At 30.0% G+C, this 238,317-nt stretch overlaps 2 protein-coding genes across 2 annotated transcripts; both read left to right on the forward strand.

Moving 5' to 3' along the window:
• Positions 1 to 78,264: 78,264 nt before the first annotated feature.
• Positions 78,265 to 127,374, forward strand: LOC142320872 (uncharacterized). The gene is made up of 5 exons (XM_075358850.1): positions 78,265 to 78,395; positions 91,483 to 91,660; positions 108,252 to 108,520; positions 117,791 to 117,943; positions 126,420 to 127,374. The coding sequence occupies exons 1-5, from the start codon at positions 78,378 to 78,380 to the stop codon at positions 126,555 to 126,557; spliced, it is 756 nt and encodes a 251-aa protein (XP_075214965.1). The 5' UTR covers positions 78,265 to 78,377; the 3' UTR covers positions 126,558 to 127,374.
• A 7,353-nt stretch (positions 127,375 to 134,727) lies between these two features.
• On the forward strand, positions 134,728 to 219,630 carry LOC142321521 (uncharacterized). Its single transcript, XM_075359673.1, has 12 exons — positions 134,728 to 134,785; positions 141,682 to 141,855; positions 148,348 to 148,576; positions 154,036 to 156,649; positions 164,039 to 164,315; positions 168,017 to 168,521; positions 171,624 to 171,859; positions 175,456 to 175,526; positions 179,955 to 180,061; positions 185,001 to 185,087; positions 190,453 to 190,712; positions 219,256 to 219,630. The coding sequence occupies exons 1-12, from the start codon at positions 134,753 to 134,755 to the stop codon at positions 219,259 to 219,261; spliced, it is 4,599 nt and encodes a 1,532-aa protein (XP_075215788.1). The 5' UTR covers positions 134,728 to 134,752; the 3' UTR covers positions 219,262 to 219,630.
• The last annotated feature ends 18,687 nt before the right edge of the window (positions 219,631 to 238,317 follow it).

Below are 238,317 nucleotides of genomic sequence, written 5' to 3' on the forward strand. Positions count from 1 at the left end.
TTTTGTAGATCACATAATAATTTATGATGGAACTTGGATTCATCATTTTGTGCTAGAATCCAAATGTTAGAGTATGAAATGGAAAAATTAGAATTTATCCACCCAAAAAAAAAAATTAAAAATCTACGCGACAGCCGAGTAAAGTGATACTATTGGTGATTGAGGACTATAAGGGTCCAATTTAATGCAATTATTTGAAAGAACGATGTACAATCAACGGCGAATATTATTGTAACATGCCAGAAAATAAAAAGAAACACGTATTAAGGAGGAAACGTCCCAGTTTCCTCTCAAAAAAAAAGAAAATAATTCTGCATAACCCCCGCACCAATACAGCACAGGTAGGTATTCAAAAGGATTTGGAGATGTAGCCATAAAATTTTATATTAACTGAATTTTATCATATTTACTGGGACAAGTATTAAATATTTTAATTAATTAAATATATTTATTAATCTACTAATGTAAAGGGTATGTTTTATTCACTGATTAAAGATATTTTGTGAGGTATAAATAAACTAATTTATAAAAGGATTTCTATTTAAACTGGCTAATCTTTCGGTTATAACAACATTGTAATATCCAACAATGGTTATAACAATGATATACCCAATGTTCTCATTATTAAATAAATTTATTATTGGCTCGAAAAAAGTTTATCTAATTTTATAGTTAAATAAAATTACAATTTAATTATACGGGAAGTGAATAATTTCTTTCGTTAATTAAAGATTTGTAAATGCTTTGGAAAAATTGTTAAATTGCAATATAAGTTATATTTTTTCTCATAATTATTACTCTGTTTCAATAATTTCTTTTCAAATATCAGCATCAAAATTCGAACATATTGATTTATCGATAAATATTCTTGGTATACAATAAAAATTACAAATAAAATATTTAGAAGCATCTGATTATTAGTTATATAATAATCATTCAATTTTATTAAGAAAAACAGACATCCTGGGGATTTCATTTATAAAGAGATTTATCACGTATTGAATAAATAATATTACTCAGTTTATTTTTCAGTTATAAAATAATACATTATATTGGTTACACCAGGAATGGGAGGATATGCTACTCAGTGAATAAAATTAAAAGAAAAAAAATTCTTTTATTGAAACAATATTAATATGTTGATGAAATTTTAAATAATATTAATTAAACAATTTTAAAAAATACCTGAATTTATTGCAACCCGTTAATTGTGTACATAAATATAAGCTCGAGTAATTTTCATTAATGCCTTCTTAATTATGAACTTTTTTGTAGTAATTTTATATATTTCATATTTTCACGTAATTATTTCATATGTTTATATTTTAATAATTAATATGGAGTTTAATTACATCTACTTTTTCTTTTTATTTTATAATTAATTGTATATTTTATGATGCTACTCTGATCAAGGTTTACCACAACTTCCCTCGCGATTCATGCCGGTAAATGTAGTGCAGAACAACATTTTTATTCATAGAGTAGCATATTCTCCCATTCCTGATGTAATCAATATAATGTATTATTTTATACCGATTAGAATAAAAGACTTAACATTATTATTATTACACAACGGAATGTGCTACTAATATTGTGACAAAAAGACCATGAATTTCCGTATATCTAGACAATTTGAAATCCACTTAAGAAAAAAAAAATGTAACCTAAGTTAGCATGAATTATTTACGTTTCATGTTTATATGTTTGTTAATCTTTATTTGAGTTTATATTACAGAAAAGAGACAGATGAGCTAGAGAGAAAAAGTTAATGAAAAGTCGTATGTCACAAAAGCTCAGAATGTATGAAAATTTTATTTTGCCAGTCTCTAGTTTATATTATCAGAAATTAGTACCCTTCGTAAAACCAACGAATAATTTTTTTTTAAATATTTATATAAAAAAAATCTTTAACTGTAAAAATTTAATTTTTATTATTTTTCCAATTTTGACTTTTTTAACCTACCGAACGTGACATTATTAAAATAGGAATAATTAAAAATCTCATGTATATTACAGAAGTGGAGGATTACATTTTAGTATTTTTTACTAATTATTAAAAAAATAAATATTGTTACCAGTGTATAATCAAGTACACTTGTTCTATAACACCTAAACACAAAGATTACAGAATCTGCATGTATTTTTTAAATCTTAATACTAATTAAAAACCATTCTGATTTTTTTTAAATTAAAAAGATAATATTTTTTAAAGATTAATTAATATTTAATAAGGTTATTTGTCAGGTTAATCATTCAGGAGATATTAAATTATAAATTTGTTTCTAAATTATAATAAATCTCATTAAAATCATTGCCAGCTCTTTATGTTTATGCAACTTCAAAACAAATTAAGTTTCAATACAGTATTCTGGGAAAATATTAAGAGAATCTGTTCAAAGATAGTGCTGCTTATTTAAGTTCAAAGATCAAGTTACAATGACAGCATAAGTAAAAATAAAGTAAATAAGTAAATTTGAAATAAAAATTAATATACATTTAATTGAATTAAATATTATAGTAAATGTATATAATAATTGATCGTTGATGATTCTAAATACTTCTCAAGGCCGCAGGTTTTAACCGAACTTTCCTAAGTGTGCTGATTTCTGTAAATTACATTCGAAGATTTCAATTTTTAAATTATTATGATAAATTTATACTTTAACTTTGGTAGAAGTTTTGTAGTATTTTAAAATTTATGTTTAAAAGAAACCAAAAGGAAAGATGAGTAAGGTGATGAGACCTAGATAAGAATAAAAAAATGCAGAGTTAAGAAAAAAGCTTATATACAAAGAGGAAAATAGAGCCAATAAACCATGGGTAACAACAAAAATGCTAAAGAAAATAGAAGAAAGAAGATCCAAATTAAAAAATGAGTAATGAGGGAATCACAAAAAGCTAAGAAAACGCGGTTGAAGGAAAATGTAACCGTATCGAGGATCTAGTAAAGAAAGAACAGAAGTGTATGATATGTAGGAAGGTGAAAAGCATTAAATGGGATAAATGGAAAGGGAATGGTAAAATGAGATAAATTGCAGGTAAGGATAGTAAAATCCTACCTGAGGAGAAAGAAGTAAGAGAAAGATGAATGGAATGGAGGATCAGAATATGTCTACAAAAAACCTCTGGAACTAAACATAGAAAAGGACCTAGTAGCTGAAGAGGGCAAAGGATTATCGATATTAAAATATGAAATACAGAAAACAATTAAAGAAATGAAGGATAAAAAATTGGCTAGAGTAGATGAACTTCCTGTAGAATTTTATAAATGCTTAAATAAGGAAGGAGTGAAAAAAATAATTGAACTGTGTATTAGGATTTACAGTAGAGGAGAATGGCCTAAAGACTATATAAAAACTGTAATGATTCTTATTCCGAAGAAAACAGGTACCAAAAAATGTACAAAACACAGAACAATGAGTTTAATAGCTCATGCCTCTAAAATATTGTTAACAATTGTAAACCCAATTGTTGATATGAATAATGGAAGAGAATACAGGAGGAAAAGAGTTTGACTTCAGAATAGGGAAAGGAACCAGAGATGCTATTGGACTACTAAGGATGATTGGAAAGAGACATTTAGGGACAGGATGAGGAATGAGTCTGTGTTTCATAGATTTAGAAAAATTATTTGTTAGAGTTAGTTGGTAGAGAATGATGGGAACTCTTAAAGAAAAATAAGTAGAATGGAAAGGCAGAAACTTAATTACAGAATTACACATGAGACAGACAACAGAAATAAGAGTAATGAATGACTGAGCGGACATATGTTACGTTGTTACGCAAGAATGCTCCTTCCCACCGATACTATTCAACATTTACAATGAGGGTATGATAAAGAATATATTAGAAGAAAGAAAAGAAGAAATAAATATAGAAAGATGAAAATTAAAATGCATAGGTTTGTTGATGAAATGTAAATTCTAGCTGATGGCACACGCGCGCTTCAAAGATTTTTAATAGCTCTGGAGGAAGGAATGTAAGGATATGGAATGAAAATAAATATAGGAAAAGTAAACTAATGGAAGTAAATAACAAAAAGAATTTAGCGGTAAGGACAAATGAAGGAAGAATAGAAAAGGTAAAAAGAAATACAGAGATAATTACGAAGTATGACGATTGAGAGCTGAAAGAGCACAAATGAAATAAGAGGAACGATAGCGATGTGAAAGGAAGCTTACAATAAGAAGAAGGAAGTACTGTGTGTAAAAATATGGACTTAGAATAAAGGAAGAGTTTAGCCAAAGGTACTTTGAAATGTCTTGTTTGTAAATGAAGCACAGACGATGAGGAAGAGAGAGAGATAATGAATTGAGGTTTTTGAAATGTGACTATGGAGATATATGAAGAAGATAAGGTGGATAGACAAAGTGAGGAATTAGAAGGTAATGAACAGGGCTAAAGAGGATAGTGCACTTACGCGAGACGTACGCAAAAGAAAAGGAAACCGATAGGACAGGAGGTTAGAGGAAGTGGAATCTTGATAGTTGTATTGGATGTATCAGTAGAAGTAGAAAAAAGAGAGAAAGAAGAATAATGAAGTTAATTGATGAGGGGAAGTTTGAAAATTTGAAGAGAACGAAGGAGAAGGCTTAGGATAAATAAGAGACAGAGGTGGCATAAACTACCTGTTGCCAGGAAGAACTCGAGATCAAACATTTGTGAACCGTGCTGTTTATTTTAACAGCTTGCAGCTTTATACATATTAAGTCCTTAATTTGTAATTAAAAAAAAATGCATACATATGGTACTATTAAAAGACCATACAGTCAACATTTTACATATGGTCATAAATAAAACAATTGGTTAATAATTAAAAAACCTACTTACCAACAATTCTTTTTTATATGGGTTCAAGCGCTTTCAGAAGAAAATTCCATCATCATTATGAAAAATTATGTTATAATCTTATTAAAAATAAAACTCCTTTGTCATGTAAATTTGTTTATGTAACGTAATATAATATAACAGTGGTCATCGTAGTTTAAAATTATGTCGACTTAACATCTTGTCATTATAAATGTCTCCACCGATATCATGCGTTCCATCCGTTATAACACTGGAACTTCCTAGACATTTCGTTTGAAAATCTATACTTGTTTAAAAACTAATATCGAATAATATGCCGCCTTGGTTCAATACCTCGGTTAGGTTTAATTATTCTAAATATTTTATTATTCGCTGGTTCTATCAAATAAATAAAGGTCTTTATTTCGTTTATAGTATAAATTATTTTTATTATAATTTGAACTTGTAAATCATATATAACATTATTGAACCAACTAATACATTCGTAACAAACACAAGTCTTGAATCTTTGGAGGATGGACTGACTAAAAATAGAGAATTAGACAAATTCATTTAATAAGAGTAACAAAAAAAGTAAGAATCTATAAAGAGTAAAAGAAAGAGTGAAAATTTATAAAGAGTAAGTAAAAAAGTGAAAATTTTTATTTTTACAAATAAATAAAGGAGGAAATGAAACCTGAGTCTTAACACCGATGATGATAAAAAACTATGTTGTTAATTTATTATAAAAAATGATAAATTACTAAACAAATTAATTTTGATTCTTGCAATTCAAGCTTAAACAATTCATACTACAGTAGAATAGCTAACGGCTTTATTTACAAATAAAAAAATTAAAAGCCGGCAAAATGTTGCATAACTTTCCCGGATTCGACCTTGCTATATCTTCATTTGAAATACACCATTAGGGGTTTAAATATTAATGACTTAAACTTAAAATCGATCAAAAAATGATGTATTACGAATAAAAAATGATTTTCGAAATCGATTTGGTAGATTTTAGAGCGAGGTTGGACTTATATTCATAGGTGATAAATGAAGACAACCTCTTGTTGCTTGTTGAATAATGATTTAAAGAACTGTCGTCTTGACATTGAACATTTAATGCATAACTTTACACATATAAATTATACTAATAAATTAGACGTTCATCCGAACATGTCCATCCGGACTGAAAGTACATACGACCGCTCTGAATCGGATTCTGACGTAGAATACTAGTAACTATGAGTAACACTAATTGTCCATCCGGACGAAATGAAAAATGAGACCGCACTGGCAGGATTCTAACGTAGAATGCTAGTACGGCTTGACTTTCCGGTTAGCGCTAGCACCCACTAGATCGCAGCACCGGACGGCTCGACGTGGAACGGAACGCGATTTTTAATAACAAATTTTATAAATAATTTTTTTCCAGTGGTTCTAGAGGTTTTGATTTTTTTTAACCTCCGGGACCACCGTTAGGTATTGCTTCAGATAATGAGATGAATGTATTGTAGCGTGTAAAAATGCCATTCAGTTTTTCATACAGAAAACATAGTACTACATTGAGGGGATTATGATTTTTACCTCAAAAATGGCAAAAGTTGTCGATCAAAAAGGCACATATTTGGTGTAATAAACTTCATTTTAAATATAAGAAAACGTTGTTTTACTTTTATATTAAAATAGGAAGAAATTTTCCCCTAGCTCGAGATTTTATGTTTTACTCGGCTGTAGTCAATGAAAAACTGCAAAGGTGTAAGCTGTGAGGAAATTTATTTTATTTTTCCCTTCCTATTTTTAAGCATCATGCTGTGTAAAATATTACAAAAGTAAAAACTTAACTTCTCTCCCAATGGGAGGTTAAGATAGAACAACAAAGAATAGGTTATGAAAAACGTATAAGAATTATGAAATTCGTCGATGAAAATAGTAAACTTATATAACAGCTTATATAAAATTATATTAGATTATATTATTCAAGCTTACGTAGCGATATACTTAGCTTAAGTTAGAGATAAATTTAATATAAATAGGAGGAGGAGGAGGGTAGCAGGGTTTTTAGTCACAGAACTATAGAAGAATAATTGAAATAAAATAAATTATTTTGGAAAAAAAAACACAGTTATACATAAGAATATAAAAAGGGTAGCCGTACACGTTCATAAAGAGCAAATTAGAAAATTATTTTAACGGAGTAAGAATCAAATCCAAATTGAAGTAACATAGATTTTTAAAAACAATATCAGTAGACGGTAAACAGACATAAGGGTAGATAAAGAAATAAATGATATCAGATATGTAAAAGGGGAGGACAGATTGATCGTAATGGGATTGAAAAGTTATAGGAACAGACGGAAAAGAAGGGAATGTTGTAGCTGAGTTTACCCTAAATATATTCTACTTTTTCTTACAAATATCCTTTTTAAAAATTCAGAAAAAAAGAATATACATAAATAAGGCTAAGAGATAAGGAAAAACATTAGAAATTATATAACCGTTTGACAGAAATTTTGAAACCAAATTTTTTTACCATAATCATATCCAAGTGTATGCATTGTTACTAATAGGTTTAACTAACAATGTAATGTAGGTTGAAGCTAAATAAAATAAAAAAGCAATATTAAAAATGTAGAGAAGAATTATAAATAAATTGAAAAATGTACATAATTAATAATAAAATAATTATGGATTGAAAGAGTAATAATAAATAGATTAAAGCTTAAACAAAAAAATTACTAAAATGTTGATTCAACAGAAAAAATTGATAAACTTATAAAAATAAATAATTAAGATATAAGAGGGTAGTTTTGATAAAAAGGTAACAATTATTATAAAAAAATTAACAAATAAAAAATATAACAACTAATAGATAAACAAAGAAAGTATAAAAATGGAATAGATAATTCCAATTTTTTAAAGCAAAAAATGGTATCGACCAATAAAAAACCTTTAAATGATTTGAAATATTCCCGGCTTTTTCCTTGATATATTTTTATTTCAAATACCTCATAAAGTTTTAAATGTTAATGATTAATTGATTATGCAATATTTATAGTACAATTGCAAAAAATATCGAAATTTTAGTAAAAAACTTGAGTTTGATTTGCCCCCTTGGTCAGATTATGTTTTTATCATCAAAATTACACTTTATTTAGAGTATAATTACAAAAAATCCAAAATTTTTAGTAAAAAAAATCTCATTTGAACTCCTAGCTCGACAATTAACTCGAGTAAAATTTTTTAATAAAACCGCTACTTTAAAAATAGATAAAATATCAGATATTATATATATATATATATATATATATATATATATATATATTTATAAATGAATAAAAATTTTAACTGTTAAGTCTTGTGGGACCTCTTTTTTAAAATAGTTCCCATATCGTCTACAATAATATATTAAATACAGTTGGATATTCAAACTTGAAACGTATATATGTAAAACATTTGGTAGTTTAAATACTGGTCTAATTCAGGCCCTTGTTTCTGGGAGCTTAAAAGTTTATTTATTGAAATAATCATTTGCTTCAATTAACTGGCCCGATTTGGTGCAATGATATTCAGCAAGGTTATCAAAAACTACAGTTTACTAAAAGAAATGTGTGAATCGTTATGACCTCTTGTCCGATGAGGTCGAAAATAAGGCAGAAGCTGGCATGTAATATACATGAGAATATATATATATGTAAAACAAAATTGTGTTTAGAAGTAATGTTGCATATCCCCAACCCTAAACCTGATCGGTTTAAAACATTGGAATTTTAAATAACTTAAAAAATTTTTTCATCGTACTAAACTTTACAATGACCACTGTACAAATAATAAAAAAGTCAATTGTTTAATAATACTCTCCCCCTTTTTTATTTTTTTCCAAAGTCTAATACCATCAGTTCCCCATTTTATAGAAATCTTTGAGCCATTGTTGAAGAATTTATGTTGAGCCAATCCAGAGATATGAATCAGAATACAGAGGCCAACATATATAATGTCCAGATAGAGAGAGGTCATGTACTGTTCAGAAATTTCACTAACTTTTTATCTTTTTTTTTTGAACGTGAAATTTCGATATTTTTAAAAACGAAGATACCAGAAATTTTCACTGATCGCTATACTTTCGTCTTTTAGGTATGCCGATACAACAGTAATATAGTTATAGACGTGAAAGTAAAAATGAAAGTAATAGAAAATCCAAAACGGAAAGGAAGACTGGTTGAAAGATGAATATAGAAAATACACAGAAAAGGAAATCATTAACGAAATCATAAATGTAACTATTAAAAATAAGAGAAAATATTGGACAATTGATGTCAAATTTTGTAACATCGGACAACCAGACGAAATGCACCGTTCATTATAGTATGAAGATACTATAGTTCATTATTATAATGAAGATGACTGAACAGAGGGGGAAAATGCATATATTCGTATTAAAAGGCAAGAGAAGGAATCAAAGATCAAGGTGAATTCCGAGGAGATCCTGTACCGAGATACTATGTTGTATAGGAGAAGAAGAACCGAATATGCTGTTATATCAGCGCAAAATGTTTTTATAAAAGTAAAGAAACACTTTAATATTTCGGTAGAAAACATTATTTTTACTAAAGAAAGAGATGTAAGTAAACATAAGAAATGCTGAAGTATATTTAATACTTTTACCCTTTCAAATTACGAACTAAAATAATTTACATAACAATAGACCGATCGATAGAAAGTGTGATGAAGAGAATTTAAATTTTAGAAAAAAATATTTAGAATCACAAGTTACATAAACTTTAGAATAAATTTTAAAAGACTGGTTCGAGAAAAATAAACTATGTATCTGCATTGACTTATCTTTTTTTCATGTTCTTTATTTAATTTAATGGAGCGAAGAATAAAATGTTTATGATTATAAGAAACATAAATTACATGTAGAAAGCAGTTGTTATTTATCACTTTTATGAGAATAAGTCACCTATAATAAAAATAGAAGATGAGGAATAACAAAAAACAATACAGAAAGTAGTGAAAAAAGAACGCAACTTGATATATTTGGTTTAATTTATTATAAGTGCAAAAAGGGATAAAGAAACAAAAGAAATGCATTACATAGTTATCCAACTCAACTACCGAGACTATTCCATCGTCAAATTATTAATTGAAGGAAAATTAAGTGTAAAATTAAAATATGTAAATAAAGATAAAATGAAAAAAATTATTTTTATTTTTGAGTAAAATATTAAATGGGGGGAAAAATACATGGAAGAATTCTATTATTTTGATTGTATAACTATGGAGATAGGGAATTTTAGAGAATATCAAATGAACTTAAACTTGTAAAATAGAAATCTGATTGTTTTAAAAGAAAGTCAAAGGAATTGAAAGAAATTATTTTAAATATTTATACAGAGTGTAGCGATGTAAAAGATTGACATTAAGGGAGCAGAAAAAACTGAACTGTAGAGAGTATTGAAAAAAGTTATTGCACGAGAATATTAATAATTAGATGGGTTAATTTAAAATATAGAAAATTGTGGTGGAACTTTGTCAAAGGAATAAGAATTAAAGGTAAAAAATTAATAATAATTGCTTTAGAAATTTTGGCCTGAATGTTTTGACTTTCTCAGATTGCTGTAAAGATGAATAATTACAACAGTGAATAATTTTATCAGTAAAATTTAAGTTATTATTTTTTTACGTATCTCATTACTTTAATTTGAGGACGGGATAACTCACAACATAAAAATAAATTACTTTTTATCTGTTTGGTTCTTTTGAATGTCCATCTACATTTCTTTCTATTCTGTATCAATTTCTTAGAGTCAACAAACTTCTTACATTTTCCTGCTTAATAAAATACCCAGAAATAATGAATCTATACATTTTCCTTATATTTAGTATGTTCATATATTTGCCTTAACATTATTTCTTGTGTTTATAAATTAAATAATTAATATGGATTCAAATCACATCCATTTTTTTATTTATCCTTCGATGCTGCTCTGATCAAGGTTTTACCAAGGTTTCTCTTGATCCATCCCACCAACATGCTGGAGCAGTTACTTTTTTATCTGTGGATTAATTTATTTACCCAATCACGATGCGATCTATGTAATGTATTATTATGAACCTACCAAAATAAAAGATTTATTATTTAAGGAAATACAGGATAAAAATAGTAAACGAAGACAAAGCCCAGAACATAGGAAACAAATAATTGAGAATTAAAAAGGTAATAAATTCGTTTATTTAAGAAATACACATGCAATAGAAAGAAATATAGATGAAGAAATATAGATAAATTATTAAATATAAATATAAATATAAATATAAATTATCTTTATATTCTATATTAAAAAAAAAATGTATATTCTATAGATATTAAATTAAATATATCTATGTTTATAAATATAGATAATTTATTATAGTATGAAGATACTATAGTTCATTATTATAGTGTAGATGACTGAACAGAGGAGAAAAAATACATATACTCGTATTAAAAGGCAAGAAAAGGAATAAGAGATCAAGGTGAATTCCGAGAAGATCCTGTACTGAGATCGGAATTTTACAATATTTTCAAAAATAAAATGAAGCTATGAAACAAAAAAGAAGAAATTGATGACACATCTAAGTTAGAATATTAGAATATTTTATTTATATTATTTAATTAGATTTATTTTATTTTAAAATTATCTATATTTATAATTTATCTATATTTATTTTTTTCACTCAAAAGATCTGAACTGTAAGTCAAAAGTAATTTAGTTTTATATTGTACTAAAGTTGTATCCTGACATCAACCGGTCCCCGGATTAAACTAATGAGATATGTCTACAATTAAAGCTTTAATTTTATTGATTAAATTGTTCATTATTTTAATTATTCATCTTTACAGTAAATCAGAGATTTCTAATTATTCAGGCCAAAATTTTTAAATCAGTTTAATTAATTCTTTATCAACGACCTAAGATCACGTGTTTGATTGATGTTCGAAGTCAATATAAACTAATTATATTATTAACTGAATTTGAATCTGTGATCTTGAATATTACAGAATAACATCTAACCCACAATTATCATAACGATCGGCAAGTTCGATAAGTATGATGAATAGTTAGTTATATGTTTGCACGGATTAGATTAGTTGGAAGGTATTATGATTATGTTACGTGTTGTATTTTACGCTGTATGCCAAAGCTAATTGACAAACTACAGAATTTTCGCGAAATAAACTTCTGTAGTTCATTATAACTGATGAATATATCAACACATCCCATTATAAACGGTTCGTAGAAATGTCTTTCAATTCTATTTATTTAATCATTTTTTAACTTCATTATTAATAAGAAAACTAAACAAAAGAAAACCAAAAAATAAATAAAATACGCATTTATTAAACTAATGAAAAAATTACAAAAAAATACCGAAATTTCACTATTTGGAAATTATTGAATTAAAATATCTATAAATTGTTTGGAAAAATTTTCCAATACAAATATATTTAAAGATGCACTATAAAATAATTTCACTTTCATGTTAAATCAAGAATAAACGTTTACAATAAACTCTGATTAAATTTAAATAAGATCTTATTGATAATGATGACATAAATTTGTTTTGCTATTCACGGTAGTGACTGCATTTTATGTGAACATTTATTTATTACAGCTCTCAGCTACATTTCATTCATAATGAATGAATTTACTAACAAAATTCCTTTAAATTTTATATCACGAATAATAAAAGCCGACTCCGTGGTGGAGTGGTATCTTTTCGGCCTCTCATCCGGAGGTCCCGCATTTGAATCCCGGTCAGGAGTGGCATTTTTCATACGCTACAAAATTCTATTACCGTATCCCACAGGCAAGCTTCAAGCTTAAGCGGCGATATCATTAAGTCAAAAAAAAATCGTGGGGCACTCTTTATTATATTACATTATATTTTATAATCGTTTCATTATAATTTGCTTATTTCCTATCGCCTAGGTTTGCCCTTAAGCCATTCTTTCTTTCCTCTCCTTTCCATCTTTCTGAAGGCCTCAATTTAATATTCCAAGGTATCTGAGGCCTCAGAAATTGAATCTTCTGATTCTCCACAATAAATTACGGAGGATATATTACTGCCGGTATCTGATACCGGCTCAAATGGTGTGGTGACCAGTGCATTTGAGTGCATTCCCCGCTAACGCATTTTGAGCGGCTGAAGTGTTGGCCCTCTTATTTAAAGCATCCATGTCTTCTAAGGCTCCATTGTTCGACGTTGAAAGTCCTTTTTTTCTAATATCTTAATTTATGGCTTCACAAATGCCTAAACGGGCACTTTCTTAATCTGCACTTTTACATGAACTCCTTTTGATTCGGTTTTCTTCTGTTTTCATGATCATTTTCTTTCTTTTTCCCACTGGTTGAAGACCCATTGCTAGGTTGCGCAAAATATTTTCCTTTGGAAGTATCTTCTTTCGTTGCCGTCGGTTTGCGAATACTTTCCCTGCACGGTTGACTCTTTAATTAGTCACTGTTGATACGTTCGATCGCCTTAGTCAACGCTGGGTTTAATTATGTACTAATTCTTTTGATTTAAAGGATGCTGCAGAAGGAGCCACAACTTGTGCGTATGACACATTCTTTGGCGTTCTGCCAAGCAGAAAATGCTTGCGTCAAAATAGCTGACTTTCTGTATTTTCTTGATCTCTTGTACAGCTACTTCTTGTTGGTAAATAGGATAATCCTTAGTTCTTGCAGAGTGGTGCTCATGGCAGTTGACACAGAAAGGAGAATCTCTGCACGGGTCATCAGGATGTAATGGTTCACCACATACGTAGATTTGCTTCCTCGTACAACATGCCGCTGTGTATCCAAATCTCTGGCATCTAAAACAGCGCAAAGGAGTCGGGATAAATGAACATACATCCAACCTTTAAAATCCATCTTTTATCTTCTCTAGACAATTCGGCTTATTGAAAGATAAAAACGTGCTATGAAGAGGATAGAACTTTTCAGTTGCGTCGTGTTTTTAACCAACGAAACGTAACAACTCTTTGTTTCTGAAGTTCATCTACAATTTCTTCTTTTGTACAACAAATCCCTGCACACGACTACACCCTTTCAAATACTCAGGGTATTATAAAGGGCATCTTCAATGTCTAAGACTGCGATCTTCTTGATTTTGAGTAGCTGTAACGGTTGAATGTCATTGACATTTTCTACAAATACTTCCATAGCAGTTTACCTTGTATCTGGTCCTTCAGCAGCTTTCGTGATGCCATGAGCTATCACGAAAGAAATAATTTTCGAAAAATCGCCGGCTTTCTTAGATTACTAAATATTTTGGTATTCACCCGCTATTCTTTGGTCGAAACTTAGTAGTTTCCTCCTTCTTCTTTTCCAGATCTCTGCACTCTTCCTTAACGCTGAGCACTACACTATTTTTCCTCTTCGCTTGCGAAGACAAAGGCTCTCCAAAACAAGGGTTTTTACGTGGGCCCTTTGACAAGGAAGTTTTGAAAGTAGGAGATTCCATAAAAGCTATGTTCCGTCAATCAATATGTAGCAAGGTGCGGGTAGAGAGACGTTTGGGCATGCCCCCGATCATTGATCCTGCCTGAGTTCCCTCAGTCAGCCGCCTTCCACAGATTTAACCCAGGCCGGAGAGCCAGATACTGCCTGACCCACGATACGAAAATCCCATGGCTCGCACGTAGCAGAAAGGGTACGATACCCTTACCCATCCATAGGACAATCCCTGCTAAGGGCCTGGTAAGTGACTGACTCATACTGGGCGGCGCAAGACTTCGGCAGAGCAAGCTAACAGCAGTTCACTCTCAACGCGGCTCCAAAACTTCGAAGAGGGTTCGGCACTCCCCGTCCGCACTCCGGCATCGACAAAAATAGATCACAATCATGCCTCCCGCTACCATAGCAAGAATCAAAACCGAGAAGAACAACCACAATCAGCTTGGACAGCGCGGTACCGCCAATCTCATGCTCAAAAGAACCTTCCGAGCTCCCGGGGCCATTGCCCCGTTGGCTGACGTAAGTATATTATTTATTATTATTATAATTATTTATAATTTCATGTTATTTATAAATATTTAGTTGTTTCATATCCTTTAAGCATTGTCTTTATTTTATAAAACGACAATAACACTTAAAAAATGTTACCCAGTTATTGAGACGCCTCTGGTAACAGGATTCTTTACACCGCTAATAAATAGAGGCGTCGCAAGGTCATATAAATCTTTTCTCGCTGTCATTATAAAATTATTTCAAATAAATTAAAAAATTTAATTCTCTTCTGATCTATATATAAAAAGAATATCGGATCGTGGGTACTAGTGTTCTTTGGTGGTTGGGTTTTAATTAATCAGATGTCTCAGGAATGGTTGGTCTGAGTTTGTTCAAGACCGAACATTTATCGGTACAGTAATATTACACTGATAAGTCACTAATAACTTTAATTGTTGATGCAACTATAAAAAAAAATGCATTATTCGTAAATCAAAAGGAGTGTATATGCTATTCCACCGATAAAAAGAAACTGCTCCAGCATTTGCCACGATGGGGTCGTGCAAAATCATTGTAGAATCTTGAGCAGAGTAATACAAAATTGCACAATTATATATAAAAAAAAAGAATTATACGATTTAAGTCCATATTAGTTACTTAAATTGTCAATATACGAAATAATATTAAAGTAAATAATTGAAGGTACTAAACATAAAAATTATTACAAATTAATTTACAAGTTAGAAAGCGTTGATGAGAATTAATTGAGCATTTATTAACGTAAACAACAGAATGCAGAACATTCAGGAATTTTTTTATAATTTCATTAATTTTTTATTCAGCGACAGAGTAAATATAGTTTTAATAGAAACGTCTTTTAATTTTATTTGAGGCAAATTGTGGTAAATGTTTTTACATGGTTTGACAATTTATTAAAAATTCCAACGGAAGTATAAGAAGACCCTTTCTAGAAGCCAAGATTTTGTGTTGAGTTATACGAAAACAGTTCTATAATCTGATTTGATATTTTTATGAATAAGTAATATTTTTTTTGTACACATTCATTGATATAAATACATGAATAATTAACATTTTTAATTTTCTAAATATCGGTCAACAAGATTATAAGAACTAAACAACGACCTGACAATACATTTTTTTTTTATCTTGATAATCATTCTGACTGTTTGTGAGAGATCCAAGAAATGACATTACACCTTATAGGGGAATATACGTAAGCAAAATAAATACTTAAAAGTGATGACAAGCTTAATACTTTATTAAGCCTCTTTAAGTAAGACAATACGGTTTGATTTTCTTAGAAACGAAATCAATTTGACCATCCTTAAAGACTCTGTCATCTAATAAATTAGATTCTAATTTCCCTTTATAATAACCGAAATATTATTATCTAAAGTAGAAGTTCTATTTATGCGATTAGCAATGTTACGTCTACCTGAGAAAGAAGAAACATAATACAACAGTTTTATCCATTTTTAAAGTAGTAATTTAATACAGTATATTTTATGTATTCTTTAGGTAGATAATGTATTGACACAATTAAAGAAATAACGATTAAAATTTGGTGTTTAATTATTGTGAAGTTTTTCTTTTTTTTAAATTATTCGACAGTCTAACAATCATACTTATAGATTTGTTTATCTATCTGTACATTTATTAGTTATAAAATAGAACAGTTGTTTTTGTTAGAAGTTGTGTTTGTATAATATTCCGTGATTTTTGTGTTTTTGAAAAGATAAACAGTGTGTCTTAAAAAGATAAAAACTTAAAAGAGTATTGTATTATAGAATTATTTTTTGCCTCCTAATAAGAAATCAAAAAGTAATGACTTTTTATTCAGTTTTTTAAACAATTGTGCGGGTTAACCTCTATCCTACACTGGCGGGTGCGATCAAGGATCAACTATCAGCTTTTCAAGGCGATGAAAACGAGACTTGGAGTGGTGCTAATATCTTATTTAACAGAAAGCATGGACCGTTAGTGTCTTAGAAAGCCTTCTCTCCTAAAACTAATCAGGGATAGTTTAACGTTCAATATGCGCGACATGTTTGAAAGCGAAACCGAAATGCTGAGATTACCGATTATCAGACTACCCCGTACTGTGTTACTCAATATTAGTTTGGAATATTGCGTATTCCAAAGTTGTGTAGTCCAAAAGATGCCGCAAATGATTTATCTCTGTCTAATAAATACGAAAACCTCCGAATGGAGAATGAGATCGTTGAAAATGGCTGGGAGAACTGTGTTAAGCCCCTGCCGATTGTACTATACGGCATAACAGATGTTATGAGTCTTTACCAGTTGCTTGAAACGGTCTCATGTCCAAAAAAAGACTACTGCATAAGGATAATTAATGCTAAAAAACAACGTGTTGTCTTGAAGGATGTTGACGCTTACAAGAATATAATTGATTTGGTGCGTGCACAAGGATTAATTGGGCACGTTTTCATGAGAAAGGACAAAAGGATGGCATTACGAGTAGTTCTGAGAATCTGTATTACTCGATCCTGACCGAGGTCTTCAAGGAGAAAATTGAAAGTAATGGACACAAGATAAGAAATATAATTAATATACACCACAGGGTAACAAAAGAACTGTTGTCGCCGTTCTTTGTCAATTTGGAACCTAATGAAAATAACAAAGAAATATTTAATCTAAAATATACTGCCAGCTATGGGGTTAGATTCGAAACACCAAGGAAACCTCCAGGTTTGGTCCAGTGCATGAAATGCCAGCATTATGAACACAAGAAAAACAATTGCATACGGTCTTATCGCTATGTTAAGTGAGCAAAGAGCCATAGAACATATGGGTTTTCCTGTCAAAGGACAATCACATTAATTATAAGAAACATAATGCATAATCTATTTCTTCTTTAGAAATGCCTAAAGAAATGCCCCAGTGAACGATCTCTCTGACAATCCGATCACCCTGCTAACTAAAAAGGGTGCAGGGTGTATAAAGAATTTTTGGAGATGAAACAGAGGCAAAGGGCATGTTACAAGGACTGCTAATCTATTACAGAATCGGGAGAAACGAGCCACGTTAAACTTGAGTAACGTAAATAGCCAAAGTAGGGTTATTGGAAAGTTGGGCAACGCTAAATTCCCTACGTTAGGTCAAGAGACAAGTCAACAACAATTTTAATACTCGTCCGAAAAAATATGCTGCGGCTGTTGAGCGCAATGTGTGCAACTCTGCTGAGGACAAGCTGGAGAAGCTAACATCTAATATAGAGCTCCTTGTACAGCAAATAGGTGTAACTGATAATCCTACTCACCACGTAATTACCAAATTCCGTTGGTGGTTAGATTCTTCAGAATTACTGCCTGGAATATGAATGGCCTTGCTTTTTGAGAAAATAGAAGCATTGGTGTTAACTGAATCATTGGATACTATATTAATTTCCAAAACACACTTCACTAACCGTAATTATTTCCGCCTCCCAGGATACTCGGTTTAACCACCCAGATGGTAGGCCCGTGTGGGTGCTGCAGTACTCGACAAAAATATTATAAAGCATCATCTACTATCGGAGTACAGCACCGACCACATACAGGGAATCTCAATTGAGATTCTTGACTGGACTGAACCTTTAAGGTTATCTCCAGACTACTGTTCTCCCCTCCATGTGACCAGGAATGTAATGTAATGACTTGTTTGTTCTCTTAATTCCTTTCGACGTTCGGTATCCGTTTAATAGCAGGAGGTAATTGTAATGCGAAGCATCCTCTCTGGGCTCATCATTCTAGGCTACTCGGGAAGAGCTTTCGCAGAAAACGTCAGAATATATGAAGTTTAAAATATGGATTTTTATTTTTAAGAAGTTTGGCAGTGTCTGTGTTACAGCTAATGTAACACAATTTCACACTTTCGGGGAAAGTGTAATAACAGGGTAAAATTTTTCATTACGGATTTTTTCATATCAACCTTTCATTATCCCCCTCTAACTAACTAAAAACGAATTTTATTGGTTAAAATTTCCGGCAGGATTTATGAATGTACGAATATGTTGGCCACTTTTTTTCTTATATCTTCGGACTCGATAAACCGATCTGGATTACATTTTCCACCATAATTTCTGTATATAATCCATTGATACAATTTAATTTTGGTCATAATAGGTCAAGGAGACAGAGAGATATGGACGATGGATCATATGGATCCCGTATCTTAAAATTTTAGTCAAAAAGTAAGAAAATGTTTCTCATTATTTAATTCTTCGGTAGCTAAGATATTTTCTGATGCCTGTAAATTTATCGGAGAAATTATGCAGCTTTTTGCTGAATGTTTTTATATTTTACGATAAAAATCAGACAGACGATATTTTATTTATTTTAGATTTATTTTAACTTTGTTCCACTCGTATATAAATGAAACGTTAAGTGAAAAATACTTAGATCTACCGAATCCGACAAGTGATGCAACTACAATCAAAATGTTAATCATCCACAAAATGAAATAAAAACATTTAATTGATGTTTTTCTTTAATTATCCAGTTGTTTTTGATATTTTATCTGAAAATTATAGATATTTTTTCTAATTATTCATCTTTCTCGGGTTTCATTATCTGTTGTAAGTCGTAATCAAGAAGATTTTAAGTAAGTTGACTCGAGAAAAAAATTGATTCTGAAAATTTTATAGTTTTACTTAAAAATAAGAAGCTTCTCAGATCAAATTTCAAAAAATTAACTCTCAGGATTATCAACAAGAATCGTTTACATTCAAAGAGCAATTAGAAGAATATTTTAATTTTATTTACAAATTATTCTATCATTCTAATTGTTCAAAACAGTCAATATTTGTTACATTTTCCGTGGTATTCATTACAGATCATAATTAGAGAACGTAATAATTTTTAAACAACTAAAGCAATAAAAATCGTATTTTTAGCCTTGTGAAATAATATTGCACTAAACTGGACCAACTTATTGAAATAAACAATTATTTCAATACTTAAATTTTTAATTCCTAAAAATAAGGGGATTGATAAATCCCTTTGTATAGATTTTGTTCGATATGGAATGGAATTCGTATTTAAAATTCAAATTTTTTAAAAACTTTCATTTTTAAAGCTGAAGATCCAATTTAATGATGAAATGAGATCTTTTTTAAACAAGAGAAATATTAAAAAAAACAAGAATACAAAAAAAAATAAGGATTCCATCGCGGGGTCATACATCTAAATTGGTTCAACCATTAGCTGCTATGGTGAAACAAACGTACATTCTTGCACCCTAAGTTCGTTACACTCCTTTTTGGACAGTCGTGTAAAAATGGAGTTTCATGGGACCAGACTTAAGATTAATAATATATTATACACTACTGTCGAGGAGGGATTAAATGGTGCCAAAATATTTTTACAAAAATTCTAATTTTTTTCTTAGCAATTACATTCTAGGGTATAATTTTGAAGATAAAAAAATACAAAAAGTACAAAAATTTGGTCAAGTTAACTGCAACATAAAACTTTTTATTAAGCATTTTAATTTTTCCTGCAATTTTTCTTTTAATACTGCATAATTTTTAAAGTAAAAACGTCATTTGATCAAGGAGGTCAAGTCGGATCCAATGGTCGGGGTCATTTGATCTTCCACGCAGTTATAGTTAAAATCTGTTTCCTTCAGCCAAATCAATAAAAACACTTTTTTTGTTATTATTAAAATAATAACAATACTAATCATTAATAAAGTCTATTTTAGAATAATATTCACCATTTTAATGTTCATTTATATTAAGAAATATTTAACTTCAAGTTTAATAATGTTTTATATTTGCATTTTTTTTAACCTTCGAGACCACCATTAGGTATTACTTCAGAAGATGAGACGAATGACAATTTTGTAGCGTGTGAAAATGTCATGTCTGACCGGGATTCGAACCCGGGATCTCCGGATGAAAGGCCGAGACACTACCACTCACGCCACGGAGGTGATTTTGGCATTTATAAAAACGAAACAACACCTAGAGTTTCTATTTAAAATTAAATTAATTTTACTTAATAAATTAATTTTAATGTATTACTTCCTTTTTTAAATTTTGGTGTGCATAAGGGACAGGGTCGCAAAAGTTTTTTAATCGTTTCCGGGTTTTTTTTAATACATCTACTAATTCAGGATGTTGAAAATTTTTATTTTCAACATCCTGAATTTCGACTCCTTTGTTCAAATCTAAACTTAAATAAAATCATGCTGGCTGGCCTCATCATATACTTAAGGTATAATGAGGCTAAAGGATAAAGTTCTTTACATTAAATTACCCTCGTACATAACATTCACTTATGGGGAACCTTTTATCGATGCACATTTAATAAGGATTTGAGAAGTTTTGTTTGTGTAAGCGGAAAGCGAATAACACTTTTTAATATCAGTGAGAGTATCTTTCGTTATTTTCATGTCGCACTTTATTACTTTTCATATATCATATCGTATCAGGTTACATTTCTCTTGAGTAAAGTTACAAAAGAATTGATATCATTCATATTTATAAAATGTTTCCGAAAATTTTATTTTATCTTTTCTATTTTTTTTTTTTCAGTAAATCGAATTTTATTTTTAAATTTTCATAAATAATTAAAGAAAAGTTGTATTTTATAAACTTAGTGTAAAATATAGTGTAAATATGAAAATAGCGTAAAATATGAAAATATTCTATTTGAAACTAACAAATTTACACAAATCGTTTTCATATTTATATTTTTATAGTTTTTACAAGCAGCGATGTTATCTTGCTACACATGGTTAGATCTATTTGTTACAAAAACCCTCTTATTAAAACTGTAAATATGAAACTCAAACATAGAAGATTATTGTATAAAGAAAAAAAAGATAACTAACAGAAATTCAAAATTCTTTTTTATTTGCTGTGAAGGAATCCTCGATCAAAGTTATATAGAGTGCTTCATGGAGAAACGGAAAGAAGTTCCGGATATGTTCTACAAGTAAAAATAAAGAAAAAGGTTCATATAAATATAATTCCAAAAACGTTTTATCTACGAATTAAGAACGTGAAAAATTTTGCTTTGATTTCTGCTCTAAAGGTAAATTGAAGCTGCATTAAAATTCTTAGAATTTAAGTTAAGGGATAAATTTAATGATTTTATATTGGTTTTAACTTTAAAAAAATAAAACAGGTTTCACAACTATATCTCTAGTAATAATTGACAAAATTATTATAAAATACCCAAAATTGGTGTCGCAAAACACAATTATTTAGGTTTGCTGTACAATAATTTCATTAAATTGTCAGAAAAAAAAATCTATTATAAAATTTTTAAACAAATTTAATTCTTAGAGAATCAATCCAAATAACGTCAACTGAACTTGAAAAAGAATTTAAAAAATTTGTATTATATAAAAAATTAAGACAGACCTAAACATGGCAGAAAAACTGTATTATAATTTTAAAACTAAACATACATGCTTCATATCGTACAAAATTTATTTAAAATTTTTTATTTCAAATATTTCCTACTAAAAATAATCCAGATTACGTAAATTATAAATATACATTATTTGATAAAAATTTAAGCTCAGGCCCCTGTAGAATTTCATAAAAATATTTCAGTGAGATGGAATAATAGGTAGAGAGGTTTTATACCCCTCTGCATATATACCGATTTACTTCACCCTAGCCTACAATGTGTGTTAGGGTGTAAAACGAGTTAGCCTTCGCTTTTCTATAACTATACACAGAATAATATTATATTAAAGTATAGAAACGGCTTCATATTTCAAAATGAGAGATACAAGGAGGTAGAAATAATTGCGAATCTACATAGTTACAAAATTATTAGTTTATGATATTTGAAATTTTTGTCCACCATATTGAATCCGCCACACTGAAACAATTTTTTTTTTTTAAATAGGAAGGTGGACATCTGATAAATGATTTCAATGTAAAAATTTACGAGAAAAATTGAGTGGAAACTGTTTTTCGATAAATGCCTTCGTTTTTGAGTTATAAGCAATCAAAATTTCAAAATATTAAAATCGTGGTAGTAATAAACGTAGTAAAACATAATATATTTTTTATTTCATATTACCTTCAGAATTACATCGAATAGTAAACTTTAAACGAAGTTACTATTAATGCCACAAACACTAAAATAACACCAACACAAAAACTAATAATTTGTAACTCTACAGCAAATTTAATGGCTATAATATTTACTTTAATTATCATAACATTTAATTTAAAAATTTAATTAAATATTCTCGGTTCTACATAAGTAATGTAATAAATTTTGAAAAAATTAACAGTATAAAAATCTCTTTAATTTATAATTTGTATTACATATTTAGCGTAGTAAATTAGTTGTTGCTTTACAACAATGGAATTTGTATTACGCTGCAATGCAAGTTATTAACTTCTTATTTTGGCTTCTCACTTCAATATTCAAGTATTGTATTTAATTTATTACAATAGTAGATTTAAGTTGTAGTGGTTCAAATCTTTTCTAGTGCAAATTTAATTGTTATTATTTTCGTTTAATTTTATCAAATAATAATTATTTATTTTAGTGCACAGAAAGAATAAGTAAGTATTGTTATAATTAGAGTACGTAATATTAGTTTACTTCCCGTTTAATTTGTAGTAATGTTGCAGATTATTAGATATCGTTTATTATTATTATTATTATTAAAATTGTTTTGGACCATTTTATTAGTATTATTTTTATGATTATGCACAGATTCATAACTTGCATTTATTATTATATATATGTAAATTTACTATTGATTTATAAGATGGTAAAGGCGATGGTCTTATTTTCTTGCCGCAAGTTCGTTTCTTGAATTTTGTTTTTTTTTTAATTTTTGTGAATTTGACTTGAAACTTTAATTATTATTTCCATTGTTGTGAATTTATAATTTATTATTAGTATTGTATTCCGAGATTTATGTATTAAAATATTGTATTTTCAATTATATGTGAATTGTTACTTATAACCGTTGTAAGATTGTAAGGATATTGTAACTATTGCATATGTTTTTATGTAATATTGTGCAACATATGAAGGCCTTATAAAACTGTTCTGTTGCACGAAAAAACAAAATAAATAAATAATAATAATAATTATTATTATTATTCGATTCTTGGCCCCGACCTTTGGAACGCCGTCTACGATTGCTTGCTGAGGTTGGAGATGCCTGAAGAATCTGCCTTGGTTGGGTACGCTGACGACGTTGCGCTACTTGTCACAGACCGCAACGTGGAGCGCGCCCAACTGAGGCTCAGTCGGGCCAAGCACAGAGTCGGTGCCTGGCTGGACGATCATGGATTGTCTCTAGCCCTCGGCAAAACGGAGATCGTAGTTCTCATGAAGAAATGTATCGACACCCTTCTCTGCCTGCGGGTCGGGGTAGAGGTTGTCGGGACCAAGCCGGCCGCAAAGTACCTCGGTATGATGATTGACCGGAAACTCAGCTTTGCTGAGCAGCTTCGTACAGCCGCCGACAAAGCTGCGAGAGCCGTAACTGCTCTCAGGCGGCTTATGGCGAATGTCGGCGGACCGAAGGCCAGCAGACGTCGATTGCTGATGACCACGGTGCATTCCATCCTGTTATACGGGTCGGAAGTATGGGCCCAGGCATTAAGAGTTGCGAGAAACCGGAAGCGGCTCGCGCAAATGCAACGCACCGCAGCCTTGCGAGTCGCTTCCGCGTATCGGACGGTCTCCGAGCCTGCAGTACTTGTGGTCGCCGGCGTCATACCCATTGCTACTTTAGCAAGGGAGCGCCAGGCGATCTACAGGAGGCGACGGGCAGGCGAAGACCGGGTGACCATTGCCAATGAGGAACGCACTCGCACGTTCCTCCCAAAGGACGCACTCGCACGTTCGGTCCCAAGAGACCTGGGACCACGAGACCAGAGGACGATGGACCGCAAGGCTTATTCCTCTGGTCAGACCGTGGACGGAGCGACGGCATGGAGAAGTGGAGTACTACATGACCCAATTTTTAACGGGTCACTGGTACTTCCGCGCTTACCTCCATATTATAGGGAAAGCGCCGTCCCCCGACTGCCTGTATTGTCCCGGTGTACGGGACGACGCTGAGCACACCCTTTTCAAATGTGCTCGGTAGGCGGCAGATCGAGGGACACTAGAGGCGGATCAAGGAGCACTGAGTCCCCACAACGTGGTTGCGATGATGCTCCGTGACCTGAGCAGCTGGGAAAGTGTAGCCCGATTCGTCGGCAACATACTCAGGACCAAAAACGTTGACCTGGATAGTCCTGAAAATTAGGTAGCACCTAACAGGCTTGTATAGGAGGACTCGACCGGAAGTAATGTGTTAAACGGTTCCGGGTCGAGCCCTGGTAGAAAGGGGGATGGTTTTAGTCGGTAGTCTCTGATAGTGATTGGATAATACCATCAGCGGGAGCCCGACACTCCGTGCGTAAATGCATTTCCACCTCCCTCCTCAAAAAAAATAAAAAATTATTATTATTATGAAAGCTGTTATTAGTGTATGAGCCATTAATTACAATACTATTTAAAGTTTGTGTTGGGTGTAATTCTGAAGGTAATACGAAATAAATAAAAGCCTCTACAGGACGTTTTATCTCGTTTTTTTTTTTAGTACCACGATTTTTCCTTTTTTCCATATTTGCTTGCTTATAATTCAAAAACGAAGACATTTATCGAGAAAAAATTTCCGGAATCTTTTCCTCCTAAACTTTTACATTAAAATCATATATTACATGACCATATCTCTCTTAAAAAAGTTTGATTCAATATAGTGGGATCCAAGGTGGAGGAAAAATGTCATACAGCATAAAATAGTAATATTTGTAACTATGTAGATCCGCACCAGTTTCTACCTCCTATTATCTCTCAGGATAAGTCCCGGAGGTCCCGGGTTCTAATCCCGGTCAGGCATGATATTTTTTCAGACATTAACATTTTCCCCATCTAATGACACAGCTATTGATGCCCGCACTTTTATAACAAACAAAAAAATCTGATGTGGATATCTTTGTGGATATCTGATGTGGACTTCCTTGTACTCCTATTAAATTTCATATACACATTTTTTTTTAACTGAAAAGTACATAAAACTTTATTTCACTAATAACTACTGATATTTTTTCATAATTTTTTTTTGTTATTATTGAATTATTAAATATCGTAAAATTTGTTTTTATAATCAGAGGTTAGTAATTATTAATAAATCAATATATTTAAATTTAAAAAAAGTTAGAAAAAAGGAGATGAGTCTGATTCGAACCGATGTGCCTTCGCCTTGTAAAATCCAATATTTCATTAATTAAAATTTATTTAGCTATAACTCTTGAACCATTAAAAATAAGTACCACTTATGATATATCGTTGAAAATCTTTCAATGAGGGCTTCTTACTGCAGTTAAGAAAAAGTCCTAAATTCAATTTTTTTTTTGGATTTTGAGCTTTTTTGGACACTTTTGGTCCCGTCGATTGCAATCAAAAGAGGAGGTGCACAACTAGATCTTACAACAGTCCTAAATCCAAAATTTCATCATTCTACCGCTAATCGTTTTTGAATTATACGAAATATATACGTACATACGTCACGCCTAAACTAGTCAAAATGGATTCTGGGATGGTCAAAATGGAAATCAGATTTCCGTCAAGATGGTCAGATTTCTGTTGAAATCTGAAAACCGAAATCTTTCGCAATCATAATACTTCCTTTACTTCGTACAAGGAAGTAAAATTTACAGATTTTAATTTAATTTGTTTTTAATTAGTGATTTTAAATAAGGCTAACGATTTGAATAAAAAATATAATTAAATCTAATCATAATTATTAATTATAATCATTGTATTTTAATTAATATAGAAATTAGAATCTTAAGACTAATAATGAAAGGTAGGAAGCTACCATTCCGCATTAGAAATATAATAAACTATATGTTTTATCTCCAATTATGTATTTATTTATTCATTTTTAAATTATTTTTATTTATTAAATATTACCGAACAACAACCCGGATAGTTAAATTCAATTTGATAAATATTTTTTTTCAATATTTCATCAAATATTCCTAAAATAGATTAAATCATAAATACTAAGAAAATCGTATGATGGTATTAATTTATGTGTTAAATAGTAAATTACAATTAAATTATTAGCTTTATCGGTACTTTTCTTTAAACCAGACAGATCTTTTCTGGTTAATACTAAGACTGTTAATTTTAACATCCTTAAATTTTATAGGGAATTTTTGTATCGGAAAAATGTAATTTAATTTTATAATTAATTACTTAATTTAAAATATATTAATTTTAATTTACATAAATTATTAGACATATTGATCAAACATTCTAATTAAACATAACATAAAGTTTTTTTTGTTTTTTTTTTTTATTTAAATGAAAAGTACATAAAATTTTATTTCATTAATAACTTCTGATATTTTTTCATATTTTTTTTTTTTTTTATTAAATATTATTTAACGAATTTTTTTTTATAATCAGAGAATAATAATTATTAATAAATCAATATATTTAAATTAAAAAAAGAGTTTAAAAAACCTGAGATGAAGTCTGATTCGAACCGATGTGCTTTTCCCTAGTAAATTCCAAATATTTCATTAATTAAAACTTCATTTGGCTAGAACTCTGAAACCAATAAAAAGCAGTACCACTTATGATATATTCTTGAAAAGCTCTCAATGAGGGCTTATTACTGCAGTTAAGAAAAATCCAATTTTTGTTTTTTTGACTTTGAGCTTTTTGAACACTTTTGGTCCAGTCGATTGCAATGAAAGGGAGAGATACACAACTAGATGTTACAACAGTTTTAAATCCAAAATTTTATCATTCTACGGCTAATCATTTTTTATGCGAAATACATACATACGTACGTACGTACAGACGTCACGCCGAAACTAGTCAAAATGGATTTAGGGCTGGTCAAAATTGATATTTCCGTTGAAAACTGAAAACCGAAATTTTTCGCAATCTCAAATACTTCTTCCTTTACTTTGAAGGAGAATATATATTCTACAATAATTACGTAATTTAAAAGCAATTTTATTTTTGTATAAAAAATAATTATTATTATTATTATTTTTTTTATTATTATTATTAATTCTTCCTTAAATCAATTTAATAAATATCAGACATTTATTATTAATAAAATTTACATTTATTTCTGATTGAAAATTAACCTAATTCAGTTTAAGAATTTTCTAATTATAACTTTTAGATATTTAAATTTTAAATAATGTTAATTTTGAAATTTAATCTTTAGCGTCTGTAAAAACTTCTTACGCAAGGTCTACTATTTAATAAAATTTCGCAGCGATTTGGTTCTATAACTAATAATGAAAAAAAAAGAAAATGTGAAGAATAAATTAAAATAATTTTGTAAATTCTGAAAAATTAAAAGTTAGTATTTTGATTCGATCAAAATTTCAATTGATACAATTGAGATCTTCAATAATCAATAAAAATAAATTTTCACATAAATTCCATTTCATAAAATTCTTATTCATTTATCAAATTCATTAATAAAAATTGAAATTTTATTATCCGTTATAAGTTCAGATATAAATTCACCAGGACTAAACTAATTACTAACAATAATTAAATAAAAAATATATTAAAGTTGAAAATTACATTAACAAAAACGTTTTATGTAAACAATAACTGAATTAATTTAATCAATAATTTTATGTAAAAAGCTGAAGGTTTATGAATAGAAACCTCCATAATGGAATGGTTGCGTTTCAGCATTTTATTCCGAAGGTTCCGGGTTCGAATCCCAGTAAGGTAATTTCTCATAGATACGTTACAAAATTTCCAATCCATATTTCTTCGATCTAAGTGATGAATAATTATTGACCAAAATAAAATTGCAGCGTACATTTTCACCTTATTCAGAAACGTTCTTTATGTATCAATGTTTGAAATGACAGCGTCTTTAAAAACATTTACTTTTTTAACTATATTTATACATCTAAATAGGGCTGGTATAAACTGGTTTTAAATGATATACAAATCTAATATTATTAGCAGTGAATAAGATAAACAATTATTAAATTAATTATTTGACTAAACTTGAAAAAAAATTAAATAAATGATTTTACCCTCACCGTAATAAAATAAGCACGTGTAACTTTTTTTTTACATTTTATTTTAGCTTTCTGTATTATAAATATTATTTATAAAATAAAATTACATGTGTGTAGAATTACATAAATATGTTGAATTTTGTAAAGTGTTCATTTTTTATTTTAAAATAATAAAAATAGGTTTTGCTTCATCCGTATTTAATACACATACGTATTATATAAACTGCATTTTTTTTTAGATTATTGAAATTTTAATGTAACATACGATTTTTTTTTTTTATTGTTGTTAATTTATTAATAATTTGTATCTATTAATTATTTATTAGAATAAACTCACCTGCAATATTCCAACGGAAAGGTACATATTGACGATAAATATATTTTTACTGACTAGCAGATTTCTATTATGTTCATGGCGAGATAACGATTGCACTGATCGCAAGTTTGCTGTATGTACGTCTTACTTATACCTGCGGCTCGGTCTTTTCACCGCGCGCTTCTTGGACCGTGTCAGTTGAAGCGACGTGCTACTCTAAAAACGAAAAAAACTAATTCTAAACTACAGGATGGCTCTCCATTACAGCATTTCTCAATGCATTACGATGAACTTTATCGATTAATTTCATGCTTTAGTTTATATATTTTTTTTTTATTATTTTGTCATTATTACTTTTACTTATAATAAAATATAAATAAAAAAATTAAATAAAATCATCAATAATAAATGAAAAAAAGAAATTGCTACATTATAGTTCTTTAAACCGAGAAATAATGAAGTTAATTAACTACAGAAAGAACTAGTAAATATTTTTTTTTTATCAACACTGTTGATTTTAATACATAAATCAAAAAGTAACCTTTTTTGCTTGTTTGCGGATATATAGTTTTTTTTTCACTTTCTCAAGAAAATTTTATAACAAAAATTCCAAAGCAGAAACACTCCTTAAGAGGTGTGACCCTTAGGTCACATCACTTACAAACATTTTTTTAATTCGTACATTTCTTCGATATCAGATAGGAATTTTAAATAATTTTTCAAATAATTTCAGTGATTATAAATCTTCAAGATTAACAGTTAGTAATCAAAATGATAGCTTACTTGACAATTACGGTGATGATGGTTATCTGAAAAGATTGGTTACATAATATGAAATTACTCAAATCACGATATCCAGATTTTTATTTAAAGTTTTTAAATAAAAAGAACATCTTTCTTTTCTATTCGGTTTCAAAATGTTATTTTTACACTCCCGGTTGTACGGTTATATTATGTAAGCTATACAGGGAAAATATGCTAATCGGGTAAAATTTTTCACGATGAGGTTTTTGCAGATCTTGACGCTTCATTAACGCCTTTAACCAAAACACAATTTTAGCATTAAAAATTGTTCTAAAGGATGTATTTAAGTAATTTTGTATTTTCACTGTTTTTTTTTGCTTGATAACTCCTGACTAAATGTATCAAATTTCATCCATTTGGATGAAATTTGATACAGGTCATTGATTCCATTGAATTTTTTTCACAATCAAGTAGACAGAGAAATACGAATTTTATGGGTGCCGTATCTTAAAATTTTACTAAAAGAATAGACAGATTTTTCACATAATTTAATGTATCTTAGATTCTTTTTGATTGTGTTTGGCTTTTATAAAAGGATGAAGGCTAAAAACAATTTTTTCTATTTGTCGAATCTGGACTCGAAGTTACATTCTTATACTAATTGTATTTACATTTCCAATTTCATTTAGTTATGTATTTAACTGATTTTATTTAGATAGGTGAGGGAATAATACGCCTATTTTTTTTTCTTTTCTTTCTCAGCTATTTTTACTTTCTTTCGTACAAGGAAGTATTATGATCGCGAAAAATTTCTGTTTTCAGATTTAAACGGAAATATCCATTTTTACCATCTAATTTTTACCTGAATCTATTTTGACTAGTTTCAGCGTGACGTCTGTAGTTACGTACGTATGTATCACGCATAACTCAAAAACGATTAGTCGTAGGATGTTGAAATTTTGAATTTATTACTGTTGTAAAATCTAATTGTGCACCTCCCGTTTGATTACAATCGGCTAGACCAAAATTGTCCAATAAAAGCTCAAAATAAAAAACAAAAAGAATTTTTGACTTTTTCTTAACTGCAATAATAAGTCCTCATTGAGAGTTTTCAACGATATATCAAAAGTGATACTTATTTTCCTTGGTTCCAGAGTTATAGCCCAATAATGAAATATTTGTATCTTATAAGGGGAAGGTACATCGGCGAGAATCCGACTTCATTTCTTTATTTTTTTCAACTTTTTTTTTAATTTAAATATATTTATTTATTAATAATATTAACCTGTGATTGTAAAAAAAGTTTACAATAAATAATAATTCAATAATAACAAAAAAAATTTATGAAGAAAAAAATATGTAATAAGAAATATAAATATATCAAAAATATATGTAATTCAATAGGCGTACAAGGAAGTCATGTGATGTCCACATCAGATTCTTTCTCCATAAAAGTGGTACTTCAAAAAGTAGATTAATCGATTTTAACGATATTCTATACGATTAATTCTGTTTATGGGTTATTGATGCAAGTAAAAACGTTTTGCTAGTTTTACAGTTAGTCAAGTGGATAGAGAGATACGATCACTGAGGGGTTCTGTATCTCAAAATTTTTAGAAAAGAATAACTATTTTAGTTAATTCTTTACGTGCATACTTACATACATTAATATTCCGCTTAATTTTCTTTCTAAGTAATAGTCTATCGATGAAACAGAGTAAGTTACGTCACCCTTTGCCGGCTTTTATCAATTTTTTATTGTGATTAATATTAATTTAAGAATTAGGTTTTCGTTATACTTTATATTTTCGTTATTATAAATTATATATTTTTGTATTTTCTAAAGTTTATTTGATAACTACATAACCAATAGTTGTGCAGTTGCTAATGAAGACGATTTTACTGATTAATTCTTACTTTCTTGGCGATACATAAAAAATATTTTAATTTGTTATTTAAAAAAAATATAGATATAAAATATTAAATTTTAGTTTAAAAGTATTTATAATTATAAAGTAAGATTTATTTTAATTAAAATTACAATTACGTAGACTTACCATTAAAAACTTAAAAATATTACAAAAGAAAAATACCCGCTTTTTACGGTTTTTAAACTTCATCGTCAGGTTGAAATAACTGTAGTTATTTTTGAAAGTGAAATTTTTAAATTACTTTAATTTAAAATAAGTATATATTATGATTTTGTTAATTCTTCGACCTTTGTGTGTTAATCATAGTACTATTTACATAGTACAGAAATGTTTACATAGTACTAGTACAGAAATGCATCAGTCAAACTGAACTGATTTTTTTTTCCAGTCTAAAGCTGTAGAACATTTTTTTTTTCTTTTTACTGACTCATTCCCCTTCAAATAAACGGATTCAAATAAAAAAAATAGCTGACAAGTTTGTCTGCTACTTGGAGGAAGATTATTATTAATTATCAATTAACTTTAAGAACTTTATTAGTTAATACTGTTTAATTGTTACAAATATTGATAGGATTAGTAAATTCTGGAAATTTTACTCTGCCGATAAAGGTATATAAGCCTCGTAATAAACAGTGAATTATGTAAAAAAAATTATTCTACTCTTTAAATAAAATTTTATGACACGGAAACCATGGTGATTGTATCTCTTCTGCTGGACCTATTATAACCAAAATATCATCAATAATCCGCATTGAGAAGTCAGTATCCAATTTAATCGGTTAACCCAATCAAATCGGTTAGAGCAGTCTTAAGATATCAAATAAAACAATAACTGAGGAAAAAATAAAAAAATATTAGGCATACTATGTCGTATCCCTAAATGAAATCACACAAATACTGATATTATGTACCAATAAAATGGAATTATGTAATAGTAAAAAAATGTGATTTTCGTGACTTTGAGTCTAGAAACGACAAAAGAAGGGGTTATTTGTCTGCTCCTTGACCAGTTTTAACCAAGATTAAATAAAATTAATGGACTATACACACAAATAATCGTTCTAAATTGATCCATTCAGTTTGGATATATCAAACAAATACAGGCCAGCATTCATGCATAAACACATAAATACTTCGGAAGTTTTCAATCCCAAAATTGTGTTATTTTTTTAAAGGGAGGGTCATGAAACATGAATATCAAAAAAAACCTCAACATGCAAAGTTTGAATTGATTAGCATAGTGCCAGACATTAAAAATTCTACTGAACTTTTAAAAATTAGGAATTTTCAAAAATGGAGTAATTAATGAAACACATTAGAAATTGAATCAGTTTTTTATACAATTAAAAAGTCATATTCTTGTACTTTTACAGACTTTTCAACGTAAGATATTACTTTCGGTCGCATAGTGGGAGTGGGGAAGAAAATGAATTTTCTTTACGTTTTGAGATATGAGAAATAGGAAAATACCGTCCATTTAAATTGGAGTTTTCTTGTATATATATATATATATATAAATAGACCTATCTATCAAATTTTGTGACTCGAAAATCTCCAAAACTACTATATTAAGCTCTTTGACATTTTTATATGCTGTATTAGTTTATTTGAAGTTATGAACGGAAAATTTTATGATGATTGATTGTTGTTCTTCTTGAGTTACGCTCAATTTAAGATCGAAAAGATTTAGGCGAAAAATATTCAAAGAAAAATACGGTATTACTTTCGATCGCAGGGTGTGATTGGGGATGAAAATGAATTTTCTTTACGTTTTGAGATATGAGGAATTCATAAATAACTTTCACTTAAATTGTGGCTTCCTTTTATATATATATATATATATATAAAACCCTATGAATAAATTTTTGTGGCTCAAAAATCTCTAAAAATATTGGATCAATTTCAGCGAAATTTATAGTAGTGTCTCTGAAGGTGTGTATGTGAAAATTTTATGAAAATTGTTTTTTTCTTTCTTAAGATATGCTCAATTAAAAATTCGTTATGATGCAGCAAATTTGAACGTTGACGTTTCTTTTTATAAATGTTCTAAGTATGTACCAACAGATATTAGCGCAAGATATAATTTACTAAAACAAAATGTTTAACATAATATTTGAAAAATCATTTTAAACATCATATTTATTTTATATAAGAAAATAGTTTTTTTTATCTGTTAAATTATTTCATTAAATTACGTTTATAATAATTTAATTTTGATAAGCAAGAGTTTTTTTTTTTTAATAGATTATAATGTCTTGACTCCTTTGAAAACAAAATAACGAAAATTCAATCTTCTTGCAGAGAATTTTTTTAAAAAAAAGGGTCTGTGGGAAAGTTTTTTGAATATTTTATAATTTCTTATACTTCATCTGTTTTTCAAATTGAGCTGTTATTAAAGATGTTAAATTAGGTAGCTATCACGCAAAATATTGAAATGGGACCAAGAGAATATTTTAATACAAATTTTGATTTTTTTTAAATTATACTGTAAACAAATGTAATTTTGATAATAAAAATGTCATTTAATTAAGGGGACTACTGATACCCAACATTTTTTTAATAAAATTTTTGATTTTTCTCAATTTTAAAATTGGATATTTTTTTTAAGTAAAAACATCATTTGATCAAGGGAGTCAAATCGGGTCCAATTTTTTTATTGAATATTTTGATACTTTTCGCAAATGTATTTTAAATATTATCTAATTAAACCATTAATATTTAAATATTCTATGGCATATTTGCAAATTAAAAATGGACACAAGATGTAATTCATAAAAATTGCATAGGAATTCCTATGAAAAACAAGCATTTCATGCTAAGTTAGACGAAAACTAAAGGATAATGGTTTCTAGTTTTCATTCTTTTACTCTGAACTGAATATGAACCGAATTGTAACATATCACTAAGCCAAGCCGTATAAAATATAAGTTATTTTGTTATTGAGTCCTATATACTAGTACAGCACCTTAACTCTGTCCACCTCAGACAAAGACCTAAACTATATCATAAACGTCAATAGTGTAAGAGAATACAGCTCTTTAATGCCTATCGAAAAATAAATAATTAATTTTCATATATTGTATGAGACAAAAAATGCAAGTAAAAATAAGATTAACTGATTGGATTTAAATGAAGGTGTTAAGCAAGGAACCTGTATCTCACTGACATTGTTCAATATTTACATTGAAGATATGACAATGAATACATTAGAAGAAAGAAAAAAGTAATAAGTATTGCAGGACAAAAAATATGATGCATAAGGTTTGCTGATGGTATGATAACTACAGATAATGGCTCATACGCGCTTCGAAGAATGTTATTAGCCTTGGAGGAAGTAATGAAAAAGTATGTAGTAAAAATAAATATAAGAAATCTAAAGTAATGAAAGGAAACAACAAACAAGATTTTGTGATTAGGACAAGTGAAGGAGAACAGAAAAAGTAAAAAATTACAGATATGTGGGGACTATTGTAACAGAAAACTGGAAGAACCCAGTGGAAATAAAAGGAAGGACAACAATGGCAAAGGAAGCCTTCAGTAAGAAAAGGAGATTACTATGAAATAAAAATCTGAACTTAAGGTTAAGGAAGAGGTTAGCCAAATGATATGTATAGAGAGTATCTTGTTGTATGCAAAATAAGCATGGGTAATGAGGAAGAAGGAGAGGTACTACATCTGATTCTTTTGAGAAGAGGATAAGGAAAAGGATAGAGAAAATAAAGTGGATTGATAAGTGAGGAAAGAGGAAGTAATGAATAGGATTAAAAAATAAAGAGCATTTATGCGGGAAGTACTAAAAGTAAAGGAAACCAGTTGGGACATTAAGTTAGAGGAAGTGGAATCTTGAAACTGCATTGAAGGGTCAGTGAAAGAGAAAGGAAGTAAAGAAGAAAAAGGATGAAGTTAATAGACAAGAAGAAGATTTAAAATTACAAAGGAATGAAGGAAAAGGCTTGAGACAGGAATGGATAGAAACAGCAAATGGCGTAAGGGATCATACACCATAAAGGGATCTGCAGCCAAGCAGAACACCAGATGGTGACGATGATAATGAATTGCAGTATTCACTCACTGTTAAAAGTATTATGGCAAATTAAATTAATGGTTTTACTTGATTGCCTGGATATGTAGCACTAACAAGAGGAGTTTTATTGTTTTTACCAAAAAAATTTACTAGAAATTTCATAAATAGCCCTCTATAGTCCAAATTAATCAAAGTATTTTATGTATTTTGGGATATGAAAAAGTATTTGTTTATTATAAGAGTAAAATGGAGAATATATTTTTATCATTATTTTTTTTTTTTTTTTTTGAGGTTTTACGAGAAGCGACTTTCTTTGGTCATTTGCCCTTCCAACGTCAAAAAAGAAAAATATTTCTTTCCCCTCCCAATAAAAAAACTAGCATGTAGTCAGAAGACTAGTATTATCAAAATAGATCATCTAATAAATAGACTTGTCAAAGGTTTTGGAAACCCCAAAGAAACACAAAATGACAAGGATGTAAAGAGCCCTTGCCACTTAAAAAAAAACTTAAAACTAACACATTAAAAATACTTCAAAACTCTTTAAACACGCAAACAATTTCTATCAAAATGTCAAAAAAAAATCAAAATAAATTAAAACATTTAGTCAATGATTATATAAAAAACAGATTTGAAGTAAATTTTTAATTTCTAACGCATAGTTTTACCCTTAGACTGTTCTTTCTTGCTTCTTTTTTAAATCTACCTAAAGGCCTTGTCACAATAAATTACGAAGGGTGTCTTGATGCCAGCAGCAGATGATACTGGCTCATATGGTGCAGTCATATAGTGCATCAGAGTTGAGACTCGATTCACTCCCCGCTAAAGCGTGTGGGGCGGCTGAACTGCTCACCCTCTCATATAAGGCCTTACCTAAAGACTTTCAGAGGCTGAATAACGTGTAGTTTCATATCTTCATTTTCTACTACTTTAATTTCTTTTTTCTCATTTCCCTAAATGGGGATTTTTCCAATTTTCAATTCAACTTCAGGTTTCTTTTGCATTTTCGTCTCAATTTCCTCCGACTTTGAACTGGTCGAAGGCTCATTCTTTGGTAAAGTATTCTTTTGTTACTGCTTTTATCCTTGACGACTTTGGGCTGCTATCCCTTTTGTTAAATTTTTTATCTTCTGATCAATGATCCATTCCACTAAGTTTGCTAAGGCTGGCGCTAGTTCTGATATCACGTTCTTTGGTTTAAAAGAAGCTGCAGGAGCAGCAGCAACTTGTGCATAAGACGTGCGTGGTCTTTGGGATTTTCCTAGCCATGATTCTCCTCACTTCAAAGCAGCTGACCTTCTAAATGGTTTTTATCTCCTGTATCGCTACTTCTTTCTTATGTTTAGAACAGTTTCGTAATCTTGCACTGTGATGTTCATTATAATTAACATAAATTGGTGGGTCCCTGCACTGATCATCAGCGTGCAACGGATCGCCACATGTCAAATTTGTTTTCTCTTGCATTTCGCTGCTGTGAGTCCAAATTTCTGACATATGGTGTTGAGATGATCGGACGAACATTTAGCCTATGAAATCCAGCCTTTATTTTTTCAGGACTTTTAAGTTTATTACACGTCAAGATATGTGACGCGGATCGTACGATTTCTCCGTTTCGTCGTATCGACACGCTTTGTTGACATGCAATAATTCCCTGTCCGTAGAATTCTTCCATAATTTTATCTTTTCGCAGTTAAACAAATCACTGCACACAACTACTCCCTTGGATGTATTAAGTGTAACATGTGGTACTATCTCAACGTCAGTGAGTCCTGTCTTCTTTGCTTTGAGTATCCGAGATGATTGAATGTAATTGACAATCTCAATAAGCAATCTCATCGCAGTTTTCCATATTCATCCTGTCGAAAGATCACAGAAGCTTCTGTGATTCTTCGAGTGATCACAAAAAAACAGATCTTGGAAAACTCCCCTTCAGTTTTCTTAACCACAAAGTAATTTAGCATCCTTCATTATCTTATGGTCAAAACCTATTTCGAGCTTTCTTCTCTACGTCACTTAACTCAAAGCTTTTCCTCTCCTCTTCGCTTGTGAAGACAAAGGCTCTCCAGAAGCCTTACTCGTGGACTCTCTACCTCAGAAGTTGTGGAAGTAGAAGATTCTATAATACTATGTTTCACCAGTTCGTATGTCGCAGGGTGCGGGTGGAGAGACGGTTGGGCGTGCCCCGGATCATCGATCCTGCCTGGGTTCCCTCAGTCAGCCGCCTCCCATAAATTTAAACCAGGCCGGGGAGTCAGGTACTGCCTGACCCACGATACTGACATCCCTGGGCTCGCTCGTAGCAGTAAGGGCTCCGATACCCTTACCCATGGGACAATCCCTGCCAAAGGCCGAAGTGACTGATTCACACTAGTTGGTGCAAGATTTTGGCAGAGCAAGCTCACAGCAGCCCATCCTCAATCCGGCTCCACAACCGGGAGTAGAGATAAGTACTCTCCGTTCTCACTCCGCCCACCGCCGGTAAAACCAGATCACGGTGACCGTGATCTGGTGGGAGGCCTGACGCCTCCCACCACCGCTGCAAACAGTGAAACCAAGAAGCACAACCGCAACCAGCTCGGACAGCTCGGGACCGCCAATCCCGTAATCCACAAGTTAGCTTCTGAGCCAGACCATTGCACCGTTGGCTGATGTAAGTGAAGGTACCGAATTACCTTGTCGTTGCCCACCCCGGACGTGAACTAGATGTTATTGCAAGGATGTGATGTTGGGTTTTGTCTAGGACAAATATTATTATTATTTTACATTTATTATTATTAGAAGAATATAAAGAGTGTGTATATATATATATATATATATGATAATTCAGACTTCTAGATTAAATCTAAAATCTTTTCAATGAAAATTGAGATGTTATACCAATTTTAGTTCTATGTTTTCAGAATTATTTAAATTCATAACTGAAATTACATAAAAGCTATCTCATTTATGTAGATTGATGTTAGTTTACTGTTGACCATTGTAACTCAATTTGTAGGAATAATAATTGATTAAATGAAGTTAAAATAAACATCATTAGGGCAAGGTTTTTTCTGGCCATTAGTTTTTTGGAACTTTGAAGCTCTCCTCACTGATTCCCTTAAATTATAACAAATTAAAAGGATCATGTATACAGTATAAATTATAATACTACCTCATAAATTTTAATAATTAAAACATGAAAAAACACTGAAATGGAAGTTAAAACTCTATTAGAGAAATTATCTTGTTGGTAAATAAATAAAAAAATAAAACGATTATTCTATCAGTTTTACAAACGTCCCTCCTTCTCTTTCACAAAAAAGAGTATATCATCAGTAAAAGAAGTTATATTTCCTCGAAATCGTTTAGTAAATTATTTATTTATATATATATATTCAAAATAATATTGTCTGTGAAACAGAACTATGAGGGACACTCACTCCAGTAACTTATTTTCACTTAAAATACCATTAACTTTTTTCTTTGAATTTCCTACATAGATCTCTTTAATTAATGATTTAAATCAATTAAATGTTAACCCCTTTATTCATATTTTGCAGAGTTTAACCATAAAGACACCGTGGTATGTCACATCAAAATCTTTTGCTATCAACAAAAAAAAAACAGCTACCTTTATTTTCGTTATTAATAATATTCATAAAACTGAACACAAAGTTTAGCATTGCTTTCTCTGTATTCAGTTTTTCTCTCAATTAACTTTTATTGAAATAATTATCTTTTTCTGAGAATTTTACTAACCTTTTATGAATAACAGTTTCGAATGTTTTTGATAATTTCAATAATAAGGCTACAGCTCTCTAATTACCAACATATTCTGTCATCCTTTTTTAAGTATTGGTACAATTATTACTCGCTCCAATTTTTACAAAGAGTTTATCTAAGTTTAAAATTAAATTACAAGGATGAACAAAAAAAATATTACAGCAGTGCGAGAAAAGTCAGTAAAATTTCATTTTAAATTAATCCAAATTAACCTTTTATTAAAAACATCATTTTAATTTAAATTAGATTTAAATCTTTTATTTGTTCGAATATACAAATTTTATAAATAAAATATGTTAATTTATTTAAACTGATATACGAGTAATTTTGTAAAATTGTTTGAGTAAGAATATTAATAATGACAATAGTAATAATTTTTAATATTAAATTATTATGTAAAAAATTACACGTAGTTTTTTTTTTTTAATCTGTATAATTAAGTCTTGTATTTTTTAAATTTCTTTTTTTTTGTAAATATTTCTAATGATAGTATTTAACATAATTGGATTATAAAAATACCTGTATTAAAAGTGTTTATGAATAATAAATATATTTTTGTTTGTATTTTATGTATTTAAAAATAATATTTTATTTTAAATTTATTATGAAAATGAAAACAGAAAATTATTTATTATAAACAATCTTTATGTATATATATATATATATATATATATATATATATTTCTTATGTGCGTGTGTATGTTCACTGAACTCCTCCTAAACGGCTGGACCGATTTTGATGAAATTTTTTGTGTGTGTTCAAGGGGATTCGAGAATGATTTAGATTCACAATTTGATCCACTGGAAAATGTTTTTTTAATTAATTTTTTATTTATAAGTAGTTGTTGATTTTGGAATGGTTTACACTGGATCCGGCAGACTGCACTACCATCGCAGTATCGAATATTCAATAATATTCTATTTTAATTTTAGTTTGTCCTGACAGTCGGTGCTGCGATCAAATTGAGAAAAATATTTCGTAATTTTGTGTTATTATTGTGTTACAAAAAATCCCGAGAAAACAGTTTTTTAATAAATAAGAGGCTAATAAATCAGATGGAAATGTAAACAAAGGAAAACCAATTAGATCAATGCAAGATGGCCGCTGTCAAACACAACGACCAATCACAAAGAGCCCGTATGGCCGTTGCCAATGTAAACAAAATCACAACTGATTAAGTGACAAGTAGGCAGCACTGCGATCGCGTTTAGAATTGTGCGCGTATTGAAAAATATTATATTATTATTTATTGAAATAACGTTTTAAAGTGTAATTAAAAAATATTCATTGTGCAAATTTGTAAGGTACAGTATTGAAGTGAAAATTTTTTTAAATTTATTTATGTGTTGTTGATCTTGGGATGGTTAAGGTTCACAATTGGGTCCGGTAGGCAGAGCTGCGATCACGTTTTAGAAGTTTTTTTTTAATTTTTTGTTTATCAGTCAAACCCGGTAGTTCGTGCTGCGATCGGATTCTAGGAATTTTTTTATTTCGTTGCTTTTTCGCATATCAGTTACTTGCGTCGTAGTTCAGTGTTGTTCTTACATTAAAATTCGTATATTTAACGGAGTACTGTGTTTAGAGAATAGTTTGAATTAAATCCGATAGGTAGTGCTGTTCTGACAATTGGATTTATTTACATTCTGAATTTTATAAAGTTAAAGGTGAAATTTTATAAGGTTCCGTAATGTTTTGTAAGTTCTTAATGTTCAGTATTAATTGTAATGATTTTGCAGCCACAACACTTTTCGCTAAAAAATTATTTTCCATCGAATACTGTGATTAGAGAATAGTGTGAATTAAATCCGATAGGTAGCGCTGTTGTTTTGCCATTTGGATTTATTTGCATTCTGACTTTTATAGAGTGAAAGGTTAAATTTTGTTAAATTGCTAATGTTCAGTTTTTTAAGGTTTTATGAAACTTTCAATTGTTGTCATTTATTTTGTATGTATACTCAGATCTAGCAATAGCGAAGCATTGCCGAGTCTGCTAGAATTGCGCGCTTATTGAGAATATTATATTATATTATTATTTATTGAAATAATCTTTTAAAGTTTAATTAAAAAATGTACATTGTGCAAATTTGTAAGGTGCAGTATTGAAGTGAGTATTTTACATGAATTTTAATGATGTATACACGTGCATTCAATAACAATCAACTTAACCTACAAATTTAAATTTTCAGTTCTCATTTGATTCTATGCAACTTATGAAGTATTGAACGGCTCTTTGAAAATAAAAATTTAAGTTTGTAAAATAAATTATAACACTTATAAAATTAAAATATAAGTTACTTATAATATAGTTTAAAGTATATTTAAAAAATTGAATTTATAATGTTTTAGCTGATTAATTTTATAAAAAGTTTTCTAAAATTATTTTTAATTTACAATTATCTAAAATTTGGTAAAATAGATGTTAAAATAAAGAATGAGAAAAATGATAAAAATTTCTACTAAAATTTTAACTACGTTGTTTTTTACAGTGCTTTAATTTTTTTTATTAATTGATTAATTAAGCTGTTACATGGTTATGCAACATCAAAATTATTAAATTTAAAAAAAATATGTAGTAGGTACTTTTTTTAGAATGATGTTAAGTGAAAATTAGTAGTAATGTGGATGAAAATTTATTAATTACACTAATTATTAATTTTACGACGTTTCGATTTTTAATTCAATTTTCATCGGACATCTCAATATTTAATGAAAATAAATATTAACCATACTACACATAATTAATCAATAAACCCATTACAATAATACAACAATCACAAACTGATAATATCATATTAACAGTCATTTTAATGAAATTTATAATTTAAAATTAATTAATTTTAACTAATTTTAACTTAATTAAGTTACTTATATTGTGTGCATTTATTACAGAATAATGCCGCGTCAGGACAACGTCCATCGGGTCCGCTAAAATAAATATATTAAATATATTATTAAATATATATATATTTTATATATATATATATATATTTATATATATATTTTTATTTTATATTTATTTTTTATTTTTATATATATATTTTTTTATATATTATTTAATATATATATTATATATTATTAAATATATTTAATTAATAAAAATTTTTACGTATGTATAATAGAAAAATTAAATTTAAAAATGAAATATATAACTTCCAATTTTTTAAAATAATTTATGTATTTATTAAACACATCCCTTTTGAATTAAAATGACATATAATGCAATTTTTTTTTATCACAAACGGTTCATTAATTTGTAAGTTTTAACTATCTGTCCTGTCTATTTTTATTAAATTCATATCTCTGATAAAAATAAAGCATCTGAGATACAAGTACTAATTAAAGTTTGTTTTCTCTGAAAGTAGTAATATACAAGTAGTAGTAGTAATATAAAGTAGTTAATTATACAAGTAATCCATACAATGAAAAGATTAAATGTGTCGCTTATACAGCTAAATATCTCTTGCGTTTTTGGACTTGGCACATTAATATAAAAGTGATGTATAAGTAATATAAAAGTAAATAAATACTTGCCTCGGAAAAGAGAGCTAATGTAGTTTTATTTACTAGGTTCCCTTGGTTCAACCTCACATAAAATCAATGCATCCTCGTCAATTTATTTTTATTTTTATTTTTTTTTTTGCATGGATAGAGAATTATTATTAGGAATTTAAGAAAATTAAATTAAACGTAAAATAAACATGAGATTATAGTACCGAAAAAGTTTTTAATCTAATTTCGTCAATCCTCTTCTAAAGAAAGGGAAAGATTTTTTAAATCTATTGTAACCTTTTTTTATTTTTTATTTTTATTTTTTTGTTTTTTTGTTTAACCCTCGCTCCCCTGGATCGGTCGGAACTGGAGGGTATAACTATTGTAAATATTGTTAGGGTATAACTATTGTAACCTGTGATGACATTTAGATCCATAATTTTACTCCTGAATTTTAGCCAGAAAGTAAAACAGTTTTCCTAGAAAAGAAAAAGTACTTTCTTTAAACAAGATTAGTTTCAAAGACTTGTATTAACCTGGATATTCTTACCAACAGAAAAAAATCAGCATGCGATAATATTACATCCATGTAACGAAAAACTGAACCATCTGAACAACCAGATCCTGATAAAGATTAAGCTAAGATTCAGTTTATTTTTTCAAGACAATTCTCATCCTAATAAGGCTTCAACATTCTCAACTCCTCTTCAAGTAGAGTAGGATAACTTATTTTAGATAACTCTGATAGGCCCCGTCCGATTTTCATTTATTTGTAACGTAGAGAAATTTTTAGGAGATAATACATTCATTAATAAATGATAAGGTGATCGAAGCTGAACAAAGCTGATTTTTAAACAAGCAAGTGAGAGACTTCGTCTAGTCTGAAATTTTATCTTTGAGGAAACTTCTTCAAATATATTGATAGATTTCATTCATACCACTTTACTCAAAACCAACTTCTCTGCCAGTTTCATTAAAAAATTTAATGCTTTTATTACCCATTTTAAAAATTGTTTTACGCCAATCATAAAATAGTGAGTTTTTCAACTCTTCTAATCTTTTATCTTTTACCTTAGATTTTTCAAAAACTCCTAAACATACAATTCAAGAATTTATTTTTTTCAACCTCAGTTCAGATTTCGTATAAAAACTAAATTTATAGAATTTATTTGAATTATACTCTGGCTTAATTTACTAGCTTACAAGCGTTTCCGAACTCATGTTTATAAGAATTTTCTCCTTTATTGTTACCAGAAGAACATGTCCTAAAAGTTTGTTACATTCTTCGCCATATACTTTGTTATCTTACCTTTGTACATTTAAAAAAATCATTACTCCTTAAAAAAAAAACAAATATTCACTAATAAAAAATAATATAACAATTTTTTTTGTGTAATTAAGCACAATGCTTTGAAAAATCTAAAAGGGGTCTTATTATTCTGTTCCCTCTTTTAATAAATTATCGATGAATTTAAAAGACCTTTTACCAGCTTAATTAAAATAGAATTTAATGGTATTCTTGTACCGATCTAGTATTGTTTTTTCGGTGGGTTTTACTAACCTGGCCATTGCTCAATTGCTACTATATCCGTAAAGTTACAAAGGAAAATTATAGCGATAGGTCAAAATTTTGAGTATCGGGGTTTTTGCAAATGCCGACATTTCAAGACTTAGGGAAAAAAGTTACAAAAATTTCCAGGTGTTATATATGTACTATACGTTATATATGTTAACCTATATGTTGGTTAATATCTCCCGATTGGTTCAACGTAAATTTTTCAAAAATTGCTCAAAAAATGTCTAAATATAAAGCATTGATATTATTAAATTTGTAAAAAAAATTAAAAAAGGGGAAGGGTAGTTTTCAGCATTTATAATTTTTTTTACTTTTTGTACAAAGGTTATAAAAGGGTTGGGCTTTACTACGATGAACGGACTTATTTGAATATTTAAAATTCCAAAGTTATAGTTCGGTCGGATTCAATGGGTGGAGGGATGTACAATATTATTTCTAAACAGTCTTTGCCTTATACATCGAAAACTCATTTACCAAAAATGTTGAAATTTGACTAAACACGAATATTCCACTAATGCCTGTTTTTAACCCAATCGAATAAGAAGTCATTACGGTACCAATATCCAACACCACCAGTATAATCTATTAAAGGAATAAGAAACCAGTTCACCCGCTGGGAGAATATGTAGCTATAAACGATGATTACGTGAAAAAATAAATGAAGTTGTAGGAAATAAAATGTACTTGAATCATATTTGTTTCGTCTGATTATCTCTTTTCATTTGTCAGTTACTGAGCATTACATTTCAGCCACTCCTCCTATTTTTTCCATTAAATGTCTTTACAAATATAAACCAAGATATTTAATAGTCTTTGGGTGTGGAATTTGTACTTAAAAATACAGTTGTCATGGCCGAGAGTAAATCTAACCTGTGTTCTCTTTGCTTCATTGATTCTTAAAACTAATTTTTTCTGCCCGTCTTGAATAAGATTTTTAGGTGTTGTAAGCAAAATATAAGGAACTTATAAAGGAAATTTAAAACTCAAAAATAATTAGTAACAGAAAAAATGGATAAATGGATCAAACCAAGTGATTGATTTTGAATATCTTTTCTTCTTAAATTTTTTTATCAATTAACAATGAAAGGCTTTAGAGAATACATTATTAAAACAAAAAAACTTTTATTAGGATTTTTAATTGTATAAGGGTAACATAAAAATGTTTATAAAAGTAGGTATATTTTGAAGTCAATCTAAGAGAAGTTTCAATACTTTTTTCACATTTATTTAAAATTTAAAAAAATAAATAAATAGTAATAAATCGTTGTACATTTAATGTCTCTAGAATTAATCTATTAAAAGTTTCATTTGATATATTTGCATGCAGTTGTTGCACAATGAGTTTACTTGTTATGAGGAAGTGCTATTTATCAAGGAAGCAACAACTGTGACCGTAGCAGAGCGAGTGAACTCACTTTCCGCCCGTAAACCTGTGTTAATTAATATAAAAAAAAATCGTTATGCTTCATTAAGAAAACACTTTAAGGTATGACGTTGCATATCTTATATCACATTTCTTATTTTCTTTCTCAGTGATTTGTATTCTTTACAATTTCAATCATATTAACGTGGAAAGTAATAAAATAAATAATTTGATTTGTGGTGTAAGGTTCACTATTTCCTTAAATTTCTAATGATCATAATTATAAAAATTATCTCTACGAAACAGAAAGGAATTTAATAATAAAATAAGCTGAAAATTAAAAAGATTATGAAGCAAGTTTTTGTTTAGATTTAATAAATAAATATTTTATTCCGGTCGGTATATATCAATTCATTTTTAGAACACGTCAGGAATGGGTAGAAAATTCCACGAACAAAACAAAGGATTAAAGGTACCCCAGTATTTTCCTGAACGGATCAATGGAAATCGTGGTAAAACCTTGATTAGAGTAACATTACAAAATACGCCGTCAATTATAAAATAAAAAATTAGATATGAAAATAATATTATTTATTGAATATATAAATTATTGAAAAAGATAATTTTACAAAATAATTAAAAAAATTAATTAATTTATAAAAGGGCTCATTCAAATAGATTAATTTAAATCATTCGAACACATGTGTGGTATGGAATGCAATAAATTCACGTTTTTTTTAATTTTTCCATTAGGACTAATTAAATTTATCGACAGAATAATATTGTTACAGTAGCAGAAATAATTGTTTAACTGAATTTTAAATAATCTTTTGGAAAGATTTTTTAAATGGTTTGGTCATTTATGAAAAATGGTAACGGAAGCATACTTCTCTAGGACAGAAGTATCGTATTGTTTTACACAAAAATAGTTCCATTATCTACTTTGATATAAATGAATTTTGTTATTTTTTTTTAAGAATGGGTGATTATTCTTATTTTGCAAGACGCACGTTTATAATATAAATACAAGAAATAAGTTAACATTTTCCTAAATATCGATTTTCAAAATTCGTAAGCGTAATTGTAGGCACCAATCAATGCTCTGGCAATCTAGTTTCGTAAATCGAAAAATCGTTCTGACCTTTTTACGAGACCCCCAAAGAAATTGCAATCATAATAAATATCACGACAAGTTTATTGTTTTATTAAGGCGATTCAAAGTAGAATGGGTAAGGTTTTATTTTGTCGTTACCTAACTCATTCTGAGCAGTTCAAGATAACTTGTCATCTAATGAAGCAAAAGAGAAGAAAATTCTATATATGGAGAACAGAAATACTATCGTTATAATAGTGGGAATTCTGTCACTATCAGCAACATTACATCTATCTGATAATCATAATGCATCGGTTTTATTCATTTTTACTTGCTTGTACGAACTAAAAGAAGCATTGCGATCGCAAAAAAATTCGGTTTTCAGATTTCAACTGAAATATCAATTTTGACCGTCCCTGAATCCATTTAGATTATTTTCGGCGTGACGTTTGTACGTACGTATGTGTCTCGCATAATTCAAAAACGATTAGCTGTACGGTGTTGAAATTTTGGATATAGGACTGTTGTAACATGTAGTACGTGCACCTCCCCTTTTCATTGCAATTGACTGAATCAAAAGTGTCCAAAAATGCCAAAAACCCAAAGCATTTGGATTTTGGATTTTCTCTTATCTGCAGTAATAAGACCTTATTGAGAGCTTTTCAACGATATATCTATCATAAGTGTTACTTATTTTCATTGATTCCAGAGTTATAGTCAAATAAAATTTTAATTAATGAAATATTTGGATCTTACAAGGGTAAAGCACATCTGTTTGAATGACACTTCATCTCATTTTTTTTTTTTAATCTTAATATATTATTTATTAATAATAAGAAAAATGAATTTTAAAAAAAAAACAACATTTTAAAACTCAAAGGTAATATTTATAGATAAGAAACTCAAAATAAATTTATCTAAAATTTGAAAAATAGACTGCAAAATGGGAAAAAGAAGGCTCAAATTTTATGGTCACTTATAGAATGAATAAAACTAGGTTAAAAAACAATTATTTAACGTTTTTCTTAAAAAAATGAAAACTAAAATAAACTGGTTCAAAGAAAATGAAAACGATCTAAAATTATAAAATATTTCCAAACAAATAATTTTCAACCGACAATGTTTCAGATAACTAGTGAAAAAAAGGTGACCACAATGGACCTAAGAAATTAGGGAAACGTTTCGTGAAAAAAAAAAAAAAGAAAAAATTAAAAATATGTCAGACTATACATGTGTCCTCCTTGAGAGATGCGATCCCAAAAATTAAATTAAAAAATAATTCTACTACTTTATTTTTAGAATAAAAGTGTTTCTATTGGGTGTTATTTGGTTGGTTGCAAGTGATTATGTAATAAATAAACAAAATAAACTATCAGTCCTTTAAATTAATATTGGTCAAATGAAGAAAAAAGTTCAAATTTACAACTTTTCCAAAACATGTTCCATACTTTCTTGTCTCTGGCCACCTTACTCCATGTATCCTTTCTCATTTTGATCCCTCCATCTAATCGCTTTTCAACCTCTTCTTCTAATAACATTTCTTGGCAACTATTTAGTAAAAATCTTTGCCCAAAGATCCATTTCCATCCTCTTCACGTGAGCGACTCTTTTTCATTTCATCAGGTGATTTTTTTTGGAGATTTTTACTATAACCTTCCTCTGAATGTCTCTGATTCTAATCGTCCAATTTCGCTTTAAATTAATTTTAACAAAAAAATTTTAAATGTAAATATAACATATAATAAAATTTTTAAATTCTATTTTGTGATTTCAAACCAAGTTTAAAATTCTCACTCTTAAACACCTGATCTCATTGTGGTATTCAAAATATAGTTTCTCAAGTATTCAAGAAAATTAATTGGAAATTTAGAGTAATAAAATATTACCTGTCAAAGTTTAGAAAGCTCAGTTGAAGTGCAAATCATTGTTGGACCATTGTAACATCATGCACGGTACTCTATCCATACTATCTTACTATGAGCAGAGTCCAACACTTCCTAGAAAGTGCAATTATTTTTATACGGATTTGAATACTGGATACCGGTGTTCTTTGGTGGTAAGGTTTCAATTAACCACACATCTCAGAAATGGTCAACCTGTACAAGACTACACTTCTCACTTACACTCATATATATCATCCTCTGAAGTAATATCTGACGGTAATTCCCGGAGGCTAAACCGGAAAAAGGAAGGGCCCAACTCAGACAACTCAGGTAAAAGCACTGTGCATCATTTTCAATTTTTAATCTTTAGAGAGTAATAATAATACATAATCAAGAAAGTTGTAGCTTCCACTCGATAGTGCATACGGTTTTTTAATGCCTTTAGTCGTTTTTCTGCGTTCATTTTATTATTTAAAAAGAACGACTCAAATTTCTCGCCTTTGCATGTTTTGCAAGCAACTGGTTTTTTGCTCAGGTAGCGTTTTCATAAGCCTATCAACATTTTAAATAAAAGTAAAAAAATATAAAATACGGTTTTAATAAAAATAAAATTGAAATCCATAAAACTTCACGAAAACCAAAAATTATATTTTTATTTCTTTACATTTCAAATTTTTGAAGTCGGTGCCAAACCAAAAAGATTTATTGAGTTATTTATTTTTAAGTTAACAACTTCTAAAGCTCAAAATTTAATAATTGAAAAATATTATTTTTTTTTACATATTTTAAAGATTATTACTTTATTTTACTCTAATTGTAATAGTAAGTGTTCATTCATTAATAAATAATATTTAGTTTTTAATACTAAAAGAAACTAAAATTAGTTAAAAAATTCAGTCTCTCTTTATTCTCGTTTTGAAATTGGAGCACCGACATGCTACAACGGTTTCCGTTGCAACTCACTTAATGTGCTTGTAAAAGTAAACAATCAATTTTTTTTTGGATAGAATGTTTCAATCGTAATTTCACTGTACAAATAATTACCAAGTTATTAATTATTAAAATTTTTAATTTGCAGGCATTTTGCAGTTTTTTAAACGTACAAACATTATATTTACTTATTTCGTAAAACATTTGGTTATACATACTTCTTATTTCTGAACATAATCTCCTTTCAAATCTTTACATTTAGTACACAACAATACTAAACTTTCTCAATGCCATACTAATAGTACAACTTATTCAAATTTTCAAAATAGGCAGATAATTCAGCAGTAGAATCATCATTTCGAGTAAATTTCTTTTCATTAAGCTAGATAATAGTCTGACTATTAGTGTTTATTCAACTATTAGTGTTCGTCAGTGAGGGCTGGTAGCTAAAATTAGTCGGCATGCTGCTTCAGAAAATCTTTTCTAGGCCTTTTCAAAGCCAAGGTTAAAGTTTTCTGTAAAATAAAAGAACCGAAAAAATGAATCAAATAGAATACCTGGAAGCAGGATAACAATCTAATTCTACACTTTATCACATTGAAGTATATGGTACATGGTTTTTAAGCACAAAAATTGTGTTTTAAAACCGTATTCGATTTAACTGAATAAATAATAAAATGTCAACACAGATAATATTTTTTAGTATTATTAGATAATAACTTAAGAAAATGTCCGCTTAAAAACACTATAGTCCAGTGGTGCTTAATTAAAATTTTTATATACACAGAAACAAATACATAATTAGTTTTTACTAATTTTCTCTTTCGACCTTCCAGCTTTTTTTTCGAGAGATTTGGCAGTCAAAGAGGACTTGCTTTCCACCATCTCCTGATCACTACTGAAAAACAACTAAACCACTTTCATATTCCTTCCACCGACTAAAATAGAAAAGGAAACGAACAAGGAACGTTTCATACACACGCGGAGTAAAAAAACTATCTTCCACCAGCGCGCCAGGGTCAGCACTGCGGAAGCGACAGTGCTCTCTCTTCCCCGCAGCCTCGTTTGCAGTGTCTATGTGCGCATGCACACAACATCCTAACACCACTCTGCTGGAACTGTGAAGCGCACAGTTCCATAAAAATATTTTTGTGTCTTTTTCATACACTGGAGGAGGATGGCTTCTGACATTCAGCTTTAAAATTATGTAATGTACAAGTATAAAGAATGAATTACACAAAAATTACTTATATTAAATGTTATCGATAATACCAAGTGAAATAGGGCGTGCTGCAGTTCCGCAGCGTCTATTCGCGAGCCGCCACTGTTCAGAATATTATAGTCCCCACATACAGTCAAAGTTAGCACCAAATAGAGATAAGTCTAACTACAAGTGAGGAAGGGAAAAATTTTGTTGTGTAATTCGATAAAATTTTCTTTCGTAATTGCTAAAGAATATGCTGATAAATTGTCTCGATGAAAAGGAAACTTATATTTCGAGAAATGCGGTCGTGTTTTCTTTATTTCCTCATTTAAATGATTTATCAAAGGATAATATTGTCAAGTTATCGTTTTATCCTTCGTCAGAAAATCAATGAAGATAATCAATCAAAATCAAAGCTTCCAGTATTCCATAGCCATCATCTTTCCTGCTGATGGAACAGTTTTCAGCTTCTTTGGAGCGAATTCTCCGACTGCGACCTACTATTGTTACTGTTCCTTGGTTTCAGATCAATAATAATCCCAAGTTTCATAAATTGCATTTAAAGACACAAAAATTCCTTTCAGTTACATTGAAACAGTTCCTAACCAGCTTAGAAAGCTTTACTTGTTAAATCTTTAGATCGATTGTGCCCGTCACCCATCATTTGGAAAATTTTCACGTATCTAAATAATTGCGTTAAATATAATGTATCTGTTCATTTGAGATGTCTATTTTCTTAGCGATTTCATGTATTTTTATTGTTATATCCTACATAAACATATAATAGATTTTTTCAATACTCTTGCATTTGTAAAATCAACAGGGAGTTTGAATTGTTTAACGTAGTTTGTGATTACATGTCACCTCTGAAAAATAACCAAATCACTTGTAAACTGCTCTAATCAATAAAGCCGACTCACCATAATATTTATCTAGCTTGTTTTAATCTTGTATGCGGTTATACCTTTCAAAAAGTTAATATTTGATCACCACAAGAAAATTTATTTCATCTGTTTTTCACAAATCAGAATACTTGATCGACTTAAATAAAAGCTAAGCACAGAATTATATTTCAATTTGGCTGAAACTTTTTTGTGTCCTCCTAGCAGAGTTGCGAAAAACTAAGAATGATCTCAACAATCGAGCGCTTCTCTCGACTTAGCATGAAATTATCAAACAGCTCTCGTACATAAGGATTCATTATCCTTAGTTCATTAGAACGATTTACCCTCATTAACTACAAAACGTTCAGTAGATCCTGTAATATAGAATACAGTTATAAGAGAAATATATATTTTTAAAAATAAGTAACAGATGAATTACCTAATTTTTGGAAATCAGACTCAAAAAATATTCACTGATCTCGTTGGGATTATAGGGGTAGGTGGCCAATAGTTTAACCAAAAACCGAAAATTTATAGTCTTAATTTAAGAAACAATTGAATCAAAAGATTTCATTCTTATGGGTTAGTTATGAAAAGATTATGAAATTTCATTTTAAAATTTTCATTGGTCATTATTCATTTCATACAGATATACTTTCAAGTAAGGTTGAACGGTAGTCAATTAATCGTAATTTTTCAGTTTTAAATGAAAAATAACATTTTATATAATAAAATAAAATAAAATTATAACATTTGCTGAGATTCCAAAGCCTATGATTCTGATGAAACGGAAACTCTTATTGATACGATGAAAGGATACGAAGTCGATCAGAAAACTATAAATGTAATAAAACTAACGAGCACATCAAAATTCTCAAAATTAATTTTTTTTGGCGAAATCAGTGATCCTTTCAAAATTAAAACAGGTCCAAGACATAGCGATGGCCTTTCACTTTACTCTTTAACCCAGTAACAGAATAAATAATGAAAGCATTTTAGAATATTAAAGAACCTGCTTTTGGAATCGAGGCAGAGAAAGGAAAAATAAGGGTAAAATTTTTAGCTATCGCAGATGATTTAGCTTTACTGGCGAATTCAGAAAAAGAGGCAATTTCGCAAGTTGAGGATTTTAAAATAATTGCCGAAAAAGTTGTTTACACGTCTCCTTTTCTAAAACAGAAATAATGACTAATTCTAAATAAAACAAGAAATGTATAGAAAACAAATTTGGAAAAATTAAGTGCACAAACAAATTTAAATATCTAGGCGAAATAATAACCTCAAATGATTCAGATAAGAAGACATTTGAAAGCAGAAAATTAGTTTCTGAAAGATTGAAATATTTAACTAAACATTTGTATAAGAAAAGTTTATCGATAAATGCAAAATTGAGACACTATAATACAGTGAAACCAGTAATCCTCTATGGGACAGAAACTTCAGTATAAAAAATGTAAAATTATTTTTAAAAACTGAAAGGAAACTTTTAAGAACGATCCATGGCCCAAGATAAACGAAATACGGATAAAGAATAAAATTAAATAAATAAATTTACAAAATTAAATAAAAAAAAGATAAGAATTTTGAAGATTTAGAAACCACAATCCGAAAAATACGACAAAGTTTTGATAAATTTGAAAATACAAAATTCTGTCCACATACATAAAACAAGTAAAGGAAGACGAATAAAGTAAATATAGAAATATGAGATTTTCATGACAAAAAGAAGTTTAGAAAAAAATCCGCAAAATATTGGTTCTTGTGAAAGCAAAAATAAAAAAAAAGCGCATGTGCTGAACAGAAGAACGAAAAACACACCACAGTGAAAGAATGAAAGAAATCTGGAGGAAAAAGAGGGAAAATCAGAACAAAAATTAGAAATGGTATTTGCATGATCCTCTGCAGGCGTGTTCGAAAAAAATTAAATTGTGTAATTATACAGGAAAGTGAAAGAAATTAAAAAAAATCCTTGATTTTTGCATTACTATAGAGAAAAGTTATCAACTTTAAACTTATCGGAAAATGTATCCAACACCCATCATAATTTATAAACATTTAGTTGGAAGAAAGTAATCAAATATAATTTAAATCCTTTATTACAAATATTTCTTTCTCTGCCGCTCTTTCTCTCTCTCTTTCTCACCCACTTTATCTCACTGACTCTCTCTCTTTTTCACTCCACTCTCAAACTTTCTCTTTCTCTCTCTCTTCCTTTCTTACTGAAGAATGTAAATAAACGTTTTTCGCTCTAGTGGTGAAAATCAATTTGACCCTCTATCGCGTGATGTAATCTTTTAAAATACCAGCCCCATTGATTGTATTTTTTATCCTTCAAGTCATCCTTGACGTTTTAAACAAACATTCCGAATCTAGAAACTCTTAAAAATTGGAATATCTGAATGTAATAGTGTTTAACCTCTTATACAATATAAGATACTTCCATTTTATTTCATAAAAAAAAAGATAAATGTTCAGAGAATCACGAAAATATTTATACTTTTTCTGCATCTGTCAATAAAAGTCTTTTTCAATTGGATACAAAGGAAGAAAATGTAGAAAATAAGATCAATTTTTTCCCCCTTTGTAAATTTAGAGGACCCATCGTATTGATTTGGGTTAAACATGATGTTTCATAAAAATTATTATACGTGTTAAAATAATAGATTTAATTCTCTAAATTAATAAGTATTCCGAGTTTTAATAACCCGACCAGTCCTAATTAAGATACACTGTATATTAGCTGAGTTTTACCTTTTAAACAAAACTTGATTATAAATAATTGTACGAAAAATAACTAAAAAGCTGTTTAACTGAAATCTATTATTCCGTTTATTAATCAGTCTCAATAGCCAACAAGGCTGAGAGCCTAATTAAGTACTAAATAACTACATAAAGAGGGGAAAGGAGGTTCAAGGTTTGCTACTTTTTCTGACAAGGGGCGGAGAGGACAAATACAGGGGGAAGACCATGTATCAATAAATATTTTTAGACATTTCCAAAAATAATAACTTTCAGATATATTTTACAATATTTTTTTAACATTGAAATGTTTTAGAAAACTTCTAAGAACATTCAGGAACAACGTAACAGTATTAAAAATATTAAAGAAACTTAGGTTCGTATACTTAATAAAGAAAATTTAATAATCTACTAAATAACAATTCTGAAGAGTAAATGTATACTACTTGTATTATCAGCAGTATTTAAACGCTGTAATCTAAATTTCGCATTTATTTTAAAACAAATATTCTACGTTAAACAAATAGCTGTTTAATGCTTTTATATTTCAGTTAAATATGTATTGTGATGTACGGTAAAACATTTTCAGATGAAATTGGATAAGTTATACAAAATTTTACTTTGAGTAGATTTTTGAGATGCGGACCCCATATTCGCTATATTTTCCTACCCCTTTAACCAATTGAAACTGAAATTAAATGAAAATTGAGATCCATATTCAAAAGTCATCGTAATAAGTTTCATTAAAATCAATTAATCTAGTCTGATGATACCTAATAAAAGGATAACTGACAAAAAAAGCAAAAAAGAAGTTAGGCCTATTATCCTTCACCCCTTAATGAAATCGCCCAAATATGTAAACAAAATGACATACTTATATGGTGGAATAATATGATATAATTTTTTATTAAGTAATTAGTATGAGAATATCACTTTGAGTGCAGAAATGAGAACAAAGATAAACCTTTTATTGTTGCCCTCATCATTTACGGGATTTGAATAAGATCTAACAACATCAGAAAATATTTCAGGTAAAATACCTAAAATTTTCCGTAATTAAAACCCAAGTTCCATAATTAAATTATGGAAAAACTTTACCTTTAAATCAAATATTGGGATACGGGACCCATTCGTATCCCGGCACTTTTATCAGCAGAGCGAAAAGTCCGAGAACAAAGCCCTCGGTAGCCAGGGGTTTCCAGCTTTCGACGAAATTTATGCAACTCATTCCTGACCTTTTTTAGATATTAATTAGTATTTCCTTAAGATGTTAATTATTAATCTTTCCTGTGTTGTTTATTCCACTACTACAGTTTAATTTGCATATTTTTGGTAGTTGAGTTCTACAACGTTTTTCTTAATGCATAAACTACCTCATCATACGTTAAATCGTTCCTCAGATATAGTTCATTGAGATATAGCTAAATAAAGAACAGTATACACACTCATATTACGCGCGCGCGCACACACACACATATGCACAGATGAATCGTAGAGAACAGGGAACATCTAAAGTAGTGAAATACAAAATATTCAGTGGAGATTTTCTTAGCTGATAATCATACTTTGTACTCAGTTAAAAAAGGCTTAAAATTACACAAGAATAATGGGAAAAGTATAAGTATTAGGCTTTTCATAGAAAATATATTAAGATTTTTTTGTCCGCGATTTACACGGGTGTAAAAACGAGTAATGTTAAAAAGTAGTTAAAAGATACTTTTCTTTAGCTTTCTCCAATTTAAAAAAAATTAATTACAGATGTAAAATTTAAAGAAAACTTATTGATTATTGATATTTTTACGTATTATGAAGAAATTAATCGAACTTCAAAATTACTTGCAAAAATATATAGGATTATAATCTCAGTTACTTTTTAATATTTTTGAGTTATTTACTTCCGATAAAAAAATCTGATGTAAACACTGCATGACTTACTTGTGCGCTTATCAATTACATATATACATTATTAAAAGTACATAAAATTTTATTTCACTAATAACTTCTCATTTTTTCGTTTTTTTTATTTTTTATTGTTATTATTGAATTATTATTTATTGTAAAACGTTTTTTTACAATCACAGGTTAATAATTATTAATAAATCAATATATTTAGATTAAAAAAAATAAATAAATAAAATAAAAAATAAGGAAATAAAGATTCCAACTGATGTGCCTTCCCCTTGTAAGATCCAAATATTTCATTAATTAAAATTTTATTTGGGTATAACTCTGGAACCAATGAAAATAAGTACCGCTTATGATATCCTTCAAAAGATCTCAATGGGGGTTAATGCAGTTAAGAAAAAGTTCAAAATCCAAATTTTTTAGATTTTGGGTTTTTTGGACAATTTTGGTCCAATCGATTGCAATCAAAAGGAGAGGTCCACATCTAGATGTTACAATAGTCCTAAATCCAAAATTTCAACATTCTACTGCTGCTAAGCGTTTTTGAGTTATTCGAGATACATACGCATAGTTTCGGTGTGATTTTTGTACGTACATACACACGTCACGAAGACGACATTTCTACTAGTTTCAGACGCCGAAACTAGTCAAACTGGATTCAGGGATGGTGAAAATGGATATTTCGGTTGAAATCTGAAAACATAAATTTTCACGATTATAATACTTCTTTGTGCGAAGTATAAGGAAGTAAAAATTTAACCATTTTTAAAGTTTCTAATCCTTCAGTAATTAATGAAACGAGTAGCTAAAAAAAACCAGGAAATTGGAATAGTTTGAGTTAACATAATAAAATATTTACGTACCAATACGCATTTCAGATGGAGAGAGCGTGAAGCAAGAAAAATATCTGTTACATAAATGCATTTATTATTTTTAATTTTAGGTGACGTATAGTGATAATTACATCAATATGAATTTATTATTTATTTATTCATGGTGTAACTACACGTTATGACGTAATTATAATAATTACGTCATAATTACTACAAATTTTTGTAGCGTCTGCAAAATGTCAAGCCTAAAAAATTAGTTTTTAACTTTGTGTGTGCGCGCGCTGTGTGTGTGTGTGTGTGTGTGTGTGTGTGTGTGTGTGTGTGTGTGTGTGTGTGTGTGTGTGTGTGTGTGTGTGTGTGTGTGTGTGTGTGTGTGTGTGTGTGTGTGTGTGTGTGTGTGTGTGTTCTATTTCATTTGAGATCTTAGGTTCAGTTTAAATTAAAATCTTGAAATCTGGGGTAATAGTTTACCATTACTAAACTAAAATAGTTTAATACAAAGTGATTTTTTAGTCCTGTTACCCAATTTTAAATGTAATTTAAGAAAGGGAAATTTAGGGGAATAAAAAAATGCATTTGTTACTTACAAAAGAGATTTAATAAAAAGCTATTACTTACATAACTGTTAAAGAATATGCTCAAAATGCCCACCCCTTGCGGTTATACACGCACGGACTCTTTTCAGCATATTAGCAGAAACCTTTTTAAGAGTTGCATTGGAAATATTCATGATTAAGTCTGTAATATTGACTTTACGTTCATCAATAGTGTGAGGATTGTTTTTGAAGCTTTGTACTTAATATAGCCCACAAAAAGTAGTCAGGAGATGTGAGGTCTGGGAACCTTGGAGGCCATAAGCCTTTGCTTATTATTCGATCATCAAAGAACTCTTGCAGAAAATCCATGGTTCTCGAGACGTGTGGCATGTAGCGCCGTCTTGCTGAAACCAACGATACCGGTCTTGAGATTCCAGGAGGGAACACAAATTGGCGCACAATAATCCTGTATACTTCACCATTTACTGTCTGTTCGAAGAATATGCGTCCGACTATACGATGACGAGATATCGCACACCACACACCAATTTTTTCAGGATGCAAAGATTTGTCTTGTTAAGCGTTAAGATTTTCAACCGCCCAAATTCGACAGTTTTGAGTGTTCACGTAACCATCGAGATAGATCCAAGCTTCATCGCTAAAGAACACTGTGTTTAAAAATTCGATTCCGTTATCATTTACGAGAGACCTAAACCAACAGCAATATTGCAATCGCTTTTTTAAATCTGGAGGCTGAAGCTCTTGGACTAATCGTACGCGATACGGATACAATTTTAATTTTTTAGCAGCTTTCTGAACACTCGAATATGACAAACCGACTTGCGTGAAAAGTTTTCGTAAACTTTTCCGTGGAGAATTGAGCAATCTTGTTTTCACATTGTCTAAAACGTCATCTGTCAAGCGAGTCGGTCGACCACTACGTTTTCTGTCGCAAACACTACCTGTCTCTCGAAATCGTTTGCTAGCCTAGAAATTGACATTTTTTCTGGCGGAGGAAAAAAAAATTCTTTTACACTCGCGTACGATTTCGTAGAAAAATATTGTTCAAGAATGAAAACTCGTTGTTCTATGGTAAAAGACATTCTGTTCGTAACATGACCGGAAACGGCATAGAAGTTTATACAGCTCAAGGAGAAGCAACTCACACTGCCGTATCTATACCGGTTAAGTAGCGCTACCAACTTCGTGTCACAAAACAAAATTTCCCTTTCTTAGAAAAAAGTTACCAGACATTGGGTAACAGGACTAAAATATCACCCTTTAGTTTTGTACTAGAAGGATTGATTCTACAAAACCGGTTAAAAACAGTTGTAATGAGAGAGGTCGTCGATTTTGAAGAAAAGTCGGACTATATCAATATTTTTTTAGAAATAAATATGTACGTTGGTTTTTTATTCCAATTTATTGGATTTACCCCAGATTTCTCAAAACTTACTGCAGATACGATTCTGGAACCCATTTTATTCGTTTTTTCAAGTCGAAAACCATAACTAGTCACTAACTTTGCCCCTTAATTAACGTCCCAAATACCGGGGTAGCTGAAATCCGAGCGAAATATTTCACTCGTAATAACTCGCAAACGAAGCATTTTAGAATTACATATTTTTATGAACTTTTTCTATAACTTTCACAAGTAGAATAGGTTATGAAAGTGCCGGGAGAACTTCGTTATACACTCTGTGAAATATAGATACAAATAGCGTGAATAGAAACTGCAAAAAAGTCATTTAACTTCGGTGGTCTGCTAAAACTGGTTTCTTAAATGTAAGTTTTCATTGCTTTTAAAGTTAAAGATTATTAACTTTTTATACTGACATCATACGCTTCAATTTTCAGAATACTACTTCCCAAAATATTCCAGGTATTATGAACCATCACATGGTTTACCTTACATCATGTAAGTAAATATAGTTAACCGTTCAATCCACATTTATCATTAAAATAAGTTATTAAAAAAGTTAAATATTTATTTAAAATATATATATATTATATATATATATAGTACGTCTAAAGCAAATATTTCAAATTACATAAAAAAGCCGATTACGAAACATTTCCGATGTTGCCCCTGGAATTGGAAATAACGTAGTAAAATGAAGTTGTTAAGTATAATATATAATACATGTATATTTAATTGTAAAAAAAAATTAATATTATTTCAGTCGGCTTTTACGAACGCAGAAATCAAACAATATTTAATGCTTTGAAGTTAAATAAATGAAAATAAAAGTTGCGAATATTATCATTAAATACGGTAAGGCCCCTTAACCTAGCCTCTCTTAACCGAGGTGACCGGCCGCCGTGGTCGAGTAGCTTCTCCACCTTTCATTTGGCGGTTACGGGTTCGAATCCCGCTCAGGCATGGCATCTTTAACTTTGCTAGAAATTAATAAATTAATTCATAATTAGCACCAAGTACAAAAATTATGAATACAGTAAAAAAAAAAAAAATAATAACCGACTTACCGTTTACCTCATTTACAAATTTTATTATAGCCTATTACTGAATATTATTCGTTGTACGTGATTACTATTGCGTAGTAACTATTATTGCGTATTTACAGCGTGTGGAAGTAAAACAGAACAATAAATTTTCTTTAGTTTCTGTCATCATCAAATATACGCGTAAAGATCGGTTTATATTCTGCGAGAGTGTATCTGCTGTACTGTAATACAGTGTAGTAACTGTAGTGTGTTCTATTGTTTACTTGTATGTACTTTTTTCCGTAGGAAGTGGAAAAATTTGCCTGAACCAAACGCCCAGCAACCTGCACATACTGGGTGAGTGGGGTTCACCGCCTATGCGGTGAGATCCACTAAACACCCACTCCCTCACGCTGGGTGGTGCTGAAATTGACGTAACGGCATAACATCAGCACCACCTGCGTCACAGGCACACTTCTCATTCACACCAACATTTACATAATACATTCAGACAATATTTACACTCAATATTTACAATTAATAATAAATACGGCTCAGAATTTACACTATAGCTATACCGGTCTCAGACAACAGGAACGCGACCCGCAGGAGCCACTGGTGACGACAATGCCGAGGCACCCCCGCCACTCGCTCCCGAAAGCTGGCGCCCATCGCTGTCCTCAACCGACATCTCCGTTGTCCGCCTCGGGGTCCTCCTCCATTAGTTTCTGCTGTAGCACCCTTTTAATCGGGCTCACGCAGTTCATCCCTCATCGGAAGAGAGCATCAACCGCATAACTCCCCCCGGCGACTTTAAATCGCCACGTGGTATCTCCTGTCTCCATCTGTGGCAGAAAAAAAGAAGGTGTACTCCACCGTATTCACGTCGTCGCAATACTGGCACAGTTCTGTGCGCCTCTTTCCGATCCTACAGAGGTAGACCTCGAACGACCAATGACCCGACAACCACTGAGCCGTCCAGAAGTCCACCTCTCCATGCAGTCTACTGACCCAGGAACCCATCTTTGAGATCAAGGTGTAGGTCCAGTGCTCCTCCTTCGCACTCCGCCAGCCACCTCTCCTGCCAGTCAGCCACCATGCGGCCCCTCGCCTCCTCACTACCATCTGTGGCTCTATCCCTTCTCTGTTTGGCTAGCAGGTCCAACGGCGGTACACCAGCCACCACCAGTGAGGCATCCAATAATACCGTCCGGTAAGAGCTGCGCCACCCTTATCGCCAGCCTCCTATATAGCCATTAAATATCCGGGCATTTCTCACCACTCCAAAGGCCTCCCACCATTCCGGTGCCGCATACAATGTCATCGATACCACGGTAGACACCAGCATTCTGCGCTTGAATGTCCTAGGATCCCGGCATTGACCATAAGCCTCAGTAATGCCGAGGACATCCTTTCCGCCTTCATGACCACTTGCTGCACGTGATGTGAGAAACCCCTTGACCTATGGAGCCACACTCCCAAGTATTTTGCCGTTTCCTTCGGGGAGATCATTTCTTCATCGACTTGGACAGCAAAAGGGGGTTTCGCCGCCTCCCCGTCATTGCTATAATTTCAGTTTTCTTAGGTGACATTTGCAGCTCCTGCGTCTGAAGACTTATCTTCTCAATGGTCCTCGTAGCTATCCTCATCACCTTCTCCGACTCCTTCGTCGCCACTACTACCGCCAAATCATCGGTTATGCCATTAATTGTACTTCCGGCGGCCACTCCTGCCGAAGGAGGTCGTCGTACGCCACATTTCACAAGATGGGCCCCAAGATTGACCCCTGCGGCATCCCATGCTGCATGGGCACGACGGACCTTCTCCCACTCCTCAGACGTGATACTCAAGTTCCTTCCACTGAGGTACAACTGCATCATCCTCAACAAGTAAGGTGAAATGCCTCGTTCCTCCAAATGCCGCAATATGGCTTCCCACCTCACCGCATTGAATGCATTAGGGACATCTAGGAAAACAACTAGGGGGATCTTTCCCACATTTCTAGACCCCCTGGCCGCCGTCTCCACCACCTCTGTCGCTTTTTTAACATCATCCACTGCGCTTCTTCCTTTCCGGAAGCTATGTTGCTTGTCCGAGAACCCCCCAGTTCTCTCTAACTCCTCCTGAGCCTGTTTGCCAGAATAACTTCAATAAGTTTCCCCAGGCTACCAATTAGACAAACCGGCCTAGTTGTGTGTACTGTATTACGGTTATTGTGTTATATTGTTACTGTAATGTGATAATTGTATATAATGCTGTTTTGTTGTAATGGCTTCCTGTAGGAAAAATATTACTAATGCAAAACGTAAACGGGTGGTAGTATCAATGGACAAACAATTAGAAGTAATTTAGACTTAATGCCGGAGAATCGATTTAAAAATTCCTTATGAGTTTGGTGTCGGAAAAACAATCGTCGGCGATTGGAAACAGAACATAAAGAAATTGAAGAATACTGTTCAAAAGTGCCCGAAAAATTTTTAAATAAACGATCTACGCTGAAGATGCCTGTCCAGGATGCTTTAGATGACGCCGTTTCCTTGTGGTTCAGGCAACAGAAAATATTTGGGTTACAAGTATCTGGCCCTATTTTGTAAATAAAGGCTATTCAACTTAACAAAAAATTGAACAGTCCAGACATATTTTCTGCCAGTAAAGGCGGGCTGGAGAAATTTAAAAATTGTCACGGCTGTGTCAGGGGAAAAATTATCTGCCGATACTGACAACGCTACTAATTTTATCATTGAAATTTCTGCTTTAATTCAGTCAGAAAATCTGCGGACAGAACAAGTATGTAAATCAGATGAGACAGGATTAAATTTTAGAATGCTACCATCGAAAACACTAGCATCATGGGAAAAAGCTTCTGCACCCAGCATTAAAATTAGTAAAGAGCGAGCTTTTAATTAATAATGTTTTAATTAGGCAAGAAACGATGTTCCTTTTCTTGACTAACAGTAATACGAAACTGGCGTGTGATTGCGCTGCTATGAACTGTGTTACTCAGTTAAAACAAAAAAAGATGACAAAAAGAAGGTAGTGATGGCAAAAATTACCCTTCTTCCTTTTTCAATTTTGTCCAAAATTTATTTACATCAATACTCCATTTATATATCAGTTTTCTGAGTATTTTTGAAGGATTTATATTGAGCCAGTTAGGAGATATTAATTAAAACACAGTCCAACACATATACGTACATACATCTTCCGAAAATGTCTATAGCTTTTGTTTTGCTTTTGAACTAAGGGGCTTTTAAAACATTGATATTTGGCCTATCGCTATGCTTTTCCTTTGTAGAAGCTATGATGGAGCTGCGGCAATAGAACTATAGCTGGGAAATTAAATGTCATATTTTTAAATTTAATTTTTAGATCAGATATTATTCATTTTCTTTAATTTAATGTTAATATTTAAATTTTAAAAAGAGATATTTGCTTTTACGTTACGATTTTCCGATTTTATTAACATCTAAATTTAATTTTATTTACCTCGGTATTAAATTAGATTCACAGTCGGTAAATTGAAAAAAGGAAAAAAGTATAAATTAGGTAATTATTAATCAATTATTTATCAAGACGCTGGGATCCTTTTGTTGTAAATTTATAGTAAAATTGCTTGTAGGTGTTATAGTATTTATATAAAGCTATAGATTCTAGCAATCTTGTTTATTTGTCAGTAAAAAAACAATTCTGTACAGACGGTGCTAATTCCATCATTCTGTTTTTTAATATGGAATATATAGGACTCTTTATTACGTATAAAATATATCATATAATTTATAATGAAATAATAGATTTGCTATTATATAAACTACCCGGAATCGTTTAATTAAAAGAAAATATTCGTTGTTTAAAGGTAATACAGTCGAATCCGGTTAACGGAGTAAGCGCTTTAGCAGAGAAAATATTTTTATTGACTGGAATTTCTATTGAACTGATTATGTCCATATCCAGTTTGTTGCCATGACTACAACGATTTGACATGAAATCGAGCCGCTCCCAAAATCAGCATAGACATTCTCTCATGAATAACAAAGCAATACATTTCAAAAATGATAGCAAGAGTAAGGAGGATGCGGTTTCCCACTGCCTTTGTCGCCGAGGTTAAAAATATCCTAGTGTATATCAGCACGCCAAATTCAACGAAATACAGAATGACATTAAATATTATATACCACGGCTTCACTGCATCCACGCGTAAAAATAATCGTGCAGTGAACTACAAAATACGCAGAGATCAACTCGGATCGGTTATCTTTGAACCGATCAGGTGTTTTATTTGTAACCACCTACGTTTCTCAGCCTTAAGATAAAATAAGACAAATAATGTAAAAAAAATACTCTCTCAATTATTTAACTATTCAGTACATGTGCTGCTTCATCTCGGAAGGGGAAAAGTCATATTATACCAATTAGATATTTGAAAAAAGTATCAACATTAATCAGAATTTTGTTTTTATTGTATTATATTCAATAATTGTTATTGATAATTACTAAATCAAAATATTTTAACATTTTCTTATATTTTCCTAATATGTACACTATTATTTCCCGTTTACGTACTTATTACTATACAGTATACATTGTAAGAAAATACTGTACACACACACATATATGTACACAATATTTTCTTTCTTTATATATATATATATATAGGATGATATTTAAATATGGAAATGGCTTCATATTTCAAAACTGAGTGATATTAGGAATGTAATCAAATGTGATCTATATAATAACAAAATTACTATTTTATATTGTGTTTAAAATTTTTGTCCACAATTTTCAATCTGTCATATTGAATCAAACTTTTTTTCTAAATAAGAAGTTAAACATTTTTGAACAGGAAGGGCTTAGTACGTACCGTTATAATAGATGTAGAAAGATCCTAGAAATGACAATACACCTATTGGCGGGTAGTTATTTGTGAGGAAACATCTCATGTTGGAGTTTTTTTGGCTTCAGAGATTGTCTCTTCTATTACTTGTTCTTCTTTTGACTCTTCTATCTTTGCAGTTCAGAAAGATATGGTTGAAACTGCCAAAGGTAGGGAATTGTCTCGGTGTGTCCGTGATTGTCATTGTAGATTTCTTTTCGATAGATTGTTTAACATATTTGAAATTTTGAGTAGCAAAGTTAATGTATTATTAGACTGTGTTACTAATATGAATTCCTAGATCAATGAGTTGCGAAAGGAGAATAAAATGTTGGGGGATAGATTGAATATGGCTCTGATAAATGAACATTATATTTCTCCTTTGTCGTTGAGTAACAACTCAAAGTCTTGACGTCCGTTCAAAGTCTTCAAAAATCAGGGTAATTACTAATTTGGAACAGTCTTCTGACCATTAGTCTAAGTTAAGCTTTCTCCTGTTGATATTGAACCTGCACACCTAATTAATGGTAATCCGATTCCATCTATTTCTATGGAGAGTAATTAAAGGAAGTAGAAAATTGAGGAGGAAAGTTATTGAAGGTAGAACGGCAAAGGTGAATAATAAAAAAGGTGTTTTTGGAAATGCTTAATAACACCAAAAGCTAGGAAGACCCAAAAATAGAACAGTTTTTGTTACTAGATCCGATCCTTCTACATATCATCTGATGTCGTTGGAAATCTGGTGAGGGAATCAATAGGTATTGATTTTGTGTGTATTAATCTGAAAACCCTAAAAGAAGTAGTTCTTTTCATCTTGTTCCAGATAAGCACTTTGAGAAGGTTTTCTGATTTTCTCATGTTTTAATTTTGCCGTTCTATGCCTCATTAAGATTTGAGCAGACATCTGTATCTTCTGTTAAAATTAAGTCCAAGAAGGAAGACAGTAATTTTCTAATTGATGTGAAGATAAATAATATGAGGATATTTTATCAGAACATTAGGGGTCTTCGAACTAAGGAGGATGAATTTTTTTTCTGTTGCTGTGAGTCAGTATGATGATATTACTGTCATGGAATTAGAATTTAATGATTCTTCTTATAATTCTGATTATTTTCCAAACCACTTCAATGTTTAAAGGGCTGATAGCAACATCTTTTGATCAGACAAAAAGTATGGTGGTGGAGTGGCTCTTGCAGTGCACTCCATATGTGCTTCCTTTAAGCCCCTGAATTAGAAGCCTTTGAATGCGTCTGAGTGAAAGTACGTTTGTGTGGATGCATTAATCTTCTTATTGCGAACCACTACTTCGGTCCTGATATTAAGCCTGAAATCATATCTATGTTTTGATACTTTAGTCTATAAAATCGAAATTAGTTCTTATGATGTTGTCACTGGGGATGTTAATGCCCAAAATATAAAATGGGTTAGCAAAAATTTAAGAAATGGGATCCCACTTTTACACAAAGAAGAAGGCTCATATATTGTTTAATTTTATAGATAACCTTATCATAGATCAGTATAATTTTCGTTTACCTGTAGGAGGTTCATCCATCTTAGATCTCGTTTTGTGTAATAATAATGTCGATGTCCAGTTGGAGGCTTACCTGCTTGTTTCTCCAGATCTGCTGCATAATTAACTCTTAATTAACATTTTTGTTGGTGAAATTTTACTTTTTGTGATAGTGTAGTTAATTTATTAAACTGTAGTAAAGGCGATTATCTTGATCTGTACCACTCGATAAATCAAGCTGATTGGAGTAATGTTTATCAATCATCTGCTGATAATGTGACTGCTTCTGCTTTTAATAATATCCTTTCTTCTTGTTTACGAAAGCATATTCCTTTACGTTGACCCAAATCGAAAGGGTTTTCTATATAGTTTTCGTTTAGCCTAATTAATTGTCTAAAGAAAAAGCAGATTTTTCACAGCAAAAACTTCTAAAAAATGACCGCCTGATCTATTATCGTAAATTTTCGAAATTTCGGAAAAAGACTAAAATTCTGCATAGAAATTATATATTAAAAAGGGCCAGGATGGTTCAGGACGACCTCATGAGAAGGCTGTGAAACTTATTTTGTTACGTAAATCTGCGTTGAAGGACTCTGGTGGAGTTCTTCCGCTTAAATTTTATAATCGGATTACTATTGACGTAGATCTATGTGAAATATTGGGGAAGCATTTGGCATTTTCAATCGATTTACAAATATTGTCTAGCAGATGTTTGGAGAATGGATTTTGAGTCGTTCGTTCATCGATGACGCTACAGTTGATATTTCAATTATAATGACTGAAGATGTTGCAGACTTCCCATACTGCAGCTGGTATTGAAAGATTCCTACTATTTATTATTAAGGGCATCTATAGTTTAATTACTCTGGTTCTATGCTGGATATACAATTTCAGCGGTCTGATATTCTTCCCAACTGACTGGAATCTGTGCTTGTTTCGCCAGTGCCAAAGAGGGTCATCCTCCATCTTCAGATAACTGACGTCCGATTTCTGTTATCAATGTCGTTGCCGAAGTATTCGAAAAGTCGGTTTACCAATATATTAATATTGTAAATATTAGCATTATTATATGCTGACGAACTTAAAATCATGGCTAGGGTTAACAGTTATTCTTTTCTTGAGGTTCTGCAATTTGATATTGTTATAACTTATGAATATCCAGTTGATAATAGAATGCCGTTAAATTTCGGGTAAACAATTCTTGAAACCTACTACAGGAAAACCCTTATGGCAAAATATATTTGTTGTTCTTGCTGTTGCTGCTGTTGTTCTAAAACAATAAGAGGGAAAATTTTCAATTTATATCATACAGAAAATGAAAAAAATATTTTTATTTAATTTTTTGCTCAAATATCTCCAAAAAATTTAATATTTATTTAAGTATGTTTATTCAGTAACGTAAGACAGAATACCGTTCTGTCTTACGTGAATTATATTTTCATGAACAAACTTCATGATAATTTATAACAGACTGAGGAAATAGAACACTTTTTATAAATCCGTATTTTCTTACTCTTATGTACGATATACTGTTTATATATATATATATATGTATCGTATATTTTTCGATAATTTATGTTTCTAATCTACATAGGAAATATCTATAATATCCCAAAAGTAATCTTATTTACGTAGAAGATTTAAACATTTTTTTAAATAAAATCAGATTTCCTTGGCGGAGTGGTAGTGTCTCGGTCTTTCATCCCAAGATCTCAGGTTCGAATTCCGGTCAATTGTGGCTTTTTTCATACTTTAAAAAACTTTATCTCCACATTCACAAGTTAACTACAAATTTCAAAGCTTCTGTGGGAATTAATAAATTCAATTCATCAAACAAATTAAAAATTATATATATATATATATATATATATAGTTGTACGGTTTAAATTACGCACTCAAAAAAACTCAATTACACAAGAGCAAAGAATATGTATACATATAATTTTGTTCGGTTTAAATTACACAATAATAGAAGATATTTTAGTATTTTTTATCATCCCATTAATTATTAACGGATTTATACGGTGTGCTAATATAATTGATATTTAACCTTATTTCATTCAAATATTCAAATTATTTTCACGAAAAACATTAAAGGTATTGTTTTAAAAATTTGTATTAATCTATCAAAAAAAAAAAAACAGTTTATTAACAATTAATAAAAACTTTTTGAATATGTTTTATATGAATGAACAGGTATTATTTTAAGGTTAAAAAATAGTATTTATTCACGCATTCGACAGAATGTTAGCCCATCCGCAGTGGCAGGTTATTAAATAAATTCAATATTAAAATAAACAAACAATTATTTTAATCTTATCGGTTAAAAAATACATTATATACATCATGGAATGGATAAATATGCTACTAGAATATGTACTTCTGATATGTGTAGTTACACAAACAAAAAAGACTTCTCCAGAATTTTCCTGGATCGACCAGGGGAAAGCATGGTAAAAAAATTGATCAGAAGAGCAATATAAAATACATAAATAATTATAAAATAAAAAAATTGATGTGATTAAACTTCATATTGATTATTTAAAATACAAACTCATTAAATAATATTATTGTAAATAAATGAATACAATTATTAAAAAAATAATTATCAAATAAATCGCAATTAGGAATGTACGCTTTATTTGACCAAATTTCTGTACACGTTGAACAGGTTGCAGAAATGCAAGAATTTAAAAAAAAATTGTTTATTTAATATTATTCAAAAGTTCATCAAGAGAGTAATGATGGGAAGATTTTTTAAATGTTAAATAATTTATTGGAAATAGAAACGCAAGTATAATAATACTTCCTCTTATAAGCCGAAGTACTGTGGTAGGTTTTACGAAAACAGTTCTGTTATTTGATTTGGTTGGAGGTGGATGTTGTTTTTACTTTTATGGTATAATTTTTTGAGTGACGCTGCAAGAAGGTATGGTAATCGGTCGAAAAATAGGGTATGGTTTTTTTCATTTTTCGACGTTTCATGACCCAGGAAACCACAGGGATCAAAAAAATGAAAAAAGAAAATTTGGGGATAATGTTCGTACGTATGTTGGTGTGATTGAAATTTGATAACTTTAAAAAAAAAAAAAAAAAAAAAAAAAAAAAAAAAAATTTTGTGCAGAATCTCATGTATACGAGGCAATTTGTTGGTAAACTTTTAGGATCAATATCTCTAGAGGATGGAATGAGTAATTTCTTTAGGGTCAATTTTCTTAAAGTGTTGCAAATATAACCCCACTTTATATTAAGCACAGTACATGCATGTACGCTTATCTTAACATTTAAGAAAAAAAGATTTTACCCCAAACTCTCTTCCCTAAAAATCGAAAAAAGTTATTTTTTTTTGTATATTTTTTTACTGACATTTTTTGTCTTCCTACATGTTGTACAAATTCATGTTACCAAAAAAAAATACTTAAGGATAATACCTGAAAAATCGATTAAAGTTTAAAACTATCTGTTTGTATTTTTTATTTTTATTAAAACTTATTTTGGTTTATTTCAACTTATAATAACATTGAAATTTTAAAAAATAAACTTTTAATAATATTTTATAGTAATTCACACCCCACCACCAAAAAATAAATCTTAGGTAACTTTTTATTGGTTGTACATTTTTCGTTTGAATATTTTTTAGTTTCGTCCATTAATATATTAAAAGTAGAAAAATTAAATAATTTTCTTGAAGATAATTTTGAAGATAGGGGGGTTTAAAAAATTACCGATTTTTTAAACTTTTTTACATGACTGCCCAAAAAGTAATGTATTTAAAGTGCATGTATGTATGTATGTATATATGTTTGTACCGTAGCAGCTCAACGACTGAACCGATTTAGATGTATGAAACCTCCTTGGAATTCTTATATTACCAGGAGTATCATAGGCTAAAATCTCATAGGCTAATATAAATATAAGCATATATACATATATACAATATCTGCATAAACATATATACATATATGTGTATACATACACACATAAAAAAAATGTTCGAACACGTGCCTTAATGCACCTTTCAGTATTTGACGCATATGCCGCTGGTTCAATAATACTTTCAAATAAATACTGTTTATTGTGATTAGTTATATTTTTATTGTAATAGAACTAAATTCATTTTATTTATTTTATATTTTATAGAATTAGTAACTTTCATATCGTTAGGTTATTATTATTATTATTATTATTATTATTATTATTATTATGCAGGACCGGCCCCGGAGGAGGAGAAATGGTGAGATAGGAGTTTTAGTCGGTAGGGTGCGGGTACAGATAAGCTCTTAATAACATCTAGCCGAACCTGTGCAAGTCCAACACTCCCCCATTTATGGCGGTGGGAGGGGGTGCGTAGATGGCATTTCTCAGACTCATCTATAACAAAAATAAGGAAAAGTTGTTATTATTATTATTATTATTATTATTATTATTATTATTATTATTATTATTATTATTATTATTATTATTATTATTATTATTATTATTATTATTATTATTATTATTATTATTATTATTATTATTATTATTATTATTATTATTATTATTATTATTATAATTATTATTATTATTATGTATTCACAGTTTAAATTACATTTTATAATATGATTGAAGTCCTTTTATACACATTTACTTTAACATTTTATAAGAAGTGAATTAATAGATTTAAGAACTTATTAGTTTTACATCTTTAACTGCATTGTTTACCATAACATTTTGTGTTAGACTAAAAAGTTTTAATAAATTCATAAAAAGAAGTATATTTTTACAATAGATATTTCTTATTATAAAACAGCTGTAGAACTAGATTAACATACACATCTTACATAAGAAAGAAGAAAGAGTTATATAATTTGTTTACAATAAATGGTGAGAACATGAGAGTAAACATAACTGCCGGTCAAAACCCCAAGGATTTTCCTTTATAAATTTAAATGAGATAATTTCAATAATCTCTATTTGTATCTTGACAAGTTTAACAATATAAATATAAATATGTAACATGCTAAGTAAGATGATTTAAGAAGCTGTATAATAACATGATAATTGTAACATAACATGAAATAATGATTTTTTATAAAAAAATATCAGCGAAAAAAAAATTTTACATATCAATTACAGTTACAAATAATAATTATAGATCTTAGATACAATAAATTGCTTAGCAGTAATAATTCATTTATAACAAATAACTGTATGCAATATTTTAATATTGTTTTCTAGAAAATCGGGTAACCTGCTAATGTACCTATACCTGCTTAAAGAGCACCAGGATAGTGTAACAGTGTATTCATATATATATGAATATATATATATAGTATATTCATATATATATGTATGTCTGTGTGTGCGCGCGCGTGCGTAAACAGACTATTTTGGTTATATAAAATGATTTTTTTTTACAACAATTACAAATAATTTTTTTACAGTCAAACCTAGGTATTTTCTTGTGTTGCAGCAAGGTAATTTGTTACCGTACGTATAGTCATAGATTAAAAAAACCAGAAATTTTTTTCTTAATCCCTTCTATTAGTGCGTGTAAAATTTTAAATAAATTGTAATTTGAAAAAAGTATCAGATTAAATTAATTTCTTTGAAAATATAGAAAAGTTTTCTATAGTATACTGAGAACAATAAACAAAGCTGTGAAACTGATTAAAAATTTTAAATTTTTAAAAATAAGATAATTTTTATTATTATTTTTTTTGTGTTATACGGCCATCGACTTCAAAGGTCATTAGCCCTCGTCGTATTCTTTAAAAGGCGTTCAAATCACCATCAGGTACCTCATATGTAAGGGTGTAAATGGCCCTTACATTTTATTTAAAACACAAAACATTTAGGCACACATATACACTTACAGGGTGTAAAGGATCCTAATAATTAAAAATAAATAAATAAATAGAATACAAAATTGTAAAAGAACAAGAGCGGCCTCACAATATTCCTCCCTTAAGCACCCCCGGGACAACCGGCAATGCCATTCAGCATTACATAAGTTGCCGCAGGATGCCGTGGCAGTTGACTACCCCCCTCCACCCCTTAAATTGTTCTGTAGGAATAAACCCATCGGGGTTAAGTCCCCTCGTCATAAGCGTAATTCGACTACCTTTTCAGGACGGCCAAAAGAACCCCTCGGCGAGGAGGCTGCTCTTCCCGATCCTGACCTACCTGGTTCCAGGTATGCCTTGCGCATACCCTTTGCCTCGTGCCCTCCGTCAAATCTCGAGGGACCCCGATGCCATTATCGGATACGCCCCGACTCCCCAACTCTTGCATGGAAGCGAGCCCTGGCGCCCTAGGCAAGAGGGTTGGTCTCCCTGTCCTATACGTGCCACGCTTCAAGACTCCACTTTTTTCATATTTTATTATACATAAAATTGAACTACATCCCTTAGAGATTTCTTAACTAAAATTTACTTGTAGACTTGTCAATAATGCACTGGCGTGTAGGTATGTAACTAATTTTTCTTCCTTTCCACATTCCAAATCAGCAGCAATATTATTTATTAGTCCGAACCTCTTTCTGAAGTCCTCATATATGGTACACTTTTCCATTAGATGCTTACTGTAAGTGCTTTATTTCAAACACCGCACACCAGTCTTTCATCGTCGGTTAACAAATATGAATTTGTTATTCGCGTGTGACTGATTCGAAGACTGGTCACCGCCACCTCTTCTCGGCGAGTCAACTTCACGTCACGCTTCCTTTTATATGGAGAAGTTTTAACTGCGTTTAGTTTGGTTTTAATCTTCTCCAATCATTACTCCACCAGTTTCTTATTGTATTAGACGATTTTAAAAATGACCGCTCGTACAGGAATTCTACCCTAGTTATCACAAACTGTTGCCTTTCTGGCAGCTTCGTGTACGCTTTCGTTTCCTGTAATACCAGTATGCCCTGAAGTCCATATAAATATTCATCGCTGTCCTTGTCCATTTAAAACGTACAAGATGGACAAGATGTTGGCGATAAGAACGTCCTTAATTTCTTGTTTCGAATTGCAGTAATTGCACTTAACGAATCGGATCGTATAAGCACTCTCTCTTCGCAGAAATGTTTAGAGTAGCGAAGAGCTTGATGTATAGCGAAAGGTTCTGCCGCATAAACACTTGCCATTTCTGGCAGTTTCCATGAATCGGCTTCTCCATTTACATATATGGAGTACCCAACATCGCGTTCGGTTTTTGAACAGTCAGTATAAATTTTAGTATATTCTTCACAGTCACTGACGGTTGATAAAAATTCCTATTGGATGATTACTGCTGGTTTCTCTTTTATTTTTCCACGGGAGAGAGCCAATCTTGTATATACACTGGCAAGAACCATAGCGGGGTATTTCTCTTGTAGAAATTACTAACGTCTCTGTTTACGCCATTTTAGCGTAAAGTTTCCGTTATTTTCTACGAATTCCATGCTAGGGTGGGTCCCGTTGTCATATTACTGGAATGTTAAATTTCGCTTTGTTTCGAATTTTTGTGCCTGTCAAAACTACCTGTTTTTATTATTTGTTCTTGTGTTCGACCCTCCCACCGTCATCCTTAGTGACCGCGTCCATTCTTCTATCGAGTTATTTCTGACTACCCTTTTCATACACCCGTTATTCTTTCGTCCCCTTACTAATACATGCACACATCTCTTGTCTTTTACACACACTCTCTCCTGTCCGCTACCTGGATCTGGTTTCCCCCTTTTTCTTTCGCCATCTCTTCGGCAGAGTAGATCCAACATCTCACCAGTGCAGTCGCCTATGGCCATACTCTCCTGCAAACTTTGTGGTAACATTCTCATTCAAGCAGAATCTCAAAACTCGTCACTACACATCTGAGATTCTACGCATCATTCTACCACCAAACCACATCACACCTCTATATTCCTGATACACCAGTGCGGACTACGCCCAGGATTACATATGTATTCATCTGTACTTGCTTTTACGAGTTCATCTCTTGCTAATATTTGTGTGTGATTCAGGCAAGTGCAAATTATTATTTATTATTCATATTAAACGTTTATGTTATCCTTGTTCATGTGTAGCCCATTTTATGGGTTATTAAATGCAAACTATCGTTCTTATCAAATCTACTTTTAATTTAAACACTATTTCAGAATTATAAAACTTATATGCGATATATTTCATATATTATTATTGATAACTATTATTATTGATAACTATTATTATATTTCGTGTTGTTCATCAAAAGTTCGTGTTCAAACGTCAGTTACTCAGAGCAACTTACCTTTACTTGAAAGGTTTATTGCAATCAACTCTATCATTTAATCTAATTAAACTTGTTAATCACCGAGATTAATTCTTACCTATTCATGCACTGAATTCATATTCTCTTAAATTAATCTAAAGAAAATTACTCCGGATATGAAGTTATGTTTTTGTGCTTCTTTGTAACTTAATACTTTCAAGAAAACTTACTATTAGAATAAATTCTATTTATATTATTATTTATTTTAATGTGTTTATATTGTGATTTAACGCCTTCTATACTGAAATTATTGTAAACAACTCTCTTATTTTCCGACTCTGTTACACTGTGTATTTATAAAGGTTTATTCATGTATTTTTGTATTTAACAGCATTATTCATTTGTTAATTCAGCTGATATATTAAGTAGTATTAAGTCATGCTAATTTTCATAATTTCCTGTTATGTTTTAAGATTATAATTATAACATAAGTTCATTTGGTACACTTTCAATAAAGTCCAATTTCTTTTGGCAAATACTAGCTGTGTGTTTTTTGTTAACTTTACCCAACAGTCTCTAATAAAGCAATTTCATATTGTCTTCAATTCGTGGTACCTTAATCCTACTGGTCTGGAATATATAGCACGATTATTATTGTATTTTTACTAATACGAAACGACATAATATGAGATATTTGTATTAATAATATAAAAATATATAAAACAGGATTAAGAAAACAGATATATAAAAAAAAACCAACACGCGGTGATCCCAAGCGGTCGCATCCAAATACTAACCGCGCCCAACTTTCTTAACTTCAGTGATCAAATGGTAACCACCGATGTATTCAGTATGATATGACGTTGGCGTTACCGAAGTGCTGAAGGCTCTCAAGCACGAGCCGAGCCAACCGAGCGGCTTCACTTTGACCGGACGCATACTTCCATCGAACCATCGAAGCGCATTAATAGGGAATGGGCTACAATTTTTAAGGACTAATCATATTTTTTTTTTAAATGAAAATAATAAGTTATAGAATTTTTATTTATTTATTTTTTTTTTAGAATTTTTTTTAGCGCCAACTTTAAAAAATACAAATTATAAGAAACAAATTTTTTTAAAGCGTCTGTCACTTTTTTATAAAATTTTACTTTTTTTACAAACCATGAATGAAGTTTTTTCTTTTAAAAAAAGCAATAAAGGAAAAGATAATTAAATCAAAAGAAAAACTTGCAAAGATTTGTTGGGTTTTTTGATAAAAAAGAAAACAGTAATTTCGATCAAAATAAATTTCTTAACAAAATATTAGAAGTATGTAAGTATTTGTCCGGGACCTGTACAAGAAAAAGTTACGTATTATCGTCGACAAATTTATTTTCGACAAAGAAAATTACATTTCATCATTATCCTATAAAGAGATATCATCGCGCTAAATTTCTTTTTAATCGACCCATCCTGTCGCAGTCTAGTCATATTAAGCGTAAAAAACAGGCCAACATGCATATCGACGTAGTTACGTACATATATACATTCCTCCAGAATTCTGTATCGTTAAAATTGTGTTTTTTTGTTAGATGGGTTCATGTAACGTTAAGAAATTTAAAAATACCGATATTCAAAATTTGACCCGATTAGCATTTTTTCCTTATTTACTCGAAATATAGTCTTTATCCATATAGCATAACTATATAGCTGAGAAAGGAAGTACTAGGTAGCGTACAAAAATTTGTTGGTGCACTTGAAGTTTTAAAATTTAAAAGAAAATATACTACAGCTTGTTTTAATAGTAAATGCTGTTATGGAAATGAAAGTATTTGAAACAATTTTTTTAATCCCCATTACTTCTTAAAAAAAAAATTAAATTATTAGTTTATAAGATATTATACTAGTTTTATTAAAGAAGGAATAAATAAAATAAATTGTAATAGTAAAATCTAATTTAACCATAAAAATCGAGGGTTACACTTACAAAGTAATATGTGCAATATTACATTAGAATTTTCGATTCGTAAAGGTCATTATACCAAAAAGTAAAAATATAGTATGAAGTGAATGATATGGCTATCAGGAAAAAATATAGGCCGTGAATTTCAATTTCTTTGTTCTATGTCATTAAATTTTAATAATAAATCCATAATATAACAATTAGTAACCCATAAAAAAAATAAAACAATAATCTAACAAAACGCAGTGATTTCCAGAAAAAATTACAATGAAATTGTAAACCGTACGGTAAGAGCCTCGCAAATCTCATTTCTTCCGCTCTAAAAACAAATATGTCAGTGATATAAATAAAACTGTTTTTAACAAAACAATACTGATATCAAAAAAGGTAAGACGGTACATTTCTATTATAAATATCTGCTATTAATTTAGAATTTTCTTTACAAAACATACATGTTAAATATATATAATAGACAATAGATATACAATAATAGATATTAAACAATGTTTAAGCTTTCTATATAATAAGGAAAAAAGTAGGAAAATATGTTACAAACCTCTTACCGGCCCTATTTCATCTTTACGTAATACATATCACATTTACAGAAATAATACAATTATTATGATTATTCGTTGTTTAATAAATGAAATAGGGCAGGTAAGAGTTTTGTAACAAATTTTCCAATTTTTTCCTTATTATATAGAACGCTTAAACATTGTTTATTATCTGTTATTCTATATCTATTGTCTATTACATATATTTATCATGTATGTTTTTTTAAAGAAAATTCTAAATTAATAACAGATTTTTATAATGGAAATGTAGTGTCTTACCTTTTTTGATATCAGTATCAGTTTGTTAACCTTTTTTTGATATCAGTATCGTTTTGTTAAAAACAGTTTTATATTACAGAAATTTTTGTTTTTTGAGCGTAAGAAATGATATCTGCGATATTCTTACCGTACAATTTACAATTTCATTGTAATTTTTTTGGATTTATATAGGATTTGAAATAGAACGAAGATTATAGATACATGTCGATGAATATGTAATCGATAACATGCTTCGTTTATAATTATTACTTTCATTAATAATATGGAAATAACAAATGAAGAGTGAAATGAAAAGCTATATATATATTCAGTTAAGTTAATAATAGTCTGTTGTTACGTAATGTCGGTTCCAGAAGAGTGGTCTAAGAAACAAATAACTGTATTAACACAGTTAACACTGCACCGAAGTGTTCGTTGTATCGTATTATATTAACACCGACTGATCAGTCTAACTTATAGTTGTATTTGTAAATGTTAACTCTTGGCTCAAGTCATGATTCTACATTTTCCAGTGAGTACAAATAATTTATATGATTACACAACTCACTTTAGAACTGCTCCAATTCTTTTATAACTCGCTTTATTTTTATTTATTTTTTTTTTATCTATTCGTCGGTAAAAAAAATTAATTCACTAATTCGATTTTAGCTTTTAATCCAAATCGATACACTACTTTTTTTATATCGTTATCAAGTCTACTATAAGAATAATTGTTAGAAAAATCAAAAACAAAACAAATAGGCTACATATGGCTTATAAATGATTTAGATAAGGTGAAATCAATTTGATCAGATTTCATTTAAGCAGTTAGTATTTGATTTATTTATTTGTACGTAATTTTAAGTAACTGATAGAAAAAAGAATCGCATCAACAAATTCATACATAAAAGTTTAATTTAATTAAATTTGTATTTATTTATACGTTTCGATTTTAATAAGATTTTTCACTGAATTTTCAAAAACAAAGTACGGTACTACTTTCGGTCATAAGATGGGAGTGGGGGAGTGAAAATGAGTTTTCTTTAGTTTTGAAATATGAGGAGTATGAAAATACCAATCACTTAAATTGTAAATTGGGGTTTCCTTAAACTTATAATATATATATATATATTTCCAAAATAACTTGATCCTATTTCATTGAAATTTACATGTGTTGTAGTAGTGTATTTAAAGTTGTGCATGTGAAGATTTTATGAAGATTGGTTGAGTCATTCTTGAGTTACACTCAGTTTAAAGTCGAAAGAATTTGAGCGGGGCAAGTTAAAAGCGTGGTTCGTTAAGATGCTGCAATTTGGAACGTTGTCGTTTCTTAATCTGCGGCATCAATTGTTAGCAACATTAAACCAAATTAAAGAAATATGAAAATATATTTTTTATTATTTTTTTTATTTATTTTTTTTTAAATTATATTTCTAGATGTTTAAAAAATAATATAATTTCCATTCTAATTTTATTCTACAATTTATTTTTACCTAGTTAATTTTGTATATTTTCCCCAGTTGTTTGGTATTAGCTGACTATAGTCACCAAATAACTTAGTAGATTTTTGTACGTAGTACATTTATTAATCCCCCTAATAATTTTGTAAAAAAGTAAAATAAAATATGAACGTCATTCTGATATTAAATATATAAATAATAAACCTTTATTACGATAATTTTTTATGTGTTCTATGAATAACTTATTACCATAGGTAGATAAATAGTTTAATTTAAATTGAACTCAATATTGTAAACTCTTTTTATTAATTCCTTAGTTAATTATTTCGTATTAATACTAGACATGATTAATTTTCTCGAAATTCATTCTATATTTTGTACAAAAGTTTCATCCTTCAATCACTGTTGAATTTTTACTTATAACTGATAAGAGAATGGATAAATTACTCTACCTTTTAATAAATGAATCGATAAAAACTTTTTTAAAAAGCTGGAAATGATAATGCTAGACATAAAAAACTATTTATTTAAAAATAAATAGTACGGGTAGAGTTGTACCCGTTGTACCAACTTTCTAAGGCCTTGAAAAAGTCATCCTATTAGGTAAAATGGACTAAATTTTGATAAAATTTAACTCAATAATTCTTTTCAAATAATTTATATAAAGAGTTAATTCATAAAATAATAACTTTAAAACAGGACATACCAACCCCGTAGGGGGAAGACACCCACCTTGTGAAGTTACAGGTCGCCACACCAACCCCTTCGTTTCGAGTTCTGACGGGCTTTACAGTTTTTTTTTTAAACAGGACAGAAATCAAAGTACAAATTTATACTAATGAGCCACATGGTTCTGAAGTCCTGCTTTGTCTTTCACTGAAGAAAGTTCCCCATATAAGTGCTACTGCGGTTTTGGTTAAAACGTATTAACCCAAGCAAAAATTAAATATTAAATATATCTTAAGGGAATAGAAATTTTACTGTTTTTTTTTTTTTTTTTTTTTTTATTATATTTATTTATTTTTTTTATAAAATGCAACTTTTCCGTAGGTATTAATATGTATTTTATGAGATTTACTTCAATTTTATGAATAAATTTAGTAATAATCCAGGATAGATAATTATTGATTTGAAATTACTTGACTTATCAACAAATTCTGTACGAAAAATAAAACGACGCTGAAGTAAAAATATTATAAGATATCTTATGTAAAATACATTCATTTTTTGTATAAATTAATTTAACTATTAGTCCTATTTAAAGGGATATAACTTTTTTTTTTTACGTTATATCCTTACTGCTACTACATAGCAACTGTAGCTATAAAGGGAAAGTATAGCATTTGGTCCGAAATTTCCATGACGAGTTTTTCGTGAATATCAACATTTGACGACACGATGATCAAAAAATCATTTTAAAAAAACTGAAAGAAATAGAGATTTCAGTAAGATGTATTCACGTGTTGGCCTACATTTTGTTTAATAGCGTCGTATGCTTTAAAATAATTTTTTTGAAAATTACTTAAAAAATATCTATGCATGGGGTATTAAATTTTGGGAAGAATTAAAAGGGGGAGGTTAGTTTTCGCCATTTTAAACTTTTTAGTTTTTGAATAGAGGTCGTAAAAAATTGAGCTTTAATACGATGAAAGAACTTATTAAGTTATTTAAAACTCCAAACTTTTTAATCAATCGGATTTCGGGGTGGGTGGATAATCAGTTACATTTCAAAAGAGTTTTAATCTCATATCTCGAAAGTCCGTTGACTTAAGAAGTTTAAATTTAGCACGAATATTTGGCGGTATATATATATACTAGTTTTGGTCTGATTTTCAATTCCATCGATATGAAGCGTCACGGTACCCATACTTTTCGTTTTCTTTTTTCCGACAGAATGTCCCGGGACAGTCCAAGAAAATTTCTGTTTACTTGATCTTGCTGGACTCCTTACGATTTGAAACGGTTGAAATGTGTCAAAAACCGAATAACTGATTTTTTGACATCACCATACTTTTTCTTATATAAATATATATGCAAGGTATCCCAGGTGTCAGCCAAACTTAAGAGGCTGATTTAGGACATCAGAATTAACAAAAAAAGCTGAAAACACAGTTGCAGGACTTTCCCACCACGCGGCTAAAGCAGCATTCCGGGAAAGTCCTCCAAATGTGGGTTGTTTCTGATGCACAGTTTACACACACAACTTAATTAAAAATATTAATCATTTTATTGGAATATAATATTTTTTCGTTTATTTAATTCAATGATTCTAACTAAAGCGCGGACGCATACCATTTTTAATTCGCGGTACTAGCGGCAACGGTTGACACCTTTTTCTTTCTTTTTCCTGTTTAGAATAAACAGAATAGAATTATCTAAACGGTAGTTACCGGAGGGGTAACTACCGTTTAGATAATTTTTCAGAGGATGAATGAGGATGATATGTATGAGTGTAAATGAAGTGTTAAGTCTTGTACATTCTCAGTTCGACCATTCCTGAGATGTGTGGTTAATTGAAACCCAACCACCAAAGAACACCGGCATCCACGACCTTTTTTTCAAATCCATGTAAAAATATCTGGCTTTACTAGGACTTGAACGCTGTAACTCTCGACTTCCAAATCAGCTGATTTGGGAAGACGCGTTAACCACTAGACCAACCCGGTGGGTTAACGGTTGACACCTAACTAATGTAATCTCACAACTTATACAGAACAAATTTCTTGTTTATTTTCATGCGATAGTTCTTGCGTAGGACTTCATCCATGCCATTCATTGTTTCTTCTAAATTCTTTTTACTCTCAACTAGAATTACTATATCATCAGCAAATTGTAGCATCTTTATGTTTTTCACCTTGTACTGTTACTCCGAATCTAAATTGTTCTTTAACGTTATTACCTGCTATTTCCATGTAAAGATTAAAAAATAACGGGGACAGGGAACATCCTTGTCGAACTCCGTTTCTTATTACGGCTTCTTTCTTATGTTCTTCAATTATTACTGTTGCTGTTTGGTTCCTGTAAATGTTAGCAATGGTTCTTCTATCTCTGTATTTGAACCCTAATTTTTTTTTAAATGCTGAACATTTTATTCCAGTCTACGTTATCGAATGCCTTTTCTAGGTCTATAAATGCCAAGTATGTTGGTTTGTTTTTCTTTAATCTTCCTTCCACTATTAATCTGAGGCCTAAAATTGCTTCCCGTGTCCCTATACTTTTTCTGAAACCAAATTGGTCTTCTCCTACTTAATTGGTAATATAGTATCCAAAAAAACTACAATGAAATTGTAAACCGTATGGTAAGAGTCTCACAGATATTTCTACGGCTCATAAATAAATTTCTGTAATATAAATAAAACTGCTTTTATAAAAACGATACTGATATCAAAAAAAATAAGACACTACATTTCTATTATCAAAATCTGTTATTAATTTAGAATTTTCTTTAAAAAAAATACATATTAAATAAACGTAATATTACGTACTATACTATTAGTATTAGTATAGTACTATACTATACTATTAGTATACTATACTATACTATTAGTATTAGTACTATACTAAACGTAATATTAAATAAACGTAATAGACAATATATATACAATAATAGATAGTAAACAATGTTTATTTAAGCTTTCCATATAATAAGCAAAAAATTGAAAAATTTGTTACAAAACTCTTACCGGCCCGATTTCATTTATATGTAATCCATATCACATTTGCAGAAATAATACATTTCTTATGGTTATTTGTTGTTTAATAAATGAAATCGGGCCGGTAAGAGTTTTGTAACTATTTTTTCTATTTTTTTATTATTATATAGAACGCTTAAAAATTGTATATTATCTATTATTGTATATTTATCATCTATTACATATATTTAACATGTATTTTTTTTATAGAAAATTCTAAATTAATAACAGATTTTGATAATAGAAATGTACTGTCTTTCCTTTTTTTGATGTCAATATTGTTTTGTTAAAAACAGTTTTATTTATGTTACTGACATTTTTGTTTTTTGAGCGGAAGAAATGATATGTGTGAGACTCTTACCGTACAGTTTACAATTTCATTGTAATTTTTAATTTTTTTTTTTTTTTTTTGAATTAGTGATTGTTATCTTATGGATTTATTATTGGAATTTAATGAATTAGAAAAACAAACTGAAATTCACGGCCAATTTTTTTGGCTGATAGTCATATAATTCACTTGGTATCATATTTTTCCTGTTTTAATAAAAATAATACAATGGACCTTTACCAATCGAAAATCAGTTATGTAATTTTGCACTTATTACTTTGTAAGTGTAACCCTAGATTTTTATGGTTAAATTCGATTTTACTAACCGAATTTATTTCTGTTTTATTTATTCCTTTTTTAATAAAACTAGTATAATATCTTATAAACTAATACTTTTTTTTTTTAAAGTAATGAGGATTAATAAAATTGTTTCATCTTCAATACTTTCATTTCCGTAACAGCATTTACTATTAAAACAACCTGTAGTATATTTTCTTTTAAATTTTATTATTTCTAGTACATCATCAAGTTTTTGTACTCTACCTAGTACCATCAAGTACAGCTATCTAGCGGCGCGATTCGTAAAGGTACATTAAAAAAATGAATAAAATGACATATTTGAGTCCCGCGGTTCATCAAATGGAAAAAAAAACGTTGTCTAACAACATTCGATGTATTTTTTTGAAAGTATTCTTTATTACTAATCTAATTGAACTGAAATATAATGTTTTCACGATTATTTTTTTCCTCATTTTCATTTCACTGTTAGGTTAAGTCATTTTTAGAACTGTAAACGTAGTTCGTTGTTCGTCGTCTCTTACCGACGAAGTTCTAACGAACTCTGTGACCAAATCACAGGTCTTAACAAGGTATTTCAAACGAGATTGGAATTTTACAAAAAAGTTATTTGTGCGTTATGTTAGCATAACAAAAAATAATACCATCGAATTCATTCTTTAAAATCTAAACAATTTTTGAAAAAAAGAATTATCTCCCCTAAAAACTTACTTTTTAAAAAGTTTTCGAACCTTTGACAATATTAATCTGACGAACTAATTTTTTTTATCTATCATTAATTGAAATATTGAGATCAATATCTTAGTAAATATTAATCACTGGGAAGAGATAAGTATTTGTTTCAAAACACAACGTTGTCATTTGATGTATTTACGTAATACAACATTTGTAATATCTTAGGAAAACAACTTTAGCACAGGCTAAAACTTGTATGTCATTTTATCTCTTTAAAAATAATTTTAACATCGTTAATTTCTCGGTTATATTTTTATACTGTATAACTATATACTGTACTATATAAAGGAAAGTATGCTAAACGGGTCTAATTATGCAGATTTTGACGTTTCATGAACCAAAAAAAACCTCGATTTTACCATTGAAAAACTCCTAAGGATGGATGTAAATACGTACTTATTATGTATGTTGACCGGTTTATTGCTCAATATAATATAATTATTTTATATTACTCATCATTACTCATTCATCAAAAATCAATATAAAAGTAATTCGCGTTTAAAATAATCACATAGATACGCTGTTAGTAAAATTGTCTATCAAAACAAATCATGAAAATTTGTTTGACCTTCGAATAATTGACCTTAATTAGTAAATATTTCCAATGAATTTTTTAAATTGCTTAAATCAAGTTCTCTCAGTATTATAATTATACATCCGTGCTTCAGAATCATCAAGAGTATAATTTTATTTTATAATAAAATATACTAAATTTTTTTAAATATAATTTGAATTTATGTTTTTAAAGTAATAGTTAAAATGAAAACAACCACAAGAGATAATTTTGAAATCATATGAAAAATCAACCAATATTCGAAACACAGCTTCAGTTTCAGTACCCGGAAAGTGATGATTATAACTCTGTTTCCAGCTTTTTTCTTCATTAAATGGACCGATTTTGATGATTTTTCTTCATTTTGTATGAGAATCTCATCTTGTTTTTTTTCTTTTGTAATGTCTTTCTGTATTATTTAAGTGGGAAATCTTTATTCCAAAAATTATATTGTCATAATATTTTCATTTTTTTCTCATCAATACTTAGTATTTAATTTTTATATTACTCGTACAACAATATATAACTTGATTTAATTTTAATGATTAAAGTATTTTCTTCAATAATTTAGATAAACCAATATTTTTCCTAATATAGTAAAAAAGGAGAAAATAAAATAGGAAATTAAAAAAAAATTATTAATAAGAAAAACAAGGATATAAAATATTCCCTCATTCAAGAGAACCCTAGCTCATTCCCTCTTTATGTCTCATTTTTCTGAATTCGTATCTTTAACAAGCGTCTCACCTAAGAGTTTTATGATACAGATAGATTTTTGTAGGCATAATTAAAATATAAATAAAAAATTATATTAAAAACGTAAAACAAAATAATTATTTTAATAACAACAGCTCTAATATCTAAAAATAATATCTGTATATTTTTTTTTTTTAATAATTTTCATAGTCTCTTTCTTATAATGGCTGAAAAGTTAATACAGCATATTTGCATACACTGTAATTGTAAAATGGAATTATTTTCTCAAGAGATCAGTTTTATAACTTAACTTTAAAAGTAATTTTCTTAATAACTTACTATTAAGCAACTCCAATACCAACAAATGAAAAAAAGAGTTTAATTTTAGAAATTAGACTTCCTTAATCTACCGTAAAACCATAAAGAGAATTTTAACTGCCATTTTTATTTTATACTGCAAACATTTAACAATGAATTTTTGTTAAATACTGTTATAAAAATTAACATAGATTCACAGCGCAGGCAGCGTGTGTGAAAAAAATTCATTAAAATTAAAGAACACGACAGCAGGTTATGACTTGATCGAAGCAGATGTATGAAAAGAATCACCAAAACAAGTAAGAGAAGAGCTGAAGAATATTCTAGAAGAAATGTGCAAAACTGAAAAAATTGCACAAGATTGGAAAAATGCACTAATAAACTCACTACATACAAAAGGAGATAAAACAGATGTATATAACTATAGAGAGATTTCCCTCTTACTTGTGACATTCTTTTAAATGCATTTTAAATAGAATGAAACAAACTGTAAAAAACAACTGGGAGAATGCCAAGGAGATTCAGAAAAGATCTTGTGCCGAACTAATGTGGAGACTCAAAACAATATAAGGGATGGAATGGCAAAAGATAAAACTACTTAACCATCTTAAGGTACATAAGTCATCCGATAGAATTTCCTTATTTAACATCTTAGAAGAATTCAGTATGGATCCCAAAACAGATTTTAACATAATTATACAGACTAAACAAAAGATCCAGAGTAAGACTGATGGGACAACTCTGAGAAAAAATAAAAAAATAAATAAAGTAAGACAAGGAGATAGTTTTTCACCAATTTTTTTTATCTGTGCCCTAAAGAAAGTAATAAAATAATGGGGAAAAAGGTTGAAAAACTGGAACTCACCATCAAATATAATTGGGACTGAAATTGAAAGGAATAGGAATAACCTGCCTAGTCTTTGCCGATGCTACTTTTTTAGAGAATTTCAAAAGAACAGCACAACAAGTAAACAACTTAAAAGAAATTGGAGAGAAAGTAAAAATTACTTTACTACTTAACTTTAATTTATTATTAACTTTAATTTATTACTTTACTTTAAAACTAAAAAATTACTTTAAAAGACAGAATTCATGATCAATATCAAAGACTCCCCCCAAGTCTCTAAATACCAAATACAGAAAAATCAGTTGTCAATAAATTTAAATATCTGGGAGAAATAATCCAAATTGAGTTAGGTAAAGAAGCCCTTTTTTTTTTTTGTCTTCAGTCATTTGATTGGTTTGATGCAGCTCTCCAAGATTCCCTATCTAGTGCTAGTCGTTTCATTTCAGTATACCCTCTACATCCTACATCCCTAACAATTTGTTTTACATATTCCAAACGTGGCCTGCCTACACAATTTTTCCCTTCTACCTGTCCTTCCAATATTAAAGCGACTATTCCAGAATGCCTTAGTATGTGGCCTATAAGTCTGTCTCTTCTTTTAACTATATTTTTCCAAATGCTTCTTTCTTCATCTATTTGCCGCAATACCTCTTCAATTGTCACTTTATCCACCCATCTGATTTTTAACATTCTCCTATAGCACCACATTTCAAAAGCTTCTAATCTTTTCTTCTCAGATACTCCGATCGGCCAAGTTTCACTTCCATATAAAGCGGCACTCCAAACATACACTTTCAAAAATCTTTTCCTGACATTTAAATTAATTTTTGATGTAAACAAATTATATTTCTTACTGAAGGCTCGTTTAGCTTGTGCTATTTGGCATTTTATATCGCTCCTGCTTCGTCCATCTTTAGTAATTCTACTTCCCAAATAATAAAATTCTTCTACCTCCATAAACTTTTCTCATCCTATTTTCACATTCAGTGGTCCATCTTTGTTATTTCTACTACATTTCATTACTTTTGTTTTGTTCTTGTTTATTTTCATGCGATAGTTCTTGTGTAGGACTTCATTTATGTCGTTCATTGTTTCTTCTAAATCCTTTTTACTCTCAACTAGAATTACTATATCATCAGCAAATCGTAGCATCTTTATCTTTTCACCTTGTACTGTTACTCCGAATCTAAATTGTTCTTTAACATCATTAACTGCTAGTTCCATGTAAAGATTAAAAAGTAACGGAGACAGGGAACACCCTTGTCGGACTCCCTTTCTTATTACGGCTTCTTTCTTATGTTCTTCAATTGTTACTGTTGCTGTTTGGTTCCTGTACATGTTAGCAATTGTTCTTCTATCTCTGTATTTGAACCCTAATTTTTTTAAAATGCTGAACATTTTATTCCAGTCTACGTTATCAAATGCCTTTTCTAGGTCTATAAACGCCAAGTATGTTGGTTTGTTTTTCTTTAACCTTCCTTCTACTATTAATCTGAGGCCTAAAATTGCTTCCCTTTTCCCTATACTTTTCCTGAAACCAAATTGGTCTTCTCCTAACACTTCCTCCACTCTCCTCTCAATTCTTCTGTATAGAATTCTAGTTAAGATTTTTGATGCATGACTAGTTAAAACTAATTGTTCTGTATTCTTCACATTTATCTGCCCCTGCTTTCTTTGGTATCATTACTATAACACTTTTTTTGAAGTCTGACGGAAATTCCCCTTTTTCATAAATATTACACACCAGTTTGTATAATCTATCAATCGCTTCCTCACCTGCACTGCGCAGTAATTCTACAGGTATTCCGTCTATTCCAGGAGCCTTTCTGCCATTTAAATCTTTTAATGCTCTCTTAAATTCAGATCTCAGTATTGTTTCTCCCATTTCATCCTCCTCAACTTCCCATCAAACAAGCTCATCAAACAAAAATAAGAAAAATAGAATTGTTATATAAAATAATAAAAGATACAACAAAGAAACAAAGAGAGCATCTCAATAAAAGCAAATTTCAGGCATTACAATACAGTAAACAAACAAAAAAGCCTCTAGGCATCAGAATACATCTTGTTTGAAATTAGGTGAAATAAATGCAATAAAAAAAAAGAAAGATAAACTGGATAAATTTTAATTTCATTTTACAGTTCGAATTTATGAAAGATTTAATTAATTCAATCAGCTGTAGAATTAATTATTCAAGAGGTCAAATTTATAAGGGTTTCCGAACTTTATTAACGTTCTTTGTATATGTGTTACTGGCCCAGGAAATATTGTGCCATGAAATTTTAAAAAAATTGATTGAGGGAGGTGTTGAAGCAATAAGTCTCTATAAGAAAAATATGTATGTAATAAATTAAATAAATAAATTTATATCCTGTAACAGCTCTTAAGAACCTCATCACTGCACTTTGTAGTCTTTGCCTATGAGTAGATACCACTGTCCGTGACTCCCTTAAAAATAAAAAATAAAATAAAATGATTCAGGAATCAATATTACTTTATAAAGTTTTAGGAGGGTTTCTCATTTTACTTTCACCTTTATATTTAATGAACAGTAAAATTTGTCACTGGGCCAGTTATTTTATTGAACTGCTCTACCTTATTGTCAATACAATGATGTCCAGGATGGCACATCCAAAAATTAAAAACAGCTGATTTGCCAGACTGAATGATCATTAATCTAGTGGGCTAATGTAAAAGCCATAACTTTGATTTTTGTTAGTGAAATATACAGTCATCTCTTCCCAATATTATAGTCAGTTTAAAAAAGAAAAAAAACTGCTAATGAATTGCATAACTCTCCTGGCTACATCAATTTATGTAATTCATTTTTGAAAAAACTTTCTGGTTACACCAGAAAAATTGGTAGACCAATACTACTTTTGGGGTAGGGGGAAAATGTATTAAATTATTGCAAAATTGGAAAAGGGTTGAAGCTGTTTTCGCTGAAATAAAACTTCAAATCTTTACATGCTATGCCCATAAGAAAAAGAATTTCTGGTACAGTCAGAAAGTTTTTTTTCAGTTTGGGGGCACCCATATTCAAGATGAAGTATTTGGATAAAATTAATTTTTAAGAGAATAATCCCTAAATGATGATAATAAATTTTAAAAAAATTAATTGTTTAAAAAATACAAAGATACACCCATAATTCTAAATAAACAAAGTTATAATTTTCTAGAAAGGGGAGAAAATTTCTAACTAATTTTTTTTTTCAAGAAATACTAAAGAATAACAGCTATCAAAAATTACAATTTTACATCTACGACAAAATACGGGCCAACATAAAAACATACATACATACACATAAATATCTATCTGATAAAAATAGATTTTTTGGATTTGGGAATAAGATTTTTTCCACAGATATTTACAATTTATTTAAATATATTTTTTTGTTAAAAAAAAATCTTCTCAATGTACGAAACTTAAAAAAAAAAATTTTTAGATATTTTTTTTTTTACCAATCTGTATACTTTCCTGTTATAGCTATAGCTTCTGTAGCAGCATATTTCACTAAAGCTGGAAAAGTAATATTGCCTATTGCAGAGTGCCTTCATAAGATACAATTTGGTCACCAGCAAATAAAAAGTAAGGATGCTTCTCTTCTTAAAGTCATAACTACACTTACGTAAACAATTTGTCCATTTCTAAAGAACTTTATCCACATATATATAAATTAAACACTGTCATACACATCTGAAAGTTATTACATTATTACTCCTTATCACCTCCACTAAATGGTCAGGAATACTCCTTCACTTTAAAATATCAAATACCATTTGATATATTAAAACAAAGGGCAATTTCCCATTAACAAATATAATCTTACTTATACCTTGGTCATTATTGCATTCTGTGAGTAATTTTTTTGTTTTGCTATATTCTGAAAATATCTAGAAAGTGAGAAAAAATTATCTAAATGTTTATTCTTTTATTAGGTGAGTTACTTGTATAATTTTCTTTTTGACTGTTAATTTCATTTTTTGCACTATTTTTTGTTAATTCATAACATTTATTATTGTTTTTTTCTTTTTTCCAATACCAGTTGTAAAATACTTTTCTTAAAAGTTTTTACCGATTTAAGTACTTTAATTTTAAATTACTTCTTCATTGTAATTTTCATATTTTTTTTATTCTTTGATCTTCAAATTTATTGAATTAGTAATTGGTAAACTTATACAGTTTATTACTCTTTACAAACATTCATAGTTATTTCTGAGAAAATATATTTTTTGTAACCTTTATAACTATTTTTTGTTGCCTTAACTGTGTAGCCATCACACCTTCCTCAATGGATTTTTTTAATTTCACAAATGCAATATTCCCTAGGTAAGAAACATATATGCACAGAATGTTAATAAAGAATGAAAACTTTTATATATTTTTTCAACACTAAAACATGGAAAAAGATATTTAAAATCCAATATTAATTGACTTAGACACTCACTTCCTGATTGTTGATTTAGAGATATAATATATATCATTTGCCATTTTTTCTGCTTTTACCTGGTGTCTTTTGCTAACTGAAATGAATCGTTTAATACCTACTTCAGGAGAACATGAATACATCAGTTCTGGATTTACATAACACAAATAAACACATATTCTTTTCCTGAACTAAGACTTATAATAAATACATTAAATTAAGATGTATGTAATTATAAAAAAATTATGTATGATTCTGTTTTCAGGTTATTACTTCTTATCTGACAATATTTATTTCATTGGCTTATAGCAAAGAATGGGGTCAAAAGGATTATAAATTTATAAAAGCAGCTAATGAAGATATAAAATCATTTCACAAATTTTTGCATGCTCTAAAACAACATTCTATGGATCAGGATGAAGCCTCTTCAAACCATGATAAAGGTAGAAGAAAAATAAATATTAATACATATATTTATTAATCATTATAAAATATCAATTATATTTTAATTAACAACATATTACATTATTTAAATAGCAAATAAATGTGACAGATAAATTTTTATAATTGAAATACAAAACAAGAATCTTATCTTTTAGGTAGAATTAAATTCCATTCTTTTATTTGCCCTTCAGATATCAAAATTATATTCATCCACTTGCCATACGCAACAATAACATCCACCAATAAGTTAGATGAAACATCTTCATTGGTCTGATTTTTTTTTAAAATGGTCCAAATTATTTAAACAGAGAACACGTATATCGTTAAAATAATTTCACAAATTAAAATGCTTTAAGCTAAGATATGGAGTGCGTGGAGGTCAGGTATCCACCCTTCTTGTTCATGCCACTCGTGAGAAAATGTTTTGTTTAGGTTATTCCATACAAATGTGACAACATATGGAGGAGCTCTATATTTTGACTAACTGGAAAATGAAGCTGTCTGGTGTCTGAGACACTGTATACCCTTCTTACATATCCAGCAGTACTTTTAGCAAAAAATATGAATTAATCTTTTTCATTTGTGCATCATGCATTAACTTTTGGGCATTACAATGTTCCACAGTGACATGTGAAAGTTCAATATCCAATATCTGAGCATTAAATGACTTACTATTCCCAAAATATGAAATGTAGCTTCATCAAGAATAATGAATTTGTTTAAAAACTGCCCATTCTAATCTAACCTATAATGAATGTCTGTAGTGAATTCAAATTGTTCAGTTTTGTTGTGTAGATAAATTATACATAATAACTGAATTCTGTAACCAGTAGTAAATCATAGTAGTTCTTTTTTAACAAGAATAGTTATTCTTGGAATACCTAACTACAGAACACTTTCGCACTAATATTTTCTTGTGACTCAAATAACTTGCTTGCATAACTTCAGTGATCTTGCTAGACACTAATGGTCATCTTACATGAGACTGCTGTAGTACTCTGTTCCTCTTATGTTTGAACCATCAACAAGTTTTTATTAATTTTTGTGGTGAACTACACAACAGAATTTCCACCTAACAAGTGTAACCTGCTGAAACTCAGAAAGCCAAAAAATACATTGAACCTTCCTCCACACGTAATCATGATGACAAACTATCTTCATTCAACAATTGATCTTGTAATGCAGCACACATGCACTTGTACTAGAAGTTATTCTCTTATCAAAAATTTGATAGTTTCTCTTCATTTTGGCATATATTTCATGTCTTTGTATGCTACATTCCAAAATTATGACTCTTTGAATCCTCATCATTATTTTATTGGCACAGTGTGTATTTTTCTCACTTACAGAATTCACTGATTTTTATTTCAAACAAATAGTATACTTTTGCATCCTATTTTCCATGGGGCGGTGAATGGGAAGATAATTAAATGAAAATAGAATACATGAAGAATCAAGAAAGACAATGGGAATTAAATCAAGAATAAGGGAATGGAACTAAATTCAAAGAAAAGAAGATCATGTAAGTTTTTTTCTTTTGTAATTTGACTCATTTGATGCGCTTCATTCCTTTCTAAACTGCTCTAACCTTTTAATTTAAATGTCTTTGTTACACCCAACATCATTATTTTTTTTATGCAGTGATCTTTGTCTACTGTACAGAGATATTTCCTTCAATTATTACATTAACTAACCCTGGATAATTTAATATGTGATTTACTAACCTTAATATTTTTCTTGTACAAATGTTCCAGATTATTTTCCTGTCTGTTTTAAAAACCTTTTATTTTTTAACTTTATCAACCAGCCGATTTTAATAGAATATCATGTATTAACTGCATATTCTTCCTGGTACTGTTGGTAGAAAAGTATGTTTCTTATAACTGAAAAATTCATCTAATTTTCTTTAAAGTTTGAGTAACAAGTTAAACAAACAATTTTATGATTCACATGGATGCCTAATAATGCTATATCTTACATATTAGAAGAATCCTGGAAAACTGGATGAAAAAGTACAAATACTTTTTACATCAAGCAGTCATTTATGTATATTATTTTTATTAGATGACCAAATAGTTATCAAAGAACAGGGGATGATGATATTAGCTGCATTAAATGGTTAAGGCATGTAGAAAGAAAGAGGTATTGACTTGAAAAAATATATACAAGAGGTTATCTCTAAAGTAAAGACCATTTCATTGTAAAAAAATTTAATCTGAAAACTTTATAAATATTTTTTATTTCTCTTAAACTACATATCTCATACTACTTCTCTATATAATCGTCACATGAATTAAGACATTTATCATAGCAATACACCAGCTCCAATATACCCTCGTCATATACCCTCGCCAGTCCATTTAGCTACTGATTAACAGCATTTTTAAGTTCATAGTCACTTGCAAATTTTTTGCCACTCAAAAATTCTTTCAATTTCTCAAACAAATGATAATTAGAAGTTGCTAAGTTTGGACTGTATGGTGGGTGATCATAAATTTCCCATCCAAATGTTCTCAGTAAATCACGTGTCGGACGTGCAACATGTGGACGAACATTATTATGCAGCATGACGACACTGTCAGTCAGCCGCCCACGTCGCCAATTTTGAATGGCGCGCCGTAACTTACGTAGTGTTTTGCAATAGGATTCTGCATTTACAGTCGTTTCATGTGGCATGAAATCAATCAGCAGTATGCCAAACATATCCCAAAAGACTGTAGCCATCAGTTTGCGTCCAAATGGCTGTGGTTTGACCTTTGTTGGTCTGGTTGGTGTTTGAGGATGACGCCATTCACTTAACTGCCGTTTTCTCTCTGGCGTATAATACGAAATCCATGTTTCATTGCCGGTAACAACTGAATTAAGGAACTCACCGTTTTCTGTGTAGCGCATCAAAATTTCCAAAGCAGATCCTATTCGGATTTCTTGTGACGTTCCATTAAGACGTGCGGCACCCAACATTCACAAACCTTTCTGAAGCCTGCATGGTCGTGAACAATGCGACCAACAACAGCTCTTGAGACATCAGGAAAAAGAAGGGCCAGGTTGGAAATCGTTGAGCGATGATCTTTTCTAATTTCATGATCGACACGTTTCAACAAATCCTCGATGATTATCGTGTGCCTCCCCGAACGTTCTTCATGATGCATATTAATTCTGTTATTTCTAAACCTTTCACACCATTTTCGGATGTTTCTTTCATTCATTACATATTACCGTACACAGCAACCAACTGCCTATGAATTTAAGCCGGCTTAAAATTTTGATGGTTTAAAAAACGTATGCCTCTACGTATTTCACAGTCGACGGCAACATCCATTTTCCTATTCATTTTATAACGTAATACCTCACACGTAATCAAGGATACTACAACGGCGACAACTTACAGACAACAATGCAGTGTGTACTTTACTAGCATGGCCATGAACGACACAGGCTCGCCAATCTTAAGGAAAGAAATTTTCCATCGGTTTTTACTTTAGAGATATCTCTCGTATATAAAATATATATATAATCTCTTAGTCATGTACAACTCTTTTACGGAGTTGTACATAAAAACTTCATAAAGTATATGGCAACTGGTAGGATCAGGAAGGATATGATAACAAATTATGGTGTCATTGGAGGTTGTGATGGATACAATTATCTTGGTATTACAATTACAAATAAATGATAGTGTTTATAATTTAAAAAACATAAAAAAGAACAAGGAAGAAAATCATTCAGCTTTAGAAATCTGTAAAGTAGTAGAGTAACACAAAGGGTAATAACCCTGTAACCCTTAACAAGGAATTACTTTGTTAAGGGTAATACAAAGGGTAAAGTAGTTCAGGGTAATAAAGAAATCAAACATTTTGTATTTAAAATTTTAGTAAGTTTAAAGTAGTAGTCATCAAGTGTTATAACCTATGAATCAGAGGTTTGGGTAATAGATAGGCAGCTTCAAAACACTCTTAGCGGAGTTTTTTTTCTAACGACTTGTAATGTTTAAATTTTGGAAAGAACAAGAAATGGTTAGTGAAGAAAAATTTCAATGGGAAGTTAAATAAGGATCTTAAAAACAATTGCCGTAGAGTGTGAAGACTCACATTCTTGTAGAACTTTTGTTTAGGATATCTCACTAGAAGAAGAATAAGAAGAACAGAATGGCCATGCACTAAATGAAGAATAAGTATAGGATGAAATATTGATACATGGTCTAATTGAAAAAGACAAGAAGTACTATGTCTAAAAGGTGAAAAGCAGCATATCCATAGTATCAAAAAAACACCTATAATAAAAGAATGGGCTTTCATTTTTATATTCATTGCTTTTTATAAAAACTGTTTCAATTAAAAATAAAATATGGTTTGATGACTACTCTGAAGTAAAACATGGCCTCACATAGTTATTTTGAAATATAGAATGTTCATGGACTCAAGCAACCCACATGTAAAATAAACTATATTTATTTCATTTTACAAGAATAATATACTTATAAGGAAACTAAGCAGTCTAGTTTTTAATTTTTTCCCCTCTTAAATATTACAATAAATGTTCAAAATGTTCACCTTCAGCATTGATGTAGGCCTCAACTCGGTTCTTCATGTTCAGCGTAACTTTTCTTAGAGTTGCTGAACTGTTGTTAGAGATGCTGAAATTAATTGATATTTTCTTTTGATTCATTAAACTGTGCTGGTTTTTCTTGTAAAACAGTATCACTCAAAGACTCCGGGACATGTAGGAGTAGTATGGGGGCCATAGTCCACTGCAAATTACATGGTCATCGAAAAATTTACAAAACAACTGCATAGTTGGATTGGTGCACTGCCAATCTGCACTTCTACAACCGCACTGGTTGTAGCAGCACTAGCCTTTGCAATCAGCAGTTTCATACTTCACTTTTAAGCTAGGCTACAAATTTGAAATAATCTCTGAATAAAATTCTCCAGTTAATGTTTCTGCACAATTAAAAAGATGAATCCAATCAACCTTTGTCATAAAATCGTGCACCAAATCCCAATGTTTTGAAAGTACGAATTGTCATTCATGACAAATGTGAGGATTCTCAGAACTCCATACATTAATACTTTGGCTGTTATGTATCTAGAAAGATGAAATCATAATTTATCTAAACAAAAAACACTGTAAAAAACATTCATATCACCTTGATATGAAATGTTTAAATCGCTAATGTTATCTATTTAAATCAAATACTCAAATTTCTTTTGCTACTTGAATATAGTATGAGAGTACTTGAGTTTTTTTAGACTTATATCTGTGTACTATCATCTATATACTTTCCTGAGTGACTTTCTTGGAAAATGTAAAGCAACTGATGAATATAGTGCAAACTTCATCATGTAATATTGACAGATGACTATTGCATTTTCAATTAGCTACCATGATGAAAAGTATGGCATATTTCTCATCATGGGTAATTTTTCCATGAATGTATAACCACATTTTTTTGTGGGAATATATTTCCCACAGAATATGGCCTTCACATCCTTGTGCCTCTCCAGCAGAATTTTAATCTGCTTCTTAGATTGATGGATGAGGAAAAAGGAACTACGATTGTAATTTCTTCTTCATCTTCTTTTTCCAGTCTTTTGGTAGGAATTATCTCTATTTTCGTGGTGATGATCTTCTTGTTCCTTAGTTTCTTCTTCCTACCTGGCTTTCCCTATTTGACGGTCGTAAATAATTACAACCAGTAACCTCAAAAAGTCTGTGTCCTGAAAACTGTGTCACAGGGAAATGTGTGGGTATCTCCATTCTTTTTTGTCCAATGAAATCTTCTTTTCTTTTGTAGTATTTCTTTAGTTCTTGAGATAAAAGGATGTAGATAGATAAATAGGGGTACGAACTGTGTGTTGTGATAAACAAATAGTCAATTTTGTCCTTCACAAACCGTAGCACTCAATTTTTATAATTTTCTTTTAGCTCCATGTGCAGCCAAGAAGGGTTTGGGAGGAACCGCAAGGCAAAAAACTGTCCTTATTGCTGTAGATGCTACTACTGGATCAGTAGCAACTGAAACAAACCTCAAGAAAAAGGAAAGAAAAACGTGTTCCTATTTGTCTCTTTGAACTCTATACACGATGATAACCCCCATAACTTTGATATAAAGTTAAATACAGATAACCTCATAAATTGAAAAAACTGGCAAATACAACACCGAGTGTTATCCTTAAGACTTTATTTTTTCCATGGAATCCTATTTTCTGAATGTCTTACTCCATGTTCAACATCACTTAAAAAAAAAAAGAAAAAGGATTGAACACACGGTAGTAAGGCACCTAGCCAATTAGAATTATACATTGCAGGCTATTCCACTATCCATGCATCACGTTGGCTCATCATGTCAAGAATGGAGTGAGAAGGCTTTCTATTGTGGGAATGGATCTTCTTTGCAGCCATCCCTGAAGTGTTTTGCCATCCCTGAGCAGCAATCACAAATAGTCTTCAAGATTGTGCCACCCCGATTTCCAATGCTGTCTTTAAACCGGCATTGTAATGTTGAGTCACATACAGAGAGATGATGAGTCACTGGTGTATGGCTCTTTGATCTTGTCTCATGCAATCACAGCAAAATATCTGTCTTACCTGAAAACCTATAATAATAAACAAATTGTTTTGAGCTGTGTGATTTTACATACGTACTTCATATTAATTTGATGAAAAGTATCAGATGACTTGTCATATAAACTTTATGAAAGACTCAGATAAACAGCAGCTGAAATTTAAAGGTTTTTTAAAGAGAATATTTGACCTGCTTAACTAACTATTCCAAGAAAATTCTTAATATAAATAAAATTAATTATATAACTTTAAAAGCACTACAATACAATCTAATTAAAGTAAATATTCCAAATTATTAAGTTGAATATCTCAACAAAAATAAAACCATTAATAATAAATAATTATTTCACAAAACGCATAACTGTGTACAGAAGCAGCACACGAGGTATAAGTATTTTTACATCTATAATATAAACTCATTTGTAAACCTACCAATGTCACTGAGTACAAAATTGCAAATGGCTTTTGACTTTAAAATTGAGGTATTCACTATTTTAAATCTATAAATTTGCTTAAGCGTCTTGAAGACTTAAAAATTATAAATGTACATTTATCTTCAAAAGTTTTTTAATTATTTTTTGTTAATATTTTTTATAGTTAGTGATGTAATTATTTTTAACTGTAAACTAGTTTTCATGCATAATATTGTTATTTATGACCATATCATACCACTATATAATATAGTATTATGTTTTATAATACTATAAAACATAAATAAATAAATATATATTTATGCGAATATGTTTTGAATTTTAGTTTTCAAGCATCTTTATTTGATATATCTTGGTTTTTGAAATGGCTTTCACAGTCCACCAATCTCTTTTCTTCAAATCATCATGCATAAGTATTATCGGACAGTTTCATAATAAATAATTTGAAACTTATTTGATTACAATTAGTGTCTGTGCTACTTTTAAAAATACAGAGATACTGATAAAAATCTTAACTTATGTGGTTAAATTCATATTTATGAATTTTCAATCTCTGCTATAAAGAATGTTATTTATTTATTAAAAATAATAATATCTATTAAACCAGAAAATATGGTTTTTCTGTAACTCAACGCAATATTTTGGTTTACGAGAAAGAGCATTATTACGCTTTAGTTGTTATTTTTAATAAATTTCTGAACCATTTAAAAAAAATATTCCCACCAATTTATTTAAAATACAACTAAAAGATTTAGTTTTACTGAAGCAATATTACTCTGTCAATGAATTTTTAAATTACATGAATTAAATCTTTTTTAATTCTTATTTTTCTGTATCCCATTTAAGTTGAACATAAATATGTACTGAAATAATTTTCATTAAACCTTCTGAATTGTAAATTACTTTTTAGTTATCTATTACAGTAAGTATCCTCATTTTTTTACCTTAATAATATTTCATAGATTTATATTTTAAATAATTAATATAAACTTTATCATATCCTTTTTTTTATATTATAATTAAATATGTATTTTGTTATGCAGTTATGACCAAGGTTTTACCAATGGTTTTCTTTGATCCATCCAGGAAAATGCTGAGTAATTGCTTATTTTATAATGAAGTAGCATACCTAGCCGTTACTGATGTGAACTATATAATATATTATTATGTACCATCAGAATAAAAGCTCTTTTTTATTATATAAACAAACATACTGCCTTATTACAGTATCCTACTCCTAATACAGATAGATAAAATGTAAATAATTTATTTGTAATGAATTGTAATAGTAGTGAATGGATAATAATGCAAGATAATTTCCAGCGTAAATTATTTTTCAAAAAAAAATCATTATAATAGTTAAAATATGTTAGATTTTTTTATTAAATTATTTTTATTAAAAGCTGTTTGGTTATTCTGGTTTCACACTGTTACCTTTTATTACTTCAAATAAATTGAAATTATTTTCAAATAAATAAAGAATTAAAGATCATTTCCTATGGTAAAATATAATCCTTACTGAAGGTTCAGTTTTTTATATTTTCTTTTTATTAACTTTCTACTTGTTACTTTTAAAGTCAATGAACCTAGTGTGGTTAATGCAGCAAAACCGCAAAGCATATAAAAAAATGTTATATTATTACAATGAAAGTAACACTAATAATAAAAAGAAATAGTATTTTATAACTAAAAAAAATTACAATAAATCAAAACTTAATACATTCTTTTTTGCGTTTTAAAAAATATAATCGTTTCTTTTTCTGCATCTATACATTTCCATCCATACCCTCATATCAATAAAAATAACTTATTATCACTTACTGGAAAACATAAAATCTACAGAAAACCAGTTAAATATTAATTTTTCTATCCCGGCTATAGCTCTATCGCTGTTGCTACATCGCAGCTATAGCTATAAAGGGAAAGTAAATAGATCGGTCTAAAACTTCGATGTCGGTTTTTTCAAATTTCGACGTTTCATTACCGCCTAAAGCCAAAAATAACGGAAAAGACAACAGAAATTTCTGAAAACTGTATGTATGTACATCACGTGTATGATTAGCCTACATTTTAATAAATACTCTGGACTGGCTCAATATAAATTCTTCGATAATGGATAAATAAATTTCTGTATTTGGAGCATTGATGGCTTAAAATTTTAAACAAAATTAACAAAAAAGAGGAAACATTAGTTTTTGCCAATTTGTTTTTTTTTCTACAAAACAACAAAAATGGACCTTCAGTATAATGAAAGAATATATCAGGTTATGTACAATTTTGAAGTGTTAAGTCGATCAGATTTAGGATGGATTGGATATTCAACATTATTTTTAAACAGTTTTTGTCTCATACTTCGAAAACCCGTTGACAAAGAAGCTGATCTCTTTAACTATATGTATCTCAGCTTCTATGTAATCTTCGATCCCACCTGAACAAGGGCGCGTAACAGTAAAATATTTTTTTTAATAGTTTTGTTGAGTAATATTCATCAAATCAGACTAACTTACAGAAGTAAGTAATTAGTCCGATAAGTAAACTTTTAGGCCCCAAAAAACAAGGGATTGAATGGAAACCGTTCTTAAAATAATAATTTTTTTGAATTTTAATTTACAAGAATAAAAATCCAATTATCTTGGTAAAGGAGGCGTTTACGAAGTTATCAGCTATTTGGAAGGATAGGGCAATAACGAGGAATACAAAGCTAAGACTGATTCAGGTAAATAGTAGTCTTCCCGATAGTTGAGACCTGGACCATCAAGGTTGAAGACCGGAAGAGAATTGATGCTTTCAAAATGTGGACCTACAGAAGAATGTTCTGCGTTGCATTAACAAAAAGAAGACGAACATCTCGATTATAAAATACACAGATCACATCCTCCGCTTTTTCGGCCATTTAGTCCATAGGCCCGATGCAGGGAAAAATCGAGGACAGCAGATCAAGCGGATAACACCGGCGAAAAGATGGCTGGACTAAATTGAAGAGCCGATGTTAAGGAAGGGGTCACCAGAAAAATAAAAAATAACATTCTACGAGTCAGAGTGTGGAATGTTAGAAGTCTAAAAAAGGTTGGTAGGTTAGAAAATTTTAAGAGAGAAATGGATAGGTTAAATGTAGATATAGTAGAAATTAGTGAGGTTCGGTGAGAAGACGAAAATGACTTTTGGTCAGGTGATTTTAGAATAATTAACTCAGAGTCAAATAAAGGGCAGGCAAGGAGTAGGTTTCATAATGAACAAGAAGATAGTGAAGAGAGTAGAGTATTTCAAAAAGTTTAGCGATAGAATCACTGTAATAAGGATAAGATCCAAACCTAAACTGACAATAAGTTAATATCTATATCCCTACAAGTGTCCATGATGATGATGATAGGTTATATCAAGGTCAAACAAAGATTTAGAAATCAACTCGTCAACTGCAAAGCATACCCTGGAGCAGACATTGATAGCAACCATAATTTAGTGATAATGAAATGTGGATTGGGGTTTAAAAACCTGGAAAAAAGGTGCCAGATGAATCGATAGAATTTAGAGAAGCTTGAGGAAGAGGAGATAAAGAAGATTTTTGAGAAGGACAATGCAAGATTTTAGAGAAGGGCAACCTTATCGTTTTTCTGAGTAAAAACGATAAAAAAGGTAGAAAATATAGAAGAATGAGAGAATTTTAAAAGGAGATTCTTAAATCTGTAGAAGCAAACTTAGGCAGAACAAAGAAAACTAGCAGAAAACCTTAGATATCAGAGGATATACTATAACTGATGGATGAACGTAGAAAGAATAAGAATGCTAGTGATAAAGAAGATAAAAGGAACTGTCGACAATAAGAAGTACTATAAACAGGAAGTGTAAATTAGCAAAAGAAGGGTGGATTAAAGAAAAGTTTTCAGAAGTGGAAAGAGAAATGATCACTGGTAAGGTAGATGGAGCATACAGGAAATTAAAGAAGAGTTTTGTGCTACATAAATTAAAATCTAATAATGTGTTAAATAAAGATTAGCCTTTAAATAAAAAAGCCTCTAAGAAAAGGTCAATATGTGGGTGGAATATAATGAAGAGTTATAAGGAGGAAATGAATTAGAAAGGAAGTCGAAGAGAATGAAAAGGGAGGTACAATTCTACAATTCTGAGATCTGAATTTAATAGAGCATTAAAAGATTTGAATGGCAGAAAGGCTCCTGGGATAGATGGGGTACATACAGAATTACTGGGCAGTGCAGGTGAGGAAGCAATAGATAGATTATACAAACTGGTGTGTAATATTTACGAAAAAGGAGAAGTTCCATTAGACTTCAAAAAGAGTGTTAGTGTCATGATAACAAAGAAAGCAGGAGCAAATAAATGTAAAGAATACAGAACAACTAGCTTAACTACTCATGCACAAAAAATCTTAACTAGAATTTTGAACAGAAAAATTGAGAGAAGAGTGGAAGAAATACTAGGAGAAGACCAATTTGATTTCAGGAAAAGAATAGGAATAAGGGAAGCAATTTTAGTGCTCAGCTTAATATTAGAATGAAGATTGAAGAAAAACAAACCAACATACATTGCATTTATAGACTTAGAAAAGGCATTTGATAACGTAGACTGGAATGAAATTTTCAGCATTTTAAAAAATTTAGGGTTCAAGTATAGAGATGGATGAACAATTGCTAACATTTACAGGAACCAAACTGCAACAGTAATAATCGAAAAACATAAGAAAGAAGACGTAATAAAAAAGCAGTCCCCGATAAGGATGTTCCATATCCCTGTTACTTTTTAATCATTACATAGAACTAGCAGTTAATGATGTTAAAAAACAATTTAGATTCAGAGTAGCAGTGCAAGATGAAAAGATAAAATTGCTACGATTTACTGATGATATAGTAATTCTAGATAACAGTAAAAAAGATTTAAAAGAAAAAATGAATGGCATGGATGAAGTCCTACACAAGAACTATTGCATGAAAATAAACAAGAACAAAACAGAAGTAATGAAATATAGTATAAATAATGTAGATGGACTACTGAATATAAAAATAGGAAGAGAAAAGATTATGGAGGTAGAAGAATTTTGTTATTTGGGAAGTAGAACTACTAAAATGGACAAAGCAGGAACAATATAAAATGTCGAACAGCACAGGTGAAACGAGCTTTCATTCAGAAATATAATTTGCTTATATAAAAAATTAATTTAAACTTCAAGAAAACATTTTTGAATGTATATGTTTGGAGCATAGCTTTATATGGAAGTGAAACTTGGATGATTGGAGTACCTGAAAAGATTTGAAGTTTTCAAAATGTAGTGTTATTGAAAAATGTTAAAAATCAGATAGGTGGATAAAGTGACAAATGAAGAGGTGTTGTGGCAAATCGAAGAAGAAAGAAGCATTTGAAAAAATATAGTTAAAAGAAGAGACAGACTTACAGGCCACAGAGAGGCCATCCAGGAATAATCGCATTGATATTGGAGGTAGCGGGAAAAATTGTGCAGGCAGGCAACGTTTGGGATATGTAAAACAATTGTTAGGGATGTAGGATGTAGGGGGTATACCAAAATGAAACAACTGGCACCAGATAGGGAATCTTGGAGAGCTGCATCAAAACCAGTCAAATGATGAAGAAACAAAATTCCATCATTCCACCAGCTTCTTTCTGTTTTTTTTTTTTCTACTTATTCCCTAGTACACTTCTGTAGAAATGAAAAAAATTTACTTTTGTAAATTTTAAAAAGATGACAATTAGATGGTTTTGAAACTCATCAACTCATATTTAGGTTAACATTTTCACAAACAAAAAAAAAAATTTATTGATTTTAAAACACTGTAACTTGTATAGAGATGATAAAAAACCTTTTTCAGCTTGTAGTTTCTAGTAGAGTCTGTTCTGAAGCTTAAATTCTTTCTTTTTTTTGTCTTCAGTTATTTGACTGGTTGGATGCAGCTCTCCAAGATTCCCTACCTAGTACTAGTCGTTTCATTTTGGTGTACCCCCTACATCCTACATCCCTAACAATTTGTTTTAGATACTCCAAATGTTGCCTCCCTGCACATTTTTTTCCTTCTACCTCACCCTCTAATATTAAAGCGACTATTCCAGGATGTCTTGATAATGATGTGGGTCACTGACTTGGATTTTCGTTTAGTATGAATCTCATCTCAAAAAATGGAAGTTGTAAAAAACTGTTGGTCTCCAACTTCAAGTTATGACTTTGCTAAGGATGCTGTGCAATTAAAAAGAAAATTCAAATACAGCTAGTTGGTGAATTATGCTCCTTGGCTGGTGTATGAAGAAATTAAAGGGTGTGTTGTGTATTTACTGTGTGTTGTTTCCACCAACTAACTTGCATAGTGTTTTGAATTTTTTCATAGTAAGGCCCTTTACACGCTATAAAGACATGTGTGAATTTGTGAATTCTCACACATTATCTCAGTGAGACAGGCAGCCACAGCAGCAAAATGTTTTGTTGAAAATATACCCATGGATGTACAACTGATTTATGTCCACCAACAAGTAACAGAAGCCAATAAGAAGAATGTTGCATCAATAATTTTGACTGTGATGTTTTGTTGTACACAAGACCTACCTTTGAGGGGCAAAGAAAATCATGAAGATGTTTTTGAAGACTTATAAAACTCAAAATTGATGCTGGTGACCTCATTTTAAAAGAACACATAGAAAAGAGTGCAAAAAATGCCACTTACTTGTCACCACAGATTCAAAATGAAATAATCATAATAGGTGGCGACGACATCACTACTGACGTAGTCAGTAGTGACATCACTACTGACTACGTCAGTAATCAGTAGTGATGTCAAGAAAGCATAAGCTTATAGTATCCTAGCAGACTAAAGCAGTGACATATCGGGGAAACAGTAACTTTCCATTGGGGTTAGATTTTTGATGAAGAAAAGATGATAGTCCGTGAGGAATTTCTAGGATTTGTAGAGTTGACTGACGTGTGCAAAATCTGTAGCATCTACAACTATATTTATAGAAGGTTGGCTTTGATCTAGAAAAGTGCATTGAATAAGGATACGATGGGTGTTCCAGTATGGCAGGAAAGGATGGTGGTGTACAGAAAATCATTCAAGAAAAGTATACAAGAGCGTTATACTTTCACTGTGCTAGTCACAAACTGAACTTAGTTGTAAACAAAATAGCAGTGATACGAAATACGGTCTCCACAATAAAAGAAATACTAAAATTCTTTCGAGAATCAACCCTTGTCGAAAATGCATTCTGAATATACCAATGCTCTGTGAAACCCGTTGGTCTCAAAAATAAAAAATATTGCCACATTCAAAAAACATTAATGCAAATTGTTATAGCGCTTGAAAAACTATCAACAGACGGTTACAATGCAACTAGAACAAATTGTGCTGCTATAAAACCAGAATTCATTGTTAGTGTTTGTTTTATAGCAAAATATTCAGTACTCCTGTAACCGGTTGTAAATGCTCATCAGTTAACAAGTTTGGACTTACTTCAATGTGTAAATCACATAAAAAAATCAGACATCATGAGAAAACACTGTGAAAACTGTTGTAAGTGAAAGTATTATAACAGAGGCTGAAACAATCCCCAAGCAACAGATTTCAATATGGCTTGGAACAGATTTCAATATGCCATGAGTCATAAATTAGCAGAAACATCTTGCGAATCCACCAGCACAGACTCCTAGCGAGTTTTGAAGATCACTAATTATTCCATACATAATGTCTCTAGATAATATCTCTAGAACAGCATTTTTCTGAGGAGAATTTGTTCGCATTCTCATTGCTTACGTTGCATCCTCACGTAATGCTTGATATGACGTATGAAGATTTTTACAAAAAATGACAAGTTTTTGTACTTACTACAATTTGAACGATCTTCTCGGTGAAGCTAAACTTTGGAACAACCAATGGAAAGGAAAAAATGTACCAAATGCCAAACTGAAGGAGAAAGAACTAGCTGCACTAGTTAAAAAACCTAATTGTTCTACCCATCCATAAAATGACCGCTACTTATCTCACTTCCACAGCCCTGCACAACGTGCACTATCGGTGCCTTCAGCACCTTATGCAGGATAAAAACTTGGTTACGGTCAACAATAACAGAAAATCAGCGTGTCGATCTTTGTATGATTAGTGTGCATAAAAAGAGTGTTCTGGAAAACTAAAAATAAATTTGAGAAAGAAATTTTGTCAAGATTTAGCCGGAACTCTCATAGGCTAGTGCTGAAATAAGATTTAGATAGGTTCGAATAGCATTGCAACTAAATTACTTTCAATGTATTCAAATGTTCAAATATAACCACTTTTTAACAATAAACGTTATCTTATTTTTGCCTTCCCCTGGAGAAAATGCTGGCTACGCCTATGTACATATTTATATAGCTCATGACACTTCCGGTAACGTAAGGATTCTAATGCGGGATCATACATCTAAATCAGTTCAGTTGTGAGCTGCTAAGGTGGAAGAAACATACATGCATATACCCTAAATACATTACATTCTTTTTTGGCAGTCATGTAATAAGTTCCATTTCTAACATATCAGCTAATTTTTGTTCTGCTTTGGTTCCATCGTGATTTTGTATTACACTAACAAATGCCCCATTTGAATTTTGGAAACCAGAAGATTGGTTGCAAAGATATAACAACATTTCTAAATAACCGTGGTCTGTTGGATCGAGATGTACCTGATGTATGCAAAAGTTAGCCTTCAACCTACTAGCAAATGCCACATTTGAATTTTGAAAATCAGACGATTGTTTGCAGAGATATTATAACTTCTTGGTGTTGATCTTATGTTTTTCCAGGCAGTCTTTAAATACCAAACTAAAAAAAAACCTAAAAAAAAGAAGTAGACATGACTTCTCCAGCAGAAAGAACGGTTTTTGCTTTCTTTGACACTTCCACTTGCTCCCACTCAGTCTTTGGACTGTTATTTGGTCTCTTAAGTGTAACGGAGAATTCACGTTTCATCTGCTATAATAAAATCTTAAAGAATCTCAATAGAATTGCATTTAAACAAGTCTTAACACCTTCTAGAAGTGCTCAGTCAAATGCGTTTTTGATTGACTGTAAACAAACATAGTACTCATCGAGTTTCATACCCAAAACATTGTGTAAAATGTAATGGACATGGTTTAGCAAGATGTTTGCAATGTCAGCAAGCTCGTGTATCTTTAGTCAGCAATCATTTAGCATGGAATTGTTAACTTTTATAACAATTTCATCAATAGCAGTGGTTTTTTTTGGGAATCTGGACATTCATTATCTTGAATGGAAATTTAGTAGCCCACATTTTTTACTGACGAAAACAAAAGGGAAGAAGAATCTTTCATAGTGGAATGTATGCAACAGCTCAGATATCAATTTTATTCATTTTTTTAGAAAACGTCCAGTTTGTTTGATTTACTCTATCACCGAAAACAAGCAACAAATGCAATCACCACAAATGTGTCTAAAACTTTACAGAACACCATACAAATCATAATACTTGACAAATATTGTGTAATTTTTTAATACTTTCGACATATCTTTCTTTGTATACCCAATTACTTTCTTAATGGCCTGAAATTTAATAAAAGAGTAATAAATTTTTGTTAAAATTAATTAATTTGATTTAGGTGCTGGTTATTTACAAGATCAAAGTATACAGGAAGAAAAATTTGGTTTTACAAAGTCAGGAGGAGAAAAAAAACATCACGTAGACAAAGGGAAACATTATAATTCTGAAATAGAAAACAAAAAAAAGAAATGGGGTGAAAATAAAGGTGTTAAATCTAAGTATCATAAAGGAAAAAATCAAGAGAATCATCATCACAATGAAGCACATCATCATCTTGGTGATGTATTTAAAGATGCTCATAAATACAACAATGGCAATTATGAAAAGGTTTGCAAAAAATATTTTTTATACAGTTTAAATTAACAATCAAATGTGTGTCTATAAAAATAATTTTAGATGTATTGTAATTACTTCACATTTCACAAGTCACATTTCTTTGAGTTATTATACAAATTATAATAACCTGTGTTTATACAAACACCTGTGAAGAATACAAATTAAATACAAAATAATTGAAATTTTAATAAAAATTTATTAAAAAAATGTTACTGGAACCATAATGATAGTACTGAATTAATGTTCTTCAGTTTAATAAAGAGGAGAGTTCTCATGACAAAATACTACAAAAGACTTTATATTCCAGTCATAGACAAAAATCATTAAATTACATGTATTGCAGACTTAGCTGTTCCAAACACCCACAATATTCGAAGTACTTACACGGAAAAATATCTGTAAATAAACAAATCTGACAGATGAAGTCTTTTTGATAATGGAGAGAAGGTTGACAATCCCTACCATCATTTTCTCAACTGGATTTATAGTCCATCCCCAGTATATGCAAATCTAAAACCACTTGATATACATTGTAGTTATATTTCACAATTGAGCCAATATACGAGATCTGTAAATAAAGTAATGAAACTAGTTCAGAAAAACTTTTTATTTACAATCCAATTATACATGGACTCTTATCACTTTCAGAATAGTTCCCATGCAATACTTCAAATGGTTTTCACACTATTCATAGCAGTGTTGGAATTCAGAAACCAGAATATCCTTCAGATGGTCGGTTACATTTTTTTAATGTTTTCTACTGTTTCAAAATGGTGTCATTTGAGGTGATTTTTAAAGTCAGAATCAGAAAAAGTCACAGGGACTCAATTCAGGTGAATAAAGTGGTTGTGGAACTACAGGAATGTTTTTCTTTGCCAAAAACTCATTAATTGAGAGTGTAACATGGTGCATTGTCATGATGCAGCATCCAGTTGTCTTTGATGGCTGGTCTCATACAGGCAACTCTTTTCCACAGTATTTCAAGAATTTGTTGGTAAACATATTGATTTACAGTCTGTCCTGCAGGCAAAAACTCCTTACGGACAATGCTATTACTATCGAAGAAACAAATTAGCATGGTTTTGATTTTTGATTTGCTTATTTTTGTTTTTTTGGGACATGGTGAGTTTGAAATGTGCCACTTCTTGCTCTGGCATTTTGTTTCTGGGTCGTACTCAAATATTCAAGATTCATCACCAGTAATAACATTTTTTTAGAAAATCGGGATCAGTTTCAATTTGCTCTAGAAGATCGCAGCACACTTCCACCCTGTTATTTTTCTGTTGAACAGTGAGTTTTTTGGGACCAATTTTGCACAAACTTTTTTCATGTCCAATTCGTTTGTCAAAATTTGATAGACTGTGGTACAGTTAAAAATTCAATTGTTCTGCAATCATTCTGACAGTTAATCGCTGGTTGTACTGTATCAAGTCTCTGATTTGCTTAACATTGTCATCACTTTTTGACGTTAACGGTCTTCCAGAATGTGGATCATCCACAACTGATCCCGGCCATCTGAAAATGGTTTAAACCATCTAAAAACTTGGGCTCGTGACAAAGCATAATCTCCATACTACCTTTTCAATTTTTAAAACGTTTCGGTAGCATTCTCACAGACTTTAACACAAAACTTGAATGCACAATGTTGCTCATAATTAGTATCACTCATTTTTGTAAAGTCCAACAAAAACTCGTTTCACAAAAAGTTTGTTTATGTCTCACATGGCAACAATAGACTAAAATTATTAACTAATATAAATCAGCTATTCATACAACCATATGTTTACTAGTAAATTTACAGTATTGCCACTTTGGCTGCCAAAAAAAAACTAGTCTCATTACTTTATTTACAGACCTCATATTCTATATTATATTTAACGGCAATATGGCAGCATTTCAAATTATTAGAAGAAACTTAGAAAGAATTAAGACTTTTTGTGTCTAGAATGACAAAATTTTACAGGTAACCCAGTACACCATCACCTGATACTTGAATTGTAAAATTTTAAAAAGTAGTTTTTATTTTAGCAACTATCAGCTAATTGCACAATTACTAATGAAAGATGAATTTTATAATATATAAAAAATGCAAAGCCTGAGTGGGATTTTAACCTAGAAGATTGCTGATGAAAGGCAGAGATATTGCCATTCTGCCATAGAAATTGGTGAATAATAATGACAATAATAATTGCATTATTTCCATCTATTTTCACGCTGATGTAACATTAATAAATTTATCTTTTTTTATAACTATTATATAAAAAATAAATTCTAACTGTTTTATTTTCTTTATTATTGTAAAAGACATGTCACCTAGTCTACACTGCCCAGAAGTTACAACAACAGAAGATTCAGATAAATATAAATGAATAAAATTAAATAATTAAGGTAAAGGAGATGTTAAGAAGAAAAGGAATGCAGGCTGTCGAAAACAATGTATGAGAAATTCACTAAAAGTCAGGGAAAAAAATAAAAAATACAAAAACTCAAAAAATAATGAAAAGAAAATTGTATGTATGTATATATATATATATATATATATATCTGTAGTCTGGAAGAAGAGGGCACTATGTCACAAAAAGCAAATTTTACAGAAGAGCCAAATGAAAGTTACAGTGACGTTCTTTTCTCTCTTTTGTTTTTCACTGAATTAATTTCTACTTCTTTATCATAATTTTTATACTACTTTAAGTAACCCATATTTTGGATGTAATTTTTTACTCATTTTTTAAGGTACTGGACATAGTGCTTTTTTCTTATAAAGGAAATTTTACTATAAAATCTGCATTTACAATAAGCGCTATGTCCTATGTCAACATAAACATAGGTACATTAAAATAAATTTTCACTGTGGAAAGGTCAATTTTATTTCTTTAATGTATAAAATTATTAAGATGTACAATATAATAACAAAAAAGATAATATTATTTTGTACAAACAATAAAAAATTTTACTAACATTTACAAAATAAGTCTCAAAAATTGAACGATTAGAGCAGAGGGATTGCTGCCTTGTTATTTATTAAAAAACAAATCAGTACTTCAAATTTTAAATATGATGTGTAAAAATATTAATACCGTAATGCAGTAATAGTTTTCCAGTGTTTACAAAAACATTGGAAGATCAAAAAAATATTATTTTCTAAAAGGCAAAAATATATTTAACACTAAAAGTAATATCAGCACACAATCACATTGTAAAACATTACTAACTTTTAACAAACAATCTCTCAAAAAAAATACAATACACCATATGTCTTATAAGACTTGAAAATAAAAAATATGTAATAAAATCCAGAAAAAACATGTTGAAACTCAGAAAAAAGCATTTATTCTGCATTAAAAGACAAATATCAAGTACTTTTACAAAGTACATAAAAATAAGATTAAATTATGAAAAAAATTAACTTAACATAAATTCAGTCGTCATCACCATCTTCACCTTCACCTTCGAGTGGAAAATCTGCTGCAATTTTAGAGTGGGATAAATTCTTAAAATATTCATGACATTCACTAGATAGGAACTGCAAAAGCGACATAAGATCATTAAATTTTTGTGTAGAAATTTCTTTTCTTGTGTCAGATATTGCATTGAGTGATTTGGGGAATGCAATGACTCCGTCTGCAGATTTTCTTTGCACATTTAGTTCTCTAAAATTGGGATCTTCAAAATGTTCTTTTATAAAAAGTGTACCAATTTTTTCCTGTATAACTCGTAGGTGAGTACACTATGACAGTAATAGAGAGTGGTCATTTACATCTTTCTTTCTGTAAACGAATGGAGTAGTTTCGTTGTTTGCATTGTCTGTAATGCTTTGCCGGGTTTCTCAGATTTTTGTCCTTTTTTGTACATACAATTTTTTGAGGTTTTTAAAGTCATTTAGTTCCATGTTATACACTGTATATTTACTGGAACTCTGTCATATTTGTCTATTTTTTTTTTGTCATTTATTTGTCATATTTGAACTCTGTCATAATTGTCACCAGTCTCAAGGAGTTGATGTAGTAAATAGCTTGCTTTGTTTCCTTTTCCTTTCAATAACACCATGGACAGCATCAGCTTCCATGTGTGTGTGTGTGTTCCTTAAATAGAAATTTTTGATTGATTACTCTCACCTGTTGGTATTTGTGCAAAATCCAGAAAAAACTAACAACACTAATATTTTTATTTTGTCCGTAGCAGTTATCACTCCACAAAATTATTTCATTAATAGTGCTATTAGGAATTACTTCATCAGCCCACTTCATTATACAGGAGACTATTTCACATCCTCCATGTCCTGCTTTAATTTCATCCCACATAACACAACTTGCTGAACCATCAGAAGAATCATGAATTGTATAGTTGAAGGTCCACAACTTTCGTTTATAAAAACTTAGAGTACTGGTGCATAAGGGTGTCAGGAGATACTTTTGAAGATCACCAGTAAGAACCTTAAAGTATTTGTTACTTTTTGAAGCTGCTGTGTCAATTTTTTTCAGAGAATATCGATTTTCTCCTTCTGTGAGATGATTTTCGTTATAGCTTTTTATTTTGTCTCTGTCTTCTTGAGAAGTAACACTTTTTAACTGAGCTGTAAAATAATCGGAAGTGTCAGTTCCGGGAGGTTTAAATGATAATTTCTTATTGAAAACATCTGCATACAGCCAATCCTCAGCATTTTTTTCTATATTATTTTCTTTGCAGTATTCCAAATACAATCTGTGCATTTGGGCAATAGAAAGACCTGGTTCTAGAAATTTTTTTCTTGTTCGTTCTCTACAATAATGGCTTTCGTATGACGGAAAACTTGGAATATGTTTGCACACCAAGTCAATAGCTTCTTGCAGAGTCTTATTTCCTGGACTGTTCTTCCCTCGAAAGTCGGGTTCCACAATAACCCCTTCTTTTCTTTTATTATGTACATTTATTACAACTCTATTCGAAATACAAAGTGTATTCAAAAAAATTACTTTACAAACTTTAATTTTTTCATAATTTATCACAAAATTGTAAATGAAAGTATTAGTTTTTGGTTTACTGCCATCTCTCTCTCATGATCTTGCTATAAGTTTTCTTTCCATACACGAAGCTAAAAACTGTCGTTTAACATTGACATCTTTGCTCTCATCCCAGTATTGATTAAATATAGCCATCCTTATATTTTCAGTTATTTTCTTATAGCACTTAAACTTACAAGCACATGGTGGTTTCAGAGTTCTTGCTGAGATTTTCTTACCTTTCTTCTTAAAATACGCTTTACCAGCTGCATGCAGATTCTTTCGCTTATTATCCAACCATTCCTGTGTGTTTCTTTAGTGTTTTCTTCCTATCTGTTGAATTTTTGTCTTGTTTAAAACATTCCTTCTAGTGATGCTGATTATGACTTCATCATCACTATCTGAATCTTCCTCCTGTAGCTCATACATTTTGTCTTGGTCTGTGTCATCTGCTTCGCTGCTGCTTAAGTACAAGTCATTATTTAGTAGGGCTGCCTCAGAAATTTGCTGAAAAGATGCTGAAATGTCATTGTCTGTAGAACAGCAGGCTTGATTGTAGCTGACATTATTACCTAAGTCAGGCAGAAATGAATTATGTTTGTCTGGAATAGAGGTCTCCAGTACACAGCAATCAATATTTTCTGCCCCTTCAACTGTAATTGAAAAAAACCTCAAGCTGTAACTGCATTATATACTACTAAATAAAATAATGTTACTGCACAAAAATAAACAGTTAAGGGTGAGAATAAAATATTTTGGAAAAAGTTCAGAATTTTAATTAACAATATTTTGTTTACATTTCACTGGAGAAATACAAATAAATACGGTACAGAAATTAAATCAACACATAGCAATAATTGCAACAGAAAACATATAAATTGTATACGGCTTTAAATGAAATAAAAAAACACATGCATACCTCACACATGGAGATAAAACACACAGACCCTAATTTGTGTTCAATCAAGTAAAAACAATCTTTAATTTTTCTAACATGCTGCAACCCTATTTCATATAAGCAAGATTTTAAAACCTTAGGTAAAAAAACAATTTTGATAATTATAAATAAAAGTAAATCATTAACAGAAATATAAAAAAAAATAATAATTTACATTGTAATAATTTCATATTCATGACTGTGGAACTTGCAGAAAAACAAAATTTCAAACCATAATAAAAATAATAAACTTACTGGTTAGAAAATTAAAAAAAAAATTTTAACTGTAAATTAATATTATAAAAATCAATTATTTGTCATAGGTCCATTTAAAGAACCCATCGGGTTGGTCTAGTGGTTAACGCGTCTTCCCAAATCAGCTGATTTGGAAAGTCGAGAGTTACAGCGTTAACTCCTTAAGTAAACTCCATTAAGTCCTAGTAAAGCCAGTTATTTTGTAAGTACTTAATGTAATATTACAAAAGGTTGTTGGAAATTAGGTGGGTAGATAAAATGTTCAATAGGTCTTAAGACAAATACAAGAGGAAAGAAATTTGTAGCTGAATCTTGTAAAGAGACCAGCTAGGTTAGCAGACCATATTTTAAGACTTCCAGGTTCAATCAAGAAAAAAAAGAAAGAAAATCCAAGTGATTATTGGTTAATTCCAGTAACATAATGTAATATATAATTTTAATAATTTATAATTAACTACAAACAATTGTATGTTTATGATTTTCTTGTGATAATTGTTATTATCACAAGTGAACAGCTTTGTAAACATAGTTGCAGACTATTTTGGGTTTGCAAACTAAAGTCGTAGTAACTATATAAAATGTGTATGTTAATTTACCACACACAATCTCATTTATGCATTGCCTCAGGGTTATTTGCTCACATTATGGTTGTTTGCTCATTGAATGTTTACAAACAATCAGTGCTAATTAACTGCTGAGAATTTTAAATTATTATTTACTGATGGGTCAGCAACTGACAATAGTTATAGAAGATTCACCAGACATATTCCACCTATTTTCATATTAATGCTTCAAACAAAATAATGTAAAACAAAAACAAACACTTTCCTTAATACAAGGAATTACAACAAATTTTCATAAATCTATTCCTTAACAAAAAAGTGAACCCTTTAGCATAATCAGCATTAATTAGCTCATGGAAAACCTGCATTCTATATGGATAACATTTCAGCATTCTCCTCACTGCAGTGTGAGCTGAATGTAATGAGATTCTCCTTTTTCATCTTAATCTCCACAAAGACTAATGAGGAGATCTTGTAACTGCCTCTTAAATGTCCTGTATGACCTGCATCAGTAAAACTGATTTGTGTCAGTCACGTTTCTGGCCTAACACTAAACCTGTATTATTAAATGTTGTAACTAACTGCTGAGTTACACTTTTCACTGGTGCTACTTTTTCAAATTTCTCCCTGAATGTTTGCTGACAAACAACATGAGATTTCATCTGTAAATAGTTTCCATCCAATCATACCAACATTTTCTCCATTATTTTACCAATCTCACACCAATATTTTTTTTTTAAATATGCATTTAGTATAAACTACTGAGTGTTGGGGGCTCTTTTAAGTATAAGAGAACTCTCTGTATAAGAGAATGTACATAATTCTTGTGTAAGAAAAGAAAACAAATAAATGTTATAAAAATTTTGTTAGGCCTTCATTTTACATCACAGTTAACAGTACATTATTCAAACAAGAGAGAATTTTTTTATACTCAGTAGAAATTTATTTAATTGAAACTAATTTGTTGTATAATATTAATGATTTTGTTTATAAATATCATTGATTTGAAATTAAACTTTTTTTAACATACCAAACCAAATTGTATGACAAAACATTTTTAAAAACAATTCAAATGTTTTTTATTGTTATTTTGACCATCCACAGTGATTGGTACAGCTGTTTTCCTGATTGGTACAAGCTAATATTGTACCTGGCAGTTATTTAATTAGGCAGATACATAGTTAATGTATGATTAAGAAGTGTGTATAATTTGAATTATGTTTGTTTATGTAGTTTATCATTGCATGTTTTGTGTATTTCTATATTTCATAATGTTCATACATGTTTATTTGTGATCATTTTTATAAACGTGAGGAATTTCCAGGTCATTCTCAATGTATTAAAAGTATAACTGAAGAAAATAAATATTCTTAGTAAAAACTTTTTGGATCAAACATTCACCCCTGTCCACTAAATAATGTTTTTATCACAAATTATACTGTAGTTACAGGTAATTGGTAAAAAAGTTTAAGTAAAAAGATATGGGACTCATTTACTCAACAGCTACTACATATAATATCTTTAATAACAACCATTACTCAAAAAGCAATTAAAGTATCAAAAATTACCATAAAAATAAGTCAGGTCTCATAGGAGAGGTTTAAAGGTTATTTATTTGAATAGTTATTTACTTCAATAAGTTGGCTTAGTTTGGTTCAATGTTATAAAAGGCTGAAAGAAATATAGTTTACTAAAAAATAAAAAGACATGGGTACTGCAATGCTCTCTTATTCAATGGAATCAAAAAAAATAAGCAAAAGGTGGTTTTATATATATATATATATATGTACTAAATTTTAACTTTTTTAGTTGAGTTTTGAGATCTGAGGAAATTCTGATCAGAAATAATGTTGAATATTCCCCACTCCTAAATGCAATTAATTTAAAACTAAAGAATTTTAAATAACATAATAAGTATTTTCATTGTACTAAAATTTCAATTTTCTATTACGACTGTACAGAAAGTAAAAAAAAATCAAAATGTCAAAAATTACCACTCCCTTTTTTAAATTATCCAAAATTTAATGCCACCAATGCCCCATTTAAAGAAATTTTTTGAATCATCTTCAAAGAATCTATGTTGAGCCAGGCTGGAGATACTAATCAAAATATAGGCTAACAGTCACAAACCCATCGGGTTGGTCTAGTGGTGAACGCGTCTTCCCAAATCAGCTGATTTGGAAGCCGAGAGTTCCAGCGTTCAAGTCCTAGTAAAGCCAATTATTTTTACACGGATTTGAATACTAGATCGTGGATACCGGTGTTCTTTGGTGGTTGGGTTTCAATTAACCACACATCTCAGGAATAGTCGAACTGAGTATGTACAAGACTACACTTCATTTACACTCATACATATCATCCTCATTCATCCTCTGAAGTATTATCTAAACGGTAGTTACCGGAGGCTAAACAGGAAAAAGAAAGAAAGAAAGGCTAACAATCACAAATGTATATACATCTAACAGAAATTTCTATAATGTTTTGTGTTTCTTAAACACAAAGTTAATATCATTAATTTTGTGTTTAGGGTTTTAGAGAGAAATATCACTTAGATGAAATAAAGAAACACCAGCAGTTTTGGAAAAACTTAGACACCCATAAAAAATGGAAATCATTTGGAAATAGTCAATCAGAACATGATAAAGAAAGTAAAGGAAAACATAAAACAGAAAAATTCAAGGTATTAAATAATGTTTTATTTTTTAATATAGTATACTTAATATTATTTTAGTGCCTTATTACTGAATGCTTATTGATCTCTTCTTAATTCATCAAATTTTAATCACAAGAAAAGTGTTTATAATCAATTCAATCAATTTCCTAAAAAAATGTTTTTGAAGCCTAAGATTACATTACTCTTAGTAAAAATATAATCCATTAAACAATAAGTGTTTACTTGATGAATTTGAAAAAGTAGAACAATCAATTCAAAAACTAAATATATTACCTCCCTTCCCAGACAAAATTAATTTTATACTATCGAGTTTAGAAGTTGAATTTAAAATAGTTCCTTTACAGAAGTGTATAAATCTTGTTATAAATATTTTACATTATAAATCTTGTTTGAAAAAAAATTCCTGAATAATTAAATACCTCAAACAATTTTTTTAAATTTTAATAGTGACACTGCATCAGAGTTTTCTGAATTATAATTTTTTTGATATTATGCACAAATTTTGGCAGTGTCAAAAATTTTAACATTTCTGAATAAAATTTACATTGATTAAGTCATCTGTAATAGAATGAAATTATATTAATTATAGTGTGAAATATTTTTTTGTATCATTATGTTTATATTTTGTATTATGTTTAAAAGCAAAACAATACTCCTGGATTGTTTTGGTCACTTGAAAGGCGAGTCTTCAATTTCAGTAGGGAAGTCAACCATGTTCACAGTCTTGGTGAAAATAGTTTGTAAACTAAAGTTTATGGATGAATAATTCATATTAACCTTAAAAGAGTTATATAGATTTTGAAATATTTCTGTAGTAAAATTGTGTGATTCTTTATAAGTATTTTGAAGATTTTATGAATTATATTTTATAACTGTAAAATAATATTTTACAAGTATGGTTGAAAGGAAAAACATTTTTTCAGGAATCTGATGTGATAACTGCCAATTTCTCTTTTTATAATTCTTAAATGTTAATTTATCACTTCAACAGACTTTTAATGCAATGTTGTTTTTCTAAATTATGAAAACAATAATTATTTTTATATAAACTTCTATTCGTTGCAATGTTTCCAGATTCAATTAACAATACAAGATCATTACTTACACCCAACTCATTTCATGTTCATATAATTTATTTTATAATTTTCATAAAATACATAACCATACCATAAAATAAGTAGTTGGATGGACATATCACTTTCCGACTATTTACGAGGTGCGACAATAAAGTAATGAGACTGATGTGAAAAAAAATGTTGCTTACCGTTTTAGTCATGTTTAGTGTTGTCTCCTTCAAAGTAGTTCCCCTCTGATTGCACACACTTATTCCAGCGCTTCTGCCATTGATGGTAATATTTCTGGAACTCATCTTCTGTAATATCCTCCAAGACCCTTGTCACAGCTTTTTGGACATCTTGTGTTGTTTGAAAATGGTGTCCCTTGACCGCCATTTTGACTCTTGGAAATAGAAAAAAGTCGCACGGAGCGATATCTGGTGGCTGTGGTAGTACGGAAATGTGTTTTGAGGTTAAACCCACTCTTAATGAACAATTCGCTTGGAATCAAAGAATCACACAAGCATGCATTTCACTTTTGACTTTGACATGCGAGCTTTTTTTGGTCTGGGTTGTCCCTTTGAGCACCATTGCGAACTTTGACGTTTTGTCTCTGGGTCGTATTGAAAAAACCAACCTTCATCACCAGTGATAACACGGCTCAGCAAATCTGGATTGATTTCCGTTTGCTCTAACAGATCGGCTGCCACATTTTTCCGTGTTACTCGCTGTTGTGTGAGATTTTTGGGGACCAGTTTTGCACAAATCTTTCTCATACCAATATCTTCAGTTAATATTAGACGAACCGTTTCTCGATTAATGTTGAGTTCTTCTGCAATCATTTTCACGGATAATCTTCGATCAGATCGTACGATTTCACGCACCCTGGTTAAGTTGACATCTGTCCGTGAGGTTGATGGTCGTCCACTGCAGTCTTCATCTTCAACATTCGTTCTGCCTTCACTAAAAATTTTATGCCACCGAAAAATTTGACCTCTTGACATAACCTCCTCTCCAAAAGCCTTCTGAAGCTTACCATAAGTTGTCGTCGCGTTTTCACCCAATTTAACGCAAAAAGAAATGGCATACCGTTGCACAATATTTTGCGGTTTCATTTCTGTGACGAGAGACAAACACGTGTTCACTTATTACAGCACAACTCACGACTGAGGTTCACTTATTACAGCACAACTCACGACTGAGCAGTTGCATCAATGTGCCGCTTGGCCTAGAAGTAGCTTATAGACCAAGGTCAAAGATGGTCTGCCTACGCAAGCTGCAGGGTTGCCACATCTTGCAAAGAAAAATCAGTCTCATTACTTTATTGTCGCACCTCGTATACTGGCATTACTAACTACTCTGTTTACTGGTGTGCTATGCTAGAGGATATCACAAAAAGTATTCAATACTTTCTTAGTTCTGATTTTTTATTCGTTGCTTCTCTCAAGTATGTATGTACTTAAACCTGACTACACCCAAAGTCAACTAATTGAGGTCACCTAACAAGAGAAATACAACTTCATTCCGGTCCGCGCATGAGCCGGGGACAAACCCCGTTTCCCCTACCCGGTCGAATCATGGCGTCTCGCGTGGCGTTACCAAGTCACGATCAGGGCCGCCACCGGCGGAGGGAAGCCACGCTCCCGATCGCACGGGCTATCATACCCCGGCAGTGCAGCCACTCCCACTAGCGGGAGCCCCAAATCGAATCACAAACAGTATCAATATAACCATCATCAGTCCCACAATTCGGGCACTGACTCGAATCCACCAAACGAAACCTAGCCAAACTCGCCCGAAAGGCATCATGCCCGTAGGAGAAACTGTGTGATATAACGATTGGGGAGACCCATCCAATCGCACCTAAATCAGATAGTATAGGATATATACCATGTGTAGTGACCTGTGGGAATTCGTCCCACCTGACCTGCCAAGACGCAAGGTCCCGATCTTCAATCTCCTGCTTTCGTTCTGACGTAAATAGGTTATTTACCTTGGAAATGTAGCGTTCCTTACGCTCATTAGCCAAGATATCTATTGGTTTGAATCCGGCTATAACACAGACTGCCTCCCGCGAGACTGTACTATAACCGCCTTCAACAGCCAACAAGAGGAGTCGCTGGGCTCGCAGCAAAATGTCCGCACAATACCTAAAAGCCATGCGGTGAGCCCAGACAGGCGCAGCATACAGCATAATAGCTTCACTGACACCTTTGTGAAGGAATCGCATGGTACGGTAATTCAACCCCCCAATCGAAATAAATGACTACGGATTCCATAAAAAGCAACAGCAGCCTTTTTTGCTACATACTGTAGATGTTCCTTGAACCGAAAATTCTCATCAAGGATAACACCCACGTATTTGAGTCATAACGTACTGAATGAGGAGACCAGCCATCCGAACCCGGATTCGTCGGGTAGCAGCCCATCGCCCCTTAAGCAACATCATTGTGGTTTTCTCTGGGCTGAAATCATCTTATGTTGGAGACTCCACAGTCGGAGTGTCTCACAAGCACGTGCAACTCGGAACTCTACCTCGTTACAAGAATCCCCTTAATCACTAGCAGCACATCATCAGCATAAGCGACGACACGACAACCATATGGCAACCTTAAATGCAACATCGAATTGAATTCTATGATCCAAAGAAGGAGACTCAGAACACTGCCCTGAGGGCATCCTTTAGTTAAGGTCTTAGGAACCTTCGAGCTGCCGTCACTCAGGGAAACGGTCCGATGGTTGAAATAACTTCAGAGTACTTCTAGTTCATTTCGTGTACACTTAGGCTTCTGGATCTGAAACAGGGCAGAGAGCCACCATAAGTTGTTAAATACCCTGGATATGTCCAGAAAAATCCCTAATACATATTTACATGGACTAGAGGAAGCTATATCTATCACCTTTAATATAGCATCCTCAGTGCTCTTGCCCGGTCAGAAACCATACTGCTTGTCCATTAGCAAATGATCAGTGGCCAATCTAACATTAATGCGCAGATATAGAACCTTCTCAAAAACCTTTCCAATCACGAGCAAGAGCATTAGTGGATGGTAAAAAGAACTAGCAGTAGGATCTTTGTCGTTGAAAGTATTAAATACTTTCATAGTTCTGATTTTTTATTCGTTGCTTCTCTTAAGTATGTATGTACTTAAACCTGACTGAATACTACTTTTTTTTTGTTGCCAGCTCTATCTATAGACCACAAAAATCATTTTTATTTGTTTTGTTCTCTTTAATTTTTTTCAAGCATTTTCTCATACGTTTAGAAAATACCTTTTTCATTTCTTCTGACCATTTACTCTCTTGAAATGTTCTTTGGAGTTTTTCTTCCTGGAAACTTTTAAATTCTTTCATTTTCTTTCTGAAATTGTTTGTCAAATATTAAGTCTTGTTCAACTGCTATTTCTTCTAGATCTTTTCTAGTTTATACTTCTGAATCTTATCTTAGTCAGTTTTCTTATTTCCAAAAAGTTATGTAATTTTCATTTTCATATATTACTCATAAAGGTAATAGTTTTTATATGAGCAATATTTATTATTTTTATTAAGTCATTTTAAAATATAAATATATATAAAAAAACAAATATGTAAATAATATAAGCAACATGAAACACTTACCTCTGGCTATGAGATGTATTTTTGTACAATTAAAATCATTGCAAGAAAAAAGTACTAGAGTACTAATTAAATTAAAAATAGTTCAAACATAGTAAGTAATTCATAGATAATTCACAGATAAGTTAATATATTATGAATTTTAATAGCATCTTGTTTTTTAACTATTTCTTAATATACATTTTTTATTTCCACAGGTAGTCAGAAAGAAATCAATAAAAATAATAAAAAGTAAACAGATAAATTATTATTTCTTTGCATATTCTTTGATGATACATTATTTAAATGTGACACTGAAATTAGTTTTCAGTAACTTGTTTAATCAACATTTTAAAATTATTCAGAATACAGAGTATAATAGTGTACATATTATAAAATATTAAACAGTTTACAAAGTAGAATTATACCATAATCCTATTTGTAAATGAATTTTTGCTAATTTTACAATGATCAATGACTATACTAAAATAATAAGTGAATTCTCTTGATAAGACAAAATCACAATGAGAATAATAAATTTTTATAACTCATTAATGATTTTTAAAATGTTCAGCAATACTCTACATGACTTTTCTGATATCACCTATAATAGGATCAAGTAAAATATCATTACAGTATGTTATTTACCTGATTTATATCACTTAGCTAAAAAAAAGAACATGGACTAAACAAATTATAAAGAAACAATAGAACTATATGAAAACAGAATACACCCTTTCATTTTTGAAAGTGAAATCAGTTCATAGATGCATGAATTTTGAATTGTAACAATAATTTGTAGATATGCAGTTTGTACCTAGAAGGGAAGTAACAAAATAAATCAGTTCAGACAGTAATAACTGCACAGTAATTTGGGATCAAGAATCACTCAATTATTTATAATTTGTACATATATTTATATATTATTACTTTCCTGTCTATATAGCAGCTATAGCTATATAGAAGGAAAAGTATGGTAATCATTTAAAATTGGGCATATCCAATTTTCACCAAATCTTGACAAAGTGACTCCTAAGGATCCCAAAAAACCGAAAAATGGCATCAAAATTTCCATGGCATTATGTGCATACATATATATGTGTGTGTGTATGTATGTTGGTATGTAAATGGCCTTATATCTCCAGAACTGTTTGACCAATTTTCACCAAACTTGGCTATAATATTTCTATAGTAGGGGCATTGATGCTACTAAATTTTCAATTCAAAGGTCAGTGGTGGGGGATACAGGGGGAAAATGAAATCATTTCCAGATTTTGCATAATTAAAGTTATATTATTTTTTGATAATTTTGTGAGTACTAATAAACAACTTTTGTAAAAATAACTTTTTGCTAAATTTCACCCACATCCCTAAAAATGGTTTTCGGTGTTGGCCTATAAATCACCTTATATCTTCAGAACTACTCGACCGATTTTGACCAAACTTGGTTAGATTACTTCTATATATATGGGACACTGATGCTACTAAATTTTCAATTCAAAAGGTTGGGGTTACAGGGGGAATAATTAAATCTTCAACAGATTTTGCATAATTAAGGTTATGAAAGAAAATTCTGCAACAGAACAAATTTTCATTCTAAAGGATACATTAACTAAGCACTAGAAATATAACAAAAGCGCATATAAACTGTTCATTGATTTTACAAAGGTGTATAACAGCATTAGTAGTAGAAAAGTTTGGATAAATAGCTAAAGTTGGGACAGCTGATAAACTCATTAAGCTGACAAAAATGAGTTATAATGTAAAAATACGCTAGAGTTAAGATCTGTAATGAAAGCTGATGAAGAATATAATTAAGACAGTTGGAGGCTATGTTTGAAATCAAACCTGAAGTGAGACTAGGAGGTGGTATGTTGCCTCTTTTTAATTTACCTGTTGAAAGGTACCTGAAGAGGTAAGCAAGTTGGAGTGCAGATCAGTAGAAAAATGAACATATTACCTTTTGCAGATTGCATAACTGTAATTATTGAAGACACAAATGATCTGGAAAAACTAGTAAGAGTATATTTTTTTTTACAGGCTAGATCAGTGAGTCTGGTAGTGAACTTTGACAAAAAATATTTCCAAGTCAGAAGAAATTCAGGAATAAGGGGATAACATTAAAATACTGAAACTAAAGACAACACAAATTGAGAACTTGCAAAGTTTATTAATTAAAGACATTAGTGAACACTACAAAATTGAAAGCTATAAAAATAGACTGTACAGCAAAACTTGCTCTCAGAGATTCTTTCAGAATTAACCAATGGCAGGCAGCAAAACTGTTAACTAGACTAAATAAAAGAAGGCTCTACAATGCTCAAATCTATTTTATGTTATGGAGCAGAAACACAAGTATTCGGCAAGAAAAATTAAAGGAGGCTGGCAGTTTTTGAAATTAAAGTACTATGGAAGATCTATGGTTGAATTTGTGATGACAGTGAGTGGATAAAGAGAAAGAGTAGAGAGTTGAGAGTGTTATACAAGTAGCCAGATATTGTGGCTGAGTTTAAAGTATAAAAACCGACGTTATTGGCACAAATAGGAAACAAGAGGACTCAAAATTGAAAGAGTTGAGGAATGACAAACCAGAAAGACAAAAACCCCTTGGATGGTTTAAACTGAGATAGAGTGCCCAGGAAAGATCTGAATAATTTAGGGATAGCAAAATATGAGGTACTTGATGGAGTTACTTGGAGAAGGCTTGGTTTAGGCGAGGCTAAAAAAGCAGTTTAGGCGTACATTACAAGGAGAGGGAATAAGTTTGATCATACTTGGGTAATTCTTAATATGAAGAAGTTTCATAGCTTTCAAATTAAATAAAATTAATTAATTTCAACTTGTAGAAAAGCTTTTTTACATAGGGTGATTCTGTTTTTTAAGAATTATTTTTAATAAAATAGTTCAAGAATGTTGACTTTAGCAAATAACAAAAAAAGATCTTAAAACATTCTATTTCATTCAATCTAAAAATTAATAGAAGATTTTTGTAATTTAAATTTGTAGTCGTTTTCTTTTAATAAAACCAACAGTTATCAGAATATTTGCAAAAAGCATTATTGCAAAAATTGATCACTCTGTTCAGCTTGAATTCCTAGACAATTTTTGGTAAACTTTTAAGGAATTTTTTAGTATGCCATTTTTAACACAATCAAATATTAATTTGGTAAAATTTCCCTTCTCAACATTAAAATCTACAAACTGTACTTAACTTATAGTTAATAAAAAACTATACATATAAAAATAACCCATAAACATACAAATCAGATTGCAGTATCTATACTAATTACAATAGTGTGTAGACCAGATACATGTTAACTCAAATATTATTGTTAAGAAAGCATACAATCACTACACATAATCACAATGCATAATAACAAAATCAATCTTTACACATCATCACCCACAGAAATTGAACTTGTATACAGAAATATTAATCTCAACATTCCAGTTTTTTTTTACATATATCTTTTAAAAAGGCAAAATTAAGATATTTAACAATTCTAACCATACTAAATTTAACAGAAAATCGCATTCTGAATCAAAAAAACACTTCATATAAATCAAACATACAGTTCAACAAATTAATAAAGTTAAACTATAACACTTCCTAAGAAGGGTACCTACCGTTAATAAAAACGGTTTTTGGCAACACCACAGACAAAGGAACTGCACAATAACTATAAAAAATATCTTATAGAACCATATTTCTATAATAAAGAAAATTTTTTTTCTGGAATTTAGTTTTTTCAATATTTAACATCTTGCCACTGCTGAACAATGAATCTAAATAAAGTTATTTTAGATTTTTAAACTATTTTTTTCTTTTTTAGGAAGGTGCTGATGAATCAGAAGAAGGTGATAAAGGAAAGAACAAAAAAATTGTTCACTCTACTCAAAAGCAAGGATACAAAAAGGATGAAAAAGAAGAAATAAGTTATGCCCATGAAAAAAATTTTCATAAAGTATAAAACCAAAGAATATAAACTAACAAATGATCTCCTTTAGTCACAGTACTTTTCTAATATCTTTTTATAATAATGAAAGGCAGATTTAAATTAATAGGATTTAGTATTGTTTCTTAAACAGAGCATTTCTTAAACAACATTAATTCTTTAAGTTCATAATGACAAAAATTATTTTGAAGAAAAATATTGATTGGAAAAAAGAGAATTTGATTGCAGAGAAAGAGGAATGTTGCTAGCATGCGCACGTACACACGCACACACACACACGCGCGCGCGCGCAGAGAGAGAGAGGAAATTCTAAGCATAACTGAAATCTATTTCACATTATGTCAATCATGTACTTAGAATTAATTAAAAATAATGAAAAAAATATTATCTCCCTGTTTTTTAACCCAAACTGTCTTAATCCCTGTAATAAAATTACATAATCAATTAAAACATGATAAACATATTTTTTAAATATACTAATGATTTTTTATTACATAATAAAAAATAAAAATTCAATTCATCATAAAATTTTAATTCTATAATACTTATAAAATTTATTGTCATATGTAACGTATAACATCTTTTTAAAACATTTGTTTTATATTTTAAACCATGAAAAGTACTGTAACAATAAAAATGACAAGTAAATATTTGGAGATGGTGTTTATATGGTATTACATGAATGTGATACATAGTTTTCAATTATTACATTTGATATTAAATTTTTTATTTTAATATTTTATACATTAATTTGTTGTTATTGGATGTATTTTATATCTGTAATGAGTTGTATGTTGTAAAAATATATATATTTTTTTACGGAAATCATATATTTTAAAACCCTACACCTTAGAAATACCTAAAAAAAATTCACCTGTGAAATCTAGGAGATTGTTAATATCAGAACACAAAAACTGACCAATTTTGGTATTAATAGGTGAAGAATAGTTTTAAAAAAGACAGATGTTCTAGATTCAGTTAAATTAAACTTGTTAATTTTTATCTCCTCTTTAAATAATAAGGATCAAATTGTAAAACGACAAAATGAGTGAAAAAGAAATAAAAATTGCATACTACCATCTAAACAAAACATATTACTTGATAATAACAAAATCACAGACAAATGGTAGTTAATTTAGCACTTATACATAAGTGCAGATTAGTGGCAATACATAAATAAATAAAACTACATAGATGGAACAAAAAAAACAAACTTAAAAATCATTTTTTGTCTTTATGATAATTTTATTCCAAAAGGCATTTTTAGAAAACTACTATGCAGCTTCACCATCAGCTATAGAGCATGATGTTATTTCATTGCCTATCTTGAACAATTAAGAATCTTCTTTAGTGAGTGATCTAATAATATATTTGATCCATGTTGTTTTTATTGATTTAGTACATTTTATTTTTGATAAATGAGTCTAAAGGTGTTGAATTTATGGCTTTATATACATTGAATAAAATATATTTTTTTTGTATGAATTAATGTGTGTATAGTCTTCATTATGTAGCATTCATTATAATCATTGCAATTTATTTATACATTTCTGAATAGTTGAATTACAATGTATGTTCTGTTAATTTATCATATGATTTATTTATTATACTTTTTGTAGTTTTAAAAATAACTGAAACCTTTTTTCTACAAAATGTTGATTATTTTGTATTAATTTTGGGTTATATGTGTGTTTTTTCTTTTTTCTGGTGAGTGGGAAGAACCCCATTTATGGGCAAAGTGTCACGCTTGCTAACAGGTTCCCAAGATGTTATAAAGAGTGCGTATGTGTACCTGCGCCTTATCAACTAAACCTCCTATCTCACCAACTCTCCTCCCCCCCCCCCCCCGCAAGGCACAATTAAGCATTACTCAGCCCCGGGAGGTGTCTTCAAGCTCGGGGGATCCAGAGTCCCCATGTGTCATCACTGCTGCCCATCCACGCAAGCGCAGATGAACAACGGCTCCACAGAGGGCTGTCCATCACCCCCTTGTTCTCCAATCCTTAGTCTGCTGCAATTCCTTTCTACACAATCTTCTTACTCAGCTGTGTTTAGGATTCGGCTTCCCGTTCTTTTGTTTGCATGACCTCTGTCACAAACTTCAACAGCATGCTAAAATTCTGCACATCTGCGAATATGATGATTCCAATAATGTTCTCTACACTGTTGAAGCCTGTCACCATCACACACTCCTGGCACTTATCTTCCTACATTATACACCAGAACACTACATGATCCGGTGTGTTCAGGTCACTGCGATATGTGCAGAAGGGGTCTTCAGCCCTCCTCCTTTCGCAGAGGTATACCCAGAAACTCCCACAGCCTGTCAAAAACTGTGCAAGCCAAAAATTCAGCTCACCAAATCTTGACCCACAGTTCTATTTGTCCTATCAGGCAGTGGGTCCACCCATCTTTGGTGGATGCCTCCCACCTGGCCTGCCATTCTTCCACCAAGACCGTGCAGGCATTCTCTTTGAGCTCCCTTTATATATTTGGGTGCAGGCCGTTACCAATTGTTGTAATGGCATCATCCCTGTTACCACCATTTTTGCATCAGTCAATACAGAAGAGTACGCTGATGCCACATTCAGTGGCATATTCCTCTGAATTCTTTCAAAGAGTCTTCTACTACGTCCCATATCTAAAGCTCTGCCCCAAACCTCTGCCCCAAACTGGGTCACCATATAGGAGTATTGAGTTAGCAATGTGGACAAACACTTTCCTCTTTGATTTGCGCGGCCCTCCAGTATTAGCAAGTAGTTTTATAAGTTCTTAACAGCCTTCCCAGCTTTTTCATATTTTTTTCTTACATGCGGGGTAAACCTCCTTCTGCGATCCAGCCATACTGAAGGCTCTTCTGTGTAGTCCATAGAGTTCAGAACTCCATCAATATGCATTGTTTCTAGTCTTTCTCTCGCACATAACTCCTGAGTTTGTAAACTCTTCAATTACAATATTTATGAATTGTTCTGGAGAGGTAATTATGGTTAACCTATGCCCAATATTCTATGAAAATCTCACACATCCTATCTTCAAAGTAGTCATCTTGGGACGTGAATCAGCTCTGTTTTGTAGGTTTTAGTCAATTATATGTTAAAATGATGTATTTTCAGTTTTTTTTTTCTGTGACGTGTGTAATGTGTAATCTATGACCTACGGTAGGTAGCCACTATCCTACACTGAAAGAGATGCTACAGAAACAGAAAAAGCTGGTAAGAGATTGCCAATAAAATCAGGTGAAAAATATAGAAAGATTAGTATACAAAAATAAATTATATTGCTAACATCAAAAATGGATAGATACATTACTACAAAGGTAATAAAAGCAACTGCTCCATTATTTGCCTAAATGGATCACGGGAAAGCACGGTAAAGTCCACAAAATATACGATAGTTAAAAAAAAAGTGTAATTAAAGTCCATATTAATTATTTAAAAAATAAATATATTAAATAATACTATGATAAAGTATGAATGTATAAGATAAAGTGTATAATCACGAAGTTCGTTAGAACTTCGACGGTAAGAGTCGGTAGAACTGGACTGGTGGTGAAGTCAACAAAATATGTATACAGTTCTAAACATGACCTAACCTACAAGTGAAATGAAAATGAGAAAAAAAAATTAACAAATAAGCATGAAAACATTATATTTCAGTTCAGTTAGATTTGTAATAAAGAGTACTTTCAAAAAATACGTCGAATTTTGTTTCCATTTGATGGAAACAATGTTTTTTTCCATTTAATTAACCGCGGGACTCGAATATGTCATTTTATTCTTTTTTTTTAATTTTACCTTCAAGAATCATGCAGTTCGCTAGCTGTACTTGATAGTACTAGGTAGCATACAAAAACTTTATAATGTACTTGAAATAATAAAATTTAACAGAAAAAAGAAAATATATTGTAGCTTGTTTTAATAGCTGTTATGCAAATGCTGTTATGCAAATGAAAGTACTGAAGTGAAACAATTTTTTTAATTCCCTTTTACAAGAAATTATACAGGTTTTATTAAAAAAGAGATAAATAAAACAGAAATAAATTCGATTGGTAAAGTTTTTATTTTTCAATTAGAACTATTTGAATTAATTGATTGAAAAAAAAAAAAAAATTAATTTAATCTTTTATACATAAAAATGAATTTTTGTTCAAGGCCTTTACAAGGACTTGAATGCTGGAACTCTCAACTTCCAAATCAGCTGATTTGGAAAGATGCATTCATCACTAGACCAACCCAATGGGTTTTCCTATATCATTCATCTGAATGCGATGAAACTTTCTTGACTTACTGTGCGCACGCCCATGAAGGTTTCTGGATTAGTACGTACCAGCTAGCAAGGGAATGGTTAAATTTTGTGATGTTCTGTAATGTTCAGTTTTTGAATGTTTCATCAAACTTTCATTTGTGTTCATTTAATATATATATATATTATACATACATTATCATGTATGTATATATATATATATATACATTCCCTTTTTTCCTCTTCACTCCTTTCCCTCTTCACGTCTTCACCACTTTCCCTCTTACCTCTTACCCTTCTTCCGTTTTTCTCAAAAATATCACATAACTAATATATACTCTGAATATGAGCCAAATCGGACCGTAAATACAATTCTTCAAAACATCTCGACTCCAGTGTCACCTAGCTGGTACGTACTAATCCAGAAACCTTCATGGGCGTGCGCACAGTAAGTCAAGAAAGTTTCATCGCATTCAGATGAATGATATAGGAAAACCCATTGGGTTGGTCTAGTGATGAATGCATCTTTCCAAATCAGCTGATTTGGAAGTTGAGAGTTCCAGCCTTCAAGTCCTTGTAAAGGCAGTTACTTTTATACAGATTTAGATGCTAGGTCGTGGATACCAGTGTTCTTTGGTGGTTGGGTTTAAATTAACCACAGATCTCAGGATTGGTCAAACTGAGACCGTACAAGATTACACTTATACATATCATCCTCTGAAGCAATTCCTGAACAGTAATTCCCGGAGGCTAAACAGGAAAAGAAAGAGTGGTATAGGAAAGCATACGGGACAACAAAAATTCATTTTTATATATAAAAGATTAAATTAATTTTTATTTTTCAATCAATTCAAATATATACTTTTTTAATTAAATATAATATATACTTAAATCTAGCAATAGTTAAGCATTGCCGGGTCAGCTAGTAATAATATAAAATGTGTGTTCTTGGATATGATAAATCGAGGGTTGCACTTACAAAGTAATAAGTGCAATATTACATCACAGATGTAATATTAAATGTAATATCAAGATTAAAAAAGTTAAAATATGGAATGAAGTGAATGATATGGCTATCAATAAAAAAAAATTTGCTGTGAAATTCAAAAAATGTATTTTTGTTTGTTCTAAAAAGGCAATAAATTTTAATAATAAATTCACAAGATAACAATTGGTAATTCATAAAAAAAAATAAAAGACTAATCTAACACAACATAATGATATCAAAAAAGAAAATACAATGATATTATAAACCATACGATAATAGTCTAGCAGATATCACTTCTTCCACAGGAAAAACAAAGATATCAGTTACTGGCCTGATTTTATTTATATGTAATCCATATTACATTTGCAGAAATAATACATTTCTTATGATTATTTGTTGTTTAATAAATGAAATCAGGCCAGTAACAGTTTTGTAACAAATTTTTCTATTTTTTGCTTATTATATGGAAGGCACATTGTTTGTCATCTATTATTGTACAGCTATTGTCAATTACATATATTTAAATGTATTTTTTTTTTAACAAAATTCTAAATTAATAACAGATTTTGATAATAGAAATGCAGTGTCTCTTATCTTTTTTGATATCAGTATCATTTTGTTAAAAGCAGTTTTATTTATATTACAGAAATCTTTGTTTTTCATCGGAAGAAATGATATCTGCAAGACTCTTACCGTATGGTTTACAACTTCATTGTATATTTTTTGGATAAAATAACTACAAAATAGTTCACAATTCAGACAGTATTAATGAAAATTATTATTAGCACACATTCATGTACTTGAAGATAGATAAATTCTGGGTTTTTTAATTTCTTAATTGAAATAATTTTAAAATTCAGCAGAATAATTTTGATTCTGTAGAAGAAGATGTTTTAATTGTATTTTAAATAAATTGGTGGGAAGAATTTTTAAATAGTTAGATAATTTATTAAAAATGGCAATAGAAGCATAATAAGACCTTTCCTATAAACCAAAGTATTGTGTTGAGTTATACAAAAATAGTTTTGTTGTCTGGTTTAACAGGTGTGGATATTATTATTTTTAAGCATGAATATTCTGTTTAGCAGAAGATTGCTTGATAAAAAAATACAAAATTTATTTTCTAAATATAGATATGTGTTAGTTAAACAATGATCTGACAGCCAATTTTTTAATCTTGAAACCAAATTCTGATTTTTTAAGGGAGCCCCAAGAGATGACGTTATACTTCAGATGAGAATATTCTTAAGCATATTATTTAATAATGATGACAAGCTTAGCATTTCATTAAGGAGCTTCCAGGCAAAACAGTATGGTTTAATTTTCCGGCAAACAAACCAATTTGATTAGCTGAAGAAAATTTGCAATGTAGTAAAACACCCAAGAATTTTTCTTTATGGTCAACAGAACTATTATTGTTATTATTAATGGGAATTGTAATGTTAATGATTAGCAATGTTACATCCACCTGAGAGGCGCAGTGCAACAGTTTAATCCATATTTAAAGTTAGATAATTGCAATCCATCCAGTTAATTCCAGTGAATCCAGACAATATAAGTTTCCCTATATTAATGTGGAATAGATTTAATGTTAACTACAAAATATTTGTGAAGCTTTATATTGGGAGTGTACTATGTATGAATATGCAAAGTATGGTCAATAAGAAAGACAGGAAAAATGGGAAGGAGCAATGATAAGGGCATAGAGGTATGAAGAAGAGCAAATGGACTGACAGAAAAAAATATGAAGAAGTAGTACAATGAGAAAATGTACTAGACTACTCAGAATAGGAAACTATTCTGAATACTTAGCTTTAGCCAAAATAGGACATAATGTCCTGATTCACTGGGTTGGTCTAGTGGTGAATGCGTCTTCGCAAATCAGCTTATTTGGAAGTCGAGAGTTACAGTGTTCAAGTCCTAGTAAAGGCAGTAACTTTTACACAGATTTGAATACTAGATTATGGATACTGGTGTTCTTTGATGGTTGGGTTTCAATTAACCACAGATCTCAGAGATAGTCTACCTGAGACTGTACAAGACTACACTTCACTTACACTCATACATATCAACCTCTGAAGTTATATCTGATGGTAATTCCTGGAGGCTAGACAGGAAAAAGGTAAGGACATAATTTCATAGCTAGTTAGATATTCTCATGATGTTATCATTTGAGAAGCATTATATTTTTAAATATTGGTCTAGATACTTATTGGGCCTCAAATAATTATCTAGCAGCATATTTGTATCTTGAAAAATTGTTCTAAGTTTTTGAGGGTGACTCACCAGGATTTATTTATTTAATGTTACACTTGGAATTTTGATTTTTTCAAATTGTGTCAGGTGTGTATTATAAAATGTTAATGAATTAATTAAAAGAAGTTGTTTGTATTTATTAGTATCTATCTAAGTACATTCGTCAGATTTGGCAAAATTAGTTCTGTAATTTTTAAAAGAATGAACCTCAATATCACTCTGTTACAAGCATTCATATATTTTTGTGCTACTACTACTGAAGTAAAAATAGAAACTGAATATTACGAACAAAGCATATTTTTAAACAGATTAAAAATCGTGTTTAGTAATTTTTTTAAATTTACATTATAAAATGCTAAAAATAATGCTTTAAAAATGATTATTAATATTTTGGAAGAATATAATTGTTAAAATCCTAATTTGTTTAATCATAACTTGATTATGAATGGCTATGTTAAATAAATAAGCATGTAAAGCTATGATTTTTTCCACAAATAAATTTTATATATCGTATTACAAATATATATTGAACATTTACAGTAATATACACAATACAATTGTATATTTTATATATATATATATTCATACATACATATACACACATAAGTACATACGCACTACACACACATTCGCCAATAATACGGAAGAGGTCATTTATTTTTTCCTTACCTAAATACTTCAGTTTTGTTGTGTTGTCAGTAGTGCATTAAATAATCTCACACTAATGGCTGCGACACAGGAGCTATTGAAAGTGAAGGTTTGTGTTTAATTTTTATTATCTGTTGGTGTAAATTTCTATATTAGTAATGAAACCGATTTAGTGTTTCCTTTATTGCTGGTTTTTTTCAGAATAGGTTTTTTTTCCATAATAAGTTATTTGTATCAAATTGCTTTTATGAGCGGAACGGCAACATACATCGTAGACAACGTTCACTGTGATATTTGTAGCATTTATTCATAGGTGTCCGTCTTATCGACTTTAATACGTGCTCTTTTTTAAAATTTCTGTTTGACAAGATTTATTCTTTCCTCTAAATGATTATTTTTGGAATTTTATTGTCCCTTAATTTATTGATTATAAAGTCTGATTGGCGTTTAATGTTTGTCGAGAAATTTCTGGCCCACTTTTGTATTACTCTGTCTAAGACAATTATTTTTAATTAATCAATTTCTGCTTTTACGTTGTGCGTGTTTTATATTAATTTAATATTATTACGGTATGATTAATGGACTGACAATTATTTATACAATGTTATATGCTGGATGTGGCGAAACAAGATGTCCGCAGTACGTTATTTATAGATTGTAAATATTTTATTAGTTTTATATTTATACAGAATTAATTATCTGGTTTTAATTTTTCCACATTTATTTTTAAAAAATTACTTCAATTACATGGTCATAGAAAATTGTGGTGATTCTTTAGTCCGCAAGTTCCCTGCCTCTAAATGTTTAAAATTTTCTTTGTACTACTTGGAGCTTCGTTGTTCAGTTTAAAGATCTCTCTTTTGAATTCACTGTGAAAAGCTTGCTGCAATTAGTTAATATTGTATTTCCTAAACCATATACTCCAGATCATAAAGGATAATTTTGTTTATTTTTAATAATTCGTAACACTTATAAAAATGAATGTACTGATTGTTTTCATAGTATGTGTATGCTTATTGAAATACCCAAAAATGCTTTTTCCTTAAATAGAAAGTTATTGCTAGTTCCACTGATTACAGAATGTTAAATGTAATATATTTTGTAACTGACCCAAGTTAAATTGACATGTAAAGATTTTTTTTATATACAGCTTTCTGATTAGTCAGTTATTTTTCTGTATATTTTTTGAGACCTGTCAAAATGTTTGCAGTTGTTAAATCAGGGCTAGTTAAATACTGTATTCTGAAGTGTCAACTTAGATTTGTTCGTGTTTACTTGAATGTAAAGGTGAACAAACAAGATGTTTAGTGATTTTAAACCTAGGCCATTGCAATTATTACTACTATACAATCTTTATTAAGATAGTTTAGTAGGGAAAAATTGGCCCTTGCCCAATCTTGCCAAAAAATATTTAGTTTATTCTCTTAAAGTGTTGTAAGTTACATCTTAATAATACATTACTTTTTATATAATCTCTAAAATAGTCTTCTCCAAAATAAAGCTTTGATTAAATTCTAATTCTTTGTAGAGACTGTGATTTTATTTGATAGATGTGGACTACTTATTCTAAATTTTTGTTGTTTTGATTATTTAACTCGAATGTCGTTTATTTATAAAAGAAAATTCTTTTGAGTTCTAGCAATTCTAGATATAAATAAACCATTGAACTGCCCTGTTGGCAGTATATTAGGACTTTGCAGTTGATCTATTTATATTTCAATATGGCCTTTTTGCCTTAAATTTCCACAATTTCAGTATATTAGTGAATTATTGTTTTTTTTTATTTTTGCATTAGATTTTAACTTGTACATATTTATTGTCTTCTCTGATGAATTTTGCAATCTGTAATATTGACATCCATTTGTTGGGAAACTGTTATAGACCTGTAATATTTACTACTGTCTTTGAAACACAGGGCATTCCATTTTAATTCAACAAATTCATTGCATGATTTTTTGATTTTGATTATATTTGGTGTGATCATTTTCCATCTTGTAGTAGTCAAAAAAATATTTTTTTTTTAATATTTAAAAAAAATTGTTTTCTTGAGTAATATACTATTTTCTAACTCGCCAAAAGATAAACACATCCATTTTCGTCACTTTTTAAAGTGACGAAAATGGATGGATTTAAAGTAGTCAATCCGATTTCGGTGGAAAATGAACAGTCTCTTTATTAATTTTAATAAATGGTTATTTATATTTATTTATTTTATAAATATAATTTAACCAAACTTAACCTACGCTCGCTAACCTTGACTAATTAACACTGTAATCTTTTGAGTATTTATTTAATAAATTCAGTAATTATTGCAATTATTTATTTAAATAATAAAAACACTCCTGTTAATTAGTCAAGGTTACCGAGTGAAGTGAGTGTAGGTTAAAAGTTTGGTTAAATTATATTTATAAAATAAATAAATATAAATAACCATTTATTAAAATTAATAAAGAGACTGTTTTGAATCTATGTTAAACTCCATATCGACTCATTTTCCATTAAATGAAGCTGTAGCTGCGGAGGCGTTAATACGTAAGTACCCATTATCTACACCAATTTGTAAATATTCTACTTCCTTAATAAAACTTGTGCTTCTCTAAAGCTTTGTGTTATCAGAAATGCAGGAACAAAAGCAGGAACTTGGAATGCATAATAAATTTATATCTTGTGTGTATATATATGTATAAATGAATTATGTTTGTTTGTCCTGTATATGTTCCTATACCATTTATCAGATTGCAATGAAACTTTGCAACAAAACAAGTTGTGTGCATGCTAGCGAAGGTTTCTGAATTAGTTTGTACACGCTAGGTGGTGCTGAGGTTGAGATATTTCAAAAATTGTATTTCTGGTCTGATTTGGCTCATATTCAGAGTATATGTTAGTTACATGAAAAGAAATATTTGTGAAAATGGACCTGCTAGGTGGCGCTAGGTTTGAGATATTTGAAAAGATTGTATTTATGCACCAATTTGGCTCATATTCAGAATGTATATAATTATGTGAAAAAAAAAGTTTTTGCAAACTATACTTACTGCTAGGTGGGGGTATTTACTGCTAGATATTTACGAAACAAATTTAAAAACAGAGTTTTTCCTTTTATATATATAAAAGGTAATGTTCTTATATGTTCTGCTAAAGACTAAAAAACAACTGGACTGATTTACATGCAGGAAAAAGGGAAAGGTTAAATTTTGTGAAATTTCATAATGTTCAGTTTTTTTATTATTGTTTTATCAAACTTTCAATTGTGTTCATTCAGTCTATATATGTACTCATATCTAGTAATAGCACAGCATAGCCGTGTCTGCTAGTCTTATATAAATATTAAAAAATAACAAGGGCCATAGATTTACTTTATGGCGTAACCAAAAAACTGATAAGATTTTAGAATTTAATTGTTTAAAAGAGAAATATTGTTTTCTATTGCACAGATACAACCATCAGTTGTTTTCTAAACTTTGTCATACTGCTAGTAAAAAATTTGCTCTTTGTTTCTTGCTAACCTTTAGCTCGTTTGTTTATATATACATTTTAAAAACAATTCATTTATATCTTATATATATCATAAAACTGCCATTCTGTTATAAATAATAATAAAAATAATTATTGATTGTCTTTAATTCAGTTAGCGAAGGAATTGAAAACAGTCACAAAATTGTCAATGTAAATTTTTTGTGATTAAGTTTCATCCATACCTTGGGTGTTATATTTGTTGATAACAATTGTTATCAATAGTTTGTTCATAATTAAAGGCTTAACATTATATCTAACGAAGCCTATTTGATTAAACTAATATTTATGGGGCTATTTAATGATTAAAAAATTTAAATGACCGCTATTTTGAATTTTTCAACCTTGTTTATTTTTTTAAGAAGATACTGTTGTTACACTAACTCAAATGTTTTTAAAATATCTTAATTTGTTCTTAAGATTAAATTTTTATTGAAAAAACACCAATTGGTGGCCAGAGGGAAAATTAAGTTTGATAGGACATTTGTTCATGTGAATGTGACCGAAAAAAAATAAAAGCCACTTATTGTCAAGTACTGAAATTCTTTACAAGCGTTATTGGAAAAATCTCAAAAGTTTTGATTTCATAATTTAAGTACCAGGAACATATTGTACAATAAACTCATGCTAAAAAACACTCTACTGGATACTGGCATAGTTACGGTTTGAGTTTGTGATTTCAAAGGATAATGGATGCATTCTAAAGAATGTATGGAAGTGCTAAGTTAATGGGATAAGAAGAGGACCACACACAAGATGGGAGGTTATTGTGTTAATAATCTGTTATTCTGATTGGTATATAACATCAATATATTATATCGTATTATATCGGTCATATCTGGAATGAATATATATGATATCCCATGAATAAAAAGGAACTGTACCAGCATTTGCTGGATGGATCAAAGGAAACCATATTAAAATCTGATCATGGCTACATCACAAAATAAGAATTAATTATAAGATAAAAGATGCGATTAAAGTTCTTATTTATTATTTAAAATGTAAACAAATGAAATAATATTAAGATAAATACATCAAAGTTGTAAATATAAAAAAATAACTACATAATAAATCACAAATCAGGCACATATTTATATACTTGATGAGCAAGGATGGAGCATTACTCTTTTTAAATTTCTTGTATTATTTTAAAAAATTCAAGGACAGAATAATGTTGTTTCCATAAAAGTAAATCTTTTAATTATATTTTAAATAAATTAGTGGAAAATTTTTTTTAAATGGTTCCATAATTTATTAAAAGTCAAGTATTGTATTGGACTATATGAAAACTGTTCTATTTCACCTCAAAATTGATAGATGTGGATATTGTAATTTAAAAAAAAAATAAGTTGCTTATTGGCTTCAAAATGGTTTACAAGGACGTTGTGAAACTATCTACAAGATTCATACTATGAGTTCCAAATAATGATCTGACAACCCATTTTTATGTTCTGAGATTTAGATTGAGGGAGTACAAAGAGCAAGCATGGCCAACAGTTTTTGCCTCCGGGCAAAATTGGAAAGAAAGCATTATTCATGGGCTGAATGAAATATTAAAATTAAAAAATGTTAATACAAAAATGATTCATTTAAGTAAACAAAATTTTATTATGGAATTTGTTGTACTAGATTCATTAAAGAAAAGGTTTGTTCACAAATACAAGTTGAGCTGAAGATTACTAAATATTTCTTGGCAAGTTTTTTAAATAATTTTTGTATTTCTATTATTCTATTATGTAAAAAAAAAAAAAAAAAAAAAAAAAGGTAATATTTGAACCGTTTTTTGCAGGCCACATAAATTCATTACGCGGGCCATATGTTGGCCATGCCTGACCAAGAGGTAATATTTTACTAAAGATGGGAATGTACGTAAGCATAGTTAACATTTAATAATGACAAACGTGAACATTTTATTAAGTGTTTTACTTCAAAGTAAAACAGTATGGTTTGATTTTGTTTTAATCAAAATCAGTTTAATCATTCCATGATAATTTCTCAACCAAAAAAAAAAGAGAAAATGATTGATAAGGCCAAAGAAATTCCTATGGCCGTATCAAAATTTTTTGTAGGCCTTATTGCCAATGCAGAAATATATTTGTAAATACTAACATTTTTAGAATATAATTCTATCATTTTTATAATTTAAAGTTAATAATAATGATATAATAATATCTTCCTTTGGCAAGTGGATTCTGTAGGCCTTGTTGCCAAAAGGAAAAATATTATTATTGCTATTATTAACCTTAAATTGTATAAATCATGAAATTATGTTTTAAAGCAACGTATAATGTGTACATTTTCCTTAAAGTCCATTTTGATTGGGAAAGGCTTTCTTTTTCCTGTTTAGCCTCTCCGGTAACTACCGTTTAGATAATACTTCAGAGGATGATATGTATGAGTGTAAATAAAATGTAGTCTTGTACATTCTCAGTTCGACCAATCCTGAGATGTGTGGTTAATTGAAACCCAACCACCAAAGAACACCGGTATCCACGATCTAGCATTCAAATCCATGTAAAAAAACTGGCTTTACTAGGACTTGAACGCTGGAACTCTTGGCTTCCAAATCAGCTGATTTGGGAAGACGCTTTCACTACTAGATCAACCCGGTGGGTTTGATTGGGAAAGGCTGAAAGCAAATAAAAATACATTAAGTAAATTAAGTAAAATTTAAAAGAGCTATATTTCTAATTGCTCAAATTTAATTAATTGTTGAAGGAAGAAAATAAAAATTTTATCATACACATTATTTATGGAAAGTTAGGTAACATCTAAAATGACTACAAAAATATACTCGCTGAATGAAAGGTAGAAAGACTTCTGATAAAAGTTTTACTGCAGTTCTGTTACAGGATTGCTCAAGCTAATGCTAAGCAGAAATTTATAGATAAGATGTCACCAGATAAAGAAATAGTAGTGTCAATGGTGATGGCTGAATTAAGATCCTATGTCCAGTTACTTGAATGCTGGTTTATAGTATTAGTATAACCATTAATATTTAAACAGCTGTACAGATGAATAAGTTGATAAAAAACGGTTCATGAATAGCGCCTAAAATCAGGCTAATTCTGCAGTAATGTAACAAAATTTATTGATCAAGAACTTCATTGAATGTCATATGATCTTCATTTCTTTGCCGTCCAAGATCCAATGAGCTTGACATTTTCACATGCTACAAAACTTTTATGATATATTATCAAGCAGAAGAAGCTTTAAGATCAAATTTATTTTTCACTGAATCTTTTATGGGAATCTCATTAATATAAACGTATGGACTTATTAACAATAACTTTATTTTATAGTATAACTAGTTGTAGTTTTGTTGTTAATAGAATTTTAGATTTTTTTTTTTAATTAGCATACAGTTACAATTATTTAGGAATTGAGGTGTTTTAAATAATTATTAGATAATTGTATGTCACTAAATAATTGTATGCTCATTGCATATTATTTTTATGGTATTGAGTAATTTTTAAATTGTGATTGTAGCAAGAGCCTATTGAAGTCTTGGATGATAATGATGAGGAAGATGATTTAGAAGCACTTCGCATGGCTGCACTGCAAACAATACGTACAAAAACACAATCACCACCTCAACCAGTTCCAGTTGTGAATGAAGTTCCCGTATTTCATCATCCTCGGCCTCCTGCCCCACCAAAACTAGTAAGTAAAAACATGTTTATTTAATTTAATTTTTGATAATGTGAGTAATAAAATGGTTCCAGTTATTTAATTTATTATTGGAATGGGCTTAATAAGATAATGAAATTTGTTTTGCATTGTCTGTAACTAACAAGTTTATTTTTATATTGGAAGAAGTTATTTAGAAAATATAATTGTATAATTTAAATATTAAATAAACACCAAAACACAGTTATAGGATCATTTATTAAATCTTAAGTATTTATTACTTGGGTCCTGCATAACTTGGAAATTATTGTCATTTATGCAATTATCCATTAATTCTTTAATTTGTATTTGTACTTAATAATCTGTGTATTTGTTTTATCTGATTTTAATAATGTTAGGTTATTCGTATTAAGTTTATTTTTAAAATGATAATTTTAAATTTTGATTATATAAATGACAATAATTTTCAAGATATAAAGGATCCAATTAATAAATAATTAAGAATTGTGAAAAGATTTATCTACATACAAGCATATATTTAATTATGTCAACAAATTAAACTACCATTCAAGGTTATATTCATTTACACAGTGTCCACCAAAACTTGCTGGGCTACAAAAATTAACAAGTTTATAAGATCTGTAATAAATTTTAAAACAGTTCAATCATATTTCATAGCTAAAATAATTGACAAAATCTTTCGGTTAAAAATGAATCTTGACATAAATAAATAATATTAAATCTAATTATGATATTAAAATGGTGAATTATGATATAACTGCATGTACCTACCCCAGTATATCAAATGACAACATGATAAGACATAATAAAGAACAACTTAAAAACTGAAACATCAAAATTTACAAATGCGTTAATATTTGTAATCAGAATTATTTTGAATATGATAACAAATGTTATCTGCATACAAAACCCAGGGTTCACCTGTGACGAGTCCACACATGGTGAGACTGATGACGAAGCAGAAGTTATTGTTGAGTTACAAGTAGAAGTTGCTGTTGAGCTACAAGCAGAAGTTTTTTCTAACACAGATGCTGAGCCCGAGCATCAGGAAGAAAACACAGATTCAGAACAATCAGATGAAGAAGATTGCCAATGTACTGTCACAACAACAAGCAGCAGGTGCATGCTTAAATCAAGGAGTGACTTTGTGATGCTGGTGGTTCAATCTACCATGGTAAAATGGCAAATAATTGGTATGTGCACAATCCAGCATTGTCATGACCTACCCGAACTGCTAGAGAAAATATAGTTCACTAGACTGTGAGGTGTAAGAAAAGTGGCTAGAGGAAAAAATATAAGTACAGATTGTTTGAGTTTTTATTTTTTAGATGACATGGATCTTTTTATTGTTTGCTGCAGGAACCAGAAATTGTAGCTAATGAATCATTCATATATACGTGGCATCAGGGATGTACCACAAACCAATATAACTAAATTGAAGGCTTTCTTGGGTGTGCCTTATTTAACTGTTAAAAAAGCTAGTCATCTAAATATTGAGTTACGAAGCAATGATGGCACATGTCCAGAATTTTTTTCAAACATCGGTACAAACAGTTTCAAACATCGGTACAAACTATACGATTTGATGAAAAAAATACCAGAAGCTGTAAGAAAACCTTTTGATAACTTAGCTCCTTTAGTCAACTTTTTGAACAGTTTGTTCAAAAATGTGCAAAAGGTTATTCAATAAGTTAATATCCTTCTATTGACGAAATGCTGGATGAATTTTGTGGTCGCTGTAAATTTCAGGTTTATATCCCAAATAAACCAGCAAAGTGTATGGGATAAAAGTGTATGCACTTGTAAAAGTAAATTGGAAGTATATGCTGGGCAACAGCCTCATATTTAAAATGATGCCTTAGTCTTATTTAGACTATGGCATTTAGTGAAACGTCTCTTATTGAACCCATAGACAATACGGGGCATAATGTAACTATGGACAACTACTTTACTATTGTCCCTGTTGCAAATGATTTATTTCTAAATCGTAGATTGAATATTGTAGGTACAATTCACAAGAACAAATTTCAAATCCTGATTGGACTCACTGTTATTAGGGATTGTCCTCTGAAATCCTATATGTTTGCATTTGGAAAATGCCCCAACAATTGCCTACTGACTTCATATGTCCCCAAGAAAAGCAAAAACGTTCTACTACTTTCAATGCTGCGTAACGATGATGCCATTGATGTAACTTCGGGAAACTCAGCATTGATGTAACTCAGCAGGGGAGTGTGGATGTTGTGATCACTTGAAAAGTGAGTATGATGTTTCTAGAATCGGTAACCAGTGGCCTCTAATTTTGTTCTTCTCCCTATTGAACATTGGTGCTATAAACACTCGGATATTGTTTAGATCAAACACATAACTAGCCATGTCAAGATGGAGTTACCTCACCCAGCTGGCTGGTTAATAAATTATAACTATTGACAACAACATAACACAATTCACATCCAGCTGATTTTATGCTTATTACTCAAAATTATTTATGTATTCATTTAATCATTTATATAACCATAATATCACCTATTGACTATGCTAGTAGTTGATGAAAGTACTTTTGGAAATTTAATAAATGATCCTGTAACTGTGTTTTGGTGTTTATTTAATATTATATCAGTTATTAACACAGCGGTTTAATATGTTGATAAACTTGAATTTTCAGAAAATATAGATGTAGGTTGTGTGCATTTTTATATCAGGTTATGACTTCTGTAATGATGCGAGTAATGCCATTGTGCACTATTCATAATCCTTGATATTCTTGCTAGCCTGGTAAGTGACTACCTGGACAAAGATATTCCCTTGTTAAATGCCAGTGGTCTCTTAAGAGGACATATGACCAAGCAAGGGTTGAGAGCCTCTTGTTTTTTGGTGGAAAATCTAAGAAGGCAGATGAGTCACTAATTGGTGTATGATATATGAAATGTAGAAGGAAAATTGGAAACCACTGTAATAATGTCTTAATTGCTAATATTATTAGTATACCCTCTACCTTTATACTGAATATTTTCTAAATATTTATTCTTTTTTATGTATATTAGCAAATGTACAACCAATATTAATATTAAAGATGTACTGTCATAATCATTGGAGCAGAGTGAAACGTATTGTTTTAATTTTGTACATATATCTATGTTGAAATATCGACCATTTGAACTGAAACATGTACTTAAATAAAGTCAGAAACTCCTTTGTTAACAGCCCAAAGTAATTACAGCTTATAAATTATAATTATTTTCTCAATGTTATGCCTTACAAAAAAAAAAAAAATGTTCAAGTAGTTAAATATGTGGCTTTACTTGTGTATTTTAAAATGCACTGTAATTTCTGAGAGACATGGGTAAAACATTGGATGGCAAATGGAGACCGATTTGAGTATGTACCTTTTTTGAGAGAACTGCAGTAGAATGAACTCAAAGATTTTAGAAATTATTTAAGAATGGATATTTTAATATTTCACTTTATTTCAAGCAAAATTACTACGCACATTGCTAGACAGAATAAATTAATGAGACTATGTATAACCCCAAAAGAGCATTAAGCAAGCTAAACTTAATTTTTTAGCTACTGGTTGATCTCTACAAAATAAAAATTTACTTAACTAGAATTTCAACAGCAGTTATGTGTGAAATTATACTTGAAACATCTGGTAGCACTTCATCGTATGTTATAAAAGGATTTCTTTATGGCAAGGAATCTAATAAAATATGACTTTTCATTGACATTTCAGTATTTATCTCCCAAAAGTAGGTTATTCAACAATTTTTTTACTATTAATAACAGAATTTATGTAAATAACATGTATAAGTAAAGTTTTTTTACACATGTATTTACTGGTGAGACTAGCGATTGAAATATTTTAACATAACATTTAGGAACAATTTCTTTAATAACTTTTTGTTTAAAATTAATAATGGTGTAAATTAATAATGCTTTTGTGCAATTGCTTGGTGTTTTTCCATGTTTTCTAATTTTTCCATCCGTATATGCCAATGTTTACATTCAGAGGTCTTTATAGTTGATTTCTTGAAAGCATGCTTATATGCATTCATAAGTTCTATGTTTGCTTTCATTACTGCCTATGCCTTATAGACCACTTTTCAGTCATGACATTAATGCTGTTTGCAGAATCTCTTATTTCATTTCTCCGAAAATAAGGAATATATTTAATACAGCAGCTACAGAGAAAACATTTTCCTAATCTTAACGCATTATATTATTTCATCAGTGCTTATTATTGCAAACTACAAATTCATTTCTGTTGACATAGATAAAAACAAAAAGATGGGTCATGAAAGTAATACTGAAATCCATATAAAAATGAAAAATTAAAATTTTCCTAAATTAAGCAAAATGAATTGTAATTTTCACTTTGTTACTGTTGTTCACTCTGTTACTGGTGATGCAGCATTTTTATTGGTTATGACTGTTCCCCCATAATGGCCTGATATATGAAAACAAATACTTACATTCTATGTAGAGTAAGTAAAGGTTCTGAAATTTTTTTTTAATGAGTTGATTCAATTTCCCTCATAATGGCCTGATATATGAAAACAAATACTTACATTCTATGTAGAGTAAGTAAAGGTTCTGAAATTTTTTTTTCATGAGTTGATTCAATGATTTAATAATGAGTTTGATTTTGAAGGCAGTATTAAAATAGAAGCAGACTGTAAACCAGAAATACTTATCAACAAATTATAAAGTTTAATAATTATGGTCAGTAGATATTTGTAGCTTGCCAAGAACGTAAGTATTGAACCTACACTATTCGTTGGCAGCAACGAATGGGGAAAAGAGGTGAAAATGACAATGTCTATTAAGAGTATGTAGTGAGTAACTAAAATTGTTTACTGTCATTGAGAGAATAAAGATTAGTACTACCCTTAGATCATTTCTTTTTTTTTTTTTTGTAGAACTCGTTTAGAAATTATCTCTTGAGAAAAACGTCTTGAATAAACTTCTTTATAGGTCAATATATTGTCACATTTTGATAGAAAAATATCTACAACGAAAGAAAATAAGTAGAACAATTACTGTGGAGCATGAGGAATATATTCTTGTAACTTGACAAAAGCAAGTGAAATATGATTTTATTGAAGAGAGCTTTCTGACAGGCGCTTTAAGGTGTCCTTGAATTAATGAGCTAGTAGATGGAGCTTCTCTGAAGCACTCTGAATAATGGCCTACCTCAGGGATCAGTTCTGGCCCCATTCTATTTTATCTGTTTATCCATGACATGCCAGACACGGACTCCATGAAAATTCAATATGCGAATGATCTAGTATTGGTCTTCCAGAGTAAGAATCTTGTGCACTGTGGGAATATGCTGACAGGTGATATGACGAAATTGAGTGATTACTTACATAAACGGAGACTTCAACCTAACCCAAATAAGACTGAGGTTACTGCATTCCATCTAAATAATAAAGAAGTCTAAGGAAGCTACATGACTTTTGACAGAATCGAAATGCCCCATAACTACAATTCAATATATTTGGGAATCATTCTGGGTTGATACTTGACATTTAAACAACAGTACATCAGGTTATCTAAGAAACTCGGGGCTTAAGACTAAATCTACTTCGCACGATCCCCGGGGTTGGGGTGCAGATGCCAATACTGTACGCTATGCAGCAATTGCTGTTGTCTATTCAGCTGGTAAATATGGCACCCCTGTGTGGGAAAACAGCGCCCATACAACAGAGATTGATGTGCAGCTCAATGAAGCCATAAGGATTATCACTGGTACTGTTAGATCTACTCCCATTCAATGGTTGCCTGTCCTGGCTAATATTGCTCCGCAAGATCTGAGGAGGAAAGCAGCTAAGGTAGACTTGCTCAAGAGGATCACTTCTCATAAGAACTCTTCCTTGTACGATGCCCTTCAAGATCTACCAACAACTTGGCTGAGGTCACACAAACACCCTGGGTGATTTAAAAATATCAATTCTGTTGACATGGCCTCCAAGTGGTGACAACGCTGAAATGAACAGCATTATTGGGTAATGCCCACCTAGTCCAACTACCATGCCAAACCCAGTCGATGTTGAACCACATTAGGATCGGTCAAGGGAGGAGTGGTTACACCTTGAAGAGATGGTTTCCATCTGCTGACTGCAACTGTGGAGCAGAAGAGCAGACAATAGAACATATTGTTATTGAGTTTCCACTTTGAGCGTTTGACGGTGATCTGGAAACTCTACATCAAGTGACTTGATGCTCTGGACTGGTTTGTCAGATTTGGACATTTCCATCTGATTGTGGATACTTTGTACACTTGGGAGACCATATGATATATATATTGAAGAGAGCTTAATATTAGTCATTGAAGCGAGTTCAGAAAGAGGAAGTTCTTAAAACATAACTTCTGATGAGATAAGAAAGTGTGTATTAAATTATATGTTCCATCTGTTGCCCATTAATTGTCCACCATCTGGCCAAAAGTATTCATGCATGTTTATCTTATAAAGTTTCCTACACATTTAATTTATTTAACAGGTGCATACAGCAATCTACAGGCAACATCAGGCAAATCCAAACTTAATTGCCATTGTACCTGTAAACACTCCTATATCTGAGCCAACACTTCAGCATCTTCCTCATGCACATTCTACATCAACACACCAGAGAAGCCCTACAAAAATACAGAAACCTCAGCCTCTTCCCTTGCCTCAGAATCGGTATTGCAGTTCATTGGATTCGACCCCAGAGGATAAAACTAAAGAAGGTAAGTTCATTAATTCTGTTAGAGTAATTTTTAAAGTAAAGAAAAAAGGTTATTATCTTAATCTCTAAAATTTTCAGTTGTGATCATTTGTTCCATTTAACATATTAAAAAAAAACAAAAATTTAGTGGATTGCAGTGACTTTTGTAGGCTACTTTAATGGCTAATAATAAAAGTTACAGTTCGTTGGTATACATAACTTTTTTTGTTGTACATGATACCCTTTTATATTAAATCCCACATTTTTGAGCTAATTATATTCTTTTTGGTAAAATGCTTTTTTTATAATTTTATTGTAAATATAGCTTTTTCAAAATATTGCATTATCACAAAGGAGCCAGTCTTATTTTTAAAAGATAAGTAGATAGAAGTTTGCTAAATAAAAGAGATTGAACTCAAGTTGCCATGTTGAAAGATGTTGTGATTAAGTATGATTGCTTTTACAGCTCCAGAAAAAAAAACTATTTATTTTACATAGAAAACCTCTTCATTATACTTTATATAGTTACATCTGACATATAACAAAACTTGAAGTCAAACGTTAATATGTAAAAGTTTCTATACAATGAACAATAGGCATTTTGGCATCATAATTGTGAAATATTTTCACCTTTACTTCTTGCATTGTTAGCTTAGGAAATATAGCCTTTAAGTAGGTATGGTAAGTTGCCTAGGGCTGAGCATTAGGGTAGTAACATTTATTGAATGAAATGTAATGCAAATGAATGAAATGTTAAAGAACTTAGTTTTCTGTTTTCATAACAGGAATTTATTTAATCTTTCTTACAAACTGTAAGCTGATGGCCTAATATTGCCTTGTTTTTTATATGATGAATTTTTATTTGGAACCAAATCTAGACATAGATTCAATTGATAGGCAAAAATGTCACCCTACCATGGAAGTCAATAATGACCTGCAGAACTAATAAAAATGTTTTTAAATTATTTCTAGTTTATTTATTTTTACTTTATTTAAATTCATTTTATTTATCTCTGAAGATGTAAATTTTTTTTTTGTTCAATATTAAAAAACTTATTTGTTGTTTGTGCAGTAATGCTTTAATTTATATTAATTGTGTATAAATTCTGACTGAAATTTTTTTCATGGCAGCTGATTTTTTAAGTTCATTTAATATATATGAAAATTGCCTACATTACAATATTATTATAGAACCGTGTTTGATAAAGGTAGCTTTAAAATTAAAAAAATAATTTTTTAATTATGAAATTAATTTTTTTTGTGGTGCGTTTTGTACATAATAGTAACTAAACCTGCTGGTGTTAATTTTAGTTACTAGTTTAATTTTTGTGTTTTTTTTTAGTTACTAGTTAATTTTAGTAATTGTTACTAGATATTTTTTAATGTTGCTAGTTATTTTTAGTTACTTGTTACTAGGTAGTTTTTTTTTAAAGATGACTATTTTTCTGGACAGTGGTAACTTTCCAAAATTTAGATCATGTATTTTTAATTAAATTTAATGAATATCAGATGTTAATCATACCTCAGAGAATTAGTTATTAATTGTTTTAACTTGGATTGTACATGGTTTTTTATATCTATATTTCCACCTATAATAGAAATTGTATGCAGCATTCTAGAATTGTTAAGAATTTAAATTTTAAGAGAAATAAATGTGACAAAACATCTTAGTCATAAATTTAGCTACCAAGAGTTCCACAGATAGTGGAACTCCACAGCGAGCCTAATAAAGATACTACTGTGTTGTTAACTGCTAGATGGTAACAGCAAGTAATGCCACAGGTGACAAGGCAGCATTGGCCTCTTTTGATATCTATCCAAGGAAGTGCAAATGCATGATAAGGGAAGGGAACAATTAATCCCAGATGAACTGCCTTATGACAGGGTTGATTAGTTTACAGGTTAGTTTACTTTTTTGTGTAGGACTATTTAACTAACAAACTGGTATTCTAAATTATGTGTTTATGAATGTAAAATGTATATTATGTGTACTGTCATTGTAACTCTGTTTAGAATGTTTTTTAAATCTTTGAAATATATGTAATGTCAGACACTTTATTTTTTGTTTTTGAAGTTTTATTTTGTTAATCTTGTGAAATGTTCACAACAAGTTCTTGTTTATAGTAGTATGATAACTATAGTATGTTAACTTTTTAGTTAATGTATAGCTTAGTTTTATTTGGAATGTGATGCTCTGTGAAGCTGAAATGTGGATGATAAGGCAGACAAAAAATAAATTAGGCTTTTGAGGTGTAGCACAGAATGGTAAATTTCTTTTAGCAAGACCGTGAACAAGTATTAAGGAGAAACTCAAAGAACAAGAAAATGCTAAGTGTGATTGAATATAGGAAAAGTAACTGGCTAAGACACTGTGTGAGAAGAAGGTAATTTATTAGTGAATGCGATAGAAGGCTTGTTAAATGGAAGGGAAGGAAGAGATTTCAAATGTTGGAGAGATTATGGAAAAGGGAAAATATGCTGAAACAAAGAGGTTAGCAGAGGCTAGAACAAGGTGGAAAACAGCAGCCGTGATAGGACCTGTCTTAACCCTCTATCGGTCGCTTAAAATTTGAATCGCCAACTCTCGCTCAATGGAGGTTTCGTCCCAGTTACGCAATAATGTACAAAATGTAAAGAAAATGTTTATTTTTATAATCAAACTTTTATAAAAATCCAGATATATGTTTAACATAAACAGTATAATATAAAAAAAGGTTTTTTATATTATAAAATGTATATATTATTTAGTTATTGTGAAAAATTACGTTTACAATTATTATATGAAATAAACATATTTTATATAAAAGTATGTAAAAACTACGTACGAAAATAGTATAAGAAATCTTATTTATTACAAATGCAAGTGTAAAATTATGTTTTAAAACAATTATTCAAAAATAATAATTATCAGGAAATAAAAAATTTGTAATTGTAAATGTTGCTAAAAGTTGAAATATACGTGATATGAAAAAACGTGAAGGCATATATTCAAGAACATTGCTTACACATGGAAATATCATTGTGGAAAAACTACAGATAAAATGTATAGTAAAAGGAAAATACTTAAAAACATGAATAAAGCCAGCCATCAATTAATTGTTTTGATTGTCATTCGTGGCTAGGTTGGCCAAAAGCAAAGCCTAACAAAAGCTTAGACAGATGAATCACTGTCTACCGGTATTTCTTCATCTTCATCGCTGGAATCGGGCACACTTTGTACACTGTACTGCAGAATGCTCATCTTGTCTTTGACGGCCGATTTTTCTTATAGCTGCAAAGGAAGTATTGCCTCGAAGTGACTACATCTGGTGGCAGTACACGTTGTTAATCTACTTGTTTGCTGATACCCAGAATCTCACACATCCGTAGTTTCATTTTTCAGTTTCAGTTTTTGCACAAGGCGAAAGGTAGCTCTTGAATAAACTTTCTTCTAAAGATAGTCTGGTTTACATTCTTTTTCAGAAGGATGTAACCGTTCAAACATACAATATCGAGAAGGGTGTAAAACCTCATCGTCCATCGATTACAGACTCTGGCAGTTGAATAGCTTTCCTTATATTTGTCACTGTGTCCACTCCTCCTTTGCTTGAATTGTAGAACAAATTAATTTCTGGCTTTCCATAAGAATGAGAATTCTCAGTTGAGTCTACAGTATCGGTGTTATGCATTGATGACAGCAGGATTAGATCTTTGCTTTAAATGAAACCGTTGTGTAGTCCTTCTAAAAAGCAAAACATGAACTTCCTACAGGACGTTGTTTGGTATCGATGAAAGCGATTGGTATTTCACGTTTGTTTTTCCTTACTGTTCCGACGAGTGTCAAGCGATGATCTTTCAAAAGTTCTTCGCAAATAGGTATGGATGTGAAAAAGTTGTCAACAGTCTTATTTCTACCCGAACCGGAAACCTTTTCAGTCATTCTCAGAACAACTTCTTTGCCCGAGTTATCTACAACAAAAGGTTCTTCAGGTTGTTTCCCTACATATACCTCTAAATTGGCGGTATAAAATTTTTTGCACAAGCCATTGGATAAACTTTGATCCTGAACTTGGCGGGCTTGTTTCTCATATTCCATGAACGATTCCAGCATTTCATTGAAAGTTACAAATTCACTTACAATGAAATGTTTTCTTACATAACTCGACAAAGTCATCAATCGAATCTCTAATAGGAGCCAATTTATCGATTGACTTTCTATCTTCTCACGTCGTGATGTCGTCAAACCTGATACATCTCAATAAAAATTTGAATTGACTTAGTGACATGACGCATCTGAAAAATTCTACACCGGTCCCATCAGTGGCCCATAGTTCTTCTAGAATTAGATTCCTGCTACGCATTACCCCTACCATATACAGGATACCAATAACAGCTCTTATCTCAATTGGATTAGTTGTTTTGCGGTCTCGTTCTCTAGTAAACTTTTGTTTGTTTGCGTTTATATAAATATTTGTGTAGCCCCTTATGTCTTTGATTGTTTCATCAGGGAAAAAAAGGTTCCATGCCTCAACAGGAGACTTGGCTTCTTTTGCACTTTGGGCCACACATCCCATCCTCATCCGCAAAATATTTCTATTGGGTGTTTGAGCCTGCGCACTTTGATTTGGGTGCAAGTCCCAGAGCATTTTCCGACTTTTGCTCGTGTAAGCTGCTTTACCGTTTTGCCTGGTTACAATAATTGCAGATTGCTGTTCTTTTAACGGAATACATTCTATGTCATCAAAATCATCTTCATATGTAATTCCAATATATATATATATATATATATATATATATATATATATTGACAAAGTCATCTTACTCGCCTGGTAATTCATGTACTCCTTCATTTTCCTCTTCGTTTTCATTACCGGTGTTCAAAGCCATATCTTCTACATTTCTTCAGGAAATAATTCACGAGTAAAACTCCCAGAGGGCCTGGATACAATTGCAAAATGTTCCTCTCTTTCTACGCTAGCTGAAAATCTGGCGAGTCTGTCTTCCTCTTTTTCAATTTTCAAAAACAAAAACTAACAAAAATTCACTGCATAACTTGAAAATATAAGTGACCTAAAACTCTCACACACCGAGGTTTCGTCCAGGTTTGCAAAACACAAATGGACACTTGCGGAAGTTTCATCCGCGTTTCCAAAACACAAACAGACGCTCGCGGAGGTTTCGTCCAGCCTACTGCTTCACTTGTGACACTTACCTTGAACAAGGATTGGTGGTGGAGGGGCCTGTCAACTGTTCCTGGAGAGAGAGTCGACAATGTTACTAATGGACAGTGCTGCCAACCCCAAAAAACACATTTACCCAAACAAAACCAATTTTACCTGGAGGAAACCTCCGCTTAGCGACCGATGGAGGGTTAATGGCAAAACACTATGAATGCAGCTTACTATTTGTAGTCCCTTTTCCCCCCTAGAACTAGCAGTTAAGATCTCTTTTTATGTATTGAGTTGTGTATCTTTCTTTAAGTTGATGTTTTTGTTTTTACAGTACCAACAAAGTTCAGCCGAATAGATGCTTCAGATTCAGAGTCAGACGATGATATTTTACTTAAGAGAAAAGGAAGTTCTGATGAAGATGATGATGATGATGATGATGATGATGGTAACTGCGGTGCTAATACTGCTAATAATGACAATGATGCTGGTAATCAATCTGATAATGATGGTAATCAGGTGACAGACAACAGAAACTATGAAGTTTCTGGTGGCTTTGCATCTTTAGAAGATGATGATAGCCTTGAAAAACTTATGGAAGTAATGGAGCAGGAGTTCAGTCAGGGGACAAAGAAAGTTACAAAAAATGCAAAAAAGAAACCTGTTAAGATAAATGAGGAAAAAGTGAAGGTAAAAATAAAGAAAGAAAAAGTTGAGGATAAGATAGAAGGAAATACTGTATTTGAGAATATTGAAGAATCAAAAATCCATATAAAAACAGAAGTTATTGAAGATAATTCAGTTGAAAGTATTGTATACTTTGAAAGATTTGAAGGTAAACAAAAAATTTGTGAGCCAAAAACTATTATTGAACCAGTTGTACAAAATGAAGATCATGTTCTGTTTGATTCAGCTTTGAACTCTGTTAGTAAGGAAAATGAGAACACTGATTGTCTAAAGAAAAAGACTCAGTTAGATCGAGTTACTTCAACTGCTGCTTCATCACCGATCAGAATAAGATCTCCGAGAGAAGTTAACCTCAAATTTTTACAGAATCAGGTTTCTTCTGAAGGTGTTAACTCATCATGTACTGAAAAGTATGTATATACTAACATCATAAATGAAACTTCCCAGAGTTCAGTTGGTAATGATGACTGCTTTACAAAATCATCAGTTACACAAAATGAAAACTCATTACCACCGGCTAATAGACCTTGTGATTCACCAGGGCATATTCGAAAGGATCGATCCTTAACACCTATTGATTATCACAAACCAGAAGTTAATAAAATGGGTGATGATAAATTACCTAGAAGGAACATGAATGAAGTTGGATCATATAGGAGGTCATTGTCTCCAAGGAGAAGAATTGGTGAATTGTCTCCTAACAGAAGATCATTAAGTCCAAGAAGTAAAGATTTTTCACCGCAAAGATATATATCTCCTAGAAGAAGTAGAGCACTTTCTCCACGCGACAGGTCATTTTCTCCAAGGAGAAGAAGAAGGAGTATAGATTTTTCTCCAAGAAGATCCTTGTCCCCAAGGAGACGCAGTAGATCACCTCTTCGGTATTCTGCTTCTCCTTCTCCTGTTCGCAGGTGGCGTTCCAACTCAAGATCACCATTGAGTAGAAGTAGATCTCGTTCTTGGACACGATCATATTCTCGCTCAAGATCTCGGTCTAGGTCTAGGTCTAGGTCTCCATACTATCGCTACAGAAGTCCATCTCCATTGAGGCGTTCCTTGTCCCGTTCACCAAGGCCAGTGGGGAAACATTTACCTGCTAGGTACCTGCCTGAGAAAAAATTGTTACCTCCAAGAAGTCCATTGTCTCCTAGGAAAAGAGACTATTCACCCCTGAGAAGGGGCTTTTCTCCTTTCAGGGATAGAAAAAAATCTATTTCTCCTAGAAGAAGTCGCTCTCCATCTTTTTCATATAGACGGTTTTCACCTTCGTTTGGCCCCTTATCTCCTAAACACAAGAGGTACTCACCCTCTCCTCCTCGATTGAGGAAAAAATCGATGTCACCTAGAAGGAGATTATCTCCTGCTCGTTCAGCGAGATTTTCAGCATCACCTAGAAGGTCACCAGTACCTTACAATTCTTTTTCTCCAAAGCGTGGAAGATCATCGATCTCGCCTGTTAGTCGACAGAGACAAATATCATTGTCACCGCGCAGAAGGAATTCTCCTGTTAGAACTGCTAGAATTTCTATTTCTCCTAGAAGGCAGTCTCCATTTTCTCCTAGAAGAACTTCACCTAGGTTGAAAAGAAAATCTATTTCTCCTAGAAGACCTGTTAACTCACCTTTGATCCAGAGTAGCAGAAAATCTTTAACACCTCCAAGAAGGTATGTTTCTCCTAGGAAGAAATCATTGTCACCATTTCCTCGCCAACTTGGGACATCAAGACATAGTCCAATTCGTTCAAAACAAGTTAGTCGAGAATCTTATATTGTTGAGAATAGACAAAGAAAACTTTCTTGTTCCCCAAGAAGATTGTCACCATTTTCAAGACGACCTATTTCTCCATGGAAAAATTCTGCTCCAGTACAAGACTTAAAATGTTCATCAGTTTCACCTGAAAGAATCTCTTATGATCCTAAGGTTAGAAAAGTGTCTGTTTCACCCAAGAGAAATACAGAATTATCTGTTAAACAGCATTCTCTTTCACCTAAACGAAGTCCAAAACGTCGCTCGCCTAGAAGGAATGTCCAGTCTCCTTCATTATTGAGGAAATCTTGTTCACCTAGTAACAAGAGTCCTCAAAGAAAATCATCACCACTTGTGGTTAGACAGAGAAGAAATGTTGATAACCGTAGAATACCGCCTCAACAAAGAGAGGTAGTACAGCCAGCTAGACCTATTGGTCACCAAACTACAGTTAAAAGGCGAACAAGATCTCCCAGTCTGAGTCCATCTCCTGTGAAGGACGTAGTTATGGAGAGGTAAATACACTTTGTTATTATTTTTACATACTTTATTTATTCATTATGATTACTGTTAATTACAGTGCAACAGGATTTTCTATGTTCCTAAAGTAAATTTTTTTTACTGATTTCAGATCTGTAATTAATTTTTTCTGTCACGTATAGTTTTTTTTGCAAATAAGTGAACTCATTTTTTATTTAAACATAAATTCCACTAAGGGAAATTTTATTTTGGTAACAGGGATTACACTTCTTACACCCAGCTGCCTGTTAGGCGGGAAATGTAGTTCATTGTTGACATGCTAATAGTGGTGTGAGGTTATATTTCTGCTGTCATGTAGTTCATATAGTTTCTTTAGAAATGACTTCCTGCAAGTGTTTGAGTAACCCAAATGTGTTCTGTTATATTTGTGGTAGCTAAGTAATTGCTAAGCAAAGACAAGACAATACTTTTGTGAGAAATGTCTATTATGCATACTTCGGTATAAGGCTTGGTCATGACGACAAAACCATACCTTACAAGGTATGCTGTACAACATTTGTTGCGGGACTGACACTGTGGAAAAATGGTGTGAAAAAATCACACTCACAGTCTTTTGCAGTCTCAATGGTTTAGAGGGAGCCACAAAATCATGATAATTGTTATTTTTATATGGTTAACAATCAAGGTCATAATGCAAAAAGTAAGAGGATATACTATATCCAAATATTCCTTTGGCCAGTTACACATAGTGAATCTCTGCCTATCCCACTATTCCAGTTCCACCACCTATTCTTGAAGATGTGCCACAGGAGAGCAGCTCAGAAAATGAATGCGATAATGCTGATGATTACAAGCTGGAAGAAGAAAAAAATTTTCGGCATCAAAATTATACAGTCAAAATGAATTTAATGTTGCTAACTTACAACTTGAATCTTACAAAAGATGCCACTCAATTGCTTGCGTCAAGACTGAAAGCAAAAAATCTTCTATTGCTTGGAGTTTCATTCTTTTTATGTAGGACCAGAAAGAAGGAGTTAATAAAATTGTTTAAAGAAGAAGATTCTCTGGTGTTTTGTTGTGATATTGAGGGTTTATTGAATTTCTTTAGCGTCACTTATAATCCAAGTCAGTGGAGGCTCGTCAAAACGTATCCTCAAAGGTGTACTTTTACATAATGGAAATTTGTTTGGCTCAATACCCATTGCATATTCAGTACATCTGAAGGAGACATATGAAAATCTCAAAGCTCTGCTGAAATACATGAACTAAGAAAAAACATTCTTGAACAGTTTGTGGGGATTTAAAAGTACTTTGTATCTTACTTGGTCAACAATCCAGCTACACAAAAATGCTGTGTTTCATTTGTGAATAGGACTCTGAGCCAAAGACAAGCATTGGAAGGTAACAGACTGGCCCAAAAGAAAAACCCTCCAATCTGATTCACAAGAGATCTTTGTTGAGGCTGCAGATCAGACATTTAATGAAAGACAATTTGTTTGAAAAAGTACAATGAATCCAGTGGAAAAAAGGGCTTGGATTTCATTTAAAGAAGTTGTGGCCAACTTTTTGGGCAATATCCAGAGTACAAAACCATGGTTAAACGATGTTGCAGAGTTTCATGAAATTAGGATGTATCATGAATGTGAAACTTAGACAGTACTGGTGAAGGGAGAGAAGTTTCAACCCATGTGAGAAAGAACTTGAAGCAGTGAAATCAGCGAAGAAGGGGAATTAAATTGTAATATTACCATTTTTTAAGTAAGTATATACCACTGTCTACTGTAATGCAGTGTGTTGTAATTTTATACAGGTTTACAAAACACGCAATCTTTAAATCAAACTAAAATAATAATTTTCCTTGTTTAAAAACTTCAGAATTGATATGGATAAAAACCTTACTTGATACAGAAAAACAAAAATCAGATTTGAAATCAGCATGAAAAATACTTTTAAGACCACCTAAGCTGTTGTAAAACATTGTTCTAAAAGTTTTAAATTGTTACATTGTGTTATTATAGTTTGATTTTAGTGGTTTTATTTTTCTTGAATATATTTCTTAATGAATATGCAGTTCATAAATTCATGTAGTAATCTCTTTTATTCTAGTTTTTATTTAATGGTTTATATAAATATGTATACAAAACCTTGTAAAAATTCAAAAAAATTATTAATCACTGACCACTGTACCAGTAACCTAAAATGACAAGAAAATAACCACCCGCATCAACTTTCTGTAAAAAAATTCCAATATTACATCAGATAAAAACAAAATAATAAATAAAAGTTAAGAAAACATAATTCCCAGTAACCACAACACTAGAACAATATAACTCAATGCCAACTGGAATGATTCCAGTTGGCATTAGGTTATACTGTTGTGGTTATTGGGATTTATGTTTTTAGAATTTTTAGTTTTTATTTATTTCTTGTTTTTGTTGATGATGCAGGATCCAGCAAAAGTTTACTTTTGGTATTTTGTTACGGTCATGTAAAATCAGAGTTGTATGGATTTTTTTCAAACTTTTTATAATGCTTATTGCAATAAATTATATACGAGGGCTATTCAGAAAGTAAGTAATGTTTTGGAATTTTAAAAAACCAAGTACAAGAAAAACTTTTTATTATATACATGTGAAAGAGGGACTAAAATACTACTTTTCAACATAATCACCATACAAATTCAGGCACTTATCATAGCGGTGGACAAGCTTTGAAATTCCTGTGTCATAGAATTCTGCCGCCTGTGATTTCAACCACTCAGTGACGCATCCATCTTGCACAAAATTTGTGGTAGCCTAGCTTCTGTGAAACAATTTCAATCAATAAAGTCCGTGAAACTTGTGGGAAACATTAGAGAAAGCTCAGTTATTGTGAAACGGCGGTTTTCACAAATCTTTTCGTCAACTTTGGAGACCAGATCGTCAGTCACAATGCTCGGACGTCCACTCTTCTCTTTATCGTGAACATTTGTTCGGCCATTTTTAAACTGAATGAACCACTTCCTGATAGAACCTTCATTTATTACGTTTTTCCCGTACACTTCACACAGTTCCCGATGAATTTCTATTGGTTTTAGGTTTTTTGCCAACAAAAAACTAATCACAGACCGCACCTCACAACTGGCAGGATTTTCGATTGCAGCACACATTTCAAAGTTGTATATAAAAAAACGGGCAGTGCAGAGAGATGTTCCCGTTGTCACGGCTGGATGCTGACTGAGGTGCCGAGCATGAGCACACCAATATATACGCGATTGCCGTGCGCCTAGCGGCGTCAGGTGGAAACGTTCCTTACTTTCTGAATAGCCCTCGTACAATATAAAGGACATGATAATTTGTGAAAATAGCAATGAATTCACTTAGTTTTTATTTTATTTTGTGAATTCTCCCTTTTCATCTTTATACAGTTTTCAACAATCGTTCAGGCTTTTTTTATACAACCAGAGAAAAAAATTTCCAAGACTACAAAATATGTTTTTGTTAATTACTTTATTTGAGAGAGAAATATCTTACCATAGTATGATTTTTATGCCTAGAACAAAAAAAAGTCACACCATTAAACCCAGATAATATGGTGAATGTGGAAGCAGCAATTTACAAATTACATTTCATGTTATTTTGCTTTTGGAATTGGAATTACATGAGCTGATGAATTTTGGGATGAAAAGCACTTTTCCTTTTTTAGATATAGGAAACATTTTTGGTTGATTACATTGTTAAGCCATTCAGTTTGATTTAATATTATCGCATAATCTTTTTTTGCGATGAATTTTCCTTAAAACAATTTATTAATATTATGTCTTGTGCAACTTGAAAAACAGTTACTGTTTATTATCTTATTTGCAGCAATTCCTTTAGCTTTTATCATTGTTTTCACCATTCTTTATCTCTGATGACTGTTGTGATGAATCCATTCTTCATTACAATTGTGCATTAATTCAGAAATCCTGTTGAATTATGTTTAAACAATGCTTGAAAGTTTCAGCATGATTGAGCCAATATGGAATCTATCTTTCCGGCAGTTTTTCATATAAGATAAGCATTTGTTTGAGTTGTTGATTATACCAGCAATCTCATGTCTCCTGCATTCATTAATATTTCAGTATAATATGTGTTTTTTCCAAAGAATTTTGAACAATTGGAAATATGTTTCACAATTTGAGATAGGAACGAATTGTCTACATTCAACATATTAAACAACTTATTATCATATAAATGGGTAGCATTTCTTACCTTTTTTAGTCATCATTTTCAAACTCGTTGGAAATTTATTTTCTCCTTTTTTTACTTTGTGATTATCTTTTCAAATGATGAAATTGATTTTCTGTTAAATTCTAAATTGAATTGTAAATCATTTTTCCATGGTATTGTGCTTTCAGATTGTTTAAAAATGTTGTTCCCATACTGATATATTTTTCATATAAAAGTGTATTCCTGTATGTATATAAAATATACCCATTTACTGCTAAAAAAAGAGATGGCTCAGCGTATTACTGTATTACTTGGAGGTGGTAATTTACTGCTATGATCCAAGATGCTTGTCTTTACAAGCAGTTACCACATTGTGCATTCTGTAGATGACACTATCTGTTAGTATAAAAATCAGTTATATGAATTAAGAAATCTTTTTTTTTATTCATATCCATGTACTTCTCTCGATATTCACATGTTGGTATTTGTATTTACGTTTTTACTATCCTTTATCTCTCAGCATTTCTTTATTTTTACAGTGATTTGTTCACTACTTAACAACATTTTTTAAATTTTACTAATACAACCCAAGTGAAAAACCAAGTTGTAAAATGTAACTGGAAATAAATAAAAATAACTAGTTTATGTTGAGAATTTGACTAATGGGCAAAAATGTAGGGGCAGTAACATACAGTGTGTGGAGCCAGATCTCACATACTATTCTAGTAGCAGACTGCTACTAGAATAATGGAAAATGTTTTACACAGTGGTAGTATGGCCTTTGTAGTTTTGCAGTGATTCTTACTGCTGCGAAAGTGTGTGAAGCCACTTCCATTTACCAATGTTATATATCACTAGATTGCAGCAGGTAGAATCACTAACAAAAAAACTGTCTCATGTGGGAAGCCACTTCCATTTACCAATGTTATATATCACTAGATTATAGCAGGTAGAATCACTAAGAAAAAAACTCTCAATAAAAGGGTGGATTTCTGGTTTTAGTTAATTTTGAAAACGTATCCAAAAATCACTTTTTTACTTCTGGTTGTTGTGAACCAATTCACTTAAAAATCAATAGGATTCTATTGCTGCTAGGTTTTCATTATTCTACTAAGTTTTATCAAAATTGGTTAAAAAGTTTGCCCTGTAGAGTGAAAAAAAAACTGAATGTACCCAAAAAGTCCCATTTTTGATTCTAACTCTGGTGCATGTGAATTGGTTTATTTAAAAATTAATAGGTTCCCAGTACATCTTCCCCACCAAGTTTTGTTAAAATCTGTTAAGATGGTAGAGCAGAAAAAATCTTATTCATATATACGTACATATTTATATAAACATGACCAGGCTCAGTAAATTTCCAAATTCCTTGGAAATCTGCCAAAAATACAGCTTGTGAAGCCACAGTTTTATGATTAATTTGATGGAAAAATTGTTTTGTTAAACGTAAGTAAAGGCTTGTTTGTTTTTGTGTTGCTGCTGTGAGTTTTATTTTATTGTAACAAAACTTGTAGAATTACATGAAATTATGCGTAATTATTTTTTTGTTAGGATAGTTTATTATCTCTAAAGAAAAGTACAAGGTCTGCACTGTATTGTAGGTATAGAATGTTATATCTGATCTAAGCACATACAATATGCACAGATATATACTGTTCGTACAGTTGCCACACTATGAAGATTGCAATGCCTTTTTCCTTCTAAGTATTTCAATCAGTTAATTAAAAGATGGAGTTATTACATACTACATTAATGTTATAAAACTCAGATTCAGTACAAAAAAAGTTGTGTTATTGAGAGTGGAAAAATATTATCCCCCCCCTATGAATGGTTCCCACCAAAAAAGTTGTCTTATTCATAAATTTCAGAAAAAACTTTGAATTTAATTCTACCCTAAACATTAGTTTTTGTATGTATATAATATTTTAACAGAGTTTTGGACATTAAAATAGCACATCCAGGGGGAAAAGTAATAGTTTTTTATTTATATTTACTGTTAATTCTGTAATTCTACAGGTTTTATATTCAAATATTTTTCAGCTGAAAATAATAATTCTGAAAAGAGCAAGAGTTTAAACATAATATTTTCTGTCAAATGGTTTAAAATACAAAATTTCATTCAACAATTATGGCATGATTATGTTATCTAATAGTCACAAATATGAGGATAATCTGAAAGGTAACTTATGTTGGTGTTAAAAAAGCACAGCTGTTCGGAAAAAATTGTTATACAATTTTAACATATATCCTTAAACTACTTTTCTACATAGTCACAAAATAAATTGAGACTTGTCATACTTTTAGATGAGTTTTAGTATCCTTTCATTAAAAACTTGAGGCGCCTGGTTTTACAGCCACTTAGTGACACCTTCCTGCGGTCCCTTGTCATTTTCAAAGCACTTAGTTGCCAGCCTGTTTTTCATGTAAGGAGCAAAATGGAAGTTCTAGATCTGGACTGTATGCAGGATGTCAAAAATTTCCCATTAAAGTTTTTAAAATTTTTCCAAAAGTTGTTTAATTCAATGAGCTGTGTGTGGATGTGCATTGTCGTAAATAAAGAAAATTCCAGAAGACAATATGACATGTTGCTTGTTTTGGATGCCCTCTGTGTCTTTTTTTAGCATCTCATAATACACTTCAACATTTATTGTAGCCTCATTCTCCCTTTTATATCCTTTATTATCCCTTTTCTGTCACAGAAAACTGTAGTCATCACTTTTCTTGCTAACATTTTTCATGGGTTTTTTTTAAGTCTGTGCTCTACTTTTTAGATTGTTAAAGCTCTTTAATGTAAAGCATCAGTTAGCACAAATTTTTTTTTACCAACTTTTGCTATCATCAGTTCATCAGACAGAACACTAGGCTGGCTACATGTTTTTCATTAAGAACATTTGAGCTGCAACTTTTAGACACAACATTGCCTCACTGCACCTTCATTCATTACATATTTCCCCTAAAACATCACAATAGTTCCCAATAAGTGTCAATGGAGTTTTTGCCAAAAAAAACAACTAATAATTCACAACTGGTGGGATTTTTTATTGCAGCACGTATTCTATGGCACTGCTACCCCCACTCCTTTATAACAACAGTGAAATGTAAGTTACATTTGGAATAACTCTAGGAGAAAAACTTTTTTTATTAATTTTCTCATTCTTAGTTTATGAACTTTATAGAATAAATCTGTGTTGTTAATATGTATGATACATAGGAAGCTTATCAACATTTGTTTTTCAGAAACCGACCTCTTTATGTAGCTAATAAGGAAGGTATGAACAGAAAAAGAGGGGGTTCACCTCAGGATTATTATTCTCATCACAGATACAGTCAAAGAAGAAGAAGAAATTTTGGTGAAAGAAATAAGGAGAGAGATGCTCCAAGACGTGAAAGAGTAAGAGAAAGAGATAGGGACAGAATTCGTGATGTTAAAGATAGAGATAAAGTTAGAGAAAAAGTAAGAGGAACTGCAAATCAAGCTCAGAAGGAGAGAGAGAAGGAAAAACCTAAAAGCAAGGTAAGTATCTAAGAATTTCAGATTTTGTAACGCTTCTTTTTAGTATCAATTTTGTTCTTTTTAACAGCATTTACAGAGTATGATTGTATGTTAGTATGTAACTGCTGTAATATTGGCCTTGTATTCCCCATAAGCATGAAGGAACAAAACATTTGCCTTTTTATTGCTTGTAAATTTAATGTAATAAAGCAAACAAGAACACATTATTTATTTATAACATTTGTAATTTTTACTTTATAATTACATAAAAAAATTCCAATGAATAAATCTAATAAATTATCTTCTAAAAACTTAAAATTTAATGTGCAAGTCAAAAAACTGTGTTTATCAAAGGAATTATAAATTATTTTACTTAACCATAACATTTCAGCAGTATAACAATTTTTTTATATGTAATCTTAGCTCAAATTTTTCTTGTAATTTAAAATTAGGCCTCATTTTTATTATTATACAATAAATTTAACTAAATTACATTAATTTAAAAAAGGGAAAGAATTTTTATTATCACTAGTGTTTATATTATTTGATAGTTTTTCAAATTTTTAGGATTTTTTGAAAAATTGAACAAATAATTGTAATATTTTTCTCATGATCGAGATTTTTGATTTTTTTTTTGTATTCATATTTCTTTTTCTTTTTTGATGCTCCTATAAAAATAACTATGGTATACTGTAGTTTGTTTGAAATATTTGGATGATTAATCTTTCTGCTTATTCATTCTTAAAAAAAAGAAAGATATGTTTGAGCTGCCGCAAGACATTTTTCTTTTATCAGTCTACCAGTATCTCTAAGTTGATGTACAACTTTCTACCATTTCTAAATCTGTGAACATAAAGCATTCATTTGATAATTATGAAACTGCATATATAGTGCTTTAATAAATTTTTTAGTTCACTTTTCCCAAAAACAAAAAAAATTCTGCATTTGTAATCACACAGACATTCTTCAATAAAAATTTGGTCCATAAACATCCCAAATATTCTGGTGGATTTTAGCAGTCTGCTGAATGCAGATTTTGCTGTTAAATGAATTACTGCTGGTATTTCACACTTTGTGAGACTGTTTTAGCATTAATTTCAATTAGATTCTACAATTATGTGAATATGACTTGACTATTGTTGCCAGTAAATGATTACTGATAGAAGATAACATACTGAGGAAGTCGATGGCAAAGAGAAACTTACTTTAAAACAATACGTCATGCTGTATGGTATTGTCCACTAATTATACTAGTAATACAAAAATTAAAATGCAAAAATTATACTAGTCAATACAGAATTTGTATTTAACATGTTACCCAACTTTTTCCACTGTTATTTGGGTGCGATTTCAAATATGCTATTGAAATTTTGTTACTACGTGTAAAGGTTTTTTATAAATTTATTTTTATCAACTACTGGTAAAAATTAAGAATAGTTTCTCCATTTTTACTTACTAACAATATACATACAGTGGCAAATAAATTAAATCGAACACAGTCTTTTTAAAAGAAAAAAAATGTTTATTAGTCAAACTTACTTAAGTTTATGGTGTCCTTTGTTTTTGATTATCTCATTAATCCTCTTTGGCATTGATTTCCACTTGTTGGGAGAACTCGTAATAAGGTTTGGCTGTAACCAATTATTAAGTCAGTCACATTTAGTATTTGTTGTGAGCAACATCGACTGAAATTAAGTCCCTCCACCAGCAAGCAGTCACACTCAGTGCTTTGTTATAAGTAACACGGCTCCTCTCTGTCACCGAGTGTATCGTTAAGTGTGTTTACTATGTCTTATAGTTTAGTGAATGTATTATTAAATATTGTTTATCTTACATATCAAGTATTGTCATTCTCATACTGGTCCAAGGGATTGCTCCAGCCCTAGCATTATCTTATACAGTCCACAATTTCCAAATCAACATAAATTTTCTACTTAAATGGTATCATTCTATTATTCACATTTCCATGGTCCTCTGATTTCATTATTTCTTTAGTTCATTTCCAAACTGAGAGGAGTACCTGTACCTGTATCACCATCTAATCTGACATTTCTAGATGAACAATCTGAAAATAAAACAAGCATCTGTTGTTGAAGAATTTCTTCTTGTATCTGATGAGAAATGTCATTTAATTAAACAAAAAGAACTTAATGATTTAGTTTGCAATTTAAAGTTTATCAAAGAAGCAAGCTAAACTTCTGAGTCTAGACTGTAACAGTGGAATCTTTTAGCAGAAAAAACAAAAGTTACTATGTTAAGAATATCAAAAATAAAATTCATTGTACGTTTGTACTGATGTCAATGGCCAGACGAAAGAGCTTGGAATTCAGCATATTCCTGAAGAATGGTGTCCTTTTATCAATTCTTCTAAAGTTAGCATGATAGCAGTTTTATCGCATAATTGTAACAAACAGCTATCCATTCCATTAGCTTATGCAGTCAACATGAAATAAACGTATGAAACTACGGTATTAATATTAGAAGCAGAAAAATATAAAGAGTGGAGTGGCAAGTTTGCAGTGATTTGAAAGTTTTGTGTTACTTCTTGTTTTAAAAGGTGGGTTTACAAAATATTGTTTTTTTCTTCTTTGGCGTAGACGTGATATGAAAAGTCATTACCAAGTAAAGAACTGGCCACTGCGGCAGAACTTTGTAGCTGGTGAAAAAATGTAAACCATTTATCATCGAGAGTGGTAAAATCATTCTGTTGCCACTTCCCACATAAAACTAGGACTCATGAAAAATTTTGTAAAGGCACTAGACAAAGATGGATCGGGATTTAATCATTTAAGAATGTTTCCTAAATTGAATGATGCTAGCTGAAGAAGGGTATATTTATCGGACCATAAATCAAAAAACTGCTTAAGGATTCAACTTATAAGGATGATAAACTTCACGAATATGATGTAGCTGCGTGGAAATCGTTTAAAGGTTTTGGTGATTTTTTAGGCAGCAGAAAAGATAAAAATTGTTTTTTTGGTTAATAAGCTGTTAGAAAACTACAAACGTTTAGGTTTTAGGATATCTTTAAAAATTCATTTCCTACATTCCCACCTAGACTTTTTTCCTCAAAAATTTGGGCTTTGTCAGCGATGAGCAAGGATAGTGTTACCATCAGGATATTCTGATTATGAAGCATCGGTAACGAGGATGATGGGTGACTATTGTTGATTTTTATTTGGAGAAACTTATCAAACGTCAAACAAATGAAAAAGTTTACAAACATATTTTAAAAATTAAATTAAGACAATTCCAGTGATTTAAACTTTTAAATACTGTTATTTTGAAGACATTTCGAGTGATTTAGACCTTTAGAAACTGTTATTTTAAAATTTTTTAATAATTTATTTCATATCTGTTTGAATAAATAACAATTTAGTTGAATTAAACAGATTTTAAATGAATGTATATAAATAATTTTTTTTAAATATTGATTCCACAGTGATTGCATTTATTGGTAAGTAAATCATATTTAACTAAAAAACGTGATGTATTACACAAATTTTAATAACTTTTGAATTCAGCATCCCAAAATTAGTTTAAATCACCATGTACGATTCAAGATGTACAAAATTTTTTTGTTGACTAGTGTCATGTTTAGTCACAATGTTTTTTGTTTATTTACTGGTTAGAAAAAAAATATGTTTACTTGTTTTTGTGTATTTAATTCTTCCATTTCTATATTTTATTTTATATTTGTTATGTTCTCATTCTTTGGTTAGGTTGAAGAGAAGAAGATAGAAGAAAAGGTTGATGACAAAAATGTTATTAATGATCCTGTCCTAGAAGCTAGAAGAAGAAAATTTGAATCTAATAGTCCAATTCAGCCTGTAAATAAGAAAATACGTTTAAAAACTAAAATGGTCGCAAAAGAAAGTGTCTCTAGTGGCCCTTTAAATGTTTCAATGGAAGATAAACTTTCTGAGACGGAACGTCAACCATCATTAATTTTGAAACATAATGCTAATAAACGGATTGAGAAGGAACAGCCAACAAGTATTAAGAGAATAGAACCTAATAAAGCGAGTGAGGTGGAAAAGCCTTTGAGGATCATGAGAACAGAATCTAATAAATCTTTGGATAAAGCTTGCAACACAGATGATGTTCTTGATCTTGGGGATGATGAGTTGTTAATGGATTATGATGATCTATTGGAAGAAGAACAAGAACAAGAGCGTAATCAGGCCAGAGTTGAACAAAAGAAAGTTGTTACACTTGTTAAAGAAGGTAATATTTGTTTTATCTTGTTCGATATTAGCTAAATTATTACTATATTAAAATTGGATTTTAATTTATTAGTTTCTCTTTTTTTTTTCTCAACTATCCATCAGCCAGTTGCTTTTATAAATTGTGGTGGATTTATGAGTCCTGTTTGTAATATTTTTAGCTGGTTTTTCACAAAGTATTGTATGTTTGAGACCTCAAAGGAGGTCTTTGTTTTCACTCAAATGATTTTCATGCAGCTCACTTTCATTTCAGTTATACTGTTGGTGAAATGTTTGAAAGCAGCAAGTTGTTATTGGCAGTAAACTTAATAATTTTAGACATCATACTGTATTATCACAAAAGCGCCTTGTATGAAGTGGCCATCATTTGCCATTTGTGCCCGTGGCACAGGTTAATATGGATTTCTTATGTCTGATGTAGGTCCAGTTCAGTGTCTAGAGAAATATTAAATAACATTTCATCACATTCTCATTGATCATATAGATATATGTGGCTTTGTATAAAACATTTTAACAAGCAGATAGCATTTGTGATATTCTGGGTAATGATGTAGGCAAAGGGGCAAACTTAAATTTTATGTAAGGGTGTCAGTTTAATGTCTTTGTATAGGATTATATGTGTGGCATTATTTTTAATCTTCTGAATGAGAAATCCTTTATGTTCCCTGATGTACTTTTTTAACATTTTATCTACATTATTAATGTACTTAAGTAAAGTTGATTTAATGTATGTTATAACGAATTATATATTCTGATTCGCATCAATAATCACTAAGAAAGTTTGTATAAATTCTATGTTATTATACATTGTTTTATCTAAAAGTTCAGCATTATAAATTCAACCAGAGAGAAACCATTTGTCAGTGTGCACCCCGTTGCAGAATAAAAGTGTGTAGTGAATTTAAAAAAAAATGACATTAAATTAAGAAGCAAGCAAAAAAAAGCTTGTGCTTGCAGTTGCATGATCGAACTGGTATATTTACACAGAAATCCTGACTTCAGAAAAGATAATTTTTTTATATAGTTTGTTTACCCTTATATATAGTCATACAGAGTTATGATATTTTTGTGACTAAAAAAAATTGACTAATATTTGTGATTGACTAAAAAAAATCATCTAATGCATTAATTATTTATTTTTTAACATGTTCAGACAGAGAAATACTTTAAGATTTGCACAATTTGCAAAACAGCTACACTAAAGTTCAATGTCATTAACAATAGAAGAAGACTTGGAGGGGACCCTATTGAAAATAGTAACATAATAAAAGTAGTAACATACTAAAATAGAAATAAAATTTCATGTGAATAAAAAAAAGGAAAAAGAAAATGCTTCAGATAAAAATTGTTATTCTGATCCTAAACTTTATTTAAGTTGGATGTATTAATGCATGGTATACCCAACAAATTTAACAGCCAATCCAACATTTAGAAAAAGTAGGATTGTATAAATATCTGATTTTATACTTAATAAGGGAGTACATTTCAAATTTTGCAGTAAGAATTACAAAACATTTTGAAAATAACCAAAGTATTTGGCTTAGGCAGTTTAAATAAAAATTTTAAGTGCCCTTCTATTTACACAAATTTCTCTGCAAGTAGTGTCAAGCATTGCCAGTGAGATACCGCATGTCTGAAAAAGAACTCCACCAATAAAAATTAGTTTATTACATTTAGAATTAAGAATGCATGTGATTTATTACATGAAAGTACAAAGGTTTTTTCCACTTAGTGTAACTCCATATGAGCACTGTTTACAGCTCTGCAGTTAACCAAACTGAAAATCCATTTAATTTCACACGTTGGTGAGTATTTCTGCAGTTCACAGTTGCCATGGGGTGGGAGCTTCTCTGCCTATCCAGCCCTCTGGGAATATTTCATTGAGTACAGTTTATACAACTTCTGCATGATGTAGAGGGGCTCCATCCTGTTGGAAAATTAGGCCCTCCATTTATTCAATCTTTGGAAATAATACAAAGTTCTCTAACATATCTAAGTAGTTTTCATCAACAGAAATGAAATCTTAACACGGTCATTACATGGAATGTTTATGTGATTTGAAGTAATACTCTGAACACTAAATGTTTCCGATTTCATTGGAAAAACAGTCATATTCTTTCTTTATTTTAGGCCTACCTATTGTGTGTCTTTTAAACTTCTTCCTGTTTCCAAAAACTGTTAACTGTTTATACCACTTATTTGCTTTTGTAACTTGGAGAATTTCTATGATAGATTGGCGTGTAATTTCTTTATACAACAGTATTTTTTTTTTTTTTTGAGTAGCCTTGTAATGGTCTCATTAATATTGGTATCGGCATCATAATGAGTTGAATAGTCATGGAGAATACTAATGCTGCGAAGTGTACCAGTTTCTTGTAGCATGTGGAATGTTCCCATTAATTTTTTTAGAATTTGTAACTCTGCACTTAGGAAAACGTCTTTGATATTCTGCAGTAGCAGTTGTTGAATTTCTATCGCACACCCCCAAGACATATACCATGTCGGTATATTCCATAGACGTAAATAATAAAGGCATTGCTGCAGTTTGACGCAAATTAAAATGTACATATACACAGTTAAATTACACTGTACTGCTACAATTCACAGCAGTAATGCAGAACATGCAGTGAACTTTTGACATGGCTTGAAGTGCATTGTTGCCAGCTGATTTCTATGTTCCAACTTAAAATCATAATTTCTCAAATTTTCAATTTTACAGTGAATTTGTGAAAGATAACTTAAACGTTGCTGTCTCAATAACATTAGTACTGGTATAGTCATAACATTAGTGAAAACAGTATTTTTTGTATCATTGCACTTTGTAGGAAAGCAAATGTGTTTATATGTGTAATCCTTTCATTCATTTTCATATAGTAAATGTTAGTAACAAAATCAAATTTTTGAAGTTGTATTTGTTTTTTTATTATCAATTTTCCCAAAATTAAATTCTCTGCAAGTTTTGATAATAAATTTTACACATTTATTAGCTTTCTTTTTTTACTTTTTCTAAAGCTACTACTCTTGTAATGATAGCTACTTAGATTTTAAGAGATTTCCAAATTAAAATGATTTTTTTATGATGTTGGTTTTTATTTTTTTGCAGAAAGAAAAATGGATTCCAAAAAGAAAGAATTAAAACAGGCTAAGGTGAAGCCGCTAACTAGAAATACTGCGAGTGTTGATAAAGCCTGCAGTCCTTTATTTTTACCAAAGAAAGATGAGGTAACAGATGAAGAAAAGGTTCCAGAAAAAGAACAGAAAATTGAGGCATCTAAAGAAAAGGAAGAATGTGATCTAAGAGCAGAATTAAGTAGACGACGTGCAGAGCGTTTAACAAAGGTATACATTGTAACAAAGATAATTTTTATTTAAAGATAATTTATTTAGACAAAAGAGTTGCAATAAAATAGTGGAATGCAAACTTAAAAAAATAAAGGACAGTCAAATATAATAAATCTTATACACATATTGGCTGAATATATTATTATGCAAGATGCTTTTCCAATGGTGGGCATTAATAAGTTGTACCTTTATGTGAAACTGCAATAAATTAATTATCATGATTTATGATATACATAATGTAATGTAAAAAATAAACAAGAAAAAAGTAAAAAAAATTCTCTTGGCATGTAAACTTGATCAAGAAAGTTGTTTTAATAAGAAAAAATAAAATAGGAACGAAAAAAGTATCCTAAAGTAAGGTAATGTACGATTGAAATATATAGTGATGGTTTTCCTATCTTGGTAGTATAAAAGGAATAAAAGAATACAATAACATTGTTTTGACAAGAAATCCAGTAATTATATTCCTTAAAAAAAATATAACTATTCCTAAAACATTAATTCATATAAAATAAAACCAACAGAGATAACATTGATTTCAGTATGCTTAAAAAGTGTTTGCTGGGTATTAACTGAAGAGTGATGAATAAGAAAGAACCAAGCTAAAGAAAAGTAAGTTAATTTTATAAAGGGAATGTACTGCAGTGTAATGAATCTGGCTACACTACTATATGATGCCACTCTAAATATGCACAACCAAGAGCATGTTTTTACCATGTAAGTTTGGCTACATCAGAAATTGTCAGTCTATACCTGATCAATATAGTAATAGAAATCTAGTTGTAAGCAGATGGTAGGTTCAAGGAAGTGTAAGATAGAAAAACTCAATTTAAAATGGATTAGTAAAATAATACAGGACCTGAGAAGAGATGTAGAAGTCCAGGATAGAGATGAAATAAACAGAACACTAAACCTTTATGACAAAGGAAAAAGTTAATTTAAAGGTGGATAAAAATAAAAATTCTTCGTGACAAATTAATTCATTGTTAACATTTCAGAAATCTCTGCCTTAAGGGTGTTGATAAGTATATAGTGTTAGAATTAATTATAAGAAGCAGATTGAAAATTGAAAAGGATGTTTAAGAGTACTTCTGACCCTATAGTTTTTTGTTACAGCTTCTCTGAATCCATGAATGAATAAATTCACAAATGAGTTGAACATTTAATGACATGCTTTTCAAAGGTGGATAAGAAAGAACTGGTTTCACATTACAATATACTTAGGTTATATGTATTTTTCATGTTAAAGTATATGTAAAAACAGTCCTGAATTTTGAAACACCTCAACTGACATATCTAAATATACTAGCAATTTAAGTGTTATTTGTGAGTGTTATTTTATTTGCAGGTTCAAAGACAAAGTGCAGTGTGCATTATCAGGATATTGCCAAAAAATCAAAAAGAACTGCAGGCCAGGCCTCACTTTTAATGGATTTACTTGGTCCCTGGGCAGAATGATTAACTATTACCGTGACAGATAGGTTATCCTTTCCCATTTTTTTTATTATCCTTTTCCTTGATTCCTTTGCTTCCCTGAAGAAAAAAGGGTTTACATTGCTTTGGCTGTCGATCTAAGCCTGCTTGATCCTCTCTACATAGCATGCTAGGACCTTGATATGGCAGGGCCTTTTGGTGTTATAAAGTGATGGATGGTGGTGGTAGGGACTGCCTATGGACCAATTTGAACACTCCATTTCTTGTTTTGATGATTGCATGCACACTAATGGCTGAAGAATCCTTCCAGTAAAGCCAATCCTCTTAATTCTTCCTTGGAAAAAAGAAAAAGATTTACTGAAGCAGTTTAACCCTTTGAGGAACAGTAAAAAATTGCATACTTGTATTATTTTTGGTAAAAAAAAACTTTACAGTACGTATTTTTGTAAGCTTATGCTAAAAAATTTATAACATTTTTTATTACTAATAGTTTTCAGCAGTATTTTTAAATTGTTGGAAAACTAATGCACTATCGAGTACAAATCTTCTTTGTGGTCATATCTTATTTGAAAATTTTTCCAAAGATTAAATAACCCAAAGCAAATCAAAAAATTAGTTTGAAATCACTTGCTTAAAATCAAGAAACAATTTTACTATGGGAATCATGATTTTTAGAATATGTCCTGTTTTGTGTTAAACCTGAAAATTTCTTGATTTTTTGCAAGCGATTATTAAATTTTAATCAAATTTGTAAAATTTAAGTTTTTTTTGTGAACTTTACCATAAGCTTATACTATGCATAATAAAATTAACTACTTAAATCAATTTAGCAGAAAATTTCATAAAAGCAACAGGAATGTTAAAAGAACATTATATTTACACGTTATTAAAAAGTTTTTATGTTTATTTACAAATGATCTTGAAGTTTCCCCAAATTACAGTGTCTAGGGGAAGTCAGGAGTTTAACTTGGATCTTGTGTCAGAATCATCAGAATTTAGCTTAGAACTGTCTGTACACAAATCACTATTAGATTGAACATTCGTAAGTTCTTGATCAGTTTCACTTGTTCAAAATACACCGCTCATTTTGCATATTGTAGCAATTCACTAATAAATATTGCTGGTAAAAAGAAAACAAAACACTAAGATGAAATAAGTGTAATGTTATGACCCAATTGTCACAAACAACTAAAAGCAATTATAAACGCAAATTGTTCTTGGCTCATCTACATATTAAGCAGTAAATACAGCGTTTTAGAAAAAAAATAATGCACTCTTTTTCACTCTAAACAAACTGATTTCACAGCCAACTAAAGATATAAATATAAACAATCATTAAGTTCAAAATAATTATTTTTTTTACCACCAAAATATTAACTGCAATGTCACATGCGACTTTAAATAACAACAAATGTAATATCTCATAAGCGGGCTGCTATAAAAACCAAATATTTGATCAGTACCAACCTCATTTTGACTGACAAAATTTTGCCAAATCATCTTTCTTGCATAAAATGAGATTGACAAAAAATCACCATTTGGTCTTGTTAGTATAAAACTGAACCTGATGAAAAATCATTAAGTGGTCTTCAAAGGGTTAAGTGTGAGAAAACACACACACTTTGTTATCTTCATAGTCTAGGTTGGCACAAAGTAATTAATTATGTCTCTTCACTATGATGAAGGGTGTGTGTGTTTGGTTGTCCTGCTCTTTGAAGTAAATTAAGAATGAATGGGATAAATAATTGTCTCTAAAGTTCTTTTATTAGAATGCACAAAATCTGTTTATTTTATAAGTGCATAAGTGGCAACTATGTAAAAAAGCTGCGTTTTTATAAGTAATTTATTTAACATCTTGTTTCTTTTTTTTACAAAGCTATGCTGAAGTCAATTTTCATGCAGCCCTTGTAAAAACTAGCATCCCTGAAACTCCACAATATTGATATTGAATTGAGAACTATGCTGAAATTAACTACCCAGTCTGATATTAAACTAATTTCTATTTTATTTTTAGTTGCCTACATTTGTGTTGATTGTATATTTAAAAAGTACGTATTACTGATAAATTTCTACAATATAACCATTCTTGTAATGTAACATGAATATCCCAAGTTTGAATGAATCGTTAAGTGTCTAATGAATTTTTCTCTTTGTTTCAGGCTGGCTCAGTTCATGAATCCCTTCCAAAACGACTTCTTCAGTCAGCTTTTATTGGTCTTATGGGTGGAAAGTAAGTATAATTAATTGCATTAGTAAATTATACATATATTTCTTTTATTTTGTGTTTGGTTGCCATTTTTGTGTTTTTTGTTGTTTTATTCCCTATTTTTGGATCTCTTATGACAATTAACGACTCTTGACTTATACAGAGCATCCTATGTTATGACACTTTAAACAGTTCTACTGTTTCAGTAGTTTTCACAAAAAATGTTAACTTGCTGCTTAACTTTTGATAATCATTTTTATGCCAAAGTTTATAAGTAGATCTTAATTGTATGAGGGTTATATTTGAGATAGTTAACATTATTTTAATCTCCAAAAATTCAAACACAAGAGGAAAAATCAAGAAAAGTACAAACTGGGAGAGTATTTACAGAAACTACTAAGCTTCTTATGAAAGTTTTTGATTTTTGTTCATTAAAAAAACACACTAACATGAAAACTGATAATACTGCTTTGTTATGTACTTTTCTTTATGTAAAAGATTTTTACTATTAAATATTCATTTATTGGCTCATTCATGTCGTAACTCTTTTCTCATCACTCAAAGTAAAACTGCCATTTTTATTCTTCTGCGACAGCAAGCAGGCATACATTTTATCTACATGGTGATTCAAGTAGTGGTATTGGCACATTTAGAGCTCATTCTATCAGGAAAGATACACAAAAAGATTTTTATAAATATGGGTCCAAAAATGCTTCATTAGCAAGTTATGGCTAGCAAAAGATTTTGCCCTAATTCCTGGGCAAAGAGTGAAATCAAACCATGTAGAAATTGTAGGAACCCAAATTAAGAAGTAAGTGTGATTATGGTTTTAAGTAATGTAGTTTATGGTTTTTGACCTAACAGATTGAATAAAACAGGTTCCAGAACTATATCTCCAGTAGTTTTAATAATATCAGACTATATCAGAAAGATTTTTTATCTAAAAGAATGTTGTTTTTTTTTAATACAAAAACTTTCTTAAATGACTAATAATGGTGTAAAATTTATTATCAGAGCTTGTAGAGAATTTAATTTTTAGAAGTTGGTGTAAAATAACCCAGTAAAAAACAAATACAAGTTTGGAATTTGATTTTATTACTTACGCTTACCATATGAAAATTTTTGAATGTTATATCAATTATAGACTGTGTACCAAAATTGATACATTTAATAAACTTTACAGTAAATTATCAAAAATCTGTACAATTCAATACATTTGGTTATATTCATTTACAATGCTAATGTTACTCTCCACAATTCTATACAACTTTCCTTAATTTGTGCAGCAGTATCTGTAATATGAGTTAAAGATGCTGTGTATTACAACTCTTGACATGTATGAACTTTTCTGTTGACACAACACTTTTCATCCAATGCGACATGTAAAAAAAATCTAACTGTGCTAAATCTAGCTAAATCTGTGCTAAATCTTGGAGACCAGAAGTCTGCTGCCATGGCCAATCCATCACTCTGGAAATGCTCATTTAAGAATGCTGATATAGCACATGAGAAATAGGAAGGAGCACCATCATGCTGAAAGTACATGTGATATATTGATGCTAGCAGAACATCTAATGGCAGCTGCAATTGTTTCTTAAGTAATTTCAAGTAAGAATCTGAATTTATTCGTGGAAGAACGAATTGTCCAATCAACTTGTTGTAAATTGGACCATACCAAAGATTGATGCTGAACAAGGTTGAAAATTAAATTCTGCTGTCATTTGTGGATTGCCTTCTGCCTAAATGTGTTTGTTGCGAAGGTTATTGCTGTCCCAAGTAAACTGAACCTTGTTACTAAATAAAATTAAAGTGTGCAATTGGCAGTTCATATTCAACCAGCTGTAATATTACAAATGAAGAGGAGGATCTCTTGGTTGAAGATTTTTTACATGTTGATTATGGTAATGATATAGCTTTTGTTGTTACAAAGTTTCCTCACCATAGACTGTGAAATTCCAAACCGCTAGGAAAGGTGTCTTGTATTAACATCTGAACTGGGTGGAGTAGCCTTGATAATGGTCCTATTAATATCAGCATCATGATGTGCAGAACAGTCATGGAAAGTACTAATGCTGGGAAGTGTACCTGTTTCTTGTAGCATATGGAATCTTCCATTAATTGTTTTAGAATTTGTAACTCTTCAGTTAGGAAAACGTCTTTGATATTCTATAGCAGCAGTTGTTGCTTTTCTATTGGAACACCCCCAAGATATATACAATGTCTGTATATTCCTCGGTTATAAATAACAAAGGCATTGATGTTATGACACAAACTAAAACACACACATACACAGTTAAACTACACTGTACTGCAGTAATGCAGAACATGTAATGAACTTATGGCATGGCATGAAGTGCATTGTTGCTAGCTGATTTCTATGTCCCAACTTAAAATCATAATTTCTCAAATTTTCAATTTTACAGTGAATTTGAGAAAGATACATAAACTTTATTGTCTCAATGACATTAGTATAGTGACAATGGTATAGTCATAACATTAGGGCACAACAGTATTTTTTGTATCATTGCACTTTTTAGGAAAGAAAATATGTAATTACAAATATATTACAAATAATTATATGTGTCATATACAAATGTTAGTAACAAAATCAAATTTTTGAAGTTGTATTTGTTTTTTTATTATCAATTTTGTAATAAAGTTGTAATAAGTTGTAATAAATGTTAGACATTTATTAGTAATTTAACAAAGTTTTTGTTATTACATGTGTAAAAAAAAAAAACAACTATTTTTGATAACAGTTTTTTTTTGCGTAAATTTGATATTATGAAAACTACTGGGAATATAAATTTTTCAGTTCAAAAACCATAAGAAATCATCAAATTTAACCCTTAAATTATTTCAGTATAGTTTCATTTCATTCTTTTCCAAGGAATCAGGGCGAATTATTTTGCTAGCTGTAACATCTAACTGAGAATTTCCAAACCCAAGTTTATGTGAACTTTTCTCATTATTTTCACTAGTAGAATGAGCTCAGAAAGCGCTGGATAACATTACATGAACACCACTTGTACATTTCGTCAGATGGTGCAAGCTATCAGAATTAAGAAAATACTAGGATATGTATCAAAAGGTTATGAAAAAAGTGTGTAATAAAATCTATTTAAGTGTAATAGAATATGAATTTGATTCGGGTAGACGATTTAAAGAAAATTTATTACCTATACTAAGAAATACCTATATATTTTTCTTAGATACAAAGAAACAATCTACATACACTAAACAAGATGCAACAAAAATAACAGATATCTCAACCTCCAAAAAACAATTTCATTTTAAAAGTGAATCTCCTTATCACAAAAACAGAATGATAGAAAAAATTGTACATAATACAAACCCCCTGAAAACATGTAATGTGAAGGGATCCCTTAAAAACAATTGTTTGTTCCGAATTTGAAAAAGTTGAAATATAAAGAAACTGAATACTATTTACTACTCTCAAACTTCTCTAAAACACAATTCTTTGCTTTTCAAAACCAGAGAAAAAATATTTAATCAATTAAATTGTGCAAAATACTTGAAAAATATTACAAAAATTTACTCTGCATAGAACTGTTTCAAAATATAACTGACAACTGGTTTAGAAAAGACAAGCAAGTTTCTCAGTTCTGAAGAGCAACATCTATTTAGAATAATATTATTTTGCTATTTATTATTTTATAATTGAAACAGCCCTTTTGTCTGTGGTTTGTGTAAAAACCACCGTTGTTTTATTTCTTTGTATGATCTTTCTCTGAGAATTTTGATCTTATCAGCCATAATGATGAGGTCTCCTGCCAGTGTCGTACAGTTTTCTTAAGACAACATTTTTTGAGCAATCTGTTGAACAAACATGATGCATGTTCAGATCATATAGGAGAATACTGTGGCAACTTTTGACCGATATCCAAACTCCAAACAATAGACACCATTTTCTTGACAGTTTTTCTTCCATCTCTTTGAACACTTACAACACTTAATGTTCTCTTCATTTTTTTGAGCTATACCTGCTTCTGACCCATACTATGGGTCATTTACAACCATCATTAAAATACTTCTGAAATCAAAAAAAAGCAGTATTTTCTTCATTGCGTATTCTTCTCCATAACATTGTTCAAGAGGGCTATTATAGTGATTTATAAGCAAACTTTGATATTTATAAGCTGACATTTTTCATGGTGTACATATGAAACTTGATAGACATCTTTATAATTGTGTATAAAACAGGAGAAATTATGTAATTATATTATTTTAACATGAGTGCTGCCAATATAAAAACTAAAAATTTGTTTATTAAAATTGTTATTTTAAACTCTTACCGTATTAATCAGTTTTTTATTTTGTAAGTTGGGAGTTTTATAGACATTTATATTTTATTGGCTCTTCATATGAGCTTACTGATGAATTACTTAGAAATCAACGTGTTTTGATATAATTATTTTATTTTTATTTCAGATCCCGTCTGGATTCAAAAGAAAAAAAGCGCAAGTCAAGTAGTTCACAATTGCAAAGTCAAGTTCATGTCCAGACTCCACCACCACTTGCGCAAGCTTTAAGAAAAGGTGATGTAACTTTAATGTTTTTAAAAAAAAGTTTTTTGTACGTATGTGGTTTTTATTTCTGTGAAATTGTTGAAATGAGTTGTTATTGTAAATCAGATTGTTATAATAAATTTTTGATCAGAATTATACACATATTTAGGTCCATGAAACAGGCAATGATTCTATTTTTGTTTTATTACCTTAAAGTATTCTTTTCCCCTGCTTTCAAGTAACAATCTAAATAACGAATCTCTTCAAATTAAAGAAAAAAACAGAGTGGTTGATATACTTCTTTCTCATGATTCACAATTTTAAGTAATGGCCAAGAGACAAAAATTGAAAGTACTTAATCAAATCTGCATATCATTCTAAGCACAGTATCACTGAAAGTAAGTTACTGTTGTAAACTTAAAAATGTATACATAGCAGTTAATTATCTATACATAACTGAGCCCTTCATTTCTCTTTAATGAAGTAACTGGCTAGTGCCTTCACAATTCCTTTAACGATTATTGCATTTTAGGCTTATTTTGCAAAATAAAAAGCCTAAATATCTATAACTACTTTTGAATCCAAGGGCGTAGTGCTTTATGAGGGTTAATGACAAATATTTAAGCTCTTAATAGAAACTAGTTACACTATACCACTGGTTTAGTCACTCCTTTCTATTAATTTATTTATAAAATTTTAATTTACTCTTTACCTGCAACATAACAGGAACATCCTAACACAGTATAATCCTCTCTACTTTGTTAGGTCATAAAGTTTGCTTATGTTAGATAGTATAATAAGTCGCAAGATATTCGCTTTACTTTAGTTCTCCATAAGAAATTGTTGGAATTAGCTTTTAACTTGTCTAACAACTTCTTAGTTAGTCTACGAATAAAAATAGTAAAAGATTGGATTTATGTTTCATCATTGTCTTGTAACAAGGAAACTCAATATTACAAGTTGCACTGTTAACTGTGACCTCCACTGTTAAAGTTATTGGAAGTTACCATTGTTATTACTCAACCTGTAATTCATATATAGTTTTTTTTTTATCTATTAAAAACAATTAAAATTACTTGGGCATTAGAAGAGGAAAGTACATAAGATGATGTTTACTGTAATTTTAATTTAGATTCTTGTAAAACGAACAATTTGGAACAATAGAAATAAATTACTGAAAGCACACTACGAGGGAAATTATTGTAAAAAATTTTAGTACCAGTTTATGATTTGCACTTGAGTAAAAAGCAGTTTTTCACAGTGGTTTCAGCAGCAACACAATTTTCACTTTCTGGTTAATGACCCAATTTTTAAAACTTAAATGGAATTCTTTGCTAAAATGCTGGGTATAGAAATTTTCAAAGGATCCAATTGCTAGCTGCACAACCTCATATTCAACAAAATCAACGGTAAAGCAAAAAAATTTTAATATTGTGGCTTGACATATAGCCTAGAATATATGAGTTGTAAGATGAAGACATTTGCAGTGCTGATGTAACAGGACTTTTTTTTTAATACTACCAGATAAGATAATAAAAGTTTAAAAGTGAAAGTATTCACTTTAAAAGTGAATACTTTCACTTTTAAACTTTTATTGTGGAGGGGATGACGTATCTGAGCAAATGTTGTATCAATATTTAGAAGAAAGGCATTCCACAAAGACTTGGAAAAAATCGCTTTCAATATCATTGGCAGAATGATGCTGAATTGTTACATCCTGTATAAAGAAAACACAGACTAACCCCTTAAAAGATTAGATTTTATTATTTCAATTATTGAAGAATTGTCTCATGATTGGCTGACACATAGAAGTGAACAAAATTCTCCAAGTAGTACTGGCAGGACAGTTGCAACGCCTAATATGTTAACAGATTGAGATGCTGGAGGCAATTTTAAAATTTTTTCGGAAAAATATTGTGCAGAGAGAAAAGGATTGTTAAGTTTTGTAGTGCAGCTAGCCCCAAAGCTGGAGGAAAAAGAGAAATTTTACTTTTCAGTATATAAAATCTAATAAAGGTGTACATCCATTATGTTTGGCGCATAGTACTTTCAAAATTTTTGTGTTGGTTTATAATTGAAATATAGGTTAAGAATTGTTTTATGGTATTCAATTTTCTGTTATCTTGTAACTTTGAAGTGTTTCCTCTGTAATCTTATACAAGTAAATGCAGCATGTAGTGCTAATACAGATAAAACACATTTGAAGAACAGAAAACTCAAAAACTTGTTTTGTTTTTTTTTATCGTGACATGACTTTTTTATTTCCCAATGGATTTCTTTCAAATTTTGTGATTATACAGTTTAGTTTAGTTTTTAGTGAAATAAAAATGTTTTGTGCCCAGAAATTTTTTTAAGTGGGTTTCATTAAGTCAAAAACAAAAATATTTTTGAAAATATATTTTGTAAGTAATTTTTTATATTTTTTCCTTTTTTCTTTTCTTTTATGTTAATAAATTAATTATTGTAATAGAATATTTATTTATGCACAATTTGAAAAATGATCATAAAGTTCCACCAAAAATTATGGTGTTTATGATAAAAAAAAGTAAAATAGTGACAAACAGCCAAAAACAGATCTGGTATTTTTCAGTATTAGAGTTACAAAAATCGCTGGTATTTTTAGGATAATTTATTTTTTGCTCTGGTACCAAAAGCGTTAAATAAAGGAGGACAGTTAGACTATATGGTCATTGATTTTTTTTTTTTTATAACACATTATGGTTCTTAAATAGAAAATATGGTATAAATTTTAAGTAAAATTATAAATTTAATGTCTTTTTTAATACCAAAGTAAATTAAAGTGTTTTGATATATGTAGTGCCTAGTAGTATTCAATATGTGTTTGAAAAAATGGTTCTTTGCAAAAACCCTGATAAGTTTACATTTTTACTTAATGTCTGCAGTACCTTCAAGTACATTCATCTGACATTGACTAAATATTCTTCAAAGTCTGATGATGAAGTAACAACAACAGCCACATTTACTAATGATAATATTAAAAAATCTTCGCAAAAAAAAACAACAAATTTTTAGACAGAATGGTGTTCGGGAGCAACTTAAAAAATATGTATGTTTTAATCAGTAATTTTGGCTGCTGTTTGCTACTATTAATTGTTGTATTGTTTTAATTTGTTTAGAAGCTTGTTGGGTAATCATATAAAACGCCATTCTCTTTGATCATTCGTACCTTTTTTTCATTTTATATTTAGTTGTTTTTTAGTATAGTTTATTTAAGATTCTTCCATTAAATACTGCAATTAAACATCTAATTAATGTGATTTAATTTCAAGCATTTTGTAAAAAATATGTTCTAAGTTATGCAGATCTCTAAAGCACTAGGACCCTAATTTGAATTGACCCAGACTATCCTTTTGAAATCATAGAATGCATTATCTGAATTTATTTCTCCACTAAACTTGTCCTCAGATTGATAACACATTTGAAGCTTATATAGTATAAAAGTATATAAATATACTTAATATTAACACAAGCTGCAATATTTTTTACATAAAATAATATTAATATTTACTCTTGGGGATCATTACTTCATTTAGAATGTTCAAAAATCCACACATCCCACCATAAAAAGACATTTTTAGAAAATTATCAGTCAGATTTATTATATACTATAAAGGGCATATGTAGGAGAGGTATATATTCTAGTTTCTTCTTTTAATTGGCTGTTACTAAACCTTCACTAATGAATTTTCATTTTGTAATTATTTGTTTTAAAAAATTAATAAGAGAAAGACATAAATTAGCCTTCTTCTTTGCCAGTTTTAGCTGCTTACTTACCATTCAGACTAAATCATCATAATAATTGCAGTTATTTTGTGTTATTTTTAATTAGCTCTTATATTCTTAGTTGTTTCCTATTTTAAAGAATATCTTTGGTCAGATTTCTGTTTGCCTTTAAAGAAACCACTTAAACTCTTACTTCCTTCTTGACTGAATCCATCCACAAGTTCTTTGTTAGCCTGTTGTTTTAATCCAGTTCACTTTTGTTTCCTCACTTCATTCAGTGTTTGTTCCTCATTCATTTAATATAGATACTCGAATCATCTTATTTTTAATTTAGTCATTCCTTTCAGCAAATTACAAATACCCAAACTCTCTCTTTGAATACTTCATTTCTCACTGTAACCTTTCCAATTGCACTTCTCAGAAATTTCATTTCTGTTCCTTTGTGTGTTAAATTTACTTTGTTTGTCTCCCAATTGTGGATGTCTATAAAGAAGGCAAGTAGTATATCTCATAAAGAAGTTGCCTATTTTTTATTTATTTATAAAGTCTCCTTTTTATTTGATAACAGCGTTTTACTAAACATTTGAAGTGACTGACCTACCTTTTGAATCCTTATGTTTAACTCTGCTACATTTGAATATCTGCTTTCACTCTTTCCAAACATTTGAATTCCTTGAATTAGTTGTATCACTTTTTCATCTAGCTTCACTCTTCAACAGCGTACTACATTGCTGTGATTTTTATATACCACCTTTTTGATTTTTCTTTGTGCTGATCTTCTTTCTATTTTTTTAGTTTTTGACTCCAGATATCTAACTCCTTTTTGGGCTTTCGCTTTCTTCCCTCATACTATTAATGATGTCATATGCAAATTACAAAGAAGATTTTTCTTTGCTCCACTCTTTTATGTGTGCCACTCATTTATACAGCCTCATTGTAATAAAAGATGTTTATTGTACAAAGAACTAAGCTGATACTTCAACAACTTCATGTAAACTAGCTGTATTAGACTGGTACTAATTAGTCTGGTCTGTGTGCATTTATTTCTTTATTTTCAAACGTAGATGGAATTTTTTTATAATTATTTTTATTGGTAATGATAAATATCAGTGCAATATAAGAAATTTGTCATTTTTTGTTAGTTAAGTGTTAGATGGTTTCTTTATTTATTAATTTTTTTTTACTTTTTTTTGTTGGAATAATGTTTTTTGTAATTTTGTTTTAGAGAGACCTGTGGAAGCAAAACGGCGTGTATTACTACTGAATCGATCTTCAACACATAAAACTGCTGTTCAGATCAGTTTTCCTAAAGGTAAAAACCTTTTTTTGACCAAGTATACTTTGTTTTACTAGTTCAGAATTATTAGTGTCCTTAATGAAACATATCAGACATGTAAAAATATCATGGTATTTCTTGTAACATTTTCAATTAAAAATGCTTGCTGGCAAGTTGTGTAGTAAACATATATTTTTGTTCTGTCTCTTATAATAACATTGAAAAAGTAAATTTTACCGACATAACCAAAGTAAAGAATGTAAACACAGGTAATAAATACTATGCATAGCACATAAACTTTCGTACAGAAGCACTTTACTACAAGTAACTTAAAGATGAATAGACCAAGGAGCGATATGTGATTCTGCCATTAAGTAACCATAAATTTCTGTTCAGAAGATTTGATAGACCAATTTCCCCCCAAAAAAATAAATAAATAAAATAATATTGTCAACTAAATCTGGTGTAGCATATGAGGGTGGTGAAAAGTTTGGGCCACACACAGACATGTTGCTAGCATGCTTAACTTCTTGACTACATCACATGATTCCATTCATCATAAGTTTACTATAAGAATTTCAAGTTGTTGTATCACTTAATATGTAGTATGTAGAGTCCATCAAAGTTGAAAATTAGACGTGTTTGAAAATTGAAAAACTGGAAATTTGTGCAGTGACTAAATACTTTTTTCTAAAAGGCCTAAGTGCAAAGGAAATTAAAAAAGAGCTTGATATGACATTTTTTGGAGACTCTACTCCATCAAAAACAATAGTTAAACACTGGGTCAAAGAGTTTAAAGTGGGTCAAACATGCAGGGAAGTCATTATGCCAGAAATGATAGAAAACAGCAAATAGAAAAAAATGGCACATTGATAAGTGACAGTGAATGAGTTAGCAGAGTTTGTAGGCATATCAACAAAACACATGTGCAATATTTTGCACAAAAGTTGGGCATGAACAAGCTCTGCATTGGATGAGTGCCGCATTTGCTCACACTCAACCAAGAACAGTGCGGAAAAAACAATTTCAAGCGATTATCTCAAACTCTTTCAGCACAATCCAGAAGAATTTTTATTTCAATTTGTGACTGTTGATGACACTTGGGTTCAACACCACTCCCGAGACAAAACATGGGTTGAGAAAGTTCATCCTGTTCCAAAAAAAGCGAAACGACTTTATCCTTTAACAAAGTTAATATACTTTTTGGGATGCAAGTGGAATAATTTTCATTGATTAATTTTAAAAAGGGTGAAAAAATGGGTAGTGAATATTATGCAACCTTGTAGCATGTAGCATCTTGGTGATGAAATTAAAGAAAAACTACCGCATTTGGCAAAATAAGTGCTTTTCCATAAAGACAATGCTTCAGCTCACACTTCAGTCACAGAAATGGCAAAAATCAATAAATTATGGTTCAGACTCCCAACTCCTTTCATATTCACCTGATCTGGCTCCTAATGATCATCACTTGTTTACTAACCTAAAAAAAAATGGCTTTGAAGGAATAGATTTTTGTCCAATAATGAAATTATTGCCGCCTTAGATTGATCTGTATTTCACTAAAAACTCAGCATTGCTCAAAATGTAGCATGTAACTTTGTTTGGTCACACCCTTCAATTTATGGTAAAAAATTGAATTTAAAAAAAAAATTTTGCTACAGCCAATTTAATTCAGGATGTATACTCTAGCAAAAAAGTGTGTTTTTATTGGTTGCTGTTTGTGGTGGTAAAATATGAAAAGAAGATGTATTAAACTGTAAAGTTTAATTTGCATGTATTTTGTTTGATAGTTTTGCAATAAGCCAATATGAACAGTTATTAACATACATAAATTAAATAAAAGATTAATCTTTACAGCTTAATAGAAACACAATAAACAAATCAATTTTCTTTTTATACCTTAACAATCATGAAATATAAATTTTTTATACACATATAAAAAAATCCATTTACTGGTAGTGATATCAGTCCAGTTAAAAATTTATAAAAAAAAAAATAATAATAATTATTCTAGTATTGAAAAAAATTATGATGGATAAAAGCATTTAAACATTAGGAAATGGCTCTCATTCCTAATAAGTATTTCTTTTTTTTAGTATTATAAGGACAAAAGGTAGTAGTTTTGATCCCTTGTTTGTCAAGACAATATAAGTAAGGCAACAAATGTAAACAAAAAAAAATTAGATCTTTACAATCTATTAAGTAACAGAATAATAAATAATATTGCAATTCATGTTATCATTCTCCTTTTCCTATCTTTTTACTTTTTGTTATTGTGCTTCTGTTTTCTGTTGAATTTAAACATTTCTTTTGTTTGAGTTAATAAATTTGTACTTAGGTTTACTGTGCTAAAGCCTGCATTCATTTTATTAAGTAAACATTTTACAATCTATTTGTTCCACAACTTATAACAAATATTTATTAAGTTCTCCTTAGCTATCGGTTCCTTATTATGTCTTTGTAATTCTCCCTTAGGACTACCTAAAACATTTTAATATTTTGTTTAAAACTTACAGTTGTCTGACATTTTCTTGAACAGAAACAATAAACTGGAAAATAATCTGTAGCTTGGTAGTGATATATACAGTACATTCCAAGTAATCAGACCACTTTGGGACCAGGACTATTTGCCCTTATTAAACGGCTGGCCCTAGTAAGCTGTCTTAACAAAAAATGAGGGAATGTATACAATTATAATACAGTGCATACTAATTATTAAACACAATTTAACGTCTTATTTAGAATTCTATTTTTATAAAGTATTAAAGTTATATAAATAGCATTATTAAATTGTCTTTATAGTCTTACATAATTAATAAAAAAGAAAGCTTGATAAACAAACTAAAGGTACAAGTCAAAATAATAGAGTACATTTTATGGTCATTAAGATATATACTTAACGTCTTACTTGATTAAAATCCTTGAAAAAATTGTACTTTCCATCTTCGTCTCCCTTTCATTACCTTGCTTTATAAAAAATTTAGGACTGACTTGGAGTTCCTTCACTGCCTTTTTGCATAAAATTGTGAAGTCATAAATGAGTTTTTTGGCATCTTGTGTAAAAATACACGTTTGACTTTGGTTCGTTTTCATCTTCAACTTCATCCAGTTATTTTAGTAATCTTTTAGATTTTCATTTTCATCAATTCTTGAGAACTCTTTAAAATTTTGAACCAGCCGCTACAGAATGTTAGTCATCTTTGGCATCAACTAATTTAGCATCAACTTTTAAAACACATTTGTCAAAGCAGTTTCTGATTGTGCTACTTTTTACTTCTCAAGTATTGGCTATAAACTGACTAGCCTAAAATAAATTGACATGTGCACTGAAATTTTTAGCCATAGTGAAACCTAGAAGAAACAAATTTCTAGAAGAAAACATTTCTTACAATTTCTGGTAAAATGTAACTTACTAGTTTAATTTCGAAAATAAATTTAAATATTTTTTATTATTTCCATGTCAGGTAGTTTAATTAAATTCTCTATTTTGGCAAAAAATCAATTTGAATGTAATATAATTCAATATTAGTATGCGCTGCAGACATCAATAAGCAGAACCTTTCTTGATTTTTGCTGCAACTCTTTAAAATTACTCGCCAATCATGAAAAATTAGAGACTTGTCGTCTTTTTTTCTGTTAAAATAATAAGATAATAGTCTACAGGTAAACTCTTAGTGTTAATCCACTTAAAAATCATGGTATACCAGCTTTACTAATAACAAGAAGTTTTAATGTGTCACTACCAAACATATTTATGCAGCAAAGCACAGTGATCTGATCCATTGATTTTTTTTTTTTTTTTTGATTCAATTAATCTGATGTGTTTGTATCAGAGACCTATCTGATGTAGCGTGATAAAATACGCCTGTTCATCTGCTTTATAGATGTAGTCGGATGATTATTTCAGAATTTGAAACTTTTCCATGATTCAGTAATATAATCTTTAGTTTTAAAATAAATTGTCTTAATTTTTTATTCTAATTTTGCTGTTAGTTTTAGCATTGGACCACTGACATGTACACCTCAATTAGTAGTGGTAGCAAACCATTCATTTAAGCTTCCTGAATAAGTTGCACCTTCGTGGCATGTTTTCATTCTTAAGAAGTTCTTTCTCTCTTCTTCATGTCCATTTGCTGCAAAAATTTTCTTGTTGCTGTAAAAATCCTATCATTGTTTTTGATGCTCTAAGTAGTTCTGCAAATTTACGCTGAATAGTGTTTGATGGATAACTTTTTATTTTGTTCAACAATACAATTCTTTCTGCCAAAGTCATGTTTTTTGTGGCACGGGGATGAATTGGATAATTTATAAACAATTTCTGTTAACTATATTAAAATGACTAGGAAACTAAAAAGATAAACAAAAGTGATTAGGAAAAATTAAGTAACTAATCAAAACAGTACAGTACCATAGACAATGAAGAACTGACTCACAATCAAGAAAGAATTAAAATACACAGTTTTCTTCATCATAGATGAATCATATCATTTAAAACCAAAAATCTGTTTGGCTGCATGTGTGCTCTGTGGTTGAACATAACTTCATAACTACATAACTTCCACCAAACTTGAAAGAATTACAAAATTTTTCTACTGGTTAAAGAGAAGTTACCTTCCATCCTAAAGTATTTAATTTAAACATCAGTTAAACGACTTAACATCACTGAGTTATTTTACTTGTAAAGTACAGAAATATACAAACTAGTGGGACTTGTAAGTGGTCCTTGTAAAACTGGCCTAATGAAATAGCTGACCTGAATAACTGGTGGTTCATTAACCAGAATTCACTAAATTACTAAATTTTCAAAGATCAGATTTCATTTACTCATTTTTATTTATTTGCCAACAAATGTTGGCATTAGCTCTCTAACCCCTTGGCTAATAAAAAAGTAATGCAGGTTAGAGTTATATTAACAATCCAGATTCAAATCTTAATTATTGCTAGAATTATCAGGTTTCAACCTCTTCAGAGGTTGAAATCTGTGTGATTAATTTATATTTCAGCTGACATAATTTTTTTATTAAAATATAATTTTATAAACATCTGATAAATTTTTTGGACCAAATTTATATAAAATGTAATATTTGTTTGATGACTAATCATAATAGTTACTTATCCTATAGAAACCTACTTAGAACAGGATTTCTGAATTTTAAATGATGTTAGTAGCTTATATGACATAAAAATAACTTACCTATGATCTGTGTACTTAATCTGTTATGAAATTAAAGCATATATTTGATTGGGTAGGACATGGTTTTAAATAGAAGTTGGAATTTCGTGAGAAGTTAATGATATCTTTGGTAATGTCCACTTAAGTGACATAGTATTACTCACTCTAGCAATTCCAGTTATACAAAGATAGAACAGTTTTGTTTGATTGTATTTTTTTTATTAATAGTTGTACCAGGAACAACAGATTCCCAGTCTGATTCAGATTCTGATGATGATGATGATGACGATGAAGATAATGATGATGTGGTTGATGAAGAGGAGGAAGAGAAATCCGATGAACAAGATGACGAAGAAGAAAGTAACATTGTATTGAAGGAACGGAGGAGAGATAGGAAGAGGCTGCGTAGGTTGCCGATCCACCTTCGGCTTGGTGTCACAACCGGTCATTGCTCGAGACGAAAGGTGAAAATGAGACATAGAAATCAGGTAGGCCGTCTTCCATCAATAGCTCTAGATTTGCATGACACTCCCCCTGGAAGAGAAATTGCTGTAGATGTCACCACCATAGTCAAGAAGCCAAAGAAGAAATATTTTCTTGATATTCACTAGCAGTTTTCCTTTTATTATTCCTTGCTTATATAAATTCTATACTTTATTCACAGTTTCGTTATTATTTTCAGTAACACTGATTTTCCTATAAAATTTTTTATTACTGTTGAAAATGCTGTTACACGCGTATAAGTATACATGTATATATACATATATATTTATAAAATATATATATATTTATTTATATTTTATTGTTTATATGTTTAGCAAGCATCTTTGCATGCTTACTTGTATGTGATATGCTGTAAACGATCTGTGATATAAGTGCTGTCTTCCATTTTACTTGTTAGAAGTTCACTAGAAAAAAATGTGGAATTTTTGTTGAGATTTATTGAATGTTGTGTGTGAATATCATATGCTTTCCAATTAAGTACAGAATACATGATTGTTATTTTGTATTTGTTTTTGTTTGTAGGTTTATTTTTATAGGCTCTCCCACTTTTTTTATACTGCACGTAGTGTAACTTGTATCACTACAATGATACAAGCACTGATGTGATTTGGTGTGAAACTATGAATGTATGAATTTTTTAAGCTCTAGTAGGTGTTGTCTTATAGAATCATGAACATTGATTAAAATTAATTTCACCTTTATCAAAATTAATGAACATCTCCTTTTTATACTCATGTTAGCTTTATTACTGATAGATTCTTCTTTAACTGTTTCTGTTTTCAAAATTTTGAATTTTTAGTTTCTACTTTTTTATTTTGTGCACATTTGGCTTTTAAGGATGGTGAACAGCAAGTTGTTTTTTTTCTGTTCTTTGTATGGGGTGTTAATTAATCATGTAGGGGAAAGTTTTTTTTTTTTACTAATGTTTTTATTTTTTGTTTTCATTGAAAGGTTGAAAAATCTTGTTGATGAATTTTTAATAAAAAAAATACATTTTTATAAAAATTTATTTTCAAATCAGAAGTGAGAGCCATAAACATAGTATCATAACCATTCCTGAAAAAAATCTGAGTTTAATACCCTGGTCCAAAAATATATTCACAGTATTAGGAAAGTATTTAGTTAATAGTGATAAATGAAAATTATTGAATTTTCCAAGCCAAGAATTTTGTTTTCTATTTCAAGTGAAAATAACTAATTTGCATACTGAACAAAACATAATTACTATGGTGTCAGTACCTTAATCACTGATGACCATTGCTTCTAATATAAATTCTGTTTGTAGACACCGTACTCAATTTTAAATATTCTGTGCTCTGAACTAGTGCTGGTCTTTGTCTCACAATCTGGATCTTAGCTTCAAACTATTTTGAACTTTTTTTAGCCAGTTTTTGGCACTACATTGTCCCTTTTGGGTTGTAGAACCTGATCATTTATTTACTTAATTACAATATAGTTTCTTCCCCTGAGTTACTTTTCACAAAAATATTGTACACATTATTGTGTAAAAAACTAAAAATAGATAACTGTATAATTAATTGCTACTATGAGATATTTTTTGAGATTCGATCAATCAAATCTATGCACCTGGATCTCTCTGATAGCATAAATTTGAATTTTTGAAACCCAAATCCTGTGTGCTCTACATTACAGAATAAATTTGATGCTTTTTTATTTTATAAAAAAACCCACTGTACATCCTACTTTTAAGACTTAATATAGTAGAGCATCAATTGTCAGAAATTCTGTCCAGAGGCATTAATCCAAGTTTTTTTAAATAGAAAATTGCAGTTTATTTATATATTGTTGACTATGTGTAATTATTAAATGCTGTAAATGTTTGCAGTAGAACCATCATCCAAACTTCATTTAACTAAACTGAGAGTATATGTCAGGATACATAGAATGGCACCTTGCTGATCATCTACTATGATTTTGTCAAATATTTTCATCATAAATAATTTGTGTACTAAACTACAGCAGTATAATTTTAGTATTGCTTTGTAAAAACCATAATTTTATTTTGTTATAAAAATGTCAAATATTTTGTTTACCTAAGTAAATTATTATTATTAGAATTTATGGGATGATTTGTTATAAAAGTTAACTATTTTTATTTTCCATTATTTAGAAACAATTCATTCAGTCCATATCAACGTAAAAGTTCATGAATCATAACATCAGTTTTTAAATCTATTGTTTAGTTTCAGTCTCTTGTAAAAGAAAAAGAGTCATGAACCAAATAGTGTTCATAGTTAAAACCAACTGTTTGCCTCTGTAGGACACTATTAATGGCTTAAAAGAATATTATTTTCATTATTTCATATAGATATTTTTTGTAATTTAAAAAAGCTATTACTTTTGGCTTAACTAACTATTCATAATCAATATAATCTAAACCTCTGGACAGTTCACAAAATAATATTGAGGCACTTGTTAAGACATGTCGAATGTCTTAATACAATTAATATATTGCTAAAATTGCTGATGTCCATGTCCATGTTGGCGATCAACATGCGTCTATATTAGGAGGTAATAAAATCAACATCTCATTTATAATTTTATTTTTCTTTGAAAGACTTTATAAGTTAGTGGCTGAATGTAAGAACACTTGTTAAAGTAACCACAGTGCTCACATTTTTTATTCTCTATAAAATTGATTTTATATATATAAATAATTTTTTTTTTTCTTATAAATAATTATTTACAATATGTAGAAGCAACTTTTGAGGCATAAGTGTATTTAGTGAGCATAAACGAAAGCAGTGTTATGTTAAGTCATTAAACATTTAATGTTTAGAAGAACCACAATGTATAGTTTTTTTTAATAGTTTGCATTTATTATAAAAATGAACAAAACACTAATTAAACAACAATTATTTTACAGTAGGGTAAAACATCCAGTTGTTGGCACTCTTAAGGAAATTTACACAGTAGAGACTTCCACTTCAGAGTCAGTACGATTTTTTTCTTTATTTGTTGCTTTTCTGATAAAAAGAATTTTTTCTGAACATTTTTATGTAATATTTACTATATATATATATATATATATATATATATTCTGCAATTATAAGATCTAAAAACAAAGCAATTGTAAAATTATTAAAATTTTCAATTGAGTGAACTATGTTTATAAAACTAGTCCTAAATATTTTGATAAGCTTACATAGGTTTCTCTAATATATTTTACCTAATGCTTGAAACAGGTCATCATATTTCTTCATGAATATTGTAAAATGTGATATAAAAATAGGTACTCATCCTCAGGCTCTTTAAGAATGAATTTTAAATGAAAGACTTTATTACACACTGAACATGTGTGATCTGATTTCACTGTGTTTGTGCAAAAATAACACATTCCTAACATGCCTAAGAAACTGCAGCAGATTGATGTTTTACCTCTATATCAGGCAAACACAGATTTACTTCTGAGAGTGTAGCAAGAATAGTAGTAGTAATAGGAGGCGTAGTTTTAGTTGTGCTTGAATAGCAAGTACTTGCCTTTTTTACAGCTAGGCCTACTTTGTTTATTTTGATATTTGATTTACATTTTAAGTCTGGTTTTTAATTTTATTTTGTTTCTCAATTTCTCTCTGCTCTTTTTTTCGTAATCTTTTTTGCTTCATTAGTTCTCTGGCCTTCTCTAATTCTAATTTTATTCTTTGTTCATACAGTGTTCTGTCCATTTAGTTAATATTACTATAAAAGGTATTCTTTCTGAATTTCTCTTTCCTTTTTGGACTCTCTGGCCATTTTACAAAGTTTTGTAAATTGTTTTTTTATACAGTTTTCTCAGTAGAACCAACGTACTGACAAGTGTTTCCCAAAATATTTACTTCCATAGTATTGTTTTCTTTTGGTTTTGCAATGAGGTTATATCCAGTAGTCATTTCATTAGCAACTTCATTACTTTGCCTACAAAAGTAGTCACTGTTGGTTGTACATTCTGTTATTAAATTATTATCTATGGTTATCTCAGCTGGAGGAATATTTTCATTTATTTTGTCCATTATATTTATTTTTTTGTTAAATATTTAAAAATAAAACATTATGAACATTACTTAACAGGCATAGAGCAAATTAATTATTAAAACACTATGAAAGGTAGTCCTATTTAAATATTCATTGCTTAATAAGGTATTTTCCTCATTATTACTTAGTACTGGAGCTGATCTATGCAATGATGTACAGATTTTTTTACTACATTGAAATTGAATCATAGCCCTTGGTACACTGTACTTTTTTGCTGTAATTTTAAAGGGCATTCCACTTTTTACAATTTGAACTGTGTCACCAAGATCTTTGGACTCATACTTTATTGATGTCTTCATAAAAACAATCTGCAACGAAAAGAAAAGATATTAAAATTTACAGTAAGCTCCTGCAGAATTAAAAACTAATTATTGGTAACTGGTAACTAATTAAAAACATGTTAACTGGTAAATAAAATTCAGCACAAAACTGTTACAATGCCCCTAAATAGCCCAGGCAATATCTACCCTCAAAGAAAAATCTGAATTGTAGGCCTACTGATTACATATAAATTTGCTTGTTGTTGGCACTATCTAATCTCTTTAGCATCCTATGCCAACAACTGATAACACTAAATATTTTTCAATGACCATCAAAGCATGTAGAAGGTACAACATCTAGGATTGGCTCTGTAAACAATGCTTAATATTATATATTAATTTTGAAAATCCCAATTATTAGCATCTTGTCTTAAAAAATATTTTGAGTTAGATAATTTAGTGAACCTGAGAATGATAAAGAATATTTACTAGATATGTAATACGCAACTAAAAATAACGAAAAAACAAAATTAAGCAAAAAAGTACATATATTTGAGTTGAAATTTTTAACTTGCCTATTAAGAAACTTAAGAATTTTCAGGAATTCACAACACACATGGAATAACACTCCTCTACCAAATCTACTAGCACAGTCTGATGAGTGATTGTAAGTATAGTGATAAAGAGATCAAACCACATAGAGAAAAAAAAACTTTTTTCTACTGTATTAGTAAAATTGCCAACAGTTGGGTGTTTTAAACAACATACAATATGTATTACTAATAATAGATTTTTTTTACAAGTTATCTGTTTTTAAGAGCTCATGCAGGTATGCTCATGTAAATACATACTCATAAACACACATGTATATATGTATTCAAATTTTTTTTTTCATAAAACTAAAACAGTTGAGTACGACAGATTAATAATAAAATTAATTATTTTACCACAAAGAAAATAAATTTTAGGGGGAATGTCTGGCAAAATTGGACTTGTGGATTTTGTCTGGCCGAAAACAGTACTAGACAGTTCACAAAGTTTGTGAGAAAATTATTTATTAAGTGAAAAATCAGTGAACAGAAGAAAATTTACAGTCAAAATTAATGAACAATGTCGTTTAAAAATAGCCATAATTGAATGAAATAACATAAAAAAATTTTCTTAACTTTGAAATTAATCACTAAAATATGAACATTATTCTACTTTCTCGCTGAAATTGAAAGTAGCTGAATGATTAAAGCTGTGTCAGCTGTAATGAAGTTCCACTGTAGCAAAAAATTAAAGTATTCAAAACATGAATTATTGTTGATATTTAAGTAAAAAATGAAGTTAATTAGTAAATTTGAATCCAAAAATAATTTATAATTTTATTATAAAAAAAGTGAAAAAAAATAACTATAAAAATAAAAAAAATAAAAAGTTTTGTTTATTCCAACCTAAAAATAATTAAAAAATTACGTTACAGAATACACGATTTAACATTTTGAACATTCATAAACTGAAATAAGGAATTGTCCAATAAAATTATTTTAGTTAAAATTCTGTTTATAATGACAGTGAAAAAACCAATAATATTACAGATATTCAAAAAGAACTGAAATAATATTTTGCTACAAGTAAGCAATTTTCTGTGAAATATTTAGTAACAGGGTAACAAATTCTGAAATAGAATACAGCTAACGCAAGCAGAACTATAATAAATTTTTCACATACGGTACTTAAGTTTTCAACCACTTTCATAACTTACATTATCTTTAAGAACTGGATCTACATAATCTTTCAGTACAGAAGATTGTGGAATATTCTCATACCAGCTCTGAAACTATTGAGCAAAACACTGCTTAGACATAATTTTGAAAGATCCATTTTCTTAATTGACTGATAGGCAACAGTTGCCTATACTGGTGTTTTATAACCTTCAAAGGAGTAGGTGGACATTCCTTTCCAAATAATTTTATTGTCTTAAAATTATCTCCCTGACTGTGCTTGTATTGAACTGAACTCTGATCATCTTTGGTTACCGTAAAGCATTTAACCAAAAACCAATTCCCAGTTTCTCCTTCAGTGTTTGTATTTCTATTCTTAAACAATTTTGATGTAGTACATAAGTCTAAGAAATCCTTTATTGTAAGTTTCACATTATATTGTAGTTTATTTTTATTGCTTAGTCTTTGAGAACTTGTGATACGGAAAATGTGTAACCAGTCTTGAATTGTAAAAAATCAATGAATTTTTTGCAGCCTCACATAGAATCTGTTTCTATGTGGTTGTGACCACTTACTAAAAATTTCTGTTTTATTACTGTAATACTTGTAATTTGCACAGTAATACCATATTAAAGCCGAAAATTTTGGTTATGGCTCTGTCCTCCACACATACCTGAAAACATCTCAGGGTCGTCACCATGTCAAATCAACACGGATTTATTACTATTTTTACCTCACCATCTCAGAATTTAATGAAATTTAGCACATAGGTAGTTCCTATATAGAGTAAGAAAAATGCAAATTTTTGTTATATTATACCCACCTGTTTTGTAAATATTATGGCTGTGTAAATTTTCAGAAATTGCTTAGTTGCACAACGGTGAAGGCTTTAAATATTAAGTACCTCTTCTCCTAATTAAGTTAAAAACATGGAAATGGTGTCATTTTGTAGCTTTTTAAATTCCTTATTTATGACATATTATGCTATAGATTGTGAAAAATATTTTTCTTATTTCCAAAAAGAAATTTTAATTTCAAATATTGGAAAAAATGCATTCTCAATGTTTTTAATAAAATTATTTTAAATAGGCTAATTATTGTTAAACAATATTTAAAGTTTGAAAGTGGGAGTATAATGCGTTCATTGTCAAAATAATTTTAAAGTCAATTTTAAGACAAAATTTCAATCTTTATATAAATTACACTCAATAGGAAACAAAATATTGTTTCTATTTTCATAGTGCTTCAAAATTTAAAACACAGTTAGGCCTAAAACAACTGTAACTGATCCAGATGTAACTGGTTAATGCTTCATTGCTTTACAAAATTTCATCCTCAGATAGAATATAACTTCTTGTTGGTATTGTTAGATCTACAATATATGTCTGTGAAAGGTAAAACATCAGGCCGTCTTTGGTAGCAAAATGATGGTTATGATCCTTTAGGTTCAGGAAATGTAACTTTTAGTTCATATAGTTCTTGTGTTTTCCATTATTTAAGCAAGCCACCAATTTTTGTCATAGACATCTGTAACATTGCATGTTACATGGCATCTGTTACATGTAACCATTGCAGTCTTCTAATTTCAGTTTGTCTGTTGACCTTGAAGCAGATACCTGAGAAGAGTTGATTGATCACTTCTTAAAACTAACACCTTCACTGTCAAATTTATTTAAGCTTCCAGCAGCTGGTATAAATGCATGATATTGTTGGGTTCCTTTGATTGTTAAGGCTTCATTAAAACTGTCATTCAAAAATATCTCTGATTACACAGTCTTCTTGAGTACTGTGTGTAAAACTTATTACAGATACATTGATGACTTGATACACAAGTCAGGACTTGTTTTTCAAAGGGCCGTCACAAACTAGCTCTGGCTGCAAGTCTACTGTTCCACCAACTCCATTGCAAGGCCATTTGCCATTAGCCATGGCAGAAAAGTTCCATTTGACTTCAATGCCAAAATCTTGCTCATAGTGGCACAGGTTGTAGAAATTCTTGTTCTTGTACTGTGCAGTGAACCCATCAGAAAAATAAAAGATCTTTTTTGTGACACCAAACTTTGATGTCAAGTAATCAGTAAGTTTCTTTTGAAAAGTGTAGACAGCCATTGTGTTGTGCTCAAGGCAGTTTGATAGGACAACAAAGTTTAGGTGTCGGACATTTTTGTATTCTGTACAACAGGCCACAAAAGGATGAACTGTAGCCTGATCACTAGCCCACTGATAGATCTGAGCTTCATCTTGAACTATGCTACAGTTCACAGAGAAATCCATTGATATAACTTATTCAGATTCATTCAAGTTTTCCTTTACATGGTTCACATACAAGGTCTGTTGTTTGGCAATAAAATCGTGTCAGATTGACAACTTAGTGCAGATTAGATAAAAAAATTCTGCTGAGGGTTTCTGTATCTTTTCGAATGTACATTGGTCATCTCATATCTACTGCTGTAATGTAATTTTTTTCGATTAGGTTCTCCTGAAATGATTTTTCTAAGATAGTCCAATTTCTTTAACAGATGCTCATCAAACAATCAATTTACAGCAGATTACATAACATTATTGCCATGCAATGTTTTTTGTAGGTTTTTAAGTCATCATTGGTGAGGGCTTTACAATTTAGCATTTCCTATGTGTCGTGCATATGAGTAACCACTAGCCCAGCCAAAACACAATGTTTAGATCTAAGCGGGCCGAATTTTGAAAAGCCAACTTGAGTATTTTAAAATTTACTTAGATATGCAAAAATGTACTTAATTATGCATATGCCTCTTTTAAGTTGCATAAGTCTTTTGGAAACTGGTTTTATTCCTGCTTTCATCATTTACTATATAAGACAGTCCTTCATTTCTGGTATAGCCCTACTGATTTCATCATTTTCATAAAAGAGCTTGACTTTTACAACAGTTTCTTTTGGTAAATTTTTACCTGGTTTTGGATTAGGTGTTTCCAGAATTCCTCTTTGTTTGAGTATTTTTTTTTGGCTGGCGGACCATATAATTAGGCACATTAAACTAGCGCATAATGTTTCTTTACCTCAAGTTTGGATTTGTCAAAATCATCAACTTCTTGTTCCTTCTCTTTGAATCTGCAAATCTTGTCTTGTAAAACTTTGTAAAACAGAATCATTTAAATCTTCGCTCATATCATCTGAGGAATCTTCTGCTGATGCAAATAATTTCTTTTTCATTGCTGAGTCTGTTCTGTTAACTTTATTTGTAGCATATCTTTTAGATTTAATTTTTTTAGAATCAATAGGGGACTCAGACTCACCTTACTCTTGTAGTGATGTATTTAATGTTTCATCTAAGTATTTTATGTGATTCTGCTTTAAAACTACGATCATCTTCATCAGAATCAGGTGGCTGTTTCATTTTGATGAGTATAAATTGTTGGAACATTTTCACTTTTTAAGGCAGATATTTTCTTTCTATATAAATCACAAATCTTGCCATTTTTGGAATTTCAAGATACAAACTGCACATCCAGTTTGTGACATTTCTTAGCCTCTTTTTCTCTCATAATCTCTTATAATGTGACTTTTTTTTTGAGTGGATTGAAACACTGCCCTGTAAAAAAATTACAGTTTGCAAATTTTTGTCATAATAATTACAAACTAAATAAGAATTATTTAGTTAACTAACAATAATAATAATTACTCAATGTACTTTATCATATAGCGCATATTTTTTCAAAGCCAGTACGGTACAACAACAAAGTAATTAATAAAACATACTTTGTAAGTAACATACAAAATGAATTTTAATTGATAACACAGGGACACCACTTCTTAAAACTCTGAATAGCACTGACTTCAACTGGAGATGACTGACAGAGTAAGACTGGGTGGTGGGGTTTGAGCCTGTCAATCTGTTGCAGTGACTTAGTTTTAAATTAGTTTAACAATAAACCCATTATCCTCCCACTTTCAAACTTCGAAGATTGTTTAACAGTAATGTAGTCTATTATCCATTTTTTTTTTTTTAATTTAAAATTAAAATTTTACTTGGAAATTGCAAAAATATTTTTCATGACAACCTACAGCATGTGTTGTTGTATGTCATATAAAAAGGAATTTAAAAAACTAAAAGTGACACCATTCCCATGTTTTTAACTAAATTAGGAGAACAGTTATTAATATTTAAAGAATTTGCCGTTGTGCAATTTTAAGCAATTTTTGAAAACTTTACATAGCCATATTTTCAAAACGAGTGGGTATAATGTAATAAAATTTGTCATTTTACTTAGTCTACATGGGAATTATCTTATGTGCCAAAGTTCATTAAATTCTAAGATAGTGAGATCTGTTGATAGACATGGAATGGCCCCTCGGTGAATTGTTAAGGTAAACTTTTTTTAAGTATTTAAATAAACAAGAACCTATTTCTGAACTACCTCTTCTCCCTTGAAGTTCAGTCCAGTAATAACAATGAACAGCATTTGGTGGTGCTGCCTCATAAATGATCAAATTGTTAACTTATCTTTTTACTATAATACATTTGACTTAACCAATGTAGCAGGTATTTGTAGTTAATTACATGAAAAAAAAAAATAATAAGCACAATTAGTCCTACCATGCCTGCTGTTAGTTTTTTCCCAACTTGCCGGATTTTTTTTTACATTTCCGTGACTGCTCACCAGGTGAAAATAGGTGTTAACACATTCAATTAATAATTTAACTCACTTAAGGTATTGTTTAAATTGTTAAAATAATACTTTTAATTGTAAAAAAATACAGACACACAACTTGTACTAAACCAAACTATCAACATAACCTTGACGGTAGCTCATTAGCAGAAATGATGGCCTCTGATTGGCTGACAGTACAGCTGGTGTGAAAACATAATATGTTCCAGAGGAACTTGTTACTTGTGACAATAACTGTCAACTTTGGGCTCTATTTTCTATATGAAATAGTGAGTTTTTATTCCTGCCAATAACATTATCAAATTCTACAATACAAATACTAAAGGAATACTGCCACTTAAATTTTTAATTTTTTGGAACATGTGATGATTGATTCTATTGTACTCATTTACTAAAGCCATTCAGCTATGTTTTTGTTCACAGTGTTACTCACGTAAACACTATTCATTTCTTGTGAATAAATTGTAAGAACAGATTCATTAACAAAGTTCATCTCCTTTACCTCTTCTTTTTTTTTGTCATGTACTGGTCTTAATTTTTTTTTGAATGGGATGATATGGATGTTTGATTTTTTTGTATGTGAAGGCAGATAGAACAACTGGTCTGTTGTTCCATTGCCATAAATTTAAAAATGACAACAATTTTTTAATTAAAACTTAGTGTCATTCAATTTTTTTTTTTTTTACTGAATGTATGTAGTTAGTTTTTTCACCGATTTTGGAGTTCATGATTGCATTTGTTGTAGATTATTTATGTTGTATGAGATGTCTTTTTGGACGTTTAAATCTTTATTTTAAAAAATCTATGTATTCTAAATAATTTGTTTTAAGTGTTGTTTTTTCTTATAGTGAGCTAATTCATTTTATTTTTGGTAGATTTAATAAGTTTTTCTATTTTAGTCGGTGGTGACATCAAACTTTGTGATATTTTTCTTTATTTATAGATTTAGATAAAATTATAGGATTGTTGTCTCTTTATTAACTTATAACATTTTTATTATAATTTTTTACTTGAATTTTATTAATGATTTTGTTCCTTTTCACTTTGTTATATTTGGCTGAGAAGTTATTTAACTAACTATTATATATTTTCTATTGTTGGTCTATTGAGGTTATATTAAATTAACCATAATTGTTCTAATTATAATCAGAGATTGAGTGAAATGTTAAAGCTTTGTAAGAAGAACGGTGTTGGTAATAGTCGATCAGTCAACTATCAGTGATTGTTGGTGTGCAGTACTAGATCATTATTTCAACAAAAGCCTTCAAAATATTGGAATTATAAGAAAAATAGATAAATAAAATTATTTTAAAGGAGATAGAAATTTTTCTGCAGCAGTAAAAGAGGCAGGAAGAGTTAAATAGGGTTATTCAAATTTATTATTGTGTAACATTTATATTATTTTAGCGTGAAAATAATTGTTAAAGCTCAGGTTAAAGATGTGAATATAAATTCTTAAGTAAGAATACTTGTAGCACATTATTTTTACACACTGCTTAGACATTCTTAGTTAATATTTAGTAGCTATTACTGTATTTTTAACTCGCAACAATATTTTTTCTGCCGAAGAAGATTGGTGAATGTGAATCATCTAACTTCCCTGTTAACTCATGAGATTTTAATGGAAAGAACCACTTTAAATTATTTCTGCGTTACACAAATTTTATTGTTATGTGAATAGTTCAATTTTTTTAAATTCTTTGATTTAACCAGCCCTGAACTCTGCAGAAATGATAACATTTATAGAATAATGTTATATTTGCTCATTTGTTGTAGAATCCCTTTATATATAGCGTATTTTGTATGTATTTATCAGGTAGAGATATATCATTTTTTAACTTGTCTTGCAATACATTCAGTATGTCATATTGCAATCTATTTTAAGTTCTGTAGTGAACATATTGAAATGGAAATCTCTCAGGTAGTTACTACTTTTACCAGTATAATTAAATAAACTAGTTATTGCTCAAGAAAAACTTGTAATAATTTATTCACTTACCAAAGTAGAGTTCTGTGTTTAATTGCAATTAATATTCTTTTCAGATTCTTTTTGCCTTAGCATTCAGCTCGTAACATTCTTTTTCTTTGCTCTCTATCAAAGTTAATGGGTCAGGTGGTGTCATATCTTGTAATTTTATTATCTTACCCATCTTCTATCTCTTATCAGTACATTCTTGTATGTCTTCTACATATATCCTCCCCCCTATCATCTATATTCATTGTTTCTTTGGCTTACCTTATACTTTCCTTCCTGCCATCCAATCTCTTCCATTGTAAAATCTTGCCACTTTACTTTTTCACTGTATTAATATTCTTGACCATCGTAATCCTCTGATTGTGGAATATATCATCCCAGATAGTGAATTTGGATGTTACACAGTGAAGCAACATATTCACTGTGATTTAAAGTATTCTTTCCTAACACATGATCTTGTAAAGTTTCATCACCTATAACAGCCATTACTTGTACACCTACAACAGTTAATTCAGTTATATTGTGTTCATCATTTCTAGGCCAAGCTTTTTTGTACTTTTTACAGCATCTGGTTTTATACTTTTTTATTTATCTTGTTCCTCCCAAGATAATTTGCTAGTTATTCTCTTACCATCCATTCTAATTTGAATCCTCCAACTACTGATCCATTACCTCGCCGTTACACAAAAATAAATCTTATAAATTTTATTTCACCATAACATGACCAATATCTATTGCCCCAAAAAAAAAAAGAATAGAGTTGACAGATCATGTTACTTAGGCAAGGAAGATTATTTCATCAGGACATTAGTGACAAAGATCTTAAGTACAAGATAAAAATTTACATGCTAACCCAATAAAATGGGTTGGTCCTGGTTCTTTTGTGTATTATAGGTCTGATGATTTTGTTGCCATGGATAAGGGATATTTCATTAAAATTATCAAAAAGCTCTTTTAACAGTAACAGAGTGTGCAGGGATTAGCAGCTATTCCATCTATTTAGACAAGTTTAACGTTATTGTACGTCTCACCAAATGTAAATATTGGCTGAACAACAATACATATTTCACCAGACCTTACAAACAATGCGTAAAGAAAATCTTTTAAATATCATAAATAAAAGTGTACTTTGAGATGAAGTTGCTGAACAGTTTACCAAAAAAATTGTTTGTGTCTTATAATGGAATGACAAAAGAGTCATAATAATGGTAATATAAGAATTTGACAGTACACAACAAAAAATAAATTCCAGTAGATTTCTAAGTATTATAATCTATTTTTAGAATTATTTGAGTGAAATTTATTGTGTTTAGTTTTGAATTGGTTGTGTTGTATGATAATAGTTAGACCTTGTTTGTTTCATTAGTTCAGTAGGCCCTACAGTCATAAGATAAGTTACCTATATATTTATATATACTACATGAAATATAAACCACCAAAACACAGTAATTAGATAAGCTTACCATATTAATTTCCAGTGATCGATTTTCGCAGGATCCCGCATCTTCAGTTAGTATTGAATGAAAACATTGATTATATAATCTGTCAAAATTGTTTACTGATAAAAATTTTGAAATTTATTATGAACTTATGCAAATTCTGCTGTCCAGTACTGGAATGACAGCAGGAATGAAACACTGGAATGAAAGGACAGCAGAATTTGCATATAAGTTCATAATAAATTTCAAAATTTTTTAATCAAAAAATTTTTGACAAATTGACAATAAAGTGAATATGTTTTAATGCATGGAATTCAACACCAGCTGAAGGTGCAGGATCCTCTGATAATCGATTATTGGAAATTAATATGGTAAGTTTAGCAAGCTTGTCTAATTTACTGTCTTTTGGTGGTTTATATTTCATATAATATTACATTTTATTAACACAGTGGAAAAATTGTTACATTATATTTTAATTAAATATTTATATAATTTTTTTTTGTTGACACAATCTATTTTTCTTGTTTAACAATTAGTTTTTATCCGTTTATTATAAAAATTATAAACCAAAATGTTTGCATTGTTTAGTTCTCAAATTGTTTTCATAGGAAATAAATAAATTTTCTATCATTAGTTCAGTATGCCTATATTTAGAAATAATGCGCCTGTACATTTTTATTATTACTATTTTTGTAAAGTAAAAATATTTTCAAGAAATGTATTATTCTGTTTTATGTTATAAAATTTGTTTTTATTGCCTTTCATATAAAAAAACTCCAATATTTCTTTTTAATATTATGAGATGTAAAGATAAATATTTCATTAATAAAATTACTTTGATATAAGTAGGCAAATAAATATTATTTTGATTTCATCTTTTCCAAAATTAAAGTTTTTGTATGGTGCATTGTAATGTTTTGTTACCATAATATAGAGTTGGTTAATGAGTGAATTTATAACTTGTAAATAAAATTAAAACAGTAGCAATGACATGAAGAGTAATTTGGGTGTAACATCTCCAGTGTGGTCTACTTCATAGAAGTCAAATCACTTTCACTGGTGAACTACACGTACAGTAGAGTTGTCTACTTTTTACCAGTTTTCCCAATTCCAAAATATTTACGTAATAAAAATCATCAATAGCAGTATTTTAGCAGCAAAAGCAAAAAGACAAATCTCATATTAACTTCTCCGACTTGGTCCTGCAGTTGATAAATTGTTAATGTACCCTGTTCTCTTTCCCAATGTTTTTGTAAGTTTTGTCTCAAATTTACCATTTTAACTCATTTTTTCCATTACAAATCATTAGAAACTTCATTTACACAGCGTATTGGATCCTGATTTCTTCCCTTTTTGTTATTGTCCACACACCAGTTTATTTGCATTTATGTACATTATATAAATAATTAATTTATGTATGTAAATTATTATTAAATTTTATTTAAAATCTCCTTTCATACTTTATTGTGTTTGTCAACACCAGTCCTTGTTCACTTTGATAAAAACCCTTTGCTTAATATTCAAAATTCCATGTCATATCTGTATCTATTTTTTATAGCGAGACATTTTGCACTAACCTTAACCACGCTTAACCTTTGCAGTAATCTTCAATCCTCTTTTAAATTCTCTTGACTTCATACAAGTTATTGTTTCTGGACTTCATTTACCAATCTCACTCCTCCCTAGAATTATATTAACCATTTTATCAGAAGTAGTAACTAGCATAGGTATAAATATTACTTACAGGTACCTTATTCAGGTCCTTTCTAAATGAAAAATATGTTTTTATTTCTCCCATTATGGATTATATGTTTCTTATATAAACATGGCTTAAATCGTAGTATTCAGATTCCACAAACCACTGATATCACCATATTTAAAAGAGCTTATACTGCCCGAACTTATATATAAATGTTTGGTTTATCCCTACTGTTACCTGCTCCCGCTTTGATGAATCGTTTTACTTCTTCGGCTTGTAAAAACATTGTAGTGAAATGTAATAATTGATCAAATATTAATTAATTACATAAAATTGGGATTAGTATGAGTTTGAAAATTGTAGGATATAGTTTTTTTTTATTGAATTTTTAATAATTTTAAAGATAGAACATCTATCCCTCCGTTTTAAAATTGCTAATGTTCTGTGTAATATAAATTCTTCATTATTGGATCCACTAGGAAAGTTGGCCATTGTATTCAGTATATTGTGTAATGTATTATTAGTCAGGCTACATTTTTTAAGACTGGTAATTCAAGGTTGCCTGTCAGCAATAACTTTTGGACTTCAGTTTCATATATATATATATATATGATTGTTATGAAGTGCAGGTTTCATAATAATCTTTTAAAATTAATGTAGGTTATTTTAAACTTTTTATTACAATCTGGCAAACAAACCACACATGTTACTGCAATATGTAACTTGTAGTGTATTTTGAATATTCAGAATAATGGAATACTGATAAAGAATTAAATGAGTAAGATCATAGGTAGGAAAAAAGAAAAGAAAAAACATGGATATTATTTATTAGTGGACTACCAAGTGATGATCTCTGTGTGATGGTTGATTGAGGTAATAGAATTTTAATTATCATGAGTTTTGTTGCAATAGGTAGTATTAACTCTATCTTATTTTTCAAAATAATGTGAGCATAACCTTCAGGAATTAAGTTTTGTTATTTTTACACCATAAGTCTTGTCAAATATTAACATGTTAAATCATTCAAAATTGTTTTTAATTTTTTCAGCAAACTGTACTTAAGTCATGTAAGAGCTTTACATTGTACCATAAGCAGTAGTGAATAAAGTGTAGTATTGCATCAATAAAATATTGCATATATTTCAATGTTGCCCACTTTTATCTGCTTGCTCATCCTGTCTGAAACTAAGAAACAGGTGGCATCTAGAAAATAAAGCATACGGTCAAGCTGCACTCAGCATTATTATTATTATGTGAGCATTTGTTTATCAAACATGGTTTCAGCTGTTAGATCTTATCTTTTCTTCAATCTCATCCATTTCAAGATGCTTTAAAATATTATAAGGGTCCCCTGATCATCAGTCATGATGTTATAAGGGAGATGGCTTTTATTATCCTGTCCTTACAAAGATATTTTGTGAACAATTTGATATAATGTGAAACAGTTACTTGAAATTTTTTTTAACAATATGAACAATTTTTTGTGTTTATAATTGAATACATAGTTTGAGAAGCAGTTATCTCAAAATTATTATTTGTATAAGCATTTTCTGCAAAACAATATCACAAGTAAAACTTATAAGAAACTTAGGGATTTACAAACAATAAAATATATGCAAAAATTTGTAAATTTATTAGTAATGCTTAGATTTTATTTTCTGTTAGAAAAAGAAAGATCAATAATACATTATAAAACTGCTTACCTAAACCTATTTATATTGAATCCTACAGTTATTTATTAAAAGCCTTTTTCATTACTCCATGCATTTTCATTATCACAAATGGTCATATTACAGTGATCATTTAAAAACAGAAAGAATGTATTTAATGAAAATTGTTTATTACGTCATATTTGAAAACTTAACTTAAAATTTATATCCATTTTGTAAAGTTACTTGTTCTGAAAAGGAGTTGTAACTAAATTTGATTGTAATATATCTTTTGTTCTTAGAATTTTAATTACAATCAAATTTATGATTTAAAAACTATGACAGTGTTATAAATTTTACAAGGGTGATCTTAAAATAATTAGTTCTATTACCTCTTATTTTTCAATATAGTTTCCATCAACTAAGCACTTTTAAGTAGTTTTTTATTACCGGCTCAAATAAGTCTTTTGCTGCTTCTCAAATGGGATTTGTGCATCCTCACTGATTGTTTCCTTATTAAATGTTTATCCTTAAAAAATTCCTTCATTGTCTGAATTAATGCTAGTTGGACAAAGCCATGTGAATGAGAGCACCATTTGTTTGAAATGATAGGCGGTTCCCATTCTTGAAACAAGTGTGAAGAGATGAATTCTCTTGAAGGAACTTAAATCGGTTTTCTGTCTAAAACAGATTGCCTATTTGATTTTTTCATTTACTGCAGTTGAATAATGATAACGTCCATCAAGTTTTTTCTTTTTCTTTTTTAGTGATAGGAAGTCCAGGCAAACTAGGCTGTATGAATCCCAGAACATGATAGTTAGCTGTGATATTAATAGCTAAATAAATTGATTTTACTTTTTTTGAAAGAACATTGTTAATTTTTCCGAGGCATTCATTCTCTGAAAAAAATAATAAAATGATGAGCTCAACTGGCAGGACAGATTAATGAACAAACTCTCTTGTTTTTGAAAATTTGGTTTACTCAAGTGCACAGATTAAACATTTTTTCTTGTATTCTGATTTAGAGACAAAGAACCTATCTTGTACACATTTTACTGTAATTTAATGTGCAATTTTCTCAGACTCTTACTACTTACTGATTAACTTTTATGAGAATTTGAGGTAATTATTTTCCAATTAATTTTAACAGTCCAATCGTATACTATCATCAAGACACTGACAGTGAGCATGAAATTATTTTCTGCATGTGCCTTCTTGATGAAACAATTTTACCTGATTTGCAAATACTTGACTAATAAACCTTTATTCCCAAACTGTTAAACGTCAATTAAAAATGTATAAATATTTAAGGTAAATTTTATTGATGCATTAATTAACATTGTCAGGGTCTGAACAATTTACAAGTTTAAATTTTTCCAAGATGTTAACCAACATTTTTTTTTTTTTTTTTTGTAAGAAAGACAGTGAAATTTTCTTTTATATTTTTTTTAACTGCTCCATATATTTTAACACTGTGGCTCTCATGGATTGTTAGCAACAAAAACATTCATTGTTAGTAAAGAATTTGCTTTTATTATCCTTTATGTGGTGGTTAATTTAATTCAAATTTAATTAATTACATAAACTCTACACTTAGTGTCCAATTAAATGATTTATTGATGTGTACAGTTTTTGTTTTTCTTTTGTATGAATATACTAAATATATTCATTATTTTTTCAGTTTTTTCACATAAAGTACAAATTGGCATTTAAATGTAATTTACATCCAAAATTTAATTGTATTTGTTTTAAAATTATTATAGAAGTTATTAATTATCTGTGTGTACTTTATAATTATTCAAATTAGTGAATAAAAATTAAAAGCTAGTGAGATCAGCAGTTCTGTGGAATGAAATATTTCATTATTTTCAGAGATAAATTTTCTCTTATATAGTTTTCCTTTTTTTTATTACTTTTCAATAATTTTGTTTTCTTATGATGTTAAATTTTTGACAGTTTGCAATAGAAAATAGTGTTATAAGATACAGTTTTAGTGATATTTTATTTTTTTATGATTTTAATCTTTTGCCACAAGATTTGTCTTGTATTATAATTAAACTGTGCACATGTATTATTAATCTGAGCTCAAATGTAAATTATTTTTATTCTGTCTGTAATTTCTTTTTAACATTGTAATGATTTAAATTTAATACTGTGGGGTTTTAATTTCTTCTTTTTTTTGTAAAAAATAATCTCATATTTGTTGAGTTGATTTTTTTACAAAAAAAAATTTTTTTTCTAATATGTTTAATAAATATGAAATCTTTTAAATATTAAATCATTTAGTTTTGTAGTTAACTTTTATAATTAACGAGTTGCTTAAAACCTGCGTGAAATATACAGTTTTGTTTTGTGTTTTGCAGTTAATAACTGCTTTAGTTGATGTTATATATATATATATCTTTCACATGATGTATTATTTTTTCCTTTTTTATTTGTTTTTAATTATAAATCAATTAATTTTACTAACTGTAATATCTTATGTATTTTGAATTACCGTAATTTAATTAGAAAAAAGTAAATAAAAATTCTGTTAATAAATTAAATTAAATCTGTTTTATAATAGGTATGTTAATTCAGTTAACTTCACCATTTTTAACTCTAGTTTGTGAAATATCTTGTTTTAACTTTGTCTTATAAAAGGTAAAAAAAAACTTTTTTATATAAAAATATACTTTGTGTCTTATATTTTATTTTGTTAATATTGCAGTAAATACTTTATGATGGGGAAGTTAGCAAAATGTTAATTTTGGTATTTAGATGTCATAATTGACTTATAATTAATTTTTGTATCTATTTCATATTTATTAAAATGTATATCTGTCATTTCCTGTATGTTATTGGGTTATTAAGAATAAAATTTCATAATTAGCATTTTTAAGATGATAATTTTAATTACGTTGCTTATTATGTTATACATTTTATTTTTTAAATATTAAGACAGCAATGATAGGTGTAATACATGTAAATTTTTTTGTGATAAACACATAAAAAACATTAAGTTTTAAACAAAAATCCAGAATCCTGTTGGGACATCATGGAAGAGATGGCTTTTTTCAAGTTAGTTTCAGTGGGAGAGGTTGATGATCATTGCTGAGGAAATGCACTTCACCTTTTCATCGTAGTTTTGTTCTTCATATTAATGCATGATGTATAATCACAGTATTAAGTGCAAGTAAGATTTCTGAGAGAGTTTGGCGGAGTGTATTTCCATAATCGCAGCTACCCTCACAAATTGATAAACTTCCCCAAGAGGTCATCTGTCCAATTGGTACTGAAATTTTTATGAAGTACAGATGATGTTAATTTTGTGCATTAATAATGATTACAAAGTGTGACTACAGGAATTTGTGGACTACAGTGCTGCTAATCAATTGATTTGATCCCAGATCAAATTATTATATTAAATAATTTTATACTAGAATATTTCAGAATGATTAGTATTATTAAAATGTTCTCTAAGATCACAATTATGAGTTCAAATATGTAAAATTTCTTTTAATATATGCATTAAATTTGTTACTAACTGCACAGAAAGTATTTCATAGTTTTGGGTAGTTTATTTCTTAGGATAATTAGTAGTAGAGTTTATTACATTCTGTAGAAAATAAATTTATCACTTGCTAATTTTGATGACCAGAAGAGGGATTCTTGTATGGTGTTTTTTCCACCAAAGGAAGTTATTTTGTTGTCATCATCATTTATTATTGATTTGCATTGATATATTTAGTACGTTTTTATTGCTTCAAAGTATTTTCAACCAAATTTCAGTAATCTAGGTTATTTATTTGGTAAAAAATAATATATATTAGTAACTGAATAAAAAAAAATAATTACTGTAATTGATCCTTTTTTTTAGTAAAAACTAAACAAAGTGAATAAAACTTTAAGTTTTAGTATTTCTGACTGACTTTTAATAATTACCAAATTTAAAAGTATTACTTGAAAACAACACGTAATAACTATTTTTTTTTACAGTAATTACTAAATTGAGGTGAATAAACACTAGTAATTAATTAAAATTTAAAATAATACTGAGTTTCAAGGTAGCTTAAGATCAGACTTACAAATTACCAGAATTACTAGTTCATACTTATTGATATAAATGGCTGTTTTCATGCAAGTATGTTGTAAAATATTCAGAGGTCGTCGGAATATCAATTTACAAAATTGTCGGAAGACAATTACAAAAAGTTTCGTGCATTTTGAAAAATGTAGTGTTGAATTTTTAACTGCTTTGTTTTTACTGGATTCAGATGAAAAGAGAGGTGGTATAATAACGACATAAAAAAATGGAATTTTTTTTTTTTTTAGGTACCTTCTTGATCCTGGTTATCAAATTGATGTGGGAGGGAATTTCTGAGTGCATAGGACAACTGTTTGCAAAACATTTAAATATATGTTAAATTTTATCAATTACAAAGCTTTTGATTATAACATTAAAAAAGCACATAGGCTGCAATACTGCTAAAGAGAAATGGGCAGATAGATTCAAATTTTCCAATGTGATTGGACCACTGGAGTGAATGCATATTGTAGTAAAGAAACCTGCAGATTATGGAGACTTATTAACAGAAAAGAATATGCGAGTATAAATGTGCAAGCCACCTGTGATGCTGATGAAAAAGTGACAAGTATTGATGAATCGTGGTCTGGGGGCACCCATGTAGTCAAATTTGGCAAAGTAGTGTTACTTACCAAGTTATGTGACATCTGGATGGATCTGTGTGTATTTCTGGCAGACCGTAGATATGGACTTTCACCATGGATACTGTCTCCTTTCCAAGGTCACGCAAAAGAAAAAGAAAGATCCAACAAACAATTAGCAAAAGAATGCATTATTATTATTGAAAGAGTTTTTGGACAAATCAAAAGGTGCTTCCCTACATTAGGAAATCTTGTCAGGCTTAAATTGCACAAGGTCGCTAAAATTGTAGTCACATGTGCAGTACTGCATAACATAGGTAAATGATGAACGATAATTATGAAGAAGAAGAAATTGAAATTTGAAGATGATGAAATTGCATATGATGAATAAGTACAGAAGATAAATTTCTTTTGCATTATTTTTTAGGAAGTACTAAGTTAAAAGAGAAAATGTTTTATTTGTTGCATATAATAAAAAATATAAAAATAAACACAATACAGAAAAATTGTATCAAAGCATTTTTATGGCAATACTAAGAAGTCCAACTTATTAAATATAGTTAAACTTATTAAATACTTGGGTTTCACTTTGGAATTATTTTTTTCACCCAATTCTGAATGAAGTTTTTTTTAACTCCCATTTCATTTTCTTTTTTGGATATCTTCTCGTTACATCTGAAAATACATCAGTTTTAAGTAAGAATTATTAGTTTATTAAGACCAAGGCTTTGAAGCCAGAGTCATTGAGTTATTCATTTCTGAAATATTACCAGTAAGCGTATTTCTCTTGCGCTAATTTTGTTTTTTTTTTCTATACTTGGATGTAGTAGACTATGAATCATCTGATAAATTTACTTCATATATATGCCTATTATTCCCCTTTTCTTTTTCTTTAGTTCCAGCTTTTTTTGTACTCATAGCACTGTAATATTTTAGGAAAATGTTTTCCCCACAGATATAATTTTATCATTTTATTGCCTCTTGTTTTTATCTGTTTTTAATTTAATGTCACTTTTCTTAGCTTTTCAATTGGCATTAGAATTCCAATGCTTGATTCAAATGTTCGTTGAATACATTACCAAGCCTTATCTATTTCTTTCATGATGGCTGTTGTGGTTGATCTTTTTACTACATTTTCATTCTCCTTCAGCACATAAGTGAAACTAATTCATATACCCGCAACAGATACTTTTCCACAAGAGAAAAGAGAAAACTGCATTTCATCTTTGCCACTTGATATAGTGATTTAACGCTGGTAGTATACTTAATGAAAATAAAAATAATGTTACCAATGAGAATAAAATGTTGACATTCAGCCTATTTTCATGCAGGTTTCAACAAGTCTTATAAACATGATACAACATGCTTACAGAAATTAGATAGACATATTAATTTTGTTTAGTAATACTGAAGTGATATTTAGTAATACTTGAAAACTACACAGTATTACTTAAATGCTACATCACAAATACTTAAAGTGTTAGTAATTACTGTTACTGATAGTAAGTGTTTATTCACTCCGAATTGAGTAATTACTTTTTATAATCAAAAATGCACTTTACTTAAAAAGAAAAACTTTTCAATAATTACTATTTTTTATTCACTTCACTTTATTATTTCATTTAAAGCTTTAGTCTAAATTTGGTAGTATTCTGTCATTTCTTTCCACACTTTTTTTTTTTATGTAAAATGTTTTAGTGAACATTTTTTTTCATAATTACATGCATTTATATTCAGTGTATCCATATTTTAAATAAAATTAAAAATTAACATTTCTTAAAACTTCAAAAAACTCCTCAAAAACTATAAAACCATTTCCATTCTTCGTTAAATTTTAACTTTAAGAAGTTGGCATTAAATAACGGAAGTTGATTATTATCTGAAATTAATTAAAATCACATTATTTAGTCACACTTTGTATGCATTTTCATTGGCATAATTTTTGAAAATCTAGTTGACCTTTTAATTATTGCTTTTTCATTAAATTTGGTAAAAAATAAAGAAAACTGAATAAATTTAAATATTTATGTTTAGATTACTTATCAATTTTCAGAGTGCATTTTTTTTTTCTGTGAGTGGATTTAATTATGCAAGTCTATTAAATGATAATAAGTATCTGCTTACAGTTCTGAAGTCAGTTTAATTTATACTTTAAAAATTAATTTTTAAACTACTGCATCTTTCTGTATAGTATAAGTGTGCAATAATGTGCAATAAATTTGTGAAATTAAATTCTAGGGTTTTTTATTTAAGATATTTCAGTTAGCTTACTTGCCCTTGAAAATTTTATTTTACTATCCAGTATATTTTATTATCTCTCATATGTATATTGGTTTTTTATTAGCTGATTTTAATTTTTCATCATTACTAATCTGATTTCACAATGCGATCTTTTTTTTTTCAGTAAATGTAAAAATTTTATTTTATATGATTTTATCTTGGATACTTTTGAAATTTCAAATTATTTGTAAATAATGTATCATTAGAATCATCTAGTTTGATTTAATTAGCCCTCTGTACATTCATTTTTTGTATTTCTCATTGAATTTTTCATATGCTAATTAACAGTTATGTATGTTTATTTTAATGAAATTAAAGCATTTGTTCTTTCAATTATAGTAATAAGATAGTAATAAATTGCAATAAGTTCTTATAGTAGGAGAGTTTGTTAAATAGGAAATATTTCTAAATGTTATCCCTTTGTTGTAAACAAGGAAGGGATTTAATTATTTATAAATGTGAAATTCATTCATTGAATAATTAATAATGAAAAGACTGGTGTTTGTTCATTAATCCTTTTAAAATCTAGCATTCCACTCCAGGAGTTGGAATAATTTTAACCCTACAAGTAGTACTTTTTTCTGCGATTAACAGGATCAGAGTTACTGACCTCTGACTCTATTAGAGTGATCTTTTAGTTCTTTATATTTACATTGGTTGATGACGACTTAAAAATCAATAAAATAAGTATCGTGATATTGTTTTATACTATTAAATTTGCTCAGTATTACATTTATAAAATTGATACTGGTAGCTATGGCCATTAGCCATAAATAAATGCCAATATTAAGCATCTTGCATGATCGTTTAATATACATGAAATTATTTACTAAACATGGATTATCCATTGGCATTTTTATAAGCCTTGTAGGGAGAAGCAGTCTCATAATGGAGTGACCAATTGCACTCGCACCACAGGGAAATTGTTTAATGAAATATCTGACCTTAAAGAATTTGTAGTAGTAGTGCTTAGTCCTGCAAGCATTAAAAAGAATTATGAGCCTGTATTTGGTCACATACCTTATCTGCTTAACCTTCTCTGTACATGTTAATCAGTATTCATATTATTTATTAAAGCTTAGTTATTATCATTTTTTCTAAAATCAGACTAAACAAGTTTTATTTTTTTAACTATTTTTGCAGTTAACTTGATTAGCTTCAGTCATTTCAGTGCCCTAATTTTTTGAGTTTTTCAAGACTCCTGTTAACTCCAGATGTATGTTTTAAAATTTTCTCACTCCTGTAAACTTGTCCAATATACAAAATCTGATAAGCCTACTTGACTGCCTTTTCCTATATTTAAGGTAATGAACAGTTTAATAATATATCATAAAAGATTTGTTTTAGCAAATAGAAGAGAAAATAAGCCTATTACTTTTGTAGAATAACAAACAGTTTTACATAAATAAATCAGGTAGGTAACAAAACATAGGATGATAAGCCAGCAGACTTGTATGCTTTCATTTCACCGCTGAACATTGTTCACCCCTTCACTACCAAAAAAAATAGGCCACTTTTACCCCAGGCCAGCCAAAAAATTAAAAAACATGTCTTAAATTTTTAAGACGCACGTCTTAAAACCACGGGGTGGTAACTCATGGCCAACGTCACACAATTTGCACTCATGTGATTCTTCCCACTTTCCTTGTTTTTTTACATACTACACATTCCTTCATGGCATACTTCTTTTCTCAGTAGAAGAAATTGCTACTGGAATATATCTGGACTGCAACCAAAGTGATGTTGATTTATTTGATCTCCTGCCTCTGATATGAGATTGTGAAGGTGGTCTAGTGAACCACAAATGATGACTCTCTGATTTTGATTTTTATTAATTCTAGCAATTATTAACCATAGTATTATATAGGGTTATATCTATAATGTGTAGAAAATATTTTTCTACCCCTTCAAGCTCTTTCTCAAGGAAGGGTCTAGTCTATGAGAAGATCTACTCCTCCCATATTGTAATATAACTATATTTGACTTTTCTATTTCTTGGTTAGCAATGTTGAATTTCTTTTAGTACTTGTAGTTCTTTTTTTAGTACTGTTGAATTTCAACTAGATGTGAAATATATTGTCATAAGTATGAATTTCTTCCTTCCCCAGCTAAAACACCAAGAAGTTCAAGAATAACTTTACCTGATAATCCTTACCCTTTTTTATCTTCAGCTAATTCAGGTGTCTTTCCAGTACATAAGAGGCCATGTACAAATACTCCAGTTTTGGATTCACAAACATAAAACTCTTAAGCTCAAATCTGGCTTGCTTGATTTGATGTATTGTTTCCATCCTAAATGACCCTTCTACAACATAGTCCGTCACCTACAATAATATTTTCCCCTGTTAAGTCTAGTATTTCCTATATAAATGACAAGAACAAGGAAATTGTACATATCATTAGCATCATTATATTAATAAAGATTTATTCTACTACTGGGTGATAAAACTCCTTTCTGCTTCTTTAAGCCATAATCTTGGTCTACGAAAGGAAACACTTCTGTGATAAAAAATTTATCACTATTCTGTATTTTCTACTTACAATTTTCGCATAAATATTTCAATTTTTCTAAAAGTAATACCTCGTCATCCTCATCAATACTTTCATCTGATTGACGACTTACAACATCGTTATCATCTTCCAAATATGCTTCTAAAAATTATCATCATTCAAACTTTCATCTGCACTCAAATTGTTTAGAATATCTTCAAAATTACTTGTTATTTCATTAGCTTTATGGGAATGAGATAATCGTGAAGAATGCAAATTGTCATTTGATGTTGAACACAAAAGTTGAAGTTGCTGTTACAGGTAGTATACATTACTCAGAAGAGAATGTTGGATTTTATTTACAACAGTAGCATTCAAAAGAGGGGAGAAAAAACTCGCTGTTTTATTCTCAGCAATTTGATAGGATTGTTACAGCTGTGTTGCCAAGTTGTATGGCACAAAAATTTAACTACATAATGCTTTTACACACACTTGGAAGTGATATGTTAATAAGAAATTGTTCATAATGCTGGAATAGGTGCTCTGTTTTATACTGATTTCTATTCATACAAAAATGTGTCATGTACTTATTTCTGGAATGCATTCTCATTTCGCTCCTGAGAGTAGCTCTTTTAAGAGCACTCAATTTGAATAGTTTCATTCTGACTTTACGATCAAGTCATAGATAGCAATGAGTAATGTAATATATATCACTTGTAAGGCGGTTGAAGCATTAAATTTTGAAACTACTTGTGCACACAAGTGAGAAATTTACAACTTTACTGCTTACAGGGTTATAAGTAATTTTCCAGCTTACCTGATGGGAATGAGTTTACATTTCAAATAAAAAAAATAAAGGGTAGTTATCACACACCATTCTTCTTCAAAATTCTCTTGAAATATGAAGTCATTGCCTTTCATTGTATAATATGTTTGATTCTGTGGCTAAATTTATTTTTTCGTATTAAATTAATGACTGAACATTTATTTCAGATTGTTTATTTTATATTTTAAATGATCGCATAAATAATATTCTGATTAAATATTTGCATGTTTGATAAATAGTGATATACAATATTTAAATGTGATTGTGAAATAAACAGTAATTGTGATTTGATAAAAAGAAAAAATTAAGGGAATTTTAGAAAATAATAACAAAAACTTAAATTTTATGAATATAACTTATGTACAACATTATTGAACGTATTATTTTATATTATATTTCAATTATTTTATTATAGTTTTATTTAAACAAAAATCATTTTTGTACTTTTTAATGTTAAATTTAATTCATGAATTGATTTAATGTAAGATGAGGAGTAAAACCTGTAACATAACATCTGTAAAATATTAAAAAAATATTGACTAGATTTAATTTCCATTTCAAACTGCTGTGATAAATTGCGTTAATGAATTATGTCAATGTCATAAATATTGAATATTTGCATTAAAAGCTCTTTATTTTGTTAATAATTGCACCTATTATTGTTTTATAAATATTTATTTTTGTACTTTATTTAATCTGTTAATGTAAATTTTTCTTAGTGTGTTTTATGATTGTGTGCTTGTATATATACAAATATAATCATTTTTGTTTGTTTATCTTTTATGTTATTCATTGTATATTAAAAAAGAAGGTATAACATTTTTAAAATATTGTTACTTTAAGTATTAATTTCCTTGTTTGTTCTGTAAAACTACAGGTTTAATCAGGAACATCATTGATCTTCAACTCAGTTGTCTTCAGCAAACTTTCCCAGATTGTGTACAGTTGTTACATATTGCAAACAAAAAGTATTAAAAATGAAATAAAAAAATTAATAATAATAATAATAAAAACTAAGAATTAAAAAATAATAAAACAAAAAAGAAAGGAAAAAACTTTATTATCATGAATTATAACTAACGATGTGCTGATTGTAAGAAACTGAAATTGTGTGAAATATAAGATATAATTATTACATTAAGAAAAAAAGACCGTATTTTTACTTAAGTTAATATTTTAGAAGTAAAATAGTAAAACTATTTTTTTTGTTCATTTATTGCGTTTTTTAAGGATTGATTTTCATAGTTGTTTTTTTTTTTTTTTTGTTTTTTTGTGTAACTATTACTATTTGTTGCAGTATCTTATTATTTGTTATGAAGAATAACATAATTTATTTGTAACTCAGGTTATTTTCAAATATTGTCTTTTTTTTTCTATATAAGTTATTTATTGATTTCATAAATAAAATTAATCCTATTTGAATATTTTTATTTACTATTAATAAATTCAGTAATTTAATTGTTATTACATTTAAAATATTAAATTATTGTTTCTTAATTATATATTTTTTTTAGTTCAGCTAGGTAGTAGTAAAAAGCATGAGTAAATATGTGCAAATATTTAATTTAATATTTATTGCTAAATAATACCCTGTCTAATGTTAGATTTTTGGAACCCAGCATGGAGTTATCTACCTTGTAGACTATAAACATTTATATTGTTTGTGAAAATATGGTTCATATGTTTTAAAGAGTGTAATATTGTATGCCAGGGAATGTGATTAAATAATTATAATAATTGCATCTGAAGTTTATATTTTGAAACTGTAGGGAATAAATCTAGTGATATTCAGCTAACAGGCTGCAGAGTTGTTTTTTGTCTGTTAATAAAATACAATTTTTTTTCTTAGGAAAATAAAACCTTGGTATCTGGTTTAGTTAATCACTTAAGTATTCACCAAATATTAAATGTGGGCACTTCTTTGAACACAACAGATATGTCAACCCAAATCTTTGTCTATATTTTGGACACTATTGTTATCCAAACCTACAGCTTATTTCAACTTGCAGAAGAGGAACATATCAAAAACTGTTGCCTCTAAGAGAGAATAGTTTGTAGTATTAAATTATAATGGCCAGGCACTATAGGTTTATTAGAAGTACTCATGTGATTAAAGTAACAAGTTAGCTTTTACTTCAAATATTTTTTTAATATATAATATTTAAAAATATTATATTTTTAAAGGTGCTATTTAAACAATTCTCTTTTAATATTTTTTTCCTATAATTGTGTTTGTGGTATTAAACACAATTCCATTATCTCAAGTGGATAATCAGCGCCTTAATATCCTCCTATAAGTGACCTTATATGTTACTAATGTTAATTTCGCTATTAAAAGTATTATTGCATATTTTAATATTATATTCATGTAAAGTACTATTCATCAAAAATTAAAAATTTCAGTTCATGCATTGATTGAGGATGGATTGTTGGACCATTAGAGAGGTACAAGGACTATAAACACTAATTCATGTTACATGTATGTTGAACCTGTCTAATTTATTATCTGCCTAATGATATTTTTATTTTTTTTTTAGATTTTAATACTAACGTTTTTTTATATTAACAAAAAGAAAAAGTAGGAAGGAAGAATATGGCGTTTTCTTCTTTTTTTTTAATTTAACAGGCTTCACTGCAATGAGAGATATGTTTATATCTCACTATCCTAACTTAAACTGCTAAGGTGAATTTTAGCCTGACTGTCATTTTTTCTACCTATATATTATTTGTTTAAATTCACCAATTAATGTATTTTTATTTTACATACAATCTAAAATATGAAATTTGTACTTAAATTAATTTTATCCAGAAAAAAGTGAGATACAAATTCATCTCTCAACGATCAAGATACCTTAGGTTGCGACATGTATGTATTACAAAACATTTCCTTATGAGAAAAGTATACTAAAAGCAATGACAAATGACAAAAAATGTGTAAAAGTACATTATAAGAAAGTATCCATACTTAAAATGATTTCCTGCATTTTATTTTTTAAACAGAAATCTGATGATGATTACTCGTTATGTAAATAAATAATTAATTGTTAGCAACTTCACTACCTTACACGACTTCACTATACTAATAATTGCCACTTACTTAATCAATATTTAACCCAAACTATTACACTGAAAAATAGCCATCACAAGAAAACTAGCCCTAATACTAAAAAAAAAAACAATACTTTCATCTTAATTTTTTTTAATTTTCATCTTAATTAGTTCAGTGAAGTTGAGTTCATTCATAACCAAGATTTTTAATGACATTAATTTATGCAGTTTAGTTTTTTAACATATCAGATAAACAGAGAAGGGTGGTTGTTTAGTACAGTTTGAATTTTGCTGTATTGTGTAATTTACGTGCTTAGTTATGTATCTTCCTTTATATCTGTAAATTATATCATGTTTTTTACCAAAACATTTTTATCATTTTCAGTCATCTTTCTAAAACCTGTACTAAGAATTTTCCATTAAGTGTTGTGAATTCAGTTTATCTAAAGATCCAGCTGCTATGTTATTTTTAAATTTTGATGAGTAGTAATAATAATATTTAAATAACAAATATTTTTTAAAATTGAAATTTTCAAAAAGTGGGGTGCAGGGTGACCTTAAAATAAGTTTCTTTAAAACAAAGTTAAAAATTTGTAATTTTGAACTTTAGTATTACTGTTAGTATTTGTTATTTTGTATTTATTTTTTTTAATTACTCCAGTGCCAGAAATATTTTTTTATGCATTGTTAGAGGCCAGTTAAAATAAATACAAACAAAGAGGAATGCCCTCATTTAAATGTATGTGATATTGTAGTGTAACCCAATTGATCAAGAAATTTTATTCTGTAATTAACTTTTCTTTTTTATTATTAATGTAATATAATTAATTGTTATGGAGCATACATAACACATGGTGAACGTAAAATGACTGTTGTATTGCATAGGCTTTGTTGTTATTCACTTTAAATTTAACTGGGTTGTATTGTAAGTTGTTGATTTTGACATGATTGCATACTAATAAGAAGAGAAAAATTCATATGATCCTAATAATTTTATCATGAAAAAAATATTCACAGTAATGAAAGGTATTTATTGATTTTGACTGCTCTTTACTGTTTTGTGTTAAATAGTGTTGAGAAATGTATGAAAAAAGCTTAACAATATTGTTCAAATTATGTCTATTAAAAGTCATTGTTTTACAATAATTTTCCTTGTTATACTAGTATTTTGATTAAATATAATTAAAACAAATTCATATTACTCTCTTATCTTTCTAACATATATATATATATATATATCTGTTGATATGATAAATCTGGGTGTGTGTGTGTGTGTGTGTGTGTTTGGTGTCTTTAAACTTATTCTTTAAATAGGTTTATGTTAATTTTATAATTGTTTACATAAGTCTAGAAGTTTGATAACTCCACTTTCCCAATGTATAAATAAAAAACACAGTAAAATTTGATTTTTCTGTTAACATAATATTAAGATTTAGATACTCTTGTATTATTTAAATATATATATATTTATTTTAATGATAATATTTTTATTATTTAGTTTAAAAATTGACATTTGTGCACTTTTTTAATCAGGAATTGCAATGGATTTACGGTTCCCCTCTTATTTAAATCAAAAGTTTTTCCTTTGTTAACAAGATTTTTTTATTATATGAAATTGGGTTTATTCACTATTATTTATTTTCGTCATGATTATTTTGAAAATATTTTTTATATAAATTAAGGGGTTCATTGCAGTATTGGTCTGATCAGTAAAAAACTATCTGAAGTAATTTTTTTTTAAATTTCATAATCTTTTATTACTTTAAAATGTATAATATATAATTATAATAATAGTTTAATTTGACTATTTTTTTTTTTGCAATATTTACATTATATATTACAAAAATCAATGTTATCCAAAAATTTATTTGACCCTACAATGCATGAATTTTCTAACTTGAAAAAAAAATGTTCTTCCAAAAATAATATGTAATTTACATTACAAATAATTAAATTAAAAATAGGTTTTTAAATTATTTAGAAATATTTTTATATTGTTGCCAAATGGCTACTTTCTGCATTTCCAACCATCTATTAGGTTCTGAATTATTTTCTTGTTTGTGCTATTTAATTATATTACAAAAATATATTCTAATGCTAAATCATATATAAAAAAAAAACTACAATTAATTAAAAATATGCAATTTTAATGAATTTGAAAAAACAAAAAAAATAAAGAGAACTAAAAAAATATTAGATATTTTGAAAAGATAAATCACTTAAATTATTTTTATTGTAGTTTTTTAAAACATTTTCTATGCCTATAATCATAAACTACTGCTTAATTAAAGATAAAGAAAAACACATTTTTAAAAATTAATACTATATTTTTGATAAGCCAAATGCCGAAATTATTTTTTTTAAATGATGTATATTGGTATTTTTTAACATTACAATGCTGTCCTTTAGCTTACAATTAGTTTTATATTCTAGTTCTATATTAAAAGTATTCTAGAAGGTATTCTAAAAAAACCTGAAAACAATAATTATTACATTATCGGTTTACATTATCTTCACAAATAAATAGCCTAAATATGTTCAACAGTTACTGTTCATAAAACAATTTAAAACAGTTACTGTTCATAAAACAGTTACTGTGCATAAAACAATACTTTGTGCACTTCACTCTTGTAAATTCTTTACAATTTGGAATTGTTATTTTTGTTTTTTGATGATGTGTTCAGGCCAGTGTTCATATTTATCCAAACAAACATCAGCTGCAGTATCAGTTGAAGATTGAAAATTTTAATCTTTTATTCGGCAGTTCTAGTTGGTGTTGTTTTTATACCAATTTTACATGATACTTCAGCTAATTCCAGTCTGGAAGGAAATAATGACAGGGCTTTTTGTTTGCTACTGGTACCTTTATTTTTTTAAAACTCTCCTGTGTAATAACCAAACATTTACAGCAGTTATATCAATCATATGATAGAATAACCAAAGGTACCATTCTCTTGTTTTCATCACATTTCATCCTTACCCAATTAAACTATTCATTAAGTCCACTCCGTCCATGTGTTTGTTATGTCATAATCACATTTGGACAAGGTACCTTTTCATGAGATTTTGTTTTTCTTTTATAACGCACAACATCCTTCACAGGTTGGGTTTCAACAAATGATGACAACTTTGTTGTCTCTCAAGTTAAATTGGAAACGTCAATTCAATCAACATATTTTTTTATCTCATGGGTGTAATTTTGACTGGTTTTTCAGTTGTTTTTTTGTTTATTGTACAGTGAACTATGTCGTGAAATGTGTTCCAAGATTTCATTATCAAAAAAGTAACTGAAAAATTCGTCAGGTTTTCAAATTTAAAGAATTTATTTCATCAGGCAAATCAGTGCTTGATATAAAATCAGTGTCATTAACTTCAAGAAATTACTTTTCCACAGAATTGGTTGATTGGCAGGTTTAATAATTCTTGGTTCATTTAAGTTAGAACTAGAATCTCTAAACTTTTGGAGCACAACTTGTCAATTTACTAATTTGTGATGTTGAAGCAGATGGACCTTCAACATCAGAACATACTTGTTCATCAGAGTGAACATCAATTTCATCCACAACATCCAATTCATTAAATAATATATTTTTAATAAAATAGGTTCTAGATCGTCATCACTAAATTCACTTCCACTAGGAATGTCATCGAAAATATTTTCCACTGTTAATTTTCTCAAACTTCCTCCACCGTCAATGACATACACTTCATCTGATTCACTATTTATTTTTATTTATTAAATTTAAACACTTAATGTATTAAAAGTAATAAAAAATGATTAAATCATTTTTTAACAACGTACATACACAAACACCATGTAAACATAACCTGTACATGTAACCTCAAACTGCATTCAAAGATGGTTTGTGCATGTTATCAATAATAGATATAAAATTATTCCAAAAAAAACCTTTCAGGTACTGTTGCTATAGATTTTTTAACATGAAAAAATGTTTTATTTGGCAAAACATTAAAATTTAATATTTACATTTTTTACAAGGTCAGTCTTCTTCTATACCTCACAAATAGTCTGTGAAGTATTGAGGAAGATAATTTTGAAGACGTAGAATACAAATGCTGCTGCTGCTGTCTACAGAACAAAAATAGTACTATACACCATGTACTTATATTCTGAAATGCATGAAGTAACCAAACGGCTAGATGTATTCTTTATTTTAACGTATATGTAATCTATCATGTTGGTTGCCAAATGCCTACTCCATGCATTGTAGGGTTAAAAAAGATTTTCCAATTATAGAATATGAGATTTTGATGAATTGAGAACCAGTATAAAGGTTTTATTTTATTGTACAGGTATTGTAAAGTGAGCTTAGCTGTCTTAGAGAAATTTTCATAATTAATTTTAAGAAAACCTAAAAGAATTGAATTTATCTTTAAACCTACCATATTGATAAAAATTTGAAACAGGAAAAATTTAAGATTTTTTTTTCATAAATTGCTATTGAATGATATTGTTTCAATCTTCCTTATAATAATCCAGGAAAATAAGTTTAGGATCTTGAAAGGTTCTTGAATATTAATTTTGCATGAGGGTACGGTACATAAATTGTTAATAAAAAGGTTTTTATTGTAGTATTTCTTTATTTTGGCTTTTTATTCTTTATATTACAACTCACTACAGTTTTAAATTAGATTAGCTGTGTTTAAATAACCTTCTTAATTTTTTGTCACCAAATCAATAAGCTGATTATATGAAAATACCTGTCTTATAAAACTTTATATTTAGTTCTCCCTATAGTACTTTTTTGTTTTACGACCTCCACTTTATCACCTTTTTTCACATAAAAATTTTGTAACGTAGCGTGTTATATAATATAATTGATGAATAAAACATTGGAGAAAACGCACTAACATGCTTCATACCAGTCATTTTAGACATTTTACATACTAAAAACAACTCTGTCATAAGCAGTAATTACTGAATTTATTATTTAAATAATCAGAACATTACTGTCAAACTTAATAAACGAGTCAAGGTTAGCAAGGATAGATTAAGTTTGGTTAGATTAGATGGATTCCATTGATTCATGGATACTAATCTGTAAGCTTTGGTTTTTTCCTCAAACCAAATTCTTCTCTGCATGATCTTTTCTTACACATCCAATGAGAATGTTTTAAATGAAATTTCAATTTCATTTTTACAAATTCTTGTATGTGCTATTTTTGTGATTGCAAAAATTTTGCAGCACTCTTCATCATTGATAGTACAAATAAGAGAAATAAAGTTGTGTGATAGTTCCATGACATCTGTGTTTACTAATCTTATAACACAAAGTAATACAGTATATTGTTTCACTATTCGACTAATATTTATTCAAAAAACAAAAACCCAAAATATTGAATCACAAAATTTGAATAATATTTATACGAATAGTGTTTAAAATTAGAGGGGATATAAATATTTTTTGTAAAAATTTTTAAAAATATTTATTATAGATTTATTGGGTTATTTTTATTTAGTTATAAATAAAAATAAATAAATAAATTGGGTTATGTTTTATTCATCAATTATTATAAAACATGCAATGTTAAGTAATTTTTATGCAGAAAAAGTGGGGGGGCATAAGGCAAAAAAGTAACCAGCCCTCTAAATTTGCTGTCTGGTTGATTCATGGAAAATATCACTTACCATTTCTTTTAAATTAAAGTATGTATGTAGTATATCCGAACTTACAACAATAAAAAGAAAACAAATTAAATAAGGTTAATAATAAGATCCTGTTATTTTAATTTTTATTTAGGGTAACATGCATAGCTATTGGCCCACCTAAGTAAACCTTACTTGTTTTTTACTTGATTTCTGAGGGCCTCACAAGACAATTTACTTCAAGATTTGTTATAAGCATTTTAAAACTATAGTCATTCTAAAACAACATTAAAAATGCAAACTTGTAGAATCATTTTTTTCAGAACATAGCTATTGGCCCCCTTGGTGATTAGTTATTGGCCCACTTTGTCGAGGACACATTCTTATTAAAGAGCACCCTAAAACAGCTGTTTAAGCACTTTCTATGCAGGAGAACATCATTAATAATACTTTGAAATTAAAAAATGAAAGTTTAATGAACAGTAATTTAATATTTAGTATCATATTTAAACACAGTCTGTAAATAAAATTCCTACGATTGCAAACATTGTATACCTAACAAACATGAGTAGGCTACATACAAATGATAGAGAAACAGGTAAAATGAAAGAGAAACTTAAAATACATTAGTAAATAATTCTACAAAATTTGAATTGACTAGAAACATTACTCAGTGCCAGACCAACTCCAATTCTGGAAGTGAATACACGTTTCTAGTTTTGTTAACTTCTTTTGATTCATTAATATGAGACAACTGAATTCCACTTATAGTTTAAAATATCTGGCCAGTTTCACTAACACTAATAATTTTTTCCGGGGAAAAATTTATTGTCATATTTTGTCACCACGTACTCATCGACATTCCTTTGTGGTGGTATCCAACCATGGTCGTCAGAGTCCTCATTTTCCAATTGTCTTCCCACTCACTTTCCCCCAAAGACACCTTAACACTTAATTCCGAGCTGTCTGAAGATATCACTCGCAACCTTTTAATTTTTTGTCCCTTAAGTCTTTAAAGATTAGTTCTTTTTACTTTATTCTCTTCCCTCCTTTTTTTCTTTTCTTCTTTGTCTTTTTTTTCACTAGCCTTTCATTTTTCATCTTGTTCCTTCTGCCACTGCTTAACAACATAAGAGTCTCTGGTAATATTTCTTTTCCCCTTCCTCTTTGGTGACAATGGCCAGTTAAAAATATCTTCCAACCTGGGTGGTCGGGTAGGCGTTGACAATGTTGTTGGCGTTTGTGGGTCATGAAGATCTGTTGAGACTGGCAACATTGCTGGCGGCGTTTGAGTAGCATGGGTACTTGCAGAGGGCTGACAATACTGTTGTTGGTATTTGCATGGCATGGAAACCTGTAAAATCTGAAGAAGTTGTAGATAGTGTTTGTGAGGCATAGGCATCAGCAGAGGTTGACAACATTCTTGGTGGGGTTTGCATGGCGTGGACGTCTGTAGAGGCTGACATTCTTGGTGGCCTGAAGTTTGCAAAAAGTCGCAATTGAGCTTCAGGGAGTCAATGTCCTCATCAAAAGACAAATTCTCATTTTCAGCAATGGTTGTAGGTCTACCACTACCACTTAGATTAGAAGATAAAGGTCATGGGAACAATCAACATTCAAAATTTGATCGGTTTCAATTGTTTTTTGGGAAGAAAAAGCAGTGTTTATCCTTCGCAAGATATCTTCAGCTTTATTTGCGAGTTTTTTGCTTAGCATATCAAGCAATGTTCCTATGATTTGTAAAAAATCTGGTTTTTCCAGTATTATTCAGGTGGTTACTGTGGCTTGCGACTGGCACTTCCTAGGCATTTGGTAAAGTCTGTAGAATTAGGATCGAAGGGGTAAAGTCCAGAAGCTTTAAATGACTTTATCATAGTTTCCTGTGAAATACTTTTCATGGCATCTTTGAGTAACAGAGCGAAACAAACTTTGGTTATTTCACCAGGGCGACTATCGTATCAGGCCAGTGATTTCCTTTTCACGTTGCTTTTAAGGGCCTGAATATCCCTACATCGCAAGGCTGAAGGATTCTGGTGATATTGGGGTAGAGTACTATTAGAATAACGTTTAAATCTTTGCACAGTTTTGACAGTTCATATGTTAAAGGAGTTTTGTGCCCATGAACAAATAAGACTACTGGCGTTTTTATCCCTTTTCAGTTACAAAATCATTTGAAATCTTCCCTGGGTACTTATAGAAAATCTCGCTTGTCATCCACCCTGTTTCTGAGTGCCTGATACCCCAATCACCATTTGCATCCACAATATACTTACTTATGTCTCCAGGAATTCTGCTCTTCTAGGGAAAAATTATCAGTGGAGGCACTAAGGTGCCAGAGGCAGAAAAGCAGTACAAAACAGTTATGTTTGTTTTAGCGGGCCCCTTATCCACTTCGTAAAAGATTTTTTCCCCTTTCAAAACCATAACTTTTCCATTTTTAGGATTCAACGGAAAGCTCGTTTCATCGCAGTTAAACAACCTCGTGGGATTGCTTCAAAACATCTACAATGCCATCCTCTTCCATACTTGCACGCACCTGATCAAACCACTTTCTGATATCAGGCTCGGAAGCACAGGTGCTAGCCCTGGTTATGTCCTGTGGAGTTTGCAAAGATATTCGTGGGTGACGACATAGAAAGGCCCGGTACCAGCCATCACCAGATTTATTATTGGTAAAAGGGTTAGGGCGGTTTGTTTTGTCCAACATCTCTTTTACACTTAACTTCAAATCTTCTGACCTCCGCGGTTGGCCCTTTCTAGCAGAAACAGTTATCCATTCGGCAAGAAGATTTTCTTCGTCAGCTAATAATACAGGTGGAGGCCCCAGCGACACTTTCTTAAGTTTCTTAGAAAGCCGAAATTGTAAAGTAGCCTTCGGGACTCCAAATTTCCACGCAACTTGTTTCTTCGACATTCCTTCTTTCACAGCTGCCACTGTTTGGTTAAGCACCTCTTGCAGGACTTGGGCAATTTTGGCATTTTTACGGTAGCCTACTGCAGGTTAATCTGAAAACAATAATTAGTTTATTGTTGTGTTTTATTATTTAAATAAAATTAATAAAATACCGACTCACAGTCATGGATTTCATTACGAAAACGTTCTAGCAGGTATTTATTGCTAATTTAATGACTGCGAGTGTGTATTTTATTTAAATTATTTTATATAATTTTTTTAAATAGCCACCACTGAATAGCACAAATTGATTGTTCCCTTATTTATTGACGCCCAGGCCAATAACTGGAAAGAGTCTTGCTATTTACTACAGATTTTAAACCATTGATCTTTCACTTATAAATGTCATTTTATTAACTGAAACTTATAAAAATATTAAAACATAGTAATTGACCCATGGATCAATCACTGAAACACTGTGCTAACCAGTTCACAGCTATTGGCCTCATTCTCTTTCCTAGGAAACACTTAAACTTCATTTAAATCACCCAAAAATCATTAAATTAACTCGTTAATATGTTCTAAATGTATAAATTGTGAAAAATATTAAAAATTTGTCTTAAAAAATCAGATAAATGGCTTATTTGACTTACCTTAATCATTTATTTTCCAGTTGAATAAATTACCACTCATAACTAATAAATCGTTCCACCATGACAATTTTGTAAACAGTGAGCACAGTGTTGCCAACAGATAAAATATAAATGGCAGAATTCTTAAAACGTATTTTCCCAAGTGTCAATAACTATCTGAGGGCCAATTACTATGCACTTTACCCTACATAGAATCAATTTTTTATAAAGAAATAATTATTATAATGTAACAATATTATGTAAATGAACCTGTTTGGATGTTATAAGTAACTGTATTAACACAGTTAATCATGATTTGTGGATCATACCTTGTCTCTCATTATTATTCAAGCGGTTAAGTGACCCTATTTGGTTTTTCATGATAAGATCAGGACCTGAAGAATCATTACATCCTTGGTATCTGGTAGGTAATTGTTTACAGTCCGATTTGGAAGCTCACTTTCCCTGTACAGTGTCTCCACAGTAACTCTAAATAGCACCTAAGTGTCTATTAGATGTTGGAATAGGACATCTTGATCCCCTACTACGAAAATAATAATGACATAATACTGCCTGTTTAGCTGGCTTTTCACCACAACTTGAAAATATTTAATATTTTTTGCATTAATTTGCTTATTTGTAGGTAACATTTAAAAATAATAAAAATGTTTGAAAAATAGAAATAAGTTTCATGTAATATCTTACTGAATTCAGAGTCATGCTTCATATAATGTATATTGAATTAAGAGTTGTTATTCTGTGTGTGTGTGCGTGCTTGTGTGAACAAAGAAAGGTATTGTTTGTAGTTTGAAATATTGTTAGTTGCATTTATAGGATGGATTAGTCAAAAAAATATTTACTATTGATTATTAGTACCTTTTTTACATTTTATTAAGTTTAGATGTGTAAAAATGCAGTAATTATTTTTAATATTTAACTTTGAAAGATGTTTTAGTATTATTTTTGTACATTTCCTTTTTATTATAATTTTAGGATATTTTAGTTTTACTGTGTACTGTGATAAATGTTGTAGAGAATAAATATATATACATATATATAATATAATGATGTGTAAGTTTACTTGTGTACGATTATTAAAAAAGAAAAACAAAGTACCTGAATATATGTAGTGTATTTTTATTCTTATTTCCTTATTCTTTATCTTAAAATGTAAATATTTTTATTAAAAAAAAATACTTTTGCGATTAAAATTCTTTGTATACTCATACATTCAGATTGTTGTATATTTTGAAAATAAAATTAAATCAAAACTTTAATTTTTTAAATTTATTTTGTATTCCTTCCTTTTTACATCTTATTGTATTATACTAATGTAATTAGTTACTTACGAAATCAGTTGTGTTAATTTTATGACATTTCATTATTTGTGTGATTCTTTTAAAAATTGACCGAAAAGAGTTTTACCCTTTGGAGAGTTTAATGTATAGAAAATTTGAATGTGTTTGCATAAGCAAAACATAAAACTGATAATTCTTAACCATTCTGATAACTTTATGGTATTGAGCTTTAACTTGTAACTAGTCGTATAACTCCAAAAAATTAAAAAGTCCACTTAAAAGTCATTCACTTTAAATGGTTTTGTTGATAATATTTTTATTTCCTGTTGATACTATATTTTAATTAACACAATTCAATTATTATTAAATGATATGATGAAATTCCTGCAGTATTATAAAAGAAGATGTAGATGCTTTTATTATCTCCTAAAAATTTAATTAAGGAATTTTTTAATCAGTAGAGTATTTCCCAGCTTTATTAAGACTTTCACTGTTATTCCCCTGCTTAAGAAGGGTTCAGCACCTAATTTATAAAATGTAGGCCAATTTCATTACTATACATATTTTATATCTCTTTATGAACTTGAAATTATGAAAAATCAACTTTTAACGTTTCTTGAAAAATGTATAACATAATAAACAAGCTTTCAGCATGTTTTTAAAAAGATAGTCATTTCATAGTTTTCAAAAAAAAAAAATTTAAACTGCATTGATAGTAAAAATATTCCATTTCATTAACTCAGTAAAGCAATAAATTTAGTAAAGTATTTTTTACTCATAAAAAATATAACAGCTATGATACAAGAGGAGCTGCTTATAATAAATCTGTTAAATCATACCTACTTTAAAAAATAGCTTGAATTAAAAGTTTTGATAGCAATACATATGTAAAGTTTAAGTCTTCATTTCAAGATTTAGAACATGGAGTGAGTGCCTGAGGGAAATGTTGTCAGTCCTTTATTTTTATATTTGTTTATTAATAATAAACTTGCCCCAAAGTCTTAACCCATAAATTATAATCTTTTTGCCGATGACATAAGCATAACTACATCCGAAGATAATTATTTAAAATCAGTTGAAAATTCCACAATAGCAGTTGTGGAATATTTAACTAATTAACTATGGATAAAACCATTGCACAAATGCTTCTCATGTAGATGTGAAATTATTAGATGTTTTATTAGATAAGTTCTCATGGTATGATAAAATTGATTTAGTTGACAACAAAATCAAGTCGTATTGTTTTGCTCTAAAGTGCCTTACTAAAATGGTAAGCTTGTCATCATTTTTTTAACTACGTATATTCCCTACAAAAAGTGTATTATCTTCTCTTGGGCACTCTTTCAAAAAGTAAGAAAGAGTTTATGATACAAAAATGGGCTGTTAGATCATTATTCAGATCTGACAGCCAAATATACACTTAAGGTTGTGTTTTTATATTTGTGAATTTACAGTCTTAAAAAAAGAGTAGTCATTTATTTGTAAAAACTAAAAATATCCTCCTCCCCTTCCAAGGCAATGAAACTATTTTCATATAATTAGCGTAACACTTCAGCCTTCAAGAAAGGCCTATTGCCGTTTAAATTAAAAGATGTTGCTATTCAGAAACAATGCTACTTGGTGAATATATTTTTAAATAATGCTAATGAAAAAGTCGGGATGCCACCAATGGCATCCTTTTATATAAATGCCTCGGCAGACATTTGCATCAGTAAAATACAAATCGAATTTTGCCGTCTCAAACGGACATCTTCACATCCAACCTAACATGATTCCCCCAAACTAACTACCGAAACCGTGGAAGCGCGGACCCCGCGCCTATTCCAAATTTGGCAGCACCATTCGTAACTGAATACCTCAGAAAACGAATGAGTTGAAGGTTAAATCAGTGTTACACTCGTACTAATCAAAGTTATGTTTTACGCAACATAGAGATTTAGACCTTCACCCAAATAAGTCACCTAACAAGGGGAACGTAACCTCATTCCGGTCCGCGCAGAAGTCGGGAACAAACCCCGCACCCCCATCATGGAGTCTCGCGCGCCATTACCAATTTACAATCAGGACCGCCACCGGCGGAACGAAGCCACGCCCCCGGTTGCACGGGCTACCATACCCCGGCAGCGCTGCCACCCCCGCCAGCGGGAGCCCCAAATCGAATCGTAAACAATACCAATATAACCGTGGCACGATGTCAATGCGCCTACTCCAACCAATCCAATACCTAGACCGGAACCCTAGCCACCCGGTTTCCTACGACGATCAAATGCTTCGACGAAACTCCCTCTTCAGACCTACACACCTTAAGGGCGCGGAGGAAACCAACCACTACGGAGATCCAGAAAGGTATATATTCTCTCAAGTTCCCTAACAGCTCGAGAACGTTCGACCTCAAATCGACGAGAGAGATAGAGGACGTGGTTCACTGTATCATCAGTCTCACAATCCGGGCATTGACTCGAATCCACCAAACAAATCCTAGCCAAACTCGTCCGAAAGGCACCATGCCGGAGAAATGCTGTGTGATATACCGATTGGGGAAACCCGTTTAATCGCACTTACATCAGACACTATAGAAAATATTCCGTGCGTGAAGCGACCTGTGGGGGATTCGTCCACCTGACCTGCCAAGACGCAAGGTCCCGGTCTTCAATCTGCTGCTTTCGTTCTGACGTTAATAGATTACTTAACTTGGAAATGTAGCGTTCCTTACGCTCATTAGCCAAGATATCTATTGGTTTGACTCCTGCTATAACACAGACTGCCTCCCGCAAGACTGTTCTTCGCCTATAACAGCCAGCAAGAAGAATCTGTGGGCCTGCAGCAAAATGTCTGCGTAACACTTAAAAGCCAAGCGGTGAGCCCCGACAGGTCCAGCATATAGCATAATAGCCTCAGTCACACCTTTGTAAAGGATGCGCATGGTACGGTAATTCAACCCCCAATCGGGATGAATGACTCCACGGATTCCATAAAAAGCATCAGCGGCCTTTTTTGCATACTGTAGATGTTCCGTGAACAGAAAATTCTAATCAAGGATAACACCCAGATATTTTTGAGTCGTAACGTACCGAATGGGGAGACCAGCCATCCGAACCCGGATTCGTCGGGAAGCAGCCAATCAGCCATTAAGCAACATCATTATGGTTTTCTCTGGGCTGAAAATCATCTTATGTTGGAGACTTACACAGCCGGAGTGTGTAAGCAGCAGGTCAAAAAATCAAATTTGTAAAATGATTATTCAAAAATTTAATTCTAGAGGTTTAAAAGGTCTGGTATATTTTATTACACCAGAAGAATTTTATGTAACTAGGCATACAAAAAAAAGATGATAAAATCTTTTTCACTGTAACATGTTAAGATGGATAAATAATTTATTGAAATTTCTTAGGAGAATAGTTATATACTAAATGAAATGGAATTTAAATACAATTTTTGATGTCTTTTATTATGTTTTCTTCTTAAGTTCTGTCTTAGTGAAGTAAAATTAACACATGTATTAAAATATAAAATTATAAATTCTTAAAATAATAAAGAAATTCTTAGTCATAATTATTGTTATTGAGAGGACATGCATGCTACTTTAATATAAAATTACTAATCAAATAATTATTTATTTTAATTAGTCAAGTACAGATATTTAATTTAATATTTTTATCAGCAGTTGAATAAGTGACCGTTAAAATATTTGAGGTTGGTACTTCTACCTGATTAAGTACTGCATACGGTCGAGTTTGTGTAGAGATATGCAGTGAGAATTTTTTTAATTATACTTGATTAATGTATGTAGCTAATTCAGCTTCACTTTGCTGAGTGCCTTTAAAAAATGGATTATATATAGTTGTACTACAACTTTTCTATGAGTATTATATTTATTTATATCATTATAATAATGAAAAGTAAATCCAAAAGTAGCTCCTCGGAGTTTAGTTTTAATTATTATAAAATACACAATTAAAATTCACAGTAATGTTGGCTTATAAGCAAATATCATCAGAGATTGTAACAGCACTAATCTTTAATACAACTGATACTACTACAATATTCATTTGGATATTTTGAGGCCATTAACTTGTTTTTACTGTACCCATTGATCTGTAATTTCTTTTTCCTGGTAGAGACACATTATTTATTTAATTATTCGTAGACTACAATTTTCAAATTCTATATAAGTTTTCTTTTATTTATATTTATACATCATTGTTATATTTATGAAAACAAGAATTTGCACATGTATAAAATGCAAATTATGCACGTAACAAATGTTTTTGCTCCTTTGTTTGGTTTTTTATTATGAAATCCATAAACAAGAGTATGTTAACTAATTTATTTCAAATTATGTGTTGAGGAGTTGATTTTTCATCAGGTTGGCACATTACAAATATTATTTTAATATTATGTTTACATTCTGGTGACAAAAATTATTATTCCCTGTTAAAACATTTATGTAAGTTTTTTAAAGTGATATAAATTTATAATATTTAGTTAGTCTGAAATCCTGTATGGCATTTCAGAGAGGATTTTATTAAAAGATATAACATTAAAATATTCCAGTGATTCAGGAAAACATTTTTTTAATCATTCATGTAATTTAAACAAATTTTGTAACTTTTGTTAAAGTTACAATTCCGCAATGTTTTAGTGATGAAAAATTGATTTTAGATGGTAAAAGCGAGAACATATACATTTTTCTTTACATTTTGAGATATGAGGAGTACGAAAATACCATTCACTTAAGTAGTGGTTTTCTTATATATTTATAGTTTCATGTATAAAATTTTGTGGCTCGAAAATCTCCAAAAATATTTCATTGAAATTTAGGTAGTAGTTTATCTGAAGTTGTGCATGTGAAAATTTTATGAAGATTGGTTAAGTCATTCTTGAATTACGTTCAATTTAAGGTCGAAAAGTTTTGAGCGGTGAAATTTACAAAATATGTAACATCATATTACAACATATTTTCAAATAATGAAGTCAATCTTCTTGCAAAAAATTGCACAAAAATTTTGATTATAGTGGAAGGGAAATTATCAAATTTATTTTGGCAAAACTAAGTATTTCTGATGCATGCATGTTAGTTGCCAAAAAAGTGTTTTTTGATGGTTTATGTAAGAAAAATTGATGCATTTCATGTTGTTCATGGAATTAAAAATTTGGTTTTATTGTTCAATCGAAATTTAGACAGACATAATGTAAAGTAGCTCAAACGTATCAGTTAACTATGTGGTATCAAGATTAAAAAAAGAATTAAGATAGAAAAGATAACTCTCTAAGGATTATACAATAGCAAAGAGGTTTTTGAACAAATTTGACAATCTCTGGCCCTTAAAGTGAGCCAGAAGACATTACTCATCTGCCATAGCATAAGGGTTAGTATTCCTAAACCCACTGTACAGTTTTTTTCTACAGAAGAGATGACAATTGTACACATAGAAACTACACTAAGCATGAAGTGAAACCAAATGATCAATCCACATGTGTCGTTACTTTAAATGTTATGCGAGACAAGATAATTGATGACTTACTTTTCAAATGAGGCGACTTTTTATGTCAGTGGTGTTGCTAAATTGGTATAATTATTGTACTTGAAATCCAATCCACCAAATGAGGTAGTTAAGTTTGTCCTAAATTCTCTGAAAGCGTAAACTTGGGAGTGGAACCAGTTACAGAAAGGTTCTAGGACAAACACCCTGCAAAATATCCAGATATTTATGTGCTTCAGTGCTCTAATTTTCTGTAAAATGATGAAGCTGTTGAAGATATGGTAGGAATTATGCACCACAGGTTTGTAACATCAACGCAAGTTAGACTGAGGTTTAGAAATATGCTTAAAGAGATAATCACGCTGGAAATGAGCAATCGTGGTTAGAAATAAATAATAGTTTTGATATCTCCTGTACTACAAACAGTACCCATATAGCAACACGTTACGTTAACATAGGTAAAAATATGTATACATTTTCAGTGTATTTTTGTAAAAGAAAACTTCTAGTTATACCAAATAAAAACATTAAATTAAAAAAGAAAAGAAATGAGTTATAGTAAAAACCAAAGTTGTTTTTCATTTATTGGTACTCAAGATTTTGGCTTGCTTATATTAAACTTTTATTTGTGATAACTAATAATTGTCATTATCACAAGTTATACATGCTTTATTTATATCTGATCAGTTTTAAATTATTATGTATAAGGTTTATAGTGGCTTGTCTTGTATTATAGAATATTGTTGCAATAGGATACCTCTTTATTAAGTCCACATTTGAACATTCATCAGATTCATACCATCATTTATAAGAGCTTGCTGTCCCAGTTAGAGACATGGTTTGTTGACACTAACAGTGTAATTTAGACTAAATTATGTAGAGTAAAAATCAGCAGAGTTGCATTACTTTACCTTCTTTGCCCTAGAAAAATTTTATTTGTTTGTCAAGAGCCATACAATTTTTAAATTTAATAACTT

Source organism: Lycorma delicatula, chromosome 3 (assembly GCF_047948215.1).
Source record: "Lycorma delicatula isolate Av1 chromosome 3, ASM4794821v1, whole genome shotgun sequence".
NCBI classification, from domain to species: Eukaryota; Metazoa; Arthropoda; class Insecta; order Hemiptera; family Fulgoridae; genus Lycorma; species Lycorma delicatula.

Bases quoted from the DNA above. Each gene is read 5' to 3' on its own strand.
- LOC142320872 (XM_075358850.1), top strand. The intron at 91,661-108,251 runs GTAGAAGAAAAA...AATTTGATTTAG, and splicing joins CTCTTCAAACCATGATAAAG to GTGCTGGTTATTTACAAGAT. The intron at 108,521-117,790 runs GTTTGCAAAAAA...TTTTGTGTTTAG, and splicing joins ACAATGGCAATTATGAAAAG to GGTTTTAGAGAGAAATATCA.
- LOC142321521 (XM_075359673.1), top strand. From the start codon at position 134,753: ATGGCTGCGACACAGGAGCTATTGAAAGTGAAG. The intron at 141,856-148,347 runs GTAAGTAAAAAC...TTTATTTAACAG, and splicing joins CTCCTGCCCCACCAAAACTA to GTGCATACAGCAATCTACAG. The intron at 171,860-175,455 runs GTATACATTGTA...TCTTTGTTTCAG, and splicing joins GTGCAGAGCGTTTAACAAAG to GCTGGCTCAGTTCATGAATC.